This window comes from Maylandia zebra, linkage group LG22 (assembly GCF_041146795.1).
Source record: "Maylandia zebra isolate NMK-2024a linkage group LG22, Mzebra_GT3a, whole genome shotgun sequence".
In the NCBI taxonomy this organism is placed as follows: domain Eukaryota; kingdom Metazoa; phylum Chordata; class Actinopteri; order Cichliformes; family Cichlidae; genus Maylandia; species Maylandia zebra.
The window spans coordinates 10,617,763-10,900,906 of record NC_135187.1 but is presented as its reverse complement, the minus strand read 5'-3'; the positions used below and the strand labels follow the sequence as shown (position 1 = coordinate 10,900,906).

The 283,144-nt window shown below is 40.9% G+C and overlaps 18 protein-coding genes across 35 annotated transcripts; 9 read left to right on the top strand and 9 right to left on the bottom strand.

Moving 5' to 3' along the window:
- Positions 1-24,832: 24,832 nt before the first annotated feature.
- On the bottom strand, positions 24,833-30,844 carry cdca8 (cell division cycle associated 8). Its single transcript, XM_004548929.5, has 11 exons — positions 30,735-30,844; positions 30,312-30,401; positions 29,659-29,787; positions 29,420-29,460; positions 29,228-29,303; positions 29,073-29,140; positions 28,876-28,958; positions 28,640-28,738; positions 27,534-27,663; positions 27,072-27,158; positions 24,833-26,931 (listed from the first exon to the last, which is right to left on the bottom strand). Exons 2-11 carry the CDS (start codon positions 30,397-30,399, stop codon positions 26,896-26,898), a joined length of 837 nt encoding a protein of 278 aa, XP_004548986.1. The 5' UTR covers positions 30,400-30,401; positions 30,735-30,844; the 3' UTR covers positions 24,833-26,895.
- Positions 30,845-30,926: 82 nt separating this feature from the next.
- On the top strand, positions 30,927-33,351 carry airim (AFG2 interacting ribosome maturation factor). Its single transcript, XM_004548928.4, has 4 exons — positions 30,927-31,363; positions 31,626-31,805; positions 31,882-32,000; positions 32,747-33,351. The coding sequence occupies exons 1-4, from the start codon at positions 31,095-31,097 to the stop codon at positions 32,785-32,787; spliced, it is 609 nt and encodes a 202-aa protein (XP_004548985.1). The 5' UTR covers positions 30,927-31,094; the 3' UTR covers positions 32,788-33,351.
- A 6,455-nt stretch (positions 33,352-39,806) lies between these two features.
- On the bottom strand, positions 39,807-40,496 carry cldn35 (claudin 35). The gene has a single exon (XM_004548927.2). It carries the CDS (start codon positions 40,494-40,496, stop codon positions 39,807-39,809), a length of 690 nt encoding a protein of 229 aa, XP_004548984.1.
- Positions 40,497-44,966: 4,470 nt separating this feature from the next.
- Positions 44,967-69,106, bottom strand: ago4 (argonaute RISC component 4). Of its 6 annotated transcripts, none has more exons than XM_024798237.2 (21): positions 68,858-69,106; positions 61,702-61,873; positions 61,463-61,583; positions 60,553-60,734; positions 60,029-60,165; positions 58,417-58,551; positions 57,740-57,827; positions 57,423-57,570; positions 56,817-56,936; positions 56,408-56,536; positions 54,632-54,706; positions 52,673-52,714; positions 51,688-51,821; positions 51,055-51,239; positions 50,800-50,959; positions 50,383-50,554; positions 50,083-50,226; positions 49,836-49,970; positions 49,649-49,750; positions 49,226-49,425; positions 44,967-48,939 (listed from the first exon to the last, which is right to left on the bottom strand). In XM_024798237.2, the coding sequence occupies exons 1-21, from the start codon at positions 69,084-69,086 to the stop codon at positions 48,831-48,833; spliced, it is 2,919 nt and encodes a 972-aa protein (XP_024654005.1). In that variant the 5' UTR covers positions 69,087-69,106; the 3' UTR covers positions 44,967-48,830. The 6 variants fall into 6 exon arrangements, with proteins under 6 accessions (XP_024654005.1, XP_076735656.1, XP_024654006.1 ...); XM_076879541.1 differs by lacking the exon at positions 68,858-69,106 and adding an exon at positions 67,924-68,115; XM_024798238.2 differs by lacking the exons at positions 52,673-52,714; positions 54,632-54,706 and having other exon boundaries at positions 56,375-56,536.
- A 1,078-nt stretch (positions 69,107-70,184) lies between these two features.
- On the top strand, positions 70,185-85,102 carry clspn (claspin). 3 transcript variants are annotated; one of them, XM_004548926.3, is made up of 24 exons: positions 70,185-70,271; positions 71,230-71,347; positions 72,320-72,729; positions 73,516-73,659; positions 73,925-73,981; positions 74,061-74,133; positions 74,596-74,698; positions 74,860-75,455; positions 75,944-76,132; positions 76,329-76,492; positions 76,577-76,779; positions 76,900-76,952; positions 77,068-77,261; positions 77,563-78,094; positions 78,216-78,249; positions 78,444-78,540; positions 78,650-78,801; positions 79,318-79,479; positions 79,599-79,720; positions 80,114-80,244; positions 80,459-80,585; positions 81,405-81,484; positions 81,824-81,982; positions 84,485-85,102. In XM_004548926.3, the coding sequence occupies exons 2-24, from the start codon at positions 71,308-71,310 to the stop codon at positions 84,608-84,610; spliced, it is 3,948 nt and encodes a 1,315-aa protein (XP_004548983.3). In that variant the 5' UTR covers positions 70,185-70,271; positions 71,230-71,307; the 3' UTR covers positions 84,611-85,102. The 3 variants fall into 3 exon arrangements, with proteins under 3 accessions (XP_004548983.3, XP_004548982.3, XP_012774017.3); XM_004548925.5 differs by having other exon boundaries at positions 70,230-70,486; positions 78,447-78,540; XM_012918563.4 differs by having other exon boundaries at positions 70,231-70,486.
- Positions 85,103-90,747: 5,645 nt separating this feature from the next.
- On the top strand, positions 90,748-93,930 carry c19h1orf216 (chromosome 19 C1orf216 homolog). 3 transcript variants are annotated; one of them, XM_076879385.1, is made up of 2 exons: positions 90,748-90,895; positions 92,398-93,930. In XM_076879385.1, the coding sequence occupies exon 2, from the start codon at positions 92,420-92,422 to the stop codon at positions 93,467-93,469; it is 1,050 nt and encodes a 349-aa protein (XP_076735500.1). In that variant the 5' UTR covers positions 90,748-90,895; positions 92,398-92,419; the 3' UTR covers positions 93,470-93,930. The 3 variants fall into 3 exon arrangements, with proteins under 3 accessions (XP_076735500.1, XP_004548981.3, XP_076735499.1); XM_004548924.4 differs by lacking the exon at positions 90,748-90,895 and adding an exon at positions 90,919-91,029; XM_076879384.1 differs by lacking the exon at positions 90,748-90,895 and adding an exon at positions 91,068-91,334.
- A 16,962-nt stretch (positions 93,931-110,892) lies between these two features.
- cdca5 (cell division cycle associated 5) lies at positions 110,893-112,508 on the bottom strand. The gene has a single exon (XM_004548921.6). It carries the CDS (start codon positions 112,506-112,508, stop codon positions 111,723-111,725), a length of 786 nt encoding a protein of 261 aa, XP_004548978.2. The 3' UTR covers positions 110,893-111,722.
- Positions 112,509-112,729: 221 nt separating this feature from the next.
- Positions 112,730-130,276, top strand: psmb2 (proteasome 20S subunit beta 2). Its single transcript, XM_004548923.6, has 6 exons — positions 112,730-112,871; positions 114,327-114,449; positions 114,586-114,656; positions 127,449-127,611; positions 127,917-127,966; positions 130,038-130,276. Exons 1-6 carry the CDS (start codon positions 112,781-112,783, stop codon positions 130,137-130,139), a joined length of 600 nt encoding a protein of 199 aa, XP_004548980.1. The 5' UTR covers positions 112,730-112,780; the 3' UTR covers positions 130,140-130,276.
- A 5,692-nt stretch (positions 130,277-135,968) lies between these two features.
- Positions 135,969-149,282, bottom strand: tfap2e (transcription factor AP-2 epsilon). 2 transcript variants are annotated; one of them, XM_004548919.5, is made up of 7 exons: positions 149,143-149,282; positions 145,804-146,247; positions 144,004-144,058; positions 140,515-140,746; positions 138,030-138,148; positions 137,391-137,529; positions 135,969-137,080 (listed from the first exon to the last, which is right to left on the bottom strand). In XM_004548919.5, the coding sequence occupies exons 1-7, from the start codon at positions 149,179-149,181 to the stop codon at positions 136,819-136,821; spliced, it is 1,290 nt and encodes a 429-aa protein (XP_004548976.1). In that variant the 5' UTR covers positions 149,182-149,282; the 3' UTR covers positions 135,969-136,818. The 2 variants fall into 2 exon arrangements, with proteins under 2 accessions (XP_004548976.1, XP_004548977.1); XM_004548920.5 differs by lacking the exon at positions 149,143-149,282 and adding an exon at positions 148,350-148,614.
- Positions 149,283-150,214: 932 nt separating this feature from the next.
- ncdn (neurochondrin) lies at positions 150,215-156,138 on the bottom strand. 2 transcript variants are annotated; one of them, XM_004548917.5, is made up of 8 exons: positions 155,978-156,138; positions 155,550-155,767; positions 153,290-154,355; positions 152,840-153,009; positions 152,433-152,671; positions 152,123-152,338; positions 151,849-151,985; positions 150,215-151,074 (listed from the first exon to the last, which is right to left on the bottom strand). In XM_004548917.5, the coding sequence occupies exons 2-8, from the start codon at positions 155,751-155,753 to the stop codon at positions 150,653-150,655; spliced, it is 2,454 nt and encodes an 817-aa protein (XP_004548974.2). In that variant the 5' UTR covers positions 155,754-155,767; positions 155,978-156,138; the 3' UTR covers positions 150,215-150,652. The 2 variants fall into 2 exon arrangements, with proteins under 2 accessions (XP_004548974.2, XP_004548975.2); XM_004548918.3 differs by lacking the exon at positions 155,978-156,138 and adding an exon at positions 155,879-155,917.
- Positions 156,139-156,652: 514 nt separating this feature from the next.
- Positions 156,653-197,550, top strand: kiaa0319l (KIAA0319-like ortholog). Of its 2 annotated transcripts, none has more exons than XM_004548916.4 (25): positions 156,653-156,807; positions 158,892-159,052; positions 163,866-164,036; positions 164,925-165,031; positions 169,627-169,895; positions 170,090-170,176; positions 170,678-170,924; positions 178,472-178,561; positions 178,985-179,082; positions 179,216-179,303; positions 181,201-181,293; positions 181,375-181,507; positions 182,685-182,790; positions 182,910-183,032; positions 183,129-183,252; positions 185,336-185,468; positions 185,692-185,840; positions 189,492-189,643; positions 189,772-189,910; positions 191,293-191,452; positions 191,586-191,728; positions 193,110-193,232; positions 193,484-193,574; positions 193,682-193,773; positions 194,487-197,550. In XM_004548916.4, exons 4-25 carry the CDS (start codon positions 164,938-164,940, stop codon positions 194,681-194,683), a joined length of 2,931 nt encoding a protein of 976 aa, XP_004548973.1. In that variant the 5' UTR covers positions 156,653-156,807; positions 158,892-159,052; positions 163,866-164,036; positions 164,925-164,937; the 3' UTR covers positions 194,684-197,550. The 2 variants fall into 2 exon arrangements, with proteins under 2 accessions (XP_004548973.1, XP_004548972.1); XM_004548915.4 differs by having other exon boundaries at positions 158,892-159,486.
- Positions 172,472-175,459, bottom strand: LOC143414803 (uncharacterized). Of its 2 annotated transcripts, XM_076879698.1 has the most exons (3): positions 174,644-175,459; positions 173,311-173,462; positions 172,472-173,177 (listed from the first exon to the last, which is right to left on the bottom strand). In XM_076879698.1, the coding sequence occupies exons 2-3, from the start codon at positions 173,389-173,391 to the stop codon at positions 172,509-172,511; spliced, it is 750 nt and encodes a 249-aa protein (XP_076735813.1). In that variant the 5' UTR covers positions 173,392-173,462; positions 174,644-175,459; the 3' UTR covers positions 172,472-172,508. The 2 variants fall into 2 exon arrangements, with proteins under 2 accessions (XP_076735813.1, XP_076735814.1); XM_076879699.1 differs by lacking the exon at positions 174,644-175,459 and having other exon boundaries at positions 173,311-173,759.
- Positions 197,551-199,348: 1,798 nt separating the features above from the next.
- Positions 199,349-218,094, top strand: cap1 (CAP, adenylate cyclase-associated protein 1 (yeast)). Its single transcript, XM_004548909.5, has 13 exons — positions 199,349-199,505; positions 206,141-206,245; positions 208,905-209,005; positions 209,547-209,624; positions 210,048-210,191; positions 212,863-212,948; positions 213,474-213,579; positions 214,178-214,361; positions 214,841-215,022; positions 215,157-215,280; positions 215,462-215,544; positions 215,881-216,024; positions 216,885-218,094. Exons 2-13 carry the CDS (start codon positions 206,143-206,145, stop codon positions 216,966-216,968), a joined length of 1,419 nt encoding a protein of 472 aa, XP_004548966.2. The 5' UTR covers positions 199,349-199,505; positions 206,141-206,142; the 3' UTR covers positions 216,969-218,094.
- ppt1 (palmitoyl-protein thioesterase 1 (ceroid-lipofuscinosis, neuronal 1, infantile)) lies at positions 218,095-227,506 on the bottom strand. 3 transcript variants are annotated; one of them, XM_004548910.5, is made up of 10 exons: positions 227,367-227,506; positions 226,048-226,170; positions 224,757-224,866; positions 222,532-222,659; positions 222,277-222,347; positions 221,349-221,451; positions 221,168-221,258; positions 220,073-220,171; positions 219,568-219,639; positions 218,095-218,568 (listed from the first exon to the last, which is right to left on the bottom strand). In XM_004548910.5, the coding sequence occupies exons 1-10, from the start codon at positions 227,383-227,385 to the stop codon at positions 218,446-218,448; spliced, it is 939 nt and encodes a 312-aa protein (XP_004548967.1). In that variant the 5' UTR covers positions 227,386-227,506; the 3' UTR covers positions 218,095-218,445. The 3 variants fall into 3 exon arrangements, with proteins under 3 accessions (XP_004548967.1, XP_004548969.1, XP_004548968.1); XM_004548912.6 differs by having other exon boundaries at positions 227,302-227,438; XM_004548911.4 differs by lacking the exon at positions 227,367-227,506 and adding an exon at positions 226,839-226,947.
- Positions 226,978-233,000, top strand: rragcb (Ras-related GTP binding Cb). Its single transcript, XM_004548913.4, has 7 exons — positions 226,978-227,450; positions 229,704-229,907; positions 229,997-230,196; positions 231,207-231,321; positions 231,410-231,552; positions 231,630-231,775; positions 231,924-233,000. Exons 1-7 carry the CDS (start codon positions 227,271-227,273, stop codon positions 232,079-232,081), a joined length of 1,146 nt encoding a protein of 381 aa, XP_004548970.1. The 5' UTR covers positions 226,978-227,270; the 3' UTR covers positions 232,082-233,000.
- A 2,603-nt stretch (positions 233,001-235,603) lies between these two features.
- On the top strand, positions 235,604-260,256 carry fhl3b (four and a half LIM domains 3b). Of its 2 annotated transcripts, none has more exons than XM_004548914.5 (6): positions 235,604-235,790; positions 249,445-249,628; positions 253,641-253,815; positions 254,674-254,843; positions 256,741-256,927; positions 259,676-260,256. In XM_004548914.5, the coding sequence occupies exons 2-6, from the start codon at positions 249,473-249,475 to the stop codon at positions 259,825-259,827; spliced, it is 840 nt and encodes a 279-aa protein (XP_004548971.1). In that variant the 5' UTR covers positions 235,604-235,790; positions 249,445-249,472; the 3' UTR covers positions 259,828-260,256. The 2 variants fall into 2 exon arrangements, with proteins under 2 accessions (XP_004548971.1, XP_076735340.1); XM_076879225.1 differs by lacking the exon at positions 235,604-235,790 and adding an exon at positions 247,726-247,817.
- Positions 260,257-271,754: 11,498 nt separating this feature from the next.
- meaf6 (MYST/Esa1-associated factor 6) lies at positions 271,755-276,995 on the bottom strand. Of its 2 annotated transcripts, XM_004548905.3 has the most exons (8): positions 276,863-276,995; positions 276,088-276,203; positions 275,666-275,753; positions 275,533-275,578; positions 275,244-275,436; positions 273,635-273,664; positions 272,738-272,771; positions 271,755-272,199 (listed from the first exon to the last, which is right to left on the bottom strand). In XM_004548905.3, exons 1-8 carry the CDS (start codon positions 276,950-276,952, stop codon positions 272,185-272,187), a joined length of 612 nt encoding a protein of 203 aa, XP_004548962.1. In that variant the 5' UTR covers positions 276,953-276,995; the 3' UTR covers positions 271,755-272,184. The 2 variants fall into 2 exon arrangements, with proteins under 2 accessions (XP_004548962.1, XP_004548963.1); XM_004548906.3 differs by lacking the exon at positions 273,635-273,664.
- On the top strand, positions 276,984-280,449 carry stpg1 (sperm-tail PG-rich repeat containing 1). The gene is made up of 8 exons (XM_004548908.4): positions 276,984-277,124; positions 277,198-277,308; positions 277,402-277,503; positions 278,090-278,260; positions 278,352-278,460; positions 278,539-278,707; positions 278,791-278,981; positions 279,473-280,449. The coding sequence occupies exons 2-8, from the start codon at positions 277,240-277,242 to the stop codon at positions 279,544-279,546; spliced, it is 885 nt and encodes a 294-aa protein (XP_004548965.3). The 5' UTR covers positions 276,984-277,124; positions 277,198-277,239; the 3' UTR covers positions 279,547-280,449.
- The last annotated feature ends 2,695 nt before the right edge of the window (positions 280,450-283,144 follow it).

Here is a 283,144-nt window from a genome sequence, read left to right as displayed (position 1 = left end):
ACACAGTAAATTTGACACTTCAGTTTCAAATGACCTTCATCCCTACACGCTGCCTCACTGCTTTCTCTTGCCAGCGATCCACCACGGTAAGCTTGCGAAAATGACACGCTGCGAGGGGCTCGCACCATCCATCACACCTCGCAGGAAACAGTGCGGTAGCTGTCACACAATCCTAGACACACGTTTTACTTTTAATGCATTTATATCTGTACGGGAATGCCAAAAGCAACAAGGTGACCTCAAGTCATCAACACAATTTGCCAAAAGCTCCCTCTGCCATAAGTCACTCATCCCAGAATTTCAGCACAGGCGTCCTCTCTCAGTAGGATTAAATATTTATACAACGCAACAGGGGTTCACAGTGAGCACAGGAGGAGCAGCACAGTTTAACACAATGTCAGGTAGTGTTATCACCTTATTGTTAATGACTATAGACCTTACAGACATCCAGGCGACAGAAAGTTGCCAAGCAGAAGCACAGTTGTAGGATACAGCCAAGTTTCTTTGCAGAACTGCCAGTTGGATATTTATGCCTGGCTCCTCCTACAGTATTCCCCCCTTAAAAAGTCCAAGAAGTTACTACTGTTGTTAATATTTTTGCCATTCAAAGCAAAATTGGCAACTGTTCCATCATTATTGAACAGACCTAAAGAAAAAACACATTTTGTACAATTGGAATTGGGATTGTAAAATCATATTTAAGTGGTCTTGACTATGTTTTGTATATAAAACATATAGCCATTAAATTGTGGACTGGAGTTAGTTACTTACATCTTGGTTTTTTAAGCAGGATGAAAACACGTTTGGAAAAAGAGGGTTTCATCCTCATGGTGAGCTTTCTGTTAATGGTACTGTCATAGAGGATATACTGTCATTGGGCTCATCTCGGACGGGGACGAGTCTGCCTACAGGAGGGAGGTTGAACGTCTGGTGTTTTGGTGCAGCCACAACAACCTGGTGCTGAATGCCCAGAAGACAGTGGAGATTATTGTGGACTTCAGGAAGCACACAGCCCCACTCCCCCCCATCATCCTGACTGACACCCCCATCACCTCTGTGGATTCATTCCGCTTCCTGGGTACCACCATCACCCAGGACCTGAAGTGGGAGCCCACCATCACCTCCGTCATCAAGAAAGCCCAGCAGAGGATGTACTTCCTGAGGCAGCTGAAGAAATTCAACCTGCCAACACGGACGATGATGCAATTCTACACTGCAATCATCGAGTCCATCCTCACCTCCTCCATCACCGTGTGGTACGCTGGAGCCACTATCAGGGACAAACAGAGACTGCAGCGTGTTGTGCGCTCTGCTGAGAAGGTGATTGGCTGCAGACTCCCATCTCTGCAGGACCTGTACACCTCCAGGACACTGCGGCGTGCAGCTCGGATCTCAGCTGACCCTTCTCACCCTGGACACAGTCTGTTTGACCTGCTCCCCTCAGGCAAGAGGCTCCGGTCCATTCGCACCAGAACCTCTCGCCACAAGAACAGTTTCTTCCCCTCTGCTGTTGGACACATGAACAATAACCACATGACTGTCCCCGCCACTAACACATGACCCTACGCTGTGTCACTGCATCATTTCATGTTTGGCACTGATCACCACCTGCACTCATGTATATATCTTTTTACGTAGCACTCATAATTCTTATTCTCATGTATATATCTCATGTATATCTCATGCACATATCTTTCTTTCTACATAGCACTTTAATTCTTATTGTCTGCACTGAAGCACCGCAGCAATTTCCTAATGTTGTAAACCTCAACATCTGGCAATAAACCCATTCTGATTCTGATTCTGATAAAAACTAGACATAGCAACTGCTTTCTGAAGTTGCATTGTGAAGTCTTGAAATTAGTATTTCTGTGATGCCATCTTGTGTCATGGTTGTCCAGTCCTCCCGTGCATCTCTCTCCTCTTTTGTTTACCTCTTTTTCATTATGAGTGTGTGGGTGTGTTTGTTTGTGTGCCTCTAACCAACCCCTTAATTTGCAGGGGTGGGATCCTTCAGGGATTTCCGCCCTCCGCTCCAGCACACCTGAAGTAATCAAGCTCCCCTGTTTGTCTGCTGATCTGCCTGCCACTACTTATGCTGGGAGAAAATCTTCAGTCTTTGCCTGACTGTTGAACTAATCACGTTAGTGAGACTGTCTCCAGTCTGTACGTCCTGTTGCCTGATGACCCCACTGATCATTTACCTGCTCCCCTCTTCTGTGCACTGTCATTTCCTTGGTGAGAGAAAACTGTGAGAGAGAGCGGTAGAGGATAATTTGTTCTGTTCATGTGCAATTGGAGCTCAGGGAGCTCAGCTCATTAACAGACTTTCCTCTCCAAAGGAATTTGCAAATAGTGGATTTGTCTCTTTATCAAGATTTGGTGAATTGTTACTTTTCAGAAGCACTGTAAATAAAAGCACTGAATCTGATCTCCTAAGACCCGCATTTTGAATCTGACCTGCTTCAATGGTTATGACATCTTGATTGCAGAATAAAACGGAGGCATGAGTCTAGGCAAGGATTGCGTGGTCTCATACCATAAATAGTCCTCCATTCTGAAACATGGTGTGACCAGGATTTACAAAATAGACTATTTGTCGTTTACTCTGACCAAAAGTATACAACTTTGCCCTTAAACACCAAAGTATTTACGGAGGCCAAGTCAGAGAGCTGGCTCCTCACAGACTTGCATATGAACATGTCTTTTTACAACCACAGCTATCGCCATCTGGTGGCCTTTAGATAAATTGCAGGTTTAAGGCACTTCCACACTGGTTATTCCAACCCAGAAGCTATGTCGACCGTTCATAAACTAGTTTGTTTAATAAGGCAGATCCTCATCACATCACTGTGATATTTAATGGGATGCTAACTAGGTGTGACGGCCAAACCCATGGACACAGTATCAAGTCGGTAACTCTTGTGTATTTTCATTTCTTCATTTGAACACAGTAACACACTTTAGTTTCTCCAGTTTCAATAAGTTTATTGATTGGTTTGGATACACTTGTTCTATTTTTAAGCGCGCACATTTAGTTTACTTATTACTTTGATTTTTGACTAACCTTTGTTTCTTTTACTTCTTACCTGCCATGATTACATGCGAGTTGCCAGGCAAAAGGTGTTGACCGCACCACCACTTGCTGCTGACGGGGAGAATGTGTGTTTTCTTTAATTAAGGAACAAAGTATTTGTACTTAGTTAATTATTGAGTTTAGGGTTTAGTAATTTTGATTTTCTTCTTTGATCTTTAGATTGTTAGCAAACCAGACTGTACTACTGTCACGGTCTGGCTGGCAGACCGTGGGGATGTGGGGAAAGGAGGACCCAAAACGCAGACTCTGCGATGCAAACAGTGCTCTTTATTTACAGTGAAAAGGCTGTAAATACAATAACTCCCCGTTGCTCCCTCGAACCCCGTGTGCGTGCTTCCCTCCGATATCTGTGCTCGTGCTCCCCGCTGTTGTGTTTCCGCACCCCCGTGCGTGCTGCCTCTCCGGACCACTCCTCCTCCTGTAGGGAAACCAGAGACGCAGCCGTCAACACTAACCCTCGGCGGGCATATACGCACAGCACAGACCTAAGCTAACACACACTGACTTGGTAAGATAACTCAATGATCCCGCGTCGGTGGGAGCTCCAAGACTCTCCTAAGTAGCTCCCCCGACGAGCCCTGATCAGCGGCAGGTGTGTGGCTTCGGGTGTGGCCAGTCCCTCCGCAGGGCCACACCCCTCAGGCCTGCAGGTGGCCGAGCTCCATCCTCCAGGCACACCCGCAGACATACACACCCATACCTCGCCTAAACATATGAGTGGGACACAGACTAACACAGCACAGAGAAACACACATATGTACACGCACAGAGAAGGGGAAACGACACCAAAAATACATAATAATAATAATAATACACAGGTCCATGACTGCCCAGGGATCCTGGGTCGCCCAGTCCCAGGACCCTGACAACTACATTGTTTGTTTACGATTGTATTTTGTTTAGTTACCCCCTCATGTGTCATAGTGGTCTGATCAGCCATTATATATTATATCTGTGTCATTTCATGTTCAGGTCAGTTATGATTTTTGGGCAGTCATTGGGTTTGTCAGGTTTGTAGTTCTTTGCCTGAGTTCAGTTTGTTTCTTTGACCTCTTTTATGAGCTCAAATTTATTGCTTTTGTAAATGTAATTTTTGGTTAAATGAATGGCAACCCTTTTTTTCTAATAATTCCTGTGACTCTTGCTTTTTTTTTTTTTTTTTAACTCGGCCCATCACACTAGGCATAGCAAAAAAACAGCAATAGAAAAATTTAATAATTGAGTCCTTAGATCAGGGGTGGTCCCCATTTTTCTCAGGGACATAGATACATTTTTAAAATGGTGATGGTGTTGTTCATCAAAGAAAACTTATTTAAATTATTTTTATTTGAGGGAAGTTCAGGTTGTTGGACTTCAGGGGCCCAACCATACTTTGCTCATGTGTGCCTTTGACTCTCTTTTAGTATAAAAGATAAACATGGGATGAAGTCACACTTCTCACTCAAAGTGAGTGGCTTAGTTATATATATTTTTTTTTAAAAACACCCCTTACAGAGCTGTCACCAAGCAAGACATGCTACAGAAACCTTGACTGATTTGCTTGGGCAGCGAGCCTCAAGTGGCAATTTAAGGAACTGCAGTTTTTAGCATCTCTACTAAGATTTAATTTTTGATTCGCGAGGGTTGCCACACCAGGTGTGTCTCAGTATTTTAGTGCCGCTAGACGCAGGGCTCTATGGATGGCTGTGCTGAATAGTCAGCAGTCACATTACCTCTTTGGTCCAGATTAAAATTAGTCAGTCAGCCGTAAGATGTTCTTTACAGACTTTGCACAGCTGTCACAAAGAGCGTCCCAAGCATGGCCGTAGATTATTAGACAGTAATGTTTCTAGCTGCAGGAAAACATCAACACAGAGTGGCTTTGCAATATCCAGGGTTACATTTGGTTTACAGATTTCAAGTTTATGGAACAAATATGCCTCTGTGCAGACATATTTGTTTGTCAATATCCTTTTGAAGTTTGAGCAAATGTCTCTCGTTTATATAGCCAATCAACGGGCCGACTTTTAGCTTGCATCTGGAGAAATATAAACATTGCACAAAGATGCTTTGAAGAAACCTATAAAAACTGACACTGAAGTCAGTGGAACTATAAATTAGAAGTCACTTGCTCAAAACTGCCCTTGACAACATGCATTAGGCTTCCAAGACTACTGGGGTCTCAGATAAATAAAGAAACAAACTCCCTTGCCAAGCCTGCCTGCAATTGCTTTTCTTTATTAAGTGGTCAAAAGCGAGACCTCATTTAAAAGCCTGAAGTTTCATTCTTCCTTTCCTCAGTGCCCTCCCTCCATTAGCTCCAACATCTCTTGGGAGAAAGAAATCTGGTGCAATAATGTACAATGCACGGTGACAAGAAATAGGATTTTTAATAAACAAAAATAAGAAGAAAATCCTGCCAGGAGACAGGACCTGCAACCTTTCACAGGCTGTCTGTTGAAAGTGTCCTGATCTGTATTATACTGTAGAGTTTTCAGGGGGTCTGCTCCAGATAAAGGTAAATAAAGCCTTTTATTGCCTTGATTTCTTCAAAGATAGACTCAGCTGTGTAATATAGCGACTGAGATACCAGGGGATTGAAGCCAAATAAGAATAGCAGCAAGGTAAGGAATATATCATATGAAGATTTTTTTATTATTATTTTCTTGTGATGATATTGATGCAAAGAATAGCTTGGCAGCAATATTGGAGTATTTCTTTTACTATCCCAAGGCCCAAAAAATCACCTAAAAATCATGTTTTCTTCTGTTATGTAATACACAGGTTTTATTAAGAAATGCACAGGTATAAAAATACACTTGTATAAACTCTGTGTTCGGCTGATTATCTGAAGATTACATTAAAAGTGTATTTTGGCTAGAATATAGGTTTATCCCCTGCTGGCTGTGCCAAATTTAACAATTACACCTTATCTCATAACCTGCAGCCATGCTGACCTATCTGAACTTGGCTTGGTAATAAGGTCATACTGTATCTGACAGCAGCTTCCTTTCATTACTTCCATCTGTCACTTTAAGCACTGGTTCACATACAGTAGCTCCAACACATATCGATCGGTATTGAAACCGCCATAGGACTCAGCTGCCGATCAATACACAAATACTCTAACAGCTCTAAGATAATTCCTTTACGCTAATATGAGGTCCTCAAGTGGTTCAAATACCTTCTGTTGGCACAGGTGAATGTGCACCGAAATTCCTCTTTTATTTATGTCTTATTACCAGTTATGTAGTCGTATGGCCTGATTTATTTCTCAACTTGGACTCGCTATTTATTGATATTTTCTGAGAGAGCGCCTTGTGCAGCACCTGTCATGAGGAAGGTCACTGAGAAGTCAATGTTTGTGTCAGTTTAGTGGCTCGCTTGATGTGCAAGCTGCTGTGTCATATGGATGACTGATGGGTGCTCCCCCTCTCCTTTAACTAACATGGCAGCTGGTCTGCAAACTTTCAAAGTGTTTGGGCAAGCAGACATTGATGGTAATTTCCTCACAGACCTTTTTGAAAGGAGAGGAAGCAACCGGAGAAACACATCACCTTTCAGCACTACGCTCATCACGAGGCACCAGAGGCGCAACCGTAAGAGTGGAGGTTAAATTTTAGGTGACTTTCAAAAGAGAAATGATGGTTCTTCACAGATTCACACCCAAGATGTAATAATAAGGGGGATGTTTACATTTGTTCTCCTGGTTGTTCAGTATGAGACATTTTAAGTGAAAATACTCTGATGTAGTTTTGTGTTTCATGTTTAATTGAAATAATAAATTATTCAGTAGACACTATACTGCCAAAAGTATTTGCTTGTCTGACTTCATATGCACATGAACTTGAGTGATGGCCGCCTACTTTGCAACTATAACAGCTTCAACTCTTCTGGGATGGCTTTCTCTGACGTTTAGGAGTGTATTTCTGGGAATTTCTGAACATTTTTCCAGAAGCATTTATCAGGTCAGATGTTGGATGAGAAGGCCAGTCAACTTCTTCCACACTAAACTCATTCATCCATATCTTTATGGGCCTTGCTTTGTGCACAGAGAACACGTCTCCACGGTTCTAGAGTCCAGTGGTAGTGTGCTTTATGCCACTGTATCTGACAGTTTGCGTTGTGCTTGGTGATGTGAGGCTTGGTTGCAGCTGCTCGGCCATAAGAACCCACTCTGTGAAGCTCTATGCACTGTTCTTGAACTAATCTGAAGGCCATGTGAAGTTTGATCACTGTGACCGTGATACTGTGTCTAAGTTGCTTATCAAAATTAACCAAGATCATTCTGATTGGTAGTTGAAGTGTGAGGCAGAGGAAGATGTGCAGGGAACAGGAGAGTAAAAAGTAATAAAGTAAAAGATACTAGATAAAAGTCTTGGATTTTCTGAGTTCCGTGTGCTTCCTTATGCTGCGTGAGAATAAAGAAATGTAAAAAGGATGATAAAAGGCTCCCCCAAGCCTACAGCAAAGACTTTTCTGCTGTGCCTGCAAAGGCACTTGGTGCCAAGTGGCCTCCATGGGGGTCACAGCCTGAGGACCTTTTTCCTCCTCCATGGGACACCTGAGGACATCTGCGTTTCAGCTCATCTTTCATCCAACTTTGCTGCACAAAATCTCAGGAGATCGTGAAGTGGAGCAGGATGAGATAAACTGGGACTAGGGGTTGATTCACTTTTACTGATTTTATTTCTAACTATTGAGGGATTTTTTTTTTTTATTGATTATTGCTGTTACTTTTTGCAAGAATTAATAAATGCTTGGGGTTAAACTTTTCTGTATGTACTGTTTATTTGGGTTTCTTCAAATGTGACTAGTGTGTGTCTATGCCAGATCCTTAGCTGAAGGTTCTAAGAGGTCATCTCTGGATTCTGAAATTAACATCTCATTAGCAGTAAATGCATCTTCACAGTAAACCACACTGTTTTCAAGGGCATTCCTGGGTTAAGCAGTAGGGTTAGTGATGAAACAGAGAGGCTTTGAGAAGAAGACAGTTGGCAGCTGGATGGAACTCCTTTAACTCAGTCTTTTTCTATATTAAAGACTGTACATGTAACATATAATGTAATTGTAAGGAGGTATTTCTGTAGTCTATCAATTACTAGATAGTGGAAAGGGGGTGGGATTAAATAAGCTTATGCTTCTTCCTGCTCCTTTTTGAACATGAAAGTTATTTGTAGTTGTGGTTGCTCGTTTTCCTTTTGTTGTGCTTTGTTTGTTTCTCTCTTTTTAATTCTATGTTGTTATACCTTTTCAACATGTTCAAAATAAGGATTCAATCAATCAATTCAAATCTTGCACTGTTGCGTAGTCAAGTAAGCATTTTGATATGAAGGCTGAACTGGGCCCATGTACTGAGCTGCTGGGGTAACAAACAAAACATTCCAGTCAAATGTATTTCTGACAGAATTCAATTGAGAAGTATGAAATGTGTTAGATATAAAGACTAGATTTAAAGTTTTTTCTAGAGTTTCCATGGAGTTTTCACCAGATGCCCCTGATTTGCATAAAGAAGCCTTCCAGACTTTATGCAAATAAGTAACAGGCGACTGAATACCTTAGCAGCCCTGTTTGAAACAGTGCAACATTACCTGCTTCCTCTTAGAGAATAAATGGAAAAGAAAAAGAAATCTGTATGTATGTTGGCTTGTTGTGTTGAAGCTAAACGCATTTGGCAGCCTAAAGGTGACTTTTAGAATGTAATGTTATCAGGGCCAACCAGGGTTTAGAAATTAGTTAAGTCCAGCATTTTTATGTATTTATGTATCATATTTATATGTCCTTTCTGAAAAGTCCTAAAGTTACAAAACAATCATAACCAGAAATTGAAACTATAACAGACAATATTTTTCTCAGCTTTACATCACATATGTATACCATTATGTAAAGACTCTAGCATACTGAACCACAGGTAACATCATCATCATCACACATCCATTTATGCTTGTCTTTATGGGGGCAGCTAGTCGCTACAGTATTCTCCTGAACCACAGGTGTCATCACTCAGACGGTACCTTCACATCAGCGTTGATGTAGGAGGAGAAGAGATCAAAACCAGAAGCAAAGAAAAATTTTGTAACCCTTAAGTCTCATCTTTTCAAACTGTTAGAACATCTCCCTTTGTATAACTTTGTATAATCTGTAAAACGCTGAGCTTCTGTGCCGATATATTAGGCACAAATTCCAAATGTATCTTAACAGTAGATTGGACTGGTCAGAAAACACTCATGCTGTGTACAAGGGCAAAGTTGGCTGTAACTGCTGGGCAGGCTGAGGTCTTTTATGACACAGTGATGGCTTCTGCAATCTTTTAGGCAGTTGTCTGCTGGGGAGGTGTCAGCATGACAGGAAGCGACTTAATAGACTGGTGAAGAGGGTCAGCTCTGTCCTGGTCAGTCCCCTAGACTCCACTGAGGAACTGGGTGAGAGGAGGATGTTAGCAAAGCTAATGTACATAAGGGATGACATCTTTTAACCTGCTGCATGAGACTTTGGAGGCCCTGAGCCGCTCTTTCAGCAGGAGACTGTTAGAGCCACTGTGTAAATGGTGCACTATTGTAACAGCAGTCAGACCTGCTCATGTGTATGTACAATAAATATTTATGTATATATGTATATGTTATCACTTGTTTTTTGTACACTATTTTGTCCCCCCCCCCCCCCCAAAAGGGAGAGAGTATGTAATCAGCAGTCTAGATATCATTTAAAATTTTTGAGTGTTTGCCGACACTAATAACTGCTAGAGCTCGTTAAATTTTGATATTAATCGGGTCAAGGTCAAGCTCAAGGTCACACCAAATTTCAAACTCAGTAAAAACTTTTTTATCACCGCCAATTTTTCTATGGATTTTCTTCAAACTTCACAACAATATACTTGGCCTCGGGAGTCATGAGTTCCTAGGTTGGCCAAGCATTTGACCTTGATGTTCATTGTAAGCCTTCAAGGTCAAAGTTGAAACCATATTGAGTAATATATCATATAAAAGAGCGCGAAGAAAGCTGCACAACACACTTTTTTTTCAGTACGACGCCTATGTGACATTAACTTTGTCACACGATGGCAACTTGCCAGGCGCCGCGAAAGCCCTACCACCAACTCAGTATGCATTCTCTCACTCATTTCTTATTTTTTACTTTAATACCAGTTATTATTCAACCATTTTTTTCATCTTCAGTCTTGAACTTACAGCAGCTGAAAGTAAAGCAACCAGTCCTAACAGTTGGAGAAATAAGACGTGGCTTTAATTACAGCAGCTGCCACATAAAGAGCCAACTGAGAAGGACAGAGAGATGGTGTGATTCATTTATGGCATAATATATTTGCAGATGGCCATATGACACTGCATATGGGACCATCACTCTACTTTTATATATGGAGTCGCTGAAACAAGCGCACGACACACTGCAAGCAACTGTAGAATGAATCCACTTTCTTCACAAGGTTTTAACCATGAGGTAAGCATCATCAGCACTTTTTTCCTCCAAGTTTGTTAATTTAATAAAATTTGAGAACACATTACAATGAAATACACCAAAATAAAAGGGATTAAGGTTGAGTATTCAGTTTACTGCTGAGTGAGAGTGACGAACAGACTCAGAGCAGGAGCCACCTGAGACTCCACACTACCCTCAGTCAATTTAAATCACATTCTACAGAATCTGTCTTTCTGAGCGCTAAATTGAAATAAAGATTACTTAAACTTTTTTCCCCACAGTGTTTTTATTCTTTTTGGTTCTTCTGCAAGAATGTAGAACTTGTTTTACGTGTAACGGACCGTGTCAACTGTCACTACTTGAAAAAGGAGTACAAGACGGGGGGGCGGAGAGAGAGAAAAGTGTCTTTTCAGCAGGATACCAGCAATAATCTGTGTTAAACCTGCTGAGCCGCTGTATTACTGAGGCTTTTGGCAGGTGCAACCACAATGTAGCCTTGCTCAGTCAGTTTGAATAAGCTCTGAGATGATCACCGTGAAACTATAGATTAGCATGACTGGCGCACAGACGTGCCAGGGGAAGGCTGGATCTGCCTCTCTTGCCGCTGCGATCTCAGAAGAAAAAGCAATCACAATGCAAATATGACGGCGTGGTTTTTTTGCAGCACCGGAATCTGCAGTGGTATTGTTTTCATGGGAGCAGGTGACACACGTGGAAGGGGAGAGGATATTCAGAGGCATTAACATGAGCTAAGCGTGTTGTTTAAACCTGAAGTCCTTACTTTGAACTCATTTATTCCCATCATTCAAATGAGATTTCCATAATCTGTTCCATCAGCAGTGGCTGTCCTTCTTAGAGGCCGCACGGTAGATTACACTCAAATTAATGCACCCCAGTCGCCGCTGTTAATGTGATCTACTGATTATGCAGGAGGGAGAAAAACAGCAATTCAGCAGCTTACTATAGCAGCCATAAAATGCTTCTCAGGCTTTTTAATGTTGTGTTAAACATTAAAAACTCTATTTCCAGGGAAATAATCAAGAAGACGGGCACCTGCTACTAGAGACTTGAGACCCAAGCACTTAAAAACACTTTGCACATTTTTTTGCGGCTGACCAGTCAGAAACAGGGGTCTAAGGGGTCAACAGCTTTGTGATGCATGACACTGGAACAGGGTTTTCTGCTAACAGCACGTCAGTGTTACTTACAGCGAGGTCAGCATTTTACTCACTTCCCTCTGCACACAATCTCAGGATTTCTGCTCCAAGACCTCAGACACACATCAGCAGGCTGATGGGCCAGCAGTCTGTCTTCACTCAGTCGGACGTGCGTTCATGTGTCTGGGTTGTTGCTCACACTGCGTGTCCATATGGTCGTACATTTGTTGTTGATGATTAGCAACTTGTAGAGAAGAAGGAAAGTAAGATACACTATGCAATATTTTATATTAATGACTGATCAACAAGAAGTTATGAGCACACAAACAATTATCACCTAATTCTGCAGGTTTTCTGAGTTCGGGGGACAATTTTAGGCCCTTTCCGATAATTGTTTTGATTTTCTGACCTTTAAGGAAGCATGCTTTTTCATTGGTTTCTGATGGGAGTGACAAGCAGCTGGGTTTCTTTTGCATTATGAGGACTGAAAAATGTTCCACTTCAGGAAAAATTGTGCACCCATTTCTTTCACTTCCTACCCAGCTGGTCCAGTAACAGTGGAGGAGGGTCGGGATAGATGCTACATCAACCAGCCATCACATCCTACTTGTACAAGTGGTAAATGGTAAATGGCCTGTATTTATATAGCGCTTTACTAGTCCCTAAGGACCCCAAAGCGTTTTACACATTCAGTCATCCACCCATTCACGCACACATTCACACATTGGTGATGGCAAGCTACATTGTAGCCACAGCCACCCTGGGGCGCACTGACAGAGGCGAGGCTGCCAGACACTGGCGCCACCGGGCCCTCTGACCACCACCAGTAGGCAACGGGTGAAGTGTCTCGCCCAAGGACACAACGACCGAGACTGTCCAAGCCGGGGCTCGAACTCGCAACCTTCCAATTACAAGGCGAACTCCCAACTCCCACAGTTTCTTCAATTAAGCAACAGTTAGCTAGAGTCACTAAACATCAAAGCATTTCTACTGATAAAATCCTGCCAATTGGGCGTTTTCCTGCTGTTTTCAGCTGGGCTTAAAAAATAAAAAATAACATACAAATACTTTGGTATATATCCCCCATATCTATTCTCTTATGAAATATCACCAGTGACTGGCTGGTGAACATGGTTACAGCATTTAAATGCTGTCTCTCACAGTGGTAATGCACCTACAATGTGAATCTAGACCCCTCCATGATTTCTAAGTGGGAGAACTTGCAAAATCGCAAGGTGTTCAAATACTTGTGTTCCTCACTGTGAATGTGAAGGCCCAGATATTTATTTTGACAATTAGTGTGATGTAAACACAGCTTGTACTGGAGTAAACATTGGTCTTGAATGCTTCAGGTTGACATCAGCTTTGAGCGTCCTAAACAGGACAGTATCTACACCCATCTTTAGTCCTATCTACGCCCTCCCTCTACTCAACTCTTTCGTGACGCCATAAAATTCCCTGAAAATATTGTGAACATTAAACGTGTATTGGCTATGAAAAGAATCAACTGATGCACTTTGATTTTAGTGGCCCTGGTTTTTAAATATCTAATCTAATACAGTGAAGGAGAATGAAAACTAATTGTCTAATTACTTAGTTACAGAAAACCAAAGACAGCCTGTGGATCATGCAGGGAAAAACCCATCCAAGGTGTTCAATCGCACTGGAGCGGAGGCGTTTTTTTTAAGATAAGACCAAACCTTTTGTGTGGATAAATATCACAGGGTGGAAAAATGTGTCTGGTATTTGGGTGGTGAAACGAGCTGAGCGATGTTGTTTATAAAAACTTCTTTTGACAATCCTCAATTCTGACTCATTCCCTCTTTGAAAGGCAACTATTAGAAAGGAAGAGACTGGATCAATGAGTTCACAATGTTCAGCTAAAAAGTTAAACATCTTCTTTCATGGGGAGAGATTTATTGATGGAAGACGTGTACCATAAAACTACTTTCCAAAGGGAGGTAAAGAGGAGTTTTCAAAGTTGCCTGATGCCATCCTTCAGAGGCAGAACTGTTGTCAGCCTTTCCTCTGTTTTTGGCTTCATTTGATCTCTTTCTCTAGAGTGTGACTGCTTAATGAAAACAGCTCTGATGTTCCCCGGTGACTCAATCTAGTGGTACAAATGCAATGTACTCTCAATTACATGGAATTAGATGCTGGCTTAATGGTGCTTTATTATCTCACTTCTTAAGTTTGCACTTTCTGCCTCCTGTCTGTATAGAAATGCAGTGTAGCTCATTTAAGTAAATGAATGTCACAGTGAAATTAAAATTTCATTAGAAATCAATAAAGTAAGCACCCACTTACATTAGTGTTCTTCAAAGGCAATGAGGTTTTGGTTCCAACTAATAAAGTCGGTACTGTAATTTGACTGGTAATATCTTGTATTGGCACTAAATATATTTGTAGCTCCAGTTCCAACAAATATTGCAGTTAAGAAACACCACACTAACTTTTCTATCAACTCTGGAAGCACTGAGATAAATATTTTATATGCAATATCCATAAATGATATAAAAAATTGAGATAGCTACCAAACGGTGCCCAGTGTCACCCACTGGGTTTTGTCTCATTCAAAGCGACAGTGTTTACCAGTTGATTAGCTTGGTTAGCAAGGTGACTGCGTGGGTGCATCACAAATACCTGCTAATTAGTGCTAACATATTTTTAAAAATTAATTATAATTAACAGTTAACTACAACATTAGATACTTGCATTAAAACATTGTATAAGGCATCAGTTGTCGTGATATCTGGTAATGGGTATGTCTTTTTCACAAGTTTTGAATTGTGAACCTTTTGTCTGGGTTTCTGTTTTTTTTTTTTCTGTATTCTTGAAGCTTTGATTTATGTATTTGGTATGTTGAGTTTTGGAATCCTGTTTTGTATATCCTAAGTTTTTCAACATTCACCAGCCACTTTATCGGGTAGTGCTGGCTTAGACCCTTAGATTTTCCATTCATAACTGGCTTATTTCTCCCTGATATTGATTCAACAAGGTGCTGGGAGCATTCCTCAGAGATTTTGGTCAATATTAATGTAATAGTATTCATCCACATCCATGATGTGAATCTCTCACATCCCAAAGGTGCTCTATTGAAATAAGATTTAGTGACAGTAGAGGTCATTTGAGTACAGTGAACTCATTGTTATGTTAAAAAAACAGTTTGAGATTATCTGAGCTTTGGCCTGCCTAAATCAGCTGTCAGAGGATGAGTACACTGTTGTCATGAAGGGATGGCCATTGCCAGAGACAACTCAGGTAGGCTGTGGCACTTAAATGATCCTGAGGCGTCCATACTGTGCCAAAAATTAATCACCAATCAATTACACCACCACCTTTTTGTTCCCTTTTCATGAATCTATTATCAGATTTTGGATAAAGTTTTACTTTGTGTCCAGTTTGCATTTGGGTCTACCTTTGACACTAGTTACTTTCAGGAGGTCCATTTCATTGACTCAAATTAGCTGAGCTGAAGCCTGTTAGATAGCATGGGGTTAAACCTACTTATGTCTCTACCTGGCTCAAAGCAGCCATATCGCTAATAATGCATAACGCTAAGCTGTATGGAAATTAAACAATAACAAAAAAAGAGCAATAACAAAAACAGATATCACCCTGTATACAGTCGTTAGAAAGCAGGAAACTGTTTTTTGTTGGGGGGTTGTTGTATGAGACTGTAAACATGTCTATTTCTGCTGTAAAGTTGGGTATTTTAACACTGGACTCAATGACAGTGGTCCCCAACCCCCGGGCCACGGACCGGTACCGTGCCGCGAGAGTTGAGGCTCAGGTGTGAAATGCATGGTTTTCGGGGTTTAATCAGTTTTTATCGTTATTTTTTTATCGTTTTTAACATTAACTCGATTTCCCTGGGTCTTTCCCGTGTGTTATGAGTACATCTTCTGGTTTTTTGGTACCGGTACTGGTTTTATTTTGTTGTATTTATCCGCAACACCTTGAAGGCCGGTCTGTGAAAATATTGTCGGACATAAACCGGTCCGTGGAGCAAAAAAGGTTGGGGACCGCTGGTCTATGAGGACTCACTTTTGGAGTTATCCTTAAGTGGTGATCAGAGGAACTGCATTTTCTGGCTCTTTAGCATCAGCTTAATTCCTTAGCAGCAGAATTAATTGTTCTGCTTGAATTTATCACATAACTGTCTCATCCATACATTTAACTGGTAATGAAAAAACACCTTCAATAGATCATTCAAAAGCAAATATTTATTCATATCCAACTCAAAGAGAGAAAGGAATTTGAACCAGTAAAGATAGGCTCTAGTTGTTGTTGTTGGTAGGAAAATTTGCTAGCTGTGTTCTTCCATGTGTTTGTGTGTTGTGAAAAATGGAAATCAGCAGGGCACATGTGCAGTAGCTCTTGAAGCAGACCCCTTAATCATATCACTCATCACTGCATCTAATAAAAAGACAGCCTAGAAATGAAGATAAATTGATCCCCCTACTTATTTTATAATGTAGGTCTGGTGCTGTGAATCCAAGAGAGACAGGTGTTTCTCAAACGATCCAAGAACCACTGTGTGTGTGTGTGTGTGTGTGTGTGTGTGTGTGTGTGTGTGTGTGTGTGTGTGTGTGTGTGTGTGTGTGTGTGTGTGTGTGTGTGTGTGTGTGTGTGGTACACACATTATAACCAGCACTGACTTCATCTCAGCATTGTTTCTGCATCTACTACACACCCGGACAGAAGATGCCGCCACAACTGTCTGCCTGTGGTGAGCATGCAGACACAGTGTGGTTTTTCTCCAGGGCTGACCAACTTAGCAACTGCTAGAATAAAAAGACTTTTGTCTTTGGTGGGTGTTATAAAATAAGCATACACCACATATGTTTTATTTAGGGGAGACATAGTGGCTGTAAGTGCATCTAATAAAATCACCCATAAGGGACCAGTTAGAGGAATACCGCAGAGCAAAACTCATAGCTGAGCAGCAATCTCAAGGCCTCTGTGACAGCAGCACTTTGGGAAAATCTTTTAGACGTAACCTGAAGTAATAACAGAAATGAAATCTCTGAACCCAGCCCTGCATCAAAGTTGAAAACCATCCAAACAGAGTGTCAGCTCCATTCCTTTTGCTGTTCTGTCTCTAAAAATGCAGCTGAGTGTCCCCAAAAACTCAATAAGAAACTGTCAGCTTGGCTTTTCATTTATTTTCCCACCATTTGATGCACCGCACAGTGTTTCTCCTAACCTCAAAATATGAGTTAAAATGGGTAAAAATGTTTGACTTTTGGCTGAAACTGCCCGATCTTTGTTTTGTTCCTGCTTGTTTTCTCACAAAAGAGGTTTCAGAACATTTTCTCTTCATTCCACTGAAGTCCTGTTTTTTCCTGTGAATCGACTTCTCTGTGCACCTACAAGACAATATGAAAAATTATGTATGTGGCTCCATCGTGTTGTAACAACTGAAAACAATCAGAGAATGGAGAGAGCAGAGAATGTGTTCGTAAAAAAACTACTGGTCTCAAAACATAATGTGAAGCTTGAAAGGTAGTCCAGAAAGAATGCCCCCCTATGGAGCTGTTGTCCAAAATTGTAACTTTCATGGAATAGAAAAAAAATTTTCATTATGTTTTAAATAGGAGTCCAGACAATAGATCAGATTTCATTTTATAAAAATGGAAACTTCACAAGCTGTTTTCCAGCATTTCAGTTTTCCACTTGCAGTTTTCCTTTTCTTATAGTGATCCCAAGCAACATGATTCAAAGACCCAACTCTAGTGCAACAGAGCCTGCCACCTCCTGAATTGGATAAGCATAAGAAAATAATAGGATGGATGAAAGGTGTGTGGATGCTACGATTCCTTCTTTGGGAACCAAGGATGTCTGTACCAAATTTCATTACATTCCATCCAATAATTATTCACACATTTAATCCCAAATAAGTATTAAAACCGCTCAACAACCATTGTTTCAAACCTGGAGGCTTAAAGTTTACAGGCTTTCTGTCTACTAAATGTTAGATATAGAGGATATGTCAAAACATAAAAATATGTTTCCATGAGGTACTCTCTGTCTCACCACAGCCACTTCAGTTCACCAACTTGAGAAGTTATTTAGATTTAACAACTTTTATAACAGATGTCCTTTCAGAAAGGCAATAGTTTGACACTAAATCTAAGCCATCCCAGTGAAAGACTTTTGCCTATACTGCCTCTGCCATAGACTGTACATGAAAGACAGACCTAGAAACCTTAGTCTCACCTATTGATTAATGAAGCATCGCTCTGAGCATTTCAGTCTCTGCCATGTTGGACAAACAACAATCTGACTGAGATGCCAAGAGATACTGTTGACTCTAAGGTAAGGCATCAATTTATCAATCACAAGGGAGAGTCGTCCTAAAGCAAACCCTGCTTTTTTCTTATTATTTACAGTAATGAGGGCCATATTTAACAAAAATTAAGTAGTGAGACCATAAAACTGCTTTCTTCTTGTTTCTAGAGGAGACAGGCCCCCTGCTGGTCACTATAAAAAATGCAGGTTTAAGACACTTCCACGTTTGCATTTGTTCCCACCTGGAAGCTACATCATTTATTTACAGTCTATGGTCTCTGCTGACAGTACACGTCATCACTATCCTGTGATGTGACCTTTATTTGTTGTTAACATTATGTGCTGTTCTGAGCCGAGTGGCTGAAGCTGTATGTATCCAGTTTGATTAATATTTGTCTAACAGCATTGTTTTGCACTAACATATAAGATCAAACTCATCAGTCTCCTCACTCATCATCTGTTAGTGCAACCTGTTCTCCCAAACAATATATATGAGTCATACTAACTGATAAAAGAAGCATTCAAACACAGCCTGTGACAAGGTGAACAGTAAGGCATCTGAACTTAATGTAGGATTTTCTGTTGGAGGACAGAAACGGACCCTTTGTCTCCTCCCCAGTCTCCTAATAAATTGGTTTTAGTCTGTTTTGGAGCAAATTATCCTTCCCTCTCCCCCTAATTTTCCAATTTGCTGTGTCATTTATACCTAATTGAGGACCGCACTGGGCTGCATTACTCTCACAAATTGGGTGATATAGTTTATTGAAGGTCTGCTTTATACAGAGGGGCTGGTAAACCAAACATCAATTGTAGACCATACAGAAGATGGGGATTTTTCCTGCAGGCTGGGGAGCATTGCAAAGAGGCTTTAATTATTTCTCAAAGGCAATCCTGGCCATTGCTCCACCACTCATTTTATGGTCACTTTCTTTTTCTTTCTTTGATGGAGGTAATGAATGGGGTGAAAATTCACTTCATTTCATCCCTGCTCTGTCGCCCTTCCTGGTATTTGCATCTCATATTCTTCTAACCAAATAAGAAAAGCTTGTTTTCAACCTGCTCGGGCCAGGTCCAGCATAGGAATGAACAAAAGAATAAAGCACAGGTTAGTGCCTCCTCCATTAGCGTGTGACTCCTCCTAATAAGGAGGTGTAGGTTTGTGCCCTTGACTGTCAAACTATTTACTGGAAGAAATTCCCAACAAAGTTTTGTATTTATTTGCAATACAGAAACACAATTTATTGGTACACTAAAGTGAAAATGTAGGAACATAATAAACAAAAATGTGGTTATTAGTTAAATTCATGTGATGATAAAGGAAATACTTCAACAGTTTAAGATCCTTTTTTTTCACTTTTAAAGATGTCACAGAAAGAAAAAAAGGAGTTAACAGCAGTTAAATACATATTGTATCTCCTGCAGGTTTTCCAATCAAGCCTAGTTGACTCAAGTCAAGTACAACATCCACACAGAAAACTGTAATGGTTTTGAATAGCTAATCAGCTAGCATCATGTCTTATTCTTCAACTGACATCTCAGCCTCTTTCGGTACTAACCAAATATTCAGCTGCTGACTTTCTATACATAAAGCACCACGAGACGTGTGAACTATTCAGAGTGCACGGCTTGACAAATGACAGTTTGACTGCTCTTATCTCTTACACAAAGTGTCTACATAAACACGTCTCCAGTGTAGACTTTACTCTTCAGCTGACAGTTCAACCTCCTTCTGAGCTTCGACATTACCTGGCACTTTAGCTGTTTACACTTAGGCGTTTGTTTTTTTTAACTCCAGTTGTTACAAAGTGACAGCTCCACTTCCCACAGCACTTAAACTGAAATCTGACAGACTTTATGTTATTGCACTTCTGCTCATTAGCAGTTCTGATAGTGTAAAGGCATTCACTTCTTGAGAGTCTCTGAGTGCGTCCGTGTTTTAGAAGGGCAAACTGCAATCCTGGAGGCATCTTCTGTAGCAGGAGCTATACCACAAAGGCCGTTTTGTGATTTTTGTCTGTATGCTGGTTGCTAGAGTGGTGCTCCTTCCAGCTGCTTTCAACTCACATTTGAAGTTCAAGATGGTTTTTCCCCTTTGTTCAGTTTTCATACTTTAAGTGAAAATATCGGATATTTCACTTGCTTTTATGGCGTAGACAGTGATTGCTATTATATGACTTCAACAAACATGTTAACTGAAGACCTTCAAGTTCCTGGGTACAACCATCTCCCAGGACCTGAAGTGGGAGACCAACATCAACTCCATCCTCAAAAAGACCCAGCAGAGGATGTACTTCCTGAGACAACTGGGGAAGTACAGTCTTCCACAGGAGCTGCTGATCCAGTTCTACACTGCGGTCATTGAGTCTGTCCTGTGCTCCTCCATCACAGTCTGGTATGGAGCAGCCACTAAACAGGACAGGAGCAGACTGCAGCGGACTGTACGGGCAGCAGAAAGGATCATCGGCACCCCCCTGCCCTCCATCCAGGATCTGTACCTCTCAAGAACCAGGAAACGGGCAGGGAAAATCATCGCAGACCCCTCACACCCTGCACACAGACTTTTTGATCTGCTGCCCTCTGGCAGACGGTACAGAAGCCTGCAGACCAGGACCACCCGACACAGGAACAGTTTCTTTCCCCTCGCCATCTCCCTTCTTAACAGTTGACCTGTCACACTGCTCCCACTGCCAGACTGCAACTGCACCTTATGTACATTTTGTAGTATTCATTCCACCTCATTCATTTCTGTATTTTATGTATATACGTTTAGATTCGTTATTTATAGTTGGTTTACATAGCTTTGTGTATGTATGTGTAATGTGTATATATAGACACTTGTGTGTGTGTGTGTGTGTGTGTGTGTGTGTGTGTGTGTGTGTGTGTGTGTGTGTGTGTGTGTGTGTGTGTGTGTGTGTGTGTGTGTGAGATTTACATTGCTGTGCTTGAGAGCCACCATCTACTGGAACCAAATTCCCTGTATGTGTCTGCACATATACTTGGCCAATAAACACGATTCTGATTCTGATTCTGATTCTGAACTGCTTACAGAGCTGCTCTACTGTGACATAAAATTATGGTGAAAACCGCTCCTACAGGACCTCAAAGTGAAATTTCACATGGTTCCAGAGGCCACGGTTCAATTGTTTTGATCTGTTTTCAGCTCTAATACTTGAAATCATTGCCAGGGATTCAACGACTGCCCTTCTGACATTTTACATATAAATACAAGCTGTCCTGTGGCTTTGCTGACTGTCCCAACTGATCTATTACAAAAAAAGATGCAGGTCACGCTCTCACCTTTTCAAATATGGACATTTGTAATGAACCCATTGGCACCATTTAAGTGTCATTTTTCAAAAGCATGATTATCACCCTAATACATGATCTTTTGCTCAATGTTACTAACTAGTTTTATGTCTAAACCTAACCAACTAGGAAATGTGAAATTAAAAAGTGACTGAAAACAAAGCTTGAAAAGTGCAAAATAAAGCTTGATCAAATTACAATCTCTTACAAACTTGTGGTTTAATTTATTGGCACCCCAACAATCTTTAAATGCCACTCTTTAACCTCCTGCGGGTTACAGGTGAGAACCCTGTTTTGTACTGAAGAAAGCAGTCACAGCAGCAGTCACCTCAAGGCACTTTATATTCTAAGGCAAAGACCTACAATAACGCAAAGAAAACCCAACAATCATATGAGCAACTTTGGGCAAGCAGTTGGCGGAAAAGCTCCCTTTTAATAGAGAGAAACACTCAGTACATCATGGGAATCCCCTATCAGCCCAGACCTATTGCAACCACAAGATTTATTTAACAAAAAGGAAAGTTTTAAGCCTAATCTTAAAGTAGAGAAAGTGTCCGTGTCTCAGTTGCAAACTGGGAGCTGATTCCGCAGACGAAGGGCCTGAAAACTGAAGGCTCGGCCTCCCATTCTACTTTTAAATTCCCTATGAAAAACTACATGTGGTTTTCCTGGTCAAAAACAAATCATTTGATAAAATGAAAAAGAAAACAATGAAGGAAAAATGTGATATTCTGATTGCGTAGAGTTGGGGTTAGAGTTGGAGCTGGCACTGATGAGTTAAATAGCACAGTCACTGTCCAATAATGCCACTACTAGTGTGCCAGGAAATCCATGCCAAAGCACACCTCTGCAATACCAGAACAGCAGTATCTGACACTCTAGCACAAGAAAGCACTTGACAACTATACAGGTAAAAATGTTTTCTATCTCTAAATGGCAGAATGGGTTTAATACTTAGGTCTTGTTTTTGTATTTAGTGCAAATAGATATCTGAATTTCAAAGCCATCAAGAGGCTTCTCAAGCAAAAGTTTGTCTCTGTGCAATCAGCAAACAGCATTAACTTCCCACCTCTCCTCAGGGTATCCTGTTATTTTCTTTCCACAGGAATTTTTTCCTTTTTTTTTGGCAGCAGATGTTCCTCTCCACCCTGCCCATCGTTGCGGGTGCCTGAGTGACGGAGAGGCCGCCCATCAAAATGCCATCAGGACCCTGCTGGCCACCAGATGAACGCATGCCCAGAATGCATCATGTGGGGGCTGTTAAGTCCCATTTACCTCTTCCTCCCGTCTGCCACTTCCCTTTACCATCAGCTTGTGTCCTCGTAACTCTCCATCACCGAAGCAGACATAACAAAGCATTCAGCGACACTTTTTCTGGTTTGTGCTGACAAACCAACTTAACAAAAGATGAGTCTCGACCCCTGGCTGGCTCAGTATAAAAGACCGCGGCAGACGGAGGTGTGGGCATGTGAATAAATCGATTAGCAGAGCGCTTGACGGATGGGATTTACAGGAGGTCTCGACGCACCAGAGAATAAATTTTGCTGGGAGAACATGGTTCTGCCAGGTTCATTCGTCTTGGCGGGGAGTTTGGCAGTTTCCCCAGGTCTGGGGGCTCAATTAACGAACGGCTGCAGCGGTTTGGGGAGGAAACAGCTTTGTTGAGGAATATGCCACATCCATGTGTCAGGCACATTTTAACGATAACGGATTTTGGGAATGCAAAATGAGAAAGGGAAAGGGGAGGTTAGGTGGGTGAGGTTAAGCTTTCAATGCTGGATTGGTGGGGGATGGGGTTTTAAGAGGAACTACAGGACAAAGAGAGAGGTAAAAACATCTTGTGGAACATTAAGCCAGCACGATGTGTATGTGTTATTAAACAGCTGGCTAATTTACACAGCATTACACCATGGACCCAACAAATACACTGTACTGCAAAAAGCACTTGCTTGTCTGCCTTCACATTGCCTTCAGTGGCATCCCATTCTTAGTCCATAGGGTTTAATGCGATGTCAGCCCACCGTTTGCAGCTATAGCAGGTTCAACTCTCTGGGATGGCTTTCCCTGAGGTTTAGGAGTGTGTTTATGGAAATTTTAGGAGCATATTTGTGAGGTCAGACACTGATGATGACAGTGATGAAAGCCTGGCTTGCAGTCACAGCTCTAATTCATCCCAAAAGATGTTCTATCAGGTTGAGGTCAGGACTCTGTGCAGATCAGTCAAGTTCTTCCACACCAGACTCACTTATCCATGTCTTTATGGGCCTTGCTTTGTGCACTGGTGAGAAGGAGCCATCCCCAAACTGTTCTCACAAAGTTGGGAACATCAAATTGTCCAGTCTCTTGTTATGCTGAAGCATTAAGAATTCCTTTCACTGGAACTAAGAGGCCAACTCCTGAAAAACAACCCCATGCTATATAAATTAGCGACCTGTGTGTACTATGCGCCTCAACATCTGCTGACCCCGCTTTTACGTGGCCTACCACGTTGTGGTTGACTTGCTGTCATTACCAATTGTTTCCACTTTATTATAATACCACTAGCAGCTGACTGTGGAATATTCAGCAGTGAGGAAATTTCAGGAATGGACTTGTTGCACAGGTGGTGTCTCATAAAAGGACAACTCTGGAATTTAGTGAGCTCCTGAGAGCAACCCATTCTTTCACAAATGTTTGTAGAAGCAGCACGCTTCTGTACTTGATTTTATGCACCTGTGACCATGGAAGTGATTGAAACACCTAAATTCAGTGATTTGGATGGGTGAGTGAATACTTCTAGCAGTATAGCATATAAGGCCAATATTCATTTTACTTTTGATGCTGCCTCCACCACCTCTACACTCATACAGTATGTCAGTCGCAGAGTAGTTCACTGTAAAGCATCCAGTGTTTTCTCCTCCTTTTGCTGTAAATGGAACCATAATGAGAAGATGGAAATGCAGATTTAAGCAACTTAAAACAAAAGATGGGGTTTTTTTTATCTTCTGTATACAGTCAGTTATTTATGCAGTAATATAAAATATTAAAAATTATTAAAATTATAAATATTACAATTAAATTACAATTTTAATATAAATTATAATTATGAATATTAAAATTATTTGAAGCTTTGTCTTTCAAAAAAGAAAAAGATTTTCCATATGAAATTTGCACAAATGTTACTTTAACAGGATGTGGTCTCTTCATTTCAAGATGAGTATTTTCAGTGCATGGGCTCTGCAGAGTAGCTTTGGATGATTAAAAGGTCAAAATAATCTTCATTTACTGGGCCTTCAGTTAATCTATTGTCTAAAACAATCGGTTTTAGCACCTCTGCCTTCAGCCAACTTTCTTCTGACTGGAGGAGTTAATTGAAAAGGCCTCTGTGGTGACCAGATTGGGAATATCTGCTGTCTTTGACATCATACAGACATCCAAAATCAAGCTTCTAAAGCAGCCTCAGATAGCCTGAAAGAAGGGATTCTTTTTATTATTTGAAGATGCGCTTGAACATGTATATGCATCCACCATTGTTAAAGTATAAGTAAATATATATATGTATATATGACAGAAACTAAGGATAAATATGATGGGCCTGCTTTAAATTCTTAAGTACCTTTCTTTGGAAGTAAAAGGCAGGTGAATCTAGACTTCCACAGACTGAGCATTAATGCAGAGTTGCTTGTTATGTTGAAGCATCTTTGCACTCACTCTTCCCTTCCCACTATCTCAGGTTCCAATCCCTCAACCTGAACATTTCAGTGGATGATTTATGTAGTAGTGTTGCTCTGTGACCTCAAAATCCGCCCCATCCATACCGCACCTGTCACTGCGCCACAGCCTGCATGCTTACTGAAAAGCAAGCCATCCATGCAAAATGGCAATTTTCTACTCACCTAGAGAATAAAAAAAGGATCCAATCCATTCAGAGGCAAAACAAGGAAAATTCTATGATATATAGAGCAGGTGCGCGAGGCCTTGGCCCACTGCTAACGAGGGAGCTGAACTGCATGCACCGTTGACCACAACATCTGTCGTTTTCACTGATGCAGAGTTTGGTTTTACCTTTGCAGCACAGTTTGCACGGCAAGAGACAGGAGATGATAAAGTACATAAGATGGATACAGATGGAAGAGACCCGGCCCGATTTCAGTTGGGGGGCACAAAGTTCCCATGCTGTGCCTTGGTAGCATATGATGCATGAGAATCCACCACGAGCAGCAAAGAGTTATGCTTGTCTACCTGGGCCCAAGGTGAGGCCCGGCCTGACCCAGTTCACCATCCCAGGTGGAAACCCTAATGAGCTCATCAGGCCTAACGAAGCTTAACAAGCTTCTAATTGGCAGCGTTATGATGTCCCCGAAGGTCAGAGTGCAGGTTCCTGTGCCAAGAGCAGGAAAGGCTTTCACTTCCTGCCAAGAGCAATCACGTGACTGACTAATATCCCTTTGTGTAAACAAAGTCGGGAAAGGGCAAGAGGAACTTCTTACATAAGCAAAAAGAGTGCGGTAGCTTACAGATAAAAAGTTGTGGTGAGGTTTGAAAACAACGCTGCAGCCTCACAACTGGAAAACAAAGATGTAAAATAAATATCACCAGTATAAATCATGCTTGACAGTGTAATCTAATACAAGAGAGAATACAGACACCTATAACTGTACAGATTATAAAATAAAAATCAACAAACATATAAAAATTTGCTACCAGTAAATAACAAGCAGTTAAAAAAGTTTGATCAGATACAGAAATCTTTTTTTTCCTTTAACAATAAAAAAAAAAAAAAAAAAAAGAGCAGAGGCTGTTCAGGTGCCTGACAAATATTTCTGTGGTGAAATGCTGCCACCTACTGGTCACTATGCACAGATACAACTTAAAAAAAATCTGTCCACTGAAAGAAAGAAAAAACGAATTTCCACATTATGGCATAATTAAGATAAAAATCAAACATGCCATCTGCTATATTTAAGAATACAAAACCCCAATAAACCAGAAAATAGCCACATCACACAGTTATGAAGACAGAGTGCACGATGTACACGACGTATACATTTTAACTATTGATGTAACTACAAGGTTAGTGATAGAAACATGGAGGGGGTTTATTGCAGCAATGACAAACCACACAAATAATATCAGAAAATGTACTTTAAAAAAAAAAAAAAAAAAAAAAAAGAATAAAGAGAAAGTTGTATCTGATAAGCACATACTGCATGTTTCTGTTGGATATTATCATGCAAGTCCTATTAAGATCCATTAAATCCAGACTGGCCAGGAATAAAAGACTGGAATAGCACTAAAATCTATCCAATTTCCCCTGCAACAAAAAAGCATCTGAAACTACATAAAATTAAATTTTTTTAAGTAAAGAGATAATTTAGGAGAATGTAAATACAATGAAATGAACAGTTTAACTCCTAGATTAATTCCAGTGAATGTGAAGGATCTCAAGAAAACAGTGTCCAGCGCAACAAATATTAACCTTACACTGTATCCTAAAGTATTAGTTAAAGTATAAACTGTATAAAGGCAAAAAAAAGAAGAAGAAAAAAAACATGCCACATTATAGAATGATGAAAGCTTTATAATAGAGATAAAACTTGTTTTTAAAAAAAAAAAAAGTATAGTACACGTCCGTGGCAGACTGTTTGGTCACTCTGATGTCCCACACAATGTTGTGAGTCGATTCTGTTGGGAAAAATAAAAAGAAATGATGAGAATCAAAGCATATGCAAATATTTCACATCAAAATTTGGCTAAAGCTGCAACAAAACAGTGATGAAAAGCTGATGAAACTGCAAGTAACGCTGTCCTGCTGGAATTTTTACCTGCAGCTGCCGAATGCTCCTCATGGCGGTTTCGTCCAGCAGTGACAGATCTACTGAGTCCATCTGACTGGCCAGCAGGTGAATGCTCTGGATCAATATGTTAAGGACACTTGTGTTAGTGATTTCGTTTTTGAGAATTAGCCTTCTAATCAAGAGTTTTGTTAGACAATTAATTACTCAAAAGCCATGAAGTCATCAAATGTAACTAAACAGTCATCAACATAAACACAGTATAAAATCAACATGAAAGCAGAAGACTTGAAGGCCGATTTAATGCATCTTTAAGCTCATTTTCAATAAACCATATATAACAAAGTATTCAATGTTTTATCTTCCTGAAAATAGACATCTAAATTTCTTCAGTAAATATCGTTTCCTCTGCTGCCTTGTTAAAATCATTTCTTAAACAACTGACTGATCAATAGTACCTGAAGCTCTGAGCCTGACTAAATGTGCACTCACCTCTCCATTCCCAACGGGAACATTGATGACAATATCCTCATTTCCTGCTGCAATGGGAGAGCCGTTGACTGAAATGCTATAGACCCTCTCCTTGTGGCGGGGAACTCTCACTGCGGGGGTCTTGGGAAGCCTGAGGTGTAGTGAGTAATATGAAGCCTTCTTTGTAGGAAATGTCAACATTACAGAGTAAATAGCAGGGGCTGCCAGATTACAGCAAGTCTCCAGTCCCCACACACTTTCTAACACTCAAAGACACTAGATCCACTTACAGCTCTATGAGAGCAGAGATTTTGCTTTAACGAGAAGCCTGAGCTTTAATACAATACTTTGAGCATTTGTTTGTCTGTTTGCCCATGTTTTCACAGAATCACTATCTATTCAGCATGAACTGTAAATGAATTTGTGCTAGTAAAAATATCTCAGTACTATGTCTCAGTAATAAATCACTGAATATGGTAAATGGTAAATGGCCTGTATTTGTATAGCGCTTTTCTAGTCCCTAAGGACCCCAAAGCGCTTTACACAACCTGTCATCCACCCATTCACACACACATTCACACACTGGTGATGGCAAGCTACAATGTAGCCACAGCCACCCTGGGGCGCACTGACAGAGGCGAGGCTGCCGGACACTGGCGCCACCGGGCCCTCTGACCACCACCAGTAGGCAACGGGTGAAGTGTCTTGCCCAAGGACACAATGACCAAGACTGTCCAAGCCGGGGCTCGAACCGGCAACCTTCCGATTACAAGGCGAACTCCCAACTCTTGAGCCACGATCGCCCCAATATAAAGACATAACAATGCAGAAGTCTTCAGTGAGCTGCACTGAATAACCACATTCAGCACAGGTGTAGATGTCAACCTGTGAGGACGACTGGTGCACTGCTAATGTTATCCACACACAGCAAACTAACCTGACCAGTATGTGAGTCTAGTATCTTATGCACAATATAAATCTGACCCGTCTTCATCTGTGCTCAATTTTGAATCCTTTTTTTAACTGTTTTATAAATACGTTTTCTCCCCTCTCAATCAACTAGAACACTAATTGCCATTGACACAAACACCATCTTTAGAGTGACACAGTATAATTCTAAGGTGTACCTTGGGTCAAAGCGGGGGGTAATAAGAGGAGTGGGTCCCATCATCACAGAAGAATCCAGCAAGCTTCTGGCAGGAGTAATCAGGGGGTTCCTGTTTGATCTGAATCCAAACAATGACAATGTGTTAGCATCACATTTGTTAGCCACCAAACTTGCTTCCAAAAGTTTTTAGCACGGGAGGAAAGAAGAAGAAAAGAAAGAAAGAAAAAGAACAATACAAAAAGTAAAAGAGCTTACCGTCTGATGGTGGAGCTCTGCTTGCTGATCGACAGCGCCTTTGCCCTCTTTGTTTTAGTCGGGGGCTTTCTGGTAGTTCTCCCCTAAATTATAAACAAGCATTTAAAACACCACAAAAGAAGCAAACAGAGGATCCTGCATAACAACAGCTGTATGTAGTTGCTCTCATGTATGACTGTATGAAAAGCAGTCATTACCTTTTTTGTTGTGCTTGGGACGTTTTCATCCTCAGAGCTCAATGTAGCCCCACCTTTCATCTTTAATGCTGTGGATTGGACAAAACAAATTGCATTGGCTAAAGGGAAATGGTTTTCTTGTTTCAAGGGAAATGTATAAACTACTTTTAACTCACTTTTCTCAATTGTTTTTAGAAGAGATGTATGATCCTTAGCCACAACACTTTCCACGAGTGCAGCTTCCTCTTTTCTCTATAAAAGCAAATATAACTGAGTGTTTATGCAGAACAGAGCATCCTTGCACAAGCATGAAACTTATATATACTTAACGTATATTAAGTATAATTTGAGAAGGCTAATCAACTGACCTTTGCATTATCGAGTTCTGGTGTTTGTGGTTTCTCAGACTCTGCAGAGATGTAAATATTCTTTATTTAATGCTGTTTAAAAATGAAATTCATCCAAGATCAAATGCACAGATTTTTGAAAATGTACCATTAGCTTTTTTAAAAATAGGAAGCAGAATGCTGTAAAAGTCTCTGTGGCTCAAGAGCATTTCTTCTTTATAGATTTGGGATTTGTTAGTCAATAATCTATGTATACTTACTCCAATGCTCCAACCAGTTCATTTGTCTGACAGCCTTGGGGAGCTTAATTATTGCCATGTTGTAGCTGTTGTCAACATCTTTCAACAGCTGGTTTATCTTCTCTTTCACCTGTCCAACTCTAGTCTTCACTGCAGAAACACAAATGTTGAGTTCCGCTTCAGTTATACATTGTCACTTCAGCTTAAGTTATACAGTGTCAGGGTGGGGTGGATGGATGTTAGCATCAGTGGTGATTTGTAGCAGTAGGTTAGCAGCAAGAGTGAAGGCAAGATTTCCATTGGTAGTGACCAGAAAGGACAGATTAGAAATTAGTACATGTGAAGGATGGTTGAAGTTGAGTGGTTTGGAGACAAAGTTAGAGAGGCAGGGCTCAGATGTCATAAACATGTGCAAAGGGGGGACAGTGGAAATACTGGACAAATTATGTTGAATATTGAGCTCCAAAGCTGGAGGAAAAGTAGAAAAGGTTCATGGATGCAGTGAAGGAGGACGCTCCGAGGGTTGGTAAGACAGAGGAGGATGCTAAGGATATAGTGAGCTGGAAGAAAATGTTCTCCTGTGGCGACTCCTAAAGTGAGCAACCGAAAAAAGAACAGGGAGTATTTCTGTAGCATTTCTATGGTGAGTTAAAAAAAATAGTAATAATAATCACCCTCGCTGTCAAAATCCTCCATAAAAGCTTCCAGTTTTGCCGTCTTGGGGTTATTCTTGCGTTTGGTGGTCCTTTTCCTGGGAGCCATTTCTGACGGACACGGAGTATATTAGTAATTACAATATACCCTAGTACAGTACAGTGTAGTGCAGTATAGTGTGGTATATTAACACCCCATAGACACCATGAAATGTTAACATTGTGGCCTTAATCGGGAACAAAAGAATGCAAAAACAAAAAATCAGCCTACATGCGGCTAACTGTTGGTGAAGCTAACGTTAGCAAGTAGCTTTAGCTGAGTTAACGCTTATTTTCTGACCTTATTTTCGACAGCTGTGTTTACATCTACCAATATGTGTTATGGTCTTTTAAATAACTGTCCCGAGATGTATTTACATAAATTTTTAAAGTATATATCATTACCTAAATGTGTTTTTCCTGTTCGTCCTCGAGACTCGCCTTCCTTCCTTCACAAAGCCGTTTTCAAATCTTCGCGCGGGGAGGGGCCAACACACCAGATCAGCCAATTAGGACGCGTATGTGCCATGCGTCGCAACCACTTTGTTTTCAGCCTATCGTAGCGCCAAACGTCAGTGTTTACATCAAGAGAACGGAAGTGGTTCAGGCAACATGGTAGAAATGTGATGTTCTGTAGCTGCGGGAAGAATCATTTAAAAGTCATTTTTCATAAAGTCGCCTTCATGGAAAATAAGACATAAAGCTGACTTAATGTATTTCGTGTTTTTCCCTTTGAACACCTAAGTACTGAAATCGTTTGCTGAAATGTCCACGCTTGCGGTAGCTACGCTTCATCAGGCTCTGAGGAAAAGCTTCGCGACACTTGAAAGCAACCAAAAAGTATGGAAGAGTGTTTTAGCCGAGTGCAGCCCTCTGATGGTGTCTCTCGGGAATTTGGCGGAGCAGTCGAGAGCACTGTCCAACGTGCAGATCTCCAACACACCGCTCAGAGGTTTTCCTGATCTGGAGGAGAGACTCCGCTTTAAGCTCCTTGAAGCAACGGATATAGTGCTGGGAAAACTCAACGAGAAGATGTGAGTAAATCGGCTATTATATCTGATGAGGATGCTGCGTTATTGGTATTCACATCCAACTATGTATGTTTGATCGGACAGGAGTACAGCTACATCCTTTTTAGTAATAAAGATCAGTTAATTTTTTTAGTAAGTAAATGGATCTTTGGAGAAGAACCTTATTAGTACCAGTTTGCAGAAGCTGCTCAGAGTATGCTTAAAGCATATATTATACTATAATTTTTATCTCACCCTCCCTTCTTTCCTTTCCTCTTTCTTTCAGGTCTTCCCTCCAGTCTGCGAGGGATGCTATCAGTAACCAGGTTGCTTCAATCCTTCATCTGTACGAGCAGAACGCACACAGTTTAGATCTGCTTGCAGTAACTGAGGGATCAACCACCACCCCGTCGGTTGCTGACATGCTCGAGTGGCTTCAGGATGCTGAGCGTCACTATCGGCAACAGTATCCTTTTCTCTCTTCAGTTTTGGATGTTTATGTTATATACTGGTATTTTTTTCCCCTCAACTCTTGTGTTCAGATTCCTGAGGAGGAAAACTCTGCTTCAAACACTGAGAGCAGATGACCTCTCTCTTCTGGAATCTGCTCCCCAAAGGTGGAACTCATTGGAGTCTCCCAGTGCTGAGGACCACATCACAGGTAAAATGTATATGACTAGTATGTCTGTGAAGGTTCTCAGTTATCCACTTCATTGTAGTCTAAGTAGCTTGGAAAGAAAAGCGTCTGGACTTCTTTAAGTTGCTTTGCCCCTCTTTGGGGGGATACTCCCACTGGGTTTAAATCTGGGACTCTCCACCATTTGACCCTTAGAACTGAAGAAGCTTCTCGGATGAGAGGTGAAACGTCTTCAAGCAACTTAACTTTTCTTTCTAAGCTCCTTAGATTATATGACCTGTACTTCACTATACCATTCAGTTCACATCTGTAATTAATGCTGTATAATGGACTAGTTCTTTCAACATAGAAAGAAGCTGAAGATGTTTATAAATGTACTTAAATCCAGAACAACACAAGTACTGACAGACTGTCGTCTAGCATATATCTAAAGTCATGTAAAGATTTGAAAACAATAGATTAGAAAACAACTGTAAAAACATAATTCGGGAAATATTATATCACGGCTTTAAACTTAAACTTTTTTCCCGTTACACTACAGGGCGTCTTTAAATATTCTTTTTCTGTCACGTATAATCAATCATAAAGGGACCTACCTTTATGGCCAGTATTCATAACACTTTTAAAATTCAGCTCAAGTAGCAAAATTTAACTTGATATAATTTCACTTTTAATAATTGAGTACACATTGGCCAGAGACCAGTGCTCTGATGGATCTAGAAGTGACTGTTATTTATTAAACGAATTATCTTTCTCTCTTTTCTTTTCAGATACACTTTGCAAAGTGTCTTTCTTTGTGGAGTCGCAGTGAAGATTGTTAAGGACTTACCTAATCGTGAATATAACTGCATTTTAATGAAGACAATGAGAAGAAAGAGATCCACAAGAATGACTGAATCTAGCTCCACATTGACTTGAACTGATGCACACAAACGTCGCTTGGAGGACAATGGTGCAGTGAAAGCTCCTGGTTCAAACCTCCTGGTTAACTGTTGGTTTTTGTGTGGAGCTTGCATGTTATTCCTGAGCCTGCAGGGGTTCCATTGGCTTCTTCCCACAGTCCAAAAACACAAACTTGTATGTAAATTGGATGCCTGGATGTGAAAGTATAAATAGTTCTGTCTTCCCTGATGAACTGTTAAGCCCAGATAGGATCAGCAATTAAAAATGGATGAGTGGACTTAAACTGCTTCTAGATCTATTTTGAAGGGAAACCAGGGTGGCCTAAAAACTACAAATAAGTATTTACAAATAATGGGGCCAATGTAAAATATTGATTTATCTTGAATTCAGTTTGGATGGATTGAAATGTTTAATCCAGTACGTATGAGAATTTTGAGCACAAGTGAAATTAAATGTATTGATTGAACAGAAATTCTTGGTGTGTGTGTGTGCTGTTTTATTAGCTACAAAACTAGCAGTGTAAAAGAGACTCAAGAGCAGAATAATATCAAGTATAACAAAATGTACAGTGGGGCAAAAAAGTATTTAGTCAGCCACCGATTGTGCAAGTTCCCCCACTTAAAATGATGACAGAGGTCAGTAATTTGCACCAGAGGTACACTTCAACTGTGAGAGACAGAATGTGAAAAAAAATCCATGAATTCACATGGTAGGATTTGTAAAGAATTTATTCGTAAATTAGGGTGGAAAATAAGTATTTGGTCACCACAAACAAGGAAAATCTCTGGCTCTCACAGACCTGTAATGTCTTCTGTAAGAAGCTTTTCTGTCCCCCACTCGTTACCTGTATGAATGGCACCTGTTTGAACTCATCATCTGTATAAAAGACACCTGTCCACAGCCTCAAACAGTCAGACTCCAAACTCCGCCATGGCCAAGACCAAAGAGCTGTCGAAGGACACCAGGAAAAGTATTGTAGACCTGCACCAGACTGGGAAGAGTGAATCTACAATAGGCAAGCAGCTTGGTGTGAAAAAATCAACTGGGAGCAATCATCAGAAAATGGAAGACATACAAGACCACTGATAATCTCCCTCGATCTGGGGCTCCACGCAAGATCTCATCCCGTGGGGTCAAATCTAACTAAATTAAACCATATCCCACTTTTAAAGAAGGTAGAAGATGATCTGGCTAGATGGAAATGTCTACCCATATCACTCATGGGAAGGGTTGCCGCTATAAAAATGATGGTCTTACCAAAAATAAATTATTTATTCTCAATGATCCCAACTAAACCGCCACAAGATTGGTTCAGATCTCTAGATTCATGTATGTCCAAATTCCTTTGGAAAAATAAACCCCCACGTATAAGCTTAAAAACACTACAAAAGACCAAGGATAAAGGAGGACTAGAACTGCCTAACTTTCAGCACTACTTCTTAGCCAACAGGCTTCAGTTTATCTCAGGATGGCTAAAACATACCCTCTTAGATTAACCTTGGCTAGATGTAGAACAAGCACTTTGCAATAATCTAGAGATCTCAGACCTACCATTTATCAGCTCAAACATCCAACGACATGAATGCTTTAAAAGCATCAACATCAGCTCTTCTCTGACAGCATGGTGGGAGTTTCTAAAATTGATGGCGTCTTCATTAATCCCATGCAAACGTACACCTATCTGGAACAACCCTGACATATTACAAAACAATAATATGATAAACTTTTCAGATTGGAGTGGTAAAGGAATCAAATATTTAGAACATATACTAGAAGGAACAGAATTTATCTCATTTGACGGACTAGTTACACAATATGGAATCAACAAGAAAAGATTTTTAGAATATCAACAAATTAAATCCATAGTAAAAAAGAAATTTAAACCAGGTCAAGTTGAACTACAAACCCCACCAAGTGTGTTTCAATTTCTTACTCTTAAAACCCCCAAATTACTATCCAAAATATACAGAATGCTTTCTAAAACAGATGAATCAATATCACTTCCTATTGCAAAATGGGAAGCGGATTTATCAGTTAACTTAGACCTAAACTTCTGGTCTCAGATTTGCTTAAAAACCTTTCATCTAATTAGAAATCCCAGTCTTCAATTAATTCAATACAAAATATTACATAGAGTGCACTATACAGGTCATCGGATGTTCAAGATGGGCTTTACGTCTACCAACAACTGCTCACACTGCCAAACCAATTCACCGGACAATTATATCCACGCTCTTTGGTTCTGTCCACCAGTTCAGAAGTTTTGGCGCGAGATATGTGAAGACTTATCGAAGTGTCTGAAATGTAACATTCCAACTTCCCCCTTAGTGTGTTTGTTGGGCAGCTTAGATAATGTCACTTCAGAAAAGAATATAGCCCATATGGTTTTCACTGCCCTATGCATAGCCAAGAAAACAGTCCTCATGAACTGGAAAAATAAAAATAATCTTAATTCTAACCAATATAGAAATTATCTATTAGATTACATTAGTCTTGATACAGCCTCTGCCACCACATCAGATCAATTGCTCTGGGCTCCTTTGATCAGCTCCATCACCTAGTGGGGGTGGGGGGTCATAGTTTGGTCCCGCCTTCACTGTTGTGATTGGTGTGGGGGTAGGGACAGGCTTAGGGCGTCGGGGGGTTCCCCGGAGGCATCTTCCTTGGGGGGCTCAACCCGGGGTAGCGGTCATGTCCGGTTAGGGGCTCTGTTGGCTCTCAGGTGACTGTTTCCTCGCGGCTGCGTGCAGCGGGGCTAGGGGAGGGTCTGTGCTGACGGACGTGGGTTACTGACCTGGTAGCCTGGCTGCCCCTGGGTGGGTCCGGGATGGGCGTGAGGTTCTGGGGGCGCTCCGTCTCTGGGCTGGGGCCCGGGCCGGGCCTCGGGGGCTTGGGTCCTGGTTGGTGTGTTGCCGGGGTTGTGGGCGGGTGGGTGCATGGGGGCCCACCCCTGGAGCAGGGTGCCGCTGGTGCATCGAGCCACCTGGGGGGCTCTTCAACTGGTGGGGGAGATTGTCACATCTTGCAGGAGCTTTCCTCTCCTCGGGAGCTCTCTCTGCAGGAGGGGGAGATACAGGAGAGGTGGAGGAAGATCTCAGCCTGGGTGTTTACTGTCTTATGTAGTCTGGAAGATGAGTGGATGGTGGGGTGGGTGCAGTTTTCTCTGTGGTGGGGTTGGGTGGACTGTCCCGGGCTCTGTGGGGCCGGGCGGCGCTGCTGCACTGGGCCCCGGTCTGGATGGACCTGGGCCCCCTTTCCCTGGCGGGTCGCGGAGTATGGGGGTGCCTACTGGGGTCAGCGGGGGAGCTGGCCCCAGGGAGGGGTCACTTGCCCCTCCCTTCCTTCCCTCCCCATCTCCAGCTGCCTCCCTCTTCCCGCTCCACCACAACCACCCACACATGCAGGACCTTGGAGTAGGGGTATGTCACCAGGGTGCAGAGGAGGCTACCCCCCCCCCCCCCCCCCCCCCCCCGTCCCCTTCTGGCTGCCTCTGCCTCAATTTTATCCCACAACTTAGACATTCACATTACTCACACTCTCATTACACATACATATAGGATCTTGGGGGTGGGCACGATACACGGAATCCAAAGTACCATCAGGGTGTACACCCCACCCCTGGCGTCGTTGCCCACCTCTCAAGGTTAAATACACGTAGACATTGAGGGCTAGCAGGAGGGACCATGCGCTTACCTGCTGCTCTCTGGCAGGTAGCTCCATGCCCTCCTGGGTTTTAAATGCACCTTAGAACACACATGCATCAACACTACAATGAGCGGGTGGAGGGAGGTTTGGAGTCTTCTCTCACCCCCGTTCTCTGCGACCTGCTGGAGCAGGGGGGCTAGGAGGAGGAGTTGGCCGTCCGACTGCGGTCTGGAGTGTGGGGCCTCCCTGCTGCTGCGGAGTCGGGGTGGTCTGCCTCCCCCCACCGCAGGGAAAAGGGTAACACCACCTGGGTCTGGGTGCAGTTCCCCCTCCAGGGGTAAGGGTACCTAGACCCGGTTTGTAGAGTACGCTTGGGGAGTGTGATCGTGTGTACAGCGTCTCTTTATGTCTGTCTCCACGTTGGTTGAGTGTGGAGTAAGTGCATATGAGAGCATGAGGGTGGGAATGGATGTTTGTATCTGTGTGTGCCTGTATTTCTGTGTCTATATGTCAGGTTGGGTGTCAGGCGCCACCTCTCTGGGGACATCTCAGGCCCTCCAAGGTTTGGAGGCCTATCTCCCCCTACCACCACTTCCCCTGCCAGTGGCGGACTCCCTCAGGTGTCGGTGCGTTGGTGGTTCTTTGTGTCCGGGGATGGGCGTCCAGGTACACACCGGCTCACTCCTTGGCGGCCGCTTATCGGGGCCTGGAGCCTGGGGCTCGCTCGGGCCACTTCAGAGGTGGGGTGCCCCCGGCCTCTCGGCCTGGGGCTCGGTCACTCAGGCACGGCTGGCTGCCGGCGGAGCTCACGGGCGCGTCACTGCAACTCCCCCTGGCTTCTGCTCCGCGGCTGCTGAGTGAGCCCTCATCTGGGACTCTCCTCAGCTCTTTCTGGGACAGTGGCGCGGCTGCCCCTCTGTTGGTCTTCCTTGGTCTCTTGTGTTCTGGGGGCCTCTGGATGTCTGGAGTTTTGATCTCCTCCATACCTGCTTCATGCCCTGGAGGACGGGGCTGTGGCCCCCCCACACCCTCTAGCAGATCATTACATGAAGGAACCTTTTAAAAAAACAAGCACGTCCATGCTCACAGGTGTACACACGGGTGATCACACCCACAAACTACACCCTTTTTGGCTCCTACCTCAAAGCACACTGTGTTCTGTTGATCTTATGTGCTGCACAATAAAGTTTAATATTTAGTATTTACTGTCATATTCCCATATATCATTGTGATGCTGTTTATTCTATTACTCTTGTTCTCTTCTGCTTGTTTTCTTTTTTCTTTCTCAGCAGGTGATCCAGGTGATTGATATATGCATTTTTTTTCTTTTTTTTTCTGCTCATTCTGTTGGTTTTTGTCTTTTGCCCTTCTCCCCCGTCCCTCTTCTCAGCTGTTTCTCTTTCCCTCTTTCTTTCTCCCCTTCTTTCCCCCAGTGAAGTCTGTCCCGTATTCAGTAAGTGAAAATAAAATAAACAATAAAAGGTGAATCAAATGGACCATTATGGCAAGGCTGGGATGGTCAATTTGGTAAAGTAAATCCATTGGGCATCTTTCTTTGCCTTTAGACAACAATTCTGATGGCAAAAGAGCCAAACAGGACAGGCAAAAAAAAAAAAAGAAAAAAAAAGAGAGAAGTAAAAAAGCGCAGACAGCATAGGATCAGTGAAACCATTGTATTGTTACACATATATAAGTTCACAGAAAGCTTTATTTATTGTAGAACATAGCTTGTGTACTGCTAAGTTAAAATGGGAGAAGTGTATCATTTATCAAACCTTTTTAACAAGACTGTTTTAGGGATTTATAATCAAGTATATGTGTTGTTCTTATTAGGATTTCGCCTACTTCGGTATCAGTTTAAATGTATTACTAAGACATACACAGAAAGAGAGAAAAAAAAGAGAAGAAAAGAAAGAAAAAGGAAAAAAGAAAAAAGAAAAAGAAAAGAAAAAAATGTACAGGTATGTATTTTCTGCATCACCAAATTAATACATGTACATTTCCATGAGTATATAACACTTAATTTAGTGGTTTTAGTGAGGTACGGCTTAACAACTTACACGTATTAAAAAGTATTCTCCTAGAAACTTAAAACGTAGTCTAATTTAAAGCTGAGCAAAAACATGATACTTTCTTTTACTTCATTACTGTACTTAAGTAGAACTTTGAGGCATCTGTACTTTTCTTACAACTTTTTACTTTTACTCACTACATTTTTAAACATATATTTTTGAATTTGGATTAACGGATCTGACGGGAGTTATTATTTCACAGTATTTCATCATCTAGCTAGCCCTACAGAAAACAAGCAGGTAATTTTAAATTAAGAGTTTCTATCAGCTCAGCTCAGCTCACTCAACCGTTTGTGTCTCCAGTTTGTGGCACAGTGTGTTGCTAGCTAAAGGTCCAGCTACTGTATTTGATGGAGAGAAAAGAAAGAAAGCTAATTTCGCTCAGAGATGGATAAAGGTAAGAAAGACGACACGAGAGGAAGAAAAGAGGTTAGAGTTAAAGGTAAGGAATGCTCAGTGGGGTCTGCTACACTGGAAATGTAAAGCTTGCATGTAAGTCCTCGTGTTTTTAAATCAGATATTGGGTCTGTACATGCGGCATTGTGTGTTTTTCGTATTGTGAAACATGCTGCAAAACAAAACGGAGGTAGACTGTGTTATTTAAGGCTCAGTCAGCTTTGCATAAGAATAGCTGGTAGAAATATTCCTCAAGGAGCTTTTTTTACCTTTTTACTTTAAATACATTTCAGAGCTGGTACTTTTTCACTTTTAGAAGTTTAATTGGTGCTTCAACTTTTACAGGAGTTTTTTTTTTTCAACACTAGTAGGTGTACTTCTACTTAAATACAGAATGTCTGTACTTTTTTTGGGTTTGTCATATGCATGTCGACAGAGTGACCCTAAATAGAACAAAAGTCCAGCACACACAAAGAAAAGCAACTACTTCAAAATACTTTAAGCACACTTTGCCAGATTTTTTTTTTTTAATTTCACAATTTTCTGACTTAAGTAATCACTGCAATCTTCAAAACACAAGCCATCATTAAAGCCATCATCAAGTCATACTGTTACAGCAAAGACTAAAGGCTTTCTTCAGGCACTGCTATGACTCAGAGAACAGAAAACATCAAATCTCAACGTACTGAAGACAAACATGACAAAGAGATATACAAAATACGTATTCATAAATATATGTTTGAATTTATACCTTAAAATTCATGATCTTTGTACCATTTTTAAGAGTATCAGCTCTTCTGTCCTTCTTCCTTTCCTACACATACTCCTTCAGTGGTAAATTATTAGAAGTGATAGGCTTTGGGAAATCTGGTGCTGTAGCAGGTGAATTTGCAAAACTCCGCCCTATGTAGCCCCTCCGGTACCTGCCTCCCCTCTCCATGAGCGGGCAGGTGCTGCTCAACACAGCTCCGCTGATCATGAGAATAACCGCAGCCGCCCAGCCCAAATAAATAGCCTGGCCCAGCTCTCTTTTGTACATCACAGGCACGTTGGGGTTGTAGAAATCCTGGATGACTGTATTGGCAGTCCAGGAAACTGGAATTAATACGCACAGGCCTGTCAAAATGAAGAGAACTCCACCTGAGAGCGCTATACCCGCCTTGGCCTGGCGATCGTCCCCGGCACAAGTGGTGCACTTCATGCCGCAGCAGGACACGGTGCAGGAGAGCCAGCCCATGAAGATGGCCAGACACATAAGAGCACGGGCTGCCTGGATGTCGGGAGGCAAAGCCAGCATGGAGTCATAAGTCTTACACTGCATGTGACCCGTGGTCTGGTAGATGCAGTTCATCCAGATCCCTTCCCACTTGATCTCTGAGGTCAGGATGTTGCTGCCTATGAAGGCTGAGACCTTCCACTGAGGCAAGGCTGTGACAGCGATCGCCATGATCCAGCCGGTCACCGCACAGGTGAAGCTGATCAGCTGCATCCCGGTGTTCACCATGATGAAAAAACTGGATGTGAAGCTATTTCTTAATGTTTAATTTGTTCTCTGTCTTTAGCTTCTTTGACAAGATCTTTTCCTTATTATCAGTCTTCCAAGTTGTTTTTTATTTAAGTGTTCTTCTCTTTTCCTTTTGTTGTTTGGCCAAGCGTCTTATGGTCTTTGCCCTAATGTCACTTTGTCAAAGTCATGTTCTTCTCTTTTTCTTTTCCTTCTCAACATCTGCTCACAGTTTCCACTTCCACGCGTCTCAGTGCGCTGCGTTATCCAGAAGTAATCGCTTGCTTTCCCTCAACAGACACCCAGCTTTTCAGGGGATCAGAGGCTCGCGCACTTTCTCCTCCTTTTCAAGTTTGAGTCGGTGCATTATTGAGTAGCCAATACCTGTGCAGCCACCTGTGGCAGCCTGCAGATGTGGGATCAATCAGGCTTTATAATGCAGGACCGGTGGAAGAGAGATCTCTGCCAGGAGTTTTTCTTTTCTTTTCAGTGGAAGTGCTTCTTTTTTCCTTGAACTCAGGACTCCTGAGCTGCTGTTTACTTCAGTGTCACTCTTGGTTTTGGTGTAGCCTTACCTAGATGGATCAGACTGATATAACCTGATACCTGGATCCGAGGCTACTGATGATGCTATGAGTGTATCCTTTCACAGGAGGTTGAATATAGTGACTCTCAATTACACAGAATAAAACAGCGTAGCTTTTTACCTCCTGGTCATCGAAAGCCAGTTTCTACTCCTTATGCTTCCAGAAGGATGGACAAAATATGAACCGTGATCAACCTAAAGAGGGTACTCCAGCCTCCTTTTTCCTCCAAAGAATCCCAAATCCACATTAAGCCTCAAAGCAACGGGTTTTTGTAGTCTTCGTCCTCTGAAAGAACAGCTTTCCTGTAGAAAACAACCTGCAGAATTTATCTTCAGACACCGCTGCTGTTGCCAGCTGAAGTGTCTCTTAGCTGACAATATATGGCGCTGGGGTCCAAGCCTTGATGAGGCCACTTCAGGCTTCAGCTGCTGCACAGCTTCACCCTCCCTCAGCCACTTCCTTTAGTAGCAGTGCAGCCCAGATGGGTCAGTCCAGATCTAACAAGGGTATAAATAAGAAATCAGGCCTGCAAAGTCAGACTTCTGGGTAAGTAGAGCATAAGATCCCTCCCCCTTACCTTCATCCCCTCTGATATCCAACCTGTGGAAAGCACCACTGAACCCCACAAAAAAAAAAAAAAAAAAAACACAATAAAACAGGCGAGTGGGAGGGAGAGGGCGAAAGAGGGTGAGACAACAAAAGGGAGGGAGGCATGGGCAAACTCAGGATGGAGCGGTGTCTGTAGGTGGATCAGCTAACACAAAGACAACATGGAGTGGGCTCCTACAATGGGGATTACAAACTCTATTGCTCCATACCACACGTAATCACGTGAATTTTAAAGAAGACAACACAAAAATAGCTTTCACTTGCCTCTTTTTGTCTGCAGCGAAAGGGCGAAGCAGCTTTTCATGGTTTTATTTTTTTGACTGTGGATAAAATGTTGTGAGGCTACACAAAAAATAAATAAATAAATAAATAAATAAATAAATAAATAAATAAATAAATAAATAAGAGATCACAATTTGTTTGGGGTTTATTTTCAAATTCACTTAACTGCAATTTCTTACTAAACACTTTCATGTTTTTCAGTTAGACACAGACTACTGAAACATTAACAAGCTGAAATACCAACTGCAGTTATTATGGTGAATTGTTTGGCACATAAATAGCTGGGGGCAGTGTAACAGAAGGATCTGACAGCAGGTCTTTGTTTTCATTTCAACATATTTTCCACCCAAGAAAGAATCCTTATTCCCTCTGCATTTGGCCTTAGTGGTGTGTTGTGCTGATGAATTAAATATCGTGGCATCAAGATCTGTGGTTCAGGTTTCCTTTCTTCTGTAGCCTCCGCTCGCCTTGGTAACAGTGGTCATGACAACCAGCCGGGACACAGGAAATGCAGCGGAGACAGATGATACACAAAGGGGGGGCAGAGGAAGGTGGCACATACCGCTAATGGCGAGTCACAGTGAACAGATAAACAGACAGATGTGTGTGTTTGAGTTTTCCTTTAAGGGAGTAGGCGGCAGTGAAATTACTCTAAACTTAAATCTTAAATACACATGGGAAAGACAAATACTTTAGAGCTTAAATTTTGAAAATATGGTTTAATGGTGGAATGCTTCAAGTCCTAGCTTGGGACTTTATAAGCAACCAATTCACTATCCCAGGTTGATTGCTTGCGTTACAGGTTGCATTTGCTGACTGCTGACCTCTTTACCTGAGGTGCACAAATATAACAGGCAGCCACCTGGTTATTTGACCAGTTCCTTCTTAGTAAATGTTGTGTTGTTGTTTTTTCAGTATATAGTAATGCATCTTAAAAAAAAAATCTGAATATCATGAAAAAGTTGAATTCTTTCAACAATTTTCTTCAAAAAGGGAAACACTGATATAGTCTTTATTCATTGCATGCCTTTTAAGCCTGCTAAGGTGTTGTTGAAGGTTGATTTGATAGCTGCCATAACTTGAGACTTATAATAGTTGTCACTGTGGGCAGTGCTAGGTCCTGCTGGAAAAGGAAATCAGCATTCCCATAAAGCTTGACAACAGGTGGAAGCATAAAGTGCTATAAAATCTCCTGGTAGACAACTGCATTGACTTTTTGATAAAACACAGTGGACCAATCAACCATCAAAACCCACCAGCACTTGATACACAGACCACACTCTCCACTTTTCCTCCAGAAAAGCGTGGGCGATCGTGGCTCAAGAGTTGGCAGTTTGTCTTGTAATCGGAAGGTTGTCAGTTCGAGCCCCGGCTCGGACAGTCTTGGTTGTTGTGTCCTTGGGCAAGACACTTCACCTACTGCCTTCTGGTGTTGGCCAGAGAAGCCCATGGTGCAATATGGCAGCCTCGCTTCTGTCAGTCTGCCCCAGGGCAGCTGTGGCTACAACTGTAGCTTGCCTCCACCAGTGTGTGAATGTGAGAGTGAATGAATAGTGGAACTGTAAAGCACTTTGAGGGTCTTGAAAAGCGCTATATAAATGCAATCCATTATTATTTGAAAAGGACTTGATTTCCAAATGTAGTTCAAAACGTACTTTTATCTGAAAAGAGGACCACAGAGCAGTAGTCCACTTCTTTTTCCACTTACCATAAGACACTTCTAAAGTCTCTGGTTCAGGGTGGTTTGACAGCAGTAGTAAAGCAACAGCTATACCGCCTGTTATGAAGACGTCTATATACACTGACACCAGCCTCCGTTCACTCCTTGTGATGTTCTTGAGTCAACTTTTCCTGACAGTCCTCTCAAGTCTGTGGCCATGCTCTTTGTCTCCCTCATACTTTTTCCCCTTCAGCCAACTTTATTATTTACACACCTCCATACAGCCAGCCTTTTCAGCAAGACCTGTGGCTTATCCTCCTATTAGAGAACATCAATGATAGACATCTAAACAACCATCAAATAAGCAGTCTTCCCTCTGATTGTGTTTGCAGGTATTTACCAAGGTCTGCATACCAAGACAAACATTTATGTGAATAGTTTGTTCTTTAAATTTAAACTGGCTTTCTGATTTTCATGAGCTATAGGCATGGTCATCACAACAACAAAAAAGTCATAATGCTTGCATCATGTATAATGAATATAAAATATAGTTAAGTTTGTAGTTAAAGGTTTTATAGTTTTAAAAAAAAAAAAAAAACAAAAAAAAAACCAAACTATTTACAATAAAGGACAAAGCGTCACATTTTTTGACAATGAAATCATTAAGAGAAAATATCCTACTTATACTGTTAAATATGCCCCCACAACAATTTCCATTAATCTTTGGACCCTTTTCTGTATTGTACAGCATGTATTTTGTTTGGGTTTTTTGTTGAGAAAAATAAAAATTTATCCCATTACTTGCACTACATTCTTAAACTTTCAATTTCCAAAACTGCATTCTATTTTTTTAAAAAAAGAAAAAAAAAAAAAAAAAAAAAAAAAAAAAGGGATATTTGTTTAATTATTTTTTTTTATTTTTATTTATTTTTTATTTTTTTAAAAATACTCAACATTTCAAGTCACTGTTCACATACAGGACCCCATCCCTACACTCTTGCCAGGACTACTAACTTAACACCTGCTTTACTAAAGCAAAAAAAAAAAAAAAAAAAAAAATTAAGTGTTCAGATTTCTTCAGGCTACTTAAGACAGAATATATCTGATATTGTTACACTATTCAGCTGCATCCAAGGACAGGAACAGCTTACATCATTAATATTTTACCAAGTGCCATCATCCTGTAATCTGATTTACTTTGGTAAAGAATGCCATCTAGTGACAATAAATGCATATGTAGGCTTTGGTGTCAAGTGCAGATCTAGCTCTGTGGGCATAAATCCACCTTTTAATCAATATTACAGGCTAAATGTCAATGACGAGCGCACACAGTTATGTTATAGGCATGAAATACCCATTTATTACTTTGCACATTAACACAAGAATTCCCTGCAGGCGAACAAAAACAACAAAAACCAATTCAACATGTCACATAATAGCAATAACAGCAAGTGAATGGCCTTCTGAGGGCAGGGACAGAACGAACCCTGCCCCTTTACAACTTAAAGGATTCCGTTCATTCACAGAATCTGAACCACCAGATTCCCAGAATCGGATCGCTCAGATTCTGTGATTCTATTGCTATTAGACAATCACACAGTTTCAGAGACCACTAGCAGGAAAAAATAAAAATAAAAAAATAAAGCAGAGCTATAACAAACCTAAAAAAGAAAAAAAAAAAGTGGGAAAAAGGGTAACAAAAAAGGGGGAAAAAGACATAATACACAATGTCAAATTACAAATCTGTCAAGATATAATATATCAAAGTGAGAGGAATTTAAAAATAATTCATGCTCTTTCCATTGGGGCACAGAAAGAATTATGGATCTTGTTTTAAAAAGGTTAAAAAGAGGTAATCCTGCTCCGTCAATGCCTGGGGGACCTCTACACAAAAGAGGAAGTATATCTGTGAAGGGTCAGCGGAGTTGCCATGGAAACAGGAGAGCGCCCACCAATAGGCGTGGCAATAGGTACAAACCAGGAGCGAGAAGACGAAATGGATGCTCTCTACAGTAACCTGGCTCAGAGGAAAGGAGTTCGGTCTTTAACGGGTCCACGTTTGAAGAAAGTACCTCGTTTGATTTGGAACACGACGCAAAGCGCAGAAGCCCTCACCTCAAAAAACAGCTTGTACCTCCCAAATTACTGACATTTGTGTAGGAATCTTTAAAATACATCTTAAAGAGAGACAGACAAATATTGCTAGCCTAAAACAGTCCCACTAAATTGATAAACATTTACCCCGCCCCAAAAAAAGGAAGTTTATATTTTTTTTTCTCTCATAATAAATATGACTCCAAAAAGGTTTTCAGTTTTTTTGTTTTTTGTCGTTTTGTTTTTTTTAAAGGACAATACTCTGGCATGCAGGCGAGCAAAGTCTACATTTTGTTACTTGAAAGAAAGAGTCTAAAGCCTACACAACTACTCCACCGAATGCACATTCCCACTGATTGATACAAGCAAATCATGTTTACAAAAAAAAAAAAATAAAAGTAAAATTAAAAAAAATAAAATACAGAGATTTGATAGCGAGTGACCAACAATCACAATGAGTAGAATTATATCTTTGTTTTTAACCATATTTGAAAACTTGGGTTAATATTGCTTTGTAATATTTATAAACAGGGAGTGAGCCTTTATCTGACTGGATTTTAATGACCAAATATTGTGATTTAAACATTCCCCCTTGGAGATCCCAGATGAATATTTAATCAAATCTGCTAACAGAACTGCACACTGTAAAAACTAATCTGCATCATTTAAAACTTATTGCAAGCAACGCCTGGAAAACATCCTCCCCAGTCCCCCTTCTGCTACTCATTTCCTGCTTCTCCACTTGATGCCCACGCCCACATCAAGACGGAGCTCAAACTCATTCATAGTAAACCTGCTGCTTTACGGGTGGTTTATTACAAAAGGGTTTTCACTGAGCTGTCCCTCTCGATGAGGCGTGCACATTTCTCCCAAAGCCTGCTGTCCTGCATTATTATCCAAAAGCAACATTAGGGGGAGCCAATTGTACGTCTGTCACCATTAGTTTCCATGTTAAAAAAGGGAGGGCGGGGGGGGGGGGTTCCCAAGGGCAGCGCTTCTATTTACCGTCAATTTAATCCAGTGTTGCAATGCATAAAAAGCACAAAAAAAATACTGTTAAATAGAGAATTGTAAGATGGATATAACTGACATACACGCAGAGTAAAATTGTTTTTTTTAAAAACAATTAAATTCAATTCATTGCCTACCATAACAACATTTCCCGATTGTCTCCATCTATCGGATCAAAACCAGCCAACACCCGGTGCGGGACGTACACCACCATGGCAGACCTGTTACACCAGTCTGACTGCTACAAGACAACTAGAGTCGGCCACCGTTACATCAGAACCTGCAGAAGAGGCGCGAATTCATCCATCCTGAGAACTACCTCTCACCAGAATGCTACAAAAAAAAATAAAATAAAATAAAATTTCCAATCTGAAAACTCAACCCCTCAACCTGCAGCTCAACAACTGAAGTCTATTCCTGAAATCACACTAGTAGCTATATAACTGGCTTCGCTGCAGACCTTAAAAATTTGATCACAATAGTAACAACAGTGACAACAACGAGAACAACAACAGTAAACTACTAGGTCTAAAACAGTTTAAGATAACCACAAAACATCTTATATTAAACTTTTACAAATCTGCTTTGTTGATTCGTATGTATAAATGCATAAAGGTAAGAGATTGACAGTGCCCTCTGGTTCCTGCTTAGCATCCCTGGTCAGTGCAATGAATTGGCCAACATTAGCAAAGGAGACCTTAAAAATCAAAATTAAGTTGGTTCCAGGTTCCTTGAAAACAAATTTAAAAATGTCCAGCAGTGTCATAACCCTTCTTAAAAAGTTTTAAAAAATTGGATACCACTTTTCACACAGAAAGCAAGACTGATAAAAACATACTGTGTTTAATGCCTTCAGCTTTTTAAACAGGTCCCAATGCTGAACCAGTCACAGGCCAGACCATGGTTGCTACTGCTACACATCAGTCCTGGCTTCAGTTACTACTTGAAATGAACTCTGGGATTCAAGGATGTTTAGAGGCACAAGAAAGCAGCCGTCTCCCAAAGGTGCAAATCCCTATCCAGCCTGTGCAAGCAGCAGGCTAACACAACCACTAAATGTAATAAAGCATTTCATTTAATAAGTGACCCAGGACTGCTACAAATACCCACACGTGCCTCTATGAGGCCTGTTTAAGTCATATGTCTCAAAGTTGCTCTATAGATGTAAATATATGCTTATATGTACTGTATGTGTGAATATAAAACACAACAAATCTGAGGCATTTACAGCAGTTATCTCCTTGATTTCCCTTTACAATTCAGTGGCCTGCCATGAAACACACACAAACACTCTCATACAGCAGTAAATGTATATACAGAGATGCACGCACACACACACACACACATGCGTATTCTTCGCTAAGATGGGAGGAAAGTCGCAATGGGTATGGACACCCAGGTCACCTCGCTTGTAAAAGACCGAAAAAGGAGAAAAAGTTAACACACGCTCATAAAAAGGAAAATATATATAGATATAATTCTCAAAAGGTCAACCCCCCTCCATCTCTGTTCATGTAGAGCTCCCTCCCCACCACCCGATAAACCCAAGACCTTGTGACAGATTTTGCCCAAAAGGGCTTTGAGGTAAAAGTAGATAAGAGTCCTGCTTAGCTGGGAGAGCTAAAGAGCTGTGCGGGCACAGTTTGCGCCTGCCCACTCTCTCGCTCAGTGTATCTTATAAACACATGAGTACAGACATTCAAATAGAAAAAACAAAAACAAACGCAAAATAATGGCTCAACTCGTAGGTGTGTGTATGGTTTGTTTTTGTTTTTTCGCGTTTTTCTCTTTTGTGCATTGTAAACCCCTGTGGGTTCGCAGTGCTGGATTGCTGGTTAAAAGGGCGGCTCGATTGGGAACGCTGGTTGGAAATTGTTCCATGAAACAGAGCCTGCTGGACGTTGGGATGTAGATGAATCCCCCTCCACGAGCCGCTTTGGTGCAGATTCAGAAAATGTAGAGTGAGTATGAAGAAAAGACTACAAGGAGAGAGGGAAGAAGGAAAACGGGGAATGGGGCAGATGGATTTAAAAAGAAAAAATATATATATATATGGGGTAGATCCACAAGTGGACTGGCTGACAGGCTAGTTCAGGCAAAGTACATGGTGTGCTGGGTATCATAGTGGATTTGAACTGCCTTTGCCAATGCCTGGGGGTCTCGGCCATTACTCTGGCCTGAGACGTGGCTGCCTTCGGCGCTGCAAGACAAAAAAGTAGTGTCAGTACGGTTTTCCTTTCTGTACCATCAATACCGATTAGAAAGCCATTTAATAATTTAGCTTTTAGGTGCTTTAGAGTTTTAAACTAATAGGTTTAAGTGAGTTGATGCACAGACTTCTATATTAAAAACCAATTAAAAAAAAAAGTTTTACATTAGAACTTAAACAATGTGGTTAATTTGAAAGGTTTTAGAAACATCTTAAACACTCATTTATGTTTTATCTGATAATGACATTGTTGTAGTTACATACGAGGCTCCCTTACCTGTCATGGTCTTTGTCCACCAGGTGGTAGCGGGCTCGGAAAGCCACCAACCTGGCATAGTAGGCTGGGGCCGGGATGGAAACTGAGCGTGTGCAGCGAACATAGGTGTGACACAGCTGGTAGGTAAGGAGCTGCAGTTCATCGGCCGTGAAACAGTTGTCATCCCACAAGACGTGGTAGTGGGAGGGGCGACTGGTTCCCTGAAAGAGAAAGCAATGCAACAATGTCAATACTGCATTACAACTTCATGAAATGACTTCCTGCTCTATTCCAGCTCACTCACAACCGCAGATTTGCCTGGAATCTGTTTGTTGCTCTAATCTTTGTCCACCCTCCCAATGCTCTGGAAGCTATTCCACTGCAAAAAGTTAATAACCTGGACACAAATTTCACTCATTTTCCTTTATTATCATGTAAGCTCACCTGGATCCCAGCATGGCTGCACAGGTAGAAATCAAATTCGGACGGGTGTGTGATGGTGCTGTCCACTGTGGTGCCAGCTGGAACGTTACCACTCTTCCCAACCTGCAAGGGGTAATAAAGTCAGACTTAGGGAACAGATTGACCAATAGATATCCCTTAAATGCACACATCTGGGTAAACTGCTAACCCTCTCAGCTTTGTCAGAGCAGAAGAGACGAGTATGGTGACGTTTCTGGACCACAATGTAGGTAATGCCAGGCCTGTAATCCTCCTCCAGACTGATGCAGGCCTTCCTGATGGCTATCAGCTCGGGCCATGCTACCTGAAATACCAAAAATAATTTAATGAATTTACACAAAACTCAAAGGCGTTTGATTTTACATATCATTCTGTTAGCTTTATGGTTTGTAATTTCTACATGCTGCCAGTATTACCTGTTTCATTTGTCCCTCTGATACACCACCACGATAATAGATGATGCGTGTGGGCTTGAAGCGTGTCGACTTGTAAAACTGGATTAGCAGTTCTCTGACCATGTTGGTAAGGTCTTGGATAACTTCCTGGCTGAAGAGCTGCTCCTGAAGATGCAAAACAAATCTGGAGTTAGTACAGGAAAGTATTAAAAAGTGAGCAAACTTTGGTTTAATGGACGTGAGCTGGGTCATACTGAGGTAAAACATTAGATCTGTTTTATAAAGACCATCTGTGTCAGTTTCAAGCACATCTGTAGTTACCTGGGACATGTCTTGTCGAGACGTCTGGACTCGCACCGTGGCGCAGTACCGGCTTGGGTGGCCATCCATGCTTCCCACCACTGCTGCGATGGATGGTTTTTTCCCGTCACCCGCTGGAGGATGTGTGACATCAGCACCCAGGAAGATGACAGGCTGCTGGAACACAGAGGGCCTGAAAAAAAACAAATAGGAGTATGCTTCATTTTTAATTTCATACTGCATAAACAGCACTAATACTGTAACAGTATAATTAATAATCCTCGCATGTTTGCAAAAAAAAAAAAAAAAAAAAAAAAAGGTCTTTCTGTCCCACATGATTACCAAGGAAGATTTCATTTTCCAGAGAACATTTAAACAATCTTCACCATTCAAGAGAAGAAATTGCATCTCTGTGACCAAATTAGAATTCTTTCTGACCTCTGATGAGGCACCAAGACATTGTTGATGCCTCCTAGCTTGGCGTTAATCTTGAGGCAGAGGTTGGAGAGGGTCTGAGGGGAAGTCTTCACCACGTTCTTCACTTGCACGCACTGGGTGGCCATACCGAGGAGGGTGTCTCCCACCCGCTTTACCTCAGCTGCACAAGACAACCAACATGACCAAGATTACAGTCACAATATTGTTTAATCCATATAAGAAAGAAGAAAATAAAAATGAAGAAAAGTTCCTTACCGTAGACCGGTGTTTTGCCAGGAAGGATTACCACAATCAGCTGCAGACCAACGTAAGACATCTTAAGGTGTTTAAACATGGGCTCCACGCTATCAGCTCCTTGGGCATATTTACAGAAACAAGGCTGGCCTTGAATGGGCATCCCAGCATCCTTTGAAATTTTTCGCAGCTGGTCAGTGAAGCTCCTGTTAAAACCCCAGAGTTTATTATAAATCAGTCCCTTATCCAATTCAAGGTCGTGGGCAATTCCCATCTACTGCTGTGAAAAACCGCTTGCATATAAATATTCTCGATTTGTAGTTTAGAGTTAGTAGTAATGGCAACATGTTATATCAATGATCGTTAACATCATATAGACATACAAAGCTTTAAAATCGTTGCACTCTTCAGAATCTGGGTTTTCTCATGCTGCACCCAAACAGTGATGATGCCGTTTGGGGGGGGGGGGGATTTGAGCAGCTTAGTCTAAAGAGTTGGAGTATTAAAAGTGAGTTCTCATTTACAGAACTTAGTTTCATATTTTTGTGCACAGAATTAAATCCAGACATTTCACTGTAACACTGAGTGTTTAATATAAGCGTAAATGTTAGATATTTCTTTAAAATGTTGCACTAACAGCTGTTAAAAGCTTACTTGAGCAGGTCCTCACGACATTGTTTTTGTGGAGCGAAGCAGGCCACAGCCCAGACCTTGATCTCTATGCCAGCGTAGAACTGCTTGCCCCTCATGTCCCACACGCCCTGATTGGGCGTCGCCACTGTTTTATTCTGCGGAGAGAGCCCCTACACTCTTAGTCAACCCTGCAGTTGGATGAGCCAATACAAAAGCTGCAACAATTACAAGCAAACAAAGCATTAACCCTCTGAAGTCCAATCATCCTTAAGGTTAACACTAACCCTATGTTGAAGAGGGGAAAAAATAAATAAATAAATAAAATAAAAAAAAAAAAAAAAAAAAAAAAATAGGACTTTGTTTTGTAAAAAAAAAAAAGTTTGTGTGTATGAGAATTTTGTCCACTGGTTGCCAAAACATGTGAAAACATTTTTTTTTAATCCAAAAATGTAAAAATGAGATAGGGTTAGAGTTATATGCACACTGACCACTCAAAAAATAAGGGAACACTTCAAAATTACACATTGGCACTCAAATGACATTTCGGAGCCAAAATCTTTCACTGTGTAAGTTGTTGAGAACATGAGGATGTAACAGTCAGTGAAAAATATAATTTATTCCCTTTAAGGGCTTAGATAGATCAAATATAAGATTTTCAAAGTGTTCCCTTAATTTTCTTTATCCACATCCTTTGACCTCAGAGGGTTAACACACAGCTGAACATGCCTGTAAACACTGTACATTGGCTAGGAACACTGTACAAGTGTTAAAAGGCTTAAATGTTTGATACCTCAATACCAGTTTTACCATTGCTTATAGAGGGAGGGAGGGAGGGGGGGGGAGTGTTAACACATGACATTTATTTTGGCATCACCAGACTTGTGTAAGAAAAAAAAAGTCTCAGTTTTGAAGGCTGCAGTCAACCGAACAAAGTCCTGGCCGACTGAAGTATACCTACTCTTCAACCAAGTGTTTGGGGCAGTGGGTGTGGTGGGATACGCTTTACCTCTACATTTAGTAAGTCTGCCACAGCTGCTTGCATTTTATCCTAAATGAATTTGAAACAGACAGAAAGTCATTATTTGCAACATATTCACTCTGTAATGGTTCACTTTTAGCTAAAATCTGGGAAACTGTCAGTTTAGATAGGAGCAGGAAGCCCATCCAAATTGGTCTGGGTCCATCCTTGCTGCCTCTGACAGATGATGGGGCTGTTGAAACAGTGGTCAAGTACAGATACATAGTTAAATATCTTCCTTCTTTTATGCTAAAGCTCAATGTGTTAAAGGCAAATGTTGAGACACTGTAGTACAGACTAGTTAACCATTTCTAAAGATATCATGCTGTTGAGCTGTGACATGCAAATTACTGACAAATTTAATGAGTTTAACTTAATGTGGCTACAACTGTAACAACATCAGTTGGTTTGCTGCCAATTCTGAGTACAAGTTCAACAAGTTGATTCACCAATTAAAGCTAGCAGTATCTAGGTTTGCCTTGAAGTCACCAGGGCTGGGTGAGTCCATAGTTGTGGTGTGGGGGGTGTTTCCGAGGTAGATTGTTACCCTGCTGCCAAAAATAATGACTTGGTCCCTCAAAGGCTAGTGCCAATTTGGTCAGTCATGTAAACGTATTGCGCGCAAAAAAATATAAATAGATTTAAAAAAAATAATAAAATCAGAACTTTTGATTCTTTTTAAATTGCCAAGAAATAACCGGTTTTCTTATATTGCTTCATGTCAGGGGTCCTAATGAGTAATATGAGTATAATGAGTATTGCATCCACTTAAAGAGACACCGAGCACTTCCAGTTTCAGTTGGGTTGCGACTGGAAATTCAAAGGGAAGCTTTCAATTAAGTTAATAAGATTTGCCAAAGGCCATTAGGAGCTTTGTTCTTCAAACTGAGTGGCCACATGGAACTTCAGTCGAATGCCAAAAGTTTAGTGGTTCTCCATCTCTTTTCAACACAACCTGAAAAATGTATTTAAAAAAAAAAAAAAAAGATAAAAATACATATTTACAGGTTGTTCAGACTAATAAAAACTTCAGCGCATATTACACAGAAAAAAGGCGGCACGATTATATCACATTGAATAGAATGAAATGTGCGCATTTCATTCATACAAAGTGATCACAGAAATTGGAAAAAAAGCTTTCTGTATGCATTAAGGGCACTTATGCTAGAAGCTGATTAGACTCAATATCCCAGCAGGCAAATGGCCAAATCATTCAGTGTTCTTTCAGGATCTTGGGTTTATGACGCAATGTATAGTTGAGGCAGTCAGAAGTGGATTTAAGCTTGGCACAGGTACTCCCCCCCCCTCCCAAATGAGAATATGCCTCTTTTTTTTTTTATAAAAAGTTTAAAAAAGGCGCCAGAGAACTCTACGAGAAAGCTGGCCAAAGACTGAGCCAATATTTCCCCACAGGGATGATTAAAATTTAATCTTATCTTAGCAGAATCATTGCACACTGCCAGTGAGTGGCGAGTTTTAATCCAGCCCCTGTAGTATTTATATTAACCTTCTAATTTTCATATGAAAAATAGATTCACATTCACTCCACAGGCACAAACAGTGGAAGTGAAGACTAATTTTACTTTATTCCTGCATGGATAAGAGTCTTATCGTCTTCTGGTTGGCAGCATTTCCATTACCCCCCCACCTTTACACACAATCCTTGAATCCCAATTCAGCCTCACATGCCTTCCCAGGCAATAGTCAAGATATTGAAGGCGAATAACTTATTGCTACATGGCTATTTATTAAATTCCTTATTTTAGCTAGGTAGATGCAAATGATGCCATCTAGCATCACAGATCCTAACAGAGCGGTAAACAAATTGAACATATCCAGGCTTTCATTGCATTAGCTGACTTGACACAACCTAAAACACCAGTCAGAGATAACAAATATCCCGACGGTGGGTATCAACTTTGTTAACTCAGGGTTTTTGCGCCTCACATAAAAGGGGTCGTTTGATGGGTCATTTGACTCTTCCTCTGCACAAAGTGGATCAGCTGAAGCACTGTCTGAAATCTATAAAGAACAAAAGAAATAAGTGAAATGACACACTTGCTACACATGACAGTAATGTGGGAGAAAACTGCTAACCTTGTGATGTGATCACCACAAGTGCACAGAGTGCTAAAATGTATAACCTCAAGTTGATTATTTTAACCACTCAGTGCATTGTTACTGCAGCCATTTACTTCTAAAAAGGCAGCTGCACATTAGAGTTCAGAAACTTTAACATGCATACATCTAAACAGCCACATTTGACTGTCTTAACCTTTAAAAAAAAAAGAACAAAAGAACAAAAAACAGATGTGGAAAAATCACTTTGATTTGTGAAATCAAAGTGAAATTGAAACAGCTGAATGTTCTGTGATTAACAGCCTACAAATGTGGCTGATTATTTTAACTACTCCAATAGCAGCTAATGGAACAGATTCATTCAGTGGTGTTGGTTAAGGCACAACTTAAAGCATAATTTATGGTCGAGCAAATATGTCCGTCTGTGTAGACGTTACCACTCGTACAGCGGGGGAGAGGGGCTTTCACTCACTGCAGATGGGCTCCCATGCAGTTCTCCAAAATTCAACTGCACGTCGCTGGAAGCAGATGCTGTATGCCACTGCCAATGCCGACTGCTTGACAAGTGAGCCGGAATAGAGAAGTGAGCGACAGCGGAGTTCACTGGGAAAAACCGCAAAACAACAACATTTTGCTCTATATTCATGCTGTACTTTTTTTAATTAAAGACAAAGCATGAAGAGTACCGACAGTGGCTGCAGTGGAAACTTCATGTTTAACACTCCGTTTCACTTTAGCAGTTTGTATGTTGTAACTTCGCTCTTCTCCACTACTGGCTGACGGACCAACAACAGCACAAGCAAGAGTGGCCCGCAGACCGGCTGTACCACATACTTTGTACACTGCTTCCATACACAGAGCCCTCTGCAGGCAGATGGGCCATCCCCAGACCGCCCGCTGTCTGTGAACACGCTCTCCCTGCTGAACCATAAATTCTGCTTCAGTTGCTTATATACACTGTGTTCCTCCAGGAAACAATCAGTTACAGGATACAGCAAAAAGATGACAAAATGAAGATTTAAAACCAAAACTAAATGCTTCTAGCCAGGTCAAAAGAGCCACCTTCGTGACACTAAAAACTGACTTTAGGCTTCTCAACTTTAGATCCTCAAATGGCTGATTTGAAATTCAGTGGGCATATCTCAGTGGTCCACAGGCTCCTCATCTCATTTCTTCCACTTACAAAAAGCAGTCAATGCAATATCATTTAGATCTTTACATCCTGAAGCTGTCTTAATGAGGGGAAGAATATGCAAAAGGAGACACTTAATAGACATCTGAGATGCACCACAGGATTATAACATGGGAAAGATCCAGGTCTTACAAGTGTGCATATGTTAAAGCCGACTACTGTATCACCTATACTTCCAGTTTAATGTATATGTAATGGGTATACTATTCAGCATGTACTCAAGTCATTAATCACTTTGGATATTTTAATTTAACTGTATTTACAAGATTATAAGCATCTCAATCCTTAGCTGTAAAACCTCTGCAAACCTGGAACATCCCCATGTCACAGCATTCACTCTGAAGCCCCGTCCCACGCCCACCCTGTGCATTCCCAACGGGCTTGCGCCCTGAGAATGCAGTCCCCTGCCCAGTACTCACCCTGCCACAGTCCCTCCCTGTGTCTGTACTCACCCGGCCCCCATACTGTAGCATGGGCGCTGGGAGGACACGCCCTGTCACCTCTGTCATGTCATTATGCACAACAATGCCAAATTCCTTCAGGTAAGGGTCGGGGCCCCCGACCATGCTGTTACTTTTGACCTGAGAAAGAGAAAGGAAGACCAGTTCACAGGAATCACAATACAATCAACCTGCCAGGGACTGGCATTTGAAAATGTACAGATAAATCTAGTATACTGACAATGACAACTGTGTTCATTGTCCCTTTTAAATAAATACACTCAAGTCAGACACTCAAATTTCTAATTTTCCTTTAGACATGGTTGGGTTTGAAGCAGTTGCTATAACTAAGCAAACAATTAAAAATACAGCATGATGATCCAGCCCCCAATGCCTCCTCAAACAGGGAACCAACTCTCACCAATCTGCTGATCTCTTCCTGTCTGTCGGGGGCTGAACGAGCTGTAGCTTTAATCATGGTTGATGTCTGGTTGTCGGTCAGTTTCTTGATACAGCGCTGGCCTGCTACTATGTTACAGACCTGCAGGAGGAGGAATGGGCATTTCATTAATTAAACAAAAATCAGATAAGAGGAGCAGCAGTGGGCAATCTGAAAAGGAAAAAAATGTCACAACTTTTTATTAATTTTATTATTATTATGGGGCAGGGATAGCTCAGTAGGTAAAGTGGTCGCCCCATGATCGGAAGGTCGGCGGTTCAAATCCACTTAACGGCTACCCTGAGGTACCCCTGAGCAAGGTACCGTCCCTACACACTGCTCCCCGGGCGCCTGCTTAGTGGGCTGCCCACTGCTTCACTGAGTGAATGGGTCAAATGCAGAGAAAAACAAGTAATTTCCCCATGGGGATCAATAAAGTATCCATTATTATTATTATTATTATTATTATTATTATTATTATTATTATTATTATTAAAGGTATACTGCGTGAGAACATTTTCCATCTCCCCCCCCCTCCAAACAAAAAAAAAAAAAAAAAAAAAAAAAAAAAGGGGGGGGGTTTCTCACCTCTAGGGGAAGGTAGGTGTGCTTCTGTTCCTGTCCTACTTGCAAACAGGGTAAGTGTGGATACTTGAGCTGTAGATTGTACTTCTGCTTGAAATACTGAGCTACTGTGCACTCCATGGCCTGGCCGTTCTCAAGCTGTAAGGGGAACCTGTGCATAAATGGAAAATGTGTGCAAGCCACATTGAAGTCTCCGTGAGTATGAATAAATAAGAAAATGTTTGCCTAGTTTAATTCTACATTTACAACACTTATAAGGGTATGACTTTGGTACACTTTACTACAGTGCCTTTGCTGATGAGTGCAGGATTGCTACTTACGTCTGATGGCTGGCAGGTCGGCGCGTGACATTGCAAACTCGATACTTCCTCTTCATCTGACCACAGTGTGTGACCTCAACTTTCAAACCTGTTTAACAACACACCAAGAATAATTGCAATGTCTGGATAAAAAAAATAAAATAAAATGTAAAACACATTACTGTGTTTGCCTTTAGCAGGTTTAGCAGTCTGGTTTTTTTGAGGCCATAATATCAATGCTGACACTCCAGCTAGCTATGCCTTTTCTTTAGACAGAAAAGTGTGCTTATACAAGCCCCACAGAGGCTAGAGAAGTGAAGAACAAAAAAAAAAAAAAAAGTTTAATTTCAAGTTTAACTATCTGGTTCTGAATTTCAACAAAAACATGTCAGCAGCTTCTGCTCTTTGTTGTGCAACTACCAGTTACAACATGTGAGGCTAAAGAAAGATCAAAACTGGTCAAAGAAATGTTTCTGTATTTTTGCTTAATGAGAAAGTACTTTGATTTCCGCCAGTTGATTTAGATATAGCAGGACTGCATGACCCAGTTACCAGAGTGGATTTCTTTGTAACTTTTTATGGAGTGCGGAAGAGTTAAAGAGTCTAAAGTCATTCATAACGTGATAATGTGTGTCACTGACCTCCCCGGTCTGGCAGATTCTAAGCTCTTAATTCAGTTGGTGGTTGTGAGTGCTCACCTCTTATTTCCTTGGTGAACTTGACACGTTGTGAGTCAGTCAGTGGTTTGGTCTGTTCATTGATGTTTTGTATATCAAGCACCTCGCACATGAACTCGATCACAGGCTGAGCACGGTAGAAAGCAGTAGCTGATACTGTTAAGGAAAAAAGAAAGTTATTCAACTGGTTTTATAAATCAGTAACTGAGGAAAAATGAATAGCAGTCGATACAGAAAAGCAAAGATGAACGAACCAATTAAAAATCCGGACCCGACAGAAATTTCTTTGTCAACTTCGCTATTTAAAGACCAAACACATAACAGCCTTGTGTACTTCTGTGAACCAATACCTTGAGCTGTACTTTACAGGTGCAAAAGTTCAATGGAGATACTTGTGTTTAGGGCACCTTTCACTTTTACCCTTAATTATCTACCTTTATTTACCTTTTCAGATTCATATTATAAACACAACATGATTTGTAATGCATCATATAAAGCAATATATTATGATGCTTTGCTAACATACTGAAACGTCATATGAATTGCATTGTAATACTTACGACTGTTTCCGCCCAATCATTTCTTTACAAGTTTTTACTAAAGAAAGTCAGTGTTTCTAGTCTAATGGGAGTCATGACACTGTACGAAATATTAAAGAAAGTATTCTAGTTGTAAGCACTTTCTTATTTCATTAGGCACATCTTGCTAGTACTGTGGTGGACCCCGTTTTTAATTCAGAACTGTTAATTCTTGGTGGCAAAGATTCAACAAGGTGCTGGAAATATTCCTGCAGCATTTTCATCCATAGTGACATGATAGCATTGCACAGTTGCAATTTGTCACTGCATCACATCTTTCTATTGGGGATTGGACTGAGACCCACTAACTGAGGCCATTTGAGTACAGTCAACTCATTGTCATGTTCAAGAAATCAGTTTAATGCAAGATTCGAACTCTCATTCAACTGTCACGGCAGAAATTAAGATTGATTGATCAAAGCAACATTTTTCCAATCTTTTGTACAGCTTCAGCAAACCTGTGTGAACTGCAACCTCAGTTTCCTGCTCTCAGCTGACAAGAGTGGCACGGTGTGGGTTTTTTTGGCTGCTGTAGCCCATCAGCTTCAAACTTTGAAGTGCACTTCCTGCTCTTGTTTGATAACAAGTGGTTATTTGAGTTACTGTTGCCTTCCTCAGCTCAAAGTAGTCTGGCAATTTTCCTTTTACCTCTGGTATCAACAAGACATTTTCACCCAGAGAACTGCCATTCGCTGGATATTTTCTCTTTCAGACCATTTGCTGTAAAACTAGAGATGGTTGTGTGGGAACATCACAGTAGATGAGCAGTTTCAGAAATACTCAGATCAACCCGTCAGGCACCAATAACCATGCCACGTTCACTCATGCTTGTCACTTTTCTCCATTCAGACACTGAACTTCAAGAGGTACTCTTGACCATGTGTACATGCCTAACTGCAGTGATATGCTGTCAAGATTGGCCAGTTAGATATTTGCTTCAATTGGCAGTTAACTGGGTGGCCAGTGAGCATCCTTACATCACATAAAAATCTCATTTTGGATGTTTTCAAATCAATAAAATTTCAAATCATAGCTGCAGAAAAATCTGTTTGTACCATCGATGTTGAGCATCATGTTCCACATGGCAGGACGGACAGACTGATGGAAACCAAACCACACCTCCCTGCCTCCACCAAGAGGATGGTAGTAACCCTCCGGAGGAGAGAAAAACGATCGCCCCACTGGAGTGTACCTGTGTGTAACCGAAAAACAAATTTTAGGTTTTATATTATCTAATTTTTGTATTTATTAACAAACCAGATGTTCACTTAACCATTAAGGTATATTTTTAAAACATGCAATAAAAAAAAAAATCCAGACGCATTAGTCTGAAAGACAAAAGTGGGCATATGAGCATGCTAATAACTGCTCTATTGATCTGGATATTCGTAGTACAATGAATTCTTGATATGTTTAAGTCCTTCTCTTCTAAATACATCTGTGTTTACATTACTAAGTTATAACAGCTTTCAGGGAAAATTTAAGCCATTATTCTGACATTAGATTACATCAACAACACTGCAGAAAAGACGTGAATAAGCTGGTGATGCGTTTGTAAGTCATGGGTGAAAAGCCGTACCTCATGGAAGGCAGATGCCTTGTGATGACATCCAGAGCCTGAACGGAGTCCTCTGGCACCTCGTTAAGGTGACCCGACAGGGCTTCCAGCAGCATCTGAAGACTCACCACAGAAACCCACTGCAAGGACACCTTGAACGTCTGATCTTTCCCCTCACCAGGTAGGGTGACCTCCAGATCCACCTGAGGGCAGAAGAGGGCCAAGAATGATGAAAACAAAAGCTCAGCGAAGGGACATTGGTTGTAGAATGTGTGACAAGGGGTGATCAAAAAACCCAGAAATGCAAAACAAAGAATGTAATCATTTTTTGGATTACAAATAGATGAGCTAGAGTCACCAATGAAGAATCAAGGGGTATAAACCAGACAAAAACTGAAGGAAAGGACTTTAAGTTACCAAAATAAAGCAAATGAAATGTCAGTAAGTCATAAAAATGGCACCAAAACACTTTTTTAACTGGTCATGCAGATATTAGTAACCCACTTTGTATTACTGAGATCTCATTTCCACATATACTGGCCAGATACAAACAGATTAAATTATTGGAGTGAAATTTATTGTTTCCTTTAAACATAAATTTTCATCATCAGGCTTTTTTGTCAGCTTAAATTACATAGTCGATGAAATATGAATGCCTGCATACTGCATTTTCTATTAGAGGTCCTATCTAAAAGACCCCTCAGACCAGCACAGATCGCATTCCTGTTCCAGACTTTCCTAGAAATCCAGTTGGAAACCTTTCACTCAATTATGTAGTCTGCCTCCTTAAGCTGAGCCAGTAACCCATTTAATACGCCTGCCATTTCCTTCTTAAAATATGATCTACAATCACTGAGGTATGCCATTAAATACAAAACTTATCCCTTTATGGTGCATTAGAGCTGACAGTTTATGTGCCTGAAATACCAACCCTGTCCCTCCCTATTGGCAGTGGATGTGCTGTGTACATGTTCCTCTTCCCATCATAGCCAGGCTGTCGGTCACCAAAAATCTGCATCTTGAAATGCCGGACCATGGTATCCACCACCTCCCTACAGAAGCGAGGTCCAACAGGATAGTCAGGGCACATAATCAACATTCAGAGACATTTAGGCAGTCTGGTTGCAAAAGCAACAGATCAAAACGATCAGTATCTTCATGAATCTTTACCTGTTAACCCTTCGTGGTCGTTTCTCAGGCTTGATCTCAATATCATAGTGATAGACATCAATCTTGGGAATCTGCACCTGGAAGTGGTTGGCAAGGAGCCGGATGGGTTTCCCCACCGTGCCAAGGCCGGGACGCCGTGGAGGCTGAAACAGAGAGGTAGGGGCGGGCGGGCCTGAAAGGAAAAGAGTAATAATTTGCAACACAATAACAATAAATTGATTCCCTAACGTCCACATTTGAGACAAGTCTCATTTTAAACTTTGCATAAAGCACATTTGGCATTTAACTGTTTATAAAGGTGGTGACAGCTTGTTTAGCTTGCCATTAAATGTCATGTCTGATGGATGAATGTGCACTGCGCAACGCCAAGCTCATTGGAAACTCTCATTAGTGACACCTGCTTGAATGCACTAAAATGGTCTCGAACCCTGAAGGGCACATGCATGCTTTGATTGATCCGTAACTCTGGCCCCTGACCTACATGGGTCAACAAGGGGCTGGCGAAACAATGACCTCCAATTATCCTTCAACCCGCCCACTGCTCCACCCAGACACACAGGGTGCCCACCCTTTACGCCGAGACAAAGACAGCGCTCTTCTCAGACAAACAGCAGTGGGACCATATGGAGGGGTGCCATGCGGACAGTCTGGGATTACCGTTACAGTCCGCATCCAACTCCCATACATACAGAAACATACATATACACAATTTACGCTAGTACATGAGCCTCAATTTTAATCATAAAAGCCGCAAGTACCGAGGAACACAATATATGCACATATACGTGCACAAGACCTCAAGCTTCCTGTTACAGTGAACCCAATAATGATTCATCTCTCAAATATCAACACTACTGATTTGCATCAACACGGGAGGAAGGAGGGAATGTGGTGCTTATTCTGTCAAAATCATCAGCTGATATGGCTAGCCAAGCATTACTTGGCACAAGAGCGCCTAAAAGGCTTAAAAATCAAATATCCTAATACAACTCTCTACAGGAGGGGAAAAAGCTTTTGAATGCTTTAGCCAAACTAAAGCATGCACAAAATTTAAGCACTTAAAAGGAAATATATATACTTATGTGTAAATATAATAAGTGCTGGTAGCACCAAATGTTGCCTAATGCTTTTGTCAACTGCCAGCTAAGGGACTGCGGGGGTCCTCCTAAACTCCGTGCACCCACACGCTCCAGTTAACAACTGAAGCGTGAGAGCACAGACAACTGAGACCCTCCCCATCGCTTCCTAAAAACACGCTTCCCAACATGCCCTCATCTAGCCTGCGCACCCCAGATCACCCTCCTCCTCCCTCCTCTATTCTACCCACTCCTCCTCCATCACATGAACAAGCCATTAGTTCTTATGAAACATTATGTTTGACGATACGTGCTCAAGTAAGAAGCCATTTGTTGCACGTCTGCTTTTCTCTGCCACGATCTGGAAATACTCTGATGAGTCATTTAAATTTGTCCTACTGGCCTTGTTACAGATAGCAACAAAAGGCATACCAAATGTTCCACATTATGCTTGAAGCTACACGTCTCTGCATATGTTGTACTCATCATTTGTGTTGGTGTATGTCACAACTTACAGGCAGGATAATTTGCTTATGTAACATTTTGTCTCCAACGTGGGATTTTGTCACACTTGATCCTTCAGTTCTGCAAAACCAACACCTTTGATGCAGCTGTGTTTTACTAGGGAAGGAATAGTCCTCATTGAGGTACTTTTATTCATTGCTGCCTTATACTATCATTTGGCAGCTCCAGCTTTTCAGATTTGTTGATGCATATATTCTAAAGTCAAACCAATGTAATAAAGTACAACTTTTGTAATTTAAAACAGAAAAATATGAATGACTTGGCAGAAGTAAAAATGGATTTGGTGAATCTTATATAGCACTTTTCTACTCTGACTAACCCAAAAACTCTATGCTCTATATAAACCCTATCTAACAATCACACACATTCACTGTCCGATGGACACATTGGAGAGCAACTTGGGTTAGCATTTTGCCCAAGGACATTTGGCATGCAGACTGGAGGGATCGAACCAACAACCTTCCAATTAGCAGATGACCTGCTCTAACACCTAAGCTACAGCCAACCCAAAGACATTGTAAGGCATGTACAATAATTCCTTTAATGCAACAAGTAATAATGACACATTATAACAAACACAGCAATAGAAAATGGGCCCATTTGCCAAATTATTTTAGTGCAGGCTTAGCATGGACTAAATTTCAGCATTCAGCCATCTGCATAAATAATCCACTTTGTGTCTATGCAGCTAACAGACGACCTGCAGTCAACTGCAAAAACAACTTCTATTTCGTCTACCTTTGTGCATATGCGCAGATACCTTTGCACACAGATTTCTTTTGTTTTCAGCCCACTGTGTGAAAGTAGCAGAAAGTGTTTTTAGTATAGACATGATGCACAGCAACTTTGAGGGCTTCCTCTTCCACCAAAAACAGAGCTGTGCCTATATTTAGCCTCCTCAGCTGCTACATTACTACACTTAGAAATGTGTCTCAATGTGAAATGCCTAAAGTCATCCTTCCTCCACAACCACTCTTCTCTCCACTAACACCCCCCCCCCCCCCAACTTGACCCAACATGAACTTTAAAATTGTAAAATATGAAAAGCACCCAGCACAAGATAGAAACTGATAGTTTTGTCTGACCAACTGTCTAAAGCGCAGCTATTTTCCAAGTACTTGTAATCCAATAACTAACAACTTATAGCAAATCTGAGTGTAACTGCTGGCTTTGCTGCCACAGGCAAGAAAAATATAGATCTACTTTTAAATTTAAACATAAATAATTAAGTTAGTATTGGATGACAATCCTAAAGTAAATCCGTTGGGCATGTTTCTTTGCCTTTAGACAATAATTCTGATGGCAAAGGAACCAAGCGGGACAGGCAAACAAAAAAAAAAAAAACAAAAAACAAAAACCAAGTATTGGATGACAATCCAGGCGACTGAACATTATACAAAACTTAAGCCACACATGTGGATAACACATTTCACTTTAAAGAACTTCTAAGTAAACATGGTCTTGTATTTTGTGAATGTCACAAGCTCATTCTCAGTAACAGCACTTTCAACTGCACAAGGGGTCGCCACAGTGGGCAGCTCCAAATGTTTGATTTGGCAGTTTTTACACCAGACGCCCATCCTGACACAACCCCGACGGGATCCGTCTTTCCTCCTGGGATCACACTGGGGTATCTCTCTCTTGTCTGGCAAATATGTAAACCACTACACTATGGAGCTACGAGGCACAGTTTCAATAAAAAAAAAAAAAAAAAAAAACAATATTTAATACAGAGCCTACATATTTTAGCAAACCTGTCAGCTGCACTAACACAAGACAGCAGTGACAATCTGCACAGGTCTTTTAATTCATTTTTTCAACCAGAACATTAATGAAGTACTTAAACAGTGCTGAATACCATATAAATAGCAGCTCTCACATTTACAGCGAGCTTCCTCCATAATTTGTGCTTCTGCTCCAAATGAGACAGAGTTGCATCTACTTTGAGTCACAGAGGAAGTGAAATTAACTTTCCCCCCTTACACACAAAATGACAGATGCACTAAAGGCAAACAAGCCTTCCTTTTCAAAACTTAAATCCAAACTGACCATAAACATTTCGGCCTCCCTATCTTACTGTAACACCCCACCCCCAACTCTTCACTGATCTAATTTAGACAAACCATTAGATCGTGTGCAGTGTACTCACACTTTCTGAGTAGGGTTTCCTACTAATGCACTGTAGAGCCTACTAATGCTATGCATGTCCCTGGTAACCACAGTGGAGCATAGACAGCTGGGCTTAAAGCTAAGCACGAGGATGATGGCTTGGCCCTGCGATGAGTCAGAGACTAAGAGCACCGAACAGGGAGTACACTGACGCCCACACCTGAAAATCACCCGGATTAAGGTACTACACCGAACAGGAGAAAGAGGAGATACATTAAGAAAGGCTTAGTGACCATTCACAATGTAGAAATATCCACACATCAGTGTAGAGATGTGCAGAAGAATCAGGCGAGCTGACTTAGATGATTTTAAATGTAACACAGGATGTCTTACTGACCATGTTTACCATTACGAATTAATGCATTTTCCAAATGGGATCTTATACTTCTACACTTCCTCTCAGTTTCACTCAGTGTCCTCCAGGCTTTTGTCTTTTCACTCATCTCTGCATACTCATGTTGTGTGACTCCACCACAATTTCGAGACAACAACAACCCAATTCAGAATTCTGTCACTGAATAGGCCACTCACTGCTGCATTTCACACCTCTAAGAACAGACAGTTGACATCTTTACATCTTTCCTGTGTTTGAAGACATCCCCACCACTGAACAAGAGTATTGTTGAAGCACGACTAAACGGGAGACAGCAGACACACAGACTGGGCTACAAGACATTACTGTAACTGTAATTTAGAAGAGTTAAAAACTGCAACTAAGGCCGTCACAATATTAAAGCTTTGCGTTTATTTTGGTCATAAAGAAAAGAACGCGATTAGATATTAAGCATGTATAGAAATTTTGAAAAAGAGTCAAACTTATTTCTAATACATTCAGATTTACTTCACACCTGCACCGTGGCCAGTTTGCATTATATTAATATTATATTATTATTAATAATTCAATATTAATAAAGATTAAGCACTGCCTTTGAAAAGGGCAGCAAAGCTTTACAAACATGCCAAAAAGAGAAATTCTAGAGCAGTGTTCACAGATCATATTTATATTCATCACAAAAAATCTCATTGTTACATCTGCATCTATGAACGTGTAAACAAAGGCTTTGATAGAAAATCTCAATTCAAACTCCACAACCTAAACACTTGCTGTAGCAAAGTACACACAGCAGGCACAATAAGCAATCACTAATGTATAATAATAAATGCTGATTACTTGGGAGTCATTATTTCATTTCATTATGTGCAGCAATGATCCAAACACACCCCTGAAGGATAGATAGGATGCATTGTCCCCAATAAGCCTGGACCCTCACAGCTTCTTGCATCCATTTAACATTTTCTGCAGGAGCACATTTCCTGTTTAAATAACACATCTAGTGCTTCCTAATGCCACTACCTTTCTTCTGATTCTTGCGGGGAAATGTGTGGTCATTTAGAAAGTCAATAAATAAATAATAATAATAAACCATGTCAATGCTGTCGCATGAAGACTTTTCTGTTGAAAGATGCTTCGTTTATGAAAAGGCGCGTTTCCCACACACAAAAAAAGAACACAATGTCTCCAGTGGGGTGGGGGGGAATATGACCTAAACATATTTTGCAGCTTTGTGACAATAACACTGCATATTGGACTGATGACCGCACAGGTGCATGATTTGACTTCCCACTGCATGCCTTTATTGCATCAAAATACGTGCCTTTGTTATCATATAGGAGACTATAATGGAGCTGGCCTGCAGATCTGATCGATAAGAGCGCCATCCATCCCTGCTGTGCTCTCACGGGCGCATGGCTGCTGCCCAAGGAGAGGCGCGCAAACCGATGACCACCTCACATTAAAAAACCCCACAAAATCACCACATCTGCAGAGTAAACGTGTTTTGTTGGCATTCATTTTGTCTTCCCAAACCATCGCTGTCATCTTGGACGGGCGGGGAGGGGGGTGTAAGAGACGAGCTTGCCTGCTCCTGATGGCGATGCAGGCAGATTTATATGATTTAACTGAGAGGGGGATTTTGCAAAAACACGTTACATTCCGCCGTATTTCGACGCAAACGCGCAGTCCCCTTGAAACAATCGGGTCGTAAAGGCGTGAAACGCCGAATAAACACAGCGAAACCAAACAACGTAAACATAGCACGACGCGGAAGGAAGGAAGGTCCCAGTTAAATCCCCACTCACACAATGCCAGCCCCGACACGACGAGTAGAGCGTGCCTGACATAAATATAACCCTCGGACACGGCGGGAGAGTGGATAAAAACAACCCCCTCCGGTACTAACAGGAAGAGGAGCCCCCCCTTGGTTCGATGTAATTAACGTACTACGAGTACGTACACAAACACGGGCTTGGGCCTCGGCTTGTTTTCCCGTCACAGCGAGGCCTCGCTGCAGCCACGGCCCCCAGTGAAGCGACGCATTTGCGCACACGCGCCCCACACACGGCTCGCGCTCACAGCTCCTCGCTCCGCTCTCGCTTTCTTAAAAATCCTTACCGGGTCCGAGCGCTTCCATGGCCGAGGCCTCTCTCTCCGTCTCTGTCCCGGCCTGGCGGCTCCGTACCGACGCTGAAATTGGGGGCGGTATCTCGAAGCTTGAAAGTGGCTAAATTTAAGAAACGGGAGTATAGATAGACGCGTGGACGACTGCTGACTGGGCTGACCTGAACTGAGCTACCGCCGCTGCCGATGCTGCCGACGGTTTAGATATGCGCATGCGTCGGTTACAAGTGGCAAAATACACCGTAGGCTACCGCAGAGATGCAAGCAGTTGTTTTTACTAGTTATACTCAAAATTTCTTTGTTTGTGAGTTAAAATTAAATACAGCTTAAACAATATAGCATCAATAAGTATAGCATTTTTACACTATACAAATTACCCTTGTATTCATTCATTTTTCTATTATATCTTCAATTCATTTTCTCATTCATTCGACGCCTGAACGTCTCCAGTGTGGGATTAATAAAGTTTCTGTCTGTAAGCAGAGTATATACTAAATATTTGTTACACCAAATAAAAAAGATCAAAGTTTCTTAATGCTTAATTGTGCTGTGAGACATCAAAACATTTAAAGCAAATCTTGTGTAAGTTTTTTTGTTTTGTTTTTTCAAACTGAGAAGCTTTTTAAGTGATACTTTCCAAGCAAGGTGCACATGCCCTGCTTTATTTTATCTGAATAAAGCAGAATAAAAGGTAGCAGCTTTTCATCAGTTTGTGTTTTTGTTATTTACTTGGATTATATCATAAGAAATCTTATTTTTTGAGAAGGGGTTAAGACCCCCAAACAGGTTGCTGTTCGAGTTTAAGATTTAAATTTGAATGTTTTTGTTTTTCCTTTGAAGATTTAGTTGGGACTTGTAGAAACATGGTCACAAAATAAAAATAAAGAAGAGAAACCCAAGGCAAGATATAAAATCTGGGCATCCTTACCTCTTCTAAATCCAAACCGGTCTTCATACCTCCTCCCTTTTCCGTTGCCTTGCTTTGGTAGTACATAACGCTCCAGGAACCGCCTTAAAATATAACCGTATTTTTTCTGCAACAACTCCCAGTTCATGGTTTCTGCTGTCAAGACGCTATAATTGGACGATACGCTCAATAACAGCCCCACACGATTCTCGCTCCGTGGTACCAGCTCGTTGCTCTTAGGCAGTACCATTGTTGCTACTCTACCTCCTCCAGTAGGATACCTCCACACTGAAATAAAAACCTGCGCTTAAACCCCTGCTATATACCTTTTTTCACCTGGACACGCATGCGCAGTTGTCTTAAGAAGTCACATCTGAAAAACTTTGTGTCAATAAAACTGAAACAATATTAGAATGATAAAATGTTTTTTTTAAATGCTGTAAATTGGAAATAAAAACCTAATGGCCAAGTATGTGCATTCAAGAAGTAGGACTCCAGTTTGGTTCTTGCTCTCTGTGCAGTGGTTCAGAGTGCAAGATGTTGAAATAAATTCGCTTATTGGTAAGTACATTTGGAGTGGAACATTGTGTTAGTGTCAGTTGTTGATTGATCATTACGAATCATCTGTTCAACTATATAGCAGAGCTGAAAAAACTGATTAAAGAATCAATGTCGCTTGTTGATTAACCTGGAGTATCAGCCTTTGGGTGGGGGTGTCAGTTTCGGGGGTTATTGTTTGGTCTAACAAATGAAACTGTGGGATACTGCTAAAAATCCAAATGTTTCATTCAACCTTGCAAAAGACACAAATGTATTAAGCTGCAAAAACCTGGAAAAAATACTAATTAACAGAAGTCAAGGTTATGCAACTAATTTTGAGAAACAGACAACTCTTGGATTGGATTAATTAGTATCAACAAAGCGCCGACTTTAACACTTGATTGGGGAATAGTGGGTTTGTAAGTAGAATTGCACAGAAAAATCTGTGTAGATGGACAAAAATGTGGAGAAATTTAATGGTTTTGAAATGTCTGGGTAGTAGGTCTTTAAAGAACAAATAAGCGATAAATGATTAAATAAAGATATCACTCCATTATGCAATGCCATTTTCCTTGCAACGGGACAATGGAATAGTTGCAAAACGGTGCATTTTCAATAACTGTGCTTTATGATTAATTACCATTACAATAAGTATTAAAGTTGTTCTGATATTTGGAATTTTTTCCTTTTTGTTTCTTCTCCAGCAACAACCCCCACCCGCCGGAGAGGTCCCGGGGATTAAGCAAACGCTTTTGCATTGCAGCGTAGTCAAATTAGGCGGGACAGCTGCGCCAAACAGACCAATAGGAAATCGAGAACACTGTGATTGACGTTCCGGTGACGAAAAACTGTGGGCCAGCTGTCACGGCGCGCGAAACATCAAAATTTCTATTCGGTGTGTATGGAACAGGCGGGAGGAAGATAACTTTTCCGGCTAAACGCTAACTAAATGTCAATTAAAATACAGAAGCACCACTGGTCGCTTTGACTTGTCCACGTTTTTCTGTGGCTAACACGAGAGTACGAGGTACCGTCTGAGCCTGTTTATTTTGCAAAAAAAGAACGTAAACTAGCCAGCGGACAAAGATGAGCTTGCTTTCTCAACAACAGGTCAGGCAATGCTTTGGTTTGTCAGTGATTATCTTGAACATCTGCCTAACCTTTCTAGACTTGCATATATCGCTCTGTTTGATTGGGTCGTTTTTGTTTGGTGGAGATTGGCAAGATCGAAAGAAATATGCTAACTGCACATTTCGTTAGCCACCTAGCTTCCTGGCTAGGTTAGGTTTAGCTCAGCTCTTTTGGATAGTGATAACTGGCCTGGGCCTTTAAAGCGTGTCAATTTGACATTTTAATTTTAAATCCTTTTGTTAAAGTAAGACCTAGGTGACGGACAGCCTTATCTGTTGCCTGAATGGTGATAATTAGAAACGTCGAAAGGCAGACATGCTGCTCATTGTTTGGTTTACTTCAAGGCGCCAGTCCTGTCAACGAACAAGCGTTTCGCTGCTCAAAGTGACAAAAGTGACACCCATCCTCTGTGTAAACACCCTCTCCTCTGTGTTTTTGTCAAATGCAGAAACATGCTATCCTGGGGTACTTTTTTTTTTAAATTAGCTATGCAGCAATTTGGGTTGCCCTCCATTTGAAACGAATTCCTAGTGTTACTAGATTTAACAAAAGCAGTCCCACACTACATGGATCTCAATCAAGTAGCCTAAACTGAACTTCTACCCTTGCCTTAGATGAACTGTTTTTCAGTTGATACTTAACCTCAAGTTTTTTTCCACTAAATACCTTTTACTCCCCCCATGCAGCAACAATTCATGTGTATTGTCTGCTACTGTATGCAGGCTGAGGCACTCCCAGTTGTGGCCCAGACTGCAACAGAGAGTGATTCAGACAGCGGGGTGGGCTCACCAGCAGAGGAGATGGCTACAGACACCTCTAACAAAAGAGAAGGTCGTTCAGGTAAAGCAGCATAACAATGAGCCACTCTGGCTGTGTAAATGAGGTATGCATTTATGCAACTGCCTGTGACACCAGAGTAGGCAGAGAAACACTAGTTATCATAATGAGCCAGTCTGACCAAAGAATCAAAGCTGCAGTGCTTTAGAAAATATACATTCAAAGGTTATAAATGAAAGCAAACCAGTATCTAAAAGATGTCCAGTTTCCAAAGGACCAAATTTATTTGAAAAATAATAAAGGCAAAGAGTAACGTATCAGTCCAAGGGAAATTCTGTAGGAAATAGTATAAATACTTTAATAATGAAGTATTTCACTCTCCCTGGACTCATATTTGTTTTTCTTCAGAAGGGTTTATATCAAGGTGTTCTGTATATAATTGTCCTGCATATAAGAACTCTTGGTGCTCACTGAAGATGTTTTTTCTCTTCCATCAAAGAAATTTCATCAGGGCTGTGAGCCAAACCACTCTCTGAGGACATATGTTGTTTTTGACTTCTGCTTTTTCTCCTGCCTTGAAGCTCCATTTCCCCCTTTTTTATTTTGTGACCAATATGTCCACTCTCCCACTTTAACCACATTAAGTTTGCTTTACCTGTCTCTTAACTTTGTCTCCAAACTACTCAACTTGCAGCTTATCTGTTTAGTCACTCCCAGAGGCCTGTTTCATGTTGAAAATCTCTTATTTAAATTACAAAAAGACATTACCGGTACATTTTTAAAAATACCTTTTATGTTTTGGTCTTCCTTTTTTATTTTTATTTCATTTATTTATTTATTTTGGTTAAACAAAAATATGCATTAGAATAAAATTCTACTTGAATTTATTTTTCTCACTGTTTAGTGCAAACTCGAGTATTTTGTTTCATTACACATTGATATGAGCTGGGATTACCACTCTACCATTTTCTACCATTTTCATTCTACTCTATTCTAATTTTCTAAATTGGTTGGTTTTGCTGTCTTATTTATCAGATTCTGATGACGACGAAGACATCACGGTGCACAGAAAGCCTCACCGTAATGCCATTAGAGACAGTGACAGCGAGGAAGAGGCGGCAGCTGCAGATAGCAGCGTACACATGGCAGAAGCACTAGTCTTATCTGCTTCCAGTGGAGAGGAAATGGAGACTAAGAAGGAAAAGGGACGACAGAAGTGCAAGAGAATAAGCCGAGCTCCTGTTGATAGCGAGGACAGTGAGCCTGAGGAGGAGAAAAGTGGAAAAATGGAGGAGGAAGAGGGGAAAGTGGTGAAGAGGAAAGTGAAATCCACAAAAGAAGTGAAGGAAAGAGAGAAGAGCAGGAGACATCATGAGAAAAAGGAAAAGCGCAGCAAAGCGGTGGAAAAGCTGAAGAAGAAGGAGAGGTTCTCTGAAAGGGATGAGGTGAGTTCTTTAGTGTCTGAACTCTTTTTGGCTGGTGTTTGATACATCAAGGGTTCTCACACACATGGGCAATAATCCGTCCTGTGGACTGTCTCAGCCCGGTCTATAACATATTATTAAAAATAATAAAATCAATAAAAGGTAGAATTATGTTTTTGAACCGCAAAGTGAATGATTGTCAGCAAAGTGGACTACGCTTACATAGGTGAAGAAAGATTTTATGTCAAGTACGTTACATGTTAAAAGTTATATACCATTTAAGTAGATTTTTTTAATGTAATCATGTGGCCTTTCGATCACTTTATTTAAGTCAGTGTGACCAGAAAAAAGACAAAGATGGCGCACTCACAAATCCTCAAATGATTGTGTTAAATGTGTTGTCAAAATTAGTTTTTCAAACATTATTTTATCTCAAAATTGGAAACCTTTGACATTTTAAAAAAAATGTATTTATTTATTTTATGTCCCAGTCAGATGATGCTTTTCAGTGCATGTCCAACTACTAGGCCAAGTAAACAGATCTGCTTCTGGAAGAACTTTGTTGTCAGGAAGAAAGGGGGGAAAAACACTTCCTACCACATCAGTGTGATGATCAAACTACTGTTGTGGAAGCATTTGTGTTTTGGTTCCCCGAGCACTATAATAAGGTTTAAACTGCAGATCAAACTGAACAAAGTTTTAAAATTTAGATCTTGTGTGTTGTGCAAAATGTTGAAGCCATAAAAACAGCATACAATTTGGGTAATGTGTGTGCAACTAAAATCAGCTTTACTCCCATTTCCTCAGGAAATGCCTCATCCTGGGACCCTGAATGACAGTGGATGTCCGCTCGGTGACACAGAACTTTTTGACAATGGTCTGGATGATGAGGAAGAAGAGTCTCTGGATGCGATCCGTGCTGCGGTCAAGCAAAAGATGAAAAAACATAAGGTGCAAAAACATCAAGTAGTTTAAAAGAGGGGCTCTCCACCCATTTTCCATCACTATAAAAGATAAACATTTGGAATTGGTATCATTTATGTTTGGCCTTTGACTTATTTCCTTAAGAAAAATTAAAACAGCTGTTGAATTTATGTCAGTGACTTGAGATAAATTTAAATCCTTCAATTTTATTGTAACACTTTGATTTAATGTTGTGGTGAGAATAGTTGGACCATGTTGGGCATTGTGTCCTTTTGTTTCTATGTTACTACAGGATCCCCTCTCCAATGAGGAGGAGGATGAAGAGGTGCCAGAGAAGCCCCAGCGTGCGGTATGCAAAATCAGAAAATAAATAAATAATTACTTTAAATTGTAAGCAGTTTGTCATTGCCACTATGTGACTCTTTCAGGAGAGAAAGGCTGCACGTGCCAGCAAAGAGGCGATGAAGCAGCTCCACAGTGAGTCTCAGAGGCTGATCAGAGGTCAGTTGATAAGACACGTTTATTTAACCCATAAAGTTTTATTGTGGGTAATAATTTGAATAGAGGATGGTATTCTAGTTTTCTTTCCATACTTGCAAACATTTCTGGTTTTTCTGGTTTTCCCGTACTTTAAAATCTTCTCATGGTGCCCATCTTGCTGTTTCTCCTGTGTATTTACACTGCAGTGCAGACTTTATTATAAATAACTGAAGTAGATGCATCTTTAAGGTTTTAGTTTATTCTAAACCTTAATTGCTAATTTCATTTAAAGAAAATGGAATGAATTTCACCATCTGATGTTGACTTTGGTAAAGGTGGATAATTTTTCACTTATTCAAGCCACTAGAATCAATAACAAGTGAAACATTGTAAATATTTTCTGTGGAGATTATTGCATAGATGTTGACAGGTGTAATTTAATGACTTATCTGCTACTAAAACTGCATTCTTCTGCCTTTTTAGAGTCTTCTCTTGGCCTGCCCTACCACATCCCCGAGCCAAAGACCATCGACCAGTTCTTTAAGAAGAGAGCAAGGCCAGAGGGTCCTGTCATGGCATTGTTGAAGTAAATACTAACATGACATTTAACACATTTCAGGTCAGACACAAGTCATGTAAGGATGGCCGCTGGACCTGCTCATTTCACACAAGTGCAGATTTAAGTAACTGTACTTTGATTCTGTCAAAGTAAAATCTTTACATTTATAAAACTCTTTCTGCTTTTAGATCTGCAAAGTACTCAGAAATGATGTTGGAGACACCGTCAGCTCCTCCACCTTCTGTAAACCCACCCAGCAAACTGCCATCCACTGAGCAGGACTGTAACTCTTCTTTGGATATGTCGCCCAATCAAATCCAGCCTTTACTTCAGCCAGCAGCAACCTCATCCCCGCAAAAGCAGAACCTCAACCAGGCCGGAGAAACTTCGGTTACCTCGGATCCTGAGCAGGAGTCAGGCCCAATGCTTTACCTCTCTGAGAGTCTGCAGGACTCGGTCACAGCTGATGCTGAAGACAAGCCTGCATCTGACTCAGGAGAGGAAACCTCAGCTGCTCCTTTACCACAAAATCCAACTGCAGCAACATCTGACTCTGAAACCCTGCAGAAAGAGACTGTATCTAGGGCTGTGGTTGATCCTGCAGCTCCTCAGTGTTTGAGTGCTGATTCAGCTACAACAGAGCCCTCGGTACAGCAGCCTACCAAACCGAAGAAAGACAAATTGACCAGACTAAAGGAGTTGGGACTGGATCCGCCTCCTATTGCAAAATTGTGTCCAGATGATGGAGCTTTTGTACAGCTCGACCCTCCACAGCTTAATCCTGGTGAGTCACAAATATTTCCCAATCTCAGCAAGAAGACATGGAGAATCAAGCCTTTTGATCCTTTGCCATGGTCACTGTGATAAATTAGGTGATTTGACTTCAAAATGTGCATAATCTCACGGGTGAAAGAAGTACTAGCAGGCAACTTTTCCCAGGAAAAATATGTGCACGATGTTACTTCATTTCATCTAGCTACACTGGCAACATCCTTCCTCTTTGTTTTTATCATGTTTATTGTTCTGAGCAGCAGAAATCTGAACACATGGCTGAGCGCTCTATGGTTTGGGAAGGCAGAAAACAATTAGAACATACTGTCCTTCTCTCAGGACCTCATAACATGTCCCAGATGCAGTTTTAAATCCTTTGAAACATGATGTGAGATCAAACGAAGTGTTGTGCACCACAAAATTTTTGTCCTCATCAAAAGCAAGGCCCGATGTCTTCTGTGCCAAAGAAAACCTCTCTTACCTCTCCTCTTCTTCAACTAGGTGTGGAGGCTCTGAAGGAGCGTTATCTGCGTCACATTATTGCACCCACACGACCCCAAGGGGAGCGCACTTTGCAGCTTGACATCATCCGTAAGGACAGCACCCCATCTGGCCAGGAGGAGCTGCACACGGAGTCTCTCACTGTGACTGTCAAAGAAGGAGCAAAGGAGCCTGTGACCACTAAACCAGGTCTGGATATGTAGAAGAGATAGAAATTATACAATTTTAAATTGTTTAGCATTTCTGTGAGTGTCATCATTTCACTTTAGATTATATAATTGATTGAATATAAGTAGTTATGATGGGCTTACGTTTACAATCATTAACCACAACTACACGTGGATCAGCTGGAAATGATATGACTCCCTTGCTCATCTCTGTGTAGGAGAGAAGCTGCTGACTCTGAAGCAGCGCCTGCAGCTCGCCATGGCCCAACGGAGAAAAGAGGAGAGGGTGCGCAAGGCCGAGCTGAATCGCCTAGACAACGAAGACTGTGGGGAGGATGAAGAGGAGGAGGAAGACATGACGGATGAGTCAGAGGAGGAAGAAGTACGTGGATGATTTTGTTACGCTGCACAAATTTTTGCTTTTACCCTCTTTGCACTTGCATCAAGCTGTTCTTCTGTTCCTCAGGGTGTCGATGACTTATTGGGAGGTGGTGATGGTGAAGAAGACGATGTGAAGGACAATGAAGATGAAGAGGAAGAAGGCAGCATGGCTCAGAGTATGAGGAGCCCTTCTCCAGTGGCACTGATCGGACCCTCGCCAACTCCCGACCTCATTAACACAGATGGCACTCTCATGCTGTTCCCTGGAAACTCTTCCTCGCGCACCGGGTATGTTTGCAGTTTTGTAGAAGCACTTTTAAAGTCTCTTATATTTGGCTGCAAGATGTCACCTGCAGCAGTTTGTTTAATGGATAAAATTAAAAATATTTTTGGTTTTTCTTTTTTTAGTGATGGTGTAAGAAGGTCTGGGCCTTCTGGACATGACAGTGGCAGTAAGATGGGTGGGTAAAGTGGAAGAGCTCCATTTAGTTTGACCGTATTTCCTCTTTTTTTTGTTTTGTTATTGAGAGAAATTGAAAGTACACTCTTTTCCTCTCCTCTCCCGCTCGTCTCCAGAAGAGGATGACTCCCTGTCCCTGGTGAAGGACAACAGCCACAACAGCAGCTTTGAGCTCCCAGGGTCCATGATTACATCATACCAACCAGTGAATAACCAGCGTGGCACAGGACGAAGTGTCCTCAACTCGTCCATTTTCCGCTCCCCTTCACCGTGCCTCTTCAGGCCGAGCTTCCTCGGCTCCGCCTCAAAGGTGAGAAGAAATGTTTTTCATTCACTCTAATTATTGCAGCATCAGACAGATTTCACGAGGGGTTTGAATTTGGGCCAAACATGCCCTTGGTTACATACATGCATATGTAGTTAAGTCCAAAAAAATTGACGAATCAATAAGGCTCAGAGAAAATCCACGAATAAGACTGTATCTGCAAATAACCAAGAGCTCATCTGCAAGTGCATTTTATACAAATAGAATAAAAGAAAATAGAAACCAAACTACACATTCAACATTAGAATGAGTACTTATATTTTACTTTTAAAAAATTCTCTTTCAGAGTTCAGGCAAGCTCTCCGAGCGTTCTCTTTGCCTCCCTGTTGAAGACTCCCAAGACCTGTACGCACCTTCTTCTCCCAGTGCAGATTCAGGCCCCCTGGATGGAGCTGCTTCTGGTCCTGGTCTAGCAGGTGACTCTCAGGGTCGTTTTTCGCTTGAAGATGATGCTCAGTCCCAGTTACTTGACGCAGATGGTTTTCTAAATGTGGGGCCGCGCCCCGGTGCACCCACCTCTCACAAGAGGCAGCTGATCTTGGGCAGCCTGGATGAAAATGCAATGGATGCACACATGGGGGAGCTGTTGGGGTTGTGTTCAGGTGGTTTTGGATCAGGGAAGAGCAACTCCATAGGGGGAGAGGGCGTTGGAGCAACACAGGAGGATGAGCTGCTTGGGCTGTGCTCAGGAGCGTTTCCACCGACACAAGCTGAAGGGGAGCAGACAAAGAAAAGGAAAGAGGGAGAAGACGATGAAGACTCTGAAAATACTATGGATCAGCTGCTGGGTCTATGTTCAGGCAAATTTTCGAGTCCAGGTAAGAGTGGTGTGCATTTCTGCTTTTTTATAAATGACATTGCATCATTGCAATTTTTTTTGTCACTTCCTCTACAGCTCATGTTTTTACACAATCCTTTTTCATTTGCTGCCAAATTTAGGTTCTACTCACACAGCTTCACCATCACAAGACAGGTACGGTACAAATATCGTCAGTATCATTTTCTGGTTTTGTTAATAATCTCTAAAGTTTGATTAGTTTCCGTGATCCTTTAAGCTGCTCCTCTCCCTCATTACCCCCAAACTGCTTTGATTAGAGGATTATAGGAATAATAACTGAAATATTTACTTGCAATGTAAGATTTTCACTTTGATTTTACACTATTAAGTAGAAAGAAGTTAGAGGCTAGAGAGCAGCAGGAGGAGGAGGAGGAAGAAGAGGAGGACTGCGAGTTCCGGCTCCTATCAGATGTTGAGAGTGAGCAGGTAAACAAAGAAACAAACAAAAAACACTTCAAGTGCTTTGGATTTTTTTTTTTGGGTTAAATATATAATGCAATTACTAAAGTATTAAAAATGTCTTGTGGGTGTAAAGGAGGACAACGATGATGATGATGGTAATGATGGAGAGGAGGAGGAAAATGATGAGGAAGATGAAGCAGATGCCAGCGAAGAGGAAAACAATGAGGTGGAAGAGGAGGAACTGGAGGGTGTGTTCACGCCACGGGCGAAAAAAAAGAAGAAAATGTAAGTGAAAGTGCTTTCATGCAACGTGATCGATGGAAAGTGGCAGAGTGTTGTGGCCAAATCCTGCTGTGGGAAGATTTTTGGTGGCAGTAAAATACGTCTGTATTTGGATGTAATCCAGCAAACATGATGCTTTGTTGAATAAAGCAGCCCTTCTTATAAATAAGTACAGAATTGAATAATACTTTTCATTGTGGCCTAACTAAATGTCTGTGCAAAATTGATCTGAGCAGCAGGCTTTTTTATGCAGTTTAGAGACCAACAGATAAATGTGTTGGATGTTGTTTCTGGCTTTGAAAGTTGTTTAAACTTCACTGACTGATGGAAAAGAGTGCTTTTTTTTTTTTTAAGTTAATGCAAAGATTCTCACTTAAAAACTATTAGATTTTATTTTTGCCATTTGAATTAGGTCATTGGCCGCTAACCATCAATTTGCAAACTGTAGAAATGCTTAATTTTCACTGCTAATCCACACCTGCAACACAGCTTGAATGGTTTCTTGGATCTCCTTGGCAGGCGACTGACCGACTATGTGGACTCGGAGGCCGAGCTGTCTGGTAGTGATCTAGGCAGCGATGATGAGGACGGCGACAGAGGGAGCGAGTATGAGGAAGAGGAGCTTCTGGAAGACCTTCCCTCTGACGAAGAGCTGCAAAACCAAGTCAACAAGATCCACATGTGAGCAAAGACTAATTGATTTATAAAATGTCTTTTGTGTGAAGTACATCAAGCTGGAGATGAACCTGTGGCACAAAAACGATGTAAAAGTTGTTAAAATGCATCTCTTGTTCTTACAGGAAGCAGATTTTGGATGATGACAAGCGTCGCCTGAGGCTGTATCAGGAGCGCTACCTGGCTGATGGAGACTTGCACTCTGACGGTCCTGGACGAGCGCGTCGCTTCCGATGGAAGAACATTGGTGAGTTTACAGGATGAACGATTAGATGCCTGGATTACCAAATACCGATAATGAGTGTTGGTAGGACTCAATTGGAGTAACAGCAGTAATAAAATGCACAAATCTAAATGAATAAAAACATTATTAGCTATTTGTTTCAGGTTTTATAAGAATTTAGCAGCATTATCTGTATTCAGTTAATTGCAACTTTAATACTGTCAGGACAAAATATTTTTTTAGCATCTAGCACAAGACAGTGGACGCAATATAGAAGAAAAGATAAAGTAAAAGATAACTAAATTACTTATTTTAATCAAAGCATCCTAAATATGACAAGTGATGATTTCTTCTGATTATTGGGTCTAACTGTACACATTTGTCATTGAGAGATTTTAATTGTAATTTTTGGTCCAGATGATGGTTTCAGCATGGAGAGAACTGGAGCCGAGGGCGAGGAAGACTGGGAGGAAGAGGATGATGTGGACCAGGCTGAGGTCCAAAGACGGATAGAGAGACTGGAGAGAGAGCAGTGGCTCAGGGAACAGGTGGGTTTTATGGTTTGCAGTTTTTTTGCACACACACATGAAGGAGGTGGCACTAATGGAAAAATATACATTTGAAGAAAAAAAAGTGTGATGGTTTTCGCCAAGTTCTGTTAAAAGGATTTCTTAGAAATGGGCTGTGTGCGCCTTATGAATTGGCCTCCTCTGTGAGGGCTGCTGCTGTTTTGTGTTCATTCTTTTGTCACTCTTCTCACAGTCTGAACAGAAAGCCAAAAAAGGAGAGGATTTGGAATTGGATCCAGATGATGAGAAGATTGGAGAGGAAGACAGTCAATTCATGAAACTTGCCAAAAAACTGACTGCCAAGACTCTGCAAAGAAAAGGTTAGTTTGATAAAAGTCCCCATGAGTAGAATCCCATCTACTTAAAAACACCCAGAGGAGCTTTTGTCCAGCAGTTATTGGCACAACTGTCTTGCATAGCAGGAAAAATAAAAGATTAAAAAAGAAAAATATGTGAATTAATTAATGGTAGTAGTTAAGACACACAGTCAAACTGTAGAATAAAGCCAAACAACAAGAAGCCAATCTGAGGACTTTAGGACCTATGAAGAATACAGAGGGTTTAAATCATAAAGTCAAGAAAGGTTTTAAAGTTGGTATTTTAAACTATTTCAAAAAGGATAATTTAATGACCCCCAAGATTAGTGTAGTTTTTCAGTTTGTTTCTGAATTGTTAATAGAAAATATAAGAAACATACATTTTCATCTACTCAGTGTTGAAAGTTGGGAGTACAGTTGGATAGATGGGTAGATTCAGATAATGTGCTACATGGCTGTAGTAACGACGGCACTAAAAACACCAACATGTGTCCCAGCAAACAAAACTTGACCATTCGCAGAAACAGCTACAGAAATTCACGTTCTGTAAAAGGAAAAAAAAAAGGAATGTAATCAGTAGCTAGATCTTTTATTTATTTAACTGGCTGCTTCGTATCGTCACAAAACAAAGTTCTACATTGAGATATGAATCATATTTAAAGGGTGTTTGAACTGTTTGCACTTAAAAGTATGAAGTTTTTCTGTACTTAATTCAACATGAAAACACTTAAGGAATTCATATGCAACACATGCACAACCACGTCATTCTTGTTAAATAAACTGGTGCTTTACTTAAGCTAACTGTGTAACTGTTTAAACCAGAGCCGCCTGTGGCACCACAACCAGAGAAGAAGACAGCAGCAGCTCTCAATCCCTTCCAGAGGCCCTCTCAGCCTTTACAGGTAATTCAAACACCCTGTGAATAACTTTTCTTTCTTTTAATTTTTTTTAAAAGTCTAAATAATACCTGCTTTTTGTTGTCTGTGTAACAATGTACAAAGAATTCAACATTAATCACGGCGTGAACAGTGTTGGAGTCTGCCCCACTCTGTCACTGCTTTCTTCTCTTCTCCATGCTGTCCTATAAAGAAAAGGCTAAATGGCAAAAAGATGTTTAGTTATTGCTTTTTACTAAATAAAACAAATATTTTAAACTGTCACACAGTGGGTGTTTGCAAGACTTCATCATGTGTTCGTCCATAATCTGCACAAGGCCGGTCTAAGATCTGTGTTTCTCCCAGGTGAGGAGAGGTTCTCTCCTGAGTCAGCCTCAGTCCGTCCTCCAGAAGCTGGCTTCCATCTCAGAGGGAAATCCTCTGGCCCCCAGAAACAGCCGTGGATTCCTCTTCCAAACACTCTCTCCTGAGAAGGTTAACTCATCAGAGGCTCCACAGAAACAGGTGAGTCAGAATTATGATGCTAAAAAAAACCCCAACTATTAATAAAACCCATTTCATGAGTACACGTGACAGAAGTTCAGCAGAATGTTCAAAGAGTACTTCATTTTACACTCCCAAACACTCAGCCCCACTCTTCATGTACACTGAATAGGCTCAGTTGTGTTATGTAAGTTAATATGGCTGCAGTTTTACTGCTGTAGTTATTTTTAGTTAATTTTTTTTTTTTAAATAATCATGGATCAGTCATGAATAAAATTTTCTGTAAAATTCCCCCAAAACTGTTAAAATGAGAATCTGTAGCCTGCGGTGAAGCCTTCAAACTGCTTGTTTTGTTTGATTTTTAATCAGGTTTAAACAAAACCGGAGAGGTCAGTACATGAATAAAAATAACTGTTTAAATAGTTGAAAATTCAGGTTGAACCAAGGTTATACTTGTAAATTAGCAGAACTAGAGCTGAACTCAAAATCTCACTTAACAAAAGGAACTAATTTTTAAATGGATAAAAAAAGCAAAATGTAAAGCACTTATTCAGATTAAGTATAAAAGTGCATGTCTCCACTATATGCACTGTTATGAAGTGTTGCTGCAAAAACAATGAAACTCTGGGAACCAGTCCTGTCCTGTGTGACCATTTAATGAGCATATGTCCTACTGATGAATATTCTGCCTGACGTCAAGGATCAGTGGCCCACAGCAGCAGCATGCAATGACCCTCACTGCTAATTTGTAAAACAATAGTCCAGCATTCCTGCAGGCCCCTCTGGCTTCAATCGGTTCAGTCTTAAAATGCAAAATAAGGCTTGAATTGCTCTTTGCAATGATTAAGTACTTAAATCAACCCTTAAACTGCCTTTAAAAATAAAACAAATGAAACACAGAAGACACTTTTTCTTGCATTGTGAAATCTTGTTAATAACCATGAAAGTCACATGACCTCCAATCGATGTCTTTTTCATGAGACATTAGTGACTCCCGAGGAAAAATGTTGTAAATGTACTAAGTGGAAACTGGAAAAACAGTCGATTAACCTCTCCAAAAGTTGATTCTGTTCATCTGGACGTAGCGTTTTGTGGGAGAAACGTTTCGTCACTCATCCAAGTGACTTCTTCAGCCTCAGCTGACTGCAGGTTTCCCCAATCTTATAAACAGTACATTTGCATAATGACTGAAACCAGCCCACTGAGGAAATAATAGGCTGGGAGGTCAGTTCCTTGATCTTAACTCTATCAAGATTAAGGAACTGACTCAATAGTTGAACAGAATCAACTTTTGGAGATTTACTTACCTGGATGATATAGCATGCATCAAGAAGTCGATTAACCTCTTTAAACCACTTTAACTCACAGGCTGATTAATGTAATATACAACTAATTATAACAATAACAAAGGTGGTTTTAAAAAAAATTAGTATTAAATTTAACTGACATCGTGCATTTCAATTTCCAGAGTCCAGAAAACTTTATATTCAGTTTGGGAACTGCAGGGTTTAGATCTCACCCTGGGTCAACACAACTGAATCAAATGATTAGTTCATTACCAGTCCTCTGGAGAACTTCAACACATGTTGAGGAGCTAATTTAGCCATTTATATCAGCTGTGTTGGGTCAAGGATCTAAAATCTGCATGACACCCCACCTTGATTTGACAAAAATCTCTACAATTTCCTGTAAATTCTGACCATTTGATAAGCAGAGATGTCTGTTACAGTTGAAGCCACCATGAATAAAAATATGGTCAAATTCAGGGGGAATGTTTACTCAGCCTTTAGAAGCTTTGGGGAGGCCACCAAAGGTTTAGATGGATGGACAGGAAATTGTATTGCAGCAGGAATCACATCACTGTGGAGGAATTTTGTCCCACTCTTCTTTGCAAGATTGTTTTAATTCAAGAAATCGGGAAAGGCAGCAAATGCGTTATTACCTCAAGGAGTTCAAAAGATTTCACAATAAGTGCGACTGGTCTAAAGTCGTTGGCGCCTGAAAGTCTAGGGGAACTTCAGAAGAGGAACAATTATGGACACATTTCAAATAATTCTTATTGTGTGATGGTTTAAAAAAAAATCTAGAAATTTCAGTTTTTTAAAAAGATACTTTTGTCTTCTTTTAATAGTCACACAACAGCAAACTTTCCCATCTCCTAACAAGCACAGGTGGCCTTAGAAATCAGGCTGCTCTCCTTAAAGTGTCATTTCCCAACTCTGTCTGCTTGTCTCTTTAGTGAGGTCTCGCTATTCTAAAATAAATGCAGAAACGAAATGTTTTCCACAGAGCTCGGGGCTTCTCTTAAGTATGAGAGTCATGTGAATGTGCTGGGTGAAGTCATGGTATCTGGTGTATTCTCAATATTGGACACTATGTGGCGGCAAAGCCCACATTTCTAACAGTAGATTAAAGGCTGACTTTTACACTGTCAGTCCCAGTGCACATGCAGTCACTAGCCGGTATATTGTTTTATTTTGTACGGCAGTTTTGTAAAAAGACAAACTGATGTTTGTTCCTCAGACGATGAAGAAGAGGGGGCAGATGGGGGCAGCGAATCCAGCAGCAAAGAGGGTCTGCAGAGAGAACAAACCTGCAGGACAGACCAAAGGGTCTCAGAGGAGCATCTTCAACTTCCTGGACCACTGATGATGCAGCGCACTAACTGAATGAAGATGAAAAGCTGTCTGGGAGTCCAAGTTTTTCTCCCAGCTGCTACAGAGGCAGTGAGGAGGCAGAACTGACCTTTAACTTTCAGTGTTTCACTTCACAATAAGACTGAGAAAAACGAAGCTAGTGGCAAAACTCTGGGTGGTTTCAGGATTATGAGACGTCTCCCCACCTGTGCCCATTTTGTGGTTGAGCATAAATCACCAGCAAAACACACCACTGAAGATCCTGCTACTCTTTTACTCGATGACTTGCACACTTAATCTTCCCTTGTTCAGCTCGTGTGTTCAAATATTTAATCCGTTACGCCACTAGCGACATTCATCTGATCTGACTTGACCTAATTTGGACCACATGATTGAGGTCTATCTAGAAATGTTTTATCATGTACATATGGTTTTTCTTTTTAAGAAGTAGGGAATTTATTTGTGTGATGTTTTAAATGTATTTGTTTTACAGTGTAAATAAAATATTTTAAGACATAAATCTGATTCTTTTCTTGTCTCGTTAGACCAGATTCTTGTTTTCAGTATGTTTTGAACGTCCTAAGAAGATTAAAGGAATTGCAAAGATGTGCATGTTAGGTTACTTGATTTATCTAAACAGAAATCAATGCATGGCCCTATGATAGACTGCCCACTTGTCCAGATTGTACCCCACATCTTGCTCTACAACAGCTTGGATAGACTCCAAAATTGGAGGAGCTGATTCTGATCTGCGGGGGCCAAACCTTGGTAAATTTCTTGGAGAAGCCCCTCCAGTGTGCTAATATCAGTGCCAACAACTTTGGACCAATCGGCTTCATTGTAGCATGCTGTTTCCAGCTTTTTAAATGTATCTATGTAGTGGAAATCAGTTCTCCTTGGATATTGACACTGTCTGAGATATGTGCTCCGAATTTCAGAATTTGGGAGGCCTTTTTTTTTTTTTTAGTCTTGTGCTACATAAAGTTGTTAGTAGGACTTGTCTGGGTTTAAATATTTACAAAAATGTTTCATGATTTTTTTTTTTTAAAATGTGTCCATGCACAGCATCAGTTGTCTAAAAACAGCAGCTAATTTATCATCTCGCAAGAGTACTGGCCGGAGATGCGTAAGACGCAGGGTGGGTGATAAAGGCTCTCTTCTACTTTATAAAACATTTACTTACAACACTGAATTCCTTACACAATAAACCCATGATTTTGGCAGCAAATATGATTGCCCTTCCTCGAATGTTCAAATCCATTTAAGCTGAACATTGAACTAAAAGGTGGAACACACTGTCAGTCATATCTATCTGTGACAGATTTCCAGTCTTTCAAGGACTCTTTTTGACTCTTCTTTTCACTTTTTCCTCCTATTTTAAAGCATAATTGCAATTTGGAGACTAATGATTTGGTAAGTGGCTAATAATAGGCTGGCATTAAAGGGATGGTCTTCTAACGAGCCCTTTCATGTCTCTCCATCTCATTAGTAGCCACGGTGATTAGCAGGAGGTCCTGGGGTTAGGATCGGTCGCAGGAGGCCCCATTACACATCATTAGGGGCCAACGCCAGGAGGGTCTGGAATGAGCCCCATGGAGGGCCCCCGCCTGCAAAGAGCTGCTGTATACCTGCAGGCAGGCTGGCTTAATCCTGGTGTTGTTATGGCAGAGAAGGCATCTTTTCTCTTTTTTTAGCTTTTGTCAAAACATTAATGGTAAGTTTGAATGTTAAAATGTAAAGGGCAGAGAATCACTGGATATATTTTCAGCAGTGAGCAGCATCCATCATCATTTCCGTGTCATTTATATGCAATTAACTGACATAAAGACTTGACTCCAAGTCCTGAGGCCCGATGAGCGGGGGTCAAGAAATCAATTTTAATTAGAATTTAATAGGAATAATGTCTGCAAGTCCTTTCTTCTTTTGCATCAACACCATAGCCTCCTCTCCAAACTGAATTTCACAACTTTGTTTAACCCCCGAGAGGGAATTACGAGGTCAGCGCAGTGAAGCCAACCCCCCCCCCCTCTCCACCCTGAACTCCACATTCACTCTACACTTGAAAGAGGAGGAAGGTTACATGTTTTGGCATGGAGGCCCAGCTTCTAAATATCTAGAGGACACGGATCTGGCGTTATTCAGATTATGAGGAGGAGAAAGGGCAGAGGGTGGAATAATTGAAGAGAAACATGAGCTGTAGCACCCAAGGGTTTGTGTGCTTGTGTCAGCACTGTACGTGTATATGTGCGTACTCGTATTTAAAGTAAAAGTGTATAATTAGAGTGCAAAGCGACCTCTGTGCTGGATTAGTGGTTCAATTTAGCACGTCTTGGGTGATTTGGCTGATTTTAAAGAGTGCTGGCTGTGAGCTGGAGGTCCAGCGAGCTTCTCTTTGCAGATTCTCTTTGCATCTCAGGACCAGGGATCTGACAGCGTAGCCCATGGGTGCTGCCGGCTGCCCTCGGCCACTGTCACAGCCGAGACTGGTGCCGGAGCAGATGTGGAGCTGAACTGAGGGAAGTGGGTCATGGTGCTGCAGGCTTTGTACAATTCAAACAAGGCCTTATTATGCACAAGGTAAGTCACGCTCCTTTTTTACTCTTTTCGTGTGTTTGTCTGTGTGTGTGTGTGTGTCAAATGAAGGCATGGCTGCTGTGTTAACATTACAATAATCTTTCTTCCCCCAGGAGGCCTCGCAGACGACCCTCAGTCAGCCGAGTTCAGTCTATCGCTCTTTCCATCAGTGTCCTCTGCAGTTGTCTTTTGTAACTTGGGTTTTTTCTTTCTTTTCGAGAGAGGGGAGATGGAAAAAGAGATGATTTTGCGTGTGACGAGGCCTTGGGCGCACGGCTGTGTTTGATGTATTTTTTATGTGCTTAGGCTACTGGTGAACGATGGGGAGGGCGAGGGATGGGGAAGGAGTGAGAGAGGATGCCTGGAGCTGATGCAGTTGAATGGGAATGTTGTTGAAGGAGAAAAGGGAGGGAGGAAAGAGATAGAAGTGTGCGTGCGTGCGTGCGTGCGTGCGTGCGTGCGTGCGTGCGTGCGTGCGTGCGTGCGTGCGTGTGTAGGGGAGGGAGGGAGGTTGAGTTTTTTTTATTTTATTTCTGCCGGCAGCAACATTATGTCAGGGGGATGAGTGCAGGGAGGAGAGAGACAGCGAACACTTGTTAAGTCTGTCTGATGTAGCCTCTCTATACCAGACACACACCTCCAGAAAACACACTTACACATGCACGCACACACACACACACATATTCAGACACACAGAAACCACTGCCATGCCCCTCTGATCTGACAGTTCCAAAAACATTCAGTCACCAGCTTGGAGAAAATATCACATTGCAACAAATCCTGCAGTCCTCCCTTTTGTGAGGACCGGGGGTATGATGCCGCCTGTCGGTGTTGCATTCTCCGTAACATTTTGCCTTAAACACACCTGAGACTGTAAATGATGAAGTGTGTTGTCCTAAAACATCCCCTGTTAGCTTTATATAATATGCACTCTTATCAGCCCTGATGATGACGGTGTGTTCGGTGACTAACTGGAGGATTTGGGATTTACTGACGTGATTCTACTTACCTTAAATTCGCTTGAGTGATTTCCTCCATTTCCCAGAAAGTATTTTAACAACCACCAGAAGATGGGCATGGCTTTTTTCTTGTTGAATCCAACAAAAGGGAGATAAACTGATTATACAGTTATCACAGTGAAAGCATCACATGATGATTTGTGTGTGTTTTTGGTGAATTTAAATTCCCCAAAGCCACGCAGGGAAAAAAGTTGTGATTGTGTTGATATGCACGGTCACAAGTAAAAGTAATTAGCACTAAAATATACTCAATAAATCAGCTTCGTCATAGTATATTCAAGATAATTGTGATTTATGCTCATTATTGTTGTTGCAGTGGGTGGTTTTGGTGTAGCTGATTACATCATATTGACACTCATCTGGGGAAAACCAACCACAGCATATCAGCACATATACCTCATACCAGCTGTCAAACACGGTGGAGGAGGGATGATGATTTAGACTCGTTTTAAAGCCACAGATTTGGGCACTTTGGACTCATGATGAATTCCTCTGTATACTAGAGTATTCTAGGCTCCAGCGTGTCTGCCAGTAAAAGCTAAACCCAAACTGGGTCGTGCAACAGGACAATGACACCAAGCAGAGCAGCAAACCTACAACAGAATGGCTGAAAAAGAAGAATCAAAGAGTTGCTATAATCCAGGTAAAGTCCAGACCTCAACCCAGTTGCCGTGTGGCAGGACCTTAAGAAAACTATGCATAAATCAATTCCAAAAAACTTCAATAAACTGAAAAAGAGTAGTCCAAAAAGTGTTTTTTCAGATGGTGAAAGGTCAGCCCTGCAGGTCAGTTTAGCACCCAGACTCTTCTACTACAAAGTCCTGCTGTTGTAATAGCCATAGGTCTTGCATATTTTGCTGAAATATGCAAGACCGTCCCTGGAAATGTCATCTAATGGAAGTATGTGAGATGTATATGTGATGATGTCTTTCCAGATGTACAAGCTGCCAATTCCAATAGGCGCTAATACCATCAGAGATGCAGGCTGTTGAACTAAGCACCGATAAAAAGCCAGATAGTCCCTCTCATCTGTAGTCCAGAGGATGCAGGGTCCATTGTATTTTCAAAAACAGTGTCAAATATTACAATTATACTGTTTTGAGATTCCCACATGACCCTTCAAAGGATAGCAGCAAGTGCCTGAGTCTGTGGGAAGCTGAGTAAATGTGTTGGTGACAGAGTTCTCATGACGTTATCAAGGTTCCCCTTGACTTCTGTTACCACAAACTTCTTCGTTTCCCTTAAAATGAATCTAAAATCTATCTCAGTAGATATCATATCGTTATATCTGACAGAGAACAGAATGTGTGCACAAACATTTAAACAAAAGTATAAAATTTTCATTTTTGTGTGTTTTATGCATTTCTGGCAACGCATCAGGGAAAAAAGAATAACATTTATGGTAATTTTAATGCTGTCCGATGTCAAAAGAGGTAAAAATGTGACCTTAACGCTGTGCAAAGGTTATGTATGAGTGCAATTTTGGTGTCAGTCACTGATCCAGTTTGCATCTGTCCTGCAAAACAAGACAATATGGAAACTTAGAACATCCAGCATGTGGAGAACTGACTTTTTTAAGTTTGGTATGAGACACAGATTTGTCACGGGGAGAGATTAAATGTATTTGCAAGACTTAATGAATACATAACTGTTATACCGTGAAATTCCACCAGGCCTACAACTGTAAATTACATCAATGTTAAGCTTTTTACACACTTTATTGTTTTTGTGGTTTTAATTTTGACTGAATAAAACTGTCCCTTTCTCATATACTAAAAAACTAAATATAAAACAGTGAAAGAGAGTTAGATGTTCTCTAACAATTAAAACCCCCATATCTCTTATTTTATATCTCACATATGCATAGCTATATATTGTGACTCATGTAGTTATTATGTATTTGCTGGGTGACCTCCCCCACCGCCCCACCCCACCAGCCAAACTGGAAAAAGTAAAGTGACATCATAACATAAGGGAGTTTAAACCATGATCTAAAACAGTTATAGCATGTAGCATAATACTATTTCAGCTGATAGTGCAGTTTGACCAGCTTCACATTGACATGATGTCAACAAAATGTCATTTTAACAAGAGTAAAACCACCCCCTCCAAACTCCAGCTGCAGCCAGATGTAGAAAGAGGGAGTGAATGGCACTACAGTAAAACCGTGTTGGTTATATTAAAGAGATCCTATGGATGGATTATAAACCACTTTTTAAACTTCTACATTGTGTTTATGAATGAGGATTCCCATAAAGGTACCCAAGAATTATTATTCTTTTTTGCCCATTTTGAGATGCTTTTATTTCTTTTTATTTGTTCATTTATTTTACTTGCTGGATTTCCTCTATGGAAATAAGTTTGGTAGCTACCACCCACAGAGTTACAATCCATTGTAATAAAAAGACGCTCGTTTCTGGGAATTCAGACCCATTGTTGAATAAACAACAAACACAACAGGCTTTCTGTCCGCGCACCGATTCATTCTCCACTGTTTCCTTTTTTCTTTTTCAGCCGCAGCCCAGTTTAGGAAATGCTTTTAGTCACCCAGCCTTTTCTTTTTTCTAGAGCTACCGCGTTAGACTGAGAGGAGGAGGAGAGAGGAAGAGGAAGATAAACATCACACAGAGGAGGGTCAGAGGAGGGGAAAAATTGGGAGGGCGCAGTGTCCAGCTTGTCTATCGAGCAACAAACCGGCAAAATAGGTAAGAAAAAACTGGAATCTCGTGCAAATAGATTCACATGTCTGACTTATGCAAGCGGTGAAAGGGAGATGAAGGGCAGGCTCTGAGGTTGTTTTATATGAGAAGGGCTAGAGTGGAGACTGCACAGATATGGGGTGAGCGTTACATAACGCAGCGCAGATTAAATATCCCTGCTTTTTCCTCTACATTTCTGAGTATATTTTTATTATTATTATTGTTTGAGGATGAAACTCTGAGGCGTTTTTGAGCTTTAGCAAAGAGCAGTGCTCGGATGAGGAAGAAGAACTGTCGCGTTTTAGGCTTTATCATCCTGATATTCTCCAATAAGCCGTAAAATGCAGCCACTGGGCGGCATTGGACGCCTTTTTCACGTTTTCTACAGAGCCAGGCGTCCTCATTTCAAGATTATAGGCATCCACCCAGCAGCAGGACTGCTTAGGTATTATTTTCCTTTATTTCCATCGCGCTTACGGCAACAAATATGGTGTTTTTGCACTCAGAGCGAAAAAAATACAAACCACTCGTTATCAACATGAGAATTATTTTATTCTCCCATTTCAAGCGCCAGCACTGCGGCCAAAAACGCGTCGATTTCGGGCGGTTTGTCCCCGTTCCTCTCGCCGTGGTTAGAGCTTCAGCATGCGCGCTCGCGACACCGCCACCATCGCTGTCCTTCAGCACCACGTGAGCGCGCGTGCATAGGAAGAGGAGAGGGGACTGATTGACAGCAGCCTGGAGTCAGGATTAGAGAGATTTCCATTCTGAGGAGACATGTAAATATTTGACGCTAATAGAAATGGAGTGCGCAGACCAGCCTGTAGTTATAGACGTTATAAACAAGGAAAGTGTGTGTGTGTGTGTGTGTGTGTGTGTGTGTGTGTGTGTGTGTGTGTGTGTGTGTGTGTGTGTGTGTGTGTGTGTGTGTGTGTGTGTGTGTTTGGCCCCAGTGGGCTAGGCATTGAATTTTCCTGTTTTTGTTTTTGTTGCTTTAGCTCATGACTGCATTTTAGCTGTTTTGATCTTTTTTAATCCTCCTCCTTTCGCCCATGAAGAACTTTTCTTTGTTGCTTTGTTCTGCTGCCATGTGATGACAGGTTTAAGCAGCTACACACTGTGCAGGCCTGCGACACATATTTTATTTATTGTTTCACTGTGATTTGGCTTGACTTTCTTTTGTTAGAGCATACTGCACATTTCTCAATGCAACTTCTGATTGATGTTCTGTTTCTTTAACACACTAAGATGTTTTTCTGCAAAGGAAGCCAAAAACCTTAAATGTTATAGACTGAAGCTATAAGCACTAGAAACTTAACTATGGATCTCAAGTAAGTCATGTCAAGTAGATTTTCATCTTCTATCTAAATTTTTGGCTCCAGGAAGTTGGGAAACATTCAAAGTGATGTACACGGTGGGCAAATGTCCAGCGGTGCTGTGTGTAGAGGTTATTTGAAGTAAAGAATGGCACTACCAGTACTTTGATGTTATGTTCTTTGTCATTTCAGTGAGAATCAGTCGAGGCCAGTGATGCTTCATCATCAGGACCAGCCTCTGAACTCAGCCTATGGAAGCTCCAACAGTAGTTCCTCGTTCCAAAACAGGAAGTGCGACAAAGACGGCAACTTCAACTTCCTGCCAAGGAAAGATGATGAGGACTACACGGGCAATGTAGAAGGAGGAGGAGATGAGAACCGAAACCAGGTGCGGCCCCGAAACTTGGGCCCACTTGGGCGTGACCCCCCAAACTCAGGGGTTCTGTCGCCGCGCTCCCGCATGTCCTGCTGGAGCCGCCTTGAGCCTCTGCCTGAAATCGAAGGTGGGGACGATGGTTATGGTAGAGTGCCCCCTGATGGAGCGGAGGAGAGGAGGATGGAGGAAGAGGAGGGAAGGATGATGATGAACCAGGATGATGAGAAGCAAAGAGAGAAGAGGGAGCAGCAGAGGAGGAAGGGCAGCACAGACTTCAGAGGAAGACAGGAAGAGGATTATGATGCACTGCTGGACGACGAATGGGGAGACAGTGACTCCGAGTCGGAGTACAGCTACCGGTCTGGCGGCAGCATGTCTTCCCTCAACATGGAAAGCGGGGGAGAAGGGATGCTCATGGGAGGCCTGGACCGCATCGGTGTCGGGGAACCAAAATCGAGTCATCCGGAAAGTGGCCCAGCAGGAAACAGAGACCCAGCCACGAGACAAAGAAGCTTTAGCCGCAAGTCCCTCCCAGGAAGCAACCTGGGAAATCTGGAGGAAAGAGCGGAAGATCAAGACGATGATGACGATCAGTCCTCCGACTCAGACGGCGAGATGCCAGAGCTGATGGACACCGTATGGACGCTGCGGGACCGTGAGCGCTTCAAGGCTCAGGAAATGGAGAAGCACCAGGTGCAGCTGACCATGTATCGCCGCCTGGCGCTGATTCGCTGGGTCCGCACCCTTCAGGGCCGCGTCCAGGAACAGCAGAACCGCCTTCAGTCCAGCTTTGATGTCATCCTCACTCACAGGAAGGAGTTGCTGCGAATGGGCGCCGCCGCTGCCATAGCCAACACTGCTCCCGCTGCTGCTGTCAGCCAATCGTGAGAGGAAACAAGTGTTTATAAAACTGCACTTTTGCTCATAAATTTCCCCTGGAAAAAGGAAAAAAAATCTCCCATCATCCCGTCAGACATTTTTAAGCTTTATGTTGCTTATTGTTGCTCATCTTCCCCGTTTTCCCATACAGAGCATCAATTACTGTATCAAACTCATCTTTGGGCTGCTGAAGACTGGTTTTAACTTCAGCTTCTACACAAAAACCAAAATGTCACATGACTTAGGATATATATTCATTAAAGCAATGACTGTATGAACTCTTGAGTGTTGTTATAATATGATGTTTATATCAGAAATGTCCTACATGCTGTTGTTACCTGTCTTGACCTCTGCGTAAAAAAAAATCCCTAAAAGTGTTGGAAAACATCCATGTGTTAGAGATGATTTCTACCAGGAGATGCTGTATATAATTATGATCGATTAAAAGAATAAAGTATCCTTCTATCTAATGTTTTGTGTGGATGTTTTTTTAATTTAACTTTTAAACAGCTTAATCTAGATTGAGCTCATTTCTAATAGACACATCTGAGAGAAAGACTAAGGCTGATAACTCCACTTCAAGAGCACAGAGGCTTCTTTTGATTCCTGAGGAACATTTTAAGAAGCTGGTTTATCAAAGTTCCCTCAGAACAGATATGACTAAAGAAGGCCAGTTTTTATCTTCTGTAGCTGTACTTGCTGTACTTGAAGCCTTGGGCCAATGCCCTTTGAGCTCACAATTGCCTCTTTGTCAGCTGAACAAAGTTGTTTTGTATCTGCTCATCACACGGGGCTGGGAGCGTGTGTTCTGCAGGCAGTGTGATAGCCGTGTGAGGGCTCAAGCCTCAATCTTTACGGGCTGGGCTTCCGCCGCAGGCTTTCCGAGATCATCTCACCTCTTTCTAAGTGCGTGTATGTGTGTGTGTGTGTTCAGAAAGATACCAGCCACGCTGCCACCCTGTAATCTCCGTCCTGGGCGAGTCGATGGGAGTCGCTGGAAGCCCTCGGGGAGCTTCAGTCTGCGCCCCGGGCCGCTGCGGGTCCTATCCGGCCTCGGTGAACAGACGCCGGTCCGGTTGCGCGCAGGAGCCAAACCCCGGGGCAAGTTTGGGATAATCCCCAGCTATGCCTCCAAACCAATTCCAGTTTATTTATTTTTTTCCTAGCTTATCGCTTTTCTTGGACGCGCAGGCACCGCACAGAAAGTCTGAGTCCATTTCCATATTGATCCGCTGTTCGTTGTGTTTGCGAGGCGACAAATCTGAGCGGATAACATGTTTACAGCAGAGCAGTGACTTGTATACAACGTGATACAGAAAACATCCTCAAAAAAGGGACATCTGGGAACAAACGTGCCTTTGATGGGGATTTTGTAAACCGCGGAGACTTGATTTCAAGGTAGTTAGAGGTTATAAATGAAGTGAGACAAAGCTCACGAAGATAAATGAAGCTGCAGGGGCGCGAAGGGGAAAAAAACACGGCTGATCAGTTTTACCTCGGGATAAAGGAGGGTTCCAGTATCTTTAGAGCATATGACAATATTTTAGATGTGTGGTTCAGTATTAAAATATCCGCTGGTGCTAAGCTTATTAACTGTTTCCTCCATTTAAAAAAGAAGGAGGCTTTGTGTAGATTAAATGTAACTAGTGACTTTATTAATGGTTAATAAATGACTTATTATGCTTTTATTAATGCGTTGTAAGCAGTGATTAGCACGAGACAGGTTTATCTTGTCGGCCTATATAACGTTTCAATAACAACTCAAAGACGTTAAGGATTAATACAAACATTATTTAATGACGTCATTTTGCAGTAAGTTAACCAATAAAGATTTGTAAACTGTTTTTAATAGTTAGTGTTAAAATCTATCTATGACTTGTTTTTATTGTTAAACTGCTGAAAATTTGATTTAAAAAAAAAACTGCTAAAAAAGTTTGTAACAAATAGACTCACATGTTCTCATTCAGTATTTTTCCAGAAGTTCAGAGGTCAAAGTGTTCAATGAGATCTCCAATGAGACCATTAGAGTGTCCACGGCTGGAGGAGAATAAAGGCCACGAAGGGACCTGGAAAACTCAGTAAATTGTTTATTAGAGACAATGAGGGCTTTATTTTCGAGTTTCCACCGCTGTAAATAGTGGCATCATGCAATATTTCCAGGATAACGACTATTTATATCCGACTTTCATGAAAAACACTATGTAAAGTATGCAGGGTTATTATTATTATTTTTTAACTTACATTCCTTAGACTAAATACGTTCTTCGGCGTGACCGTCGGGGCCCTGCTGCGGGCGCATTGCGCACATCTTCTGCAAACTCGGTAAATCAGTCGGTTACTAAAAATAAAAAATAAATAAGTAAATAAAAAAAAAACCCTACAAAAAAAACGAAACCCTGGAATGACAGGTATGGCGTTAGATGACTTTTTTTCAGAGCAAAGCTTCCCGGGGAGCAGAGAGGTGCGCACAGCTGGGCCTTGTGGCACATCCCCAAGGCGAGTGGGAGCGCCAAGAGGCTCATCTGCATTTTTCTGTTTTGTAACACACTTCACTTTTTTTTTCAAACAACCAGAGCACCCAAATCCAAATGTTTTAATGTCTGATGGAAGGTTTCAGGGTCTTTGCTTTGCGATATATTTAACCCACAGAGAAAGGGTTGTAACACTTCTCCTTGAAGTTTAAGACGCTTAATCGCGAGTGTTGTTAAAAGAATTATACTGTTTTCTTCTAAATTGTATTTTGGTGGTATCATCATGTATTCTAATAGCAGACATGTGGTTACCTATAAAATACTGACTGTGAAAACAGATTTTTTTTAAATGAGCTTTTTTACGCTTACATTTAAAGACGAATGTGCACTAAAAGAAAATCTATCGATTGTTAAAATATATATTTAAAATATCAATTTTGCGGCCTGATTTTCATGCCCTTTGGTGATATATTCTTTCTCGTGTAGATTTTGGTAGCTGTGCATGTTGTGCCATCGATCAGTGGTTGCAAACCTGGAATTAACTGATGTATTTGTTGATACTTGTGTATTTTTTTTTAATCGATGCTTTGCAGAAAACATATCCAAGGTTGCCAGGTTTGCTACACTACCTTGTGACGTTTTTTCCCTTCGAGCAACGGGCACTCAAAGTCTTTATAGCTTCCACAGCGAGATTCTTCACACCTGCATATTTTTTTGTGATGAATCATTTACAGGAAACAGAGCCGCATGTAACCATTCACAAATGTATTAGATTAGCCAACTTCTCAGCACAAAACGCGTTAGAACCTGTTAAAAATAGTATCTAATCATCAAGATGGCGCAGGGACGGAGGAAAACATCCTCCCTACCAGACTATGAAAGAAAATAGAGCTACATATACTGGGGGGGGGATAATTTTTGAAGGTCAGTTTAAAGATGCTCTCTAATGTGATTAACTTCAGCTTTGAGGGAAGATTATTTTAATGAAGTACAGCAGATAAAAGATGTGTGATGATGAGTCATCAGCCAGTATTAGGATAACCGGAACACTACAGACTAAATGTAGGGATAATGTGAGACACATTACTAATAAATGTGCAACTTTACAAACAATCTATGTGGGCTAAATGTTCGACATGTTTTATTGTTGTCTGTGTGTCTTTATATGCTTGTGTGTTCATCGTTTCTATCCTAATAATTGTTAAGACTGTTTTTTCAGGTTCAGCTAAACATCTTTGGGTTTCACTAACGATCTTTCTTGAAGGTGTTAACTTCATTTTTCTTTTAAGGAGGGGACACAGGGGACAATATTAATACTTAAACCCCAAACTAAGTGTACATGCTACTGTGTGGTGTGAGGGAGTGATGGAAACTGTGCATCATTCTATTAAATCCAGAAGTAATTAGAAGGAAGAAATGGAACAGCAGAAGATGGGGAAACAGTACATGTAGTACAAGACAGAATTCACCACAGGGGACCATGGCAGGTCACGAGGGCAAGGTTTCACAGGCCTGCTTTAATATCCACCATTACTGTTGTCCATTTTATTTGTTTAGACTGGTAGCAAACCCACGGCATGACCCCCTGCAAAGAACAGCCTCAAGACTCTAAGGAGGGAGATTTTTTGTATTGAGATCACGAGTCTCAGGACCTTGATGTTAACTAGCAATTCAAAGAGTGGAGATAATAACCCAGCTGTCCTCGTATCATGCTGACCATTCATGAGGAACACAAAGTGTTTCGTATATGTGTTCCACTTGTCTCACAGAGGGGGATTGTGAACAGAAAGGAAGGGGGGAGAGAAAAGTATTTAAATATGTGTTCAGTTTTTTTCATCTTGAGCCAGTTACAATGTGAGACAAGGGCTAAAAATGCTGTGCAGTCCCACAAGAAGTGGGACACCTGATCACCCTGGTGGGATGTTATTAAAGGAGACCTGAATGGACTGACTTTAGATTGCCTGAGCAGGAACAAGGAGGCTCCAGCATCCACTAGGGGGGGATACTCCATCACACACCCACTCGGTTCAGACCGTCACCTCCTTTTGTTTCTGTGTTCTGACACCAGAGGTCAGCAGCGTGCACATGGATGGCTCATCCAGCAGTGTGTGCAGCAGTGGTGCACTTAATGGGGGACCACCAGGGATCTGCAAAGGAGGGTTTCTATTGGGACATATTTTCAAACAACCCCCATTTTTTATTCTTTTTTGTGGAACAACAACAAAATAAATAAATAATTAAGATTAAAAGCTCTCTTTCTAACCTTTCTACAGTTTGGGTTTAAGTTTACTTAAAAAGAAAGAAAAGAAAAAGCACTAAAATTATTTTGTAGCCAGTGCTGAATTTAACGTGTTTGCTCAGGAGGTCATGGGCTCAAATGTGGAGAGCCACACAGGAAATGCAATACCAAAAATAAAAACATTTGTGACTTCTTCTTCATCAAAATCATACGTGTAGCACAATCTTCTACTGTGTGTTTTTTGTGTTTCAGCTTTATTTTAAACATTTTGGAATCTCGAGCTGAATAAAGTTACAGGATCTGAGCCAAACTCACTCGACACACAGAAACAATGTAACACCAAAGTTTGACCCAGGATTTTGTGTCATTATTTGAACACTGTTGTTCCGTCACTTATCCAAACTGATGCTCTCGTGCAGATATTTTTTGGAACTTACTTATCTCTGCTTGTTGTTGTTCGTTAACACGTATTTGTTTCGGCCCCTCTTCATAAATCTGCCACGCGCTTTAAAGTAAAACTGCATGGATGTACCCAACAAAAGGTCAAACTCATCATATCTGATCTTGAATAAAAAGTCAGTCCAAAAAAAAAAAAGGATGTCAAAAGTGAAATGATGAATTAAACCAAGATGTACTAACCAAGTGGAGAGCTATTAATTGAAGCACTGCCTGGGTTATTAATCCCATTTTAGATCAATAGGCTGTTTTGGTGCTATCATCTGTGCCACTGTTGGTTGTTTACTCAAGAATATGATATGGGTTTGCTCTTTTTTATTATTATTTATTTAAATAATCTCTTATATGTTATACTTTTTTAACTGGTTGTTGTCTAGAAGGTTCATATCCTAAAACATACCATTTTTTCTTTCTTTAAATAATAAAAACAAACAAACTGTGGATCCAAGATTTTTTTTTTTAAGGAAATAAAAGCCAACACAACAGCATTTGTCCCCCTTGTTGTCCTCATCAGGCCTGCAGTGGATCTGCGCCCCACAGTTTGAAAACCACTTGTTTACCATCTCTTACGAATTTACTATTGTTGCATTTTATAAATTGAAATGTAATTTTTACACAAGCAAATATTAAATTGTATCATGTTTAAAGGGAACCTGAGCTTGTTTTGTTTGTCCATTCGGTTAAATAAAAAGTTATATAAAATTAAACAAATACCAGTGCTCTTGAATACAGTTACATTATAACACTGATCCAAACTATCTCAATTTAGAGCCAGTGACGTTAGTGTGCTGTATTAGTTAAACAGTCCTTGTGATTTATTATCTGATGGTTACAAAATCTCTGTCAATATAAGAGCTTGTCAAATATCAACAAGACACTGATAAAAACAAGTAAAACACTGTGTCTTTTGCCTGGATTCACTTTATTTCTGGACTCTACTGACAGCAGCCCCCTGATGTTTTGTTCATTCATGTCTGTGTAAAGCTGTAAATCCTTTCCTGCTGTCACATTTACCTCCCTGTGTACGGTAGCTACAGAGACTCATATCTCTCTTTCCCGACACTAAAATTCCCCACAGATTAAGATTCCTCAGGACAGGATCTGCAGTCTTGTATCCAGATGCCCTTGACATGCAAAAGTTCGGGAGTCCCTGCTGCAGCCACGGCTTTAGCTGTTGCATCGGGCTTTTTTTGAACACAGAAATACATATATACCCTATCATACTCTCTCTCCCCTTCTTCCCTCTGCCTGATGTAGTGTGACAGTGTGTTCGCCCGCAGCACTCTGCTGGCGTGGAAACAATCAGCTTTGACAGAAAGGGGGTGGCGGTGGAGGGGATAGAGGGAGGCAGAGGAAGAGGGAGGGATGGTGGGTGAGGAAGGGTGGAGGGGAGGCTGCGGCCTGAGGCCTGTGTATGATGAACTGGATAGAAAGACCCGTCATGAGAAGAGAAACAACACACAAACATAATAGATAGATAGATAGATAGATAGATAGATAGATAGATAGATAGATAGATAGATAGATAGATAGATAGATAGATAGATAGATAGATAGATAGATACTTCCTGTTTTTGTCTTTTCCTCTGTCCTCACTGTTGCCTTGATTGAATTCACCTGTGCCTTGTTATCCCTCTTTGTGTGTTTTTGTTCTGGTAGGTAACTTTAGTTAGTCTTCTGTTTTTGCTGTTTCTCTGTATTAAATAAAGTGTCTTCTTCTTTTTGTCAACACTTGGGTCTCCATTATGGACCTTATTGCCACCTTGATATTGATATAAAGAAAAAAGATACACTCCTGAGTCCAGCTTATTTAAGACATAAAAATACTTGTTTTATGTTTGTCCCTTTTATAATCCCTTCATCTCTTTTCTGAATGTTTATGTTGTCCCAGCCTTTTCTGTTAATTCGTTCATATGGGTACTTTCAAAGCAATATTACTCTCAAGAGACCCACACCTATGCGTAAATTATCAAATACCCTAAAATGTGTTAAGTATAATTTAATGAGTGTGGAGAAACTCTCTGTATGAATTACAGCAGAAGTTTAATTAAATGTCTCAGTGTGTTTAACTATCAGTTATCATTACTTTACTCATTCCTGCAGAGCCCAATTATTAAATTTAAATAATTTACAGTCTCATTAACAATAGATTTACTACATCTAAATGTTCCTGGCTAAGTTCACACTGCAAACCTTTGTGCTCATTTCTGATTTATTGCTCATATACGTTTTTTTCCCCCCTTTTGTTTTGCTCTTAATGTTGTTCTTGTCCTGAACTATTCTGCAATTTGCAAATGAGCAATACTGTCACAGAGATCATGCTGCTTTGCAGAAGTCAGTGTGCAGCGCTGTGTTTGTAAGAAGCCAGTGAATTTGTGAGAAGGTGACAACGAAGATGTTAATTATGGCTTGGTGTTCCGGTAAGCAGGTGAGTGGGATCATCACATGAATGGCTGCCACGGCCAATCAAAATTGTGGATTTGATCCAAAATTTTAGGATGTGACTTTCAACAAGATTCAAAGGAAAACTGTCCATTCAGACTTTCCCTCGGCGATGATGGAGGACACAACAAAGAACGTAAGTAAACTGAAGGTTTACATACACAAGGAGATGAGGGCGGAGTGGAGACACATAGGGAGAAACACACAGCAGAACTGAATCTAACTGAGGCAAGGGATACACAACTAAACATAATGCACATTAGCGGCTCTCAAAAGCAGGAAGTCTCAACACTGAGACAGACAGCGACACAAAATTGACATCAGTAAACAGACATGACTGACTACACACAGGGGACGCTGGGGAGGACACACAGAGAGGAGAATTAAACAAACTGGACACGAAAGGGAACAAAATTAAACAGAGAAATGAGATCTAGAAACATGAATAACTAAACTAGGAAACAGTGGAAATACTGAACCAGGAGACTAAACAATGAAAACTAGAATGCAATCATAATAACTCAGAAACAGGAGAGAAAAAACATAGGAATCATAAAAATTCACAGAGGTGATTCAAAGTGGTTACCATTCATCTGTTTTATAAAATATAAAATATATTGAATACACAGTGATAACAGTGAATACAAAGGACAAAAAATATTCTAAAGAAGAATATTCTTTATCCACTGCTTCAACAGTGTCAAAGTCCGGGCACTGGGGAGGCCAATTCATGACTGATAATGTTCCACTGTGTGTTTTTCCATCCAGATATGCTTTTACTGCAATCGCAGTGTGTTTGGCATCTCTTTCATGCTAGAAAATGAAGCTGATGTCAATCAGAGACTTCCCAGATGGCATTTCATGCTGGAAATCTGATAATACACTTTTGCTTTTACAATTCCATCAGTTCCAACAGATCCCCAACACCACTGACTGAAACATAGCCTCAAACCATGATAGATCGTCCACCGTGTTTTACAGATGGCTGTATCTTTCTCTAACGATTGAAACCAAAATGTTCCAAATTGGATTTATCACACCGAGAGACCTGTTACCACTGATTTTCAGTTCAGTTCTTGTGTAATTTCGCATACCCCAGCTTTTCTCCCTCTTTCCCTTCCTGTTTCCCTTCCTCTTGACAGCCACCCTTTTTTTTCCTATTTCTTAAAGACATGACTTTCAGATACTGTTTACCTGCTGTAGGTAGTTTTTAAAGGCTGTGTAGACACAACACTGGGTTCCTTTTTACACTTGAATGAATCACAGCTACACATTCCTCCGAAAATGGTGACCAAGGACTGGACTGAAAATAAGTGATAAAGCAGCCAATGTCTAAGAAAACCTTAAAAACTTTTGCTCAAGACCACTTAAAAACATTATAAGAATGCCTGCCTCTGTAAAAGCAAAACACATAGAAATGAGGGGTGGCTTAAGACTTTTGCACAGTACTATAGCTGGATGGATTGACGAGTTAAGTTTAAATATACAAATAAAGCATGATCTAAATCCTCTGCACTACATATTAGCAAACAGTAAACATCTACTGATGTGTTGTAACAACCTGTTGAAAGGCGCAAAAAACTTCAGATCATTTAAGGCCTTCCTGACCTGAGTGTCGCTCTCCCACTTGACTCTCTTTTCTGATTTAGTTAAAGCCATCAGGTCCTTTAAGAGGGTCTCTCTCAACCTCTTCAAACATCTTGTCAGGCTCTGATTCCAGGACTTGAAGCTTGTGTGTGAAGAGGGGTGTGTGCGTGTGTTGATGGTTCAGCTGCCTCGTCTGCTATAACCAGCTAATAAATATGAAAACAGCAGGTTAAAACTTTTTTATTCGTCCCGTGCCTGAAAGGATTATACCCTTCTATAGAGTCCCGTGAAAAATCCCCCAAACCTCATAATGCCCAATGTTGTCCCATAAAACTGTGTTGAACAAAAGATGGAGAAAGGGGGCTTTTTCACGCATAAGGGGTTTTCTCAAGAGCGCATTGAGAGGAGCCCCGGCCGGGATCCGCCCATAGATTATCTGGCTGTCGGTGAAAGCCCGGCTGGGAGAGGCAGGTGCGTGTGCCAGGCACAGGGGGGTCGTGGGGGCCCGGTGACCGAGCAGAGGGTGGTGAACTATGGGGAGTGCTGCGCAGCTGCCAGCAGGAATGTTTGCAGATTGTCACTTCCATTTAACTTGCTCTTTTTCTCTCCTCTCCACCCACCCACCCCAGCCTAGAGATGGAGCTGGTCTCCCAGGTTTCCCTCCCACCTCCGAGCCGCAGAGATCGGACTAAACGGTGACACCACGGCCACAAAAGCGACAACCGGCGCGGGTCGTCTCCGCCCCTGCAGCGTGAAATTGTGGATTAAACTGATAAGGAGGAAGAATGATACTGATCCCACATTTTTTGAGGGCGCTTTAGAAGGCTAAGCGAGTGCGATGTAACTGGTAAAGCAGGGTTAACACACTGTAGTCCCCAGAGGCTTCTTTCATACAGGTTATTGGATTTTAGGCTTCTTTTTTTTTTGAAGTGCAATCTTCAACATATGGTGGCCTGTAGACAGAACTGAGGCTCTTTAATAATGCAGCTCATAAATTTATCTCTGCAACTTTGCCAGAATTTACCAAAATAAAATAAAAGATGCAAATTGCATGTCCCCTGAACTCAGAGAGCATTCATTTGTCATGTGGAAGCATCACCTCTTATCTTTACTTTCATGCATTCGCAGGAAAAGCCTATATGCAAAATTAGGAAAATGCATTTATCACAGAGGATAGTCGTCCGCCATGTTGACCCACACAGGCTGCATCTTTGCCTGGAAATGGCCCTCTTTGCACCCTACCTTAGTCTCTAATCTCTTCAGTCCAAACTGTGTCCTCTTTCCAAACTGTGGCCTGAGGCTACGTGTGGGTCCTCAACATAATCCCCTTCAAAACTCTGCAGTCCCTGTTATTCCACTGGGGTTTGGCAAAAGTGCTTCATGTCAGAGCAGCACAAAGCTCAATGCTTTTTCACACCATCTTCCAGCAAAAAGGGATTAATGTCCTCACCATTATGAATAATGAGAATGAATAACAAACAGCTCCCTATTTATCCCACTCGATTAAATAAAGGAAAGAGTGTCCTTGTGCTTTTTTATTGAACTGTCTTGAGGGTGCGTATGGAGGTCGCATATAAATAAAAGAAAAGCCTAAAAGCCATAAATTTAGTCAGCATGTGATGCTTCAAAGTGTTTGCACTGATTTCATCTAGTGACTAATGTCTCAGCCAAGAAATTTGATTTCTCCATATTTCTGTACACAAAGAGCTCAAGAAAATGTTACGTAATTCATTGTATTTAATTTGATAATTTGACCCTGAATTGGATAAGTGATGGAGAATGGATGGATGGATAATTTGACCTTGCTGTGTATGGCTTTTAAAATAAAAAAATAAAAAAATAAAATTACTGATGATTATACTCGTATTTTTTTTTAACTTGTGTTGTTTAATTTTGAGTCTAGCAAAGTGGCAATATGAAAAAAAAAATGCTGGGCGCATGAGTGCGCATGAGAATTTTTCAAATTAGTATCAAATAATCAGGTCAGTGTATGCTGAAGTAATCTACCTGAACCAAAAGCTCAGGCTCAGACATCCTTTCTGCTCCTGACTCTGTTTGGTGTCAGAACGATGTGAAAGGAGATATCCCTAATATAGATATCACTGCAGTAATGCAGATATCACTCAGGCACAGCGGCTCCACCTGTTCAAACCTTCTGTTTGTGAGGAGCAGCCAATCAGGAAAAAAGTTCTCTTAAAGGCAGAGTAGTTTAACTGAGGGCATATCTCAGAAATAAATAATAATCAATAAGATGACAACCCATAAAACTAAAAAAAATCCCTAATTTTAGTGTCAACATTTGCCGTTTGTTTTTCCTTAAAGTGTCTCTTCTGTATCATACTTATATTACATTTATTTTTCACTTATGGTCTCAGATTATCCAACAAGCACAACTCTGCACCAACATCTGCCAAACAGACAGTGATTCATGGAATAATGAATGAGAGAAGCATTTCTCTTAGGAGACATAAACGATGATCAATGTGACAAATCAGCTTTAATACCCCCCCACCCCCCCACCCCACCCAAAAAAAGGTGGAATAATGAACACTTTGAGCCGTGAGTGACAAAACATCTCCTCTGCATCTCCTTAAAGTGCCCCATGTGCATCGTGACCTTAACATTTCGCTTCTTCGCATCTGTTCCTCCTCTTCTCCTCCGCACGCACTGGATCACAGCTCCTTTACCACAGCTGCCAGAGCGGACAATGGCGGCTCAGAATGAGAATATGAAAATGAAATATGAAACAGTGGTGTGATAAACTGGTAGATAATCATCTTTTCATTAAACTTTCATCCCCAGTGACTTAAAAATTCAAGAGCCCAATTACAGAGCTTGTATCTCTCTTTCTCTCTCTCCCTCTCATTTCTCCCTCACTCTTGCTTTTCTTAACAAGAGCAGTCAGGGAGAGGGGGTGAGTGGCTTAAGGGATGAGTGAGAGCATCATTATGAAGCGGTCACGGGGAGGATGGGAAGGCGGGGGGTGGGGTGGGGTGGTGGGGTGAGATGACCCATCGTCCTGAGTGGAGGACAGGGAGCAGCAGGCCTGATTTTAGCCTGTCCAAACATGGAGGAAGAGGAAGAAGAGATGGTGAGAGAAAGACAGACAGACATGTGGAGCGTACAGCCATGCGGGTCTGATGGATGGATGGATGGATGGATGGATGGATGGATGGATGGATGGATGGATGGATGGATGGATGGATGGATGGATGGGTGGTGGTGGTGGGAGGCAGACAGGCACACAGACGAGCTAAGAGGAGTATAGATTTTCCAGGCAGATAGTGGAAAGATGTGTGCATCCTGATGAGTGCCACAAACAGGGCGCATGACTCTCTCGTCTGCCTGTTTCTGTGTTGTGTGTGTGTGTGTTGTGTTTATGTGTATATCTGTGTGTGTCAGTGTATTAGCAGTCAGAGCACTGAAGCCCACGGGCGATTCCTGTGTGTGCTTGCGATAAAGGGAAAAAGGGAGGAAGTATAACGGGGGGGAAAGCGGGGCGTAGAGGCGGGGGTGAGGGGTGGGTGGGTGAGAGTAGAGATGAGGAAGTTGGATGGGGGCATGGGAGGAGGTGGGGGGGGGGGGGGGATAGAGAAAGAGAGAGAGAAAGAGAGCATCTAGCAGAGCATTGAGCTTCCTCTGTGCTGTCAAAGCCTCTGGATCATGTCCCCATCGGTCTCTCGCTCTCTCTCTCTCTCACACACACACACACTTTCCCTCACCCAATTGCTCTCTTTCCCTCAAACCAACCCCTCCTCCCCTCCCTCTCATGAAAAGAGTGTCTTGGCAGGGTAATTAAGAATGGCCTCTAAACACAGGAGTATGGCAGGAAAGCTCCAGATGAAAGTAAATGATTAAAATAATTACAGGCTGAGAGCTGACGAGCCGGAGTGTGGGGTGGCCGCCGGACATTTGTCGGTAATTAGATAATTAATCTGAATGCAAATGATGAGCCCTAACGAAGCAGTCAAGCTGAACCAGCGACAACTGCCGTGAGTGAAATGTAAGGTGGGGGGGAGAAGAGAGAGGGAAAAGCAGGGGAAGAGATTTGGGCTGGGTGGAGAAAAAAAACAAAAAGAAAAATATGAATTTTAGTATAAAACCTCCTGAAAGTCAGCATGAGCAGACTCAACTGCAAGAAGAAGAAGCAGCAGCAGAATTGCAAATCAATAAGTGTTTCTGGCAGTGACGGCGGAAAAACACCCCCCACACCTCGCCTCACTCTGTTTGTAACTTTCACTCCTAATGACAAGTAGACATGAATATCTTGTTAAAAATATACAAAAAGGCACAAGCCATGTGTTGTGCAAAAAATAAATAAATAAAAAATGTCTGCACTGAAACACCAAATGAAGGGTACGAACATGAAATGGCACCTGAGGAAGAAAACAGAGCGCGCTTTGCACACCCTAAAATGCGTGAGCAAATTGTGGATTTACTCACTCGCTGCAACACATCCAAACACACACTCGTTATATCTCCGCACCTCTTCCTCATACACACTCTCAAATACTATCAGCAAGTGTATGTGCTCTAAGCGGAGGTAAACACTGAACTTCAGAGCTTATTCGGAGGCAGGGTTGTGTTTTTTCTCTCTCTCCAAGGTTGGTATCTGTGCAAGAGTGTGGATCACATCTTTAAATTTAAATAAAGATCTTCGGGGTTTATTCATCGCGATTCTGAGCAATAAAGCTGAAAGTCTTACAGAATACAGCAAATATTATATATTGCTAAAGATGTGGCAATTCTGTCTTCATTAACAGCAGTGGGCATTAAAGCACCCCACAGTATTATAATAAATAACTTCCTGAGTGGGCAAGAAAAGAGCTTGAAAAGGTAAAGCTGTGATTATTTTAATGGTATTAAGAATCTCATTTGAAATCAAATAAATAAAACAACTCATGTGATGCAAGTGATGGTGATGGTTTCACATTTTGCAAATTCCACCACCAAGAAGAACACAAACACGCCTTCCTGCAAAACCTTTAACTGTCATAACTTGCAGGTTTTACATAAAATATAAATACAAACAAATCTTTATTAAGGCTATACAGGTGAATCAAGAAGCAGCAAGAGATAGCATAAATTTATAGGGTACACACACACACACAAGTGGGAAACAGGCACACAGTTGGAACTATTTAAGATGATAACAAAAGAAGAAAAGCACACAGCAAAGCTACAGAGACAGATTACTAACAAACTAAAACAGCAACTAACTAAATGGAGAAATTACATGGCACAGTTGAATACTTGACATACTTGAGATGCTAAAAGAGCCTAATAAATTAAAGCACGAGGGATTAAATATCTAGAACTAAAGAGAACTAAACTAACCAAGCAATTCAAAAACTAAAGCATAAGAACAATTGAGAAATAGAAGACTCAAATTAACAACAAAATAACCAGAAAAGCACAGACCATGGTGTGAATTTAACTGAAAAAGCCAAATTTGTCTTTTATTAATGGTTTTCTAAACTCAGTGAGCACAACAAGGGCAAAAAATGACTCCAAAATTGTGGCTAAATTGTGGTTCACATTGAAATCTAATGAAATAAAGAACTTTCAATCCCAACTGTTAGTGTTCAGCATCTATCAGTAATCCAGGTTTCGGTGCTAGGTTAATTCTAATACCTAAACACCAAAACATTTCAATTGCCATCATGTAGAAGGGGACATGGGGGAGACAGAGAGACATGTTAAAATAACAAATAACATCCACATGAATACTAAGACTCTTTGAATGGTAAGTTTCCCATCAGACTCCATTTGGAATTTTAAAAAATAAGATACTGTTTGGATTATAACATTATACAGAATACTTTTGTGTTTTCCGACAGTCCTTAAATTACATATTTGGCCTGCTGTATGTGTCTAACACAACTACACAATATAAGTCATCCACCAACTCACCTGCTTGATCTTCTGTAGAAGCCACACAATCTCTGTCTCCTGCAAACAACCAGGTCTCCAGTCTTCACTGTCGTCTGATGTCCAAGGGAGGAGCCGCATTTACCTATGCATTCATATCTGCTTTACTAAATAAACTGGAAGCAATATCTATTGATATCCTTCATTATTCTAGATTCACCAATTAACCTGAAACGAATGTATTTGCACTGTGGAAGGAAGCCAGAGTACCTGGTGAGACCCCACCCATGCACAGGAAGAACATGCAAACTCAACACAGAAAGGCCCGAGCCAGCCAGAACCTGAACTTGCTGTGAGGCGACAATGCTAACCAATGCACTAACTTACATATAACCTAAAGACAAACCCTAACTTGGCAACCCTCATATTAAAAACTTCAGCTTCTCTTTGTGGGTTCCTTTCCTGACTGCCTTGACAATACTACTTTTTTCTCCTCCGATATTTAACTAAAAGAACTGTTGATGGGTTTTCTTGCTATTTTGGGGTACAGAGTGGTACTAAATGAGAGCATGGGTATGTGCCAATTTTTTAGCATCTAAAATCAGTAGCTATCACTGCAACATAGCAACAGATATCTCGGAAATTTATATTTCACATTTTGGACAATATCATTAATGTTTTAACCTGAAAGTCTCACATGTTGGATCTGTATGCAGCAGTAGGCTGATGTGTTGGGGTAGTGGGTAGAACAGTGGTTAACAGAGTTGCCTCACAGCAGATATATCCTGGTTTGACTTTTTTGACTTACTTGGCTGTGTGAAGATTGCATATTCTCTCTGTAATCCTAAGACTGGTGATTCTAACTTGTCTTGTCTGTCTCTCTGTGATAGGCTGGCGCCCGGTTAAGGGTGTACTTCACTTTTGAAAATGTGGATGAGGATACTCATCTATTCAAAATCTCCCATTGGTCAGCTGTTAAATGTAAATATATGGACTTAGATCGGTTTAATACCAGATGAATCAACTTGGTGATCTTTTGTGTCCTCTATTCAAACGAGTGTGTCTGTCAGCAACAAATGTGTCATTTTGTAAGTCAGATCTTCTTATTTTAGCTGCTCCCTTTAGGGGTCACTACAGCAGATAGTCTAATGCCATCTTGTCCTATCCCTAGCATCTGTCACACCAACCCTTAACTCACAGCCATACCACCTTGAACATGCCTGGTCTCATGGCAGGTCCTGGTTAGTACTTAGATGGGAGACTGCCTGGAAATACTATGTCCTGTAAGTTTGTGGGGTGACTATAACTCGGGAAGTAGAGCAGGGTCATCCACATATTGGAATGTTGTCACATGGATCCCTGGCTGCTCCAGTCTGCATACCAAATTATGCTTGGGGAAGATACGTAACTCCAGTGGCTTTCTGATGTGCTCATTGGAGTGTGAATGTTAACTAGAAAGTATTTTTCACACATTGGCTCATGTGATGAGGCACACGATCAATAGTCGGTCAGTGACCTTCTTAAGATACAACTCCCACTAGGGCTTAAAGACCTGGGACTCTCCAATATTTGGTTTTAGAAGTGAAGAAGCTTCTTGGATGAAACGTCTTCACAAATCTTAAGGAAATCCAGTTGCTTTTCTTTCTGAGCTCCATGACCTAGATGACAGAGAAACCTACACAGACAGCTCCTTCTAACCTTTTTTATACTTCTCTAAAGCAAGCATCTCACATATATTGCTCTTTCTCAGCATGAGGCTGCTGCTCACCAATCATAGCTTCAACAACTCTTTCCCATATCTTCATGGTGTGGCTCACCACCTTGATCCCTCTGAAGTTACTACAGCTCCTCACGTCACCCTTCTTCATTTTTAAGTGATAAATAAATCAACAAATCCTGACATGTTTTCAAGAAGCACTGGTTACTCACAACATAGCTCCTTGTTAGTGCAAATTATCCTCTCTATCCACTCCTTTAAAAGACTCTGGAGGAAAAATGTCCACCACTCTCATTAAATAGAGACAGTTTGCCCACTCAGTCATTCAGTTCACCTCATCATAACCACTGGAGACCACCTCTTTGCTGTCAGCATGCTTGGTTGGCACCTTGTTAGTCTGTGCTGGCTAATCCTGAGTGCCATCATCAGGCAATAACTTCAAAACACAAAATACTAGTGACAGATTAAATAAACAGATTTCTGTGAAATATTCATTTTACAGCTGGAATAAGATGAAAATACCATTTATAATGTTGCTAGTCTGTGATGGTCATCTTTGTTATTTTTTATTTCTTTTGTTTTATAAATTAAGATATTGTGTGTAATTTGGGGAAAATAAAGGATAAAACACTATACTTTGACTCAGACGTCAGATCTGGCATTAGCATTTATTTACATGAAAATTTCCAAGAAAAGACACATAAGAAAACAGTTCAGGACAAGAGTATTGGCAACTGCTATTGAACCTTTGTGTCAATAAATGTGGATTCAAACACTCTATAAAAGAGAAAATACCCTGGTTTTAGATATAGAAAATAATACCAAAATCTTTTGTTTGCAGCCTCTATTAAAAACATTAAAAGAAACAAAATGTACTCTACAGGGTAGAAAACTGGCCCTTTGAAGGCTACAACTCCCCCCGTATTATGCGTCCAGGGTGACACAAGATTATTTTTGTCTTTGTTTTATTCTTATTTATTCAACCCTTATGCCAGGGGAGATAATGAAATATTCATAATAAGATTAAAATAAGAACACAACTGTTTTAAAAGCCTTTAAGATCCCACCAGAGTAAAAGCGATGGTCACACACCAGATAAAAATCAGTGAAAGGCATCTTATTTGAAAAATACCAGCACCAGTCAACAATCCTGATATATTTGTGCATCCTGACTGATTATGCTACAGGTGAATGTATCTAAACATTTTAATTTTGGTCTTGTTTATGTAACTATGGGGCCATTATAACATCAAAAACTATCCTGTCTGTAAGCATCCACAAAATGACTAGCAATCACATTAAGAGCAAACTCCAAAATGATCAAACTTTACAATAAGAACAAATAGAAACAGATAAAACTTTAATGTTTTGAGTAAGAAAAGCACATTTTCAGCAGAGTCCTCCCAGAGTCAGTGTTTGTATGCATGTCTGTGACAAACACAAGCATGCTGCCAAGTCTTTCTTTTTTCCCTTGAATATTTACTCCACGACCAGTTCAAACTCCTCAGCCTGGTCAAACTCTGCATTCATCTTTGCAGCCAGAGCGTCCAGTTCCGTGGTGTCTATCTGCTGGACCTTCTTCTTCCTCCTCCTCCTCCTCTCCTTCACCACAGCCACTCCGGGGATGTCTGGGTCCGGCTCGGGGAAAGCTGAACCACCGCAGTCATCAGCCTCAAGCAAAGACGTGAATGAGTTCAGTCCTGTAAAGGATCCTGCAGAAACCTCCAGGCCAAACTTGGACACCCCGGCTCTCCGGACCTCTGGGGTTTTCAGCTTCTCAAAGCCGAATAAAGTCTCACGAGACTCGGGGCTGTTGAATGAATTCTCGCTGAGCCTGCTGTAAGATCGGCGTACCTTCTGCGACCACACCGCGTCCTCTGGATCCATCTGCGGGGTGTGAGAAGCGGGCGGCGGTGATGAGGGGAGGATCGGTGAAGGCATAGTGGCCTTTTTCTTCTTAGCCGAGGAAGAGCTGCTCTCTCGGCCCGGGACGGGACCGGGCGTGGAGACCTTCGGCTTTTTCTGCTGGATGCCCTCAGAGCTGGACGGCCTCGGCGTGTTCTCCTTGTTCTGTTCCGATAACGCGACTGTTTTTCTGGGCGCTATTTTTCTTACGGTGATTGAGCGTTTAACAGCGAGAGACGGCAGCGCCATTTTGTTGTCACTTTGAGCTTGCGGAGAGCTCAGCCGCGGGGAGCGTCTCCGCTGCGAGCTGTCAATGCTATTAGAGTCCGTCATTATGCTCCGAGGAGTCCCTTCGTTCATCCCAACAGTCTCTTGAAGAAACTCCAGATACTTTCCCCTTCTTACAGCAGATCAGACTGTAACTCAACCAACACAGGGCACACAACAACAGCGAACGTTCAAATTGCCCGCCCGCGTCGCGTGAAAAATATGAGCTTCCTTTGCTGTGACGTAAACACTGTGCGCCGGCTATCACAAACTTTTGCTGTGTAATCCATACAGGCGAGGCTAAGAGACTGCTCATAATTTAATCTGTTTTATATAAATACTCCAACTTGTATCAGGTCAACAGAATGGAATATTTAATCGGGATACAGGGACCGGATTTTGTCCTCGTCGCCGCTGATAATGTTGCAGCAAGCAGCATCATTCAGATGAAACACGGTATGACAACGCGTTAGCTTATAGCGTTAGCCGCATAGCCGGTTATTTTAGACAGATTTGCTAACATAGCTACATTTTAGAGTCTCTAAATGCATTAAATCGGATTTCTGCTTCTAATAAGTACTACTTGAACCAATTTTTTTATTCATTTTGCTAAATATTTACATGTAACTACACACTGAATGTGACTAAAGCTAGCCAAGCTAACAGTAAGGTAGCAAATAATATCTTCTATCGCAGTTTGATGTTTTTTCTCAGCATTATCATAACCTTTTCCTAGCTAATAGATCAACTCTACATTTCATTCGTAACTAAAGTTGGCAACCTTAGCATGAGTTGCCATAAGAAGGTTACTGACAACGAAAGTGAAAGTCACTGTATCACTGTGGAAATGGAAGTTTACTTACACTCACCATGGATAATTTTAGCCTATTAATGATTTGTTTGATCTGTTCTTTTTGCAGAGTGAAATGATTGTACAGCATGTGTCTTTAATGAATATAAAAATGAGAGTTGGGAGAACAAGTTTGAATTTACTTCGTATTTGGTTCACTTAGCAAGTTGTACCTTGATCTTATATTTTTGGAAGGCATCAACAGACTTCTGGCATAATTCTGACTGAGTTTTGACCACAATTCTTGATGCTTCAACCTGCAAGCTGTTAAATTGGGTTGAGGTTGAAGAATTTGGAGGTAGTCCTTCATTATTATTCTGTGCACTTTGTTTAAAGTACCAGCACCACTGCCAGCAAACTGCCCCAGAGCATGATGCTACCACCAGGCTTAACAGGTCATGCAGTGTTTTTACATCTGAAAGCCTCACCTTTACTCCTCCAAACAACATCTTGTCATTGTGGCCATATACTTAAATTATTGTCTTGTCTGGCCGTAATACTTTGATCGTTGAGTGATCCATGTGGTCAGCAATTTTGGAGCACGGGCTTCTTTTCTGGTGGGCACCCTCTCAGTCCATGGTGATGCAAACACCCTTCGCTGTGCATTGTGCCACCAGCAGTTTTAATTTCAAGGTTGGCTTGAGCCTTGGTGGTTCCTGAACAGCCTAATTAGTTTCCTCTCATCTGAAAGTGACTATTTGGGTCTTTCCCCAGGTGTTTGCAAAGTGGTGACACATCCATACAACTTGTACTTGCATTCATTTGTTTCAACTGATGATCTTGGAATCTGTAGTTGTTCTGAGATGGCTCCAAGAGATCTTCCTAACTTGTGTAAATCTATAGTTTCTTGGGCTTTTTCATTGTTCTGAGTATTTGCCAATCCAAATAGTGGTGTCAGTCAAATCCTTTTTATGCTGGAAAAATAACAGTTCAAAGAAATCATCAATAGCCCAAAGTTACCATGGTCATGATTAGTGTGTGTGTATAAAGGTTTGACTACAAACTATAAGACAATTTAGGAACAGACTAATGAATTTGTGTTCTTCCTTATATTTTTTCAGACTATGACAAGATGTTCAAGCTCAGTGAGAAGATTTTGCTGCTGTGTGTGGGAGAAGCTGGAGACACAGTGCAGTTTGCAGAGTACATCCAGAAGAATGTGCAGCTCTACAAAATGAGGAACGGTAAGAACCTCAGACATGATTGTTGTGATGCTGCTGGTGCTTATAGGTTTTAAGTTTAACTCTAAAATGTTTTTGGGAAACCAGTTTGCTTGCTAAAAACATTTATATTCAAAGCTTTGTGCCTTCTTTTTCTTAGGTTATGAGCTCAGTCCATCAGCAGCAGCAAACTTCACGCGAAAGAACCTGGCAGACTATCTTCGGAGCAGGGTAAATGTCCTGATATATTTATTAAAAAAAAGAATAATATAGTAAGGCTACACAGATATAAAGTCAAAGTGATCAATTTTATTTTAATCTTTGTGTCTCATTAATTTTTGCACCGGCTAATCGAAGACGGTGTGGTAAAGAGTTGGAAAACTGTAAAGTATTTAAGTTGTTTTTTGTTTTTTTTTGTTATAATTAAGTTTTCTTTATTTCTTTCGCACTGAAGAAGTTTGGAGGTAGCACATAACAGAAACCAGATAAGTAAGAACAAACTTTTGACAGATTTTACACATCAACATTGACCTTGAGTGGAATGGAGATGATCTGTACATCCCCAGATACTACAGTCCATTTTACTGTGTGCTTTTTTTCTTTTTTTTTTAATTGAAGAAGAATGGCTTCAAGCATTGTCTTTTAATATAAGAATTAGCTTGAAATTATAGGTGTATTCGTTATTTCGCCAAGTAAAAAACTTTGTCTGAGTTGTTAATTTGTTGGCACAGTGAAGATTACCTGATATATATATATAGTCATTCAATGCTGAAAACAATAGGGTTGCGCTTGAATCCAAGTTATATCAGTAGAATCAGATTTGATCATAATATTCTCGCGTCTTTTTTTGTTTTTGTTTAGTCGGTTTTAGTTAATTGTATTTCTTTTGCAGTGACCAGTCATTCTTCTTTAGTTTGTGGTTCCTTGTCCATCCACTTATTAGTTGTTTGTTATAAGTAATACTTTAGGAAGATATTTTTTCTTAAATGTACAAATCAGTTAATATATTACCTAAATGTCAAAGGAAGCTAAACATTTTTAAGCACTGACTTGACTAAGTCAACACCTTTATGTTTATCTGTGGAGGAAAGTGTTGAGTTTCCAGCAGTATATGCCACACCATCAGGACCCCACTCTCTATTTTGGGTCCATTAATGTGCCAATTTAGACTTGTGAAAAAAGAGATCCTTAGAAAAGTGAAATTCACAAACAAGTTCATAAGTTTGGATAGAAAAAAGATTTTAAAAAAACAATTAACAAAGTGGAAAAAAATTTTTTTACTTTACCTTGTGTATCAGAAATCCACACGTTTTTTATTATTATTATTATTATTATTATTATTATTATTATATGTTTGATATTGTAAAAAATTATTTGTCCCTGTTGAATGCGGCCTCACCTAAGTGCTATTTTTTTTTTAACTGTCACAGCCACGAGCTTGATGTAAAGCAGTGGTCGTAACCTGTGTTTTGTGAGAGCTGCTTTCTCTTGCCCCGGGGAAAATGTGGTCTGTTGAGACTAGAGAGCAGAGACTACAATCATAACCAGCATAATTGTTTGACTTCAGGTGCCTCATACACACTATGCAGACATAAAGAAGTGATATCTTTTGTAGATGAAAAAATTTCTCCACTCTGCTTATTCAGAGTTTGATCATTGTAACTGATCCTTCGCAGGTGAGTCTCCACAAGTCCGTTAAGTTTTGTCTTAATGAGTGAAATCATAATTGGTGTAAGGGTTTAACGTTTCAAAAATGAGTGCAGATAAAACAAAATAAAGAAATCAGCAAAATAATGCAACATATATCATATTTGGTCTTTTGCTAAACATTTTTTCGTCACTAGTTTCAGATGTAATTGAGCCCAAATGACTATCATGTCTAACAGAAAACAACCTGCGCTCGCTTAGTTTCCCCACACATATGTCATCTTGCAAAGATGCATTTGTTCTGCCTTGGACTCTCTGTCTTCCTCCATATTTTACTTTTTGCTTCAAGTATACTTCTACCCTTTTGCCCATTTTCAAATCATCTCAACTCTAGTATCCTTGTATATTTTCTCTGTTAACAAAACAGTTGCTAATTAATCCCAAGTTCTAGTGGTCACCGTCTGAATTAAGCATATTCATCCTGGAGTAATGAATGAACATACCTATAAATATTTTAATTTCTATTTTAAATTAATTACACTCTTCTGCCAGTATTTGCAATCTCATTTGGCTTAAGGGAACAAATGATAAAATCACCAACTAATTCAAGTAAGACTAACCATATAAGGTAGGTTTACTCATCCAATTTAAAAATGTATTTTAGTTTCTACTTGAAATTCATTTTCTTTGCTCAAAATGAAAACATAGTAACAGAAGCCCTAAGTGTGTTGATGACACGGCAGTGCTGTGGTGGTGCTGAAGAGGTGGTATTACCAAGGAGCTCAGGTGGGAATGAACTCCCACTTGAGTTGGCACATGTGTTTGTATCATTGTCAGCTTGAGACACTCATGTTAAACCAGCAGATGCATTTTGACAGAGCCAGGTACATTTGTCAGCTTGTTGTGAAAGGTGACTGAGGGTTCTCCCTCTGAGATTTCCTGTAACACCTGAGCCTGCAGGCCTGTCTCTCACCCTCACTACGCAGATCTGCTGAATGTCTTATCAAAAAATTCTGGTTTTGACCTTTAGTTCTTTATTACATCTTTTACACAACAAGACAGCCAAGCCTGAGAATGAGAAACACGCAAATTACTGCTACTTTATCTGTGTTACTTCATGCAGATGTTATATTGCAATATATAGAGCTGGGGGGGGGGGTCAGTACCTTAACACTTTAATGCTAATTAACCATTTTATTTGTCTTTGTGTTAAAAATGTTCCTGGTGACTAATTTACTAGTAGCTAAAATATTTTAAAAAAGACTAGCCGAGTAGTGACTGTTCATGCACAGTGCAAGCTATTGGAAGAATGAACACTTGAGCTCAGTCAGGGTTAAATGCAGTCTGTAGAAAGATTGCATGTGTTTTTAAGAGTCCTGAGAAACTATTTATCACTTTCTTCTGTAGTCAGTTTATCTTTTCACATTCTTCAATTATCAAGTTCAATTTTAAATTCCAATGACATATGTGGCACTTCGGGCCATATATAATGAACCAATCCCAAGTTCAGTCTCCTGATAGCCTTATGAGTAAAGCGGGGATTACAGGGCAATACTTAACGCAAGTGCACTAAGGTCCATTTGGGTTCCAGTGACATAAATTTCATCAGTCAGTTTTTGCAAATGTCCCTCCAACATCCATTTGTCTGCTTTTTTTTTTTTTTTTTTTCTTGACTGCACAGACTCATCTGCAGAAAATTTACATTACAGTGCACCAACTATGCGGACTTTAAAGAAATATAAGAGGAATGACCGCTGAGCCATCAGGTCTCCAGCTGACCTAAGCTTAAAGCTGTTCAGCAGTCTAACACCTGGTTTCACTTCTTTTCACTTCACAACTTAAACCAGTTGTGGAACATGGTTGACAACCCCTGAGCCTGATTCTGTTGGAGGTTTCTTCCTGTTAAAAGGGTTTTTTCCTTCTCACTGTCACAAAGTGCTTGATCATAGTGAGGGGGTTTCGTATATCATATCTTCTCTGTGGCTAGGCGATGGACCAACAACAGCACAAGCATGACTAGCCCACAGATTGGTTGTGTTTTGGCATGGCCCCCCCATCTTGACAACAGACACTCTAAAGGTAGACGAATGGTCTACACGTTACCACACCCGAATCATCATTTCCCCATATGCACCAGATCTTCCTCATGCAGGTTGTAATACCAAATTGACTAAAACAAAATACCTTTACTACCCTTTTTTTTTTTTTTTTTTTAATTACAGTTTTGTATTTTTATGTATTTTCTTGCATATACAATATGATGTCAGTTAGTTCTGGTTTTCTAGTTTTATTTTTAGTTCTGTTACCTGAAATTTTATTCCGCACATAGCCAAAACGAAATATTAACACTAACCATAATAATCCTGCTTGTTCATTATTAAGTCAAGAATGATTAGTTTAACTAACTGTGAGGGCAGCATCCCACACTCTTACTTTTGTGTTGGGGGGGCGTTTATTTCTCATTTTAAGAAGTTGACAAACATCTCTCTGATTGGCCTTAAGAGCTTTACAGTTTATCGTGCACACAGCCTTCCCTGTCCTTAAAGCCTTAATACTGATGTAGGAAAACTTTTTGACAAGAACAAAATATGCCAAAGGGTTTAACTCATCAATGTTACAGACTTTGGCCTAAAGTTAAAATAGTGTCCTGATCGGGAAATCGTGAAATCAAAATATGTCTGTTTCGATACTTGATGCGTGGAAACTTCTCTAACTCTTCACAGAAATGTTTGGATTTATAAAACCTGATATTTTTTTTTCCCCTGTCTCTCCAAAGGGGAATTTCTGACATCCCCCTAAAGAAGTTTTAGTCAGAGCTAAAAAGTTTTATAAATAAAGTAACATATTCTTGAGCATACTTTACATTTTTGTTCTCAGAAAGTCAGAAATGACAGGCAAATTAATAGGTGCTCATCAGATAAGGTCACACGTTGCTCTCATGAGTTACTGCGACTTTTTTGATTTTACAAAAACAAAATCATTTTTCTTTATCGAGTTTTGATTGTTTTTCTAAAAACATGCTATTATCTCATAGCATTTAATAGATTGAGATTTCATTCATGGTTGTTCGTTTGTAGCCCATTCAACCAAAGTACAGTTGAGCTCATGCCATTCGCCTGTCCTTCCATAGTTCACAAGAATCACTCCTACAGTACTGGTCAGAACTTAATCGAACTATAGCCTGCTGTAGGTAGGAGGAGGTAGAGAAGGTCATGTATAAGGTTGGTGGTTCGATACCTGGAGTCTTTAATCTGCATGTTGGACAAGAAACTGAACCGAGTTTTCCCATCCATTGATCTGTGAATGTTATAAAAGTGCTTAGGCAGAGAAAGTGTGGGTACGAATGGCTGAATGAGGTGTTTTGAGTGCTCATATGGAGTAGAAAAGCGCTATACAAGTACCGCTCCATTTACAGTTGGGTCTTCAGCCAAACTGCTCATATTTATTTTCAGTGTTGCCAGATTTTATTTGTCCTAGAGATGACTGTCTGTGATGTGATGAGAGTCGTGGACTACTCATTGGAGTTTAATTCTCCTTTGTTTTTGCAATACAGCCAAATGATAACAGCAAAACTTTTCACTTTCTTTCTGTACTTCACATATTACAATAACATGTGAATTGCAATATCTTTCCTGAGAATGTTTTAATCTATGTGTCAAGTTCTTTTAGCACAGTAAGAGGAGATGCTGAAGGTTTCTTCCTGTTTAAAATGGAGTTTTTCCTCCCACTGTTGCCAAAATGTGTTTTGTAGGCTCCCGACCTTGTAATATAAAGCACTTTGGGGCAACAGTTTTTGTGATTTGGCGCTATATAAATAAAATTGAATTGAGTCAAATTACAGTTTATTTTTCTGCAGAGATTGCAATGTCTGAATCTTTGTTTTATGCATTTAGCTTATAATGTGAATTTTCCTATGAAACCAAAGCATTATACTTGAGTAGCTGGAACTAGAACTGCATAACATTTGGATCTTTGGTTTGAACAGTTGCTTTGAAGTTCAAACTAGTCTAAAAACGAATGATTTAATTTGTTTTAACCTGCAGTACACATGCACAGCTTCGTTCTTTTTCTTTTTTCTTTTTTTAAACTCTCTACTGAAGACATCTGTATGGTCCTCGATGCATCTCATGCAGTAATTTGTTAAGAGTAGTGTAGCTGCTGCCTGTCACAATAGCAGGAGGGTGAAAATAATTACAAAAAACAATTAGTGTGGCAGAGAAGGGAATGTGGGACACATCGAACGGGGGATAGGGGCAGAGGAGCAGCAGCAGGAGGAGTAGTAGAAGAAGTGGAGGTCTCGAGGGAAACGGCTAAACCCAGTAGACAACAGCACACTGACTGGAGTGCGAGAAGGAGTAGGAGTCAACATACTCACAAAATACAATATACATGCACACAGAGGGACCTATAGGATCGAGATGGTTTTATTCAGTCAAGGTTGTGCATGTTGTGGGATAACATTTATATTCATGTCTTGCCATAAGCTGCAAGTGTATCGTTATTTTTGTGCCTCACGGATATGAATTTGGCTTTATGAGTGCAGGATTTAGTAATGCTGCGTTCTCAGGAGTGCTCAGAAACTGAAGCAATAGCACTTTCTCTTCTGCATCCCACACCTTCCTCCAGCTATGCTCTCCTCACATTCATCAACCTCCAGAGTACACGGACATTTGCAAATTATGTTGTATAAACAAGTTTTTTTTCATGCCGCTACCCACCCCCCCACCCCCCGCAGAACATCTTGTATATGTAGAATAACTAATGTGTCTTGTCTTTTTGAGAGTGAAACCGAGAAAGAGATCCTTGGCTGAAGTCTTGAACAGTCTACTGGGTGGATGTTATGATACATATTGCCATTCTGTGTTGGCCCTGAAGTTTATTTTTGGGTCAGTAATCGCTACCTAAAATAAATCTGAGCAATGCAATTAATGCAGCGTTTATGTCAAGACTTTAGGACTTCAGGTCATTGATTATTTGTAAACAATTTTTCTGTTTAATCTGCCTTTTTTATTTATTTATTATTTTTTTTAAGATGAACAAAAAATCAACAGTGATATACAGAGGAAAGGTCAAGTTTCACAGAGGTATAGGTATAAACAAATGATTCGGGTTATTAAGAAAGAAAAGGAAATTTGAATATCATTTGACTATATGAAATCAGGGAATTTGGGATCATTTACCTGAAAAAATAAAACAAAATAAACAGATTTTTTCCTTCAGTAAATTTGGCTGATATTTCTGCCCACTATAATTATTAGTCAGGATTGTTAATCTGGTATTTTTGCTTTGATTTGATTTGACTAATGTGTTAACTCAGTGCCGACAGATGACCAGTTGTGTGTCTCTGTTTGGTCATTAACGTCCACAAAACCATATGAAGATAGACATTATTTTGATCCTACAGGCCAATTTCTCATATGTGGTTTGAGAACCCATTTGTTGACTAAATCTAAATTAGATGTAGATTAAGGTGAAAAATGCCAGGAGTCCAAGGGAATATGCTGCATATGTTGAAATATATTTTAATTAATATGATTAAATCATGTATAGCTATTTTTTTTCTCGTTATGCCATCTTTAAATTATCTTTTTACCCTCCTAAAAAATTTGTGATCCCACTTCCATGTCCAGAGCCCTAGGTTAAAAACCAGTGGCTGATAAATTAATCAGTGGTATATTGTTAATTCACATGGCTTTATTCCTGCAGGATAAATTAGAGATGAGTCCTTGAGTCTGAAAGATGTCATTCCCCAGTGGCCGCAGACCTCCGGGAGGTATAGTTAGCTAAAGTCAGCAGAGCATGTCGGCGCAGAGACATTGAAACCCTGCTCATATACGACTATGTGCTTACCAACCCGTTGCATAGAAAAAAAACAACCCTGGTAACCTCTAGAGTACTGCGTTCACTCAAGCTATAGAGAGGAGACAAAGGAGGGGGGGAAAGCAGCATAATCACCTGAGGCCTCGGTCTGCTGCATGCATATTAGCAATGATATGTGTGAAACTCACCGTAGAGCAAAGATCCAGGGCTGAATGCTTTGCCTCTGTTTGTTTTGCTGTTCCTCTTCATGTGCTGTGATGCACAGACAGGTCTCAAATTAAAGGAAAAAACCTGACCCTCTGACACAGTGAGAGGATCCAATGGCTCTGCCTTGATATGAGGAGTGGTTTACAGTCCACTTGTGCCTTTTATCAGCAGTTTATACTCACTTTTGTCATCCTGTTTTGATGTTGTGTATCAATCACAAATTAATCACCAGGATTGTTCTGGATGGACATGGACACTGTGATGTCACTCACTGATTTCGGTTTCTGTGTTTTGGCACATCACAATTAATGAATGTAAAGGAGAGTCAGGCTTGGTGAGATTTAGCTTAAATAGTTTCTAGATTGCTTTTAATATTTACAGCTATGTGTGATCCCGGCTGTTCAGATCTTTTGTAAATAAGAATTTTCCCATTTTTGTTTGCAGTAAAAGTGACTAAAAATGATAAAGTTAGAAGGAAATATAGTTGATCTATTGCTTTATAGAAACAAAAGGCAGGCTTATTTGACAAAAGCAAACTAAGTTAAGGAGGAACATGTTTTTAGTCCCAGGACAAAATAGAAGGAAATTCCTCAATCATGGATAAAGACACTGCAGATTGGGATTTTTGATACTGGTAGCTACAACAGGCCAAGACATGATGTTAATTTAATGGAGGGAACATCAAAAGGTTTGTAAATACAGCATTAAGCTGTTTTGAGGCTGATGAGGAACCTTAAATGTCCCATTTGAACAAGTAGGTGACATTCAGTCTGTTAATTTTTTTTACCATTTTCTATAAGACTGCTGCAACAGTTAGATCGCTGCAGTGCAGTGGTGATCTACAGCTCACCCCGTATGGGTTTGTAAAATATTTTTAAGCATGGGCACACAGTGGGTACAAATAATTACTGGCACCATATTGCACGCGGCTCCCCTGCTCCTGCACAGATGAACAATTAATACAGCAGATTGAGGAGAAATGCCAATAAAGAGAACATGCCCCGGGGCAGGGTGCAAAAATAAGGGGAAGGGAGGGAGGGGGGAGAGATGGCAGGAAGGGAAGTGCTGGAACGTGGCAGAGGAGTGTTTAGGGATGACTTTGTGATGATTTTTTAGAAGCCTGACCTTAATTTGTGTTCACAACTACAGAGAAGTTTCTTCGTGGTTTAGACGAGAAGACGGATGCCTCTCTCCTGCCTACAAAAAATAGTTTGCTACGTTTAAATCGCACAAAGACTGGAAATTGGTAGGAAGAGCCAGATTAGGGCTTTGGAGTATTTATAAAAATGCAGATATCTGTAGGCAAGCTACCAGAAGTTTCCTGGTTTGTGTGTCTAGAGCAATATCAACCAGTCAAAAAAAGTTAAGTGTTTCTACATTTGTAAATAACCACTGCCACAGGATTAGGAAGTTTAGGGTCAGATATATGATGCCTAACCCTGGGAACTCACAAAGGGTGTTTCTATTAGGCCGTGTGACCAACAAAAATTTGGTCGATCATCTTCTAATCACACCAGGAGTGTTTCAGAAGTTATTTTACTACAGGTGAGCAGATCTACCCAATATTCATAGTATCAAAACGAAACATGCACTATGAAAGATGTCTGAACCTTTTTGTGCTGACTGTCACGTCTATTTTATTTATAGGCTAAAGAACATTTACATGAAAGGTGTGCTTTGTTGGTTAATAAGTTGTGGAAAGTAAAAATCACATTGGTTTAGTGGTGATTGAAGTGTCCAGAATTTCAAAATTGACGATGATTCATCTCATAAATCGTGACACACTGTTCTCCCCTCACTATCGGTAATACTGGCCCTCTATGTACTTGGTATCAAATTGATACTGGTCGTGTTCGTGTGGTTGTTGCGGGCTGATTATTAGACCTTGCGTTGTTTAGAGTGAAGTACACCTTCTGAAGTGCTCTGCAGCACTTTTGGTAGAAATGCAAACATTGTCTTGAGTGGTGACTGATTGGTTGGAGAAACGTAACACTGCCCAGGCTGTTCTCCGGATTTGTCTTCAGGTTATAGCCAGCTGGTACCCACTTGGTTCTATGTGAGCAAAAACCATTTTAAAGCTCACTGAGAAACACTAGAGCTGTTGATTATTTTATTTTTTTTAGTAAGGTGGTGGACACATTGGGGAACATGCTGTCGAGTCTGCTGACTTGGCCTGACTTGGGGAAAACACCCAATATTTTACGACTTCCTGAACAGCCGCCTTTAAATAGCAGATAAGAGATATAAGCACTTTGTTTTAATGGTTTGTTTGCCGTTGTTGTTAAGGAACACACATAAATTCTTAAAACCAAAAACACTGAGCGAGAGACTAAAAATTATAATTAGCAGATAGCCTGTGGCATTTCCAGATATGGATTAAGCCCATTTGTTGACTAAGGCTGAATTAGAAGTAGAAAAGGTGAAAAATGACAGTCGTTTGAGGGAACTACCTCCATATGTTAAAATTTATTCTAATTAACTAGATTCAATCGTCACAAATTAAAGACCAGTTAATGATCTGCTATGACAAATACTCATGGTTTTGAGACTGAAGTTCAGCAAACACGTGGACTCGTTACCTCAAAGCAGGTAAAGACCGCTCAAACATGATTGGTCAGTAGAACTTGGATTACAAGCAGGAACCCGAAAACGTATCCCTTGACTACAGACCTGAATATTATTACAGTTACAGTAAAATCCACCATAAGTTTGTAAAGTCTGTGTTGAAGCCTCGAGCTGAGTGTGTTCAAAGAGCGAGGGACAGATGTGACCATTAGATCAACTTCACGTGTTAGTCAGTATGACCTGAAACTATCAACTGAGCCCTTAAACTCTGAGGTCACAGGACAGCCGTTTTACCACAGATTTTTACATAAATAAGTGTTTGCAGTCAGAGGAGTCGCCCCCTACTGGCCAGTAGATAGAACGTAAGTTTAAAGCACATTCACATTTGTTTACTTTTCACTTTCAGAACTAAAAGCTACATGTGTCTTTTATACTCTCTGATGATACTTACAGGGTTTGTTTGTTTGTTTGTTTTTAATTATTGCCTCTTGAAATTTTTGTGCATGCTTTAGCCTGTAGGTCACACACTTAAATTGGTCCTGCAAATGAAAATGTGCAGTTTCCATGTTACTGTGTCACTCGCAAAAGCCAAATTTGTAAAGTTACACATTGGAGCTATGAAAGGAGGGGCAGTGTTGGAGTAATTCTTGGCTAGCTGTTCCTCCATCTAAAGCAGGTTTGTGTCTGCTTAAGGCGATGGCATGGGTTACGGGTGAAGCCTTTTGTCTCATGGCCCAACAGTTGCCTTGCTTGGCTGTGAGCAGGAGTCACGGCAGGGAGGATTAAAACATATGATGTGTATTGTTTGCGTATTAACTGAGGTGTGAGTTCAGGTGGTAGGGTTAACAAGGTGCCTGTTCCCTCCGAGGTGACATGGGAAAGGGAAGGTTATTTTGATGCCAAGACTGTATCATTGTTACATGTAACCAGTGAGACAGCTGTCTGGTGGGCGGGGGTGACGCCACTGGGGCGTTTGCAAGCTCACATAGGAGTTAAAACACACACACATAAACACACACACATTAAGATATTCATCCTGAGATTCACGCTCATTGTGCACTCCTGCAAACACCATTTCTCTGTGTGTGTGTGTGTGTGTGTGTGCGCATTCGAAACCATCGTTAAAATACACCCACATTAAAGCCTGCTCCCACAGGGAGCGCAGCGATCATCGTTGCCCTCATGGCACACGCAGCGCCAACCCACAAGTCACAGAAACAAGCAGGTTGTCTCAGACATGAATTAAAGCACGAGGGCAGGTGCCTGGCGTAATGCGAGTCTTATTGTCGTTAAGACTCCCCATTTTCCTCCTCGTGCGACACATTACCCTTCTGCTTCTACTTCAGTCAAGAATTTAGGCCACAAGTTGTTTTAACCCCCTCCCAAAAAAATCAGTCCTGGTTTAAAGGGATTTTTTTTTTTCTATTGAAAATGAGAAACAAGAGCTTGCAACAGCGAAGATAGAAAGTTGGTGTTTTGGAGGAAGAGAAGGGAGACGAGGCTGGGAGCGTTAAAGATGTAATTTGAAAAGAGAGAGGGGGTAGGGGCAAGAGAAACGACTTTAGAAGTTTTTAATGAGCCCTGGCGCTACTCCAGGGCACAGGGTGAAGGCAGCAGAGAGAGGAGGAGGAGTGGGGGGGCAAGGGAAAGAAGGGATGAAGACAGAGGGAGGGGGTAGGGATGGGGGGCGCTGGCTCCCAGCAGATGTCACACTGCCGATGACACCCTGATTCCTTTTCCCCCCCTAAACACACAAAACACTCACCTCCTCTGTCCTGTGACCCACTATCACCTTTTCCGCTCCCTCCGTTGCACAGCCGCTCTCTGACTCCTCCGCTAGCGTGTCTCTCTGTCACACTGCTGCTTATGTTTTCTTAATGTTGCCGCTGTGTGCAGCACGCCACGTCTCTGCTAAGTGGAAAAATCAAAGTCGATAATTAGGAGCAATTTATTTGGGATAAGTTGAGAAAGAGAAGTTGCACTTTTCAAGTGCCGTCTTAATCTTGTGAGCTGGCTCCTGGAGTAAAATCATCTATGGAAGTGTTAGCACCTCTAATTGGAGCAGAGAAGTAAACTTTTTAAATGGAGACAATAAACATAGCACCGTGTTTAAAATCGTACCACATGTGATGCCCGATGAGAGTAGAGGCCTGCAGCTGGTGGATCCAAAATTCACTCCTCAAAAAATATCCGAAAGCTTCTTAAGACACTTGTATCGTGTCTTCAGTGTTTCTGGAGCAGCTTTCCAGTATCTGAATAAATGCATCCAGTTGGCTTGTCAGAGGATTTCGATGGATGAGCAATAAAAGCAAGGATTAAATGCAGTAACCACTCAGTCGCCCTTTTGATGCTTTGGTTTTAAGCACTTTAAGCAATAAAGTTAAAAAAGGAGGAAAAAATATGATAGAAATATTAAAACTCATATCATATGATATCATATCTCATATCTGTCTTCCAGACTTACCCATAAATCTTTTAATAATCAGGCAGTCTAAACGAATCATAAAGTGTCCTTGACAGAGGTAACTGAGCTTATAGTCTCTGCATTGGTTTCTGACAACTTTGAGCTGCACGTGGGTGAATGTGAATGTGAAGTCTTCCTACAGGTGTTCATGAGCACTGATTTATGACATTTCTGATCCTGCAGCTCTGAACTAAATCGCACGTAGGAACCTGTTTCTAGAGGTGTTGCGTTTAAAACTGAACACATTTAGTTTGTTTTGTTCACGGTTATAAACTTGAATATTAATCCTCGGCTGCCTCCTCCTCCTCCTGCGTCTCCAGACTCCATACCACGTGAACCTGTTGCTGGCGGGCTATGATGACACAGACGGCCCGGGTCTCTACTACATGGACTACCTGTCTTCCCTGGCCAAGGCCCCCTTCGCTGCCCACGGCTACGGAGCCTACCTCACTCTTTCCATTCTTGACCGATACTACAGACCAGGTCAGTGCATACGGACGCCTCGTATCTTGTTGTTTTCTCTTCTTCTCATTGTTCCTGTGAGACAGAGAAATGGAGAGGATGATGAAATCACCGCGGAGGTTATAGAGTTTGTTCACACTCGGGTCAGGAGATTGGCTCGAGGCGTGGTGATAAACGACTTTTTCCTGGTGGTGATAAATGACTTTTTTTTTTTTTTTCCTCAGTCTTACAGCTCAAACTTTTTATGTTAATTCCAGCGTTTGTTAAAGTAACCTGTGACCCCTGTATAATGCACCACAAACTGTATTTTCTTTTTTTTGTTCTAGATCTGAGTCGGGATGAAGCGGTAGATCTGCTGAAGAAGTGTGTTGAAGAAGTGAGTTGAAGCAGTTTCTTTTTTCATTCGCATAAATGAAAGCCGATATTTATTCAAATATTTATTATGTCAAGACTAACGTCTGACAGTTCCACACATACTCTTGGGTATTTAATAGCCATACATGTATCTCCGCAGTATTTACAGCATCCATTTCCTGTCAGAGTTACAATACTTTTGTGAAGTTATTTCTTATTTCTTCTTCTTATTTCTTAGATTTTTCTTGTTTCCAGAGTAGATATACTTGTTAGTTTTTTGTTTCATTCCACATTTTTACTTATTTCACTCTGTTTTTGGTGATTATTTAAGTGATGTGGGAGTACTACAGTACAACCTCTTGACTCACAGTCATGTAGCTGTCTCAGCCTCGTACTGATGGTTGTGTTGAAAAAGACTGAATACAAGGACAGATGTTTTTGAGTTGACTGTAATACCTCTGATGTGGATTACACCTGAGAAAGGACAGCTGTGGAAAGTGTCCCGATCTAATTTCTGTGTGAAAAACATTTAAAGTAGCATTAGACAACTTCTACTACCCCCTGTGCTAATGTCCCAAAGCTCACACTGTTGGCCATTTTTAAAACACTTAAAACATTTTTAGTTACTTCGATTGTTCCAGTGTCCACAATTTCAGCGAGCTCGGTAACCTGGAAAGGCCAAAGCTCTGTCCACCTCCTGATTTGATTGGTTGAGATTTCTTACATGATCACAGACTGATTTTTTTTAAGATGTCAGTATTGTTTCACAAAGGTAAATCAGAAACACCTGATAATAATGTATTCTTACTTTTGATCACTCTTATGATCATAATCCAGTTTTTACATGAGAAAGCTGTTTCTGTTCTACTTATTATTGATTATTTTGCCTCTGTGGCCTCTAAGTGTTGCACCTGGAATTAAGATTCCAGGTTATCCGCCCATCCCAATCTTGTGGTGGTGATATCTTAGGATATAAATGGACTGATAGCGCTATTCTACTCTCCTGGAGTACTCAAAGCGCTTAATACAACATGCCACATTCACCCATTTAAACAAGCACTTTGTTGTACAATTTTAAGTTCTCACTAACATTCACACACATTCATATTCTGATGGACGCATCAGAGAGCAACTTAGGGTTAATATCTTGCCCAAGGATATTTGGCCTGCAGACTGGGGGGAGCCAGGGATCGAACCACCAACCTTCCGATCAGTAGATGACCTGCTCTACTGACTTAAGAGAAACTATTCAAATATTCCACAAGCTTACTGTCAGTTTAGCCTGTCATATTTTGGGGATGACTTATGAGTCGCACATTTATGAGTCAAGTCTTTTTCCTTCGGGAAGTCTGTGCATTTACTTATAATTTCTGGACATCTGATCGACGGTTATATTTTATGCATGAATAAATTAAACATAGTAATAAACTGGTTGGGAATCATTTTATTACAATCCTCCTAACTGTCTTATGTGACCGCACTTGTTCTCGTCCATAAATGAAGAAGAGATGAAAATATTGTGTGTTGTATTTACACTATAACTCAACAACAGAAGAGGCTTCTGACCATATTATTACATCTGCGTAGGTTTAGATTAGATCTGGTAACCCATGTTTTGGTGCCCACGCTCGAAGCTGTGACGCAGCGTCCCCATTTTAAAACTCTCTTTGCAGAAACATTCATATTTAAAGCTTTGCATATTTTCGTGGCTACAGATCAGAATAAAAGAGGAAATGCACTTAACACCTTTTACTGAAATCCTTTGAAACGTTCGCGTCACGTGTAATGGCAACTTGGGAGCTTTGATCAGTCTTGACACATTAATAGGTTCACATCATACAAACAGCAGGATATTTGAGTTTTTTGAACAGTGGCATGTATAGATTATTAAATATAACAGAGGTAAAAAAATAGCTGGAGTGTAAATTATGTCACTTTTCACCTCTTTTCTTACCCTGCTTCTCTGCATCTATTTTTTTTTTTTTTTTTTTTTTTTTTAATAAAGTTTGATTTTCTGTAACTTCACCCCAAATCCTTTCATCTTATTTTGTTGTTAAATTTCCTCCTGTGTCTGCTCTCTCTCCCTCTCACAGCTCAACAAACGCTTCATCCTGAATCTCCCCTCCTTTACCGTCCGTTTGATTGACAAGGAGGGCATCCATGACCTGGAGAAGCTCACCCTCGGCGCCAAGTGACCGCACTGCAAAACTACCCACCATCACAATCGCTTCTCTCTCGTTCTCTCTCTCTCTTTTTTTTTTTTTTTTTTTTGTACCAGTGACCTCCCTGCTTTTTCTGTTCCAATAAAAAGTGACACACAGTTGAGATACAAGCTCTTTGTCCCTGTGGTGCTTTCTCGTTCTCTCGTGTGCTCATCTGCACATTGAATGAGAACAGCCTTCTGGCTGTGTACTTTGCACTTGTACTCAGTGAGAGGGCATGTGGGTAATGTACACTTGCTTACGCTCCTCGTACACGTGTATTAAAACACGCGTGCACATGTAAAGAGAAAAGCAGCTTTCTTTTGATTGTGAGATTTATGGTAAAGACAAACACGTGTAGCACAAGCGAGAAGTAGTACGATCACACAAGCTGTGTGCAGGGTGACCACATGTCCTGCTTTATGTGGTGCTACACGGCATTTTTTTTATTCCTCGTTCGACTTTTTCACATCTCGAGACAATGTCGTACATTTTCACTGATTATGCAAGAGTCTGGCTTTTACCCAGAACATGTGAAGGGAAAGCTTTTTATTATTATCACCTAGCACCCTGCCCTTTAAAGCGCCAAGAAGTCACAAGCTTTGCAGATTTTGTTGGACGTGATGAAAATGAAGCAACAGTATTTTCTGAGAAATAGATGGGTTATCTATTTTGTTGTTAGACATATTATGAACAGAAAAAGTGTAAAATAAATAAATGCATTTGGCAGTCTGGGTGCATCCTCTATTACTGTTGCCAGGCTAGAAAGCAGCTAAGCTTCCTTTTAGTTTTAATGCATTCACTTAGCAAAAGAGTTGCAAAAGTTGCATTTAGATCAAATAGATGTGCCTTCCTCCCACCACTGTTAACGTGTCCCACACAAACACTCGGTTTGTCCCACATGTTTTTCACCCCCCAAAAAGACTTTCAGGGCAGGGGAAAAAGGTCAACAGCAAAAATGGATGGTTACAATTATGTTTTTATTATTATTATTTCCCTAATTGCAAGCTTTTAAGAAGAATTAAACACACACACAGGACATATTCTATTATTATAGGGTTCAGTTGACCACCAATGATCAATTTGACTTCACATGTTTAAGAGAATGAAATGAACAAGAGCCCAGCACAGACATACAAACAACAAACTGCTCCTTCATTTCTACACGTTACAGTCCACATACCAGAAAACAAAAGAAAGAAAGAAACAACAACCTGCAGGGTTACAGCAAACTATTCTGACACTCAATAAAATCCAAAACATTCACTTCTTTAATAAACCTTCACAATCATGCACTGTTTGTCTGTCGCTGTCCTAAATTTCATTGAGTTTTTCTTTTCTTTTTTTAAGTAATGGTATTAACCTTTAAAAAAATGCTTATTTTGTGGTAATTCTTTCTTCTGGATACAAATACATTAAAAGTAGTCTTTTTAAATAATCTTCTCTTTCTGCCAAACACAAACTTTTCCTTTATCTGCACACTTGTGTTCATATCTCCAGTATATATTTTTATTTTAACAGCTTAACTTGGCAGATGTTAAATGTGCTCAGCCAGTTATGGTGTGTTAATCTCAGGTGTGTCTACACAATCCGAGCTGCAGCACAAGCTGATTTCCAATCCTCTGCTGAGATTTCACTCAAACATTATTCACTGATTTAATTATGTATGTCGGTAAATGTATCGCCGCGCGCATCTGTTAAATGATATTTACCTTTGAACAAGCTGAAATTGTTTGCTAGTGAGCCCTGTGTGTGGTTTGTTAAATATGAGCTGCCACATTTTGATTTACCTGTCAGGAAGAGATTAAACATTAATTATCAGTCAGGTTACATTTTACAGGTGTCCTGATTGATCACGTGAGCAGGTATTTCAAAGCTAGCACAAAAACACAACTTCCCCTGAATCTGATTCCATTTAAGATGATATAACAAGGTTATACCAGGGCAGCTACTCTGGTGTTAACAGAGAGACCAGTCAAACCAGTCAATGGGCTTTCAAAATAAAGTGTTCATATTGTAATCAGAAGAAGGGTTAACAACAAAGAACAACTGACTTCACAACCTCACATACAAATAAATTATAAACTACATTTTCACTTGAAATTTGAGAAGATTGCATACGGCTGATTGGTTCAGTTTGATATATACACCCTGAGATTGTCATTTCAAATTTTAAAGAGAAGTATTCTCATCCAAAGTCAATTTCGTGCATTTGTATAAAATAGTTATGAAGTTTTTTAGCTATAAATTTCCATAAGAGGACTTAAATTTAACCAATTCAGTCTACATCAAGGTCCGAACAGTAGATAAAGTTTGGGTTTGTTTTTTTTAAAGAGGGGCACAAAGAAAAAAAAAGAAGTAGATGAACCTCGTAAACTTTTGCTACAATAGCTAAAACAGTTTCAGATCGATGTTGGTCTGCTCAGTCTCAGTTTTTTCTCTCCCTAAATATTCAAAGATGGTGTTTAGAAAGGCTAAAAAAAAAAGCAGTTTATCTGCTCAGAGGACGGTGGTTTATGTTGCTAACTATCTTCACTGTCCTGGTTTTTAGTTTTTCACTGGTATTGAGGAAGTGGTTACTTTTCTGGACATCAGCTGAGTTTTTAAATACTTTTTTCTATTTTTTTGGCAAAAATACTAAAGAGAAATACATCCTTGGATCATTCTGTGCCGCTGCAAAAGTATAAAATATCCTTCATTTACACCAAAAGTTTAAGAATTTCTGTTACAGTAGCCAAACCCCCAAACACAGCCTTAAATATAAAAGCTTAAAGAATAGCTCAATAACAGCAAAGTTTGGCAACATAAATACCTCAATGAGGAAAAACTAAATCATGAAATGCATTTAACTAATTAGAGACAACAAAATACAGTAGAAGGCTTTATCAAGTGAAACAGCTCAAATTTATATAAAGAAAAACAGATTAAAAATGGATTTCTAACTGTAAAAGTTTAATATAAACTGAGAATGAATCAAGTGTATTCAGGCTTGCGTTCAGTAAGCATTAAATGGTTTAGAGGGCCACCACTGGACCACGGTCCACACTTTAAACTCTGGATATGTTTATTTTTACCTTTTTATATCTAATTTAAATCCTTTTATTGCTAAAAATTTGTCCAGTACTGAACCTTTAAGTGGAAATAAAAGAAAGGAATCTTTGTGATTCACTAACAAGAAGCTGAAACAAGAAGTTCATCGGTTTTGTCTGCGTATCAGAAGCATTACAATAAACGAGCACACTTGCATGCAGCTGGAAATAAGAAAACCAGGCCAACCTCACAGCTGAGCTGGTGTGTGTTAGAGCGACTGTAAACCCATGTGTATGAGAGAGGGAGAGGCAGCGTGTGTGTGGCTCCATCATCCCATCTCCTCTCTCCGCCACAGACAGGTGATTAATAAACATTAAACAATCCCTCCTCTCTCAAACACACCGGAATCTGACGGGAAGAGCAGCATATGTTTGCCTGGAGGCACAGAGAGAGATGGAGAGCGGCCCTGCTGAGTGTCAGATAGAGGGAGAGAAAAGGCGTGGTGGGGGGGGGGGGGGGGGAGTTAGGTTACAGAGACGGAGATGAAGGGATGGGGTGGGAGGGGTGAGGGCGCTCACACAAGAGGGTAATGAGATGGGAGGAGAGAAGGGGAGATACGGCAGGTAGAGATGTTTGAGAATGTATGAGCAGGCGACATGTATGTGTGCGTTCCCTGGAAAGCAGTAATTGTGCTTAGCGTCTCATTCTGGTTAAATAAAGTGAAGGACTGAGCATGAGCGGTGGTCTGTGGGAGACGCGTGGAACAGACAGATGGGTTGAGGGGAAGCTGAGGTGTGCCTAGTTGGGCGCTGGAGGTCGTACTACTCCCAGGTACAGCGCTCAGGGCTGCAGCTGTGACACTGCTGTCTCCACAGGGGCCTCTGATGGAGGCCTGCATGCAAAAGAGGGTCACTGACGGTTTTTGGGGCCTTTGGGGAGCCATAGAAAGTATAAAAGATGGACATAGCTTCCAGGTCCGAAAGTTATTCCAAGGTATAAGTGCCTTAAATCTGAATTTTATTGAACCTCCATCAGAGGCTGAATCCTCTTGAAAGGCTTGGAAGTCTTTTTGTTGGAACGGTCTTTGGCTTCCTCTCTCTGTGATCTCAGTAAACAATTTTTCGATTAGTTTATATTCTCATTTAGGAGATTATGTACATGTACAATTGGGAAAAAAAAAGACATTTATTTTGGAAATTACTGTCATTTTTAGAATCAGAAAGGAAAATGATCCAGAATGTGGTTTTAGAACAAAAGCTTCGAGGATTCAGATCAAGGATTTAAAACATGGCTTCACTAACCAAAAGCTCTCTCTGGCTTTTATTAATAATAATAATAATAATAATAATAATAATAATAATAATAATAATAATAATAATAATAATGGTCAGAGACAGTCACAACAGTGCTGCTGGAGGCCATTTTTTAGGTCTGGCAATTCAAATCAATTCAATTCAATTTTGTTTATTTTGTGCCAAATCACAACAACAGCTGCCGGAAGCCACTTGTAAATTATAAACTCGAAAATAATACAAAGAAAATCCCAACAATTAAACAACCCCCTTTGAGCAAGCACTTGGCAAGAGTGGGAAGGAAAAACGCCCTTTTAACAGGAAGAAAAACCTGGCAGAACCAGGCACAGAGAGGGGCAGCTATCTTTTGAGACTGGTTGAGGTGAGGGGAGGAAAACAGGTGCAGTGCTCATCATTTTCCTCTTTGGACAAAGGAGCAGATTCCGGTGCTGCTAATGGGTTAACAACATTTCCCTCCCCTCTCCAGCTCTCTTGGGTAACTGTCCTTCTTTTGAGACTGTGGTGAGACACAGCTAAACTTGTGGAAATGACCTCTATTTATGTGCCATCCCAGAGGAGCCAGATTACCTAACACACACTCTGTAGGGTCCAAGTATCGCCTCGTGCTATAGGTACGCTGACCCCTAGCCACTGTTTTGGGGGTTGTCTAATTGTTGCCCCTCAAGTGCACCTGTTTTTAATTTCATTAACACCGAAGCAGCTGAAACTGATTAACAACCCCCTCGTCTACTTAGCTGACCACATCAATATCCCAGAATATTTACTGACTTGATACTCTGATTAAAATGTTTTCCTTTCATTTTCTTTCTTTTTTTTTTTAGCAGTATCTGGCTGCTGTTGAAATTTGTCAGTGACAGACTGATCCTAACATCTACTGATTTTCTGTTTAATAATGTAAATGTAACTTTTCTTTTGGGTTTGGGCTTTTGGTCCTAACGGCGTCACTTTGGGCTCGGGGTGATTGCTTTGTGACATTTTTTCTGAGAGTGAAGTAGACTCCTGCATCTCCTCTGGGCTCTGCTTTCAAGCTTTAGAAAAACCAGCCTGTAACTGAAGATTTTAGCCAATTTGGTTTGACACTCTGAAGACTTTCACCTCTGAGAGCAGGGTCTAAGTCATGCGTGAAGCCAGGAGTCAGTATGCTCTTATGCGTTACCTCTTATAAAGCACATACATTGTCCCTGTGCTCATCTGGTGGGAGGTAGAGGAGCACAGGCTGGTTTTTTTTCTTTGTTTCTTCCTCAAATTTAGGATTTATTGTGCCTTGTGCAAATTTTTGCCTACTGCAGCTTTAGGTGTTGGATGCAGTCCTTGCTATGACATTTCTGTTGGAACTTTGCCCATGGGGATCAATAAAAATAAAAGGCACAGAGATTTACAATCAAGGCAAATAAAAGCAGTGGCCAGTACCATTCAGCTGCACCTCAAGGTGCTGTTGTTGTTTTTTTTATACTGTATCAAAAACGAGAAACTCCACCACTCAGTTCTTAATTCTTTAATAATATATTACATTTATGCTGTAATACAATAATAATAACAACAGTAATAACATTAATAATAAACATACACAGAAAGTACAAAATGATTTGTGTTATTTTCTTAAGTTACCAACACGCAGTACTTCAAAATAAAAGAAAACAAATCTTCTTTAGCTGCCTCTCGTGCCTTCCTTCACCCTTGCTGCTAGAGAATCCAGAGAACTCGATTTCCCATGACCACCCACCATGAAGGACTACAAATGGAAGCTGGGTTTGTCCAATCGGATGGATCAAAAAGGCTTCCAAAGTTCCAGAGAGGGGCAAAGAGCAGGTTTTTGTCTCGGATATGGCTTATGGCGCTTCCCAGATGAGTTCAGTTAAAACTTTCTTTGTGTGTGTGTGTGTGTGTGTGTGTGTGTGTGTGTGTGTGTGTGTGTGTGTGTGTGTGATGACAGCGGGGGCTTCTAACACACACATAATAGTGGCATGTTTACCAAAGTAAATAAAAGGCAGGGGGAAATAACCAAAAGCATACTGCCATAAGTGAAAACTCATCCTGAAAAGACGCCATCGTGACACCAACCAGCTACTGAGAAGAGAGGTCCATGCGTCATTTTGAGCGAGGTGGCTGTGGACACACATTACAGTACAGATATCATCATAAGCCCCGCCTCCTCAGTGAGAGGGGAGGGGCTATAGAGGTTTCGAGGAGGTAAAAGTCTCAGTTTGTATCCTGAGGGCAAAGGTAAAGATGCAGAGGGTGTCAGTCAAGTCTTTTCTCCCTCTTTTCTCTTCCCTTCTGCCTCTCATCCATCCATCCATGCATTCATCCACACATGTGTTCCCCTCCCTCTATTTGCGGTGCTTCATCTCCTTGTCGTGGTGGCTCTTCCCTCCACCCTCTCCTTTGTCCAGCAATTTGATCGCCTCCATCAGGTAGCTCTGGAAGGCGGAGAGCGCCGCGCAGATGGCGGGTGTACCGAAGCCATGGGTGAGCAGGCTGAAGTGGGTGAGGCTTCCCTGGACGCCCGGCTCCAGGCAGGGGGTGGGTCGACTGGCACCTAGCGGGGAGCGGTCCTGGGACATGAGGTCCACAAACTCTTTACAGATTTCCCTGAGAAGAAACAAGATCAGCCTTTTAGAAGCATTCGACCGTGATCTGTTAGACCTTCATACCTAACAGGAGTTCTCTTTAAATGGCAACTATAATGATCTCATCATTCTTCTTGCAGTCCACAAACAACACACAAACTAACTTTTTAAATCTTCATGTCTGACCACTTCTGAGAAACAGAATGGCGCTGGTTTTTGTTAGTTGAAAGCAAGAAGAAACGCTGAATATCACCAGCCTCATGCTTTAAAAGCTATTTCATGCAAGATTAATTCAAGAGTGAAATGAGCAGAAGAAGAGACCAGCCACTCACTTGGTGGCGAGCAGCATGCTGCGTCGCGTTGGGAGCTGGTCCGGCTCGCTCTGCCTGCACAGATACTCGGCCGTGGCTCTGGCTGGGAACTCTGTTTCACACACGTAACCGAAATCGCGCGCCAGATGGACGGCCTCACCTGAACGAGGAGAAGAGGGAGTTTGGATTAAAAAGAAGCTCGAGCTGAAATTTGCACATGGATTTATGGGTTGTTGTTTTTTTCACGTTCAGGGCTTCAGTTTAGTTTAAATCAAGTAATTATTCAGATAAAGACTTTTAAATATACACAACTGACTGTTCGGGTCAGGTCAAGATAAACTCACTAACCACTTCGCTCACTTTCACCACTCAAACAGTTCACTGCTCTCTGGCTACAGCTGCAGTTTTTTAAAGGACACCCTCCATGTCTGTGTGTGTGTGTGTGTGTGTGTGTGTGTTTGTGTGTGTGTATGTGCGTGCACTTGTGCGCACGCATGCAGCCATCCATGCTGTGGCTGTTTATTCATGTGTGCTCACGCAGGGATTTTGCTGTGTGAATATGTGTCTCTATCTGTCAGGATGTATGCAGGTCACTGTATATGTGTACGTGCCTCTGTGTATATATGTGTGCGTGTGTGTTTGCATGTGTGTTTTTCCTACCCTCCACTAGAGATGTTAGCAGAGTGACGTTGGCTGCCTTGCGTCGCCCGGCGGGCAGGTTGAGGCCAATCTTCTCCAGACGCTCTCTCAGACAGCGGCCACCATTCTTTGACTTCGCCCTGAGGGGGGGACAGGGAAACAGAGGGAGCAGTTTTAGGAGATGCTTCTTGTGTATTTGTGTGTGTGCGTGCGTGCGAGTGTGTTTGTCTTTATGACTTTTGTTGTGGTGTGCTTCTTTGTGTCCCTCTGTACGTGTGTGTGTGCACGAAGCTAAACTCTCCCTATGTTCCCTGTCAGCTCTGATGCTATCCAGTATTCTTCTCAATGTTTTTCTGCTTTGCCTCTTTATATTCAAGTAAAATTTAAAGCCAATGAATCCTGCTCATTGTTGATTTACTAAAGCTCTTCAGACCTCAACACATAATTCATATAGACTTTATGTTTGGAGACACATACGATTTTCTTTGCAATAACCTTTAAATTTAAGGTAGATGATGGGCAGTAATATATGAAATAAGTAATTCTACAGTGTAAAAAGATATTCTGCATTAAAAATACTACTTTAGAAGAAGCATAATAAGGCAGTGTTATCAAAAAATCCCTTAAATATTTCTACATTTCATATTAATATGAAATAGGGACTGATTTATGCATCATATGCGAGTTTAAGCCACTTTACAAACTGTAATGTTTTACACGTTAAAATATTCATTTCTCATAAATTCATTTATTCATAAAAATGAACCAAATCATAACAAACATACAGAATAAAACAAATATCTTCAAAATCTGCAACACTGCACCAATTTCCAAAGTAACCAGGTACCAAATAATTGGAATAGGGTTCATTTCTTAATCTGCAAAAGCATAAAGTGGATTAAGCAGCGGTACCTCAAAGTGATAGGCAGCGATGTATTGTTATCACTGGGGTATCTGTATCTCTCTGCAGGGGAGGCACTGGGTTTTTACGGCCCTTTAGATCTTTTAATTATGTCCTCTCAAAGTATTTCAGCCTGCAACTCAAATCATGAAGTTGTTCTCTCGCCCCGAGGCCGTAGTTCATTAAACCGCATTGCTTCTCTTGTGATTTAGTCTCATGACCCATTTTGGGTCCTCGGCGCTGGTCCTGTAGTTAGACTAAAATCAATCTTATTCTGAAAAGCTGAAAGCAGAAACGTCCTAATGTATGGCGTGTATTGTAAAGAGTGAGACCGTTACAATAACTAACGCGACATGATTAATGTGGCCAAAAAGAATTCACAATAGAGATATTAATGAAGTGCAGAAGAGAGAACTGAAATGACAGCTGTGTGATTCATAATTCATAATATCATAATATTAAACATTATTAGACTCTGTTTATTATTGCCATTATATAAATATTTCATTTTTAAATATCATGGTCATTGTTGGTCCTCGTTTATTATTTCTCCTCTATTTGATGATAAAAGAGCCTGACTGGAGTGGTAACTTGATCCCACGCTCAAAGGTCAAAAATACGGAAAATGTAGTTCCTGTGTAGTTTTCTTGTGCTGTAGTGTTTCTAGACTACATTTCCCATAAATCCTGGTTATTGTTTGGTTTTTTATACCTCTCTGAAGAAGATAAACAAGTCACATGTGCATTTTCCTGCTTTGTGTTGTGTCATAAAGCAGCACCTAGAAGGTAAAGCGTATTATATAGCAGGGGTACCAAACATAAGGCCCAGGGGCGAGAATGGGTCCAGCAAAGACTTCAATCCGGCACAAAGGGCGGCCCATGAAAATTTAGAGAAGAGCAAATATTTTGGACTTTAAACTGTATTTTGTATCATGTTTTAGAGCTTTTTCCTACAGATGAAGATCTCCTCCATGGACACTCATACTATACCAAAGAAATTTATTAATTATAAACATTTAAATGACAGAATAGTTCTTGTTTTTTCACCGTCAAATGCAGAAATTTATTATTATATACAGATTTTTTATTTTTATTTTTTTACATTTTCTGTGAATTAACAAAAACTTTCTGTTTTATAATTACCTAACAGTCTTGGACTTGAAAGCTACCAAAATCTTTTCTGTAATTTTACATATTAATTTCTTACAAATTAAGTCCAAAGAGTCGGGCTGTCGGAGCTTCTTCTTATCTCTGGGATTAAATGTGTAGTTGAACTTCTTTACACTGACAGAAAGAAGAGTTTCACTGGCCTGACGCCTTACTTAAGATCAAACTAGGTTTCATGTAGCCCATGATGTAAAATTAGTGTGACATCCCTGTTACAGAAGATCAAATTCAACCAGTTCAACCAGTAACAGATGCTCCTGCTGGGGACTGCTCCGTTTTACCGCATTTTTGGGTCCTAATGAGGTAAAGTTAGCATTTTTCCATTCATTAAAAAAAGAAAAGGTTTGTATTTTTCTTGTGCTTTAATCTTTAAAGCCCAACTAAATAAAAACATCTTTACATCTAAGTCGCACCCTCTCGTTCCCCGTCTGCTTCTCACCTGCGGAGGACTCCTCCCAGCAGAGAAGCGTTGAGGCACTCAGGTGGGGAGAGGCGTCTCTGCACCTCCCCAACTGTCACCTTGTACTTGGAGGTGGAGCTGAGCAGCGACAGGCGACCCGGGACTGAACAGAAGACCTCTGCCGGGTTGGAGACACACCCCACTCCGAGACCCTCCTTACCGATGGACAAGGCGGACAGGGACGAGCCGTTCAACTTGGACGGGATGGGAACTGTGGGGCAAAAGGGGGATGAAAGGTGATTATTAAAGCAACAAAGACTGGATGAGGAGGGATAAAAGGATACAGATCATCAATCTTAACATATGTCATGTGTGGCGACGATTGTGTTGTGTGAATGACTGTGTGACAGCGTGCTCCTCCCCTCCTGATTAATCTATTCAGTGCAATGTTCTCCCCTGCGTCGACAGCTCTAATTCTGGAGCGCTGCTTGTTGATTCTGTTCCTTAAGCTGCAGGTGGTTGCATTTTAACTGCGCATTCTTAAATAGCTTCGCTTCGCACCTCGAAGAGCTCAATTTGCACTTAACTATTTTAAATCGAGCTAAGAAGTTACACAGAGAAACCTTCAGGTGACTGGCCAGAGTCAGCAATCGAAGGCTACTCGGGTGTAACACTCAGTGTACCTGTTGCTACCTGAGCAGCAGGGGCAGGGGCAGATTTTGTTTTCTCCAATGTTTATGTTGGGCGATGATGAAATTACTTTCTATTTGAGCAGAAATCCTCTGAATTGAGAAGAGTGAAGGAAGTCAGACGATTTGCTTTAAGACTGCATTTCCTTGGAAGGATACAAAGAGTCCTTAGATCTGCTCCTCGTCTGTTTAATGTGTTCTCATTGTGCTTTAATCTTTAGTGTTTTCAGATTTATATGTCTATAATTTTCGCCTCCTGCCACAGATTCAGTTTTCTCCGTATTCACACACTGTGGCCAAATGACTTTTAAAACATCAGCATGCTCCTTTAGAAACGATTTATGTGCACAGTAATAAAAACTGCTAACTATATGTCATCCAGAGTTATGAAGAGACTGTCTTTGGTGAATTATTTTGCTTTTAAATTTGAATATAAGCAGCACAGACATATTTCCATCCTCCTTCACTGCAATGTTGTGCGTGCAAAATCAACAATAAACTCAAACTGTTGGGATTTAGTGAAGCGATGTGAGAGAGATAGACATGTTTATATAGAGTTAACGGTAGAGAGAGGACAGGAAATGAAGACAGAGAGAGCGAAATGAGGGCTGACAGGCTATAAAGGTCCCTGGATAGTCTCAAAATGGGGATTATGTGGTTTGTGATGAGCGCTTTAAGTGACCAAAGAACATGGAAATATGTTGTTTTATTTTATTTATTTTAATTTAGGAGATCCAGTCCTTTAAGGTGAGATACACACAGTTAAATCTCTAGTCTGAGTATCACCGATGACGATGATGATGACGAGAAACTTTAAATCCTAAGCCAATATTTTTGTGGAGGGGAGCATAAATAGATTTTGATGCTCATCATTTTGAGTCTTATAATTATTAATAATTATTCAAAAATCTCATATTCAGATACCAAGGACATGCAGAGGGTTGGTGTGACAGAGGATGAGATGGATGCAAATCAGTCAAGCAGGCAATCCCTGAAGGGAACATCCGAAGGAGGAGAAGAAGAAGGCATACTGCGATAACACACAGTGTTAGGCTTAGCTGTCCTCAATGATCAGGACTCAAAATTTTGAAGGTTAAGGAATAAAATGAAGCAGTCAAAGATCTTAGAAATCCAAAAGAATCTCTGGTTAAAGAAACCTTGAATCAATCTGCACGTATGTCTCTTTCATGTGAAAGAATCAGATCTTTTAGTTGAAGGTTGAAGTTGAGGACTTATTTAACTCATGTAATAATAATTCCCTCAGCCTCACTTCCTGTGGTCGTTCCATGCCTCATGGCTCTGCAATCTATCTTCTCCTTTCAGTCTTTTGAAAGAAACATTGTCTGTAAAACTGTACTAACGCTGGCGTGCCAGCTCCCTCGTTGCACTGAGAGGGTGCTCAACGGCGGGTGGCCTCTTTGCAACTCCCTGCTGTGCAGCGCAGATTCCCCCAAACTGCACACAATCTCTAAAATCGCCTCATTCACAACGAGCCGATTAGCCAGGCGACGAGGCCGCAGAGCAGCAGAGTTTTTCTCCAAAGCTCCCCTCCTTTGTCATCTCCCTGCCCCTCCCTCTCTTTCTCTTATCATCTTTCACTCTCTTGCTTGACTCTTTCGTGTGCCTCCCACTTGTCGTACCCCCCCCCTTCTCCCTCCTTGCTTGTCTTCTTCCCCCCTTATACTCTATCTCATTTTTTTCTCCCCCATGGATTTTCTTATTCATGAGGGCTCTAGGTTTGCTCTGCTATCTGCTGCGAGTGCTCGCCGTGGAGAGTCTCGCTGCGGTAATTGATCAATTCTAAGCGTTTGGCAAACAAGTGGAATCACTGTCACTTCATCAGATGACTGCAGCAGAGAGATTCAGGCAGTCTGAATGAAACCAGAAATGTGTAAAGCCGCTCCCAGGGCTTGATTTGGAGAATTACACCAAATCAAGCAGCAGTTTCGGGGGAAACTTTAAGGTGTGGACGGCCAGACCAGTTAGGATTTTTAAGGTTTTGTGCAGTAAAAGAAGCACAGAATGTTTTTGTTTTGTTTTTTTATTGTGCATGCATGTTTAAATTTGAAGTTTTTCTCGTTCTAAAGAAATACAACAAAGAACCAATGTTGCTTAGTGTTATTTCTCTTATTCTGTCAGTCATTTCATAACACAGTGGGTGCCATCTTTAGCCTGTTTTTGTGCAAAACCTCCCTTTTTTTAAAAATGCACCTGAGCAGGGCGTCTATCTGTTTTCAAAGCATCGCGCTCGACACCAGCTACAAATCCAACATGAATTTTCTAATCGCGCCCCTGTGTCTTCTGCCACTCGGAGTCGGTAATATTAGTGTGATCGTACTCTGCAAATTTCTCCACAACTCCTCTTTTATCATGTTCCCCTCCCTTTTCTTCCTTGCCCCACTTCTCTCTGCTCCTCACTCTAAGCCTAACACACACACACTCACAGACACACACGTACACACTCTCATATGACCATGAACAGTTCATTAAGAATGTGTGCCTTTGGGGTGAAGTCTGCAGCTGAGTATTAGAGGACTTCTTGACTTCAAATGAAATAGCAAAACAGAATTATTTATAGTGTGTGAGAGAGTGTGTGTTCATGTGCGCGTGTGTGTGTGTGTGTAAGAGAGAGAGAGAGAGTACAAGAGAGTGAGAGAGGCTGGTGTTGGAGTGCCCCTAAACACAAAATCCCCTTCAGCGTGTATGGCACAATTATATAGGTGCACACTTAGACACAAATGCACACATACACAATTGATCTTTTCTCTCTTGCTCTCTGACACACACACACACGCACACGTGCACACACAGACGCACACGCAGCTCTTCTACCTCTTACCTTTTTTAATGACAGAGTGGTCGAGGATGCCCAAGGCTGATCCTTCCTCCATTCCCTGTGTCAGACAGACAGACAGTCACTATCATTTATCCACCGGCCTCAGAGCCACCACACACTCACACACAGAGACACACACAGAGATATACAGCTTGTCTCTCTCAGGCCAAAGCAAGATGGAAGGTCCAACATTTACTTTCCCCTCACAGCACATATGAGCACCATCAATATCGAAGTAAATAATAAAAGCAAATTTGATTTAGTGCAAGTTGTTTTGTGCAACAGAGAAAGTAAATGAGTTGAAGTTGTGACGCACAAAGCAGTTTACATTTCTGTTTAATCAAAAAGAAGACATGTCACTTCATTTCAATTCTTTTAAGCCTAAAGCAATAAAACGTTTGGAACAAAGGCTATTTTTTGGACAGAAAAAGCAACATAAAGCAACATAAAAATCATTAATACATCTGCATAATATGTGTTAGGTAAAAATAAATAAATATATCTTTTTAAATCTTAAGAAAATGCGATTTACTGATAAGTGAAGTGTGGCTCAGCGATTCAAAGACTAAATTAGAAACATTTGGAGTTTTCTCTGATTGAAAGTAAAATCATGTTGCAGGGCCCGAGTCTCATGTTGCCTCCTTTGTGCTGACACTATGAGAGGGTTCAAACGCGGAGGATATAATCCATTAATCAAATAAAAGTCCCTGTCAAGTGGGAGCGTTTAACAGCAACATGCCCGGGTTGACTCCTCGCCCGGCGCTCCTCTCAGACGTTTCTTTTCTATTAATGACCGTGCAGATCAATTGGTCTCGGTGTGTGTGTGTGTGTCTGTGTGTGTGTTTTTTCTTCTTCTGCGAGGAGGCAACAAACAGCGTCTGCAGCTGCACCTGCTGCAGGGAAGCTGACTGCTCAATAAACCATAGAAACTATTCTTCTCCCCCTAAAAACCTGCAGAAGGCAAAAAGGCTGCAGAATCACTTTGTGTCTGCGCGAGACGGAGGATAATGCTGGAGTGGATAATAAAATGGAGTGAGGCCAAATTGCTATCATTCATTTAACGAATGCAGTTTTTTATATTCATATTTTAGGGTATCGTTTTTATTGTGGATAATCCATTAAAAAAAGCTTAGAAAAAAAACGTATATACAAAAAGATTTCAAGTAATAAAACTGAAACATTAACTGATATAAAAACCATCTAAGACATGTCGTTATTGATCATGTCCAGCACAAACGGATAAAGCAGGAAAACAGACAACTGTAAGATGTAGAGATTTAGAAATTTAAAGAATATTTTTCTCTTGTCTTGAGAAATCAGCGTGCTGCTGTTTCCTTTGCTGTTTCTGTGTCAGACGCTAAAATTAAAGTATCAATTTTTAGGGAAAAATATAAAACTGCAGCTCTGAAGGTGTTTTAAAAAATAAAAAAACAAATAAATAACATAAAAAATACTTTTAAATTAATTACCAGAGTTGTAAATTACACGTTTCGCTTTTTATGTAGATGTTTTAGTGTGGCCTGCATCTTTATAAACTCTTATTTGGAATTAAAGATAAATTGCCCTGAGGCCTTTTCGCCGCACTGCGCGTTTTCTAGTATTTAGTAGAATTTAGTAGTATTTATTTACATAAGCTAATTTTAAAATATTTCATTGTCGTAAAGGATAATTATTGAAGCACAACAAATACGAGCGTTTTAAGAAAAAATGCGTGCGTCTTTATCGTGTGCCGATTGACTTTTACGCACGGACTTCTCGAGCAGCAGTGCCAACGCAACACAAGCGGAAAAACAAAAAAGTCACCTGAAGATCATCCAGGCCGTGATGTCCCAGGTGCATCCCGAGAGGACCGTCTCCGAGAGCTGCAGCCCCTTCCCCGAGACCGTGCAGCAGCCGCGGGACAGCTGGATACTCCCGACGGGGGTCCAGGCTCAAAGCCCGGTGAGACTGTGATAGTAGCCCCCCTTCCTCGGAGCGCGACCTCTGCGAGTGCCACGCTGCTTGCTGGTGCTGATGGATGGAGTTGATGGAGGGGTAGGGGTCTGACAGGTGGGAATAAGCAGAGTCCTGGCTCTGAGAGTATGGCAGTGAAGACTGTGGATAGGGGGGTGGAAAGTAGGGAGGCTGGAAGTCTGAGGCCGGAGTGTGGCAGAGCGGGGGAGCCGAGGAGTAGGCGGCCTGGTTCAGGGAGGACAGCTGGGAAAGGCGCCCGCTCGGCGAAGAGCCGCTTAGTCCGTCTGCGCGGTCCTGCAGAGAATCAGAAAGTTTGTTTCATATCAGGAGCTCAACGTGCTCAGAGTTTCAGGGTTAAAAACATTGAGCTCAGAGAAAAAATATTTTAAACCAAAGCGTTATTTCCATAAAGGAATCGAGATTTTAAAAAGGAAAAATAAAAGAAACAAATAAGTCACAAAAACGCAAAATTAAAATATGAAAAAAAGTTTTAATGTGTCCAAAATAAAAGTCGTGAATCCATAAATAAATATTTCCATTTCATTAGGGAGGGATGGAAATAGCAGCTGCGCTTGAAGTGATGCGCCGTGGCAGAAGACGCCCTTGGCATCGCTGTTGAAAAGTGTCAGAAAGGTCACTGCCACCAAGGAACTGCACAAAGGACAGGTAACGCACAGCAACAATAACAACAGCAGCACGTCGCTCCGGGAGGAGGCTCCATCTGTAAATAATCAGGGACTGCGTCAACAAACACAAACTGACCCCACGAGTGAAAATTAAAGAAAAAGAGGGGTTCATTCAGGCTGGCAAGGCGCGCGAAACCAAACGATAATTCAATGTGACTTCACAAGTTTGACCTCTCTTATTAAAAGAGATGCCAGTATGTTCACGCTCTGTGTGTGTGTGTGTGTGTGTGTGTGTGTGTGTGTGTGTGTGTGTGTGTGTGTGTGTGTGTGTGTGTGTGTGTGTGTGTGTGTGCAAACATGTAGTCCCCTAGCCTACATTTGGGCTCACACACACACGCATCCCGGTGAAATTTGATTTTTTTCTCAAAGCTGGGTCAACCTGATCGATGCTGTTGTGGTGGAAACAATGTCCATTATCTCCCTGCCAAAAATGCCGCCTTAAAAGCAGATATCGGTCAGCCCGGCACAGCTTTATTCGTGCACCGCCTTTCACCCACAGATGAATGAAAAAGTGCATTTCGGGCAACAAGGAAAGAATGGGCAAAACAATTAACAGACAAACAGATATTTGCAAAAGTTTTATAACAACAAACAGCAAAATGTTTTTTTTAAATTAAAAAATACACTGTAAATATCGAAAATGTCAACAAACGAGAGTCATAAATAATAAAGAAAAAATAAAGAAAGAGAAGAAAGGTAAGATTATAAGGTAACTGATGGGCCACAAATGAGAAGACACCTTAAGTAAAAGTGAAAATAATTATGTCTTCGGGTTTCTTCTTCTTCTTTCTTTTTCTTTTTTTTAAATCTCCACTGAGGTGCAGTCCACCATTCCCTGAGGCAGACTGTTCCTGAGACTGGGACCACAGTGGCTCAGGGATGGTTCCCCATGCGTTTTTATTAAGATCCTTGGGAGAACCCGGAGGCCGGCTGCACAGAATGTAAGCCGGGATCCGCTTTGGTACATAACTATAAAACATGTCAGAGAGACTGACTGCTGCCAGGCCATTAAAACCCACTCAAATCATCTCTCAAAGAAATGCAACCTAATAACTTTAAATTAATATTATTATGGGCTTTCATATTTGTGATCAAGGTCGATATTCAGTACTACAATTACTCATACTGATTGTGCGTACTTGTGCATTTCAAATTTTATTCCCCAAATTCTCTCTATATAAAAAAACTGCAAAACACAGAAAAAGATGAGCATCTTTCCACCGTGTGGACTCCTCATGGTCACTGTCTCAGCTGCTGTGACCGTGTGCAGACAGACAAAGAGCATCTCTGGGACAGATGCGCGGCGCAGTGTCAGTAAAGTCAAATTTTTTGAAGTATCTGTGATTCTTTGGAACCACTTCTACAGGAAACCGAATTAACAGCAACGGTTGAACCACAAATCTTATATGATTTAGAAAACAATAAACATGAATTACTATTACTCTGTAAGCTGACAGCTGCTGTAAAGAATTCAACGCACTGTTTAAGTCTTTTTCTGTATCTTAATATACTCCAATTTTGTTAATTTGTTTTACCGCCAGCTGCAATTGTTTTACGCACGTTCTATAAGGTTTACTGACATTTCTAATGCAAAAAACAAAATCCTTGTAAATTTGTGTTACAGTAACGACTAACAGACACCAGCAGCCCTGAAAATACTAAAAAAACAAACAAAAAAAAAACAACCCAGAACGACTCTGTCTAACTTACCATAGCTGAATAGGTGTGGATTAACATCTGGACCAGTCTGGACAGATCCCCAAAATTTAAAATTCAACGGGAGTCGAAGGCTTCCCACGGCTCATAAGGTGTCACAAAAAATGTTCCCAGATGTAATCCAGGCCTTTATTAAAGGTCCATTCAATTCAGAGGTGCTGATATTTACTTTTCCTTATCTCTCTGTCTGCCGGAGCTCTTTACGCGCAGATGAAAAGCAGCTGCCAGATACGAACACGCGCGTACAACACAACACAGAGTCCTGCAGCCTCTCCATGAGCGCACTACTTATAGGTTTTGCGCGCACCCGGCAGAATAAGGGGAGGGGTCGAGAGGAGCCACTTCTCTTAAAGAGATATATTCCTTCGCTTGCTTGTTTTGCCCCACGCTGATTGTACCGTTAGCTTTATTGTTGCCTTTTAAAATAGCATCATGCAGGCTTTGCGCACGAAGTAAGACCCCAGATGGGTTTTATTAGTAGTAAATATCCCTCAAAAATTCACATTTTCAACAAGGAAATCATCTCCCGTGATTCTTTTAACGTCTACGTTAAAAAGTTAGTCTTTTTACGCACGAAATTTTAGAGGGATGGTTTAAAAATCTAAATTATTTTAATTGTTTCAACTTTTTTAATACACCTTGAGTATTTCACGGTTTGAACCGACTTAAATTATCTTCTGACATAAAAAAAATAAATACATTTTAAAAAGACGTGTGCACCTTTTTACGCGCTTCTATATAAAACATAACAGACTCACAGAGCCCACCAATGAAAATAAAACTTTACCTGCGCGTTGTCAGTTTTAGTTCGGGATTTCCAGAGCATGATGGCGCTCGGGCTGTACGTCAAGCTGCAGTTGAGGGGTTAGAGATGGATGGAGAGAAGAGAGGAGACAGGCTGAAGGTGCAGAGGGGAGTGAGTTACTTTGAGAGACGATGCAGTAGTTTGTATGGATGAGTCAGAGAATAGAGCCGGGTGTGAGGAGGGGGGAGGGGGGGGGGGGGGGTGTTAGAAAAAACACAAAAGAGGGCGGTAGGTGACACGAGTCGAGGAGGGGGGCAACTGAAAACTTTTGTCACGGTTGGTGTGAGGACCATAGGATCAGCGGTAGAGAGGTTAAACATAGCTGATTGGTGATAACGGCCTGACAAATTATCAACCTAATCAAAAATTCACTTTAATACTTAGAAATATTCCAGAACTCAAATAAAAATAAAATTTTCCCCGCATTTCTGAGTAAGTCTAACATCCGCTACAGCATTTAATTCTTGTTGCTAGATGACTGATATGCGCCAATTTAAGACTTTCAGCGTCCAGTAAAACGATGTCATAACTAAACACTTTGTTCTCTGTGCTGAGGTTTTTTTTCCCACCACATATTGTTTTATTAATAGCTTCACTATAATTTAATTACCAGCCTAATAATTGAAACAACTAAAACTCTGGAAATGTGGATAACGGAAGAAGTTTGCCAGTAAACAAGAACTTCACCACACATTAAGTGTCATTGCGCCATCTAGTGGAAACCGACTGAATGCCTGTTCAGTGATATAAGGAAAATGTGCTTGGTATAAATGTACACCAGCCCAGTTCGCATTACACTGAACGTTTGACATAATACTTAAATTACAAGATTCTAATCAAATGATTTAAATTTAGCATTATTTTAAGTTCATGTAATGGCCAATGCAATAATATGACCTTTGAACAGGAAATTTAAATGTTCACATCCAACCTCATAATGCAGACCTGCATCATATTTAATTTATGATGCAATTACAGCACAAAACTGTCCTCAAAGCAGCAGCAAGTAACAGACAAAGCTGTAAAAACAAAAAAGCAAACCCAAAACACAGCGTTCTCTAACAAAAATAGTTCTTTATTAAAGGCATTTACATTTTCAACAGTTGCATTTAAGAAACAGCTTGTGTGCATTTTCAGCTCCTTGTGACAGGTATAGCCGTCTCTGTAAGGATTTACCTGCAGAGCTCTCAGATGTTTTCAATGATTTATGATGAAAACAATAAAGTAGGTCAGTCAAACGGGGCACATTCAGAGAAATGTGCACAGAAATGCATGATCCTCCTCATTCCTATTAAAACTAGACATTTCGGCAGACATCCCCAATTTATTAATTAAAAAAAAAAAACAAAAAAAAAAAACATCAGAGCAAACACATTTATAATAAGAGTTTGGTTTCAGCAGTTTCCCTGGTTTATTGGTTTCATTGTGCGGTTTCACTAAAAGTTAAAAGTACTCGATTAGAGAGTACACCATTTCTCCAGAGCAGCTGGTTTTACTTCACTCCCACCGACTTCTTCAGCTTCTTCATACTGCTCAAAGCTCCTTCGCTGGATCTCGTCATCATGTCTCCGATTTCTTGTTTGCACACCGGGCACCGCTCTGCCAGGGCACACAGAGCCTCCTGCAGCGCATCCTGGGTCAGCTGGTCAGGCAGAGCGCTACACTGATGAAGCATGGCGAGCATGTGTCTGAGCCAACCCTCCTCTCTGATCAGGGTGGTGATTGAGGGTTGGGCACGGGCACAGCCTCCCAGGGCCTGCAAACTCAACCTCCAGAGCTCTGCAGCGTCGTCCCAACTGTCCTCCCAGCTCAGGCTCACCTTCGCTGGACCTGGACTAGAGCTCGAGTCCAGGGCGCTGCGAAGGAACCGGAGAGCTGAAGAAAGGAAACGCCGCTGGCCCGCTTCCACTGAGCCTGCAGAGAAGAGCTTTGTTGAAAACTATTTAACAAATAACTAAACCATTAATTTATTTGTTCATATCTAAATGGGTCACATTCGTCATGTTTCACATCATAGACCAACATTGTGCAAGGCTTAGGAATCTTGCAGGACCACTACGAGAAAGACTGCAGCTAGATTCTTGCAAGTTTTCCTTCTTGTAAATTTCCAGCAGAACTGCTGAGCAGAAGCAGAAGGAGCTTTGGGCCACATCTGCCTGTGTGTGCAAGAGTTTGTTCTGTGGGTGGTGGTTCAAAACAAAGAAAACTGCACAATGTCAACAACTCAAGGTTACTTAAGTTTGTGATCACCTTATCGCAAAGGATTGAGATGGGAACATTTGTTGGCTAGCTTGCTAGCATTATGGTGACACAGCTTTGCCAGTCAGTGCAGGGTAATCTCTATAAACTGGTTCTGTGTATAAATAAATACAAACTGTAGGGAAGGGAAAATTTACCATCTTTAGCCTTTTAAATACATTTACACTTGTAAACTATGAGCAGTTTGAGCCAACACTAAGTGGAGGAAAACCGAGGTCATGGCATAGATTCCCGTGGTTACACTGGAAAGCCCTGAAAAACTAGCTGTTGTTCCAGTAGCTAATAGCTTTAAGCAGTGTGCAGATATGTCAATGGAGAATCTCTATACAGAGCGTTTCTAGATTAAATGACTTGAAGGTTATGCAAAAATAAATTACACCCCCCCCCCCCCCAAACCTAAGAGTATAAAGAACCAAAAGCCACTTTCACCTCCTTCCTTTAATCTGCCAATCATGAGTCCCAGAGTGCAGCAATTTGCTGTTAGGACCAGGAGGCGGGGCTTATTCACCAAGAGGGGGAGTGCTTCACTCAGAAGGACCTCAAGGCTTCTGAAACACGAGTCCTTTCTAGAAGACAATAAGTTTACAGGTTTGCATTTTTAAACACAGATTGTGTGATAAGTACTGCTCATAAACATTTGGCAGACACTCAGAAACAGACGGTTTGCTTGTCACATTGATGATTATGATGATAAACCAGCTACCTGACTCTCTCTGGCTCTGTAACAGTGAAGTTGAGCAAAGCAGAGCAGGCTGTCTCCATGCTGGGATCCCTTGTGGATGCGACACTGGTTTTTCCCCTGAGGAAAGTCCAGCTCTGAGACAGGAAGTCCACCAGCAGGGCCGGGGTGTCGACATCGAGCAACACCTTCCTGGGAACTTCCTCTGCTGACAGGTGGCACAGAGCTGGGAGGAGATACCTAGGGAGGAGGGAAAAGGAAAAGAGGCAGTGCAACATAAAACCAGCAGATTTTCTCTAAATGTTACCAATCTCCTCTCAGACTTCATCTTTACCTGAGAGCCTCTCTGCCCGTCCACGCGCCCCTGTCCTCACCAATAGACATCTTGACCATCCAGTCAGCGAGGCTATGCTCTAAGATCCCACCCTGCAGGTGGCTTCGGGTGTAGTTTATCAGAAATGGCAGGAGTTTAGTCACTTCCTCCTTAAGACAGGAAGTCTCCTCAGCCAACCACGAGCACAGAGAGCGGAATGTGGCGAAAACGAAAGGGTCGCCATAGCGGCTCGGCTCCACCTTTAATATCATGAATAAACGAGTCATTTATTCACATTTAAATTTTCTCTTTACTCCTAGGCTCTACACGTCAGCACAACAGAAATAATTTTGTGCACAATAAATGATCATATTTCTAGTATCACCAACAGATAGCTTGTTATGTTAGTTTTCTCATCATCTCTTTACCTGCTGCAAGAAGTACATCAAGCCAGAGAAGGCCTCCTCCAGGACCCCGAGGACCTGCCTGCTCTGCTGCAGACTGAGGGTAGCAATTGAGCTCTGAGAAGGTGCAGCAGCCTGCGGGACTCCCGGACTGCAGGCCTGCTCTATGGCCGCCTCCATGATTCGGTAACAGCCTACGAGGAGCACAGTTCAGATTAAATGACTGAGGTGGTTAACTTTGATTAGATCTCAATACCTAGAAAATGACTTAAGGAGTCAGATGATGCCTGTTTATTTAATTAAACTTCAATTGTACTTGCTCCCAACAAGAAACACTGTTACATGACAACCAAAACATGCAAATGAGGACACCAAGATGACTACTTTAAATCAGCTGAGTGAACAGTTACATGCAAATCATACAGCAGAAATGAGAAGTTCCAATCAACATACTATTATGAGTAAGTACACTACCTGTTATTGTGTGTTGCACCTCAGGGGTCAAATCATTACCAGGCAGTTCTTCCAAACCCATTCTGACCTCCACGCAGGCCCGGTTCACCAGTAAGCAACAGAACTTTGGAGGTCCCGCCATCTCCCAGCCATATAAATCCAGCAGGCAAGCACTGAGGACCAGGATTGATCCGATATGTCTCGGTGTCAATTTAGCCTGCACCATAGGTCTCAGTATCTCCCATAAACTGCCCACGACTGCCTTCAGCTCCTCACTCTCCACTGCCACGCCTGCTGGGGGCAGAAACTGCGCCAACTGACCACACATGCCTAACCTGGTTTCGTCTGTGGACTCGCAGAAATCTTTGGAGAGTCTGACCAGCAGCGAGAGGAGCTCTGGAGTGTGTTTGCTCCATGCTTTGTCCTTGTTTTTACCAGAGAGGAGCGAGCCCAGCAAGGTGAGCCCTTTCTCGTGGCTCAGAGTCTGGTTCAGTTCCACCGCTTGGCACAAAGCCGAGATGGCGCCCCTGCTCAGGAGCTGCTCCGGGCCTCTGGGTAAGGCACACACAACTGTCAAAACCAGGTAGCAGTCAGCAGCCAAGGCCGCATCAAGGCTAGACGAGGGAGGGTTCTCCTGAGACGTTGACACTCTGTTTGCTTCACTGCCATCATCGCCTTTTTTCCTGCTGCTCTCAGTCTCTTCTGCAGATTGTGCCACACTGGCAGGATTACAGTCTGGGTTTGAAATGATTGCTGACTGGACTTCACCGTCTGGACTCTGCCCTACTTGGTGCTGCTCCCGGTCTTCCCGTTTCTGCTGGTTAAATACAGGACCATTTGCTAAGATGCCCAGCAGGAGGGGGATGGTGGTGAGGAGCTGGGGACTGGAGGCCATGTCTGGCTCTGTGCTCAGGGCAGCCAGCAAAGCCGTGCCCAGCGAAAGGAGCTCATCTGGGGGTAAGCCAGAGTTCTCGTCCCCTCTGACTGCTGTGACCAGAAGCCGAGCTGGAAGATTGAGGCCCACCGCCTCAAAGATGCGCCTCAACGTGGGTTTGTCCAGTTCACTGGCTGGGCACAAGCGACTTATCTGAGGATGTGAAGATAGAGTAGAATTAGTCTTTGTTGAGGCACAATTTAAAATATAACATCAGTAAAATCTGTCTACTTAAAAAAAACAAAAAAAACAGTGTTATAGCGCGCAATTTTTAATGATACTTTGATCTGTTTGCAATTCCTTGTTGTCCATTCATCCATCTGGCATGCCAGCTGTTCCAGTGCAACCTAAAGGTGTTTGATGGTGAAGGCTTTGTTCCAACCAGTCAAGCTCTTGCCCACCAAACTAATCCAACCATGCCTTTATGAGACCTTGCTTTCTGCACTGGGGCAGAAATGCTGGAACAGAGGAACCTCGATGCTAACTAGTCCCACAAAGCTAGAAGCGTAGTTGTCCAAACCTTCTTGGTGAGCTTAACCATGAAGATCTCATTCACTGGAACCAAATACTCCAAAGCAACAGCCGTCCAAACTTTACAGTTAGCACAATGCAGTCAGGCAAGTAACTGCTGTGGCATTTGCAAACCTAGACCCGTCCATTAGATTACTCACCACTTCTCCAGAGCAAGATTCCTGATTTCCTTGGAGTAACAACAAATATAAATGTCTTGTTTCTGTTCAGTTCTATAAAATAATATCTAGACATCCAGCAGTTAATCTCATCAGTGCAGCTCAGTGTGTGAACAGGGGCTAGATTAGAGGGAAAAGATAAGTACAACTGTGTACCATCTGTATAAGAATGAAAGGTATTATAATTCTTTATGACAGTACCAAACAGAAGCTTTAAATTCAATCCCAGAAAAGACCCTTGAGAAAACACTGTTTTAGCTTTTAAATTGGCTGGTTCCTTGATTTTACACACCTGTGACGATGAGACTGAAAACCCCAAAATTCAAAGATTAAGAGGTGTGATCCAATACTTCTGCCCATTCCTCTGCTGCAGAGGTAGTTTTAAGGGAAAAAAAACAAAAAAAAAACCCCCACAATGTTTGCAAATAACCATTAGTTTGGTAAACGCAACTGTATTTATAAAAATAAATAAATTTAAAAAAAAAAAAAAAAAAAAAAAAAAAGGGGAACATGCAAAAAGCTCCCATAATTTCTTAGTTTTATTTTGGGGAAGCTTAACCCCCAAATAGTTGAAAATCAATTTTAAAACAGTTTTATATGAACTCCTTTAACAATATTTTTGTTTTTATCTCGATTCTTAAATTAAACGAATACTTACCAGAAGAAGAGCAGCCAACGTTTGACTGTCGTTTTTAGCGTGCTTCAGCGCATGCACACACTTCTCCAAGACGCCTCTTTGGGCATCAGTCAATCCGTCTTTTACATCCCCTTCTGAGCCTCCTCCACCTTCACCTCCTCCCTGCTCCTCTTTAGCAGGAGACTGGCTGTTCACGGTGGGTGTAAAGGCAGCACTGTCAGCCATTATGAGCCCGGTAACTATGCGACCGAGAGAGATGTAAAGAGGAGAAAAACTTTTTCAATGAATTTCCAATCAGTCTTTCGAGCACTGATTGCAAGAAACAGCGCCACATCGCTGGGCCAACTTACCAATTTACTGGCTGTCAGCTGTCCCGCTAACGGCTGACAAAAATGTATATGTATATCAATTTAACATTTGAACAGGTGAACGTTAACAATGGAACTTACTTTGTTGACAACCCTCTTGCACGCCGCAACTGCTCGTGCTCACTCCCCCCGGAAACACACTGTCAAGCTAAAGATGTCACGAGCCAATAAAAAGGCTCGAAGAAAATCAGGCAACCAATCATCAGGCGGATTGTTGGAAGGCGACACCGCCATTTTAGCCCGTGTCATAACGTCAGATAAACGAGGTTATCCAGATTTATCGTTTTAATTTTATTTTTTTAAAATGTTATTATTTTTTTAATATAAAAGAGAAAAAGTTTATTAGCACTCGTTGAGTTGAGCATTTACCTTTTTAAACGGCTCCTCGTTAGGGGGCGTAAACCGGAACTAGCTGGATGAACGTTGAACGTTTTCAGCTTAAGACAACAAATTAATTTAATTTGTATTGTGTTTTCATTATGTACCAAAAATCCACGTGTAAATAAATAAATAGATTAAAAAATAGAAAATGATAAAGAAATGCCAACTGGTTAAAAAAGAAAAATTAAGAATAACCTGTATCGCAAGAAATAAAATGAGCTCATATCCAGGTTATTAAAACTATATAGCTATTTAGTTAGGACTTTCGGTTTTACTTACAGATGTACCACGTAACTGCTCTAGCTAACCATCGCATAACTGCTGTTTTCACTGCCTACTTTGTTTTGAAAATCTCATCACCGGAACCTTGCGTAAAACGTATTGCATTGACAGTCAAGCACTCACTCACGGCATATCAGCTGTATCAGCGAGAGGAGTACTGACCTAATTTGGAGAGCAGGGGACAACAAGAGACAAGGCTACACATCGGAACGAGCAGCTGAAGAGAAACTCTACCATTTTTTGTTTGTGTAAGTCCGTGCACGCATTCTCTCTCTTGTGTTACTGGGGGCAGTTGCCGTTAAAACGCATTGTGTAGGGTCCGATGAGAGATGTCAGCAGCTGTTAGCCTCAAGGTGCCTTGGATGCGAGTGATCCCGGGATTAAACAGGTGAAATACCTTACGGTGCACTACTTCAACCTTCCCGTGTCAGTGCTTGGACGTCGACATGCCTTGTAAAAACATAACATCTGCTAAATGCGCGCAAGTGGCACTTGGGTTTATACATCAACCCCCCACACAGTTGTTTATAATATTATGACAGTGCAGCAGACTGTGCTGTGGGCAGATACCGGCCTGTATTGAATTATCTGACAGCTGAACACGTCTTGTCCTGTCTTGAGTAAATCTGAGTGATTTGTCAGTTTCGCAAGATACATAATGCACGAGCCCACCATTTTGTCTTAGTAGTGTGAGGGGTTTTTTTGTTTCTTTGTTTTTGTTTTTTTCAGTGCGTTTACTCACGCGTCTCATTTGACTTGACAGACTTTCATTCATATAGTCAAACATGCACCAATTTGCGCTTTAAGCAGTCCATTACGCGCTGCACGGGAATAAGAAGAGACAAGAGTGGAGCTTAGTCAGCAAATCAGGGTTATTTTGTTTGTTTTATCAGTCATTTAGTTGACAAAATAAAATAGGCCAGCAGAGGCTGAAGTAATGTTCTTTATTTAGTCCCTCTACGTTTCATCTCTGATATGAAGCTGGCAGTTACTGAACGTCTTTTATTCAGTGAGGCAAATACTTGGTGTTATGAAATTACTAAGAATGACTTTTAGTTGTTGTTGTTGTTGTTGTTATCATATGATTAAAATGTGTACACATGTCAATAAAAAACCTAGAACAGGCAAAATAGACCATAAACAAAATAACTGAAAGCAGATAAACGGACAGTAAAAAGATATCACTGATGACAAGACATAAAAGGCCAATTTAAAAGTATGAAAAGGACTTTTTAAGGAGATTAGCAAGCATTCTCTCCTCAGGCTGGTCACTCCAAAGCCAAGGGGACTTGATGGCAAAACCATTAGATTTAAATCTAAGGAGCAACCAAGAGCTCAAACGGGGGTCAACATTTCTGCTATGTAACTTGAGACCCAGACCCAGATGTACTTTAGAAGTGAATCCAGTTTCAGTTGCTCCGTTTAAAATACATGATAATTTCACGGAAATCATATGAGTGCTTGCAAATGGCACACGTTTGTTACCCAAGATTAACTTGAACTAGAATGATGTGAAGAGAAAATTATGGAATATGATCCAAAGCATACATTATCTGTCTAACATGATAGAGGCAGTGTTGTGGCATTGGTGTGTATGGCTGTGGAACAAAGTCACTAGTGTTACCTGAAGATGTGACTGCTGATAGAAGTAGCACCCTAACTTGATCTAAACCCAACAGAGTGCGCTTTTTCCATTGTCAAACACAAACAAGCAGCAAGTGAAGGTGGCTATAATAGAGATCTGATGGAGTAACTCAAGCAAGGAAACTCAACATTTGGTGTTGCCCACGGGTTTAGACCTCAGGTGAAGTTTTTCTTTTCATAAAGGTATTAAAAAGAGTGTTTAAATTTATGTTCATTAATTTTGGATCTCAGAATTTGGGGGACTGTGTATAGCAATCGCTGTAATTCTTAAAAAGTGCATGTAAAATTGTTATAAAGCTCCTTGAATTAAAGCTGAACGTCAGCACTTCAGTCACATATTGATTGATTTGCAATCCGCTGTGATTGGGGCAGAACTACAAACTGTCTTTGTCCCAAACATTATGGAAGGCGCTGTATATGCAATAAGTGAGAAAACCCTAAAGCCAAGATCTTGGCAAAGAGTAAAGTTTAAAGTGAGTTAAAGACTAATGTGATGTACTCGTACTTTCTGTTGGGTCTTTGATTTGTAATCTTATTTTAGGATTAGTGTAGTTATTGCTCTAAGGATATTTGTAGAGTTGTCACAACAAAATAAGCAGTTTGTCATGATTATTCATTTTATTAAATGTTTTCCTGGGTATGCTGCCTGAAAGAGACATAAAAACTTGATTTTCCTTCCCTGTGGCAGCCGGAGGAAGCTGTGCGTGGGACAGAGAAAAGCTACATCAGCCTGTCTGCGGAGAAGCCGATGCAGAGCTGACTGCTCCTGCTGAGAGAGGAGGAGGAGGAGGAAGAAACAAGTCAAAGGGAGAGAATTTGCCAGATGTAAGAGGAGGAAAGCGAGAGAAGGTGGGCGAGGGTTTCGGTGACAGAGATCATTGTTCTGCAACAAACCCCTCATGGGTGAACTGGCCATTAAAAAGTCAGTAATGGCCAAGCTGTCATCAGCCCAGGTGACCGTGTGCACCTGAGCGTTACTGCTGCAGCACAGTGAAAGTCACCACGTGCCTCGGGGCAGCTGCTGCATGGTTAAAAAAAAAATCCAGGCTGCCGGATCCTAACTGATTCCTGCACGTTTTCTGCACTGGATCATTTTCACCTGGAGCTTTTTCCCCTTTTGGGAGTTCACTAGGGAGAGAAAAATAAGCAAAAGCGGGATACGGAGCAGTTTGGATATTTGGACAGACTGAGCCAGTGACTACAGCAGAGAAAGAGACTGCTCGGTGCTCCAGTGTCACGTGCAGGAATGCAGATTTGAATAAGGAATCAGACCAGCAATCCAGGTTTGATACTACCACGTTTTCCTTTTAAAAAATACAGTAAGTAACATAGTTGTAGGTTTGTCTCAAGAAAACAGTGCTGCTTAAGCTTTTAATGCTTGCCTTTGTTTAAATAAGATCATTATCAGTTTAGTAAAAGCATCAGGACATTTGTAACAGTGCCTTACACAAACATGACTTCTTTCTCTCAAACTATATTTTCTGTTTATTCAATTTTTGCAGAGGCTGGCACCGATGGCACAGGGTAATTACTAATGTGGAAGATTAGGGATGTGCTTCCAGCCATATGGATACCGCATCTAGCTAACCTCTTTAGAGTGTGATCATAACAGATAGATATGAAAGCTTGATTTATTACTATATTGCCCCACAGTAGTTTCCTGGTGAGGCCATGTTGAGAAGAGGCCTGGCCGTGCCTTAAACATTGTGTTTCAGGAGCTTTGGTATTTATTTGACAGGGACCATGCACAAAAACACTGACCTCACAAAACAAAGCATGCTTCATACCTAATTTCCATATACAGTCCCCAGAGGATGGCAAACACAATATTAACTAATCCAGCAGTTGAGGTGGGCTCGAGTCCAACTTGGAAGGGACCTTAGGGCACACCCAGGACACACTGGAGTGATTATATCTCGGCTGGCATGCAAACTGTTATCTGGGTATCTCTGCTTAGACTTTTGCCAGCCGTTTCCTGCTGCTTATCCAGCAGAAGGAAGTAGGTGGATGTTTGTATACATGGACAGACGTATCCAACTTAACAGTGAGGATGAACCTAGCCGAGCCGTCACAAGGCAAGAGACGTGGTACAGCCTGTCTCCTAGAACGTTGAATTAAACTAAAGAATGCTCAGGACCGGCCAGGAGGTTTAAACTTCTAACCTTCTTCCTGTGGGACACCAGATACAACTTAAAAATGTATATACATACGTACCTCCAGCCCACTCCCACTCCCACACACAAACACATACACACTGTAAAACCTTCCTATATACACCCCCCTCATTCAATATTCAGGATGTTCCATCAGTGTATATAAACCTATCATAAAATGAGGGTATTATAAGGAAATCTTAGCTTCACCGGTTACCTACAAGCTTTTTTTGGATCATGAGAAAACATACAAATCTGCACCAAACTGTAAGGGAGCGTTTCCCATTGATTTCTTAAATGAAAACCATTTTTCCATAGCAGAACGTCTTTTAGGAACTTCACGTCCACGTTTCCCTTGAAGCTCTGCTCATCTGTAATCATCTGATATGCACACAGAGGTCTTTGCAGTGGTGGAGTACATCAGAGTACAAGATTAGGCTTTCGTAACTGAACATTTTGTACCTACTCAGGATATCACAGTGGTGATAATGCTGTGGTTTCCTTGTAGAAATGTTAAGGAATTTAGTTTTAAAGTTGTCACACCTTCTTGACACTAGCAATAGACACAATAGTGTCAAGACTATTGACACTAGTCTATTGACACTATGTTCCCAACATATCTGAAGATAACTGTTTAGTGTTTCAGTGTGCTACCACTCATGCTTAACCCTACTTTTATGATTTCTGCTGCAATAACCTAAAGGGAACCATGTGTACCAACACAGCGGTTAAATATTGCGCATTCTCAGATTTTTATCTTTGCATCAGACGAAAACCACAGAAGCTGAACAACATGAGGATTACACCTTCCCTTCAAGCAGCACAGTAATCTGAGTCTTGCCTCTTTTTTGGTGACTCATTTAGTCATTATTCTGGAGGTAAACATGAAACTAAAGGCTTCCTCCTCACACTTCCTGCACAACGGGATATTAAAGATGAGGAAGTTACTCGGGGTCCCGAAGGCCTGTGACTAAGGGTATTTGTAGCTTGAATTTTGGGTCATGGTTTTGTTCTTTTTACAACAGAAGGGCGTACTATGAAGCAAGATTATTGGGTTAGCAAGCTCCGTCAAGTTTAAAGTCAGAGTTGTCTCTCTCCTTTTACCTGGTTAAATCACCATGGTAACTTACGCTGAACACATGACCTAGCCAGAAGCAGGTTATGCTTTGACTTTCACTTTAGAATCCGGTTGAAGTGCCACATTTATGCTTTTATTTGCAGCATGTTGTAAAAGCAGTACAGATTCTCTGCTGGGGCGAATGTGTTTTATATGTGCACCATTTTAAGATGTACCTTACTGACACCACTGAATCAAACTCATATTGTCACAGGAAGGTGCATGTATTAAATGTTTTCATTCTCGATTCTAATCTGCCGTTAAGTCTCTGTTACACTTCTGTAACCGCAGTTACTAGAACAACAGCACACACACCAAGAATACCTATCCAGTCAGTAACATTAATTTGAATTAATGTTCAATGAATTTCTTTGCTCCACCAACAAAACAAAGCAATTTCCACATCTCCTTCCTTATGCTGTGGGACAGGAGCACATAATGTTTATCTCTAACCAGTTTAAAGCAAAGCAGAGAGAGCACTCAGTGATCAAATAATTAACTTGAATTAAAATGTTGAGTTTACTACTCTAATATTAGTGATTTTCTGCAGCATTAAGCTATTGCCGTCAATGCAACTTTGTTGCTTAATCTTTAATGTTCTTTATAGAGTTTAATCCCCCTTTTATCACTATCTTCATCTGAGAAATTGTCTGAATGGAGTAGGTGGCACTCAGGGATCTCATTTTGTGTGAAAGAAGAATCCAGAATCTTACATCATTATTGGAAATAAATAAATAATGTGCTTAGTACCAGTTTAGTCAGAACCTGAAGGATTTTTAAATATTACAACTTCCACTAGACTGGCAGAATTTAGCCAGGCTTTGGGAGTGCTACATGACGTCACAGTACGAGATGATGCAACAGCAATTTGTCTCTCTTTAAAGAATTGTTTTAGCCCATACGTGTTTCTGTGTCCCAATCATAGATTACCATACGATACATTGTTTTTATATATCTGGTGTTAATACCTTTTAATATATTGTACTGATGAAATTGTCTCTCAGAAAAGGTCAATGTGATTTCTGCAAGTTGTTCGTTTAGACGGGTCCTAAATGAAGAAAGGACAGAAAACAAAAAATGTCTGTTGTTCCCAATAACAAAACCTTTTATCACTTACAATCCTCTTTGGTTAACAAACTGGATTCTTTGAGTTTTTTCTTCAAAAAGTATAAATAAGAATCTGTATAGTTCAGCATGATTCAGGCCTCTGTAGCCTCCCTGGAATTGAGCAACCTTTTCTTGGCCTGAGCTGAAAAACAAATGAACAGTGAGAGGGTCAGTGAAGACTCTAGTCATGTACTAAACTTTTCCCCCCTTTTGGCATGTAGAAATTCTCTAGTTATTGCCAGATATTAACCAGTGTCTACTTTCATGTTCACATAGGCTAAAGATTTGCATAACTCATAATGTTATCAAGTTTGCCTTTAGGCATACAGAAGGAGTAAAGAACTGTTGTATAACTTCAGAAATTTGCTTATGATTAATTTTCCTGTTTCAGTTCTGCATAGTTACAAGGACATAGCCCAAAACTGTGTGAATCATTTTACACCTCCTTGGGTGTTGCTGTCAACAGGATATTGACAGAATTGCTGTGTTAGTTACACCCTCAAACCGATGACAGATTATAGAGGCAGACAGAAAATTCCTAGTAAGTGAAATCTGCTGTGTATTTATGGTAATAGAATTTGTGGCTTGTTTGTTCTCTTTTGCAGAAAAGGCCAAAAACAATGAAAGGTCCCTACAGTTTCAGTGAAGGTGCCTTTTCTTTAGTTTCTCAGCACAGTGTCTCCCGGTAAAGAGTCTCATTTTCATTAGCTTTTCTTATCAGATTTAGAAATTACAGACTTAAAATTCTTCTCCTCTAAAAAGCCGAGGCAGCGTTGGACATAAGCAATCAAAGAAGAGAAGGCACAAGACCTGAATAATTTAGAATACAGATGAAATTTCAGAATATATAATCGTGTATGTCCACATCCATGTGATGTGAATGATATTGAATGATCAACAGCTGAATTCATTTCTCTCTCTAGCCTAGTGGGAGACAGAAATGAATTGGTGGTTGTAGCTCAGGTGACAGAGCAGGTCAGCCACTACTCAGAAGGTCGGTGGTTCGATCCCAGGCTGCCTCCTGGCTGCATGCCAAATATCCTTGGGCAAGATACTAACCCCATGTTTGCCTACTGGTGGTGGTCAGAGGGCCCGGTGGCGCCAGTGTCCGGCAGCCTCGCCTCTGTCAGTGCGCCCCAGGGCAGCTGTGGCTACAATGTAGCTTGCCATCGCCAGTGTGTGAATGGGTGAATGACTGAATGTAGTGTGAAGCGCTTTGGGGTCCTTAGGGACTAGAAAAGCGCTATACAAATGCAGGCCATTTTACCATTTATTTTTTTTTTAGTGTTGGAGCAGCTGAGCCTGTGAAGGCCCCTGAGGCGGCCATGTTGGATCTCTTCGTCAGAGTGCTGGTGTTGGCCCGTCTTCACCTGTCACCTCACAGCACCTTCCTGCCAACCTAACTCCTCACTCCTTTCTTCCTTCAGCTTTCTTCCACTGCTGGATTAGGGGAAAGGTAAATCTGACAGTTTTTGGTTTCTTTTGGGGTTTTTTTTGTTGTTGTTTTTTTTTGTAGCTATACTTTTTTTGTTTGTTTGCTGTTTTGTTTTGTTTTTCTCAGATAACAGTTGACTATATCTGTGATTCTGGTTCTGTATTGATTTGGGTAAACATAGTGAGTCAGACATCAGCTCTTGTCTAAAGATAAGAAACAAGAAACTTGGGAAATTACTGTGCTACAGTAGCAAATTAAATAGAAAACACCAAAAATGTGGAGTCCAGTGAATCAAAATCTTTGTAGGTGTATTGTCAGCAGAGCTGAAACAGATGTTGGAGTAAGCATTCAGCTGCATGTGCAGTTAGTGGCGCAGAGGGCAGTCTGAATCCATTAAATAGCTGATGCAGAGGTCATCCAAATGACCTCTGCTTAGAAGAAGCCAAACAGTGAGTTGCACTTAATTGATAATTATACAATGATTAATTCTCTTGTCAAATAAAACAGATGCATAGTAACAACTGTTTGCAGTTCAGTATTTAGGCCACAGAACTTTAGACAAATGTGCAGGATTATACCACAAACAAGTATTTCACCTTTGCAATATCACAAAGAACAAAATCAATGTGATAAGGTGATAAAGTCATTTAAAATAGCAACAGCATCAGCATTGGATTTGGGAAGTAAAAAAGTTGGGGTATATCCAATGGATACACTGAAAAGGCTATAATCTACCTTTTTAAAATAAAAGAGTGGTTTTATTTATCCCACACTGTCTGACAAATCCAGTTTACTCTTTCAACGTAAACCATAGACATTTGACCAAAATTCAGTGTTTTGTGGGAGTCAACCATGTTAGCGTATGCAATGACTGAGCTGCATTTAATTCTTCCTCTGTCTGCTTCCCAGGTCCTTGTACAAAATGTCCTATGCACACCACAAGCTGCTCACCTGGTGCTTACCTCACCTCCTCCTCCTACCGCTGACCTACCTCTGGCTCCTGGCTCTTCCCACAGGTAAAGTAAACCAAACATCACCCTGGACTCAAAATACACATGGCGTGAAACTGATAAAGAAAAACATGTGTGCGTGTTTTGCTTCCAGCACTCATCTTTACACGCCTTTGATTACTCAGGGTGGGTCTACATCCTTCTTAGTGTTATTATGATGCTAGGGTACTTTTAGCTTGGTTGGTCTTTACTGTCCCTGTAATCTTAGGCTGAGAGATGGACGACTGTTGGCATCCCTGCTGTGTGAGTTCTTTCTGATGCCACTCTGCTCAGTGGGTTACAGTGTGAAAGAGGACAATAAAGGCTCTGTGAGTAGACATAGTGTGTGTGTGTGTTGAGTGGTGGGAGACAGAAGAAAAGAGGACAAGGGGTAGGATGACTAAACAGAGGCCAAAGGGGGGTCCTTCCTTTCTCAGACAAACCACAGAGCCTTTGTGTGTTGTCATATGAGGTAAAATCCGTTTTTTCCAGACTTGAGTTACACTGATGCACCACAAAGTCACCCTTGCCTCTCGTGTTGCTATGGTAGCAGTAGTTGCCGGTTGCTGTAGCAGGGTCTAATATGATCTGATGAACTGTGTTTTTGTTTGGTTTTGCTTTTGATGCTACCGTAATATATTAATAGATATGCCAAGCTTTCACTCAGTCAGTGCACACTCAGCTGAATGTTATCTTATAAACATCTAGAAACATTGTTTTTCCTGTTTTTGCACAACACTGGATTTTAGAAAAGGGTACTATTATACTTCTGATCATTTTATGAATGTGCTTTATTTTTTTCATGAAAGGTCCTGTTACCTTTAGGTATTTTGCATTCTTTAATTACCTCTATATATTACACTTTTTATTGTAAGTGGTGGAGTAAAAAAAATGGCATCTAACTCAAATGATCAAACAGTGTTATTTGCACATAGTGGGCATTCTTGGCAAAGAACCAAATTTAAATTGTCTCAACAATATATCACTTTGTTACTAGATAATTAAATGGATACTTTGATCCCACAAAGGGAAATGTTTTGTTACAGCAGCATGATAAAGAGTAAAAATAGTACAGTCTACTGTAAACTGTGAATAATAAAGATAAAATAGTGCCACTAGCACCTGGTAAGGACCTTATAATATGAGATAATACAAATACAACAGTGATTAAAAACAAAAAATATATAGTATAAATGAAGTTAGTTAAAATAGAAAAAGTAAGACTGACATTGTGTAAGAGAGAAGTGGAAATTGCATTAATAAATAATATGCAGCCTGATGCAACAACACTTAATTTTTTGCCCATTTCTTCAGTTGAACCTATGAAATTCTACAAACCTATAATAATTCTACAAACTGACAGGCATTAAAATTGTGTTTTTACCTCAACAAGGTGATTCCCAAAAACTATTAGGTGATAACTTGGCACATGTCGACATGATGTGCAGTGTGTTCTACAAAGTTTGAGGAAACTGGAGAAGCAGAGAACAAAAGAAGAATCGGCAGACCTAAAGATCTATCTACAACAGATTACCAGTATTTGAAAGTCATGTACTTAAGAAATACTACTGTTTCTTAAGTACTGTAAGAGTGGCTGTCAAAAAAACATTCTTCAGTAATGGAAACTGTGGAAAAAAGGGCCAAGGCATGCCAAATGACACAAAAACTAAACTGTAAATCAGTGGCAACAAGTCTCATGGAGTGATAAATCCAAATTTGACTTCTTTGGTTCAAATTGCCATCAGGATTTACAACATGGGTCAAGAGAGAGGTACAACAGCCATCTGTGGAACACAAGGGTGTGTCATGATTTGTGGCTGCATTTCTGCCAGTGGTGCTGGGGATCTAGATTTTGTTCTGACATACAGTACCATCTGGAATGCATCTGATTGACAACTGCTTCATTTTTCAGCATGACAAGGATCGTAAACACACTGCTAATGTTGTCAAATGCATAGACCGGCCTACCCAATGCAATTGAACAACAGGCAGCCAAAATAAGACAAGTTAAAGACATTACGAGAAAACCTGCCTAACAGAGTTCATGCTGTGTTGAAGAATAAATGTGGGCATTCTAAATATTGACTTTCAAGCTCAAAAGAATTGTACAAACTGTTTTTGCCTCATATACTTCATTTTCATACTTTTGCACAGTACTGTAGATTCTCTGCTGAAAGAATCCATTAAGGTGTAGCATACTAACACCACCGATGGAAGCCTGGTCATCACAAACTGTATGTGTTGCATTTTTCCACTGGAAATTGCAGTTAGTAATGGAGATTGCATATCCACATGCTTTTATTCTTGGCCCTAATCAACCATTTGAAAATTGGTCAGTCTATTTGAAAGCTGATTACCAGGAATATTCAATCACTAAAAATGATTTCACTTTAATCTGGCTGCAAACTAAAGTGATTTCCATGTTTTCGTCATTGGGCTGTGGGACTGTGCAAGTCCTGAGCACACAGCATAATCTGTAATACTTAAAAAATGATCTAGTTTAAATTTTCAGACCTCTAATGTGCACCTGGCTGTCACGTTAGAAGTACATGGCAGCATCTTTTACGTAAGCACACACAGCCTGAAGCGGAAATACTGGCTTAACAAAGAAAGTTGATTAGCTTAAGCCATCCACTGCAAAGAGAGCCTGACTGTGTTGAACTTGCAGCTTAGTGCACTGCTCAGAAACCAAATCTTGTAGACCGTAACTTTCAAAATGCTAGCTGGTGTGAACATGAGCCTTAAAAGCATCAGAGAAGATAGCATTAAACACAGCGTTTAACAAAAGTGAATTTAATGATATGGACATTCACATTAAGTGTGCGCAGTTGGCCTCAGTAAATAGGAGCATGTTTGAGTTATGTCTGTGAGTGGTGTGCCTCGGAATATTTCTTGTATATCACAAATATATTTTGGCATGGCACGGACCTGCTCATGAGCGTTTACTGAATAAGATCAGTAACAGAAAAATATTTAGTTGTCTCTTTATCGTGTGTTGTACTCTGCAGGCGGAGGCTTATAAACAGAGGCCACTAAGCATAGTACAGTAACCAGTTCTTGTGCTGTATTCATTAACAAACCTTTGCAGAGGAATGCTGTGGGTTTCAGATAAATTACACTGGCGTGTATGTGTGTGTTTGATCTGCTGCAGCAGTGAAGAACTTACAAGACAAGATTTAAAAAGCATTTTTATTATGTTGTAATGCCGCTTAGTTCACAGTGACTTGGCTGTACCATTTTCGTTGCTCGTTTGGCCTCTTTGTGCTGGTGACATATAAATTCCCTTCGCTCCCTCTCTTACTTTAACAGTCTGTGGTATTTTAAGGGTTGTGCCCTTTTACTGTACCTGGCTGCAGAGTAAATCGCTTGTCAATGATAATGGATGGATTGACCTGAACCCATTTGAGACTATAAAAGGTGTAGGACAGTAGTGTAATGTAACACACACACACACACACACACACACACACACACACACACACACACACACACACACACAGGGCAGCTAATCAGCTCACTGCGTTGCTGATATTAGTCTGATAATGTCTGGCTCAGAGGGCAGACTTTAGTTTGTACTGAACACTGTGCTTTGGTTTTTAATCAGCGTCCTGTTTTCTCAGGGAAAAGCTGCACTTCCTCTCTCCGCTGTAGCCTTGGTTGGCTCCTCAAACTGCTGCCTGTCGACTTTTCTAAGAAATGTTCAGTCAAAGCTGAATCTGAAAGTCTCAGTAGCTGTGGCTGGAAGCCACTACCCTTTTCCCTTTTTTAACAATGTTGTTGTAGTCATAAACATGTGAAATGGTGAAAAGAGTAGAGGTAGCCCTATGATGTCACCTTCGATGCCGTTGATTTATTTAATAAATTTTTTTAATGAAACAATCCATCAAGGACTAGATGTCCATGAAGGTTGTTTTTTCCAGGCTAAATTCAGTCAGCTAGGCATGGCCTTTATTAGCCCCAAACTACTTTTCCTGATCTCTTAGCAACTTTTAAAGGTGAGAAGTCGGCTTTTCTTGTTCTTTAAGAGATGCTGTTGTTCACCTATATTGTACTGAAAGGTGAAGTGATTTCATCATTTCTGCTGTCCCTGTTGGTTGTATAATAATGTTTGGGCTTAAACAAAGCTTTCTTCAGCCTTCATTTCTGTCTTTCAAGAAATCGGGTTCAGATTTACATATTCGGTTTCTCTGTGGTATTTTCGATTGGCATAGTGGTGTAATGATTAGCACAGTTGCTTCAGAGAGGTCTTTTTCCCTGAAGCTTGCAGAAAGGTATGGACACGTTGAATGATTTCTGTCTCTCCAGGTTAAAACTGTGATATATCAATCCAGGTTCAATCGGGACAGGATAAGTGGTGAAGAAAATTAGGGACGTCCTTTCAATTTGCTGTCCAATATAGATGTAAGAGAGAGGTGTTGTTTTTCTATGTTACGAGAGGTTGTCTTATTACCTTTCCTTTTTAAACCAAATGTCATCTTCTTTTCTGCTAAGTCCTTTCCAGAATGTATCTGCAGTGAAACCTTCAGTTGGTATTTCAGAAGAATTTATCTTCTTTCCTCAGTCTGATTTTGAACATGGATACAGTCCATCATAGATCTTGACTTCCTTCTGTCCTGGTCCAGGTGTGTCAGCAAATCACTGCCGGGTCACCGGTGGAGTTCTGGGCATCCATTGGAGCAGCATCATAAGCCTGGGTTGGTACCCTCTAGCAGATGGGAGAGCCGGAGCGAGGTGTTGGGAGTTCTGCTGCCTGGAGCCAAAGTGCAATGCTGTTTGGAGTCTCGGCGGTCGCTGTGTGTTTCTTAGCTGCTCGCGTGAAGGAGGCTGCCCCATCTCCATCCTGCCTCAGCCCCACGAGGAGTCCCTCGGTCTCCTACAGCTGCTCTCCAAGGTATGGTTGTAAAAGAAGAGATTGTCTGTTCTAAGAAAACAGCATCTGTCTGCCTTTTTTGGATGATACAGTCATTGATTGTGATACTGCTATCAGATGAGAATTTTTTTTATTTATTTATTTATTTATTTATTTTAAAGACAGATTAGGGAACTTTTGTCTAAATGCCACTGTTTTTGTAACTTCACTTTAAGGTCCCTGTCAGTGTGAGGCGGAGAGCGATTCGCCGTGCACCACCTACAGGAAGCCACAGAATACACAAAAGACCCCATATCCGCTCGGTAACGTGACAGAAAACTGTTGTGAAACTCATGTTAAAAAGTTTTCATATGACTCAATGCAGTTCTGTACAGCTGCATTTTCTGATTTCAGTAGAACATTTTCAAATTTCATAATACATTTGGAGATGCTTTTCCTATTCTGTGATAGCATTTAGTATGTCCTACTCGTAAACTGTATAAGTTATTTGTACACAGGTACAATTTCAATGAGACAAAATGTTAAAATAAAGTACGTAGTTTTTTTTTTTCCTCCATTAAAATTACTAGCTAATGCACTCTCAGTTTTATAAAGCAGGCCATTCCTCCTACTCTTTTTGACTTGTCACATTTCTACCCTCTTCCCTGCAGTCACACTTATTGGTTAATTTGAATGATACATACATATCTGCAGATATGAACCCATACATTTCTGATGTGATTCCTCAAATCTCCCCAATTCCAGACACAGATCTGCTCTGATTTCTGACTTTATAGCCTGAGGTTTTTACTTTCTGCCTACAGGGAAGCTCCAACACAGAGGCAGCTCAGCCAACATCAGCAGCACCCAGCACCATCGCTCTCATCCAACTCTCCCAAAAGAACATAAGCCAAATAACGAATGGGAGTTCAGGCACGCCTCCTGCTCCATCGCCGCAGAACTCAACGATCAACGTCGCCCTTGATGCTGCTGCGTCGTCTTCCAATGACAGCGATGTCAGCACGCCCACAGCAGCTTCTTCGACCATCAACACAACCCCGACACAGGCCGGTAAGTGAGGAATCTGTGGGTAGCAGTGGGTGTCACGTCCCCTGACAGCCATCGCCTATTTTTGGCTTGTTCAGTAATATGTCTTCATGTATTAACTATGAATTAATTAATAATGTAACAGTACTGAACTGGTGTGAAGTCAGACGAAAATTCCTCTTCTAAATTTGGTTTAAGCTTTCAGCTTGTATATTTCAGGCTCACATACTCATAATGTACAGAAGACGCTTCACCGTCCTGTTTGAAATAGTTTAACAGAATGCAACTGTTTACTTTGCCCACACATTTTATGGTAGACTGCTCACATGTTATTTTTCCCAGATGAAATCAGTGTGCTCTGTGGGTGTGTAGCTGAATGAGAGTAAGCTGGAGGAATGTGTTTTGAGAGAAAGCGGCTGGGCTTCTACAGTCAGGACTAACTTGTATGATCATTCTGTCCTTACTTACAGAACCGTCTCTGTAGAGAAACTGGAAAAAGAGCAACAAACCAATCTCTGCATGTCCACACTGAAAAAGCCTTTTGACTTTAACAATAGAAATGCGGCTTGTGGTTTTATAGCCACAGTCAGTTTATTTGAAATTCATAGTAGTTACACTTTTACACAGTCAGTGTATTATTCCTGGAGAAAACTAGCAAAACATTTTTGAAAATTGATATTATAAACTCTCCAGTTTCCCTGGAGGAGCTTTAAAACATCTGAAGAAATCATCTTGATGATGCCACCAGAGTTTTAAAAAAAATAGTGTTTTAAATACAAAGCCTGTTGTGTAAACTGGGCCGGTGGATTGAAGGGCAGAGGTGTTTACCAGGCAGGGAACATCTAGCACTAGGGTTCGTAATGCTTGGCCTGGGGGCAAATGGCAGCTTTTGGTAAATTTTTGTGTGCCCCGCGGGCATAACAAGGAAACATTTCACTGCTGATCATTAATTAGGGTTTCTCCTGGTGTCTTATTTCCTTGTATTTTAAATAGGGCATAAAAAATATGACTAATTCATTTACTCAAAATTGACCCTGATTCTTCAGAAAAGATTCTCTGTGCAAATGTTGTGTATCCATATAGTGAGTGTGCCACAAAGAAATTACAGTTTTTCTCAAATGCTAAAACACATGTCACAAACGTTACCACCAGGTCCCCCAATGTCCAAACACAACACCCTTCTCTAAAGCTACATAAACACAACCACACCTTCCCACTGCAAAACTCAAACTCCCACACCAAGAGAGCAGCTCGAAGCTGTCAAAACTGTAAACACTATACACAGCATTACACACTACAGCAAAACAATTGAAAACACAATGCTCAATTTGTGAGAAGGTTCTTTGGTTCATAACTGCCAATGCATATTTTTATAAACTGTACAGTAACAGATCGTCATAGAACCCTGCAGAGGATTAGGCATTTAGATTTGTGAGTTTCACATGAAGACTATAAATCTATAAAAACATCCTGCATGTACGTACACTACTGTAACACAACTCAATGCAAAAACAGAATCTATCGCACACAACAGTACTCTCGGAAACATGATCAGGGTGTGAAGTCTTTTTTATTGTCTACACGGTCTTTTTACAGTATTACACACAGTCACTGTGCGGCATCATGTCGCCGAGCTGCATTGGGCCACATCACCTCATCCACATCACAGGCTATATTGTCCCTTGCTAGGCACCGCGGGAAAAACGCCCTGGAATGGCGAATCCATCCCTGGAAGGCCTCCACTGGGATGTCAGCACAGGCCAGCTCCATTGCCCGTACGAGGTTCTCTCTTGTGTATGGCTGTCTGTCATACACCTTCCATCTCCATGATGAGAAGAACTCCTCTATAGGGTTCAGGAAAGGGGAGTAGGGTGGCAGACAGACGTTTAAAAAGTGGTCACTGTTGGTGGTGAACCACTCTCTGATTTGGTGTGTTTTGTGGAAGCGGACGTTGTCCCAAATGATCACATACATGTGATGTGCTAGCCTAGGATGGTGTTGTTGACGGTCCAGGAGGATGTCTTTTAGCTCCTCTAGGAAGGTGAGGAGACGTTGGGTGTTGTAAGACCCAAGGACAGCATGCCGGTGGACAAGCCCCTCCGTACCCATAGCTGCACAAAGAGTAATATTACCCCCCCGTTGGCCAGGAACCTCAGTGATGGCTCTTTGGCCAATGATGTTACGGCCTCTTCGCCTTCGTTTCTGGAGGTTGAAGCCAGCCTCATCCAGGAAGAGGTACTCATGGGGTCTGGCCATCGCGTCCAACTGCATTATCCTCTGTGAACATGGAAAAGCGTACAGGTGTTCAGAACGGTCAATCAGGTAGCACAGTATTGTCCAGAAGTAATGTAGGCCACTAAGCAACACAGTATGTCCACTAACTGTACTGTGGACATGGATGTATACGTACTTGCACATACTCGTAACGTTGTTCTATGTGTCGCGCAGAGTTGCGCTCAAAGGGAACCCTGTAGACCTGTTTCATCCTCATCTGTTGGCGCCGGAGAACTCGGTCTATTGTGGACACGCTGACAGCATCAATGTTCTCAAAGTTTACATTATCTGCAATTAGAGCAGGGCGATATGGCCAAAAATATTTATCACGATATATATTTGAAAATTTGCGATAACGATATAACTGACGATATAATTGATGTGAGACAAAATACAACTCCACAACATTACTAGCGCAAAAAGACAACCTTCCATTTATTTTCACTTAAACAAGAAGCTGGTTTTTATGTACATTAAAGCTTTATAAAAATGTAACAGTGCAAATGCAAATTCCTTGCTGAAAGTTTAACCAAAAGGCATTTCCAGTAGAAATGGGCTGACATATCCTGAGCATAACCATGTATAATATCCACTGAAGTTAAAAAGAGGTGCTTTGCAACATTAAACTGCAGTGTGCAGTACGCATTTTTCGGACCATAAGGTGCACGGGATTATAAGGCACATTAAGCGAAACAAGTCAAGTCAAGTCAACTTTATTTGTCAATTCTGCCACATGTACAGGACATACACAGAATAGAAATTGCGTTACTCTCAAACCCTAGTGATTAGAAAAATGCAAATAAAATAATTAAAAAGTAAAAATTTAAATAAATACAATACAATTTTACGTATAACAAAAAAAAAAAAAGCTATGCAATATACAATATACAATATTCAAGTAAGAAGGCATAGTGGTGCAAAATAGGCAAATAGTGCAAATGGGGATTTAGTAGTGTACGGTAAGAGATAGTGTAACAACAAAGTCTTATGAGGTCCAATGCTTAAGCAGTCCAATGCTCCACAAAGTGACTGGAGCAGGCCAGTGAGTGCGTCAGAGAGTGAGTGTGTGTGTGTGTGACAGAGTTCAGTGAGACCCTGGTGGAGAAGAGGGGAGAGGGGGGCAGAATCGGGAGGGAGTTTAGCTTCCTGACAGCCTGATGGATGAAGCTGTCCTTCAGTCTGCTGGTCCTGGCCTGGAGACTCCGCAGTCTCCTCCCTGACGGCAGCAGCTTGAAGAAGCTTTGCATTGGGTGCGTGGGATCAGCCGCTATGCAAAGGGCTTTTCTAGTGAGACGGGTGCTGTAAATGTCCTGGAGGGAGGGGAGAGAGACACCAAAGCAGTCAGATAAATCAAACTTTATTAAACTCATTCTTCTTGCTTCCTCCACTTCTGTACCATTGATACATTAATGTTGAATTCTCTGGTAGCTGCTCTATTCCCATGTTGTTGCAGTATATTAATGACTAACCTCGTATTGTGGATGGATTATCTCAGTTGTTCTCCTGACTGAAGTTTGGTCCGTTTACAGCATCCTGCCATGCGATTGCATTTGTCTCTAACCATGAAGAACCTTCACGTTAACTTTTATAAGTGGGAAAAGTGTTAGTGTTCGTCCTCCAGCTTCACTGTTTATGTTATGCTAACATAGCTGTGTCGCTAGCAATCACGTAGCACATCATTATATACCAGCTAGCCAAACTTCAGTAACCCTACAAACGTCACTGCTGTTTAGTTTCCTGTCTTCATTTATGTTGGAAGTGATAGCAGAGCTGTACGTTTGAATTTTTTCAGAAATCTCTTAGTCAGAACATGCAATATCATGCTTAGGTAACTAGCGAAACTAGCGAGCTAACTTCCGCTAGCTTCCTGCTAACTTCTAACTCGGTTAAATGTAATACATTTTGTTTTCATGGATGCCTGGAAGTTAAACTTTATAGTTACACCTGGTAAAGCAGCAATGCTGATCGTTTTATTAAAGATGAAAGAATTTAGACAGTTTTTAACTCTAAGTGATGCTGCAGTGTTGTTTGACCTGAAGATACGGAGTTTAGGACCCAGATTACTCCCAGATTTAAGAGCATCTTAGAACGGCCGCTTGCATGTTCTGCAAAAAAATGTGCTTTGTTGTGTATCTGACGGACAAACACCAAACCAGTTCCACATCACGGAAGTTGCACCATTTTTACAAACCAATTCTGGTTCATCTGTTTCACTCAACAATCGGCCATGTGCGTATGAAAACAAAGGCACTGCGCATGCGCGTTTTACTCATATTCTATCGCGATATTTCATTTTCCTATCGTTGCCTAACATTATACCGGTATTACCGTGAACGGTATAATATGGTCCAGCCCTATCTGCAATGACTTTGTCTCTGATCTCTCGGAGTCTAATGCAGTTGTTCTCACGGACCATATCCGCAATGAGGATTTCTTGTGCCGCTGTGAATATGGCAACCCTCCCACCTCTATGTGGCATTCTTTCAGCTCTAAAGAAAGAAACATGTGTTGTCAATTGACTGATTTATATGTAAAACTACATGTAAAGTAACAGACCACTTTCACAGGCCTGTAAAACTGTAGTGTGACAAAGAAAGCAATAGCGTACTATACCTGTTGTGTTGTCTAAATGCCTTGATAATGGTGGCCACGGTGAACCTACTCAGGTTTGGATGTACTCTTCGTCCCGCTTCAGCCATTGTCATGCCATGGACAATGACATGATCAATTACTGTTGCTCGCATATCATCTGTTATGATGGTGCGAGGTTGTCTTCTTCTCCCACCTGGACCTTCTCCTCTCTCTTGTTGGCCTCCTTCTCTTCCTCCTCTACTCCGAACTCCTCTTCTTCTTAGGCCTTCACCTCTTCCTCCTCTGATCTCAACCCCTCTTCCTCTTTGGCCTGCAGCTCTTCTCCTTCCGCACGCTCGAATGCCTTCATCCATTGTGATTGTTTGGCATCTTCACCAAACTATGCTTTTATAGGTGGGGTCACATCATTAGCAACAGGTGTCTTCAATTTTGTGTGTAGTGACTGACGCCAGGTGTGTTCCCTGTGTTCAAAGATTGGTGACTGTGGCAAGCATTTTGCATCACATGGGCTTTCATTTGAGAATATGAGCAGAGTTGTTTTGCAACATGTGTTTTAGCAAGGAAAAATGTGTTTAGATTTATGAGTACAGAGGGTTGTGTTTTGTGAATTGTGTCTTCATGTGACATGTGTTTATGGTACTGGAATATGGTGGCTACATTTAGTAAATGTGTTTAGACTACTGGTCATTTGGGTTACAGGATTGGCTTTTGTGTTTTAACATTTGAGAAAAACTGTAAGCAGGTTTTTTGGGGGAAAAAGGGCAAATTTGCAAGAACAGAACTCTAAAAAAAAGAGTCCAGGAGCAATATATTTGAACATCTTCTATCAGAAAGCCAAAATCACCCATTTTTACGTACATCACTACGACAGGAACAAACTACAGGCTTGATTTCATTGAAATGAGTCATCCTCAGGGTGTGCAGGAACTGTCAGCATTTCACAAAGTTGGACCTTTTTTCCTTTACTCGTTAGATTAACAGCTTTTAGCTCATCTGGTTAAAGGATCGATGAGCTTGTGGAATGGTGATGCATCTTCCACAGTTCACAAAATCTGTCCACAGTTCACAAAAATTGCAGGCCTAAAACCTAATGGGTCTTCACACAGATGTGTGTGACTCAGGGTCAATAGATGTTCATTCGTTTGTGCCTTAAAACTAACCACTGTTTTATGCCACTGTATCAGACTAAATGCAGCATACAATAATTAATTTTCTTCGGGAAAGAAAGTTTCAGAGTCAGTTTTTAGTCTTTAGAGTCAACAGATGTAACAAACTGACAGTTGTTGAGTTAAAATGGCAAACAGTTGCCGACATGCACATTAAGTTCAAATATTACAACTGATTTTGAATCTGTTTCTATTTGTCATGCTTAACTCCAATATTCACCCTCCTTTTAGTTCTTTATGTGGTCTCCATCTGCTCTCGGGGAAATCTTTGTATCTTAAACTGCTAAATGCTCCAGTCTGTTCAGCAGCGAGTTAATCGGCTCGTTAATCTTTGTGCACTTGGTGTTTTGTGTACAGTTTGTGTACACAGTTTTTGTCTCTGCCTGCTGCTTCTGCAGCAGTTACTGCTGTCAGCATTAAGAGCAAATCGAAATGAAGACAAAGACACTGAAATGATTAATAAAGCTGTCAGAAGCTGCGCAGTCTGTGTATCGCTGTGAGTTGTGCCTGTCACATCTGTTTATTGCCTTCATTGTAGATATCTGATTACTGATAATAGCAGTTTTAACCATTGCAAACAGTAGATAACACTCGTTTATGTCGTCTATGGTACATGTGTAAACTCATATATATTCATCTCTTCCTTGAAGTGACTGAGTGCTGTCCAAATCACTCAGAAAGGAACAAAGGAGGGAAGTTCATCTATATTTGATCTATATTTTGGTGTTAAAATGTCTAATATATGGCCACGTTACAGTACTCTGTGCCCTGTTTGAGCTGTTAGCAAATTTATTTAGTTAATCACATTGAGAATATTTTAATGTATTTGTTTTTTTAGGGGGGGTTAATGTAAAAATGTATTATTTAAAAAAAAAAAAAGAAAAGGAAAAAAAAAAAGAAGGTAATTTTACCCCATTGCCAGGTGGTTTCTAGGCAATGTGATGAAAACTTGTCATGCGCAGTTTTTTGTGTGGATTTTGTGAATATAAATATGATTCTGTTGTCGGGAAATAAAAATGATCCTGTCCTTTTTATCAAGTGTTACAGGCACATCATGTCATAATATCTGTTACATATAAGAACCTCCAGGGTTCTACGGTGTGCCCGAGTGCCAGTTCAGGTTGCTTAACCACTGGTTAGAGGGGTTCACAGTCAAAGAAACAAACCAACACATACACAAAGTTTGTTTTGCAAGAAAGAACAGATAAGGATTGTGTAAACAAAGGCAGTGTTGTTTACACAATTAATTTTTTTAACTCCTTTTTGCATGAAAAAATGTTTGGAAACCATAATTAATGACGTTATAACATTATTAGAATATTTGTTACAACACAGAAAGAGCCAATGGAAAAAAACGTTCCTGTGTAAGATAAAACTGACCCTACTTGGGCATTTCTGTCACCAGTACTGGTTGGTTGCTTGAGGGTTAATTCTATCCATTTCAGTATTCATTTTCTAATTAAATATAAGGTTTTCGATTAAGTGACTGTTTTTTGGGGTTTTTTTTTTTAATGTTAAATGTTCTGTTTTTTATCACAGTGAGGGAGCTGGTGGTATCAGCAGGAAAGAGTGTGGAGGTAACGCTGCCCCTCAACGAGGTCAAACTTTACGCCTATGTGGTCCCAAATGGTGAGACCAATGGAACGCTGTATGAAATAATGCAGTCTTTTCATCAGTTTCCTGACACCTGAGGAAAAATGAGTGTGTAGGAGGAGCTAATTATGCATGGAGTGGATTTTTCTATGTGTACCAGTTACTAATTATTATTAAACTGTGCGTTATTTGTGCTGTTCAGTAATGCATGGACTAAACTGCGCTTGACATGAGTCTTAATCATTTTGTACGTCATGCTGAACGCTTGTCAGAGAATTTCAAATCTATGCTGAAAAAGATTATAGAGTTCAGAAGAGTAACACACATCATGAGTCTGTTAATCCCTTGAGCCCTCCTTAACATGCTGCAGTGTAAAAACATTGTATCTAGTAGATTTTATTTGAATGCGTACATTTTTATTACACTTGGGTATTTATTTTTATGTACTTTTCTCTACAGGGACAAACTATGCATTTGACTGGCGTCTAAAAACTCATCCCAAAGATTACAGCGGGGAGATGGAGGGGAAGCACAGCAAGACTCTGAAACTCAGCAAGGTGCAGATCACAGTTTCATATTCATGTTTGCTATAAATAAAATCATGCAGGTGGCACTCTGTTGACCATGTAACCAAAAAGGATCACTTCTTCTTTCTGGTTGACTCGATTCCTTCTCTTTGGGTCTCCTCAGCTGACTGTGGGCCTGTACGAGTTTGAGGTGACAGTGGACGGGGAGGGCGCCCACGGAGAAGGTTACGTTAATGTTACAGTCAAACCAGGTATGAAAACTCTTTAGTTCCTGTCATGGCTCCTGATTTAGCTTCTTTTTACACTTGTTCTCAGTGGAATATTTATGATTTACATTTTTTTTCCCTCAATAATATGATTTTGTAAGACTTTTGGGGTCTCTTCCTCCAGTTTATGAAGTGACTGTTTGTCTGTGAAGGTTCTCAGTCATCCAGGTCATCGTAGTCAAAGGAGCTTGCAAAGAAAAGCGTCTGGACTTCTTTAAAAAGAAGTCCAGACGCTTTTCTTTGCAAGCTCCTTTGACTACGAAGTGACTGTTTATTCTACTTTTGAAACCACCTTATAAAATCAAGGTCACGTGAGGACTGTAGCCAACTGTCACAGAGTAAAAGGCAGGGTGAATGTAGTGTTCACACCCACGGGCAGGTCAGATTTACCAGTTAAGCTAACGAGCATGTCGCAGACACTGGAAGAACGTGGCACCGCCACGCCAGCTCATCACTGTGCAGCTGCTGTAAATCACAAATGAGAAACGGTGTCAAATAAAGCTACACAGGAGAGCGATGTTTTAATGCTGAAGCTTTTATATATTAGTTGCAAAATTATGTAGTACTGTTAAAGGGTGTGGAAAATTAACTCTCTTCTGTAGCACCAAAACATCTCAAAACAGCTCTAAGCAAGTGATAATTCACAGCAGGCGCGTTCTCACTCCTGTAAATTAATCCTTTGTGTGTGGTGCTGCGTAGCTGCAGAGCAGTCAGTGTGGGGTTTGGGTGGGCGAGTGTGACTACACCAATCAGGACAATTCACTTTTACCTGTGCTACCCCCACACATCATCAGCAGGTTAATGTTACTGTTAATGTAATTGTTTAATGTGTCAGACGCATGCTCACGGGCACCTCCATGTGGTGACGTGTAGAAAGTTCGTGGTGTGAAACCCATAGACCGTATACAAAGTTGAGCAGTTAGAAGCAGGAAAAAATGGAAAGCGTAATAATTTGAGAGAGTTTGACAAGGATCAGAGCATCTCCAAAATGGCAGCACTTCCTGGGTCTTCCCGGTCTGCAGTGGTCAATATCTATATGGTTCTGATAGAAAGGTGTCAGAAAAACCTGTGCAAAGCAGATTTATGGGCCTGCATAGCTTCAGACCAGTCAGGGTTCCTATGCAGACCCCTGTCAATCGCAGAAAGCCCAAAAAATATGAGACATTTGAGCATTAGAACTGGACTTTAAACAATGGAAGGAGGTGGTTTAGTCTGATGGACCATGTCTTGATGTGGATGGCCAGGGTGTGTGCACTGATTACTTGTGCCACAGCACATGTTTGGGTCTAGTGGGTCCAATGGAGCTTTTGCACATCTGCATTCGCTTAATTTTGCAAAAGTGGACATCAGGACTTGGTGGAAAAACACTGGCGTGAGAGATGTAAATGACTGTTCGTGTGTGTAGTAAGATTATAATGTTGATGCTGCTTTACATAGCCATATTTGATTTGCAAATTACATGTGCTTTTGAATTATGCCAGGACTATTTTAATGTAACCTGTTTAGTTTATTTTAATTCATATCCATAAATCTTCATTGTGTTTGTTTCTTTTATAAAGATTTGCAGTTGTAATGATCTGCATGTTGCGTCTAATGAAGCTAAGCAGTCATGTAAGGTGGTTAATCTTCTGCAGTGTTTTGAATGTACTGGTCCCCCCCCCCCCCCCCTTGAATTAATACAATTGCCCGCTAAAAAGCACTCATTAACCACTTATAAGGAAAAAAAACCCTTATTGCTGGAAGACAGCCCGGCTTTTCTCCCACACATGGTTGTATTTCTGTATTTGCCAGGGTATCCTCTAACCTGTTCTTACTGCCTCAGTCACTAATGCCTAATGTGCAGCTCAGTAAGCGAGTTAATTCCTTATTTTCCACCTGACAGAGCCACGGGTAAACAAGCCTCCTGTTGCCGTAGTTTCCCCAAAGTTCCAGGAGATCTCCTTGCCAACCAGCTCTACGGTGATAGACGGCAGCCGTGAGTCTCCCACATGGTACACACACAGTCATTTAGCACCAGTTAAAGAAAGAAAACCAAATCCTTGTCTTCCCTTTACAGAGAGCACTGATGATGACAAGGTGGTGGCGTGGCACTGGGAAGAGGTCAAAGGTCCTCTGAGGGAGGAGAAGGTCTCTGCTGACACCCCTGTACTCACCCTCACCAGCCTTGTGCCTGGGAACTACACATTTAGGTAAACAGAAATCACACTTATCTCAATGAGATTAGTTGTGAAGTCTGAAAACGCACACCTGTTTTGTTGAAGTGTTGGCCTGCAGACAAATGCAGCTGAGTAAAACTGACTTTACAGATGTTACAGAGGTGTTGGGAAGCTGGAGGAAGTAATTATGCACAACCCGTGTAAGTGAACAGGAAAATCCGTAGTTTGATGTGAAAACATTTGGATACTGTAGCACATCTCTAAATACACTGGGCAACTAAAGGAAATCCTTTTTGTGATGTTCTTTTATTTAGCATGGACATAAAAAAGAAAAAGAAAATTCTCTCCTTGTTAAATAAATAACAGAAAAAGCAGTCCCTTTTGAAAATATCTGATTGATTCTTTGGTACTCAGCTTAACAAGTGCATTTTAGTTTCTCTAATATGGCCTCATTATGTGGGCAAGTGCGTGTCTTCATGACCTACTCGTATTTTTGAAGTGCCTCCATCTGGATCATTTTCAGAGAGAGATTTATGATTTACTTGACAAAGTGTTCTTCTTTTGATATGCTGGCAGCAGCAAATAATAACAGTGAGCTTTCTTTAAAACAAATTAAGAAATATAGACCCGGAGCACAGCTTTTAAGTTATGGAAGTCCGCTAGAAACCTCTGTGTCTTCTAAATTTATACAGTGGGAAGGTTAAATGTGATGCGACCAGTAAGTATAACCTCAGAGATCAGTTTTGTTAAATTGCTATTTATTTGGGTTTATATTTGAGTAGCATATTACAAATTGTGATATTTTTTAAAAATATAGTTCAAAAAGCAAAGAATAAATACTAAATACTTGTTGTGTAATTGACCTAAAAGCTAAAACAAAAAAAACAACAACCCCAAAATAGTGATGCGCTGGTTCTGAGTTAACGTCCATCATTTCACTGCTTGGCTTATCTGGGTTGACATCATAAATTTGTAGGTTTATATTTGTGCTATTTCAAATAAGGCTTGAATAAGGGCTGAAAGTCTTCAAACAACGTTGTTATTTATTTATGGTAAATAATGTTTTCCTGGCAGAAAAGTCGAGATGAATCAGAAAAGAAATGCAAAACTAAGCATCTTCTATGAAATTTTGGCAAAAAGATTTTAATTTCTGCAGCACACATGTCTATGGTTGTCCCATAAATGCATCTCCATCTTCCTTTTGTATCAGTTTGACAGTAACTGACTCGGACGGAGCTACAAACTCGACACAGGCCACTCTCTCCGTTAACAAAGCCAAGGACTATCGACCTGTGGCCAACGCCGGCCCAAACCAGGTTTGTCCTCTCTGTTGTATGATGCCCCAACCTGCAGGTGCTGCTATCACATGAAAATAAAGTAAGTTATTTACGCCAAACTGCGGCAATCCTAATAACTTTTCTCTTGCCTCTTCCAGGTCATCCAGTTACCACGCAACTCCATCACTCTGTATGGCAACCAAAGCACCGACGACCACGGTTCTCTGTCCTATGAGTGGTCCCTCAGCCCAGAGAGCAAAGACAAAGTGGTGGAGATGCAGGTACAATACTCCACACAGCTGAATTCACGTGTTTTGGGTTATTTTTCTGTGGATAAGATCATCGTAGCTAACAGTGGCGTATACTGTGCTTTTCAGGGTGTACGGACTCCCATCCTACAGTTGTCAGCAATGCAAGAGGGAGACTACACCTTCCAGCTGACTGTGACGGACTCAGCTGGACAGCAGGACACTTCTCAGGTCACCGTCATCGTGCAGCCAGGTAAACAGCTGGAGAGTTCATGCCACCTCAGCAGATATCACTTCCCAGCCATCACAGATGTCACACATTAGCTCAGGATTTTTCAGTGTTTGTTCAACTCTGAGCTATTGTTCACCATATGGAGCGAATAAATCTCTTTAACTTGACATTTAAGAGATGCCGTATCTGAACACAGTGTACCCTGTGTGGCTTCTTGCTCGCCCCTTGTCTCTTCCAAATTTACACATCAAAGAGCAAATTGAGCCAGTGTGTAAGTCGCCATTAATTTGTGACCTTTCATGACGTGTGAGGAGAATGTCGGCACTTAAACTGCTCCTGTTTAGCAAACAGTGACGGGTAATCATATGAGGGAGCAGAGTGCACTCAAGGTGATAAGCACTTTGTAGACTGGAAATGTACTGTTTTATGTTGGACCTCGAATGCGAACACACAACAAGGTCAAGGTCTGCTAGGTTTAGACCGAGGCTATCTTGTGAGTCATCGCACCTGAAAGATATGACGATGTTATTAGTCAGAATCTAATTCCAGGTACTTCAGAACATAACTGCTGTGCTTTAGTTACTGTCAGAAAGACACTGGTCCTTTATATCATAGAAGGGTTTTCATTACAGTGATGTTATTAGCTGTGTTATACAAATATTGGGTTTTCTTTCGTCTCAAGCTAGCTCGGCTTGAAATACTGGTCAGTCTCTCCAAATCACTGAATATTTTAATATTGACCCCCCTGAACGCCCAGAGCTTCCTAGTTTGAGGAGGCCTGCTCCCCAATCCAGGTTTTTCGGACAGTAATTGTAGCTCTGTGCTTTAGTAGTTTTCTCATAGTCTCATTATATACAACTGGACTTCTTTTTGTAACCAATGGAACCGGACTCTTCTGGTCATTAGAGAGATTGCAGATACAAAGCACTTTGTAATGCCTTCAGTTTTCTGATTTAGATTTCCATCTTCTACAACCTCAATTCGGAAAGAGTCGGAAGTCTGTGCAAAATGTAAATAAAAACAGAATTGAATCATTTGCAAATCTCATAAAACCAGACTGTTGTCACAATAGAACATAGAAAACACATAAAATGTTTTAACTGAGAAAATGAAATTTGATTTAGGTAAAACATCTAAAAACGAAATTGTGTCTTTGTTTAAATGTATTGCCTCTCTTCTATTAAGAGTCGGTGAACATTTGGGGACTTTCAGCATATCTTGATGGTGCCTTCCCAGATGTGCAAGCTACCAATTCGATTGGTACCGATACACCTCCGTACCACCAGACTTTTGAAAAGAGGGTTGATAATTTTCCTCTTTCGTCCAGAGGATGCAGTGTTTGTGTTTCCCAAAAAGAATTTCAAATTTGGATTTATTTGACCACAGAATAGTTTTCCACTTTGCCTCAGTCCATTTTAAATGAGCTTTGGTCTAGAGATGACAGCAGCATTTCTGGCTCATGCTCACATGTGGCATTACAGACCTTTAATCTGCAACCTTTGACCTGGCAGACGATGATTTCTCCAAGTCTTCCTAAGTCCATGCAGTGATTTCATGACATAATCATGTCTGTTTTTGATGCAGCACTGAAGGCTCAAAGATCACAGAATTATAGATATATAGATAGAGCCTACACTTTTGATCATATTTTGTAATACATTAGATATTTTGCAGTCTTTGCAAATTTATGTTGAGAAAGATTATTGAAGTTTCACAGTTTGTAGATGTACCTTTTTGCCAGTTAACCTAATGAGCTGCAAAATGTTCCCCCAACTCTTACTTTTCAAATTCAAAACAAACTAAAAATTTTCATATAACACTACTGGTTTAAATAAATTCGCTTTGGGGATCTGCTGATACCAAGAGCAGATCCAATGTTAAGTCAACAAACTAAACAATTCACACATTTGCAAAATAACCAAAGCACTGCTACAGATGCATTGTAAACGTGGAACAACATAGATTTAAATAGAATGGTTTGACCCGTTGAGGCCTTGCTCAGTCAAGCTGATCCAAACACTAATATTGAATCTGTCCTTCTATACTGTAATTTAGTGTGGTCCAAATAATGGAGTTGTGTGTGTCATTTTCACATTTCATTCAGAAAATAATAAACCACCAGTAGCAGATGCAGGACCTGAGAAAGAGCTGACGCTGCCCATGGATCACACCACACTGTATGGCAATAAGAGCCACGATGACCAGAAGATAGCCACCTATCAATGGACAAAGAACAGGTCAGATGAATATGGATTAATGCAGTTTGTATTTTTTGTTGTTAAAGTCTAGAATAATAGTTTACATGATACCTCAATCATAGTTACTGAGAGGTTTATAATATAAAACACTTGACAGCGACTGAAACCTGTGAATTCACTAACATTTCCACATCCTCTTTAATTCCCCTTGTCCCTCCCTTCATGTTTCGATCTTTTTTTGGTCCGTCTGTTCCTCTACCAGTGGTCCCGATGGTGTGAAGATTGAAAATGCAGACAGCGCCGTTGCCACGGTGACAGGTCTCAAGGTCGGCACATATGAGTTTACCCTGACAGTAACTGATGAGAGGAAGCTGGAGAGCAGCGACACTGTCACAGTCATCGTTAAGGAAGGTACGGAGTTGTGTGTTTGTGTGGGTGTGGAATAAGACTTTTCCTTTAAGCAAAATAGCTGCTTTATGTCAAAGTCAGACAGCTGAGTATTACGGATGTTTTGAAATTTACATGTTAATTACAGAAGCAAGAGCTCAGTTATTATCTGGAATAACATAAACACACTCGGATATGTAGACAAACGTATGGTTTAATGCATGCACATACACACAGAGATCGATATAAATATAAACTAATTCACTCTAGTGCGGTATTTAAAGTATTTGTGCTAATACATGCCTTATTGCATCAAATGCCTTAGCTTTATCATTATATTGAATTTTAAATTTTAAGCACTTGGTAACAGCAGAAAGGAAGAACTCCCTTTTAACAGGAAGAGACCTTCTGTAGGGCCAGTCGGTTACCCAATATGGGATAAATATGATCTCTCTCTTTCTAGTCCCTATCCAGCTCTCAGTGTAGCCTTTTGGATCTGCTGAAGGCTTTCTGTTTAGAACAGCCTGATTAAAATGGAATTACAAGAATGATTGTCCAATATTACTAAAATTAGGAGCAATCTGTTTATAAGCATTATCTTAGAATGCTTATTGGTCCTTCAAACGTAGGAGTGTTGTCCAACTATTACCTTAGGTGCCATTCAGAGGCCTGTTCTCTGTACATTTTTTTAAAAATAATCCCAGTAATCTGGATTTTGTTCAGATCTTTGAACCCATAAGAGAATTTGATTAGGAAAGCTGGAGATTATTGTGCACTCCCATTATCGGTGACCAGAGTATAAATATCAGTACTGGAAACCATAATCGGGTGGAGTAATGAGTGGAGGAAGCAACAAAGAGGGGGGAGTATATTCAGATGAAAGGTTAAAAGCAGCACAAATGTGACACACTCATTCATTCATTGCTTGGAGAACAATAGTAGGAAACTAAATGATGAGTTACTTTTGTCAGTTACTCCCTCTTGACTTATGCGCTAACTCTAATAATGACTCACAATATTCAGCAGTTTTTCCTGTCACCTGTGCACAAAATGGAACTGGTCCCCACCCTTCCTCCAACCTTGGTTGTGCAATATTTGCACAACCAAGGTTGGGCTGATTTCCGTTAAACAATTCTGGTAATTCTTGATCTTGTTTACAATGAACAGACCTGAGACAAGCAGGTTTGACCTCATGGATGTGTTGCAGTAAAATCCAATCCTATAGCTGAAGAACTGAAATATTCCACATCAAACCAAATCATCAGCAGTTTAAACCAAATAATGTGCCGATCTATGCGCTAGAACAGTAGTTCCCAAACTACCGTACGCGTACCCTCGGGGGTACGCAAGTGGCTGTAGGGGGTACGCGTGGGTTGGGGTTGGAGTGGGGATCAAAAGTTTTAAAAGCCGAAATTTGCGCTAATGCAGTTTTATTTGCCTGTCAAATACATGACTATATACCACCCTCTGGTGTTCAGCAAAAAAATAGCTCTGACAAAATACATGGGCGTGATTTGCCCAAATGACTGACACCTAACAGTTGAAGTTGCCTCCAAGCATTCAGTGCAGCGTGAAAATGGACAAGTGGTTAACAAGAAAAAAAGGCCCTACCACAGAGACACCGGCCACAACAACCAATAAGCTCATATCTGAAGATGCATTTTCCAGTGACCGCACAGGTGATTGTTCAACAACAATGTGTTCGTCAGATTTGGATGCTAGCAGTGCTAGCAGGGATGTATCTGTGGTTACTAGCCAAGTGGCTAGCATAGCTGGAGCCAGCCATGTGGAAAGTGATGAAGTGTCTGATGCGGAGTGTCAAAGTGGGAGAAAGCATGACAGCTCGGACTGTAACACAACCTCATCAAAGAAGCGCAAATATGATGACAATTATATTTCGCTGGGGTTTACGTGTATAAATATTGGTGGATTTCCCTGGCCACAGTGTGTTATTTGTGCAAAAGTATTGTCTCAGAACTCAATGAAACCTTCACTTTTGCGCAGTGTAAAAATGGTTAACTTTGTGAAAGCCAGGCCGCTGAACTCCCGCTTATTTGCTGCGTTGTGCAATGAGATGGGCAGCGAGCATGAGACATTATTACTCCACACAGAGATTCGCTGGCTATCTAGAGGGAAAGTGCTGACCCGTTTCTTTGAGTTGAGGGATGAACTTAAAGTTTTCTTCAGTAACCATCCCTTTGAGCTGTCTGAACATTTGCATGATGAAGAGTACCTTACCTGCCTGGCTTATCTGTGTGATATATTTTCTCGTCTGAACGAGCTCAATCTCGGATTACAAGGCGTTTCTGCAACTATATTCAATGTTCAAGATAAAGTTGAGGCCATGATAAAGAAGTTAAACCTTTGGAAGAACTGCTTGGATACAAACAACACTGAAGTCTTTCCTGTGCTGCATGATTTTCTGTGCTCTATGATCTCACACTATCTAAAAGTGTAAAGCGCGAATGTAACGTGCACCTTGAGGAGCTGGCGGTGCAGTTACGCCGATACTTCCCAGAGACGGACGGCTCAAATGATTGGATACGTCACCCGTTCACCGCCGTGCCTACTTCGTTATCACCGTCTGACCAGGAGAGCCTAATTGAAATCGCCACAGATGGATCTCTAAAAGTTGAACACGCTCAAAAGAACCTGGCGGATTTCTGGATAGGGCTGCACACTGAACAGCCCGCGCTGGCTAAGCGCGCTGTCAAGACTCTGATGCCTTTCGCCACCACATACTTATGCGAAAGGGGATTTTCTGCTTTAACAAACATGAAAACAAAATACAGAGCAAGACTTTGTGTGGAAAACGATTTAAGACTCAGCCTTTCCCAAATTGAGCCAAACATTGAAGAGCTGTGTGCCTCTGCTCAAGCACATCCATCACATTAAATAAAGTTCTGTTTAATGAAAGTTCCTGGCCTTTATGCTCTCGACAAAAAAGTGAATTCTAATAAATCCTTTGATACACTGCTAGTATTAAGTAGTAAAGTTTGTTATTAAAACTCTGTCATTACTAAAAAATATTGATAAATTCATTTGGTGATGAGAAATAATCGACTGTGCAGTATTTATTTTTATGCATGCGATATTGCAATGTATTTATAGACACTAATTAAGAGTCGTTCGTAGCAGGGGGTATGCGGCTGAGGGTGACATGTCTCAAGGGGTACGTGGCTGGAAAAAGTTTGGGAAGCACTGCGCTAGAACAATGAGAACAAGCCCTCTGTGAGCTCATCCTGTTATATTGTATAAACAAAAGACTGTGCTATTAATGGGAAACAGTCCAGAGGGAGTGACAGCTGCACAACAATCATAAACATGTGAAAATGGTCTGGCTGGAAACGTGCAGTGAAGTGGTGTAGTTGCATTTAAGCTTTTGATTCTCTGAGTATTTAGAGGGAGAAGATATAAGGTCTCCTGTAGATCTGAGTGATCTGAATGTGCCTCAGTTTGAATGAGAAAAAGCATGATTGTGTTACTGAGATGCTGTTTTTGTTTGTGTGGTGCTTTCAGACAAACTGTAGGGGTTACAAAAAAGATGTATCCTGTGTCTTTGAAAGTGTGGGATTCTCTCTAAAATACTGTAGCGCATGTACCAGTGACCAGCAGGGGGCTCTAACAGAGACACATTGTAAATAAGTTTATGAAATTTTAATGTTTTTTCTCCAGAAAAGGACCAACCGCCAGTAGCTCGTGTTGTGTCGAGTCCACCCATCTCTTTGCCTGTCAGGACCGCCACTTTGGATGGATCTCAGTCCACTGATGACAAAGGTGGACTCAGCTACCTGTGGACCAGAGAAGACACCAGTCCTGCTGCTGGGGTGAGACGGACCTTTATAATCAGGCCTTTAACTGATGTTAGTTCTGGTTTAGTTTATTGCAGGGACCATGAGATTTATAAATAAATAAAAATGTATTGTTTTTTGTTTTGTTTTGTTCTGTTTAATAGGATGTGCTGAACAGCTCCGACCACCAGGCAGTGCTGTTTCTTGGAAACCTGGTGGAGGGCAAATACAGCTTCATCCTGACTGTAACTGACAGCAAAGGACAAAGCAGCAAGGGGAGGGGCACAGTGGAGGTCAAACCAGGTAAGCAGACCTACAAAAACATGCATATGAACACATCCCCAAGATATACTCATTATTTTTAACAATACGTTTCTTTATTTCATATAAAAATTACTCCTTATGTTCAACTAAAGAGAACACACATTCTCAAAAACAGTTCAGAAAACACATCGACATTCAAAAACGTCTCAAAATGGGCTCAGGTGTGACTACATGTCATTGGTCCACATATAGTTGAGTCAAGAAGCCTGTGCTAACTGAATAAACAGAAGGCTGCTGGATAGATGGACGGGCAGTCAGTCCATTTTAGACTTTAATAAGTTAAACAGCCAACTGTTAAAATATTCACACAGTGATGGTGATTTTTTTTCCCTATGATGAAAGGAAAAAATTATATCAAAATTGATATGAAAATGGATTCATATCAACCAAAAACACCACTTCTTTCTTATCCAGTCTGTATCATTTGGTTTACTTTTTTTTAATCCAAAAACAATCCTATAAGCTACTTGTGTAGAAAAAAAAAAAGAAAGAAAAAAAAAAAAAGAGGTTCATCAGTGTTTTATCACAACTTTGACCTTCCGGATCCAAACCAAGTAGAAAATGCTTTGAATGAAGTGAAATTTCTTTTGAAATAATCTTCTTATATGCCATTCTGACCCCTTCCTAAAACGTTTTAATCTTTTTCCACTAACTAAGCAACCTATGCATTTGTCTCTCGACATACAATTTGTCTGGTTTATTTCATACTGATTTAACTGTTTTACCAGGAGTGGATATCTAGGTATTAACCATTTATAGTGTTAGAGTGAAGGATGTTGAAGTGTAAAAGCTTAAACATTTAAAATATTTTAAAACTTCCCGGTTTGGGGAAAAACTATATATTTATTTGTATAGTGTAGCAACGTAACTTGATACTGATGCACTTAAAACCTAATAAAACTGCTGATTATTTTCCAGTGATCAGTTTTTTTGTGGTGCAGTGTCCCAATAAAAGACCTGTGGTTTCTATTCAGGCTTTTATTTTGTAGCCAGATAAAGATTCAAACGAGGGGAAAATAAATTCTTGTGATCGTTAAAAGACATTGTAGAAAAATATACTGAAACACAACTGCTGCATGGTTTATTTTTTCTTCAAACGACTCTGTGCATGCAAATGCTTTCCACACAGCAGGAGCCTCAACAACCAGCAGCAGAAGGTTGAGCAGGTCAGCACAGCATACGGTGCACAGACACACACTCGGCCAGAAACTAATCCGTCACTTGGCGCTCTGGACTCTCTCCCAGATTTCAGGGAGTCAGATGGATCCTGCAATCTGCCCGTTTTCCTCATGTCACTTTTTCCGTCTCACTGTCACCTCATGTGTCTTCCCTCTTCCCTATTTTTCCCATCTATCCATCAGACGTGCGGGAGCGGGACCTGGTGGAACTGGTGTTAGAGGTCTCCGTATCGCAGGTGTCCCAACGTCAGCGCGACATGCTGCTGCGACAGGTTGGGGTTTTACTGGGTGTGCTCGACAGCGACATCATTGTGCGAGAGATCAGTGCGTTTAATGAGCACAGGTGACTTTGTCTCCAGATTTTAGACAAGTGTGCAAACCTGATGATGAAAGTCATGAAACCAACTGTGAACAGAGCTGGAATTATCCTTTGACAGTTTGTTTGTTTGTTTTCCACCCTCTTCCTCCATTCTCAGTACTCGTTTGGTCTTCCTGGTGTCCGGAGGCCCAGGGCGCCCTCCGCTGTCGGGCCGTAACGTTGCACTCGGCCTGCGCAACAAACTGCGTAAACAGAAGAATGACTTCCTCATCTTCAAGGCCCGACGAGTGGATACAGTCAGTGAGTACCACATAAACGTTACGAAATGGAACAAGGAAAGGGGGAAAAGAGGTTTGATGCTTCTATGTTACAGCAGACTCTAAAAGCCTTGGTTTTTGGACATTCAAGGTCACAGTTGCATTGATTAATTTCTGATAAGCTCTTGAAATCATCAAGACAGTGTCTCCCAGTTTTGTTTTGTTTTTGCAAAAATGTAAAAATTTGTCCTATTATTAGATTCCTCCTAAAAATTCCTGGATCCATATTTTGATCTGCATTGACTCCTAAAATGAATCACTGCTAAGATGGGCCAGACCTCACTTCGGCTAAAAACTCCTCCTATGCCTGAATAGCTCTACAGCTTTGTCGCCAAATTGTAGCTGTGGGGAGGTTTCTCTCTTTAAGTTGATGAATTTTCTTTCATTAGCTGTCAACTGACTAAACCAATCAGTCGTTGCATGCTGTTTTTATGATGTAGATAAAGCATAGGTTTAATGCAGAAGAATAAATCTCACCGGATTCATCTTTGAAGACTAGATGTAACCCTGACCCATAATCTTATGTTTTGGGGGGTCGTTATTAGAAAAAGTATTTTGATGGGAGTCAGTTACAATGTCTATTCTTAAAATATCTATTCTTGTCTTTGATTTCCAATCTTTTGTCTTTTTTTTCAAAAGCCTAAAATCACAAATTTTGTCAGCAAAAGGTTAAAATAAGGCTTCATATCAGATCAATTTGATTTATCTCAAAAGTATGGAAATTACTTTTACAGCAGCTAAAATAATAAACACAGTCTGTAAAAAAACTAATGTAGCTCAATAAAACAGAATATAACAAAAAAGCTCAGTTTGATCAAACGGAAAGATTAAAGAGCTCCATTAAACAGAATTGAAACCAAAAATTCAAATAAGATTGATCAAAAAGTAAATAATTGAATACAAAATAACAAAATGGCTCTATAAGGTAAAACAAATGCACTAACACAAATAAAATAAAATAAATTAGAATGAAAATAAACTTACTAAATGTAGCAAAAATAACAACAGTAAAAATTTTCCTTGACATTAAAGTGTACACAGAGTGTAAAACATGGTGTATTGATCACAGAAAATGACTCAGTCCTCACAGGGTTATGTTTTTGAGTAATCCCACCTACAGACAAACTGAACTTATCACAGACACACTGTTTAATGCATAAACCATAAAAATCAGACTGCTATTATTCAGTCATGCTCGTGCAGTCTGCAGTCTTTGGCTCGGTTAATGATGCAAGGTCAAAGTTTTAGATTTCTTAGCTATTTCTAAGTCATATAAGTATTTCTTTAGCACTTTAAATCTGCTGTTTACCAAGTTTTAAAGCTCTGACGGTTTATTGAACATTGCTGTCGCTCTCCCTCCTCAGTCTGCCAGCTCAACTGCTCCGGCCACGGCGAGTGTGACTCATTCACACGGCGCTGCGTCTGTCACCCTTTCTGGATGGAGAATTTTATCAGAGCTCAGTTCGGAGACGCAGAGAGCAACTGCGGTAAGAAGGGAGGCATTACAGTAAAATATAGAGTCGATAAACAAAAATCAATAAATAATCAATTTTATTGTTGTGAAAATCTGACCCAGCAGATTATTATTTTAATTCTGTTTATAAGAATCAGAATAATCTCTGTCGCTGTATTCAGGGACGCACGGCGAGTCTTTTGTGAATTTGTTGTCGAAGCTGCATTACTTTAGAGCTGTTTTAATATTACACACTTTTTACCACATCATTTTTTCTGTTTTCAGAGTGGAGCGTGCTCTATGTGACGATAGCATCCTTTATGATTGTGGTTGCTGCGGCAACATTTGTATGGGGGATAGTTTGTTGCTGCAACAGGTGAGTTTTTTACCTAAATTCTTTTTTAATATTCTGTCAGGGTTATTGTTAAATAACTTTATGGGGGTAATGGTCATTGATTCCCTGTGTGTTTATTTTCCTGTAAGGCGTAAGAGCAAAGTGCGCAGGAGTAAAAGTCGATACAAAATGCTAGAAGCTGACGATCAGGACTGTTTGGAGCTGCAACTGCCAAGAGCTGGTAAGATGGACGAGTTCACGTAAACTCGCACCACCGCCTGCATTTAGCCTGTTAACACTCACAGAAACAGGCAGACAGTAAATTCTGCTGCGTCTGTATTTTGACTGGAACTTGAACATCTTGAATCAAATTTTATAGAGATAACAACGATACCAGTACTTCCTTACTTTGTAATATGATTGCATGCACAGCTATGGTTTTTCTTTTGTGTATTTTTCTAAGATTATTTGTTTGGGACATTTTTTTTCCTTTATTAGATTAGATTAGGAAAGTATATAGACATGAAAGCAAGGGAATATGCAGAGCAAAGGCCTGCAAGTTGACCCGAGTCGATGCTTTTGGCCTTTGTGGCACATTGCAGCATGAGCTAAACACTGTTTTCCAACTTTAGCAAAACTTTTTTTTTTTAAATGATGAGTGTGAATGTTGTTAGGTTAGTCATATTTACAGTTAATTTACCCAATGGTCTTCAAAAATAACTGCCCAAATAAACACTGAAGGTGTTAACAAATGGTAAGACTCGACTTTTTTTCTTGTGAAGATTTCTTTTGATAATTAACACTGATGTAAATGTTTAGCCAATGTTTCTATTTTAGCCACAATACAAAAAACTTGATGTTTCAAAGACTGAGTTAAATTTTCTGCCTAGTCGATGTTTAGGACAGCTCCATCACACTGTTTCTTTCGCTTCTGTTCTCCTCTTTCTCGTTCAGCACGCCTGAAGCCTGTTCCTGCTCCCACTTCCTCTGCCCTCATGCACTCGGACTCTGACCTGGACAGTGACGAAGGGCAGGGCGGGATCCCGTGGACGGATCAGGAGCGCGGGCAGCTCCTGAGGCCTCAGAATGGCTCCCTGAGGAATGGCCAGGGGCCGGTGAGGGCCAAGAAGCAGAGAGAAGAGCAGCTATAGCAAGAGAGGAGGGGGGAGCTCACAGCTGCCCTCACACAGCTCTTCCCCTTCACGCCTCCTCTTTCCCCTTCGTTGGTCTTCAACACAAAAACCTCACACTTCTCCTCTGTGAAGACAGACTGGGAGATACCTGAGTTAGGAAGAGGGAGAGAGAAGGAGATGTTGGGACCGTGTTGTCCCACTGTCACAGAAAAAACACCACGATACTGAAGCTTCCCTGCACCCACACTGAGCCAGAACGACGTGAAAAAGAAACTGCCATTACACTGAGAACCAGGGGTGAGCACTGTGTTTTGAATGATATAAAATATTAATTAGACCCCTATTATTTAACACAGAGACATAAAGAATGTAGTGCTGCCCCTCTCCTGCTGCTGGCTTACAAAGGTTGGGAGACTGTGTGAGAGGAAGTAGCTCGAGTGACTTTTTAAGATGAGGAAAAACAAAACTGCTTCAATGACACGAAAACCAGCCACCTGGCACGCTAACACCTTGCCTCTTGTAGACACGCATGTACAAACACGTTGTATTCACGCCGTTTCAGGTCGACCTGATGCTACCAAACACTGCCATTTTTAAATTAATGGTTAACTTTGCTCTGATTGTTTCTGTTCATCTGAAGCATGACGGAGAGGAAAAGAAAAAAAAAAGACAACCAACCAACAACCAAAACTGATCTGAGCTGCCAACGGCTCGGAGAAACCACCTCAGAAAATATTTTAAATAATTTATGTGCATGAAGAGCGACAGATTGCAGCTCTGGTACAACCTGATACGATCGGCTGCATGTTTGTATGTCAGCTGTATGTGTGGATTTCTGTGGCTGCTGTGCCAAAAGATGTTTCCTCAGAGCAGTTTGTATGCTTCTTTTTTGTTTTTTGCTTTTTTTTATGTTTTTATGAACCCACAGAAGAGTCACAGTGTTGTAAGGTTTTATTCTCAAGGCTTCTCTGTGGATTAAATAACTGGAGTACACAACTGTAACAAAAGTGGTCTCAGTGAGGAAGGCAGTTGGGAGAAAGATGAAGAACAGGAGATTGAAGGACAGACCGCTGCTTCCTCATCACCTTTGGTAATGTGATGACTGCTTCAACCCTGAAGACCACAGAGTTTTTGTTACTGTTTTTACAAACAACCTTTTGGCTGTGATTAGACGTGGATGCACTTTGATTTTAATGTCTGCTGTCTCACTTTGTCTCTTGTTGGTTTAAAAAAAGGGAGAGGTTCGTATGTGACGGTTGGAAGTTGGGAGGTTCAGCCATAAACGCAGGACTTTGCGGTACTGAATATGTAGGAAGAATGTCCATCAGTAATGTAATTCTCATGCTTTACACTCATCTCCATGATGCAAGCAGCTCTAAATTTTGCAGACTCGCAGCACACTTGGACAAGCATGCTCATTTTTTAACAAACTGAATGTTTAAATCCATCAAAAAGCCAAGTCACAATATCATTTTTCTGGATTTAATGGTATTCATCCTCTTCAGTCTGACCATTAAAAGATCTTCTTTTAAAGTGATTTTGATGTTATGGAGTTGGAGTAAAAATCCACAGGCCCTGTGCTGTGCAAAAACATAGAAACACAGTGGGGTTTTTTTTTAGCAAGGTTAAAACAGTTAAATCAGTTTATTTCTTCCAGAGTTTTAATTTTTTAATTATAGTCAACTCTGTGTTTTTTGAACAGTGTCATTATTAGGTATACAGAAACATTAAGAGTTTGTACTCTAATGGTTGTAAAATTAAGATATCTTAAAGTTGATGGAGTGTTAAAGTTGGCCGGGAGATGCAGATTTCAAGCTGACTCGGATGTGAGGAAAATCTTTGAAAAGGTAAAATATGTTTTCTATTTTCTAATGCAAACTTACTTTAAGTATACGAGTGAGCTGCGCATCCGATCGGAGATAAAACTGTACTAAATCCCGAAAACAAATTATTTCTTCCCACGGACAGGACATAAGCAGGAGGTTAATCTGAAGGATGTTTGCGTACGCTTTGAGCAGATTACCAGAAATAAACCATGAACGGGGCCCAGCAGGAAGGCTTTGTTTGTTCATCAGCAGTAATCTGAGGTGTTTCTTGGCTGGACCGTACCGACAGACAAACTTTAGCAGAACGACTCTCCCCGACGTATCATCTCACAGTGTGATTGCTTTGCATGCAGAATGTGAAACAGACACATGTAAGTCCTCATCTGGAGGCACACTTTTCTATGTTCGTTGTTGAATGTTAAAAGGGTACATCATTGATTCAGTTCAGCTTGTACTCTGTGCGAAATAAGCTGGGGTTTGTTTTTGGGTTGTTTTTTTCTCAAATTACTGCAAAAAGTCATCTCATGCCGATGTTGGATCTGCTGCACTAAATGTGTTTTATTCGCACCTGCTGAATTTATCGGGCCATCTTTTTTTGACCTCCTGTGGGAGGCAAATTAAAATCAAGCACACCCAGGTGCCAGCAATGTCAAACCACTGAAAAAAATCTGTTGTCTTGTCTTGTTTTGGTTTTCGTTTTTTGGGTTTTTTTTTTTTTTTTTTGGAATAACAGCCAAATTGTTCTGATGGACTCATCTTTTTTTTTTTTTTTTTTTTTTTTTTTTTGTCTCCAAAGCTCCTTTTACAGTTAAAAGGAGGACACAAAAATGTTGCGTTGTCTGCTGTTACGTTTGGGATTGTTTAGATGCAAGTGAACTGACCTTGAGTCCACTGTGAAGGCAGAGATAAATGAGGAGAAACTGTTAAATGAAAGGGGTGTAATTGTTTTTGTTTTTAATATTTTATTATTAATAAAGTTTTAGTGAAGGATGACCCCTTCTTTTGTTCTGTGATCCTGCTGATGCAACTGGATAATGTGTAAATTAAAGTTAAAAAACAAAAAAACAGTGTTGGCTTGTTCTTGCTTTGTGTAATCTGAACAAAATTACCTCTGATTAAGGTAAAAAAAAAAAAAACTTTTATTCTTTTTTTTTTTTTCTCTGTGCTTTCTCTGTGTCTTTGTATTAGTTGTTTTTCTCCACAGCCTGCACAATTCAAAGGAAACTCCTTTGTGTGATCTGAGAAAACTTTGTGGGAAAAAGTTTTGCCTGGATAAAACTTTTGAGGAGTTTGTTTTACTCTGAAATGGAGATGAGTCATTTTTTTATATTACACAAAAATTCTGCTTCATCACCTGGTTGGGAAAAAAAATCTAATTTCTTTGTTGCGCGTTCATTACATATTATAGGGTTGGTATAACATTTACTTTTCTGATTACAGGGGATCCAAACACCCGTGTATCGGACTGATCCTCTGGTTGGTCTTTTCATTTACTTTTATAAGCCTGCTGCCCTCGATGGTTTGTCCTTTGCACATTTTGGGAGATAATGGAGTCCTTAAAAGATTATAATCGAGATCTCCCTTCTCTGTCCTGTTATTCCTCCTCACTGTGGATCGATGCCTGTTTATAACACTTCCTATCACTGGATGGATATTTATTTTTAAGACTAGACAAGTGACATGTAAGATAAATACAAATGTGCTTTTAGGTGATCTCTGTGAAAATGGGACTTCTTTTTTGAAATCTTTATTTCGGCCAAAAAAAATAAGGTAAATAAGAAGACAGGATAAATATTTGCATGTTTTCAACGTCTCTGCAGTCAAAGTTTTGCTTCTTTTCTCAACTATTCGCAAATACAGTGTCTTAAACATGAAATGGGACAAATCATGAATGTGCAGCTGACAAATCTGTGTGATGCTATCATGTCGATATGGACCAAGATCTCTCAGGAATGTTTCCAGCACCTCCAATTTCACATGAATACAGTGTCTTAAACATGGGACTATAGAGAATTTATATTTATGTTATCATAATGTTTGTTTGTTTGTTTTTTCACTTAAATTTGAGTTAATTCGCAGAAGTATGATAGTGACTCTGACCACCAGCTTTCTTCAGTGAGTGAATGAGTGTGTGGTGCTGATGATCCACAGCCACACTCCAGGATGGGGGGCCTCTCAGGAAACCTGGGAAAGACTCAAAGAGGCTCCAGCTCCAGCAACACTTGTAGTGTAAAGAACAGCTTTATCACTTGACCAAGTAATAATTAATACTTGGCACGACAAGTGTTGCTGGAGCTGGGCCTTTTCAGATTCTCCATTCACACTGGAAGCAGGTGAAGTGCTAAAAGCATCTTTAGTGACTCCACACAGACCATATATAAATATATTTGTTTGTTTGAATATTTGTGGGAATAACTAAGGGGGGTTATTATATCCCGTTCTGTATAAAACAAACGCTAGATTGTTTGGTTATAACAATAAGAACCCTTAGTTGTCGCCCTTATTTGAATCAGTGAAGTCACTTCATTGCTTTTGTGCACATTTACACAGTTGTGTCCATGTTTTCTGTATGTGTGACAGCTTTTTTCCAGTCTGTAAAGTGGGGCAAACATGCCCAGACAAGAAAAAACGCACCACATGAAATACACAACTCTGCCTGTTTTTCCTGCAAATGTTCGGAGGAACATCTCCTTTAGAGGCGCTGCCTCTTCTGTTATTTTTATGATGTCATATCTCACTGCCTGCAGATATGTTGTTACGAGGGGAAGAAAAGTACTTAGTTCTTCTATGTTTTCCCCTCTGCCTCTCTTCGTATATTGCTGCCCTCTGCCTCTCGCACTCCTTATATGGGAAAGGAATTAGTTGCGCGAACAAGGGCGGAAACGTGGCGCGGTGAGCGCTGGGTAAATTCAGCGACATACAGGAAGAAAGAGACGAAGCCCAGTCTGCTTACTGCACACTCCCACAGCAGCGACAACATAAAGGACCGAATCACTGCTCGACCAGTTTAGCAGGTAAGCAGCCGGTGTGCTGTCCTTTTTGGTATTTGCACTGCGGGGTTTGTGACTCGATTTACGGCTTTCTGCAGAAGCGGAAAATCAAATCTGAGACGAGAGAGAGAGAGCGCACAGCCGCTTCCTCCTTCACCGAGAATCATTCAGAAATTACATCTTGAGTTCGGTGTGATGCTAACGCAGCCGGCTAGCCGAGGTTAGCCGCAAAAGCTGACGCTGGTCTGACTTAAATCGTTAACATGTCTGCAGCCCTGTAGTCAGCCTTTACTTCGTCTTGCTGTGCTCTCTTATTAAAAGTGGAAACTTCTCTTTTTAGTCTTTTTTTCTTCCCTTTCCTCCTCTGCAGAGTAGTGCAGCATTAGCTGACACAGGGAGGGGTGTGTGTGTGTGTGTCTCAGAGGAGAGAGAGAGAGGAAAAAAATCCAGGAAATAGTCAAACTGACAGCAGACGCTCAACGGCAGGGAGGGGACGTATAAAAACACCACCCCAGCTTTTTTAAATATGTGTCGACTTTGAATAAGGTGTTGTAATTTAAAAAAAAAGAGGTTTATCTGGGGTTACGTTAGCTAGCTCTGGTTGTCGGCGTTGGTGTTGTGGCACATTTTGTACCCCCTTTAAATAATTTCTAAGCGGTGTAACGGCTCTTCAGGACGGCTTAACGCTATTTCCTAATCTGTAACTCTTCAGGACACTATAACGTTACTTGAGAAAGGTGTTTCTTAACCTCAAGAGCCACGAGTACACAATAAAACTGTTTAACTGAGGTTTGAGTGGTGGGGCTAAAGTTGTAACGGCTAGCTTTAGCCGGTGATCGCATTATCAGCAGCGGCTTGAGCGCGATTTGTTTGAGCTTTGAGCCCACCGAAGTAGGTCTGGAAGGGCGCCCTGCTTTCCATGTCTGCCACGGTTACAAACAGTGTTTCCCTATGCAAATAGATTTGGAAGAAAAGCTAAGGTTGCAAATGCAGGAGTGGACGCTCGCTCCTTTATGTCTGGACGTCTTGCCCCCAGGCAGACACACAAACCCTCACACAGGCCTAACTAACCTACTTCACTGCCCCTGCGTGCTGATGGGAGCTCTGTGCACAACATTTCTTCCATATAGACAACAAATGAGGTCGATGAGATCAGTTTGATAGGGTTATAGGCAGATTTCAGATTTTTAGTTACAAAGGTATTATTCATTAGTACAATACACTAGAGGACTAATGAGAGACTGCCACTCCTCATCTAAAGACTACTTGGAATTTGTAGTCAGACGTTAAGATTTTGCATAGACTGGGGTCACTATTTGCAAGGAGACAGGTAGATTCATTTTAAGCTAATTTCCCATAGTGCACTGCGTGGAAATGTACAAAAAGCTAAAGTTGCTTAAGGCAGGCTTTTGGCCACACCTGCTCTTGTTTGTGCAGTGGTTTGTTCTGAAAAACCAGCCCAAAAGGGAATAAAAAGGGGAGTAAATGCACCTGTTGGTTGTTGATAGTACTAATGTGTTTGAGTTTTAATATTTGCATAAGTTGAGACAAAAAAAAAAGAAATGCAATATGTAAACTACGTGAGGAAGACCATGCTGATTGAGCTTTATGATCACTTTACACCAAATGATTGAGATAAGAGCATGCAACAACTTTACAAAACTCCCAGTTTTATTGCAGCATCAGTCATTTGTTTGCACTGTTTGAAAGTGTGCCTTCATACTCCTGATATGAACTACAAGCTTCTATAATTGTACATGCTACAGATTTAGCTTTAATCTAAGGAAAACAGAACTGAAGGAATGACTCCCTGGCTGCCGTCACGTCTCTGGTTTTGTCTTCGTCTGTAGCGTTTCCTTGGTGGTCAGCACTTGGCCCGAGCCTACGCCGCCACTTTGCTTTGGTGCACATAAAAATAAGCATTTGAAGTGAAGTAACTGGGCATAAAGTAAACTCAAATGTGCTTTGCTCTGGGATTTGCAATTTGCTAGATATGGATAAAGTTTGTTAGTGTTGGTGTAAACAACAGTTAGCCATCTACAGGGCTGGGTTTGTGTTGTTGTTGTTGTTTTTTTCCAGCTGTTACACCATTTAGGGGCCGCTCCCTCCCTGTGCTGCAGGTGAGTCATGTCTCATGAGACCAGGAAGTGCTGGACTCTGGTATATGCAGGTATAAATGCTCACTGCCGTGGTGCTAAACAGAATGTGGGTCAAGGGTAGAGAGGGCTTTTGTTTCCTGCTGTGATCTAATTCATCTCAGAGTCTGCTGCACAAATTAATGCGTAACTCTCTGTGAAAGACAGAGGAAAAGGGGAAGTTTAGGTATTGTGTGCTTCTTATTCAGTCTGCTGTAAAAGGAAGAAATAGTGCAGTCTTTTAAAAATAACTTCATGTAATGTCTTGCCACCTCACCTGCCGATAACTCTATTGAATGGATTCACCTAACAGCCTCAGGGTTGATATAATGCATAACTGCCTCTCCTATTTAATGATCAGAAATCAAGTCGAAAGGCTGATTTTTAGTGATGCAGTATTTTACCTTTATTTAACCAGGAAGTCTGACTGAGGTAGGAGTCATGCAGACTCAAAGCATTATTAAAACTGCAACAAATGCAACATAAAATATCAGATCCACACATGATACACACCCACATGATACACACCCACATACACAATAAGTTGGTTCTTAAGGAAAAAGATCCATGCATCTTGTTCACCATGTTCCTTATGATGGTTTTAAACTTAAACAAGCTTTTGCATTTTTTTTTTTTTTTTTTTTTTAAGTTTAAGATGTGGGGTAAGAAAATGCTGTTGTCATCAGATCTGTCTAAAACCTCAGCAGATGAACAATCAGCTGTTTGGAAGGGAAAAAAGAAGTATACAAAGTTAAACTAAATGGCTGCTTGAGTGACCATAACTCAAATCTCAAAATAGTTACTGATTATTTTGCTGCTGATAAACCGATGAGTGACTGTGGCTAATTGGAACAGTATTGAACACCCATTGATATGACTTCAGAGCATCTTCAGAGTGCCGCTTCTCAACATGAAGGATTTTATAAGCTGGTCACAGCCAAAAATTTAACATCTCGGTCATTTGATATGTAAAGATTTCACTGAGGAGTGAAAGTGAGATGTTGGCTGCAGCATTATCTTGCTCATTAGTGAGAGTGGTCTGTGTGGATCCATTCAGCGACAGCCAGGTATAAGGACCCGAGACTGGAGGGGCTCTCAGTGGCCCAGGTAAGGGCAGTGTCAGCTTTCAGCTGCCTCATGTAATGTTAGCCTTTCTCTTCAGGTGTGCGTCTGGATCTGTGAGTACTCCTTTATGTGTTAGACTTGGATTGGAGTCAGTTACGGTAATCATGTCTTTTGAATAGTTAAATCAGGAGTGTGCATGTTTTTTTGCTTCAAAGGTGCTGCTGACCTTAAGTTGTTTTCTTGTGCGATGTACCTGGATGTTTAAAACTCATAGCTGGGATCTCTCTGTAGTAACTCGCAATGATCTACATAGCTTTACGCAGCAAGTTCTGGCCTGCTCTTCCTCTTTTGTTACTCAACCTCAACACTAATAGGTGGATTTTTCTGTGACTTCCTTAAAGCTTGCAAATGAGCATATTTACATCTTTTGGCTCAATTTATTCAAACAGTCGAGGGTTCTGTCCTTGTGGCCGATTCGGCACAAAACCTTCATTATGTCTGTGCAGACGGTTTGATTCCCAGCTGAAATTCACTCTGTGCTGTTTCTTAATGGGAGGATTTTATCATCTCATGACATCATTGTTAGTAAAGTAGTCATTACTGTTATACTCCAAAGGTGGAAATGTGGGTGTAGGGTTGTCCAGAAAAAATGTGCCAAAATCACATTTGATTGTGTGATGCCTAAGCATCAGGCAGTGTTTTGTTTTTTTTAATTAAATATTTAAATAGCGCTCCGTTTCGGAGGAAGTAAGACAAATTAAAACAGACAAAACTTAAGAGTTTACCTGAAGTTGTTGAGCTACATGTCATCACTAATGAAAGCGCCTAACCTTTCAGAGTCCTTTCTCGTTGCCAAAGAAAGAGGCGACAATGTAACCCTTGTCATAAAAATGCTGGACAATCGGAAGCTATCTGGTGGTTGCCAGGTAGTGACTGACTGGTCTTCAGACCTGACTGAAGCTTCAGTATATGTGCAGGTGATCTATGTGAGCCAAAAAAATTCAGGCTTTAGAGTACTCTAAATACTCAGTTTTTCCTAATATTGGCTCTTGGTGACATCATTGGCTTCATAGTGTAGTTAACACATTCACCTTACGCACAAATGGTCCTGGGTTTGACATCCAGATTTTAAAATCACAAATGGTTGTGATTTTAAAGTCACAACCATAAAAAAAGGAGAGGAATAAAATGTTAAAAGTTTAACAGTGTATAGGTGTTGCTTTAGCAGCTGGTGCATTTTGGAGCAGTGACTCCGTGGATGTCCCCACAGAGCCTTGGGCTCAGGACTGATGGAATTTACACCACATGAACGCAAGCAGACAGTCGTGTACTCATGGAAACTTTAACCTGTGGTTAAAGTAACCTAGGGGTTAAGAGTAGAGGCTAATCTCTTTATCTAGTACTCCTGTGAAGCTAGTACTGTCTGGTTTGTAGCAAGACAGAAAATTCATGATTACAATTTAAATCTGTTGTTGTGGTCATTGATTAATAGTGGTGTGGAGGGTACATTATATTGAGGATGAGGTCTAATTAACTTGAGGGATTTATTTATTAAATGAATAAATAAATGTCAGCACTATGTCAGATGGGGGAAGGATCCAACTGTTTGCCGTATGTGGTTGAAATGTTAGTTGTGACCTGTAGGAGGTTGTTATGCACGCAAAATGTTGTTAAAGCTTTTAAAGTTTCTGCAAAAGCACCTGTTGGAGACCTGTTGGATTAAGCAATAAATGCTTTGTTTAGTTTTAGGAGAAAAAGAAAAGCTTCAAATGATCCGCCACTGATTTTATCCTATATTATAATTATTAATATTGATAATCAGAAACATCAGTTTTTTTGGACTGTTTTCCCCACACAGTTTCTGGACAATATTGCTATGAAGGAGTTTAAGAGCAGCAATAGAAGAGCCCTTCTATTCTATTGCTGATATTCTATTGCAACATGATCTAAACCTGAAATATGGGACTTGTTGAAGTAAATGCACACATGTAAACTTGTTTCTGGTACAAAAGACAAATATGGGCAGCATTCAGAGCACTGTTGCTGTTTTTAATTTTTTTTTTAAATTGCATTGTAGTTTTAACACAACAAAAACAGGTTCTGGGATCGCAATACTGAATAAAGTTGTTTTTTCGAATCGAAACTGATGAAGGATAAACTGAATGGCAGTTAGTGATTCAGTTTAATGTACCGTAATTGTCGGGCTATAAGCCGCTACTTTTTGCACAAGCTTTGAACCCTGCGGCTTTTAGTCAGGTGCGGCTTTTCTATGGATTTTCCATGATTTTTGTCATATCGTAAGACGATTTGTTTTGTTTGTTCCGCTGTTGTACGGCACTACGTTGCCTGGCGGAAGGATCGGGGTTCAAGAGTGGTATGTTGGTCACATGTCCATCCGCCAGGCAACATAGTGCCGTACAAGTAGCGCGAAAAACAAACTTCAAAGTAGCGCTATGCGTTCAGCGGGAGTCGTGGATGACGAGCGGCGATAAACTTGCGAAAAGCAAGTTGTGCTCAACTCCACCGGTGGATTCTGACAGCGTGGAAAAGTGTGCAAACATCCACGATCACCAACGGATTTCGAAGGGCTGGACTGCTGCATGATGAAGAGGCCCTTCAGAGGGTGTTCGACTCCGACACTGACAATGACAATGAGGATTATCTTTGGTTTTGAAAGTGACAACGAAGGAAAGAAGCTGAGAGTGGATGACGAAGCCATCCTGAGCCTGTTCGTTTCCGACACTGGAGAAGAGGACTTTGGTGGTTTTAGTGTGCAGGAAGATGGTGGTGAATGACTGACTTTTCTTCTTGTTAAAGCCGTGTCACTGCACCTGAGCCTAAAAGGTAGTCCGAATCTATTTTTCTGGTGTGCTGTAGGTTACTGTTATGTACTACATTTGTTACTCATTTATGAAGCACAGCACATGTGCAAATATGTACCCATAACTTGATTTTCAAAATATTAATAAAAGGGGTGTGTCTCCAAACAGCCATCTCTTTCCTGACAATTCGCTTTGTGCATATTCTCTTACATATGATAAGTCAATATTGAAACACCTGCGGCTTTTGGTCAGGTGCGGCTAATGTATGTACAAAACAGGATTTTCCCCTGATTTTAGCTTGTGCGGCTAATATTCAGGTGCGCTTTGTAGTCCGGGAAATACGGTAGTTCTGCACTACAGAATTTCCCAGAGGAACCCACCCGAGGGATTAATAAAGTTCCATCTAATCTACTTCACTAATGTAGGTTCAGATTGATGCAAGCACTTCTAAAGAAATGCATCCTCCTGTCTATGTTACTGTTGACTGTATATAAATAGGACGGATCAATGATCATTTTCTATCATGATTTCTTTCTTCCTGTGTTTTAGTCCCTGGGACTTCTCTCCCAATAGTGGTAGCCAGCGTGACACAGCTAACCTTTTTATCAAACACAAAAATGTCCTCTCTTTCTGACAGGTATGGCAGAGTTGGCGAGTCTGGTGCAGCGGTTGGAGGTGGCGGTGGGCCGCCTGGAGGCCATGTCAGGCCCTGGAGGCAGCGCTGGAGGTTCAGATGGAGGAGGTATTACTGTTAAAGAATACACTGAATAATATGTGTAGAGATCAGTGAGTGAAGTTTGCATTAATACATGAAAATGTATCACTGCGCTGAAGTCAGCTTCTGGCAGTGTGGACAGCGAAACCGGAGCCTTTTTGAAAACGATGACAGATTTTAGTCATGTGATGCAGTCATGTGACCAATTAAACTAAGATAGCGGAGGGCATTATATAGCTGTTGTTTTGTTTGCGCTCAATTTTGACAGCCCTATTAAAGATTAATATCAGTTTGTAAATGCTCCAGATAGCTTTTCTTCAAATTCTTTAATTCTCACTCACTTTTGCAACTTTGTACTTTTGTGTTACTCACAGCAACAACTCCACCTCATTGTTAGTCCATTTAAAAAACTGTGCTGAAGTCAGCTTCTGAGCTCACAAAAGCCACTAGATTATTTGACTGAGTGGGGTCATTTATCACTAAAATGTTCTGATGTTGATAATTATGGCTTTCAGTCAGTTACTGTTGGCGTTTGCAGCTAGGCTTCTGCAGCGGTAGATTTAGCTGCTCTTGGTGTGTTAGCCATGGTTCACTGCAATGTGTTGCTGTGCTGAGCGTTACTTGGGGAAAATCAAATCAAATCACTTTTATTGTCACATCACATGTGCAGGCACACTGGCACAGCACATGCGAGTGAAATTCTTGTGTGCGAGCCCCACAAGCAACAGAGATGTGCAAACACAACAACACAAACGAGCAAAATACAAGAATGGCCAACCTGAAACTAATAAATATATGTACAATATATAATAGTGTATGCATTTCTGGATGTGTATACTAAATATTTTCCTGTGTGTGTGTGTGTGTGTGTGTGTGTGTGTGTGTGTGTGTGTATGCACATTTTTACAAATTAAATAGTTTAAAAAAAAAAAATAAAAAAAAAAATAATAATAATAAAATATATAAAATATACAGAGTTGAATATGTGCAAAACAAGTGGCATTTATATACAGTGTGGAGTGCATAATGTTGAAGTTCCAGTAGTGAAGCTGAGGTGTCTATGACGTGTTCAGCAGTCTGATGGCCTGATGGAAAAAGCTGTCTCTGTCTGCTGGTACGGGACCGGATGCTGCAGAACCTCCTTCCTGATGGAAGCAGTCTGAACAGTTTATGGCTGGGGTGACTGGAGTCCTTGATGATCCTCCCCGCTTTCCTCAGGCACCGCTTCCTGTAGATGTCTTGGAGGGAGGGAAGCTCACCTCCAATTATCCGTTCAGAGCACCGCACTACTCGCTGGAGAGCTTTGCGGTTGTAGGCGGTGCTGTTGCCATACCAGGTGGTGATGCATCCAGTGAGGATGCTCTCAATGGCACAGTGATAGAAGGTCCTGAGGATGCGGGGGCTCATGCCGAATCTTTTCAGTCTCCTGAGAAAGAAGAGGCGCTGCTGCGCCTTCTTCACTGTTTTGTTTGTGTGTACTGACCACGTAAGATCCTCAGCCAGATGTACACCAAGGAACCGGAAGCTGCTCACTCTCTCCACAGCAGCGCCGTTGATGGTGATGGGGGTGTGTACTTCTCTGCACCTCCGGAAGTCCACTATCAACTCCTTTGTCTTTGCGACGTTGAGGGTGAGATGGTTGTCTTGACACCAGTGGGTCAGGGCGCTGACCTCCTCCCTGTAAGCCGTCTCATCACCGTTGGTGATAAGACCCACCACTGTAGTGTCGTCCGCAAACTTCACAATGATGTTGGAGCTGTTAGTGGCTGTGCAGTCGTAGGTGTAGAGTGAGTATAGGAGAGGGCTCAGTACACACCCCTGTGGAGCACCAGTGTTCAGTGTGATGGGGGATGAGGTGATGCTGCCCAGTCTGACCACCTGGCGTCTGTCAGACAGGAAGCTAAGGATCCAGCTGCAGAGGGAGCTGCTCAGTCCTAGATCCTGCAGTTTCCTGTCCAGCTTCGAGGGAACGATGGTATTGAATGCTGAGCTGTAATCTACAAACAGCATCCTCACATACGTGTCTCTCTTCTCCAGGTGTGACAGGGCAGTGTGTAGTGTCAGGGCTATGGCATCATCAGTGGACCTGTTGTGGCGGTATGCAAACTGTAGAGGGTCCAGTGAGTCGGGTAGTGCAGAGCAGATGAAGTCCCTGACCAGCTTCTCGAAGCATTTGCTTACGATGGGGGTCAGGGCTACAGGTCGCCAGTCGTTCAATGAGGAGATGGTGGAGGATTTGGGTACAGGGACGATGGTGGTCATTTTGAAGCAGGCTGGGACTACAGACAGAGAGAGGGAAAGGTTGAAGATGTGCGTGAACACAATTTCATGCAGATTAGACCCAAGTAGTTGTTAGTAAAGATATCAGTTCCACATTAATGTAATGTAAATGGTAAATGCACTATAGCGCTTTACTTAGTTCCTAAGGACCCCAAAGCTTTATACTACATTCATCCACCCATTCACACTGGGGATGGCAAGCTACATTGTAGCCACAGCTGCCCTGGGGCGCACTGACAGAGGCGAGGCTGCCGGACACTGGCGGCACCGGGCCCTCTGATCACCACCAGTAGGCAACGGGTGAAGTGTCTTGCCCAAGGACACAACAACCGAAACTGTCCAAGCCGGGGCTTTAATCTTTACATGTATTTCTTTTTAATCCCCGTGGTCTTCTTTATCTTTGCAGCTGTATCTGCGCACGTCGAGGGCTTCGATGAGATCATCAAGGGTCCTCTGTCGGAGTACCTCTCCCTCAGCCAGAAGATAGGGGGCGACGTCCAGAAACATGTAGGTCACAAGTTCAGACATTACACATTTACTTGAGGCATTGGTCACCAGTCCTACTGGAGCTGAGTTTAATTCTTTCCTAGGAAAGATGATTCCTGAAAGGTTACTTTAACTGCAGCAGCCATTGTAGAAATATTTACTGTCTACAAGTAAACGTTTCTTCTTTCCTGATGAGCACATTGCAGTGTATCTTGGTTTTTTGCCTCCACCTGCAGATCAGAAGAGCAGGTGCAGCCTGTGGAAGGACTAACGCAGCCTTTTGTTTGTGCTTCATGCAAAACTCTGCAGGGAATCTCGTAATTGCAGTTGACGCTGCTGATTTAATCGCTTCTTTTATACAGCATTGTTTTACATTTACAGTGATATTCCTCATTTTCCAAGTCCATGATTTTTTTTTTATTTTTTTTTTTCCCCTGCTGGCAAGACTTGAATATTTCTAAATATGAAGCCCCTTGAAAGCAGTTTCTGTTAAGTGTTCGTGAAAGATGATTAAAAAATGGCACAATGATAAATTAATGTAACATTTCTTTCCCTCTTTTAGGCAGAAATGATGAAGCAGGGGTTCACCACTGAGAGACAGCTTCTCATCACAGCCTCCACTTCCCAGAAGCCCTCTGATGTGAGTTAAACACACTCCGTAAAACTTTAAGTTGAGCAAGCACCGCATTGATTGATCAATTTCAACTTTGTGCATTATTTATTGTGTTCGTCTGCAGTTTAAATGGACGAACCCTTCTTTCTTTTTCCCTCTCTGTACAGGTTCTGTGTTGTGATATTTCTGCCTCATTTTATTTCGATTTAAAAATCTGCTGTAAAGATTAAATATTCAAGCTCGGCTTAGTTGTGATGGAGAAAGCTTAGTGGGATTATTGGCCTTGTTAATTTGCTTCAGAAGTTGGAGAATTTGAAGAGGGTTTTTTTTCTTTCTTCTTCTTCCTTTTTCTTTTTTCCTCGAGTTGTGACTCAATTCTATACAAATTCTTAAGTTTCAGGTATCTGCTGATATCGAGTGCTAAACTTTTGTCCTTTTTCGACTCTTCAGGCAGTTTTGACGACTCTCCTGCAGCCCGTGTCCAGCGTGATCCAGCAGGTGCAGGCGTTTCGGGAGCAGAACCGCAGCTCGCCGTTGTTCAACCACCTCTCCGCTGTCAGCGAGAGTGTGCCTGCCCTTGGATGGGTTGCCATGGTGAGTCCAGGGGCTGAGAGAGGTTAACGGGTAGGAAAAGAGCCGTTTTGGCACCACTCTGTGTATGTGGATAAATGAGTGTATAATGGGCGGAAACAGGCCTCTCTTTGATTCTGTCAACAGTCTCTGATGAGCGACGGTTTCTTGGCTGACGTTAAAGCACCAACAACAGAGCTTTGCTGTTACAGTAAATGATTCATTCATTGTTTGCTGTTGTGTTTTTTGAGACTTATGAATAATGGATCAGATTTTCAGATACACATGATGAATGTCTTCATTCTCTGTCCGCCTACCTCTGTATCCTTAAACTTCTCATTTGCTTTGCAAAACATTTGTGACAGCAGTACATATTTCAGAAGAACAGTCATTCTTTTTTCTTTATTGCTAATGAGAGCTAGACAAGGAAGCTGATTAACTGATTAATACGTCTTTATCTTAGTTATTTATTTTTTTAGTCATGTTGAGACTGATTTTTTTTTGACCTTTGGACAAAGCCTCTTTTTGCAAAGATTGTGGGTGTAGCTTTATAGCAGTAGGATGGATTAGTCTTTAATAGCTAGGTTTCATTTGACGTAGATGTGACGTCGACGTAAAGCGCGAAATTTGACTGGCGGTCGGAAGTGAAAAAGATAAGCGCAAAATCACAGACAGACAGTACGCAAAATGCCTATGTCCTGTTGTGTTTACGGATGCTCCAGTAGGTCGACCAGAGAAACTGATAAACGGTATTTTAGGGTACCAAAAATAGCCCAACGAAGAGGAGAAAAATGGAAAATTCTAACCGAAAAACGTAGGAAAAAATGGATTTTAAATTTACGTTTACAGTCGGGAGGAGCAGAGTCTGCCAATGCCCGTGTCTGCAGCGACCACTTCGTCAGAGGTAATGTTATGTTTGCAAACGAACTTATTAGCATTAGGTTGTCGTTAAATTCTCGTTTACTTAGTGCTTTTAAGTTAGTAGTCTAATATTGACTTGATTGGGACTATAGGCTGCCCAAGTGCTTTGGATGACGAAGAGTCGGAGGACTGGGCTCCGACGGTCAATCTCGGCTACGAACGAAAACCCAGATCGGAATCAGTTCTCAAACGAGAGAAAAGAATGAAGCTTAAGGCAGAACAGCATCGATGTGCAGAGGCGATTTTGGATATGCAACAGACGGCTGAGAGCCCGGATTTGAGCCTACTTAATTAGGCTACTAACCCTGCCATACAATTGCAATGAGCTGCAATCACTTCTCCATCCTCCTTTGCAATTACCCAAGTCTTCAGAGGTGTCTCGTTAGACCGCTGAGAATGGTTTACCTTGAAACAAACAACTGTCACTCTAACGAAGTCCTAAGGATGTGGCATGTTTGTTGACGTTAAAGCCGCTACCGCTAACTGTTAGCGTGTTTAAGATAAAGCAATATAAGAACAAACACTCACCCTTGCAAACACCAAACTGTATCCATCACGGAGACGTTTTGTTCCAAGGTTGTGGACCCACCCGCTGACAAAAAAATTGTACGCCTCCAGACTCTTGAAAGCTTTCATTTGCTGCCTAGTGTAGTAAGAAGTCTGGAGGACCAAGTAGTTGGTGATATCCACAGCCTCGATAGTAGGCAAATCCTTTACTTCTGTGGTGTATTCGGACATTTTCAAAGAATACGGATCACGTCCGATATATTTTTTAACTATCTGAATCAGAATCAGAATCAGAATACTTTATTGATCCCTGGGGGAAATTATTTTTTGTTACAGTGCTCCATTTTAAACCAACATTAAGACAAGACAGACAATACGCTAACTAAGAATAGTACAATAATAATAATAATAATAATCTGTTTATATCTCTCCCGAGAAACGGGGTCTAAAGTTGCACAATAGCTGCTCTCCTGACTCTCCACAGTGTCCTCCATGTTTACTTCCGCCCTCCACTCAAAAATCGCGCTGCCTCCGCACGTCATCAGAACCACGTGACCGCAACCCAACTATTAAAGGCTTCACTTGTGGGGAAGCAAAGATTTTAAGTTCTCAAAATGTTGAGCTTTAGTTTTATACTTCCCCTTTCTTTAAACATACCTGACTCCTCTGCATCCATTTAATCCGACTCTAAAAGACAGACAGGAAAAACCTGGCCCACAGAGTCCTAAAGGAAAACAAAACATTAAGGGGCAGGAGGCATGTCAAAGCAAATGACTGCAGTGATTCTCCACTGCTGTTTAAGTTGATTTTAATACTGTTTATTTCATCAAGTGACCTCTTTAGTGGTACATGTCAGGTAGGGATCTACCAGCAATCTAAATGCTGACATGGTGCTTGTGCTTTTAAATTGTTAGCTACAGGTTACAATTAAAATCTTACTAAGTTCAAACTTAGTTATCCAGTGTTTGGGGTTTTTGTTTGTTTGTTTTTTGTTTTAACGTTCTCTGTGGACATTTGGACTAAGTGGTTTCCCACCCATGATATACGAGATAAGACTGGCTCTATTTATCCCAAAATTTGGGGAAGTTCCTGTGTTACCGCAGCCAAGAACACTAAGTACAACCTAGATCAAAATGCTTAAACAAAGTGGACTGGACTGCTCAATATAATAAAAGCAATATGACAAAACAAACTGGCTCAGTTAGGCAAAAACTACACACAGGGTATGTTTTACGAAATGAATCTAAACCTTTTTACTTCGTGTCAGGCTCCCAAACCAGGCCCGTACGTTAAGGAGATGCAGGACGCCGCCACGTTCTACACCAACCGTGTGCTGAAGGACTACAAGGACAAGTCAGTAAAACCTCCACTATTAAAGCCTGTTTCCCTCATTGTCCGCAGCAGATGGGCCGTCCAAATTTAATTTGTATACAAAGCTGCTGGGATTTCTTCCAGTTTGTTCTTATCATTTTAAACTGTATCATATGTTTTTATTTTTTATGTTGAATCTAATAAACAAAAGGGTCAAAAGAACTTTTAAATGCAGCCAAACAGTTTGCTCGACCCATCTGTCTTCCATCCTTTCTTTTCCTTTTTCAAGTTATGGTGCCCCATGGTTTTACTGAGTCAGCACTGCCACATGATACACTGAAGCATGTCGGTGGCAGACTTCCTGGGTTTAAACTTGTAATAAAAGCCTGAAAGTGAGGCAGACTGTTTGTGCTCTCAGCTCGTGTTCACATGTCATACAGCAGGCAGGCAAATTGCACAATGAGAAAATCTGAAATAAAAAATAAAGTTGTGTTGAGTTCTAAGTAAAGGAAGAAAAACTGCTAGAGCTAAAAAACGATGCCATAAAATCATATGTCGTCTTCACAGGGACAAGGTGCATGTGGACTGGGTGAAAGCCTACATCTCCATCTGGACTGCGTTGCAGCATTACATCAAAGAGCAACACACCACCGGACTGACCTGGAGCAAGACTGTGAGTTTCCAAAGGAAGGAGGAGGAGGAGAGAAAAAAAATAAAAAAAGGAAATTACTGCAACTTGAAACATAAAAAGCAGCTCTCAAATGATCAAATGCAACCTGACTCATGAATTAACACATTTACCTTAGGGCCAGTTTTACTAATACTTTGTGCCAGAGCAAACTGGTCTTTGGCATTAGAGAAAATTGTACTGTCTGTACTTAGAGTTATAAGGTTGCATGATTTCTGCAGCTTGCCCTGTTGCATATGTATTTCTGGGACTTCCTTTCTTGTGGTGCACAATGAAGGAAAAGCAGGAGCTTTTAGGGTACAAAACAATCCTGAAACTGAACTTGAGCTCTGTTTTTGCTAAACTAAATTTAGCCCTTCAGAATAAACTTTATTTTTGTTTACACACAAAGTTGAGGCAAACACAGGGAGAAGTGGTGTAACTGCCCCTGATATGCAAACAGTCCTGTTTTAAATTATAGAGGGGAGAATTACTCCAGAGTTTGTCTCGTGAGTGTGCTCTCCTTTGTCTGCTTTAAAGGCTAAAAGTGTGTCCTTCATGACCTCATTCACCCTGTTAACCGTTTTCTTCTCTTCTTCCTCAGGGTGCAGTAGCTTCAGCCGGTGCTGCTCCACGCAGCGCTCCTGCTGGCGGTCCTCCCCCACCTCCCCCTGGACCCCCTCCTCCCGCTGACCTGAGCGGACCCACTGGCGGCGCTGGGGACGCCGGTGCTGATAATCGGAACGCCCTGTTCGCCTCCATCAACAAGGGGTCTGACATCACCCGGGGTGGGTAGCTACAGCTCCAACCAACAGTGATGAGAGGAGCTGATACTTTTTTTTTTTTTTTTTTTTTTTTTTCTGGCCTCAATTTTGAGGATTTGAGTGCAGCAGTAGTCATGTAGCAGAGCTACATGAATCAATACAAAAAGGCTTTGTTGATGTAAATCATATAAAGGAGTCTCTGGTCCTTCTTTCCTTTTGTTAATCATTACTCTATGTGAGGAGTAGTAATCAGTATTGATGAACCTCTCTGGACAAATAAGTTGATGGGAGAACGTGGTATGAAGGGCAGACAGTGTATTAAGACGGACCTTTTTATTTCAGTTATAATCTTTTATGCTCATTTACACTTACTAATATATGGGTTCCATTCCTTTTATTTATTTATTTTTGTTATCACATAAATTAGATGTGCTTTGGATTAAGTAACGCTCCCTCTCTCTCAGACTAACAGTGCATGTTTCATCTCTCCCTGACCCCTGCAGGACTAAAACATGTGTCCGATAACCAGAAGACCCACAAGAACCCCAACCTGAGGAGTCAGGGCGCTCCAGTGCGCTCTGGACCAAAACCCTTCGCTTCAAGCGCCGCCAGACCTGCTGCATCCGCCACACCAACCCGTACGCTCCCCCCTGTGCTGGAGCTGGAAGGAAAGAAGTGGAAAGTGGTACGTTGAAGGGGCCAAAATGACCAGAATAGATTTTTAAACTTGCTTCTGGCTCAGACAAACAGACCTTCTTCTTTTTTTTTTTTTTTCTTTCTTAATTCTTTTTCTCTGTTTTCTTAACTTGCTTTCTGCAGGAGAACCAGGAGGATGCTCAGAACCTGGTGATCAGCGACACTGAGCTGAAGCAAGTGGTTTATGCTTTCAAGTGTAACAAGAGCACCCTGCAGGTCAAGGGCAAAATCAACTCCATCACTTTAGGTAAGAAAGGAAACTCACTCCTCAGAAACACACACGTCGAGGGCTCTCGTATTGCCCCTGATATAATGCCCAAACATTTATTTATATTTGCCGACACAGCCGCCATAAGTGAATAAAAGGCAGAAGAATGAGCTCGGTGCTTAGAGTCTCTTAAATATACTTATTTATTTTTCTCTGACAGACAACTGTAAGAAAATGGGCCTGGTGTTTGATGATGTTGTGGGCATCGTGGAGATGATTAACTGCAAGGATGTCAAGATCCAGGTGTGATTATTTTATTTTATTTTGTTTCTTTTCACTGTTTGTTGCATTTCATGAGATCACTGAATGATTTTTGCTGCCCCGTCATTCTTCGGCTCTTTGTAGTTTCTCTGCTGAGGATTTATACATTTTTCATGAACTCTGTTTATTATTCATGTAGTTAAATATTGGAAACTACAAGCTGCTCAGTTTTTGGCAGCTTCACTGTCAGCTGGGTGCAGTGTTGGGCTTGAGGAGATTTGTAGAAGCTGATTGTAGATCGGCATTGTGTATCATCTACCTCATAAAGTTACTGGCTTTTAGCCAAAGGGTCTGTTTATTTTTTCCTTTTGTTTCCAGGTTATGGGGAAGGTCCCAACTATCTCCATCAACAAGACAGATGGCTGCCACATTTATCTGAGCAAGGACTCTCTGAAGTGTGAGATCATCAGCGCCAAGAGCTCAGAGATGAACGTGCTGGTACCCAACAAAGATGGAGAGTTTGTGAGTATCTCTGATTTCATTTGTTTAGCAGAGGAAGTTTAACGTGACACAAACAGGACCTCACCTGACTGTGATAAGAAACCTTACTGCTTCTGTAAACCTTATGGGGTATTTTTGGCTTTGTAAATGCTGTCATCACTAAGTTTTCAGTGCTGCTGCTTTTATTTAATCCTTATTTCAACCAGAAAGTCAATTGAGATTAACATCTGTTTCTCAGGGAAGACCTGGACAAGTAGGCACATACCTCAAGTTAAAAATCAAATATACTATGAAAATAAAGTGAAAGAAGTCAATCGAATAATACAAATAGAAGGAGCAGTAAGTCTTTATGAGAGCTTTGAGCTCTCCTGGGTAGACAAACACGTTCAGCCTCGTTAGGTACTTGTTAGTGTCTGTGAGGCAATCGTCACATCAATTATGAATTTCTCTATAAAAGGTCTTGGATAAAAGTCCAGCCTTGCAGAAGTTTGAAGTCAAAGTCGTTAACATGCAAACGGTCACATTGGTCCAGCGAGTAGTGTGCATTTGATCTTTTGAGCTGCTTTCAGCTTCGCATGCGCGGCATGTTTAATTAGACCATGAAGTGTTCCTTGAACTGTGCATCTTTGAGCAGGTTTGTGGTGTAGTTGCTTTTAGGATTTTTGTTAAATAATGAGAACATGAGGTTAAGAGCAAGGGGGCAAAGCTCTCCCATCCTCGTTTTAGTGCTGCTAGGAACCTTTGACCAGAACAGCCCATTTATCGAGTCTTCATCCTGAGCCGAGCTGATCAGCTGCTGACTATAAACGACAAGAATTCAAAGCTGGTCTGAAAAAGCTTGTTGATCTGACAAAAAACCCCTGTGTGTCTCTCCCTTTCAGACGGAGATCCCTGTACCTGAGCAGTTCAAGACAGTCTGGGACGGCAGTAAGCTCGTCACCACAGCAACAGAGATCGCCGGATAAACTGGGGCAGCATATTAAAACGGCCGCCCCTCCTCAACGCCATCCCCACTCGTCTATTTTAATTTTTTTTTTTTTTTTTTGCACAGTCCTGTCTGACTGATCGACAACCCCACCAGCTAACTCTCACACTGTACACTGAGATTCAGACCTTTCCCCTTCTTCCTTATCAGCCAATCACAGTTTAAACTGTTCCTTCTGTAAGCCAATTAGAGGGCTGCTTGCCTTATCTGGAGCAGATCCTCCAGCCAATCAGCAGGGAGCAGCTTGTCATTCAAATTAGGGTTTCCCTGCAAGCACTTGAAAAGAGTTTTGCCAACAGCTGGGAAGCTCTGTATGCTTTTTTTTTTTTAATTTATCTGGATGATGCTGAGCAAATTTTAGAATAGGCAATGTTGATTCCTCTGCAGCCAATCAGGCTCATTTCTTTCCCTTCTTCCTGGTCAGCTGGGGGGCTGGCGTGTTTAAGTTGTGGCCTCAAGGTTTCTCTTCCATTATATGCAATTCACTGGTGAAGCACTCGTCAAAAAGAGCCCTCTTTAAAGAGGATAAAGGCATCCATATCATCTCCACTGATGACTGCAACCATGAGACTCATAGTGGATAATGGTGTAAAACAAGTTCTCTGAGCACATAAAACCAGAGTAAAAGCAAGCTGTGCAAAAACATTCTCTCTTAAATCATTTTTAAAGCATAAATCCATCTAGATGATGATGTTTGAACGGTTTAAAGTACGTTTTCACTTAAATCTACACAGGACATTCCTGAATGAAAGGAAAAAAAAAAACATTCCATGTTAGGAGGCATTTAAGAAAAGTGTGATAACGAGCAAAGATGTTGGAAGTCGGTGGAAGTGAATTTTAAAAAGTAAAGGAAAACAGACTGGAGTAAGTGATTGGAAACACCTGCTGTAATCACCTGTACAGCTATGAATAGTCTTTGAATATCAGCCTGACCATCAGCATCCTGCTCCTTCTCATGTCTGCAGCTCGCGTAGCTGTGGAGCTCTTCGCTGAATTTTCTTTTGTCTCTTGTTTTTGTTTACCACTTTAATTTCTCTTTTTTGGGGGGGTCCAAACTCAAATCTGCTCATTAGTACTGGAGACATCATTAAAAATGTTGCAATAAATCCAAGTATATGGGTGTCTTTATTTTGATGTTTTATTTGTACAGAAGCATTATTTCACAGTTAAAAGATCCAAATGAGGCAAAACGAAAGTGGCTTAAACCCCCCCCCCCCGTAAAACCTGCCAACAATGATGAATAGTGTTTGACCTCATCAGTAAACTGCACCTGTGACTGCTAAAATTATGATGGCATCACAAGACACAGATTAAAAGCCAACACGCTGGAAATGATCAGTGCAAAAAGAGTAAATGATGCTTTCTGCTAAGCTTGAGCGTCCTGTTAAACTGGTGTTATATTGCTCTTGATTTCAACTGCAGCTACAGCAATCTGAGACTATCAGTATGGAGCTGCTTTAGTGTAAATAAGGCAGCAGGTTGGCTTTGAACCACTCTTCTTTGAACTGGAGGTGGTCGCCTTCGGTGGCCAGAAAAACCAGCTTCCCTGCTTTGTCCATCGCCGCCAGACCCAAACGATCCTACACACACACACACACACACACACACACACACACACACACACACACACACACACACACACACACACACACACACACACACACACACACTTTTACAACCGGCATGTGCAACAAAGTTTGATTAATAAACATTTGCTGATGGAAAACCAAACTAAGATATGTCCTACTACATGCAGAACCATCGTAAGGTGGTTAAGGCAAAAAAAAAAGAAAAGCTTCTGAATTTTTGGAAAGGCATAAAAAGGCGAAATAAAAGCAGAGATCTATACTTATCAAGGTAATCCTAAGTGTTACAAAGGTGGTTCTTTTCCATTGCCATGGTAACTTGTGCTGCAGCTAACCTGCTCCAGGCCTTCCGTGTACTACAAACCAAGTTCACCAAACCCAGTTAGGCTCAGTGCTCACCTCAACTCGATAAGTCAACCCAAGGTCCATAATCTAGCTATAAGTACGTTCATAAAAAACATTTAGCTTTAGTTGTTGTTCTTGAGTTAATTGTAATTTTGCAGCATTTTAGTCACTATCTGTTGAGTTTCTACGAGTCATAAATAAATTGACTTGACAAACAGTCTGATACCAAACAATGAATAAAAACAGGGTTAGTCTGTGTGCAGACTTGCAGTATAAATATGTCCTGTTCTGGATTCTCACATTAATGCCTACAGAACAATAAAAGTGTAAAATTGCAACCAACGAGGGAAAAAAAAAATAAAAAAAAAAAGGAATAAAGTTGCTCCTTTAAAAAAAAAAAAAAAAAAAAAGTCTATATTGTTGGAAATGCACACATATCTTCCGTGTGTCTCATTGGCAGATGCTGCACACCAGCAAACAAATAAATATACTCAGATACAGACTGAGACCACGTTTTGACAAATAAATCTGATTACCACCTTCTTGTGACTGCTTAGCCTTCACATTCACAGGAAACACTGGATAATAAAGTGTGTACTGCTCACACCGTCAGCTCTCTTCCCTCATCAGAGAACCTGCAGTGATTACCTCCTTGTAGAGAACGCTCTCCTGTAGAGTCTCGGTCTCTTTGGCTTGGCCAGTTTTCAGGAAGCCGAACCACTGCGAGAAGAATCGGGACAAGACTGTGACTGGTCTTTAATCAGCACCTTTTTTTAATAAAAGTATTTTTTGAAACTGACTTGTGCAGAATTTTGCTAAAACTTTGGCCATCAGGGGACAGAATTTTACCAGTGTGTATGCTGGGATGATTTCAGTTAAGTGCTACTGCTCTTTCCTTACAAGGTGTTTCACCAGACCACTGGTATTGTACTTAATGGTAAAATAAAGGTTGCACTGACTCACTGCACCATCTTGTGGTGTAAACTGGTATTACATGAATGTACAGGCTGGCTCCAGTTCATTCAACTTAAACTTACATCTCTTCAACACATTACACAGACACTTTCAATAAGAAGTCGCTGAAGTTTTTTCTTCACATTGTGTTTTTAGTTCTGTTCATTTTTAAAATAACTACGTGCATTATGTTTGGTACCTCAGTATCGACAGGATCTACCACAGAGTCCTGCAGGAACTTGACCATGACGAACTTCTCTAGCTGCTGAAGATTCTTCTTGTAAGTCTCGTTCACCGCCTTTAGTAGAAAACAAAAACATTTTTCAACAAACAGAAAAAGAACTTTGCAGATGTGCACGAAGAGTTTAAAAAAAAAAAAATCAGATTCAGGAATTATATAAATACAATTAAATGTCTCCATGTGTCTTGTGTGGCTTTCTCTACCTCAAACAATCCCAGGCTTCTTCTTTAAAATGAATTAGCACCCTGCTCTAATAAAGAACCCTTAAAGAGTTTAAAGGACATAATTAATGTGAACAAATCATTCTCTTCTGCGTCGTAGCTCAGTATGAAGAGAACCAAATTGTGAAATAGCTCTTTGACTGGTTTTTATTAAGCGATTATTCAGAAGTTGATTGATTTATGGATCGGCAGAGATAACCCTGCAGGTCAGTTTGTAGCCACACAGTCTAATCCGATCCTGTCTATTAATGAAAGGTTAAGCTCTCGATCTAAACAGCAGTTTACGTCAGTGGGCAAACTTCAGTTTGATGGCACGACACAGACTTTCTTCTTTCTGGAAATGTTGACCCTGGAGCAGACTGTTAAGCACTAATAGGGTGTAATCTCATTGTCTTTTAATTAATACCTTTCACTGGACTTAAGTATCTTATACAGTAGCAGCAGCCGTCTTCCTTCTGTGTTGCCTTCTGTTTTTTCACTTGTTTATAGTTTTAATGGAGAATAAAGAAATCTAAACGTGTATAAAGGTGTGTTGTACACCGAGAACATTGCATGGTTATAACTCATCTTTGAGACGACAATAAATCATTTATTAACGATTAACTAAACTCCTTAGGCACCAAAGTCCACTTCTATAGTTATTCATAGCTGCATCTCTTTGTCTCCGTCAGCAGATGGCAGAGACAGAGTAGATTCAGTCCTCCAGCTGCCGATAAACACCGAAATGCTGAAAAAAAACCCACAATCTCCCTTTTGTTTTCCTAACGCAGTCACTGTTTACACTTCTGCGACCTCGTTGTACTGACTACAGGGCTGTTCTGGCTCTACCGACCCGCTCTTGATTGATGTCGGCCAGGAAGCGGCTGTACTTCTTGTAGAGATCATCGTTCAAAGGGTCATGCCAGTACTGGGCCTGCACCAGGCTGATAACCACAAACACAGAAACGATTCGTCACAAGATGCTTGACATGACTTAACAGGAACAACAGGCTGATGCAAGACGGAAAACTTACTGCTTTTGAAACCAGCCCAAGTAAGCTTCCTTATTCAGAGCTTCACGAATCATGTCACAGATTTTAGAGCTCTCCCCAGGACACCTGGGCAGCCCGTACACACCTGAGGATTCGAAAAACACACGGGGTTAGGTGCCAGCTTGTTTGGAAGCTGTCAGGAATTAGTAGGCAGCATAGAAAACTGTCAGGAAATAACCTGGACCATTCACTCCCATAGCTCCCTGGTCTGGCTCACAGAGCACTTGAGGCTCTTAATAAGTCTCCAGTGGGAGACTGAGCTGTTTACATCTTTACATAGAGGCTTGAATGTGTTTAATTTGAGGAGAGGAGTTCTGTTTTCAAAGATCACCTGTGATGTGTAAATAGAGCAGAACAGAATAACAAGTCTGACGTCAAAGAGAAGGACCTACAGAGTCAGGTTAAACTTTTATGTGCAGCTGATTTAATGACAATAGACTGAGTTTTATTTTACAAGTTAACTACATCATAAAAGAGCTTTTAGTTTTGTTTTCAGTTTAACTTTCTTTGCAACTACTGAGTTCAGCTCTGAAAGCGAGGCCCTTCAGCCTCCTGGTAGATGCACTTATCGAATAAGTTTGAACATAGTAGGTAAGTTCCTTCGTTAGTTGATGTCCGACCTTGACATTTATATTAGGGTCACTGAGATTTAAAGCTGATACACCTGTGGTATCAATTTGAAAATCCTACGTCAACCTGTTCTCTAGTTATCATGTTCACGGCGCCAGCCCGCTTGGCAGGGTGATGGCAAAACCTCAGCCTTTTTTGGCTGAAGGGTAAAAAAAACAAAAAAAAACAAAAAAAAAACAAAAAAACAAAAAAAACACCCTAAACACTACTTTTACATCAGAATATATCTGGTCAGCTCTGCTCACAGGGAAGTGAGCTAAAGTTATCATTATAGTATCACCTTGGTGCTGACCGCCAACAGAGATCAGGTTTTTCATTGGTGGAGAGGCACAGCGCTGAGCCACAGCCCTCCTGCGAACAGAGGAACCGGGTCAAAGAGTCAGAGCGAGCTTCCTCATTTCAGTCAGGAGACAAAAACTACGAGCGGGAAACATGCCGAGGCCCGAGAGTTGGTTTTTTTTCCAAACACACAAAGCTTCCAATTTCTCTTGCATAACAAGTAAGAAAACCAGAGTCCAGAACAGGAGTTACATACAGAAATTGCGCCCCCTGGGAGAAGCCCATCGCATTGTATCCTCCCTTCAACTTGGGGTCCAGAGCCAGCTGATTGCACACCATGGACACCTGCTCATTCACATCTGAGAAAAACCCATTTTCTGTGTCCTGCAGGAGGAAAAACATGAAAAGTTCAAATCACAAGTGACAGATTAAAAGAAGAAAATGAGCAGAGAGATAACGTTACGGCGTCACCACGGATCAAAGCCGTACCCGTGCAGGTTTGGTATAAATATTAACACAGAGGAGTCACACAGTGAAGCTGCAAAGGAGCCATTTTTCTGATGTAACTTATGTCACTACTACTGCAAATACCACAGAATAGGAGCCATCACACATGTGAAAAGCTGCTGTGGGACTGTTAAAGAAAGAAAGAAAAAAGGCGTTCTTTATTAAACATGTCATATTCACTTTTACTGTGTGTTTCTGTGAGAAGACGAGTGGCCGTGAGTCATCTTCTGAAGGTAGTGAAGCAATGCTACGTCTTAATAGGATGACAGCGATTTTTTTTAGCTGCGAAATAGCATTACAGGAAGTTTTATCTATGCGTCCAGTCTGTACAACAGCTTCAGCGTCTTAAAAAGGTACAGGAAGTATGTAATCTTTTGAAGTTTTTTAATTAAAAAAAATAAAAATAAAATAATAATAATAATAATAATAATAATAATAATAATAATAATCCATTATCATTCATTTAGAATGAATATCAAAAATACACAGGAGTGGGCGCTTGTTTGTGGAAGCTGCCGTGTTGCCTCACCTTGTAGAGACTGACATATAATACAGAGGGCGAGATGAACATCCGCCAATATTTCACAATTACTTATCGTCACCAGATTAAACATGTAACCCTCCCATTGCTGGAAAAATGAGCCAGCTAAACAACAAGAGCTGGTTTTAAGCTAACGTTACGCCAGCTAACGTTAAGCTAGAGTGTCCTTAAAAAATTTAATTGTTTTTTTAAAGTTATCGCATTTTCCCTCTGATAAAAAAAACTTGACATTGTCACATCATACGAGTGTCTGACACAATAAAAACATTAGATACATTTCAAAGAGTTTAACTAATGCCAGCTAATGGCAGCAAATGCCAGGTAACAGCACTTAACAAAGGCTAACAGCAGCTAATAGCAGCAAAAACAGCAGCACTTACTGACAGAAAAGTTCAGCATATCCTCAACAACTCATCTCGGTATCGCTGTCAGTGGACAGAAGTGGGCTTCACTGACTCGTTTCGGACTCCTTTTACTAATTTTTACAGAATCATCCAATCGTAAATCGTAAATACATATGGACATCCAGTATATTTCTAAGGTAAAGTAAAGACTAACAGCCTGCAGTCACTGTGAATCATGCACTTTAATAGGGAAGGTTAAGAAAGTTTAAGAAAGCTGAATTCTACAGTCTGCAATCTATTAAATCTAGTGGTGAGATTTCACACACTCTACCTTTAATGCCATTTAAATTTTTACTTTCATACTATTAATATTCCACTAATTACAGAGATGAGGGGAAAATTTTGCTTTTTAAAAATTGCACTTTTCAAAAAAGTGTGAGTCTTCATAACTTCTTAAGTACAGAGCAGAAAAACAGAAAACACATTCAAGCTCTGTTAAAATCTCTCTACCACTGCCACAATCTAAAGCTAAGTTATTGTTTGTTGTTTTTTTTAAATCAAAAAGAAATATTCTTTAATGAGCTCTGAGCATTAATATAATGAGAAATATCATTTTTTCAGGCACAAAGCTGCAAAATTTAATGTTTATGATGTAGAATTAAAAAAGCAACGATCGGTATTTCGTCTGTTTCCTGATGATTCACAGGAGAAAACTTCATGGGGTGTTTTTGGGTTGCATGCTCATATTAAATTAAAGCTTCCAACAATGAAATCAGATATTTCATTGTTTCTCTTCGTGACTCTGTAATACGGTCATCTCTGTCCAGAAACCTTCTGTTTATGAGGGGCAGCCAATCAGAAGAAAGTTGTCCTTATATAGGGAGGAGCTAAACTATCTTATTTCAAAGAGATGCATCGAGGTAAAAATAAGGATTATTTTGAACAGCGCAAACGTAGAGCCCAAAAATACAAATTCATACCTGAAAATTCCTTGAACTGTTCTAACATTACCATGTGACTAATGCAAAGACCATTTTATTCACAGAAAATATTTTCACTTTCATAAATGTCTTTACAGCGTGAGGTTACCTCCACTATGTTTTTCCCAATCATCACTGAGAACACGTAAACTCCTGGGATCTCCTGCTCAATCATTTTCTTTATATAGCCCATGCTCAAAGGGTTGCAACACGAGTCACCTGATGAAGAAAATACAAATAAACACAAGCCTTATCGTCCAACTTTATTGAAGGGAATCAGGCATATCCACAGTATTTTTATGGCTTATTTTAAATACATATAAATCAGGTAGAGGCTCAGTGCAGAGCACAGTCTTCTTTGGTTTAAGCTCTAAAATCTTCTGCACTCTGAGTTAGAGGTAGTGTCTTTTTTTGCCTGAGGAAGAAGAGAAAGTGTTTTTCTTTTCACTTCCTCAGGTGGGATTTCTCCATCTAGTATAGGATTTAATGAGCAGCCTATCAGTTTTAAGCACAATCCTCATCTCTCACATTACAGCTCAGGTTTTTATCTCACTGCAGTGTTGCTGTAAACATGTGGCTTTCACTTTCGTCAGCAGGAAGTGACGTGAATCGATGAATCACATGTTACCAAGGTAAGTTATTCAAATGTGTACTGAACAGTGGGGACAAAGGCATCACAGTTAACTTTTTTGGTACTATTCTAGATTATTTTGTGTAAAACACAACACAATCCCAATAACTACACATCTGTGGATGCATCTTTTAAAACAAACAAACAAACAAACAAACAAACCAAAAAACAGGATTAATTACCACACATGAGATTTTAAAGATCCTTTTCATGGCAGGTTTACATAAAAACATGCAAATTATTCAGTTCTATTTACATATTGTGGAAAAATGAGCTGAAGATTAAATGTGCATCTCAGTTTAAACATAATAGAGAAACTATGTACAGTTGGGTGAGTTTTTTCAATCTTAAAGCTTCTTAAGCCAAAATAAAAGAGGAACACCGGATGTTTCATGGTTTCATAAATCAATCTGGTTGTGATTTTGTCCACAATAAAATTAATTTTCGTTCATAGTTTTGATTAAACAACTTGCAGTACTTGAATTGAAAAACTGAATTAGAAAACAAATGACACAATTGCATGGGCCTCTACATATCAGACCTTTAACAGTCAGCAACCCCTTATATATGTCTCTGGAACTTAAAACACTCTGCATCAGCTCATAAGCTGGTGTACTGTGTTTTTATGGTTATTATGAATACTGGTTTGTAGTGTGGTTTCAGAAAGGTGGCTTATGCTTAATTTTTTTTTCTGTGAAGACTATAAAGGTGCCATTTTTAAGATTTTTTCCAATATATCCCTACAGTAACGGAGAACAGAGTCACTTACCCATCCCATGCCAGAGCACTAGTGGTACAGTCCCATTGTCGGAGTCATGAATTGGGCTGGAGGTAACAAGCAGCACTGGCGCAGCCAGGAGAAAACACAAAAGGACAGCTGCCATTCTGAGTCCTGACACATGGAAACAAAATGAACTAGTTTTTCCTATTTTATCAACATCCAAGAAATAACAGACCCCTGGAATCTCTCGGCAATATGAATTTATTAATGCTATCTCTATATAAGCAATATTTGCTGTTATTCAGTTAAATGCTGTATGCTTTTATTTATTACAAATCCCCTTTGTCATTTAACCTTTTTTCTAAACCCCTGTATGTCATGGTTGCTAATTGCACTGGTCCATGTTTGTCAAAAGATATCTGCTGTATGTTTGTATACAGTCAGTGGTCCTTGCATGTGAATGAATATCAAATAAATGGGAAAGTACAATAAAATGTTCGACAGGAAATCATCCCTGTGCTTCCTAGTATCCCCAGAGCTTCCAGTTTATTAGAGCTGGTCATCCCGGGTATATTTATATCTGTATTAGAAACTCAGCTCACTATAAGTGCGTCTATGAATTATCCTCATGTCACTTCGAACAAGCTAACTACAAACGAAAGAGCACATGATTTACATCAAACGCATACTTATTACGTACATTTTGGAATATGCAGTAGCGCATTGGTGCTGTACCAAAGGTTTAAATCTACGCAACGTATTCTTTAAAATATGTATGTAAATATAGTTAGATTAAATTAAATAAAAGATGTCCAAAATTCCCCCAAAACACTACTCACCGCTTCCGTATCCTTACTGTTTGTCTGTTGGACTGCTTGTCACATGATAATGTTTGGAGCGTGTAACCAATCACGTGAAAGGGGAGGGGTTAAAAGCTAAAGGGGGCGGAATCTCCAAGTTACGTTAAAGTTAGCCTTTTTTTGTCATTTCTTATCCATTTAGTTTGATTTAACCAACTTTACGCCTGTATTAGGATTGCTGAAGATTATGTCCACTTGTGTAGCAAGCTTCACATGGATACTCTAACATCTGGCCTCTTATTTTGAGACCTAAATACCGCACTCCAGCTACCTGCTAACGCTTAGCTTGCCATGCTAGCTCGTTGTGAAATTCCTGGACAACAGCATTCCTGCTCGGATTATTCAGCGAGTTTTCTGGAGGCTTGAGGCGGAATTGAAGAAGAACGAGCAAGTGAGATAATAAAGGACAGGATGAATATTCAGTACGAGGATACGACATTACCGGGGAGCTACGGCGTCGTGGGGTCGTTCCCCAAAAGTTTTGGTTATGGAGTGGAAGTGTCAGACCTTGAGGAGAGCCCGACATCAGCTGATAAACCCAGGATCCTGCTGATGGGGCTGCGGCGCAGCGGCAAGTCCTCTATACAGAAGGTATGGTCATTTATCTGTCCCCGAACACCATCCAGATCACCACAGGACAAGAAAATTCTGAGTTCATAGTAAACAAAAAGCGAACAAAGGAAACAGTTTGGTTACATGTACACCTAAAGGAGATATCACCGTGGGTCAACACACCTGAATGAAATGATTAGTTCATTACCAGGCTTCTGGAGAGCTTCAAGACATGTTGAGGAGGTAATTTAGCCATTTAAATCAGCTGTGCTGGATCAAGGACACATCTAAAACCTGCAGGATACCGGCCCTCGAGGCCCGGAGTTCGACACCTGTGATTTAAAAGATGGAGAATGAGACCTGCAATGCTGTATGATTTAGAGTGGCAGGCATGTGCAGAGGAGGGCTGGAAAAGGGTGTTGAAGGTGGAGCTGCCAGGCAGGAGGAAAGCTTCATGGATGTAGTGGAGGAGGACGCGTTGGTGTGACAGACGAGAAGGTTAGGGATAGGCTGAGATGGAGGCCGATGATCCACGGTGGCGACCCCAAAGTTAGCTTTGAGAGGTGGATAAACCTTTAGATCCAGGGTAGTGGTGAGAAATGACTCTTAATAAGTCACATGAAAATTTTGATTGTCAGCTTCATTTGTTATGGATTTAGTCAACTCAATTCAACAAGACATATGCAGAAGTTTAATGTTTTAAGTATTTCAGCTTCTTTCTGATCTCTAGGCAGTGTAAAGCTGCAACAAAAAAGGGAGCCTTTAACTCATGAAACTAAAGAGCATAATCAGCTGAGCCTTGTTGCCTTTGATCAAGAACAACACAGCCTGCTCTGGATCAGTCTAACAGAATCCATTATGTAATGGATTTGTATTATTATAGCGCTTTTCCAGTATTAGTGACCACTCAAAGTGCTTTAGACTACAAGTCACATTTTAACCATAGATACATATATCTGTTATAAGTCCAAACAGGCAAACTCGACACAGAAAGGCCCGAGCTGGGGTTCCAACCAACAACTTTATTGCTGTGAGGGGTCAGTGCTGACCACTCATAATAAGGATGTTGATAACTGATAATTCAGGATGTTGGAATGCTGTTCCACGTCATTCTTCCCACTTTAACCTTTCTCTGAACTCCATCTTCCTCCAGTTTCACAGTCATTAAAAGTTTCAGTCTTTGTTGTTGCTGCATTTCCGTTTATTTGTGAAAGATTTCATCACAGGCCTCAAAAATCAGCATAGCATGTGACTTTGTGGTGACTTGGAGTTTTTCACCCAGGATTTAGCGGACGACATGTTAGAAAAGTTTGTGACTTCTGAGAACTAAAGCCAGTCGAAATGTGGGAGTTTGTTTCAATATGACATATATATATATATATATATTTACAGCGAATAAAACAAGTATTGAACACATCATCAATTTTCTAAATATATAGATATTTCTAAATGCCATTATGTCAGTAACAACCCATCCAATTCAGACATGTAAAGACATGAAACCATAGATGTTCATCAATTATGTGTAATAATGAGAAATGACCCCAGAAAAGATTATTGAACACGCTTACTGAAAATGATTTAGTGTTTCGTACAAAAGCCTTTATCTGTGACAGTTTAGGCGCCTCCTGTGTGGAGAAACCAGTCACATGAATGAGCCAGAATCACGCCTGAGCAAACAGTCTTCAAATCCTGTGGGCCCCTTCTATGACCTCTGACCTTTAGTTCTTTCCATAGATTTTCACTTGGATTCAGGTCAGGTGTTAGGCTGGGCCATTCTAGCAGCTTTATTTTCTTTCTCTGAAACCACCTGAGAGTTTCCTTGCTGTGTGTTTGGGATCATCGCCTTGCTGAAACGTCCACCCTTGTTTCTTTTTTATCAAGAATGTCTCAGTACATTTTTCCAACTTTGATTATATGAAGCATGCCAGAACACCATGGTGTTTCCACCACCAAACTTTACTGTTGATATGGTGTATTTGGGGTGATATGCAGTGGCGTTTGACAAACATGGTGTGTATTATGGCATCCAGAGAGTTCAGTTTGCCTCTCATCTGAGCGGACTATATTCTCCCAGTATTTCATAGGCTTGTCTAAACGTTGTTCAGCAAACTTCAAACGCGCTTCAGCATGCTTTTTCTTCAGCTGTGTGGTGAGTGTGCGTACAGTTCATGGTGGTTGAGTGCATTACTTGTCGTTTCCCAAAAAGTTGAATCTGTTCATCTGAATGTAGCAAATTGGTGATGTTTAAATTTCTGAGAGTAACTGTAATCTTTGTGCATCACTACTCAGGTTGTTTTCCACAAGATGTCACCCAACGAGACTTTATTCCTCGAAAGCACCAACAAAATCTGCAAAGATGACATCTCCGGCAGTTCCTTTGTCAACTTCCAGATCTGGGACTTCCCCGGCCAGGTGGATTTCTTCGACCCCACATTTGACAGTGAGATGATCTTCAAGGGAGCTGGTGCTTTGATCTTTGTCATCGACGCTCAGGTACGGTGACTTAAGTGTGACTTGGTGCTTTGGGTGGTGAATTAAATCATGTGTTAACTAAATCAGCACATCCTGTCTTCTGTTACCAGGATGACTACATGGAGGCTCTCAGCCGGTTACATCTAACTGTATCCAGAGCCTACAAAGTGAATCCAGACATCAACTTTGAGGTGTTCATCCACAAAGTAGACGGTCTGTCAGACGACCACAAAATCGAAACGCAGAGAGATATTCACCAGAGGGCCAACGATGACCTGACAGATGCCAGCCTGGAGAAGGTTCACCTCAGGTGAGAGTCTGACGTGTCTACACAGGTGAAATACTACAGAGCTTCTTGTCATGGTTAAGGTGTAGTTTAGCATTCATACTAGTAAGTCAGACAGCTAAGACTGATCCCATTCAGTGATAGACTGTCCAGTTAGTCCCCTAACACAGTCATTCCTAAAGTGTGGGTCCCCCTGGTGGATTGTAAAAGGTACTGCAGGTGGGCTGAAGTAATAACAGAAATTCAGTTTTAAAGTGCTCACATGTATGAACAGTTACATGTTTATATAAATGTGTTTATTTATATAAAAAAATGAATTAAAAGTGGTAACAGGAGGTGGTTAGTTTGTAATATTATTCACTACTCTGACCTAAATTTACTGCTTTTGTATTTTATTAAAGTTTGTGTCCCAGTGACAGGTCGGTCACACATTGGCTGTAACACTTTACATATGACTGGGTAGCATTAGCTGTTTATGGCCAAAAGCTGGTGATCATGTTTCTGTTTTCTGTTTGTTGTTGTTGTTGTTGTTTAAATAAAATTTTCAACTAAATGAATCACTTTCTGTTGTATTTTCAATAGAGTGAACATTTAAGATTGGACAAGTACAAATACAGATACAGTATTTGAGATTTCTCAAGTTATTAGTCAGAGCCATCGTGCAAATATTCAACTATTTTAGGGGTAGGTATTCAGTTTTCAATTTTGGGATTCTCTGTTGTTGAAAGTACAGCACAGCCAATCTTTTAACTGTGAGGTCTACCAAACCTGACCCTCATCTCAAACCTGACCCTAGTCCTTTCTTTCTAAATAGTTCTTTTGTAACCTGATTGCCCAGTCCTGGGAGAACATTTTAAAAAGAACAGATGTTATATATTCTGATGCTTAGAGTTAGAGTTACAGTCATCTGTGGTGATAATTAGGCCTCAAAGGTTTTAAGACACCCTTGGAAAGCAGACGTGCTCAGAAGCTAAAATTAAAGCTTCTATCTCAGTTTTGGTAACTGTCTCGTCGTCTTTATTTTGTGTCCTCAGCTTCTACCTGACCAGCATCTACGACCACTCCATATTCGAGGCCTTCAGTAAAGTCGTCCAGAAGCTTATTCCTCAGTTGCCAACACTGGAGAACCTTTTGAACATTTTCATATCTGTATGTTTCATTTATGTTATTTGAACCACAATAAGAAGCCTCATTGTATTTTCTTTTTCGTATAATAAACATCCCTCCTGCTTTGCAGCACTCCGGGATTGAAAAGGCCTTCCTATTCGATGTCAGTAGCAAGATTTACATAGCCACAGACAGCGCCCCCGTGGACATGCAGTCCTACGAACTCTGCTGCGACATGATCGACGTGGTCCTCGACATCTCCAGCATTTACGGGTGAGAAAAGCTATCAGATTTGTTTTGAGCTTTGGCGAAGAGCAGCGTTTAGAGGTGCTTTTGTCTTTGCCTGCCAGGCTGGAGGACGGCAGCGGCTCTGCCTATGATGAAGAGTCTTTGGCGATCATCAAGCTCAATAACACCACAGTGCTTTATTTGAAAGAGGTCACGAAGTTCCTCGCGCTCGTCTGCATCCTCAGAGAGGAGAGCTTTGAGAGGAAAGGTGTGTGCTTTTATTTTTTGTAATTGCTAGTGTTGGCTTTATCAGGAAAATCTTCCTACGTAAATGTGTAAAAACCTGAAGAAATTCACATAATAAACACACAAACACTATACACAATTGTAAACATGCTCACTAATTTTCTTTGCAGGTTTGATAGAGTACAATTTTCACTGTTTCCGAAAAGCCATTCACGAAGTGTTTGAAGTCGGCAGTTCGAACGACGGTGCCGCCTGGAGACCAGCGAGCTCGTCCAGCAACAGCCAACCAAGCCTTAAATATGCTTCTCTGAATGGAAGTGATGTTTAGAGGGGCCGTAACTCTGCGGTTTACATGAAGTCCAGTGAGGCTGATGAACGATGACTCTTACGTTTCACAGAGTCTTATCTATACGTGGTTCCTCCATCAAACGCGAGAGTTTTTCTGTTGTACCAGCAAGATTGTGAAAAAACTACTCGGCTGAATGTCACGAAATTTGGTGGAGAGGCCGAACAAGGGCAAAGGATGTAGAGGATTTACTTTGAATCTGAATAATTTTCTGGAAAACTGTGAGAGAACGCATTGGCCATGATTGAGAATGCGCTCTGCCCAGTGCGGGAAATACTGTCGCGTACGAATCGTATTTTTTCTCTGCCATCCTGCAGAAATGTTCAAATTTTCAGTCAACTGTGTTTACCTTCTCGGCCAGTACTCTGGAACGTAGAAACACTTGTGGCCCAGTTTAAGTAGAAATGCTCTAAAGCCATCTGAATGTGTATTTCCTCCACATCCCGCAGGAGCACACACTCCTTCCTTGTTCCTCCTCGCTTTGCTGTGAAATCTTGAATTCTTTAAGTAATCCTTAAGTTTAGGGGGGGGGGATACTCCTGTGCCTGTGGAGCACCATGTTCATTCTTCTGTGTGTTTCCTTGATAATGACATGTAATGGATCTCCTCCAATCAAAACTGTGCCAGTTACACCATCGCAGCCTTGGGTGATTAACAGAGAGGGTGATGGTGTTTTGGTCTTAATGGAGTCTGGGACTAACTTACGATGGTTTCACTCGGACAGCCTGCCAAACCTTTGGACTTTTGTAGCTTGATGAGTGTGTAGGCCAAACTGTTTGTAGCAGATGTTGAGGTTTTCTGTGTGAGCGCTGAGTGGGACCTGAATGATGTTTCAGAAGCCATGCAGATGTGTTTTCATTACTGTACATAAATCTTTAATAAAATATGTTTTCATACTTTGCTCAGTCACTGTTATCTTTGTGTAAGAGATGCCACTTCACACAAGACATTTAATTATAATGGGGAAACTTAAGGTTTATTATTATAATGTAAACAGACTCATAAGCTACTGGGCTGCACTTGTGTTTAATCCTCTACTAGCAGCTGCTTCCTTTAATGTCGCCACCACAGATCATCTCACTCTATCCCTACATCCTATTGCATGACCTCCTTCACTGTGTATCTCCTATACCTCCTCATCATGCATGTCCAAATCATCTCAGCCATGCCTCTCTGACATGCTACTCTGAGCACTCTCCACACTCCTCAGCCTAAGCTGCAGTTTTCCACCTCCTGTGTGCTAACATGCCTCACTGAGTGAGCCTTCCACTTAACTCTTGCTGTCTCCACCCAGCCTGCACTTTCTTCTTCACCTCTCTTGCTTTGGATGGTTGACTCCAGGTGTTTAAACTCCCCTACCTTCACTATCTCTGCTCTTCGTAGCTTCACTTTTCCACCTGTCTACTGACTTCTCTACAGAGCATACCTCCACCTCTCCAGGCTCTCTTTCACCTACTTTCTACTCTCACGACCGATCTAAATGTTATCTCTAAACATCATAATGCGCAGAGTCTCCTGCCTGACCTCATCTGTCAGCCTGTCGGCCTCCACTGCAGACAAGAAGGGACTCTGACCCGATCTGCATGAACCTGTCTGTCTGTCGGTCCTTTTGCATATCCTGCACAACCCTCACATACTTCTCTGCCACTCCTAATTTCCTCTCTTGGCACGCTGTCACGTGCCTTCCCTAGATCGACAAAGACTCGGGCAGCTCTTTCTGACTTTCGTTATACTTTTCCATCAACTCTCTCAAAGCAAACATCACATCTGTATTGCTCTTTTTTACCACAAACAATTCATCGTCACACTATAACATGACGTCCTATTCTTATGATGGCACATGTGGATGAAGGAGCTGGACTACAGGTACCATGTTGTGATACCAGTAGCAGCAGAAATAGGAAAAAAATCAAGCAGGAGCGGCAAGGAGAGAGCAATGGTCTGTGGACACCACCTGCAAAATCTACTTGGGGGCTTGTCTTGTTGCCTCTCTGGTATACCAAAGCAGGTGGTGGGGAAAAAAAACACACGAATTTAATTTATTTCTCATGTGTTTTTAATTTAAATGGCAGTATTACGCTTCCAGAGACTTGAAGTTAAGAAATATTAGGTGAAGACAGGTTTACAGGTATATTTTCCAGGCTTTTAACTTAATTTATTTTAAATTTAATGTCACTTCTCCTGAAATGCTGTAACTATGAAGCCTGAACAGCAGATGGCATCATATTTGCATCTAAGAGTTTCATCCTAATTTAGCTCGGTCAGTTCAAATTAAATGAATGATAAAAAGCCAAAATGTCTGAGGCACAGAAATCTATCAACAGGTCCAGTAAATAAGTAAAAGCTTTCATCATACCATGCTGTGTACATCCTGATGTAATGGGTAACGGCAGGATGGAGCCACAGCTGAACCCTCTAATCGTCCCCAGACCTCCTGCTCACCACTGTGGAAAGTGAAGGTCAATGAGAGGGAAAATGATATCATGCTGTCCAGGATTTTCCTCTGTCTTTTATTCCAGGACCCTGCAGTTTGCTTCTAACCACAAATTAAAAAAAATGCATCAAACCGAGAAAACTCAGAAGAAACCGAATACTGTAAGGTGAAAGATAGCGCAGAGAGAAAGTGTGTGTGTGTGTGTGTGTGTGTGTGTGTGTGCAGGCTTTAAAGCTGATCTCAGCTCCTCATTTGTGTTTGATGGATGAAAAGTGTGCAGAGAGAGGACAGCTGTGGGGGTGATGCTCAGCTTGTCGGTAAGAGAAAATCACTTCCAGAGTTGAGATTAAGCCCCAACTCTGACTTTTACTGTGGTATTAAATCCAATAAAAGTCACAATAAAGCGTTCCTGCTGGAAAATTTATATTTAGATAGTATTTTATATGATCAGCAGGGCAAGGGAGTGTCCAAAGGCAGGCACAGGGTGGCACTGCCCCTTAGTGTATTATATTGATTTATTGATTTTAGATAGCAGTGTATAAAGAAATAAAACACCCCCAACTACGCTGAAGTGACAAATAAACACTAAGTAATGAATAATTATGATCCAAAGGGGTACTTTTACTTTGGGTCTTGTAATTAAAAGTTAAAGTTTTTTTATTATTAAACAGGACTGTAGTTTTTACGTAAGTCTAAACGCGTTTCGTCACTTTTTTATATACATAACCCTGAAACTCTTGTGCAGTATCACTTTTCATGTAGTAGACCTGTTTGAGGACACATGGGGCTGCTGCACATGAGCCTGAAAATCGTGCCCAGTTTTCTCCACAGTATTTATTTCCCCGCTTTTTGCCATCCCAAACAATCCCGGAAACGCCCCTGCACTAGCCCGAGGATCCCTTAAAGTCTACCATGTATTTAAAATATTCTGTTACGTCCAGAAAACACATGGAGTCTACCGTCTTTCAGCTCCCCGCAAAGTGAAATAAAGAGGGAGTGTAAGGACAGAGAGGTGGGTGGGGGAAAGGGGCGGGGTTTTGGAGGAATCGCTTTGGTTTTACGCACCAGAGACGGCGCAGATGCTTCTGTCAGTGGAAAGCCGTCAGCTTTCAGCTCGCTGGAGTCCACGGTGGATTTAACTATCTGTCATCTCAGCAGAGCAGAGCAGAGCAGAGCGGCTGGCTGAGGCTGCAGGTCCTGCAGAGGCTGTAGAGTCTCCTGTGAGCATCTCCAAAAACTGCTGGTGCGCCGAGAGCGGTACGTGTACATTTACTGACAGCTTCACAGCATAAGGAGGGGGGTAAAGGAGCAGCTTTAGGTAGCTTTACTGTGTGAAAAATGAATGTTTTTGTGAGGTCTAGTTTTATCCGCGGAGGCATAAACACCTGTCTTCGCCTGCTGCAAAACTAGTTACTGACATGTTTTAGTCATCGTTAAATATCTGCGTGGATTGAGGCTTTAAAATGAAAGGTTCCACTCTTTATGAAGACTCTCTTCATGACCCACTCATGGCTTTACTAATAGTTAGTAATTGATCAATTAAATGAGAAGCTTGCAGGTTGCCAGGTTGTAATAACTCACTCTAGTAATTAGGTTTAAAAGTGAATAACTGCTTAGTTGAATTAAAATGTGATAATTCAATGTACTCTAAAGCTGCACTGTTATCTTTAAAATGTGCCTTATTAGAAAGTGGACTCTAAAGTTATGTGGGACCGATATAAACCAAATCTTTGAAGCCAAAGGAAGTTCTTTTAGTGTGAGGAAATAATGATGCTATTTGGGGGTTTGGGAGCCTGAACATGGTCCAAATGAGTAACTGATACTGTGAATAAGTGCTTTTGAAGTCAGATTTATGAGAAAAAGAACAAGGAGACCCTTGAGGAAACACTTCCCCCCTCAAGAGCTGAACTGGCTCAGATGCCGGAGGCACACAAAGTAATATCTGGCCAATAAAATCCCACACAAACAAACATGTTTTGCACTCTAGTCTGTTTCGTGTTAACGAGGCCCTTCGGTCCTGTTCTGTTGGAGTGATGTCATGTCTCCATCAGATTACAGATTTTGTTCTGGAGACTGAGCAAACAGCTGCCCCCCCTGCCTCCGGCACTCATAGTTTCCATCACCGCACACCATCCCCATGTTCCAATCCATTAGGTCAAATTAATACATTCATTGAAACAATCATCTCCGATTGCGCTCTCACCCTGAAGAAAAGTGTTTTTGTTTCCTGCTGAATGGAATTCCTGACCTTTGTCTTTTTTTTAGAAAACAGAGGGCAGAAGAAGAAAAATGCCTTTTTGTTTTCTTTTCTTTCCCCTTCCCTTCATGGTGGAACCACACAGTGTTGCCACGTTTTGACCACAGTCACATTCCTCTGAAATTCTTGTGTTGGGTGAAGGTTGGTTGGCTCCAGCTCAGTGGAGATAAACCCCAGACTTAGAAAATAAAGGGAAAACTGTCAGAGAGGAGATGATTTTTACGACTGTCTGCCACACGTTCAGACCGTCAGTGTCATCGTGAGTCAGTCTCACACACATGCCTGTCTTTTCCATTTCCTAGTCCTGTTGTGCAGCTTGTGATGAGTTTGTTGGAATTTCAGGAAATTCTTCTTGCATAGCTCTCCTAAAAAAAAGGTTAAGCCAAGAGGCAGCTATCACTGTCATAATAATAAAAAACATTTAAAGTGTTTCACATAGATACATTAAAGAAGTGGACAAATCTCTCCATAAAAAAACACATTTAAGTACATGTTCATACATAAATTCATAGAAACAAGAAAGTGTGTGAAGAAGAGCCAAAAGTAAATGGTCTGGTTCTTATATAGCGCTTTTCTACTCTATTTGAGAACTCAAAGCACTTTATATAACTAACTCATTCACACAAGCACTTTTTCTAATCTGTTAGTGCGTATCTAACATTCATACACATTCACACTCCGATTGATGCATCAGAGAGCAACATGGCCAAGGATAGTTGACATGCAGACTGGGGGGAAGCCAGAAATTGAACCACCAACCTTCCGATCAGTGGATGACCGCCTGAGCTCCAGCCACCCCAAGTAAAGCGTGAATTATTTGGAAAATATTTGGTTCACCTGGACGCAGCGTTTTCAGCAGGAGGAACATTTCCTCACCCATCCACGTGACTTTTTCAGTCTCATCTAACTGCAGGCTTCACCAAACATAACTAGATCAAAACCAGCACCGTCACATACAACGTGAGCGATGAGATCAGTTTCACATTTGCTGATCAATGGCCAAGAACTGGAGGATGGATTAGCTCAATCGTTCTAAGATGGTGAAAGATACACTTTCCCTTGGTTCACTCCCATTTCTATGGCTTCACTCACTGCTGAAACCAGTGTTTGTCCACGATGTGTACAACCCCATCACTGACAGAGTGGCCCCTTGGCTGTAGGTGTAAATAGATATCTGGGGAGTCCTGACACAATCAGGCATCTTTTCAGTGTTGTCCCATTTGTTTAGCACAGAGGTGTCAAACTCATACAGCCCACTTTCACCAGACCAGTGAAGCTCCCTTGACTGTCAATGTAAAAGAGTTTTTAACTTTTTCGTTAAGTTGCTGAAGAAGAGAAAGAAGTCCAGTTTTAACATTACGTCTCAATGTTGCTGTATTAAAGAAAGAAATCTGTGAGCACATCTCTTTTGGGCTTAAATTATAAGAAACCGTTGTGTACAGAGAAGGAGCCACAAAACCTGTGAGAAAGGAACTGGTGACAGTGAGAAGGAAGAACTGGCTTTTAACAGGAAGAGGCTTCAACCAGAACCAGGCTCAGAGAGGGGCTGCTGTCTGCTGCGACCTGTTGGGCAGTGAGAGGAGAGAGAAAAGAAGAAAGGAGGGTGGCAGCATTTCAATCAGGTTCAGGACTTTGACTGGAGCTTTGTAACTTCCTAATTCTTTTCATTTTCAGCCTTTCTGTTTTGTTCCTGCTTAGGATCATTGTGCAGTAGGACGATCAAATATGAGCCAAGCTTCAGCTGTCAGACAGATGACCTCACTGTTTGTTCAGTCTTTTTCTAATTGTTCTGTAACTTTAACCTTTAACATGCTAACTGAGGCCTGCAGAGTCTGAGATGTAGATCTGACCGGCTGCTACTTATCTTCTTAATTCCTGTGGAAACAGTGACAGTATACTGAGTTTATACTGTCCTGGCTGTATTTAGTTAAGTGATGCGTATGACATGCACTTATGCATCAATGCTGCAAACAGCTAGCTTTGAGGCTGTGAGACAGAAAAAATACTTTTGACTATAACTGTCTCTACTTATTTACTCCGCAACACAAAGATGGAGCCCTGAACAAATAAATCCAATCCGTTTTCTTTTAACTGCTCATCCATCTCAGAGTTGCAGGCGTGGCTGGAGCTTATCCCAGCTGTCAGAGGGCACAAGGAAAAGCTAGACCGTGGACCGGCTGCCAGTCCATCGGGACAAATAAATCAAACAGTAAATATGAAACAGAGACAGCAGCTTCGGCCCTCTGTCAGAAAACAGTTGTTACATTAACACCCAGGACTTGAACTCGATGTCCTCTGCTCGCTGACAGCTGATGGGAAAGTGTTTACTCGTGTATTTGTGTTGGATTATAGTCTTCTGTAGACTATTTAAGATCAAGCTTACTGTTTATTTTTTTTTCAGTCTTTTTCCAAGTTAAACAACCGCGTTGCCAAAACAAACCTAGTTTTAAGAGACTCCACAGGTCCACTTGATTGTAATCTTTGTTTTGAATCCTTCTTTCTACTTTCTTTCCTTTCATCTTTATTTCAGTGTAATATTTAAATGTTTTAAGTCGATTTTGGGCCGTACTGCTCAGCTCGGGGGTTTGCAGTTTCAGTACAGACACTGATGTTTCCTGAGGGATGAATTATAATGTCTCTTTGATGATCTCCTGACTGCTGTACAGTCAGTTTTAGTTAAATATCTCACAAACTGTTCAATTAATTGTCAAGACATTTGGTACAAACATTCATTTCCTCTCAGGATGAAGATTCCTCAGCTTTCTTCCAACTCATCATTCATTGTTTTAACCGTGTACTGAATATCAGAGGTTCACAGGTACTACATCAGGAACAGGTTTTGATACAGGTGAGACTGCAAGTCCTCAACAAAATGATGCGGCAATGGGAAAGGAATGTAAGCTGCACCTTTAGCAGGTGGTGCGCAGGTGGGTTGATGTAACTGGGATTGGTGAAGCCGTTTGTGGGCATTTGGTGGTGGATGAATGGGGCTGTTGAAACATCCATCCATCCATTCTCTTCTGCTTATCCTTGTCAGGGTCATGGGGAGGCTGGAGCCTATCCTAGACCCTGGACAGCTGCCAGCCTGTCACACGGCTAAACAACCATTTGCACTCAGTTTCACACCTATGGGCAATTTAGAATGACCAGTTAACCTAACCCCACTAACTGCATATCTTTGGACTGTGGGAAGAAGCCAGAGTACCTGGAGAGAATATGAAAACTCCACACAGAAAGGGCCCAGCCAGGTGGTGGAACTCAGGACCTTCTTGCTGTGAGGCAGCAGCGCTAATCACTGCACCACTGTGCTCCCCACACCATAAATGTACAGTTATTTAATCGCAGAGTCATTTAGTCCATGTGGATCCCCAATGATCTGGAGCCTGTAGCCACTGGGTCATAAAAATAATTTGGAATAACTCATAAAAATTGTTTAATTTTATTAAATAGTGCAAAAGTCTTGCACCATCCCTAATTTCTTTATATTTTTCTTCCAATTACTTTCTTGTATTTTTGAAAGTGTTGTTGAGAAATATGTTTCTTTCTGAAGTCTTTAACACTTTTTCTTTAGACGCTGGCCAGGCCGTGTATCTGACCGCTGATCCCTGACAGATGAATTATTCAAACAGAAAAAGGCACCTAACACAAGGGATGAACCAGTGTGTCTGCAGTTTTAAATGATATCTTTAGGCACTTTGTTAATAGCGGCCTGATGCAAAACAACAACAACACATGTTCCCATTTCTTTAGCTTCTGTAAAAACAAAAATGTCAAAGTTAACCCATTTAGACAGGAATGAAAGAGTAATTTTGGACAGCTTGACACGATTGTGACACATCACATCATTCTGTTGTCAAATCCTTCTCAGGGTGGAAAAAAGCTTTCTTGCTGTGTAGCAGTAAAGCTCTGAGTCAATCGACAGAGACGATGATGCTAACACTTAATTGGTGTTAAGCTTTTGAGGGGGACCTTATAAGGGATCCCTGGCCACAAAAACTTTGAGAACCCTTGATTTAGTCTGGCCAGCTGTAAAATCTCCAGAGACACCAGCAGAAGGCTAAAAACAAACTGATGAATTGAACTTAAACTGCATTTTTCCACTGTTCAGCAACATTTCCAGAGTCTTGTCAGTGGTTAAAGTTTGCTTGCGTGAACTTAAAGGAACGGAGTGGAAAATGTGGCTAATTTAATTTTTTGAGTAAAATTTAATCAACAGTGCTCATAAAATAAAGCACTTTAAAGGTTAAACTGGTTAAAATCATGCAATATTTAGCTAAATAATTACAAAAGGTTTGATACAAATATATGTAATATATATAAGTATGTGTATCAAACACCTCTTAAGGAGTGCAATCCCTGGAAGCACTCGTGTGGCCGTCACAGACCAAACAGAGTCACTAAAATCTGAAGAATTAAAGCAAAGAGCGGTAAAGTAATCTTTATGAACAAGTGATTTTATGTGACTGTGAATGGCAGCATAACACTGAGTGGGCTATGACAGAGTGGGAAATATAGAGCCAGAGCCTGCACCGTCCTGCGTACGTGGACAGGACCGCTCCTTTGTGTGCGAGTCCTTCAGGTCCGAGGGTGAAACACGTTTGCAGTAGTGACTCTTTCAATTGTTTGACTGTGAAATGTTTGTCAGCTGAGTCGACAGTAGCAGCTGCGGCCCACATTGTTTCCACAGATAAACAAACAGCCAGCTGGAGACTGAAAACTAAGCTACACACATCTTTAAAAGAACTTTATTTCCTCGTGTTTTTGGATTTAATGACGCAGGCTGGGTGGCATTAATATCTAATGATGCCTAATTAAATCACAGGTTTGAATCAAACGAACCAGACAAAGTTTACCTCACAGGAAATGTAGCTCTTCAGAGTTTAGCTGGAACTAAATGTATGATCTGCAGAAAGACAGACATTTATCATCCATACCGATCGTGTCGTTTTAATGGAGTTTAACCGATTACCAAAGACACAGTCACAGTTTGTTTATAATCCCCTTGAGTCGCTGATATTGAATCTGACCTTTCAAGGATTTCACAACTGAAACTGCAGCTTTTTTCCCTTCTTCTTCTTCTTCTTCTTCATCATCTTCTTCTTTTTTTTCCATGTGCAAGTAACCAAAATACTGTAACCGATCTGCCAGCTCAGTGTCTCAAAATAACATCAGTGTTTACAGCAGCAAGGAGCAATTCATCCTGATGAGCTCTTTAATCAGAGCCAACACAAACGACAATGTGTGTTCATGTTGATTTGTGTGCCTGCAGCCGAAATTGGCCATGTGATCTGCAGGAAGCCACGCCACATTGAGCGTCTTTGTACTGGAGATGAAAGGAAGCAAAGTCATCTGACGGCCTTGAGAGACCGGCCTTGTTCTTTTTCATTTTACTTTCTATCGGGCTATAGTTGAAACCAAAAGGGTGTCGCTTTGTTTCCGTGCTGCAGGGCTCTATTGTGGGTGCTGTCAATATTCTCATTCACCTCAGACAAATCCAGGTTGTGTAATGCAGCAGTCGCACAATATGAGGACTGTTTGGAGCTTTGCAGGCCGTTAAAGCGCCCTAATAAACACTGAAGTGGGGTGAGGTAATTGAAAACCAACTTTGTCACACACTTTCTTATAGTCTGTGGATTTTTAAAGGGTGTTACTATACAGAAGAAAGAGGCTATTGTATTGTTAAGTTTATAAGAGGAAAAAAGGCAAACCTGATATATTTAGTGAACTTTCTTTAGGATTATGAGACAGGACTATATACACTATATTCACATGGTTAGTTGCTGGTGAGACACAAGTGTTCACAGTTAAACCACTTGTGAAACTGATGAATGTGGGGTAGGAGATCACAAAGGCGGGAAAGAGAGAAAAGCAGGAAGTAAGACCCATGAGAAAACTAAAAGGAAGTAGCCAAAAGAAAAATAAGTAAATAACACCGAGTCATAAAGAGTACAAGTGTACTCACACTTGGGCTACCTGAGCGTGTTTAACCTCTAAAATCTAAATATGGTTAAATTATCTGTTCCGTTAGGATGGCTGTGGCTCAGGAGGTACAACGAATCATCCATATTGGAAGGTTGGTAGATGTATTCCCTGGCTACTACAGTCTGCATGTCAACGTACCCTTAGGCAAGACACTGAACCCCAAGTTCCCCCAGTGCATCCATGTGAGTGTTTCTGCGACTGACAGACAAAATGCTTGGGGATAGAAAAAAGGCTCGCATTAATGTGTGTGTGTGACTGAGTGAATGAGGCTTGTAGCTTTTGAGCGCTATGTAAGAATACCAGCCCATTTACCATTTACCACTCCATTGCCTGCTTCAATAACTGGACACGAGCATTGTTCAGCTGGACTTGGGCACAGTCTGCAGGACGTAGCATGATCGCTCCAACTCTTCCTCAACTCTGGCTGCCTCTAAAAAGTTTGTCCCCACTTATCCAATCAAGTGACAGCGTGCATAAAAGCATCATAGCATAATCTTTTATATTCAGCAAAACGACTTTTCAATGTTAAGATTCTGCGGTGAGCGGAAGTGTTTTTGGGTTGTTGCAGTGCAGCTGGGTGAGGCAGTCGAGTGTGAGTACAGCCTAGCACTAAACATTATAACTCAGATAGGAAAGAAAAGATACACAAATATAACAGGGACCATGGCAGGGTCAGTTTGTTGAATTGTCCAGCAGACAAACACTGTCACCCTAATGTTAAACCAAACTCAAAGGTCAACATTATTTTGGTGCTAGAGGAAAAGGCACCCGGGTCATACTCTTTAGCTTTTTTTAAAGACCTTTTGTCTGTTTGGCACAGCCTAAAGAGGTTTATGTATGAGCCTTGATTTGAAGGGAAATATTCTTCCAGTTTCTGAAACTGTGCTTGTTTAGTGTGCGACTAAAACAGAACCCAAACACTGGCAAACTGTTGGCTATTAAAAGGTTAAAAATTTTATGCGCATTTTAGTCTGGAACAGTTTCTCGACCATCATCGTCATCTCTGGAGCCACTAATTTAAAAAAAAAATTGCCTGTTTTCTTAGCTGCTTACCAGTTTGAACTGTTGAAAGAGGCTCTGTTTTCAAATGTGGAGAAAGCCGCGACTGTAATTTAAAATAAAACACATTAAAAACATCCTTCTTTAGACACACTGGAGGGTGTGCCGGTGAGTTTCAGGTGGCTGAGGGGAAAAATACCCAAAAAAGGCTCTGAGCCTCTTTTATATGGCATGACTTAATAGTTTTGTGCCTGTGACATATTTAACACGTTCCTCATATATGCTTTGCTTGATTTTATTGCATGTGACAGTGGTTTTCATCATGGAATAATCTGGTTTGAGAACCCCAGACATAAGTCTAAATTCCTCCGCAGGGAAAGTAAACACTAACAACCAGACGAGCAGATTTCCTGGCTCCTGTCGCAAGAAACCGTCACATTGCTGAGGAGTAAAACGACAGAAGCAAGCCATGAAGGGACTTTAGACAGGAGGCTGATCCTCTACAAAGTGCCGCGAGCCCGGTAAATCTCTCTCCAGGGCAGACGGCGTATCAGCGAAAAATTCAACATGTGCAATCACCGAGGTGAATTGTGGGTTTAAATGGTTTAAGCAGATGTGCTACTTGAGTGTGAGTTAGAGTACTCAGACAGGATGGATGACTGTTTGGTTTAATGTGTCATGAAGAGAACAGCGTGACATGAATTCCCGGGTGCGGTTGCAGAGGACACCTGTAAATTGATTACCTCTTAAACAAGGTAATTACTACGAAGTCAGTTGGTGTTTCAGACAGCTGAGTGTGTCAGCCTGTCTGGATGGTATGCAGATAAAGTCATTCTTGTCTGATTGGTTATTGCTACATAAGCATGGCGTTTCTGGAGGCGTTCAGAGGAATCTTGTCTCACACCTCATTCAAAATGGTTTGACATCACTCCTTATGAGATATCTACCTGCTTTCATTTTATATAGTTAATTTGTCATTTTGTGTCAATTTTGTGTCAATTTTGTGTTCAGTAAACGAGGTAAAAAAAAGAAAGAAAGATAAAGTATGTGTATATCTGTGCAAAGGCAAGAGACAAGTCTCTGCAGTTCACAAAAGAAGGGAAAGGTCTGCGCGCCCACAGCTTCCGTTTGATGACGTTGAATCCCTTTTTAAAAAGCCTTGTGAAGGCGGCATTCCAGTTCATGGGCTCTCCTTCAGGCATGGAAAATGTTCTCTGTGTAAATCAAAATCCGCCTCTTAAGAAATCAAAAGTTACACAGAAAAAAACCCTCCAGGTTTTACTTTGTGGGTTTACTTTTCTTTACTTGGCTTCTCGTTCTATTTATATATGACATATAAGGTGTACTTAATATACACTTATTTGCATTAGACTAGTGATTTGGTCACTTGGTATGTTGGTCAGCTCTGGTGCCTCATAGCAGGAAGGTCCAGGCTGGAGCCTTTCTGTGTGGTGTTTAGATCGGTTCTCTCCGGGTACTCCAGCTTCCTGCCATGGAAACCAAGACATGCAGGTTAATTCTAAATTGGCTGCAGGTCTGAATGTGAGCGTGAATGCTTCTCTATCTCTAGAGTGGCGACCTGTCCAGGGTGTACTCCGCCTCTTGCCTTATGACCACTGGGATGGGCTCCATCCCACTTTGAATTGGGTAAGTGGGAAAAAATGGATGGGTGAATGGACTAAAACGATAAGAAGTCCAAATCTCAAAGCACTGACTCTGTAATGTTGCTGATAATGGCGCTACTCAGCTCTTCAGCTCTGCAGCGTTATTGGAGACTGAAATTAAAGAAAATTAAACTTGGTGGTGTTGCTTTGCATTTATGCCTGATGCAAAATGCACTCGAACACTGAATTCAGCCTTGGTTTGCAGTTATAATCCTCTGCATTTTTCTTTGCTTTTGCTGAGATGATGGTACCAGCCATCTTTTGCATTTTGTAAAAACTTATTCCCATTATCTGCTGTTTTTATTTCACTGGTTTTTGCTTCTTTTCTGGACACATAAATATAATGGAGTGCATTTATATAGCGCTTTTCGGGGCCCTCATAGCGCTGTACAATTCCACTATTCATTCACTCTCACACACTGGTGGAGGCAGCTACAGTTGTAGCCATTGCTGCCCTGGGGCAGACTGACAGAAGCGAGGCTGCCATATCGCGCCATTGGCCCCTTTGGCCATCACCAGTAGGTGGTAGGTGAAGTGTCTTGCCCAAGGACACAACGACCGAGACTGTCCAAGCCAGGGCTCGAACCGGCAACCTTCCGATTACAAGACAAACTGCCAACTCTTTGAGCCACTATCACCCTAAATATGTATGCAGCCATGATGATGAGCATCTCCTGTAGTTGCTAAAAATCTTGCATTTCTATAGAAGTCTACACCCTCTGCCCCTTTGATCTGTGACCTCAGTGAACACCTTCATAATGACTTTACAGGCTCAGTTTCTAGTTTCAGGACACATTGCAAAATTAATTTTATATCTTATCATCATTAGAGTGGCTAACCATGTGACTGACAAGACTGTGAGTTTCCAGTCAGGTCTGCCTCTGGCTCATCACATCTGGCCTTATGATACCAAGGTGGCGATGGTGATGGTGAAAACATTCAGGTTGAGGCTTCACTGTGGGTCACTCCAGTCACTCCAAATTATTCTGTGCCACTCTCATGTTTGTGTGTGGATCTGGAACAGAAAGATAATACATTCACTAAAGAGACCGGTTGTGATGCCCCGGCAACCACTAGTTGCTAGGGAAAGATGAGTAGTTCCACACTGACCACGTAATGCATGAAAATGTGAATTTGAGTCACTTAGCAGTTACTGGACGTCTCTAAGCCTGTGTGAGTGAGGCTTTAAATATTGTGAAATGGAAGCAAGGCAAAACATGTTTGTCTCATTCTGTATTCATAGCTTGTTTAATCCACGTTTGATGGTGTTTGACATTTCTCTTAGTAAGGAGATATGCCCTAACAGGTTAGCTTTAGGCATGTTCTAAACTTTATTTGCACATGCTCCCACTAAGCTGAACTAATCCTGCTGGTCCCACGTGCATTCACAGCCTGTCTCACCCTGTTTTCTATTGTATAGATGACAATACAGCTTGAGAGTTGTACTGTCCTACAGGAGCCATGAAATCTTGTTTCAGCAGTGATGCATTTGAACACCGGTCCCATTAGAATTCCCGACTGGAAGCCTACAGGAGAATTTGATGAAAGACAACAGCTGGAGACTACAAATGTGTTCACAGATGTTGTGGTCCAGGAAGAGAAACATGAAGCGCTAAAATGCGGAGACTATGTCCGGAAGGAAAGCTATTGTTCTATCACTGCATTCAGCGCAGACACGAACGGACGAGAATAGAAACTAAAGCCTCTTTAGACGATTTAGGAGGGAAGTTGAGCTGATTTCTCCATCCAGACAGAAATGTGACAGAAGCCAGACGTTGGGATGTAATGGGGGTTTTTTTATCAGTTTGCTTTTCCTCCATGTTTTGTTGACCCGGCTTGGTGGCCTTTAAGAGGAAGCGGCGCTGTTATCTGCGAGGAGGGAGGGGGTCCTCCACGTTCCCCTCCTGGAGAAAATGTCCTGGAGGAGCGGGAGTTTCTGCTTCTGGCATCTTTGCCGACCATGACCGAGAGCAGACAGTGTTTATTCTTTTCATGTTTATCTGAAATTACTGCATCGCTGGTTATTTGAAACAAAATGTTTGATAGCGCTGGACACGAGGAATGTAAACTGCACTTCCACCATCACTCCTTAACAGACCAGATGCAAATACTTGGAGGTTACAGAGCGTGAAGCAAAAAGCTTCAGAACAACACTTAGTTCATGCCAGCCGAACACTAAAAACACTTGCGAGCGGCCTTCTTTAGTTCGCGTGAGCTCTGGGTCTTCTCATCGTTACGTCCGAGTCGGTGATGAAGAGAGGAAGAGGGGGGCTTGGCTCATTCCTTGATCCCTCGGGGAGATTTGAAAGTCTCTCAGCTGCACTGTGTTGAACCTTTCCGACTTTACAGAAACATGTCAAAGCCACTCTTCGCCCAAAATAGGTTAGGCCTCTTTAAGTGTTTTTTTTTTTTACGTGCAGTGATCCTGAACACGACCATATCCCCAAACTGGAGACCTTTTCTTATCTGTGATCCTCATTCACACCGCATATATCTTTTCAAGCCCACGTCTGTCCTGTCTTAAATGTTTTCAAGAGGATATTTAAGCCTCCCGCACTTCATTTCCTCACTCATTTCCTTTTGCTGCTGCAGAAAATAAGGGTCACATGCCCTCCTAATGCCTGTCTGTGTGCTCAGTAATGACAGCGGGATGTCTGTGTGCCCGGCCTTATTTCCACCTGTTCTTCCTCTGCACTACGACCTGCCACTCTAGTCATTTGTAGATTCAGCAAACGGTGAATGTAAGTTCATCATTTAGGGACTGATGCAGAGCTCAGAAAAGCCGGCTGAGCACAGCTTTAAAGTTGGAGTTGAAGTTAGAGGCTCATTCCACACAAAATCCATCTAATCTGAACAAAAATCCTGAACTGAGCCCTCCGAATAAGCCAGTTTTTTCAAAATTACAACAATTTTGGTCTATTAGATAAAGCCAGGTAGGACCTTACCTTCATACTGTGAGCATTTATCATGTTACAGACCCTCAAATTTAACTTTGGAAACTTTGAAAGCTTCATGCGGCTCCTGTGCTTATGAAGTTAGGAGGGCTCAAATGTAACACAAACTAAAAACGGTAAAATTTCAACCTCTTCAAAGGCTTGCAACTGAGGAATATTCACGCTGAATGCAAAGTTTTGCACGACTTTATTAAATATACTAAAGTTCTTGCTGATTTATAGAAGTGCCAGGTATATTTTTAACATGAGACGTGTCACATTTTCCAATGATGATTAAAGCTTGTAAAAAGATCAGATTTATTGCAGGAGTGCTGCAAACCCCACAGTTTTCATGGTTCACTAAAGAGCCAAACATAGAGCTTTGCAGTTTGCCAGTGTCTTGTCACTCATTCTTTTCTGCCTTGTGTGTATTTTCCTAGTTTCTTGCGATAGATGTTGCGTGTCCGAGTCTGCAGAAAAACAGTGTTCATGAGGAAGCTGTTGACAGAAGAAACAGACCGGACAAATGAGCTGTGTGGCCCTTGACACACAGTTCAAACGCAGATTAAAAAAAAAAGGGCTTGAGAGCCTTTGAAACTGAGAATGTCGTGTCAGTTCGCCTCCCAACAATTAATATTGTTTAGTCCCTCTTTTGTCAACGCCAAAAACGCCACAGGGGGTTTCATGCAGGAGCGAGTTGGGAGTGAGCTTTTACTCTCTGTGAGTAATGATGAAACGGGAGAAGCTTGTATATCATTACGGCAGTGAGTTACAGTATATCAACATTAACTGTGTGCTTATTCAGCCCATTCTGTGCTTATAGCAGCTGAAGCACGGAGAGGTTCCTGAGTAATGTTTAACCTCAGACTGCAGTCTAACATTTTTCAGTAGATTAGCTCTCTCCTGTTGGCCTTTATTTCCTCACTGTATATAAAAAAATGAAAACCTTCTTCCTGCTTTCTCTCTGTGGCTTCCTAATCTCACTTCTCCTCCTCCTTCCTGTGCTGCATTCTTGCTGATATTGAATCCTAAACTGCATCTGTGAATCATCTGTTTTTTGTTTCGTTTTTTTGCAGGAGGTCGGCTTAAGGAAGAGGCATCATCATGAGTGATCGGTTCGACTGTAAAAACTGCAACGAGTCCTTGTATGGACGCAAGTACATCCTGGCGGAGGACAATCCCCACTGCATCCCCTGCTACGACCGCCTGTACGCCAACACCTGCCAGGAATGCAAAGAAATAATTGGACACAATGCAAAGGTGAGCTCGCATTATACACTGTTGAAAGATTTAAGTATATCTGCTCAACCTTGTACTGTTATTTTAACTGCAAGTTACCATCAGACATAATTTAGAAGGACTTTTATACTGCCTGACTTTACTTAGATGGAGCATTAGGCTTTTAAATGGAAAATATGAGAGTATTTTAAAAGGCAGAGCTGCAGCTAACTAAATGGATTGGTTATTTAGTCTGTTAAACTCCCATCACAGTTTCTTGGAGTCCTGGAGGAAGACTATCTGAAGAAAAAAGAAACAGGAGTTATAGCTGTGCATCTTTGTCCAAACTTTATTGGATCTATGTCACACGGTGTGGATTGGAAAGAATTTATAAGTCTGCTGAAATTGCAGAGTTTCAGGGTCTATGCACATACTCATAGAACCGAAGTTACATCCAGTAACAACTATGTTTCTTGCTGAGCTTTTGTTAGGTATATTTTCTTTTGTTAGGAATATTTTTTCCCCGTTACACTACTTCAGGTAGGCTGTGACATCATTTAAAGGCCAATGCCCATTCCATCTGATGGTTGCTTCCTGAAGTTCAAATCACCTGAAACTGATTCCATGAACATGAAAATGAATTTACCAGAGTTCACCAGATCTCAATCCAATAGAGCACCTTGGGGATGTGAACAAGAGATTCACATCAAAAGTTAAGAAAAGCAACTCAACCTGCTCTGTATGCTCCCAGTTTGGTCTATCCCTCCATCACTCCCTGCTGTTTCAACCCCCTCACCACCCCCACCATCCACCCCTAGGCTCCATCACTCATCACTCCCCAATTTACAGTGTAACATACTTGTGGGAAATGATAAGCAAACATCTCCCTGGAGCCGGCAGGCAGACGTTTGGGTGGTGGAGGAGTCATAACTCCTCAGTTTACTGTGCATCAGGTTTGTGGGAAGTGATGGAGTCTAGATGGTAAACTATAACGATGTAATGTCGCTCTAATAAATCAAGCATTTGATCTACTATTTTCAATCTGCTCTGTCATAATTAAGATGCACATAAAACCTGAATATGTACGTAAATAAAACAATTTATATATGTGAAAAAACTGTCATACTATCCAGTAAAAGTAGTTTTTACACTGTAGCGTTGCCGCTTTTACTTAAGCAAATGTTTCTTCGTCCAATAAAAATTGTGCAAGTCGGAGTCCTTTACAATAATTTTTCCAGCTGCTGTGCCTGGAAAACATAACTCTAGTTACAGACCACCAAATTGTCAGTAATCCCCTTTAAGTTGTCCAAAAGCTTTAGCTGAGTGAAAATTAAAAACACTGTCCTGAAGGAAACACCCACAGACGCCACCAGGCCACCAGTGTCCTGTGAGTTATGGACTCCCTGTGAGGGAGCGCAGTAAATTACAGTCCTGCTTGCTTTGGCTGCACAACACGTAACAGCACGCATCGCTCATCCCGTTCCCTGCTGTGAAACCCCATGCCTCAAAAATACGTTTTTCACCCACCGTTCAATGGAGCCATTTATCACAGAGCTCGCGTGAACTGCATGTGAACTGGAACACAAGCAGCTGTTACGGAGAGAAAATACAAAGTGAGTTATTCTGATTTTTAAGAAAATAATGATGAAGAAAGGGGGAACGCCTCTGTTAACTCTTCTGTTTGGAGACAGCGGGGCGCTGTGGGCACATGATCTCTTGTCTTTTTATAAGAAACAAAAACAAATCAAGTCTAAACTTGTAGCCTACATTGTTTTAGTTCCCTGCTTTTGAATCAAACAGTGAAGCGGGACTACTGTATGTCCAGACAGGCTCAAGAAGTACAATTATTTTCAACTTAGCTGCTGCTGCACACTTACATCTATAAAAGAGTGCAGAAATACACTGTGTCACTTGCATTAAACGGTAAATAGTTTAGCACAGATAGTTGTAACCAAGACAAAATGACTCATACCTCCATAAAAGTATGTTTTGAGCTCTCTTGGCTATAGTGAGGCATCTTTCATCTGTCCATCCACAGTTTAAAAGAATAATTACTCCTCAGCATTTAATCAAATATGCATGCAATGATAACATAATGCAGAGGTGTCAAACGTAAGGCCTGGGGACCAGAATCGGCTCGGCAAAGGCTCCAATCGGGCCTCACTTCACAGCTGTGGAAAACGTGAAGAAAAGAGCAAATTTGAGACTTTTAACAGTTTTTTCATAAGTTTTAGAGCTTTACACATTTATTTCTTACAATTTAAGAGTCAGAGTGACAGATTTCTTTTGATAACTACCACAGCATTTTGTTATGGTGTAGAAACACTGAGATGTACTGTTAAAATTGAACTTCTTTTCCTTATACAGTGGAACCCTGGCTTACGAAGACCCCATTTAACGAAAAATTCAAGTTACGAAGGCACTTAACGGCGATATTTCTGCCCATGGTACGGCAAAATGCCCGCGTAACGAAATAGATAAAATAGAAAATTAAAAAAAATTAAATTCCATAATGTTATGTACATATACACATACATATGTATGCATGCATACGTATGCTTTCTTCAACCTCCGCCACCTCCTCCTCCACCAAGAACTTTGTCTTCAGCCAGCATTGCCTCACTCAAAAGGCGATGGAAAAAGGTGCTTCGACTTACGAAAATTTTGACTTACAAATTAATTTCGGAACGAATTAATTTCGTAAGTCGGGGTTCCACTGTATTGACAAATATCAAGGATTAAATGTATAAATAACACTTCTGTACTCTGATAAAAGGGGAGTTTTGTTGGTCTTTCCAATTCAGGATCAAAGTGGGATGCATCTGGCCCATGACGTAAAGTTGTGATCGAGATCAAGTAACATTTTTAAGAATCATCCACCCCTGTCCACACGTACCTCACTGTAGATATCCAGACAAAAGTGTTGTTAAGAATCTCAAGTTGAAAAATCTCTTTTTTTCTTTCAAGACAGACCTGACCAACAGGGCTGGACAGTAAATATAACACAATATAACACATTTACAGTATCATATGCAGCATTGTGTGCAGTAACAAGAGCAAGATCAAAAGCAGTCACATTAATGAAGAGAAGTGTTTTCTCACTCCTTGAAAATGGGCTCAAACTCCCTCGTCGAGGCCAGTTCTCACAGTTCCAGCTCCTTCTGTAGAATATTCCTGGGAGAAAAAGCGGAATATTTAAAAGTCTTTTTTCCTAATTCTGTTCTGACTCTGCAGACAAACATTTACAACATATTGCAAGACCGTAGGTAGTACTGGATGTGGTTTTTACACTTACAGGCACACAAATAAGCAGGAAACAACCCAAGCAGAGATTTAAATGCAAAAACCAACCAATAGGAAAGAGAGAACAGGGATGTTCATGGTTTTTACAGCCAGTAATAAAAGATAAAGCAACATGGTAAACAATATCCAGCCTCTATAGGTACTGGCCATGTTCATTCACAAAGAGCAGGTCCCTGTAATCCAATAAAGGTAAAAACACTGCAGACATGCTTCTCACAGCACCTAATTTGAGCTTTTGGGACATCCATGTGCCAGGAAATAAAAGTGGAAGCTCATTTCATGCCCAGATGCATTTCTTGCCACAATAAAAGCAACAATTTTCCCTTTGGAAGAATTCATACTGTTTATTGTGTGCAGTTCAACAAGCAAGTGAAGCTTTCTGCAGAAAGCTAAGGGCCATATCATGCATAAGAAATGATCACTGAAACTCTTTTTTTGGTATCCACTTATTTGAACTTTTCACCATCTTGTTTTAAGTAGAAATGTTCATCCATCCACCTCTGTTTATCCAACTCAGCCTATCCCAGCTACCATAGGGTGAGGCGAAGAGCAGGTTTAAACCCAGTTCATCATCTTCATCAGGTTTCATTTTAGCTTCTTATTGTGTGCCTTTTTAAGCAGATAACCAGCAGATGTGTGTGTGCCACAAGAGCAGAACAGAAGAGAACAAAACTGCATTTTCGATACCCCGAGCTTCTTTAACCAATGACACGCTTTAATCTGAAGCTTCACATCTCTTGTCTTCCCTCAGGAGCTCTTCTATGAGAACAGACATTACCACGAGCATTGCTTTCGCTGCTTCCGCTGCGACCGCTCTCTGGCAGACGAGCCCTTCACCAGCCAGGATGACGCTCTGGTGTGCAGCGACTGTTACCGCAATGAATTTTCCTCCAAGTGTGTGGCCTGCGACAAGACAGTCATGCCAGGTAGAGACAATGTAGACAGGCTGTATCACTTTTTTTCCTTTCCACTGAACCATGTTCATAAGCCGCCTCCTCTGCAACAAATCGCTCAAACTCGAACGTTCACTGCCTTTCAGAGCCGATACCGGAAAGTTCACACCCTCTCTTTGCAGTAGTTATCAGGGAGGGTGACAGCTTAGATGTGACAGCGTGATTGTTTCCTCGCTCTGCTGAAATCCTCCCAGCAGAGTTCCTGCCGCTGTGAAGAAAACACGCAAAGTATCGGTGTCAGATGACTGAAAATTACACGGGCTTGTGGGTTGTGGATGTTACACCAGTTCTCTTCTTTAGTTTCTGATCAGACTGGTGTGCCTGCCCTCTTACCCCATTTCTTACATGTGCAGCCAAGTTCATGTTCAAAACACCGTCATGCTTTTGGGCTGCCTTTCAGGTCCCAAAAGTTGTAAAACAAGCTCAGTGATTAAAGGATCTGATGTCCAGTTTCATAAGCATAAGCATGACTGGCTGCCAGCTTCTCTAAACCTCAGTGGTGAGTGATTCTGAACTAAAGGGCGCTTACAAAATGGGTAAAACTGTGCTAGAAGGCCGGGGACATGTACGCAGCGGCTACGTTACTGCTTATCACGCTGTTTTGATGCACTGGAGCTGCAGCAATTTACCAGTGCCAAAAGAGGTTCAGCCATCACACCGAATCACCACTTTTGGTTTTCACAGACTTCGTATGAATGTTATCAGATTTCATTCCAGTTTGTATTTACAGCAGAGATCAAAGAGGAGCCAAGAGTTACACATGGAAAAACAACAACAAACGATCAAAAGTTTTTTGCTTTCGGCGTTGATTTTTTTTTTTCTCTCTTACAGGATCGAGGATGCTGGAGTACGACGGCTCCACGTGGCACGAGGACTGTTTCGCGTGTCACGGCTGTGAGAAGCCCATCGGTACAGAGGCCTTCATCCCAGACAAAAACAACTACTACTGCGTGCCCTGCTACGAGGGCAGGTTTGCTCCTCAGTGCAGCCACTGCAAAAAGGTGCAAAAATAATCTTATCGTTAAAACTTTCCTTTGGAAAATACCAGAATACACCAAAATATATCACTACAGAGTCCAAAATTACATTTTTTTCTCTCTTCCTGACAATTTAAACTCCTAAAATGTATAATCTACCACAAAAAATCTAGATGATCCAGCTTCCTGAGTAATCAACGCTACACAACCACTACACAACGTGTTTACAGAGCACCTGATGTCAAAAGGAGAATACGAGACAGCAGGAAGCACACAGTACAACACAACAAGTAAACACAGGCAGCCTTAAGCTACTTAATCACACACGGTAATGTGGGAAGTGGAGTCAGCTGGGACAAACTAACACAGGCGTAGGTGTTTGCAGAAACGAGATGAAGACGGGTAAAAGTAACACAAGGAAACAAACAAACGACCATCAAAATAAAGCAGGAAGTGAAACGTGATAACGGAAACACAGACAGAAATGAACCTAATACAGGGGTACTGACAAATTAGGATGAAACTAAACTCTAAAACAGAGAATGAGACTGAAAAGGAAAAAATACACGAAGAAAACAAAAACTATAACCAGGAACTAAGAAAAAGGGAAAGTAAGACGCATAGTTTAAAAGGCTGTATGTAGCGCTGTACAGCAGATCTATCAATAGAGATCAGAGGTCAAATATATGATAGTTTAAATCTTTATGCAGTCCTTTCTATATTTTCACTTTATACAGCACACTCGTAAGAATCACAGTTTCTATGCAATGCTTTTTTTGTTGACCAATAAATCATTAAGTTGACCTTGAAGACCTCAGTGAATGTCTGTCAGATTTTAATGGATTGTTAACAGGATCCCACTCTACACCTCTACAAAGTTTTATGAGAATTCATTCAAAGCTTTTTCTGCTATTGTGCTTATAGACAGAATGCATGCATGCAAACAAGGGAACATAAGAAAATATTCAAATAGACAAAACTAGAAAGTCATAACTCAAAAATACGTTGTCAGCAACACACGACGCGACCATGAAAGCGTAAAGAAGTGATTGCTTATCCTGAAAAATGTATGTAGTGTGAACAAGTTTGTTAAACAAGTTCGCTTAGATTGAATTGAACAGATAAATGCACATATGTGTACACAATACAGCTAATCTAAATCTAGCTTGTTACAGTGAAGTCAGTGGTTTACATCCACCCATCGTGGGCATGAATATCATGGTAATTTTGGGCTTTTGAATTATTTCTTTGAACTGATCTTTTTCCAGGATGGAATGATTGTACAGCTTTAATGACTTTAAAAAACAAGAATCGGTACACAAGTTTGATTTATTTTGGATTTTCTCTAAATGTTTCTCCAGGCCATACAGTTTCTCACAACTGTGTGGCCTGAGGGCCACAATCGGTCTGGCAAAGAGTCCAAACCCGGCCACTGGACGATTTTGCAGAGTATAAAAAGAAGGAAGCCAAAATTTTGGACTTTTTATTGTATTTTGCGTCACACAGTTGGAAGTTAAGAAGGAATAACATCTTGATCTGTTCTTAAGTGGTGGTCCAGACTCATTTGTTCCCAATCAGAGGTCTTAATTACGCTAAATTTTACAGCCCATTTACCGACAAAGACATTACCTCTGACGTGCCATAATACAACAGCACCCAGTGATGCACGCTGATGGGTTTCTTTCATTTACTGTAGAAGCATTTCTTTGTAATAACATTAAATGGGCTGAATGTGGAAAAACTGAGATGTATTGTTGAAATTCCACCTGTATGTAATCTTAAAAGAAGCATAAACCCAATTAAAAACAAAGCCCACAGAAAAAGTCCTGAGCTATGTGCCAAATGTGTGGCAGGATCAGGAGCTTTAGAAGCAGGATTTTAATGTGTTACATGTCTTACTGACCCAGTTTCTGTCTCTCAGGCTCTGACTAAAGGAGGGGTGACCTACAAGGACGAGGTGTGGCATAAAGAGTGCTTTTTGTGCACGGGCTGCAAAACGCCGCTAGCTGGCCAACCCTTCACCTCGCAGGGGGAGAGTCCGTACTGCGTCAAGTGTTTCAGTAACCTGTATGCTAAAAAGTGCGCCGGCTGCAACACGGCCATCACAGGTTAGTAATAAGTGCATTCCCCCAGAGCTTACACAACGAGTTGGGGACTTGCGAAACAATGTGCATGCAGTGCTCCTGGTTTCATTTCTTTCAGGTCGGAGATACCGTGCGCCTCTCCTTTATCTGTTTTTCGTGTGTCTTCATGATCTTCTGTCAATAAAGGCCTAAACAGTTATCTTTAGCAAACAGGTTTCAGCAGGTCTGGTGACTCAGGGCTTAAATTCTGAGCCTCTCTGTGTCCTCTGTGTGGATTCTCCCTGTTATTCAAACAAATTAATTCACAGTGAATGCTTTTAATGTCAGACAGCAGCAGAAAAAAAGTCCAGTTTCCATTAGAAATGATTTAAACACATTGGATATAGCTGTGGATTGGAGAGTGAACCTTCAGCAGAGATGCTGATCTAAGGCTGGATGCTCCACTGGAACGGGAATGCTGCCATTACGGAGTAAACTAAATGCTGTAAACACTTGTGATGGATATAAATGATAAAATTGTACTATAAACACCAGTAAAAACATGATTTTATTTACTTTAATCTTCAGAAACTGATTTTCTTGGCCAGTTCCACCAAGATTTGATCACATAGCATTCTTATGATGCTCATTTTGAGCTCCATGTGTTTATTCTTGGACTCTACTGGAGTAGCTTTGCATGATTGATCTTCTAAAGTAGTCCTCATTTATTCTGTGCTGAGGTCTTTTGGCCTCTGTCTAGCAAAAGCTTTTTAACTCCTCTCCCTTTCATCCAGTGTGTAACCCGTGTGCCTAAAATCACCACATTAGTAGCATCCTCTCTCTGTGACATCATACAGAGCCAAGAGTAGATAAACTGTGCAAAACTTGGCGCTTAGAGCAGTCTGAAGCCTGAACGTTTGGCTCACAGGGATTACATTCACATAAACTGAGCCATAATCACTCAGGCCTAAAGAGCAGCCCGCTCTCAGCCACAGGTGACCATGGAAAACAGTGATTGGCAAGTAGTTGCTGGAAGTTGCTAGCAGGTGAAAGTGGACATAAAGAGAATGCTGCAACAAAAATTTCTTTGGGATTTCTTTGGTCACTGGAAATATGGAGCAATCATTTTCTTAGTAAAAGCTGCACCTTCTGACATGAATTGGTTTCACTTGTAAATCACACCAGTTAATGTGAAGGTGAAAAGCTTGCATCACACTCAGCGAGTACATGGCACATTCATTTTTCCTCTAGCAACAAGAGGTTGCCAGATGATCCCATTATTTGAAACTTTGACCATCTATAATATGGGCTTCCACCACTGGAACTGTATATAAAGAAGAAATAAAGAAAAGTGTCCAGACAGTTAGCAAACACTAAAGAGCATCACACACACATCTGATTTATTTTGTTTTCTCATGATTAATGTAAACAGTCATTTCCTTTAGCTCTGCTGTTGGCCACTACTAATTCATAAGGGAAATATTTCTCAGTTAATTGCAGCATTATGTTTTCTAGCTAGGCCAGCTCATGCTTTGCTCCATGTGTGCAGGAGTCTGTATATACTAAACACATAAATGCCTATTTCTTCAAACACCATCTCCACCAATGATGCCAAAATTTTCCAGAATTCCTGTGCTGTCCGAGCACATTGGTTGAGATCAAAATGCAAAAAATTATGACACAAAATTTAATGAGTCTTTGAGTTGTCTATAAAATTATGGCCAGAAAGCAAAATATTAACTGAAACTTATCATAAAGCTTGGTAAATCTAATTAAAAAGCTGCAGATTTAGGTGCTAGTTCTCTGCAGTATGAGTCAACTCATTGACTGTATTTAAGAGATGTAGCAAAGCTGTTGTGACGTCACCCACTGGTTTGAGATGTGGTATTTTGAAGCCTTACATTAGTAAATGAAGCTGTATTCAAAAGGCCTCACATTGACCTAAAGGCTCGTTTGTGACCCCCTAGCAACCTTGGGTTGTTAGGGAAAATATATATTTCCCAACCTTTTTGTGAGTGGTTGGTTGCTAGGTTAAATCAATGAAAAGAGAGTGATGGAAAAACTGCCATCACCAGTAGCTTGCATGGTAGATGCTGACTTGTCTGCAGATACTTTCAAACTAAAATGGAAATGGAGACTTTCCACCTTCAAACTAAAAGTTGAAGATGAAAAGTCGCTAGGTTGTTGTGGTTGCTAAGGGAGGTCACTTACTGGTCTCTTGGCACAGGGGAGTCTGTGAGGACTGACTCACTTTAGGAGTCAGCCCCAAGTGGCCACTAGGGGAACTGCATGTTTTTTTGGCCTCGGCTTAATTTTTCCAGCTCGGGAGCTTGCCTCTTAATTTAACCTTGGTTATGGATAATGTACACAAGCAATCCAAAAACAAGCTACTGACTGAAGCGTCTTTATTTTCTCAAAACACACATTTAAAAATAATTTTAGAGACAACCACAAAGCTAAAAAAAAACAAAACAAAAGATCTACACATGGTGGAAACAAAGTACAAGAAGACTCATTATGAACTTTATCTTTTTCCATCATTAACTAAGATGCCAGAGATAAATGAGGATTTCAATTAAATGCTCTTGACCGCAGCTATGAGCTGCAATACTTGAGGGCACACAGAGCTGGCAGTGCTTTCCTTGTAGCTGCCAGCTGCTGATGTTATCACGAATTCACGAACCTTATTTCCGCAGTTTTACGAGGCTGTTATGAAAGCCTGCTTTCCACCCCGAATGAAAGAAAAAAAATCCTTTCATTGGTTGCTCATGTGCTGCGTGTTTGTATTTGCAGGGTTTGGAGATGGGAAGTACGTTTCTTTTCAGGAGCGGCAGTGGCACCAGCCGTGCTTCAAGTGCTCGCGTTGCTCCGTGTCGCTGGTGGGCTCTGGCTTTTTCCCAGACCGAGATCTGATTCTGTGCACAGACTGCAACAACGAAGACTGACCCTGCAAGGCCACGGCGAAATATCAAAGTCTGCAGCCGCCAGCAGAAGAAAACTTCTAACCCTCAGCTTTGCACATGCAGTTTCAACCATCACTCAGCCTAAAGCTGGACCAAAGCTCAGTTTTTACAACTGAAACCAGCTCTTAGCACACGGATGTGTATGTTTAGATGCAGAAAGTCTCGTGTATTACTTACTGTTTCTTTCTAAATGTTTCTGTTTTGCACATTAAAGAATTGAAAATATGCAAAAGATCTATGTAAACATCTAAATTAATGTCCCGTGCTTGGCAAAATTGTTCCTACTTTTTTACTGATTCTTTTTTAAGCAGTCAGTCTCTCACTATGTTAACACCTTTTCTTTTCAGCTTATAAAAAAGTTTTACTGCTGTACATGCAATAAGATGTCATTAAATAAACAGTGGATTGTAATTGGTCGAGTCATCTGCATGAATACACAGATAGCTTCAGACTGTAGAAAATGAAGGGCATCCTCATTCCTGCAGCTGTTTTATTCTGATCTGAACTGGCTAGTGGATAACAGGGGAAATTGTAGTAATATTTGTACTTTTCCAGGCAATTTTATTCATTTTAGGGTCCGTTGTTACAGTTTGTGTATTCTGCACGTCTGTGGTACTCTACTGCATTCCCAGAATATAAAGCATACCTATCTATGGGAAGGCATTTAGCTCTGACATGCAGCTGGTCGGTGGGTCAGACTGTAAATGAACCGTTCTGGAGTTTATTTTGAACCACACTGACACCACCTCCTCTAAAGGGTCTCAGTGCTGCTGTTTTAGACAGGAGGTGGCAGTGGCAGAGCTGAAGATGATGACATTTTCATTGGACGTCAGCAGAATAGTCAGGATGAGAAAAGAGTGTATCAGAGAGATGGGTCAGGCCAAGTTTGGATATCTGCAGAGGAGTAAAAATGGACATATTGGATAAAGGATGCTGAATATGGATCTGCATGGGCAGGAGGAAAAGATGAAGACCACAGAGAAGGTACATGGATGTAGTGACAGAGGACAAGCAGAGGGTTGGTGGTGACAGAGGAAGATGCCAGGGTGGGGTGAGATTGATGACTTGCTGTGGGAGCGGCTAAAAGAAGAACACCTGAGTTCAGTTATTATTCACATCTGCACAAACAAAGCAGTATTTTTCTATTAGTTTCCATGTTACAAGGAAAAGAAAGATTTGTCTTCATACTTAATGAAAACCATTACGTCATCCTAAAATGTCATGGCAACCCGTTTCTTAAAAAAGCACAAAACAATCACAGAATAATTTTCTTTTTGAAAACTCCACCCATTTCCCAAAGAAAGGTTCACGAGGGTCATCCCAGGAAGACTTTCCCTCACTATTACTTACATAATTTGGATAAATATTTACAGTTCTGAGCTCATCTGCTTTGATTGTGTTTATATGAATGCTATGCCAAGCTGGTGTTCATGGCAGGGGAAGCAAACACAAGACCTCCTCACCAAGCTGATTATTTCCTGCAAGGTTTTCTACCTCACCGAAACCCCTTTAACTAGAAATCTTCAGTTTTGACATTGAAAAGATAATGATCCAATTTAAAAACTCCAAAACTTAAAAATAAAAACGCAAAAAGACAAAATAAACATGTGAAGTCCGCCTTAAGAGGCAGTAATGTGAAAATCTGACTGCACTTGCCTCTCCACGCCTCTGATTTTTCTCCATAAACTGAGACATTTTAGCTGTCATCCAATGATAAATGTTCCTATCACTTCCTCCTTTTGATCATCGTTTTGTTGACTTGCTGCGTCAGATCACAAGATCAACTCCAGATGAAAATAAAAGGGCCATGCGTGCTGTTATTTGTTTCAGCTTTTCCCATGACTCTTCCTGAAATATGTTTGACCTTGTTTTCGGGGATGTAGGAGAGTCTTGTTTGGTCCCAGGAGGAGGAGGAAGGAGGCCGAAGGATGGGATTGAAGTCAAGATTTCACATCACCCTGCTCAGCCTCTGCTGGGACTCAGGCTCAGCTGGGATCTGCGAGCGGAGGCTGCTAAAGTAATTAAACGACGCTGCGCTGATGGATGGACCACAGAAGAAGAAAGCGGGCTACGCCTTGCGCATGATCCTAAAGTATTTTTACTGCCGACTTCTTCAAGTCATCTGAAGTCCTTGGATGACTGTTTGTGTCTACGGGGATTGATTTTTAAACGTTTGCCAGCTCAATACATTCTCTGTTTCCTCAGAATTTCCCCCGTTTGAATTGTGGGGACAATTTTAACCCTGTTGTGACATATCCAAATTAAAAATGGCTGTGGCGCCTTAACCATAAGGCATCCATAAATCTTTCTCAAAAGGAAACGTCCTCGAGTTTATTGTGAAATTATCTGAAACACAGTGGCTGAGGAATAATGTCAAATAACTATCTGTGGGTTTATAGATGTCATCCACATCAGTGCAGCAGTTGACTGACTGACTGCTGCTCGCTGAGGACGGCTCTCGACTTCACCTGCTGAATAAGCTGAGCTTGGGGGGCATCTTATGCCCTTTCAAGTCATGTGCCGAGGCAATCCTGCTCAGTGGGTCTGACTCATGAACCCTGACCGTATCACAGAGAGGGAAACTGGATGGAAACTACAACTGCATGCTTTGTCCCTTCTTAAATGCTTTCTGGAGGAGCAACACCGCCAGCATGCAGCTCAGCAGCCGCCTACAGAAGATCTCAATCGTCATCTGCGATCACTGTCTTGCTCTTCCTGGTCATGTGATGTGTCAAGAGGACATAGCTCCTGCTGTGGGAGCCAGACGCTAAGAGGAGGTGTGGTGTACCATCCCTGAGCCTCTAAAAAGACATCAAAGAGAGCTTAGGACTGCAGAATGAAGGGCTGCTGTCTGGCATGCTTAACAGAGATGTATGGAAGGATCTCATAGTCTCACCAGCTCTATAATGATTATATAGATATTGACATTTTGTGCCAGAACAATTAAATATATGATTAAACACACGCCTCTGATATGATAACAGTTATACGCAGAGTTTAAAATCATATAATCTGCAAATAATCAGCATCCGTGTAAACGTGAAAATCAGAATAAACAGTCACGGTTAGGATGCTGTTTGTAAGATGTTTATCTCTCGTTATGCCTCGTTGACTCTAACATGTAGACGACATGACAGCTTCTAAAGAATCGAAGCCAAAATATCTTGAGCAACCCCCTGGTTGCTTCATGGGCCATGGGCTCCACCCTGTCTGTGTTAGGGGTTGGGACACGAGGCGCCTGGGATGGATGAGTGGTTAAGAAAATGGATGGACTGCAGTCTGTACTTTCAGCTATGAGATAACAAGAGTAACAGATGCTATTTTCATTTAACATGTTGAGCAGATTGACTCATGAGATTCATGAGAAGAAATATAATTTCAAAAAGTCTTTATCTTTGTTTTAAATCAAGCATAGTCTGTGAGTAGTTTTTGGTTCTGGCTGATTCATTGTAGTCAAAAACCAGTGCATGCACGTCTTCATCAGGGCCCAACTGACTGAAGCTGATCCAGGCTGGGATACTGACATGCTGGAAGCTGGCATCCATCTCTGAGCTGCTGGTGCTGGAGCCTTGCAACATCTCTGATCCCCATAGTGGAAATCTGTTCTTGTTCTCACACATTCTCCCAGCAGCATCCAACCTTGCTGTGTCAGCAGGACAGAGCCTCCCCAACACTGCCAGATTAGTGTAGACTTTTCGGGATCAGGAGTATAACCAGACACCTTTCTGGATAATATTTAGTCCCAGTATGTCTCATGTTGAACATGTCAGGGTCCTTGCAAGCATCTCCACAGCATGCTAACACAAAGCTAGCCAAGAGCCCAGAGTGATGTGTAAATGGAGTGAATGCCAACCCCAGCCCAGCGGCCAGAGCCTGAACTTCAACAGGAACAAAAGCAGTGATGAGCAGTCAGGCTACCTGTTTATGTTTGTACTCTAGAATCACTGCGGCGATCGCCTTGAAGTCTCTTCAGGCTGTTTTTCTTTCTTGCTTTATGCGTCAGCTTTGTGTTGATGCCTAAAAACTATTTCTGTCCTCATTAGGATAGGAATTTAAACTGTCAGCTGGTAATTATGTGATAATTACCAACTGCAACCGCTTCTTTCTTCTTTCACACTTGCAGGTTTTTTTCATCATTTCCAAGCATGCACTCTTCAGGCCCAGCTGGCATTCACCCAAGCACATACCTTTGTGCAGCTTTTCACATACGTGGTTATACAAAGGTTTAAATGTGATGTGTCGATAAGCCTGTGCAGTTTGAAACCTCCTCGCAATTCGACCTTCAGTTCTCAACAGACTGTATCTGCGATTACCTCATGGTTACATGAGTTTTACTTGGTGTATCAACCTTAAGAGAGCACTATTTTATTCATGGTTCTTTAAGTATGCATTCATATCATCTAAAACTTTCTGAGTAATCCTGCAAACAAACAGAGATAAAGCAAAAATAAACAGATAAAGCGAACCAATTACATAACCTGGATGTCAGAGATAATTTTACTCCCTGTAATAATAACATACTTTATGTGGCTTTGCCTGTGAGATAACAATTTAACCCCAAAACGCAAGAAGATTTAGATGCATGTGAAGAAATGCCTAAAACTTTTAATTAAGTGTTTCACGAGTAGTTTGAACTAATGCTGTACTTTATCTGTGTCTTAACTGTGTCTGAGGCTAGTTTCCATATGGAGATGCAACCACAAGTCCATTGTTTTCACTAAGCTCTGACAGGCCGCCTTCAGGGAGCAGAAATGGAAAGACAGAAAACAACGCAGCAGATAAGAAAGGCTCGATTTCCAGCAGAGGTCAGCAAGGTTGAAATTAAGCTTCCAGCAATGCTTCACTTTCTGCTAAAGGAGATGTTATTTAACACTTGACACTTTGACAACTTGCTGGTTTATAACAGCACAACGAAATCATTCATTCAGATCTCGGAGCGGCCCAGGCAAGCCACAGTTATCCACATTTGGACACGAATCATCCCGTGTCGATCGTTTTTAGGTTCAGAGTTGTAAACCAAATCCATTTAAGCCCCAAACTGCACTCTCGTTGCTGTAAATCACTAATCTAAAAATCAAAAGTACAAGAGATTGCTGTAGAACAGCCAGGCCTGTTTTGTGTAGTAAGACCGTTATCTCTCACAATAAAAAACACCACACTGCTGAGTTTAACTTCAGGAATCCAGCTCGATCTCCAGCAGCTGAATTAATGCTTCGCCTTGGTCCGTATTTCCAAATCGTTTCCTGAAGTGACAGGAAATGAAGCTCAGATATGCTGTTAAGTGGCACAGCACACATTGCTCATTCATGCTTCATTATTCACACACACCCCAAGGTTGAACATGTGGAATGTATTCTGGTGCGAGCCTGAGTTTCCAGCCAGATCGCATTACGTACTCTGAAGTGTTTCTGGATGTGACTCTGGGCTGAGTCATGGGCTGACATGTAGCCCAGGGCCCAGACGCAGTCACTTTACTATCTATCTGTCAGACAGCTCATGTGGCTCATGAGGGAATAACACTGCTGGGAGAAACCTGCGCGCCATGTCTGCAAACTGGTGCAAAAGCATGTCATTCGTCATAAATCAGCAGCCCAGGTACGGACTGAAAAACAGGAAATGAAACACACGCCTGCAGGTATGAAGCACGGTTTATAGTAGCTGTCTAATGGTAGTGCTAAAAATAAGAGACATTCTCACTGCGTTCACTAAGAAAAGGTGAGTGAACGCAGGCACCACATTGGATGAGTGGGCGACCAATATGCCAAAGGTCAGTGTAGGGGCCACTCCAGACCCCTACCCCCACTCTCTCCCTGCCTTCCTGTACATTCACTTTAATGTTCTATGAAATAAGGGCAGAAATATCAAAAATAAATCTTCATTGTGCTGAAAAAAATGTGACTAAAGGGTTATTATATGGAAATGTCTGTTTTGTTGTCTCAGGCCTTCATAGAAATATTACACTTGAAATAAACTTTGTAGATTATAAGTATATCAGTTGTCGGGAGATTTGGAGTCAACAGTATCCATGACCCACAACGTAACGTTCGATAATGTGTCATGCGCAAAAGCAGCAGTTCTTGGAGACTGTTTGGGATATAATATATCACATGTAACCCTTCTGGAGGATATCCAACAATTTTGAAGCAGAAATATTGTTTCAGTGACAAGATATAGGCGGCAATCACTTTTTGGCAGGCTGAAAATGGCATATTATCAATGTTAATGTTCCTTTAAAAGTTATTCAGCAGTTCTTGGAGAGTGTTTGGGATATAATATGTCACATGTAACCCTTCTGGATAATATCCAAAAATTTTGAAGCAGAAACATTGTTTCAGTGACAAGATATAGGTGGCAATCACTTTTTGGCAGGCTGAAAATGGCATATTATCAATGTTAATGTTCCTTTAAAAGTTATTCAGCATTTCTTAGAGACTGTTTGGGATATGATGTGCCACATATCATCCTTTTGGATGATACCCAACAGGTTTGAAGCAGAAATATTGTTTCAGTGATAAGATATAGGCCACAATCACTTTTTGGCAGGTTGAAAATTGCATATTGTCTCTTTTTCATTGTTCCCTTAATGGTAATTTAGCAGTTCTGAGGGACTGTTTGAGATGTAATATTTGACATATGACCCTTCTGAATGACATCCACCAAGTTTGAAGCAGAAATAGTATCTCAGTGACAAGTTATAGTCCACAATCACTTTTTGGAAGGTCGAAAATGGCATATTATGGGTATTAATGGTCCTTTAATAGTTATTCAACAGTCCTTAGAGACTGTTTGAGATATAATGTGTCACATGTAACCCTTTTGGATGATATCCAACAATTTTGAAGCAGAAATATTGTTTCAGTGACAAGATATAGGCGGCAATCACTTTTTGGCAGGTTGGAAATTGCATATTATCAGTTTTATCGTTCCCTTAATGGTTATTCAGCAGTTCTAAGGGACTGTTTGGGATATAATGTGTCACATAGGACCCTTCAGAATGACATGCAGCAAGTTTGAAGCAGAAATAGTATTTCATTAACAAGATATAGGCCACAATCACTTTTTGGCAGGCTGAAAATGGCATATTATCAAAGTTAATGTTCCTTTACAGGTTATCCAGCAGTTCTAAGGGACTGTTTGAGATATAATGTGTCACATAGGACCCTTCAGAATGACATGCAGCAAGTTTGAAGCAGAAATATTGTTTCAGTGACAAGATATAGGCCACAATCACTTTTTGGCAGCTTGAAAATGGCATATTATCAGTGTTATTGTTCCTGTACAAGTTATTCAGCAGTTCTTGGAGAGGTTTTGGGATATAATATGTCACATGTAACCCTTCTGGATAATATCCAAAAATTTTGAAGCAGAAACATTGTTTCAGTGACAAGATATAGGTGGCAATCACTTTTTGGCAGGCTGAAAATGGCATATTATCAATGTTAATGTTCCTTTAAAAGTTATTCAGCATTTCTTAGAGACTGTTTGGGATATGATGTGCCACATATCATCCTTTTGGATGATACCCAACAGGTTTGAAGCAGAAATATTGTTTCAGTGACAAGATATAGGCCACAATCACTTTTTGGCAGCTTGAAAATGGCATATTATCAGTGTTATTGTTCCTGTACAAGTTATTCAGCAGTTCTTGGAGAGGTTTTGGGATACAATATATCACATGTAACCTTTCTGGAATATATCCAACAAGTTTGAAGCAGAAATATTGTTTCAGTGACAAGTTATAGGCCACAATCACTTTTTGGTAGCGCTAAAATGCCATGTTCTCAGTCGTTATTCTGCACAAACAAGAAAGAGTCATGGTGATACTGGCACAATAGGTCTTTATTGTTTTAACTACTATTCGACAGTCTTATAACAAATATGAACAACGAGAGTAGACATACTAAACCTGTAGGCATTAATTATTCCATCGTGATGCGTGTAGTCATTCGTGACTGCGCTACACACTGAAAGCAACCTTCTGATAGCGTCATAATTCGGTTACAAGAAACGTTAAAGCTCCATAAATGCATACCTTTGCCTAATAACAAAGGCATACATGTGTTTAGGTTTTTCCCCCCACGTTATATCAGTTGCACGGAAGTAGCTGGCAACGCAAGTAATCCGGGCGCTGCAGCTTTAAGCAGCTGCGCGCGCTCCCGCGGACAGCAATCAGTTTCTGGCAGACAATCACTTTTTGGCACAACACCGGCTCCTCACTTAATTTCCTTTCGCTGCTCAGCTCTCACACAGTGGCACAGCTATGCTCCAGTTCCTCCATATTGTGGCCAATCACATGCGAGGATATATATCATTATGTGAAAAACAGAGAGGGTGAGAGACGCGACAGTCAAGTGGAGCGTGCGTCTGTCCTCTCAGTAAGTGAGACAGTAGACAGCGGTGAGGAGGGCTGTGCGAGTGCATCGCAAAAACACATAAATATGCCTGACACCTGTAAATGAAGCAGCATCTGGCTGCAGTTTAAAGACTTTTTTGTCTCGGTCTCGTCTCGACTTTGTTTTGGTCTTGACTCGGTCTGTATTGGTCTGGTCTTGGTCTCGATACCCTCTGGTCTTGGTATTGTCTTGGTCTTGGTTTAGGCGGCCTTGACTACAAGTCTACATATACGTTCCAAGATGGTGAAGATTTTTGCTGGTGTTGCTCTGTGTGTGTGGAATTTTTTTTTGACAAGATAACAATTCAAATAATACATAATGAGTTCAATAATTTGCGTTCAGTAATTTTTTTATATGTAAGAGTTAAGATATAAAGAATTACATAATTTTTTCATTGCCAAATGTTCAGGTAGTGAGATTAGGGAGGAGATTCTTAGTGGGACTGAACAGGACTGACAAGATTAGAAATGAACAGATCAGAGGGACAGCTCAGGTTGAGTGGTTTGGAGACAAAGTTAAAGAGGCGAGGTTGAGATGGTTTGGAAGGATAGTGGATATATCAGACAAGGGATGTTGAATATAGAGCTCCCGGCCAGAGAGAAAAAGGAGAAGACCACAGAAACCTCTGAAAATGTGGGATTGTGCATAAAAATGGTTCTACTTCTTAAATAGTTCATGCAGGATTTTTGTAAACCTCCCTGAATCATACCGAAGGTCAATCAAGTCTTCAATCACATTTCGATTGTTCGATTTCTAATCCACTGTGGTGGTGTACAGTGTTTGGACAAAAATTACGTCTTTGTGTCAAACATAATAGAGTTTCAGCATTTTCAGTCTGAAAACCCTAAATGTCCTTTATCGAAGTGGGACTTCCTTAAATAACAAGTCGTGGGTCATCATGACTTTTCCAGGATTTATCCTCTGAGAACAGAAAGGAGTAAAAAATAATGCCAATCCATCTGGTAGATGTTGAAGTATTTAAGTCATGAACCAAAACATTGGCTTGGCACAGACCCTGGTAAACACATTCATTTTCCATCTAGTTTTTGTTGACCAGAAAAGAAGTGTCAGCTTCACAACAGCACTGAAGAAAAAAGTCAGCCGCATAGTTTTCAGACTATACGAATGTCTCTGCAAAAAATATTGATATTCACCTAGCAGATGTTGAAATATTTCAATCTGGACCAAAGTGGTGGAACGACTGGCCATCGATAGCCGGCATCCAGAGTCCAGCTAAAAAACTGCCCGTTACAGGAACGGAGCAGTAAAAACAGTCAGTGTGTCATTTCTACCAGATGAAATGTGACTGTGGGATGGAGCTGTGGTGGAAACCGAGGAATGTATTCCAGGAATCTTCCCAGTCGGTCTCTCCATCATATGTGTTTGTCAGCAGCTCTGTTTCCTCAGAACGCCGGACTCCATCTCTCCCGTGATGTTTCAGTAAAGCATGACTAATAACATTGTCACAGCAACACTCAGGTATCCAGCTTTTGAGTTACTCATGAGGTATTTAAATGTGTGTTTTTAATCGAAATATCCGTATAGGGAAGAACTGAGTGGAGGCTCGCTAAAAGAGCCTCAAAGGACCGGTTTTGTTTGGTTTCTACAACAACAAAAATCCATGACGCTGAAGGTAAAGGAGCTCAGATTTGTGCAATTCACACAGTAAAATGTAACGAATGTGGTATTAAGCATGGACTAACTCCTTCAGAGGCCCAAAATAGTCTGTTAGGCTAAAATGTTTCAGTTTTTTACTTGGGAGCAAACAAATAACATCTCAGCATTTTTACCAGAAATGCTGAGATGTTATTTAAAAGTCATACGCACCGTTTCCTGTTACATTAAGATTCCCTTTGACTGGAAGTATTTTTATTGCATTCCACATGTTATTATCATGAAATCATAGACCTCAGTATGTCCCTGCAGTTTAATCCAATGATCATGTTCAAACAGAATCATGCTGATCCTGATGTTTTGCCTCGTCCTTAACCAAACACCTGTGAAGCACCCAAGGGGCTAAAAGATGACACCACTTAAGGGTCGTTCTAAAAGACAGTGAATCCCCTATGACTCCCATGATAAAATATATTTTCTGTAAATACCTTAGACGCTGTTAAATTGGCTCATGCCAATGAACTTCTATTTAAGCCTTCAGTCACACAGGCCTAGGACTGGTCAGCGATTCCCAGTTGCTGGGAAAACGTGTGCATTCCATGACCAGTTGCGGAGTGATTACTGAAGGTTGCTGGCAGTCACTAGTATCTAATTAGTCAATAAGAGGTATATGGGGCTGCACCCATACCTTCTTGTGATTGCTTTTGTTGCTTGCACGAAGTCGTGGTTATCAGTAGTTTGCATGGAAGACGCCAGCTTGTCTACAAACCTCTTTCCTGTCTGTAAAGGTGTGTACTTCAAAGGTGTGCATGCACTTCTTTAAGTTTCATTCCTCTTCAGAGAGTAAGTAGCGAGTGTTTGCAAGCAAGTCGGTATCTTCGATGCACACTGTGGGCGACTGCGACAGTCTGCTAGCAACCAAAGCAATCCCAGTGAGGCTTTTAATGCAGCATCCTCTTCACCTGGTGGTAACCAGGAGCCTGCATGGCCTTCTGTGCATTTTGAATCTAATTATATTACAAATAATGTGGATGACACAGCCTGTATAAGTTTGTGCTTATGGATGGCCAGAATTCATATTCATAGACATAGACAGAGGAATTTGGGGACATTAACACAAACAAACATAAGAGGACGTGTGTGGAGTCTTCTAAAAAGACAACAGCATGTCGCTTTATAAAATGCTGATTAGTTGAACCGGAAAGAGAAGTGATCAATGTCAGATATTTGCATTCAGCCATCTCCCAGCAATGCATTGCTACAGCTTTAAAATATATAACAAGGTGACTTTACTTTACATTCATAAACTTAATTAGCATAACGTGAACTTGTCTGGTAAAAGTAGCAAGTGAAAGCTAATTAATGTTTAAATCCTGCCCTCAATTTCCAAAACTTTCTGACTGGTTCTGCACTGACCCCTGGATATGGAGTAATTGTACAGCATTTGCTCAGCCTGGTATGTTTATGTATAAAAGCCCAACCTTAACAGGGAAATAACCACGACAATGTCAAGTGTCACCCTCCTCCTGTCTTCTAGCACCACCCAGTGGAAAAAAGGGATGCTAGATGGTTCATCTTTCAAACATTTCACAAAATACCTTAAAAGTATTCAAGTATTTTATCAAGTAAAGCCATTCAAGTTTAGGACTAAGACAATCTGAACGACCATGTGCCCGACAACCACCAGACTGTGCTCTTGTGTACTTAAATAAACATTTTAAAACAAGCTGAGAACTGACAGACGAAAATGTGCCGGCTATTTTATGCACTAGTCACATAAACACTGTTGATATTTGCACTCATGTATGTGCTGTATGTGTGGGAATGTTAGGCTAAACGAGACTTCCCGTCATGACATTTTAATAACAGTCGCATACCTCGATAGTTTTAAAAACCAAAACATATTCTTGAAATATTTTATTTTTTTGTCAAACAAACAATGTCATAAAAGAATTTGGGGGATTTGAGGGTAATCCGACCATGTGATGCTTAACAAAAAAAGATTTTCTTACAATGGGAAACAAGAAAATTAGCTACACAATAAATACAGTCATTTTCTTTAAAAAACAAAAAAAGAAAACACTATACAAGATGATGTGTTACTGGCAGAGAGCGCCAGTAGGCGACAAGTAACAAGCAACACCGTATATCTACTGAAGGTAGATCAAAAAGTGAACCCCATCCAGTGGTAGGCGGTGAGGGGAATGTTTCAACTGATGTACACAGTACAGGCTGAAATATGACGACAACAACAACAACAACAAAAAGTGATTAAAAAAAAAAAAGTCCAGAAATCTCATGTATCCTCATGTATCCAGGTCCTCCAGGTGTTTTAAGTCGAGTAATCCTGCACATAAAAATAGGAGCCGAGTCACACTTAACAGTTATTCATCAATCAGTCGACTAAAGTAATTATTACTTAAATTAAAAGAAATACCTCTTTCAGTTATTTTTAGGGTAAGGAAGACAAAAACGTCATAGATGACAGGAATCTGGATTATTTAAGGTTTCAGGCTGTTGGTCAGATGATCGAAACTTCTGAATTTAAACGATCAGCTGCCATTTTATTAAAAGATAAAATGATTAACATCATTTTGTTTTTTAATACCCAAATTTGGAAAATTCATGTCGCAGCTGCCAAAACGATACAAACACAACCTGTAATGTCTAAAACATATTTTATTGACCTGAACTTTCTTATTTATGTATAAATAAATAAGAAATAAAAATACAGCAAGGCATCTAGCCTCTATAAAACGAAGAGCTCTATCCAAGAGATTCAATAAAGCAAAAGTAAAGCAAAACAGTCACTACAAGTAATAGAAGCAGCAAAGTAAATGTCAAAGACATTAAAGTGTCTCAGTGTAACAGAACAGTGAACTTACAGCTCTGGGTTTCTTGTTAACCTTCATGTCAAACCTGAAACAAGAACAAAGACAGCATTAGTCATCTTACATTAAAATCCTGCTTCTGATGGGAATTATGGAGAAAAGCAGTACCACTACTGTACTATGAAGAAGCCTAAAAATGAATAAATAAATAAATAAGCCTGGTAACAATAAAACTACATGACCGCATGATCGTTCTTGCTCATACAGAACCTCCTAACCAATCCGTCATCTAACGAGCAACCCAGCAAGCGGAGCTGAAGAAGCAAAACTGAAATGAATCTGTGGGAAAACCCATCAAGAAGCAAGAAAATTTACTGACGCTCAGAGTGCTGGATGCTGGCATGCATTTAAGAAAATATGTACATATCAAAGAATGAAGTGTTGGACATGCAGTGTGACTGAGTAATAAAATAACAAGCAGGCTTCAATTCAAACTAACCGTACAGAGGGAGAAGATTAATAATTAAAGTCAAATCATGCATAAAAAAGTGAAAACGTAAAAATAAAAAGTAAAAATTGAAATGAAAAATTAAAATTAAAAAGGTTCGAAGTTAAAATAAAGCTTAATTAAAACATGCAAAAATAAGTAAAAATCAGAAATTAAATTAAAACTTAAAATAAAATAGATGTAAAAATAAAGTAAACATATGCAAAAATTGAAGAATAAAAAATTATTCAAATCAAATAAAAGAAGAAAACTTAAAAAAATAAAATAAAATAAAAAGTTGAAATCAAAATTTAAAAAAGAAAAGCAAAGATTTAGAGAAGAATATACAAATAAAAATAGTAAGAGGACATAGAGGAGAGGAAAACAGTGGATACTTTGATGATGGGCTTAGTAGCAGGCAGGATGTAAACGTGACAGGAGCAGGAAGTAAAATTCAGACTTACTCAAAGTCATAATCAAACATGGCAGAAGGACTGAGGGAGCAGCATTAGGGGAGGGAAGAGAGCAGCAGCTGTTAGTTTACCAACCTGAGCCTAAAGCCCTACGAGTATATAAAACTGCAGTCCAAACTTTAGAGAGTGAGAGCACCACCCCATCACGCTGTGTTAGGAGGAGAACCTGCTGTGTTAATATGTAGGCATGAACAGTGAGGCCCGAGTCAACAAAAAACACGTCGACATGACACGTTAAACCTAATTTGTCTTAACAAACTTATCATTTATTGACCCTCTGATCACCCACTTTGAATAAGTCTAATTTTGGTCAAGCACAGTAAATTTCTTTAAGAAAAATAAACAGACTTTTGAGTAATGTTTACTAGTGAAACCATGTACACTCCCTGTTGGGGAAAGTAACACCAAGAAGCTAAACCCAATCCTTTTTATTTTAGAAGCTCAGAAGTAAAGAAAAAACAATAACCAGGTTATTCTGAGATTGTAAAGCTTGGTGATGTGGACCAGAAATCTCTCAACATATTTTAGGCTGAATACCAAAATAATACCCTCCATTCTCTCTGAAAGCAGAAGCTCAAATGTCACAAACACTTCAATTAACCTGTTGTAAGACATCTGTGCAGTTGTCACACTGCAGACGAAAGAAAAAAAAAGAAAGAAGAAAAAGCAACTTTATCTCAGAAAACATGTTATTCATCTACTGTTGCCTCAACTGGTTAGTCTGTGCTATATCACGACTTTGGTTTTTTCTTTGCTTTATGATTGCTTTTGTCATGCATGAGAACGTCAGCACATCCAAAATGTCTTTTTTTTGGCTTGTTGTGCACTGACTAATTACGACCAACTCTCGTGTCTCCAGCACAGCTGTGTGTACTTGGGCTGGATACACAAGTGTACAAGCAGATCTGCAAGTGTCAGATAACAGAGGGAGATGCTGAAACAGGAGAAAAAAGTGATACGTTCAGTAAAAAAAAAACAAAAACAAACAAGCATTCATTTCCCTGCTATTACATTTTCCGTTTTTTGATTTTTTTGTTTTCCCCTCAACTGTGACATCTGTAATCGAGGAGAAGACTGGATTGCAAAGTGTGAATATTTCTTCACAGCTAAATCTGTCCAGGAGAATGCTCATTCATTCAACCGTGAGAAAATGTAATAGTCTACTGGAAGAGAAAATACTCCTTTTATACTGGCCTCCCCCCAAAATACCTTTAAATACCCCCCACTGTGTACACACTCACACACCAAGGCAGCAAAAAAACAACACGGGAGCTTCTGGAATCCAAGTTGCAAACTTATTCTAGCCATACTAGATCACTTTTTGTGATCTCTCTGTGAACAACGCAATTCAATGAGCTCTTGCAGGTACAGGCAGTAAAATGAGAAATAGATTCCCTGGTGTCTCTGATTGAAGCCACAGGGGTTTCCTTACTAGTAGAAACTCTGATGTATACAGAAATTTTGCGCAAACATGTTCTGTAACCTGCTTGTCAAGAGCAGTCTACATGAACGGCTATGGATGTAGCTCTGTAATCCAAAAAACGCAAGGATATTTTAACAACATGCTGATCCCACCGTGTCTCATTCCTTTATTTAATACCTGTGTCTGTTTTTGTTCTTCCTCTTCTTGTGACTCCCGTGGTGGCTGCCTGAGGAGGAGGAGGAGGCAGCCTTCTGAGGCTTCAGGTCCTGCAGTGTTGAGTCCACATCCTCCGTGTCCTCCTGGCTGGGCTCGTTTTCTTGGTTCTGGAGATCTGGAGAGGTATCGCTTTCTGTGCCGCTGCCTGCCTCACCTGAAGAAATCAAAACAACAGCATAAATGACAAAAATTACTACCAGTCCACAAAATACAAACTTTTAATGCTGCTTAGCTCAAAAGCAAAACTCACGCTTTTCATTCATGTGATCTGGTATACCACCGAGTGCACACACGGCCTGTAAAAATGTCACCGATTGAACAGTTTAGTAAATGCTTTTTGTTATTATACAGCATACCTGTTAAATAATAAGCAAAAGACTTACTGCAACCGATGTAACAGATGACTTGCTGAATAAACGCTCTGCTTCTTTGAATTTCCTATTCCGTCTGTCAGTCTTACTATTGGAGTTCCTGTTAAATTAAAACAAGCAAACAGAAATGTAAAAAATTTAAACAATGGTTTGGTCCAAAAGTGGCTCCAAATGCCCACACTGGGCCTCAGAAAAAATGGCATATTTAAAATTATTTTAAGTTTTTCCTTACGAAAAGAGAAGAAAGTTCTTCAGACTTTTTTTTGCTTCAACATCAACTAGATGTAGTTTTTTTTTTTTCTTCGTAATTTTACTGGAACTTTATTTCAGCCATCGGCTGTACTCTTCCTCCTCCTGCTGGCTTGTATGTAATTAATATTAGTCAATGGCTCACTTTTCATTTAGTGTAAATGAATTTCCACAAAGCTGCTTACTTTTGGTTGGTGAGGTATCTGTCCCATCCTCTGATGATGTTGCCATACATCTGGGTGTCTTCTAGATAGCTGCCTTCAAATGCATATATTTGTCTTTCCAAGTTCACCAATGTCTCCTGTGACAGTGAAGAATGTGGAGGAAAAGAATAAAAGTTAGATATCTGAGTTTTAGTCATTACATTAATCAACCTGGCTGGTAAACTTTTAACAGACATTTATTTATATACACACAAATTAGAAGAATAAAATATGTCTCTTTTGAAGTGTTAATTATTCACTTGCATTTGCAGAAAGGATTCAGAGAGCGCGCAAAAGTGAAGATAGCGATGTCTGTCGCAATGCTGATTTATTATTCCTCATGTTAGAGAGGTAAAAATATAGGTATCTGGCTGGATGTACACAATACACATGTGACACCAACTTCTCGCGAGAACTTGGCCAAGCAGGGCGGCTGCTAAAATTTAGCTACGCTAAGTTGTTAGAATATTTTGTCAAAAGCGCTGCTGTGAAGTCGGTATACATAAAAACACTTAAAAGAAATATTCAGAGAGCTCGAACGGAGTCTTGTTACTACTAACACTACTCCTAATCAAACGTTGTCAGCCAAACAACGCTGTCGACCCGCTAACTAAGTTAGCTGCTACCGTTAGCTCTGGCTAACATTAGTTTAGCATGTAGCGAGGCCTCGGCTAGCAACGCGCACGAGAAATTTTCCCGCGGTGAAATATTAAATGCGACTTTTATTTTTAAGGAAACCACCTTAACGTCTACTTACGGCGAGTTCTTGTTTCCTCTTTACGAGCTCAGCGAGCTCCCGGCGAGTGTCCGGGATCTGCGGCGGAGTCGCCTTCGCATGCATCGCCATGACGGATGGCCGATTAATCTGGAAACAAACAGAAGAAACTCGGTACAATAAAGAAGCCCGCCTCCATTTCACCGACAGGTGGCGCTGGAGTCTCGCGATAGATCTGTTTTCACATCACCATAGCAACTGCTTTAAAATTCCAAGGAGCTCGAATAGCGTCAGATGGCTTCGAGTGAGTCCAAAGTGGAAATCCTTATAAATTCTTAAGCTGAAAACGTGACATAATGGTTTCTTTTATCTTGTAGCTAGTAAAGGTTTGTTAAATACAAGCTAAGTACCAAATAGCGATGACAACACATCAGGAAAAGAAGGGCTTTTCCACCCAGGCTAAGAGGTTTGCTTCTCAAATCAGTCTGGTAGGAAGTTTAACTCCATCAAAATTCAAAGCATTTTAAAAGAATAATAATAACAGTACCTCATAAATAACGTGTATGGTGTTTGTGTGTCAGAGTGAAAGTCCAGGACCGGGAACCTACGACTGCTTTACCAGCACTGAAGTCAACTGTCCTTCCTTCTCAAAGAGGGGCACCACCGGCTTTGTCCCATCCAAGGTCAGGAAGTCCACTAGGTATCATCTTGAAACGCCTTTGGGCATTTATTCTGAAGTCTTGTTGATTATTTATACTTTGTTTTGTTTTGTTAAATCATACTTCTTGCCCCAATAGGGCTTTAGAAAATCCTTACTTACCCAGTAAGTTATTTTTCTACAGCATCATTGCTAGTGGATTTTGTCTGTGTGCCTTTTTATGTATTGCCTGATCCAGGATGAATTTCTCCTATGGGAGACAATAAAGTTATCTTATCATTGTTAGATTGGCGTATACACCCTGCCATTCATCCTATGTTAACAGACTTAAGTTTCACTGCAACCCTAATTTGAATAATCTGGCAGGAGTTGGCAACATTTAATGTCAAAGGATCCTTTTCTGAGCAATTTGTGATCCAAAAAAAAGAAAAAAGTATGGAGCCACAAAACATATTTGAGCCTTATAATGAAGATGACACAGAAGAAATCTTAAAATCAGTGTTAGTTATGGCTCCAGTACTTAGTTTAGATTTACCTGATTGTTTTTAGTCTAATAAATTTTAATCCCCTGCTGCTTTTAAATGTCTTCATCACTTCATCCTCTTTCCCAGGTTGACAGAAGGCCACAGAGACCCACTCCAGGCCCAAATGCATACAACCTACAGAGTTCCTTCATAAATAAATATGACTTCAACACTGGAGCCTCCAGGGTCTTCAGGCTGCCCATAGCTGTGCAGATGGATGGTCCTAAACATATAACTCCAGCTCCAAATCAGTATGATGTATGTGTGCTGATTATAAAAGCTGATTCAGGGTGTAATCTCTGAGATCCTGTTGTGTATTTTTTTGTCATTTTTTTTTCTTTCTATACAGGTCATTTGTGTGAGGAGAGTAAGCGTCTCCTCAGTGGTCGGTACATCGCCTTTCCTCTCAAGAACCACACGGGATTCATTTTACCCCCCCAAAAATGTGCCATCACCAGGTCTGCATTGAAGTTTTGTCTTTTTTAGCTTCTTATTAAATTTGCACTCAAATTTTTAATATTAAAAACTTCTCAAAGGCCACTACGAGGTGAACAGCAGCTTAATCCAGCATGGTTCAAAGGCGGTCTTGTCACCCTTCAGATCAAAAACTCAAAGAATCCTTTCTCCGGCCGACCACTGTGTGCCAGGCCCGGGGGCCTACAACCCCCATCAGGCACCCACCCCAGTGAAGAAGACAATCCTTCCGTAAGTAACCATACAATGTTTAGGTTTTGCTACTTTTTTTTTATTATTATCTAAAATTTACATCCTTTTATGTGTGTTTGAAGGAGAAGATATTTTTTGGCAATAGCAGCACCTCCTCAGACTGTACCTAAGGATCCTCCTTTGCCGGGTCCTGGGCACTATGACATAGGGCAGTATGACCGGCCATCAAAGCAGTCCATACCCACTGCTGCTTTTGCATCCAGAACTCAAAGAATACCCCAAAAACCGGTGGCTGATAAGATCCCAGGACCAGGTAATAAGATAAATGAGGCAGTTTTCTCACATGCATTTGATCTCTGATTTTCTGGGACTTAAATAACACTGGTGCGCATGACAATATAGATATCCAGTTTCTTCCTGTTAAAAGGAAGCTTTTCCTCTCCACTGTCACCAAATGCTTCCTCATAGGGGGCTTGTGTGATTTTTGGTCTTTCTTTCTAATACTGTAGGGTCTTTATGTTAATATATACGTCTTGAGGCAACTACTGTTGTGATTTGGTGTTGCATAATTAAAATGGAATTGACGGAATCTGATTGAAACAAGGCGTCATTAATAAATTGGTTGCATAGCAGTTTACACATTTGCCTACTAGCACAGATCCCTGCTTTGATCTCAGGAGGAGATACAAAAAAAGATCTGCCAAACCAAACATGTAGAGCAATCCCTTATGAATAAAGGAGCAGCTAAAGTAGTTGTTATTGCATTCATGAAAGCATTAAGTAAAACTTTCTCTCTCCTTCCAGGTTTCTATAACCCACAGCTCTTGTCAAAGCATTCCTTCTTTTACAACGACTCCAGAGTCTGGGTTCCTGTGTGAAGCTTCCAGCTCAGACTGCACTGTAGATACGTACACCTTCACTCAGATGAACTGTGATTGCTGCCATTCTTAGATCGGCACTTTTAGAGTGAATTGGATGAAAATTAAATGTTTGCACCAATTTAGTCTCTAGTTCCATGTTTATGTTGGCCAATCAGACCTAGGAATGTTTGGATGTTTTCGGAAATGAATCATAATCAGTATTTATCCACTGTGGTGGTGGTCAAATGCCAGAATTCTTGAAAAGCCATATGTTTTGTCCTTGTGGATTTCCTGATGCTCTAAAGTGATATAGAAGAAAGTGTTGGCACAGTCCCCAGCAGCTGCCGGTCCAGCCAATGGTACGCCACAGTAACAGCTGAGAGCTCGAGATGACACCACTCTGCCAACTGCCAGAGGGCAGGCGAAGGGGTGGAGTGACTGTGTATGTGAGCAATGTGACTGACTGGGCATGAGGCAGGGTGGTGTTTAACCCAAAAGACAAATGGACGCATCACTCAGTTCCTGTATCACGTTGCATTGGAGCTGACTCTCTCACAATGTTTAAAAAAAATCAAATATTATTATTATGTTATTAATGCACATATGATTGTAAATGTTCTTTTTGTAAGGCCTTGTGCAGCTCTGGTCCCAGATTCTCTTGTTACTTCAATTTTTTAATAAAATTTTCCAAAACAGAAAACACAACAAAGTTACACACGCCATCTTTTCCATGTTTTCCGTGGTTATTGTGATAAATGCCATTATAAACTTATGTGTCCACAATAATCATGGAGCGGGTCCTGAGCAGGAACAGCAGCTTTGTGGTTCAGATAAGTCGAGAAAACGAATGTAAAACCTTGTGTTTGATCTCTAAAGCTGCTGTAATCGGTATTTTGATAATAAAACTCTACCTAACAACTACCTGAAGCAATGTGATGCTTTGAAAGAAGGTAATTGTATGACACCAATATAGAAGAATTATCTTAATACCTCATATGTCGAGGTGATTTAAAAACTGTCTGACTAACCATTAATGATCTTGATCTCTGTTTGCTCATATAAGTGTTTAACTGTTGTTTTGTATGATTATGCTCACTTTTTTGTTACGTTGTTTAAAAATACAGTGTTTGTATTTGTTTGTAAACTTATTGGCTTACAAATTCCAAGCAATTTTAGGCTGCAGTCACAAAGCTAACCTAGCAAAGTAAAGACCTTCAAAATACTCCGTGATTTAAATGCCATTAAAACTCAGACTTTACATTAATGACGGTTCCCCTTGAAATAAATATGTGTCGGGCAGTTAAACGTCCAGATACTTCACGAAGCGTGGATTTGAATCAATGCACCAGGATGATTGGCTGGATGTGTTCGACCGCTATGGAGAAGATAATTGGCATTTTGGGTCAGGGGCAGGACATGCGTTGTACAATGGGCATCTTTTGTGTTGTTCAACCCTGACCTAGATTTCCACTCAGGATACTTTAACTGGTGAGTCTTTTCATTATAAACTTTCTGGTATAGCGGTGTTTTTGGAGATGGTAGAGGCTGTCAAATCAACTTATTTACAGACTGGTAAATGAAAAAAGTGTTTAGTACCTCTTTGGACTTTATTAAGGCTTGAAAGCTGGGGAGTGGCTGGTTTAACTGATATGACAAGAAAAAAACCTGCAGATAAACAGAATTAAACCAAAAGCAAAATAGCTGAAATATTTTTGCTTTAAAGTTAAGTCTTTAAAATCTTACAAAAACATGCGCATATTGTTCACAGGTGTTTGGGGGACTGCTGATTAAGTAGTGATAAAATGTTGGTATTTACTTTGACTATTTCAGGGGGTGGTTTCCAAATTGTCACACCCACTCCTACCAGCAACTTTGTCCATCCTCATAGGTGATGCTTCGTCCTTGTTCTGGATCCTTAACTCGGCATAAATATTGGAAACAATTTGAAAAGGCTTTAAAGAAATGAAGTGGCAATCAGAGATGTCTGTTTCCAGGTTTTCTGCTGAGCTAACTACATGTAGCTTCATTTTTGACATAAACATGAAGTGTTATTACTCATCTCATCTAACGCCCTGTGTTTTCCAAAGCATTCAGTCTGAGACATCCTTCCAAACTTTGACGTGGCATTTTGTGTTCAGCAGATGCAGCTGTTAATGTGAAAATTAATTTCATGGAGACAAATCTGCCCCCTGACTGACTTCGACGTGAAAAACATTTTGTCTCAGAGCTGTTATGGAAACCTCATGCTTATTTCCATCTGCACACTCAGAAGACGCGATCCACTTCAGACCTCAGTGTCATCTGCTCGCAAGGAAATCAGTTGGAGATTTTTTCCCCACCAACTGCAGACATGCTTGACACCCACATTGTGGCAGCTGTAGTTATATTCAGACTCTGACTTCAGCAGTGTGCTTTCCAAATATGTGCACTCGCCCTGTAAAACCAAAGCATTGTGTTCTTGTGGTTATACAAAGAGAAAAGCAATTTAAAACTCTGCTTTTGCTGACATGAAGGTTCTCTCCCACTCGGGTAAAATGCACAGGGAGTATCCAGACAAATGCTTAAAGTGTAACTGCAGGCACGAAGCTTGATTTGTAGCACTTTTGTGGTGTTGTCCCGGACGGGTCATTAACAACATGCCTTTGTGGGTGTATGGGACTCTCTTTGAACCTCGCCACTTCCCCATCAGGTGCAGGCGAGTGTGGACATGCATTCCCCCAAAGAAAGGCTCAGTGAGAAGGAGCATTGCTATAGAACAATGCTGCAGGCACACTGAATTTGAATTTGCTCACTGATCTTTTCTTTAGTTCATTAAGTGCACTTACCAGGTGTGTTACCTAGCAAAGCAAGCACATATATAAAGTACATTTCACCCAAAAAGCACGAGCTACCACAGAATGAGCAAAAAATCAGTAACAGACAAATGAAAACCAGTTATTAACTTAAAAAAGCAGCAAAAGAAGCAGAAATGAAATTACATAATGACTAAGATCAACAGGAGACCATTAAAAATGATGAAATCTCAGAATTAAAACCAATAGAAGAAGCAGAAATTGAATAAAATGCTAATGAAGGATCAGGAACTAGGCCACTAAAAGGCTCATCTAAACAGGAGTGTTTTTAGCTCCGTTTTAAATGCTGATTATGACGCAGCACACCTAATATGATTCAGAACAACGCTCCGGTGGCTTCAAATATTAAAGGTAAAGGTTAGATTTGGCTCTAGGAACAACGAGACAGGGTACAGCACTGCTTTCTGCACCAGAGTGAACAGCTAATTGTGTCATGTTGTGCTTATGTCTGCTGCTTGGCAGTACACCAGTGAATTGCAGGCACGTTTTGTTTTGCTGTAATTTCATGGGCCTGCGTAAAATGTTTAAAGGCACATGGTGTATTTATAGAGTTGTTCGGGATCATAACATGAGAAGACGACGGGCCTGTTAGTCCATTTTATTTAGATTTTTAGTCCCACTGGCGAGGCTTTAAGGACGACAGTTTGGGTCATTCACTCAGTCTTGTGCCACAAAATATATATATAGATATGTGTCTTTGTATATCTAAAAAAATATATATATATATGAACACACAAATGCCTTAAAACTGCATTCTTCTTAAA

What these genes read in the sequence shown, in the direction of transcription:
- cdca8 (XM_004548929.5), bottom strand. Translation starts at nt 30,399, where the DNA reads ATGGCTCCCAGGAAAAGGACCACCAAACGCAAGAATAACCCCAAGACG. An exon ending in TCCCAAGCACAACAAAAAAG is followed by an intron (nt 28,959 to 29,072) that starts GTAATGACTGCT and finishes TTTATAATTTAG; the next exon opens with GGGAGAACTACCAGAAAGCC. An exon ending in ACCCCCCGCTTTGACCCAAG is followed by an intron (nt 27,664 to 28,639) that starts GTACACCTTAGA and finishes ACTACACCTCAG; the next exon opens with GCTTCCCAAGACCCCCGCAG.
- airim (XM_004548928.4), top strand. Translation starts at nt 31,095, where the DNA reads ATGTCCACGCTTGCGGTAGCTACGCTTCATCAGGCTCTGAGGAAAAGC. An exon ending in GGAAAACTCAACGAGAAGAT is followed by an intron (nt 31,364 to 31,625) that starts GTGAGTAAATCG and finishes TCTTTCTTTCAG; the next exon opens with GTCTTCCCTCCAGTCTGCGA. An exon ending in GAGCGTCACTATCGGCAACA is followed by an intron (nt 31,806 to 31,881) that starts GTATCCTTTTCT and finishes TCTTGTGTTCAG; the next exon opens with ATTCCTGAGGAGGAAAACTC.
- cldn35 (XM_004548927.2), bottom strand. Translation starts at nt 40,496, where the DNA reads ATGGTGAACACCGGGATGCAGCTGATCAGCTTCACCTGTGCGGTGACC.
- ago4 (XM_024798237.2), bottom strand. Translation starts at nt 69,086, where the DNA reads ATGGTACTGCCTAAGAGCAACGAGCTGGTACCACGGAGCGAGAATCGT. An exon ending in AGGAAGAGATCAGCAGATTG is followed by an intron (nt 56,537 to 56,816) that starts GTGAGAGTTGGT and finishes TCTCTTTCTCAG; the next exon opens with GTCAAAAGTAACAGCATGGT. An exon ending in GCAGCCATGCTGGGATCCAG is followed by an intron (nt 49,426 to 49,648) that starts GTGAGCTTACAT and finishes TTTCTCTTTCAG; the next exon opens with GGAACCAGTCGCCCCTCCCA.
- clspn (XM_012918563.4), top strand. Translation starts at nt 70,463, where the DNA reads ATGAGCTTGCTTTCTCAACAACAG. An exon ending in GCTTCACCATCACAAGACAG is followed by an intron (nt 78,250 to 78,443) that starts GTACGGTACAAA and finishes TACACTATTAAG; the next exon opens with TAGAAAGAAGTTAGAGGCTA. An exon ending in AGCAGTGGCTCAGGGAACAG is followed by an intron (nt 80,245 to 80,458) that starts GTGGGTTTTATG and finishes CTCTTCTCACAG; the next exon opens with TCTGAACAGAAAGCCAAAAA.
- c19h1orf216 (XM_076879384.1), top strand. Translation starts at nt 91,231, where the DNA reads ATGCAGCCACTGGGCGGCATTGGACGCCTTTTTCACGTTTTCTACAGA. An exon ending in CCAGCAGCAGGACTGCTTAG is followed by an intron (nt 91,335 to 92,397) that starts GTATTATTTTCC and finishes TTGTCATTTCAG; the next exon opens with TGAGAATCAGTCGAGGCCAG.
- cdca5 (XM_004548921.6), bottom strand. Translation starts at nt 112,508, where the DNA reads ATGAACGAAGGGACTCCTCGGAGCATAATGACGGACTCTAATAGCATT.
- psmb2 (XM_004548923.6), top strand. Translation starts at nt 112,781, where the DNA reads ATGGAATATTTAATCGGGATACAGGGACCGGATTTTGTCCTCGTCGCC. An exon ending in CATCATTCAGATGAAACACG is followed by an intron (nt 112,872 to 114,326) that starts GTATGACAACGC and finishes ATATTTTTTCAG; the next exon opens with ACTATGACAAGATGTTCAAG. An exon ending in GCTCTACAAAATGAGGAACG is followed by an intron (nt 114,450 to 114,585) that starts GTAAGAACCTCA and finishes TCTTTTTCTTAG; the next exon opens with GTTATGAGCTCAGTCCATCA.
- tfap2e (XM_004548919.5), bottom strand. Translation starts at nt 149,181, where the DNA reads ATGCTCTGGAAATCCCGAACTAAAACTGACAACGCGCAG. An exon ending in CTAAAACTGACAACGCGCAG is followed by an intron (nt 146,248 to 149,142) that starts GTAAAGTTTTAT and finishes GATTCTCTGCAG; the next exon opens with GACCGCGCAGACGGACTAAG. An exon ending in AGCATGCTGCTCGCCACCAA is followed by an intron (nt 137,081 to 137,390) that starts GTGAGTGGCTGG and finishes GTTTCTTCTCAG; the next exon opens with GGAAATCTGTAAAGAGTTTG.
- ncdn (XM_004548917.5), bottom strand. Translation starts at nt 155,753, where the DNA reads ATGGCTGACAGTGCTGCCTTTACACCCACCGTGAACAGCCAGTCTCCT. An exon ending in GGTGCAACACACAATAACAG is followed by an intron (nt 153,010 to 153,289) that starts GTAGTGTACTTA and finishes TGCTCCTCGTAG; the next exon opens with GCTGTTACCGAATCATGGAG. An exon ending in TGGCAGATTAAAGGAAGGAG is followed by an intron (nt 151,075 to 151,848) that starts GTGAAAGTGGCT and finishes TCTTCTCTGCAG; the next exon opens with GCTCAGTGGAAGCGGGCCAG.
- kiaa0319l (XM_004548916.4), top strand. Translation starts at nt 164,938, where the DNA reads ATGTCCTATGCACACCACAAGCTGCTCACCTGGTGCTTACCTCACCTC. An exon ending in GCTCCTGGCTCTTCCCACAG is followed by an intron (nt 165,032 to 169,626) that starts GTAAAGTAAACC and finishes GTCCTGGTCCAG; the next exon opens with GTGTGTCAGCAAATCACTGC. An exon ending in CCTGGGAACTACACATTTAG is followed by an intron (nt 181,508 to 182,684) that starts GTAAACAGAAAT and finishes CTTTTGTATCAG; the next exon opens with TTTGACAGTAACTGACTCGG.
- LOC143414803 (XM_076879698.1), bottom strand. Translation starts at nt 173,391, where the DNA reads ATGAGGATGAAACAGGTCTACAGGGTTCCCTTTGAGCGCAACTCTGCG. An exon ending in AACGTTACGAGTATGTGCAA is followed by an intron (nt 173,178 to 173,310) that starts GTACGTATACAT and finishes CCATGTTCACAG; the next exon opens with AGGATAATGCAGTTGGACGC.
- cap1 (XM_004548909.5), top strand. Translation starts at nt 206,143, where the DNA reads ATGGCAGAGTTGGCGAGTCTGGTGCAGCGGTTGGAGGTGGCGGTGGGC. An exon ending in TGGAGGTTCAGATGGAGGAG is followed by an intron (nt 206,246 to 208,904) that starts GTATTACTGTTA and finishes TTATCTTTGCAG; the next exon opens with CTGTATCTGCGCACGTCGAG. An exon ending in GACTGACCTGGAGCAAGACT is followed by an intron (nt 213,580 to 214,177) that starts GTGAGTTTCCAA and finishes CTTCTTCCTCAG; the next exon opens with GGTGCAGTAGCTTCAGCCGG.
- rragcb (XM_004548913.4), top strand. Translation starts at nt 227,271, where the DNA reads ATGAATATTCAGTACGAGGATACGACATTACCGGGGAGCTACGGCGTC. An exon ending in TCTTTGTCATCGACGCTCAG is followed by an intron (nt 229,908 to 229,996) that starts GTACGGTGACTT and finishes TTCTGTTACCAG; the next exon opens with GATGACTACATGGAGGCTCT. An exon ending in GACATCTCCAGCATTTACGG is followed by an intron (nt 231,553 to 231,629) that starts GTGAGAAAAGCT and finishes TTTGCCTGCCAG; the next exon opens with GCTGGAGGACGGCAGCGGCT.
- ppt1 (XM_004548910.5), bottom strand. An exon ending in TTGGGAAAAACATAGTGGAG is followed by an intron (nt 222,660 to 224,756) that starts GTAACCTCACGC and finishes TTCCTCCTGCAG; the next exon opens with GACACAGAAAATGGGTTTTT. An exon ending in CCGACATCAATCAAGAGCGG is followed by an intron (nt 220,172 to 221,167) that starts GTCGGTAGAGCC and finishes TTTCTACTAAAG; the next exon opens with GCGGTGAACGAGACTTACAA.
- fhl3b (XM_004548914.5), top strand. Translation starts at nt 249,473, where the DNA reads ATGAGTGATCGGTTCGACTGTAAAAACTGCAACGAGTCCTTGTATGGA. An exon ending in TAATTGGACACAATGCAAAG is followed by an intron (nt 249,629 to 253,640) that starts GTGAGCTCGCAT and finishes GTCTTCCCTCAG; the next exon opens with GAGCTCTTCTATGAGAACAG. An exon ending in CTGCAACACGGCCATCACAG is followed by an intron (nt 256,928 to 259,675) that starts GTTAGTAATAAG and finishes TTGTATTTGCAG; the next exon opens with GGTTTGGAGATGGGAAGTAC.
- meaf6 (XM_004548905.3), bottom strand. Translation starts at nt 276,952, where the DNA reads ATGGCGATGCATGCGAAGGCGACTCCGCCGCAGATCCCGGACACTCGC. An exon ending in AGAGGAAACAAGAACTCGCC is followed by an intron (nt 276,204 to 276,862) that starts GTAAGTAGACGT and finishes TCACTGTCACAG; the next exon opens with GAGACATTGGTGAACTTGGA. An exon ending in ATGTTTGATTATGACTTTGA is followed by an intron (nt 272,772 to 273,634) that starts GTAAGTCTGAAT and finishes TTCTTGTTTCAG; the next exon opens with GTTTGACATGAAGGTTAACA.
- stpg1 (XM_004548908.4), top strand. Translation starts at nt 277,240, where the DNA reads ATGACAACACATCAGGAAAAGAAGGGCTTTTCCACCCAGGCTAAGAGG. An exon ending in CCGGCTTTGTCCCATCCAAG is followed by an intron (nt 277,504 to 278,089) that starts GTCAGGAAGTCC and finishes CCTCTTTCCCAG; the next exon opens with GTTGACAGAAGGCCACAGAG. An exon ending in CAGCTCCAAATCAGTATGAT is followed by an intron (nt 278,261 to 278,351) that starts GTATGTGTGCTG and finishes CTTTCTATACAG; the next exon opens with GTCATTTGTGTGAGGAGAGT.